The 280,155-nt window shown below is 50.0% G+C and overlaps 10 protein-coding genes across 24 annotated transcripts; 6 read left to right on the forward strand and 4 right to left on the reverse strand.

Moving 5' to 3' along the window:
- Nucleotides 1-9,326: 9,326 nt before the first annotated feature.
- GFPT1 (glutamine--fructose-6-phosphate transaminase 1) lies at nucleotides 9,327-52,948 on the reverse strand. Of its 5 annotated transcripts, none has more exons than XM_075723943.1 (19): nucleotides 50,660-50,695; nucleotides 42,926-43,033; nucleotides 42,417-42,524; nucleotides 40,901-41,026; nucleotides 40,144-40,202; nucleotides 36,109-36,243; nucleotides 35,090-35,151; nucleotides 34,260-34,339; nucleotides 30,658-30,763; nucleotides 29,235-29,398; nucleotides 28,720-28,815; nucleotides 28,318-28,415; nucleotides 27,050-27,170; nucleotides 24,984-25,141; nucleotides 22,974-23,088; nucleotides 22,534-22,661; nucleotides 21,641-21,808; nucleotides 21,149-21,310; nucleotides 9,327-9,368 (listed from the first exon to the last, which is right to left on the reverse strand). In XM_075723943.1, exons 1-19 carry the CDS (start codon nucleotides 50,664-50,666, stop codon nucleotides 9,339-9,341), a joined length of 2,031 nt encoding a protein of 676 aa, XP_075580058.1. In that variant the 5' UTR covers nucleotides 50,667-50,695; the 3' UTR covers nucleotides 9,327-9,338. The 5 variants fall into 5 exon arrangements, with proteins under 5 accessions (XP_075580058.1, XP_075580059.1, XP_075580055.1 ...); XM_075723944.1 differs by lacking the exons at nucleotides 9,327-9,368; nucleotides 50,660-50,695 and adding exons at nucleotides 16,159-17,313; nucleotides 52,859-52,948; XM_075723940.1 differs by lacking the exon at nucleotides 9,327-9,368 and adding an exon at nucleotides 16,159-17,313.
- Nucleotides 52,949-54,123: 1,175 nt separating this feature from the next.
- On the reverse strand, nucleotides 54,124-69,165 carry NFU1 (NFU1 iron-sulfur cluster scaffold). 3 transcript variants are annotated; one of them, XM_075723973.1, is made up of 8 exons: nucleotides 69,124-69,165; nucleotides 66,970-67,076; nucleotides 64,023-64,158; nucleotides 61,313-61,379; nucleotides 60,352-60,466; nucleotides 59,153-59,216; nucleotides 56,673-56,847; nucleotides 54,124-55,898 (listed from the first exon to the last, which is right to left on the reverse strand). In XM_075723973.1, exons 1-8 carry the CDS (start codon nucleotides 69,159-69,161, stop codon nucleotides 55,851-55,853), a joined length of 750 nt encoding a protein of 249 aa, XP_075580088.1. In that variant the 5' UTR covers nucleotides 69,162-69,165; the 3' UTR covers nucleotides 54,124-55,850. The 3 variants fall into 3 exon arrangements, with proteins under 3 accessions (XP_075580088.1, XP_075580089.1, XP_075580090.1); XM_075723974.1 differs by lacking the exon at nucleotides 69,124-69,165 and adding an exon at nucleotides 64,842-65,107 and having other exon boundaries at nucleotides 66,970-67,010; XM_075723975.1 differs by lacking the exons at nucleotides 66,970-67,076; nucleotides 69,124-69,165 and adding an exon at nucleotides 64,503-64,833.
- Nucleotides 69,166-75,711: 6,546 nt separating this feature from the next.
- On the reverse strand, nucleotides 75,712-155,739 carry AAK1 (AP2 associated kinase 1). 4 transcript variants are annotated; one of them, XM_075723926.1, is made up of 21 exons: nucleotides 155,577-155,739; nucleotides 129,634-129,752; nucleotides 127,417-127,525; nucleotides 125,053-125,195; nucleotides 119,606-119,727; nucleotides 118,075-118,156; nucleotides 116,029-116,161; nucleotides 114,898-115,001; nucleotides 113,896-113,975; nucleotides 112,273-112,427; nucleotides 111,853-112,132; nucleotides 110,809-111,061; nucleotides 107,648-107,877; nucleotides 106,848-107,005; nucleotides 106,334-106,450; nucleotides 104,449-104,544; nucleotides 93,175-93,276; nucleotides 91,406-91,507; nucleotides 90,525-90,634; nucleotides 87,020-87,131; nucleotides 85,328-85,422 (listed from the first exon to the last, which is right to left on the reverse strand). In XM_075723926.1, exons 1-21 carry the CDS (start codon nucleotides 155,737-155,739, stop codon nucleotides 85,328-85,330), a joined length of 2,865 nt encoding a protein of 954 aa, XP_075580041.1. The 4 variants fall into 4 exon arrangements, with proteins under 4 accessions (XP_075580040.1, XP_075580038.1, XP_075580041.1 ...); XM_075723927.1 differs by lacking the exon at nucleotides 90,525-90,634 and having other exon boundaries at nucleotides 87,020-87,124; XM_075723925.1 differs by lacking the exons at nucleotides 85,328-85,422; nucleotides 87,020-87,131; nucleotides 90,525-90,634; ... (1 more) ...; nucleotides 93,175-93,276; nucleotides 104,449-104,544 and adding an exon at nucleotides 75,712-76,963 and having other exon boundaries at nucleotides 110,812-111,061.
- A 9,913-nt stretch (nucleotides 155,740-165,652) lies between these two features.
- Nucleotides 165,653-175,274, forward strand: ANXA4 (annexin A4). Its single transcript, XM_075724015.1, has 13 exons — nucleotides 165,653-165,692; nucleotides 169,020-169,076; nucleotides 170,023-170,098; nucleotides 170,558-170,652; nucleotides 170,932-171,045; nucleotides 171,223-171,313; nucleotides 171,850-171,929; nucleotides 172,335-172,391; nucleotides 172,850-172,943; nucleotides 173,473-173,568; nucleotides 174,013-174,071; nucleotides 174,406-174,528; nucleotides 174,795-175,274. The coding sequence occupies exons 2-13, from the start codon at nucleotides 169,074-169,076 to the stop codon at nucleotides 174,852-174,854; spliced, it is 948 nt and encodes a 315-aa protein (XP_075580130.1). The 5' UTR covers nucleotides 165,653-165,692; nucleotides 169,020-169,073; the 3' UTR covers nucleotides 174,855-175,274.
- A 1,880-nt stretch (nucleotides 175,275-177,154) lies between these two features.
- GMCL1 (germ cell-less 1, spermatogenesis associated) lies at nucleotides 177,155-198,338 on the forward strand. Its single transcript, XM_075724007.1, has 14 exons — nucleotides 177,155-177,336; nucleotides 178,606-178,729; nucleotides 181,541-181,637; nucleotides 182,468-182,565; nucleotides 183,051-183,163; nucleotides 183,902-183,967; nucleotides 184,134-184,218; nucleotides 184,447-184,537; nucleotides 185,018-185,158; nucleotides 189,702-189,771; nucleotides 194,456-194,531; nucleotides 195,399-195,544; nucleotides 195,755-195,842; nucleotides 196,962-198,338. The coding sequence occupies exons 1-14, from the start codon at nucleotides 177,155-177,157 to the stop codon at nucleotides 197,088-197,090; spliced, it is 1,506 nt and encodes a 501-aa protein (XP_075580122.1). The 3' UTR covers nucleotides 197,091-198,338.
- A 5,426-nt stretch (nucleotides 198,339-203,764) lies between these two features.
- On the reverse strand, nucleotides 203,765-229,366 carry HK2 (hexokinase 2). Of its 2 annotated transcripts, none has more exons than XM_075724085.1 (18): nucleotides 229,313-229,366; nucleotides 220,600-220,762; nucleotides 213,496-213,644; nucleotides 212,986-213,105; nucleotides 211,418-211,513; nucleotides 211,154-211,253; nucleotides 210,726-210,909; nucleotides 209,976-210,131; nucleotides 209,580-209,813; nucleotides 209,058-209,362; nucleotides 208,386-208,534; nucleotides 207,476-207,595; nucleotides 207,024-207,119; nucleotides 206,424-206,523; nucleotides 206,082-206,265; nucleotides 205,625-205,780; nucleotides 204,876-205,109; nucleotides 203,765-203,909 (listed from the first exon to the last, which is right to left on the reverse strand). In XM_075724085.1, exons 1-18 carry the CDS (start codon nucleotides 229,364-229,366, stop codon nucleotides 203,765-203,767), a joined length of 2,745 nt encoding a protein of 914 aa, XP_075580200.1. The 2 variants fall into 2 exon arrangements, with proteins under 2 accessions (XP_075580200.1, XP_075580199.1); XM_075724084.1 differs by having other exon boundaries at nucleotides 229,304-229,366.
- Nucleotides 229,367-243,451: 14,085 nt separating this feature from the next.
- Nucleotides 243,452-244,969, forward strand: FIGLA (folliculogenesis specific bHLH transcription factor). The gene is made up of 4 exons (XM_075724212.1): nucleotides 243,452-243,676; nucleotides 243,998-244,150; nucleotides 244,411-244,566; nucleotides 244,907-244,969. The coding sequence occupies exons 1-4, from the start codon at nucleotides 243,452-243,454 to the stop codon at nucleotides 244,967-244,969; spliced, it is 597 nt and encodes a 198-aa protein (XP_075580327.1).
- A 1,386-nt stretch (nucleotides 244,970-246,355) lies between these two features.
- Nucleotides 246,356-254,889, forward strand: ADD2 (adducin 2). 3 transcript variants are annotated; one of them, XM_075724088.1, is made up of 14 exons: nucleotides 246,356-246,532; nucleotides 248,402-248,540; nucleotides 248,940-249,091; nucleotides 249,614-249,694; nucleotides 249,787-249,936; nucleotides 250,045-250,188; nucleotides 250,267-250,365; nucleotides 251,241-251,417; nucleotides 251,524-251,781; nucleotides 252,234-252,353; nucleotides 252,472-252,561; nucleotides 252,658-252,823; nucleotides 252,906-253,034; nucleotides 254,036-254,889. In XM_075724088.1, exons 1-14 carry the CDS (start codon nucleotides 246,356-246,358, stop codon nucleotides 254,332-254,334), a joined length of 2,181 nt encoding a protein of 726 aa, XP_075580203.1. In that variant the 3' UTR covers nucleotides 254,335-254,889. The 3 variants fall into 3 exon arrangements, with proteins under 3 accessions (XP_075580203.1, XP_075580202.1, XP_075580201.1); XM_075724087.1 differs by having other exon boundaries at nucleotides 252,658-252,814; XM_075724086.1 differs by having other exon boundaries at nucleotides 252,658-252,814; nucleotides 252,906-253,014; nucleotides 254,007-254,889.
- A 2,877-nt stretch (nucleotides 254,890-257,766) lies between these two features.
- Nucleotides 257,767-260,517, forward strand: SNRNP27 (small nuclear ribonucleoprotein U4/U6.U5 subunit 27). The gene is made up of 6 exons (XM_075724099.1): nucleotides 257,767-257,803; nucleotides 258,462-258,582; nucleotides 258,740-258,852; nucleotides 259,005-259,084; nucleotides 259,205-259,269; nucleotides 259,943-260,517. Exons 1-6 carry the CDS (start codon nucleotides 257,767-257,769, stop codon nucleotides 259,995-259,997), a joined length of 471 nt encoding a protein of 156 aa, XP_075580214.1. The 3' UTR covers nucleotides 259,998-260,517.
- A 782-nt stretch (nucleotides 260,518-261,299) lies between these two features.
- MXD1 (MAX dimerization protein 1) lies at nucleotides 261,300-270,391 on the forward strand. 3 transcript variants are annotated; one of them, XM_075724098.1, is made up of 6 exons: nucleotides 261,300-261,387; nucleotides 261,482-261,581; nucleotides 265,931-265,960; nucleotides 268,498-268,612; nucleotides 269,429-269,588; nucleotides 269,675-270,391. In XM_075724098.1, the coding sequence occupies exons 1-6, from the start codon at nucleotides 261,315-261,317 to the stop codon at nucleotides 269,860-269,862; spliced, it is 666 nt and encodes a 221-aa protein (XP_075580213.1). In that variant the 5' UTR covers nucleotides 261,300-261,314; the 3' UTR covers nucleotides 269,863-270,391. The 3 variants fall into 3 exon arrangements, with proteins under 3 accessions (XP_075580213.1, XP_075580211.1, XP_075580212.1); XM_075724096.1 differs by having other exon boundaries at nucleotides 261,315-261,387; nucleotides 269,678-270,391; XM_075724097.1 differs by lacking the exon at nucleotides 265,931-265,960 and having other exon boundaries at nucleotides 261,315-261,387.
- The last annotated feature ends 9,764 nt before the right edge of the window (nucleotides 270,392-280,155 follow it).

Genomic DNA, 280,155 nt, shown 5'->3' on the forward strand with positions numbered 1-280,155 from the left:
ATGGTATGGCTGAGGAGAGTGCTGGTTTTGTTTCCCAGGTTTTATTTAAGGTAGGGCTCACAAGTGCCCTGATGGGCTGCGATATTATCATTTTCAAATGCAAATCAGAAATCAGTGTCCCTTTTCTTCCGCTCAACCGCTTGCATGCTGGTTTGGACCCAATGTTCCAATGTCTACCTGTGCTTTTGGCAGGGGGTGGGGATCGGCGCCATGGGGCAGAGCTGGGGAGTCACCGGGAGCAGGGTCAGGGATCAAGCTAAGCGTCGGCAAAGGGCTGTTTTTGGGGGACAGTGAAGGGGCAGTGGCTGCTGGTTTCGGAAGAGCCCCTGATGTTAATGGAGCCTGATTCCAGGTTTGCCTCTGCTCCTGGGAAGCCATAGCAAATCCTGCCTGCGCTCAGAGAGGCTGCTGGGAGTGCTTCACAGGGTGTGTTTAATAGATCCTGTTTCTGGATGGTTCCTTCACCATTCACGGCTGAGCAAAGTGCCTCACCCTCCCTCTGCAGAATGGCATAGCAGGCTCTCTGGTAACTACAGCAACGGCAGATGTGGAAAAAATACTCGGAATGGATCGGAGGTATTTTTAGCTCTCTCTAATGCAGTGCAGTAGCAGGGAGCCAAGGGAATCGGCATGGGATATATGGGCAGCATTTCCATTGACTGCCAGAAAAGAGTCCGCAGGGCAGAACTTGGGAATTTCTGTTTTGATGTGATTCAGTGTGAATTTGACGGTAGTTGCTTTTTTGGGGGGTAAGGTCTTCGTGTGTGTGTGTGTTGGCTTAAAGTAATAGCGATTACAGATGCCTATTTCACAGGCTGTCATGGAAACTGGCGAGATTTGCAGTTGCTAAAAGTGTATTGAAATAACTGTAGTAGCATCAGACAGTTTTTTTGTTTGTTTTTTTAACAGTCCAGCTCAGAAGGTCAAATTCTGAAGTCATTCTCACTTGTCTGCCTCTGACTGTTCCTGTCTGGGTAGAGATGTGGATGGCTTGGTCCAGCCTGCTCCCTCAGCCTGCCTCAGATAATCTGGTCAAAATAATTGGCTCAGAGTGGCTTGCAAAATAAAATAAGTATTATTTTTTTTGTTAGAGAAGGATGTGGAGGTAAATAACCCATGAAGGATGAAAGAGGTAGTTGCTGGCAGAGCTATTACTTGCATCCTAGGTGCTTAGACTCCTATGACAATAGCCTGGCCTCAAAACACAACAGCAAACATTGTTTTCTTCTTTTCAGTTGTAGGAGATCTTATAAGCTGCTTTTTTAGGAGACTGAGTCATTTGCATTGACCTCAATAATGCAGTGAGTTAGAAAAGCGGTTTTAATTCTTGACCGTGACACTGGGTGAACTGAGAGTACACATGGCACCGTCAGTCTTCAGAGGCAATAAAACCAGAAAAAGTTCTCAGTAATTTTGTTCCCGGTCCCTTTGGCTTTACAGAGCAATAGGGCTTCCCTGGCTGAGGCTGGTGATGCTATGGAATCAGGTTCCCGTGCGGTTTCCTTCTCTGTGTGCAAACCAGGCTGGAGGTACACCCACAGCAAGAGAAACCATTCCTACCTGATGACTGGTGATGCCACCCATTTCCTGGGCAGCAGCAACCTGTGGGACCCCGAGGGGCAGCCCTGCATGACTAGGAGCATCCCCTGAGTTTGGGAAAAGCCAGATTTGGAGGCTATAAGGAGGAAGTTCACATGTTCAATCCCTGCTTACTGCAGGGGGGTTCGGCTCGATGATCTCTCAAGGTCCCTTCCAACCCAAAGCATTCTATGATTCTATGAAGCTCCTGGAGCAGAGTCGTTGGTGGCACTTGTTGCTTCAGAAATAAAATTGGTGCTCAGGTGACTGGAATAACAGGTTACAATGAAAGCTTTCTTTTTTTAATGGTTAACACCTGGCCATTTGCTACCTCACAAGCTGTTTCCAGCTGGCACACACATTCCTTTGACTTTTATGGGTAATGACTCAAACCAGGTGTTGCACACGTACACTGAAGATGTTGTCCCAAAGATGGGTTCTTTACCTGGCGTGCAAGAACCAATTCACACGCTGAGTCAAGATCTTTGCTTTATTCCATTTCTGCGCAGAGATGGGTGCTGGGTGGTAATTCCACAAAGCTAGCACACCCCGCTGTCCTTGCTTCACATATTTATACAATTAAACAAAGTCACTACGCCTACTGTTAATGCCTACTTGTTAATCATCGGTTATTTCTACTTTTGCTTTGATTTGAAGACAGAGCTCCCTTTAAAGTCCCTCTGCGTGCTCAGTGGGTAGGGATGTCCCTTTGGAGGTGGGTAGCTCTTCCAACAGAGGTGTGGTTTTCGTATCATAATTAGCTGGTTCACTTAGGGGACACTAATTGGTGGATCTTGCTGACTAGTAAAAGAGGAGTAAAGGGGAGTATTGACACTCAAGGATATATGTTTGTTGTTTTAGAGATCTCTTGGCGTTCTGCTCCTCATTATGGATACCGGTGCCTGTTCTCTTTAGTACATTCCTTCACCAATCGGTCGTCAAAGAGGTTTGTGCTTCTGACCCCCGGGCCTGGTGCTGGCTTTGTGCAGGGGCCTGGGCATCCCTCATGGTGCCCGTGGCCTTCAGCCTTTCGGTAGAGGCCAGGATCCTGACTAGTGCCATCCCCTATAGCTCGATCTCGGTTCTGTTGCTTTTCTGTTAGGGCTGGCGCAACTGCATAGTTTTGGGGCTTTTTGAAAAAGAAACCCAGGATTAGTTCCTGTTAACACATTGCTGGTTCTTTAAATACCCAAATATTCTCTAGAGCAGGCAGGGGAAAGTTTAGGTAATGCTGCAAATATGGAGGTAACTCTATCTACTTATCTGAGGCCAAATTGGCAAGGTTTTAAAGAGTGCCCATTATAAATGGAAGACATCAGAGATGGTGACTAAGAAAGCCCTGCTCTGGCTGCTAATCGTGACTGGATGCTATCAGTACCCCATCCCGTCTTGTTTCCATGCAAAGGCCAAGCAGACAAAGGAGCTCCCTGTGCAGGGCTGTTCTGTCTGACACATGGGAACAAATGAAAGGCAAATGTTAAAGGAGAGCGAGGGCTTGGGTTTTCTTCCCAAAGGCGAAAGCTTTTCAGACATTCCTGAGAAGCATCTCGGAAATGGGAGCACCAGCATCAGCAACTGTACCCTATGATCCGAAGGTCCTCTGCAAACCATGAAAACTCCCCAAACTTCTTATTAGTCTGGGACACAGTGTGAAGCGATGGTGCAAAGGTATCTTGATGCATGTGTGTGTAACGGCTCTGAGCCTCGTTTCGCTGCGCACCATTGCAGGCCACGGGCGTGCTGTTTCCTGTTGCAGTGCGGGCAGGAGAGGCCACGGCAGCGCTCGGAGCTTTGCAGGGGTGCTGCTTGTCCTCCAGGTAGCGTTGATGTGTATTTGGGAGGCAGGTATTGTAGGGCTTGGGCCAAGACAAGCGCTCCAGCATTTAGGCCTTGATCTATAGGATGCCTTGGAAGGGAATCTGGCTCCCCTTGCAAAACAACTTTTGATTTTTCTCTTGGCAAGAGCTTCCCTTTGTCTCCAGATATATTGATCTCATGCCTGTTCCAGCTGTGACTCCATAGCCATGCTTAGGAGCCTTCCAAGCCTGGCCTTCAGTAACAAACTTCCTCATAAAACAGAAAGGCCTCATGTGTCATGTATGCCAGACAGCTGAGAGAAGCATGCGCGTGAATGCCAGAGAAATGCCACGTTCGCTTTGTGCTGTCCGTCTTTTACAAAGGAGCTGCTGTGAGCAGGTTGCAAGCAGCAACGGAGCAGTTTTGTGCCTAGTGTTTCTCTCCTGTTCTTGCAGCAATGGGTGGCTGTCCACCTCCGGCGTGAGAGGGTTTTCTCTGTGCTGTTTAGACGCTCAAAAAGCACCAGGGAAACACAGAGGGGCTCCACCCAGCCTGCGCTGCGCCCCGGGCCTGGCTCACCCTGGTGGGAGGTGTATTTGCAGATCCTCCTGTCCGTTGCGGTGCAGCAGAACGCAGCATCACAGAATACATCACACGTATGTGCCTGTAGCCTGTGCTCCCAGGGCTGAGTGCCCCTCAGCGGCTGGGTGGCACAGATCAGAGGGGTCCCGTGTCATCCTCTGTCCCTTCTTCTAGCACAGATTTTCCCGTTTGCTCAATTTGTCCATCCCTGTCTCTACAATGGGCAGAGTTACAGGACTCCTGACTGCGGAGGTGTTTTGTCCCATGCTGACGCAGGTATCTGCATTGCTGTGAGGTGAAGAAGGGACTTGTGTCTGGAGGAGTCTGCCGATGCTGTAAGTGCTGGGGCATCCTGCCCCTCGCTGGTCTGCAGGGATTTTTGCCTGAATAAGGACTGTAGGATTTGGCCTTTGCTTTATACCTCTTCAAAATAATTTCTTACTGAAACAATTTGGCTGAAACAGACACCAGCTGAAGCCAAGTGCTGGACCACCCAGGGCACCGGCCTAATCCACTGTGGCACATTTTTACATTCCCACAACATAAAATTAAATAAACAAGAAACAGACCAGAATGTGAGAAACAAAAAAGCAGGCACAAACTGCTGGAAACCCGCCAGAGAATCCATTGATTCAGTAGGATAAACTCAGCTCTTGATCAGAGCAGTAGGTAGGGAGCCCACTAGTTTGTGGGACCTTGTAATACTTCGGGGTTAGCAGGCGAAGGTCGTGAGAACATCGTAATCTAGATTTAGAGAAAGAACCGTACCGTTGCAAACACCGATACCTCAAAGCACGAGCAGCAGAACACCTCTGAAAGTGGGAGGGAAAACCAGTTTAAACAAATGGCCGCGTAGGCTTGCCAAGGAGGAAGCGAAACTTCCCCTGGCTCCCAAGGTTGGCGGTGAGCTGGGGCCGCGCTCCCGGAGCAGAGCACGCGTGGGAGATGGGGTGGCGATGCCGGGGGGGACGGGCATGGCGCGGAGCTGCAAAGCCCGCTGGCGGCGACCACTGATGGTTTGCAGGGTAGGGCTGTCTGCGCAGAGGCAGGATTTTTTCTTGGAGATCTTCTTTTCTTGCCTGTGTTTACCGCAGTATTTAGCGGGGAGGGGAATGCTGATGAAAGGCCAAAGGGAAATGTTTTCATTTCCCTAAAAGTAATTCGGATTGGGGCTTTAACAAGAGAGCTTTATTTGTTTTATTTGTTTAAAAACAACAACAAATTATTTATCTGAAAAAGAGTATTTACTGGAAACTGTGGTTTGGCCAAAAATGAAAAATAAACCTTTTTTTTTCCTTTCTTTTTTCTTCTTTTTACTAGAGGCCTTTTTAAGATTGAATGTGTGTTTTGAACTGACAGATGTTACTGTAGGCTCTAATGCACAGGTCTAAAACATGTCAGACTTGGCAGAGCCAAGTAATTTTCATACAGCCTTATGGATCCCTTTTCTAGAAGACTCATCTGATGGGTGCTCGTGGCTGGAGGCTGTGGCATAGTTTCTCTGAGTGGTTCCCCCCACCAGTTAGGCCAGGGACAACCGGGGACAGCTGTGTGTCGTGCAACGGTCTGCTCCTCCTGCGATGGAGGTGGAAACTTCGCTGCCACCACGAATGGCCCTGGTCGTCGGTTCATCCCTGCCTGCAAATAAAATCAGTTCAGGAACTAAATAAGTTTAGTTCCATCCTCTTTTAAATAATTCTGAACTAAAAAACCCACAGAAGTGGTTTTAAGTTCATTTGGACTGTTTTCATCGCAGGCAGTGTGTTCGTGTGCAGAAGACCTGGCCTGTAAGGGGAGAGCCATGGTGACTTCCGTGAGGATGTTCCTTTCCCTGCGCTCCCCGCCTTGTTCGGAGGAACGTGCGTATGCCTGCGGAAATGTGATGTGGATTCAAGTAATGCCAGCTCCGTCTGGGCTTGCAGCGCAGCTGAGTTTGCACAGAGCTCCGTGAGAGAGGGATTTCACCGCCATCAGGAGGGGAGTCTGCGGCGGTGAGGACCTGCCCCGGGCTGCTGTAGGAGGACAGAAAGTGTGCACCACAGAGCGGTGAACAGGTCGTGACTTTCACACTTGATATGCCACTCCCGTTTAATCCTCTTCCCTCCTCTTCCCATGTATTTCCTGTCCAAAAATTCCTGGACAGGAATTCTTTTTTCTCCCTTTCTGCGTTGTTGGACTATGATTTAATCGCAGCTAACTCCACTGGGGAGCCAGTTAGGCAGGACTCATTTGCAATGGTGATGTGCGTCTGTTTGCAGCCAGCTCAGTGATAAATCACTTCGCTGGAAGCTCAGGATGTTGGTTTGGGGTGGGGTTTTTTGGGTGGTTTTTTTTTTTTTTTTTTCCCCTCCTCTGCCTCTCTTTCTGTAGAAGACGTGAAAGAGATGAGCTATGCTGAAAGCCATTCCCACACTCACCCCCTTCCACGGAAGGGTTTGCAGCTGGGGGTGGGATACTCTTGTGTGCTGGCAAGTTCAAAACGCTGCAGTTTGCTAATGCATAAATACTGCAGGATTTCACAGTTGCTTCCCATGCTCCAGGGAAGACAGGAACATATTCGGGCTGTTGGGAGAATTTAGAGGATTTTAGGCCATGAAAGAGGGGGGACGTCTCAAGTAGCAATTTCTTGCAGAGCTGCGCAGGCTTGCAGCAGGAGTGGGTCTGCTGGTTATGCTCTTCAGTGGCCGACAAACTGGAGCGGGAGGGAATCAAGCAGCCTTCAGACACACTTCTGCACTGCTGGTGCTTCAGTTTTGTAGGAAGCATCAAGTTTTTCCAGCTTTGCTTTGTCAGTCTAATTTAGGCTGGTACAGTCTGGAAACATTTTTGCTCTATATTTATTTTTTTTAAATGCATTTCAGTCAGAGGAACAGATTTGTACTGGATCCAGCCCATGGTGTCTTGTGCAACGGTGACCGGTGCAAGTACGCAGAGTGCAGTCAGCTGTTTGTTTAGGCCTGTGTGCGAGGCTTTTGAAAAGGGTGCAAGGAGGAGAGGACAAATTTACTTTCACATACACACAACTGTCCTTTATTATCCTAAAACGTGGTTCTGGCAAACAGCAGCCATGCTCTTGTTGAGATGGCAGGAAAAGTGAGGATATTCCAGGGCTGATGCGGAACGGTGCCCAAGCAGGAGCTTGCTCTCCTGATTTTGGACTAAGCGTTTGATTTGAGGGTGGGTTAGGCAGCGTGGTGACACCGGGCTTAGAGGCACGAGATCTCTTCCAGTCCTGCATCCCCCCTGCACAGCCTGATCCAAAGCTTGCTGAAGAAACTGGAAAGATTTCCCCCTTACTGCAGTGTCTTGCATCAGACCCCAAGCATCTGTGCTGCCGCTGGCTGCCTGTACAAATGAGCGTTATGAGTCAGGCAGAAAACTCATCCATTGTCTTCAGCAGATTTACCTCTGCAGTGCTGCTGTAATTAATATTTCCTCCTGTTTGCAATAGGCTGCCCTCTGCTAAAGAATGAGCTTTGTCTGCACGTCTTTTATCACGTCCCCTTGATCTGGAGGCACAGCTGCCTGTGCAGCTTCCTAGCCCAGGCCAGCCAAAACGGTCTGGGTTAGCTTAAACGTTACAAGCAGTATTCTGGGATGTTCATTTGCTGTATTTTAGATTCCACACACACCCCTCCCCCCCCCCCCGCCCACGTTCTAGATAATATTGATTGAATGGGGATGACTGATTTATAACTTAAACAGCCTGTGTGCCAGGGGGTTTCCATACTCTCCAGAACGCTGGTGTTGCGGGACTTTACGCAGCTGAGGGTGCTGGGGGACCGGCAGGCAGGCTGGTGCCCTGAGGAAAATGGGGACCCTGGTAAATCTGCTGTCAGCAGATTGCAGGCTCTCGGGGGGGGGGGGGGGGGGGGGGGGGGCGCAGGTCCTGTCTAGGTCTGTGGACAGCCTTGGGCACAACCGTGCCACCCACCTGTCTCTCACGGTGTTATCACAGGTCTGTTAAAGCTTTGGTGCCTAGAGGTGCGTGACTGAGCATCTTGGGCTGCATTTAAAAACAGAAAAGCTTGATCTTTCACTCCAAAAAGCTGTGGAGGCTCCCAGACTTACTGCCTTCAAAATCTTGGAGTTGTATAACCCAACGCCTCCTTCGCTTCCTCACTGAGATCTGTGTATCAAAGCACAAAGCGCTTTGCAAAAGAGTATCAGTCCTGAACGGCACCCGTGCGAACGCTGCACGTGCACGATGCTGCTAGTTGTCACGGTTAAATAGTCTGGGTGAATCCTGGTTGTTTCTGGGATATTAACTGCCAGATAGTGAGGATCTCTGACCTGTGACTGGAGACCAAGTGGGATCTGGGGTTATACTGGCTGGCTTGGTGCTTGATACCTTCAGGAATTCATAACCGGCCGGGTTTATAGCAGGGGGAGCTTTATGCCTCTGCAGGTCAGACCCCTCCCAGCTGTGTCCTCAGCCTGTCTGTGACGATGGTGGCTGTAAGCAACGTCCCCCACTGCACCGAGGTGTTTCTTGACACCCCAGCCCCGCAGCGTTAACGCCAAGCCACCACTCCTCTGCGTCTCGTACTGGTTTTTGTAGTTTTGTAATCTAATCTTATGGAAGGTGATGTTTTTTCTCCACTCCCAGGAGCTTGCCATACATATTTCAGCAGGTTTGGGGGTTTTTTTTTGGCTAGCTGTTCTTGTCTGTGTGGGACTCGTGTGTTAAACCTACAAAGCAAGATGCAGGGCTGTCTAGCCAGGCTCTGGTGATGAAACCATCACAAGGACTAAAGGTCCAACCTTCCTGTGCTGTCTATAGAAGACGCATCCTCGCCACGCTAGCATGCAGGCTGGAAACTCAAGTCAAAGCAACAGTCTTAAGCCATCAAAACTGTCATCGAGCAGGGAAAGAAGGGGGAACAGGGGGGAGTCATGAACTTGGCTTCTTTTTTGGGGCTGCAGAAGCCAAGAAGGGAAGAAACTATCCAAGAAAAGACAAACTGGCATCTCCAAAACAGAATGCTCTGCTTTTGGTGTTTGCTTTAAAAATCAAGACAACTTTGGAGACTTTTATTATTTAAAACCTAAAAACAAGGCAAGAACTGCAGTGCAAAATGCAACCAGCAAGTAGAGTAATCTGTGGCTGGCTGTCACTTATCTAGGGGTTTTTTCTATGCCTTACTCAGTGCAAAACACTCAAATCTGGGGCTGCCAGCCTGTGCTGCGCAGAGCAGACAGGATCTGACTGATGCTCCTTGCTGCCACGGAGGGCCCTCGGCTGTGGCCAGAGAAGGCGACAGCCCAGGGATGTTGTTTTGGCTGCCTGCAGCTCACCCCTCTCGCTCCTTCTCCTCGAGGCTCTCGGACAGCTGCACGGGAGGCGAGTTGCTCACGCAGTGGCAAAGCGGCGATAGCGTTCAGTCTCTGGAGGCGGCAATGCGGTCCACCTGCAAAAAGGACAGGCAGCCGTGAAAAGAACAGCCCTCTGAGCAGGGGGGTGCGGCCGTGCTTGGACACCAGCTGCGGTAAGGAGTGCCGATCCGGCACCCAGAAACGGGGGCACCGCTGCGGCCAGCCGGTGGTTGAGCCCTGTCAGCTGCAGAAATAGTAGCATGGGGTTTGAAAAACCCTGGAGATAAGGGTATCTGCTTTCTGCGGTGTTAATCCTGGGCTTAAACAAAGGAGGACTTTGTGCGTGCAGGAGAACAATCCAGACTTGATGGGATTACTCACTGTAACTGAGATACTACAGGAAAAACTCGGCATGATGGGGGGGTTAATCCTTGCTCTCAAGGGACATGTGATGTAGTGTAGCTCCGCTTCTCTTTCTTGCCTATCTGTTAGCAACTGCAGAGGCTAACGCTACCTCCTCTGCACCTTTGGGACCGCGGTGGGAGTTTGCAAATAGCTGTGCAGCCCTAGGGGGGAGTCGGGTGTTTGTGAATCAGAGATTGTATTTTTTGGGACACTGAGATACAGCTACTGTCGAAACATGCCGGGCAGGCTGGAAAGTGGGTCATTTGCTGCAATTCCAGCACTGAAACAGGTCTGGTCTTGCTGTTTTTTCTCTGTGAAACAACCTTGCACAGGGCCTCTGGTAAAGCTGCGGCTCTGAAGGGACCACGAGTCTGGGGCATGAACTCCCAAACTCATTTGAAGGCAGGCACACGCAGCGACGGCGTAATTAGCGGTGTCAGCTACAGGCTCTGTGCCAGGTTGGGTGCTGCTTTGAAACTGCCTGTGGGTCGTGCAGGATCCCTCGCTTTGGGCTTTTCTACCTGTTTCCATTCTGGGAAGCAGCATCTATAGGCTACGTGGTCTTAGGAGCAGCTGTAGTTCTTCCTCTATTTTTTTCCAGCCATAGAATAATGGCAGATATTTCCTTTGGAACAGGACTTTATGTAGTGCTTTCTATAGTCACTGAAACAAGCAGAAAATGTCAAAGACGGCAGCAACCCAGGCTGGTGAGCCCTTGTCCCAGCTGAATGTTTCCCTGCTTGTTCCTACTGATGAGAAAAGTGTTTCTTAGCTGGTGTTTCCAGGGTGTTAAAGCCCAGGTCTCGCTGGAGTTCTCTTTTTTCCTATGCTAATACCAACCACCCACATCTACTCAAGAACAGTTTTTCTCGGAGCTGTGACCAGTGTACCTCCAGTTATCCACGACGCCCTGGCTGCTGGCCTGCTACAAACCAGCTGGTCGCATCCAGCTGGTGCATTAAATTGAAGACAGCTACAAATAAATTACTTGCTTTATTGCTTTTCCATGTAGGCATTGGCCACGATACCACTTGGACACGTGGTAACCCAAACGGGAGGGGTGAAGTGATGAGATACAGAACGCTTCTCAGGGATATGTGACAGATTCTAAGCTGCAACGGGTTGAGGAGCAGGTTTGAGCTCTCGCTTTGTCTCGCCTGCTCACCAGGAGCCGTGCCTTCCTTTCAGTGACACCTTATACTGCACCTGGTGACTGAAGAATAACCTTCAAATCTAGATTAGGAAGGGAAAGGACAGATGTCCTTTTCTGGATGCAGCAGTGCCTGGAGGAGAGATGATTGCCCCCAGGCCTCTGCCTCCTCCTTTCAGGAGGTAACTGTCCTGCAGCTTCACCAAGGTGAGACCCAGCCTGCAGCGCTCCCTGAACCCATTCCTGCCCCCTCTCAGCGAGGCGAGCAAAGCCCGGGATAAAGCTTGGGACTGTGACAAGCCCTTGTTCCTGGCTGGCAGCACCTGGAGGGGGATAAGAGGCAGATGGCTTCAGTCCCTGCTGATCCCTGCCCAACTCTTGTATCCATGCAGCCCCCCAGCAAAAATTCCTTCCTAACCCCAGCTGCTTGGCGTGCAGGCAAGTGCCTTTCTGGGTTAGCTCATGTCAGCCTCAGGACCCACTTGCCTCCTGCCTTGCTTGGATGTGGTCCTGCAGGGACAGTCCTCGAGGCAATTAATTCATCCTACATTTTAAGCCCTGTCGTGAGCCCTTCCTGAAGGCCATCTGCCAGTTATGCTAAGGGAGATGGCGTGGCTGTTCTGTAGGCTCAAGCCTGACCTATGGAGAGGAGGGGGATGAGGACTGCCGTTCTCCTTCAGCAGCATGACCAGCGAGGGCTGTAATACGTGTTCACTGGGTCACAGAAACCTGTGACTCCTCATGGTGCGGTTCCGTGGGAGCTTTTCCTGTGTGCATAATTCCCAGCTTTGTGCAGCTCTGAAATCCCCCCTAAATTCCACCTGGCGATGGCTGGTGGCACAGGCTTGATGTTACATTACCAGGGAGGTCACCCTCTGAGCACAAACGTCCTGTCCTGGCGTGGGGCATGCGTGTCCTGAGTTTTCCCCAGTGGACCAGTTGGGGCTGTTTGGACAGAAGAGAATTTTAATTTTCAGCAGTGTTTCTGGCTGGACTTGGAAAAGCCTGTCATCCTGAGAATAGGAGATGCTGCAAAAAATGCGAGAAGGAATGTGAGTCCCTGCCACAGTTTACAGCAGAGCGGTCCAGCCGGTGACCACAGGGGCCATTCTGTCTGTTCTGGTAGTGCTCTCACGCTGGTCTCGTGGTGGGGCTGCAAGTGCTGGAGAGGAGGTTTTGTAGCTCAGGCTGGATTTTCCCAGGGCGGGTGTGCCAGTAGCCATATGCTGGTAGCCCGAAGGGTGGCTTTGGTTGTGAAAGCAACTTCCACATCCTCGGGGTTTGCCAATGCGATGCAAGTCATCCTGTGCAGGCAGGCAGCGTCTTGCCCGGTATTGGGTGCTAAAAGCACCCGCTTGTGAGCTTGAGGAAGCCTTGTTCAGGTGGCAAGTGGCATCTCCTCCCTAGCAACGACTTGGCGGCACACGTGTTGCCACTGAAGCGGAGAGGCTGCTGGAGCGTGCCGTCCTCCAGCGCTCTTGCGTCCCGTGCCCCGCGCTGCTGGGATGCAGAGATCTGTGGAGGCAGAGCTGCCAGCCTGCTCCGGCTGCCGCGCATCCCCTGCCCCTGGACACGCGCTCTCACCTAGTGTAGGTTAGTTCTGGGCAGAGACAGAACTGAGAGGAGCAGGGAGGCTTTAGCTGCATCCCGTGCAGGTTTGCTGATTGTTCCCCTTAGCAGGAGCTGCAGCGTCACTTCGGTACAGCCAAGGTGCGGGGTTTGCCTGTGCAGGGTGATTTTCTGCTTAATAAGGTCTTTGGGCGCCCTCCTACTACCCAGAATAAGCCAGCGGGCCCGCTGTGCTGCCACCCGGCCTGCACATGGTCCGAACACATCTCCCGATGCACGGGAGCCCTTGGGAACCTAATTGGCTCTCGGCTCTGAGCTGCGGTGGTATTGTGAGCGTCTCCAGCGCGGCTGAGCTCACCGCTGCCTTTAGGATCCTGCGTTAAAGTAACGCTGCTGCTCGCTGTCCAGACGCAGGCTAGCAGCTTGTTTGTTTAAACTTGTTTCCATAGGAATTTGTAAGGACCATGGGAACGTATTTCATTTGACCTAAACAATGAAGAATGAGACTGAGGAGGGGGGAAGGAGTCCCATCACGTCTGATTTGTGCATCTGATTTTTCTCTTAAGCTGGGCAACCTCTTCAGCACTGAACGGACCATCTTGGCAAGTCAGCTTGCTTTTTTTCTTCTTTGTTTTTTCAAATGCCTGCAAAGTATTCCAATCAGCTGATAAAGGCAGGGAAATAGGTCAGAAATAGCCTCTTTTTAAGCACACAGGGCAGCTTATGCATCAGGCTTGCGGTAATTCAGAAACCCAGTCATGCTGTCTGATAAATGCATAAGGCTGTGCCGAGCTAGGTGGGCTCCTGGGGTGCTGTTTGTCCTCTGACGGGAAGGTTGGGGTGGCCTCAGGGACAGCGTGGGCAGAGATTGCACAGGGACTTGTAGCAGGGGTGGGAGACGAAGCCCAGCTGTTGCAGCGTTGCTTGTAGGACCTTCCAAGCTGTAGGAGCTGGAAACGTGGCAAGCCACAAATAGATGTAATAGCAGCAAGGAGATGCTGGAAGAGCCGCCCAGCAGAGAGGGTGTGTGGGCAATGGGGAGAGCAGCTACTCAGCAGTGGAACTGGCCAGGATGAATTTCCATCCCCGTACAGCGTTTTTTAATGTTTCCCAGGAAGGCCTGTCAGCCGTCGCTAAAGCTAAGCCCTTAAATCCTCCTCGTTAATGCTCTGATCGCCGAGGCGTGCTGCTGTGGCGCTGCGTGGTGATGCCGTGGGGCTGGCGATGCCACCCACGGGTCAGCGGGTCGGGCTGTCCACCCGTAGCGGTGTGCTGCCCCGAGGACTCTGTGCTCCGCTGCTGGGCTCTGGACAACCTAGCGTAGTTCATTCACTTTGTGTATCTTCACACCATCGCAGTGAGTGCGGCTGGCTGCTTTCTTTGGGGGGAAAAAATAGAAAATAGTTTTTAACTGCTTTCTGAGGTGGCGTAAGGAATGGTCGCTTTTCTCAAACCAAGAAGAGCAGGCTATGAGCACCAGCCTGCCCTGGGCAGCAGATCAGGCGGGTGGGCACGAATGGCTCCACTGCTAGTCCGTGTTTCTGTGAAATAGCACCCTGGTAACTGGGAGCCAATTTTACAGGTAAAACATCCCCTCTTTGTTCTGCCTATGATGTCCAGCAAAAACGTTGCTGCATACCATTTTCTTTCCCAATTTGTTCGTGTCCAGAAGGGGTCTGGGGCAGGAATCCCCATAGCATACCCTAAGGACTGCTGCTTCCCCATTGAGCGTCTTACAGTGACCCGAGAACTGGCTTTTTTTGCAGGGGCAGGTGGCATTTCTCTGATCCCAGGCACTACGTGGGTGGTTTCTGTGCAAGCAGTTATTGTACAGGGCTACAGGTGTGCTCTGCAGCGGTGAAAATACCAGAGAGCAAGAGGAGAATAAAAGGTGTTGAATAAACGCCATTCCCAGGGTCTTGGCTATGCACAGTATTGCTGCAAGCAAGGGTGAGCTGCTTGAGAGCAGAAAAGGTAAATACAGGTGAGTTAAAGAAACATGTATGAATGCGTATAGCCAGCAGCTTGAGGCTCGGCACTGAAGCTGTGCTGGAGGCCCACGCGCCGTGGAAGCGTGTGAAGGGTAAATGTCAGGAAGCAGGCTGCTCTAGAGGGGCCTAGGAGCGCTTTGGAGCAGGTAATCTAGTCTAATTTATTCAAACCAAATGCTTATGCCCTTCTGTAAATCTCACTTAGCTTCTGGGAGCTTATTTATCCTCAAATGTCATAGCGTATGAGAGGAACTCTATGCGGGATTGAAGCGTTCCTGTGCAAAGGGCCTGCAGGTCCTTCGCCCCTTGCCCCGCTGCTTTTAGCCACATCAGGATTTAAGGAAATGGCTTTTTTGCAGCCAGAGCTCAGGATCCTGGGTGTGTCCCTTTGCATTTGTCTGCTCGCTGCCATTTTTATTAGCTTAAATTAAATGCGCTGTATGGTGTGTGTGCTTAGATGGCCCAGAGGGAGGAACGAGAACCCCGGCAGGGTCTCGGTTACCTCTTTGGACACAGCTCCTTGCTCTTCAGTGTGTAGTATTTGGAATGTAAAGAAAGGGGGGGTCCCCTGTCCCCTACCCGCTGGGACTGGAAACGCAGCCAGCCCCGTGCCAGCAGCTGAGGAGAATCGCAACTCTTGCTTGGCCGTGCAGCGCCTGAGACCGGGTGGCTTGTGCTACACGGAGACTGAGGGCGGTGTCGCCCCGGAGTCACTTGGGAACGTTCTGCACACAGCCAACTGCCCCCGCTGAGGCGTTGCGATATTCCCTGCTCCGTTACTGTCCTGAGCAGACGTGACCTACAGCTATGACAGTGAAACCCTAAAGCTTGGAGCCATTTGCCCCGTTTTTATGACTGTAATGCAAGCTAGAACCGCTGTTTATTTTTGCAGATCTGAGCGAGCACAAGTGGCCTGCCTTGCTCCCAACATCTGTGTAGGCACCGACTTTTATTGCGATACTGAGGACATATGTGCGTTGTTTCAAGGCAATAAGCCTTAAAAAGCAGCCTCGTGACCTTTCAATACGTACTTGTACAGGAAAGGTATTTGTGAGAAGAGCAAGTCCAAGCTGCTCACCTGCTCTAGGAAAATAAACGATCGTGTTTGGTATTCTTCCCCAGGAGAGGTGAAGGGCCCTGAGGAAATGAATCCGTGAATGGCTCTGACTGGAGGAGGGGTGGAATTTCAGATGGTCTTTTGTCACTGTGGGTTTCGCTTACCAAGTTATCCAGGCATTTTTTAGACATGAACAATCTCTAAGCCCCCAGCTGTTGTCTTACAAGGATGTGCACTTAATTGTACTAGCGCAGCATCTGCGCCACTGCCCTCCGCTGCTGGGTTTGCAAAGCAGCCTGGCAGTACGCTCCCCAGACAGGTTTCCTTCTTGAAAAAGAAACCGGGAGTAATACTCACTAAGCATGGGTCGTGTATGGGCTGTGCTGACTGCCATTTTGTCTCGCTGGGTGATAGAAAAGTGGTAGTTAAATGAGAATTAAGGTACAGAAGGTAATACCAACTCTGTTCTGCCTTAGAGGTATTTTATGGGCTTTCTTCTTGGTTAGTGGCAAAATCATGGTTAGGAAAGGGCAGCTGGAATATAATGAATCTCAGACATGAAAAAAAGCCTGGCCGCTTAGGAGAGAGGCAAGTTAAGCCCCGTGTTGTTCTGCTTCGTACATACTACCCTTAACTTTCCTAGGGGTTACCTGCTCTTAAATGGATTTAACTAAAGACCAGTAATTCTGTTTGTTTAATGTAGGGCACTTGATTTTATTCAAAGGGTGAGATACAAAAAAGTAAGCAAAAAGACAAAACCCAAATTATAAAACACTACAGACAAAAGTAAGACATCTTCTGCGTACAGCACACAACAGGAAACAAGATTACAGACTGGTCCCCACAAACCAAGCCAGCTGGATATGTACAAGCAGAGGCAAACAGATCTGGAAGGGAAGAAATGGTGGTATTTGCCACTTCAAATGTCTATTTACATAAACTGAATTGAAGGCAGATAGTTTTCTTTCCTTTTATTAAAACCAAATACTTCTTTGTCTCTTCTTCTTCCCGTTTCTGATGTAGATAGAGGAGGGACTCCATGCTTTGAGGCAAGTTTGGTACATTCAGGTAGGATCTAAAATTAGCCACAGCTAAACACTGACGTGCTACTTCAAGCGCCGAATTTCAATCCCTCCCGCCATTTGCCATGCTGCCGCCAGGCACCTACGTGTGGCGTCAAGGACTGCCAGTGACAGCTAGGGCGGAGAAAAGCCTAACTTTGCACTAGTGTGTTGGCCGTCCTTAGGCCTTCAGATGTTTCAGCCTGCAGCTTAACCAAAGCTAGCGTGCCTAGGCTAGCCTTAAGGCTCCTAACTGAGCACGATTCGCGTTGTCATGTGCGTGAGCTCCCTCCTCGACTCGGAAACAGTCTGTCTGAACTTTTCAGCTCTTTCAGTACAGATACGGAGGGGCTGAGACTTCACAAATCCAGGTGCCACGGCAGCTTTCTGGCTAGAAGGGCGTCCCCGCGCTAGTGGTACGTGATTGACGCAAGTCAGTAAGGCCACGCTACAAAGGAGACAGCACTTGCCGTGTCACTGTTGCACTTACAAGGACACGGCTACCCAAATACTGCTTTGGGCTCTTTATGAGAATATGCACGCAGATGGTACTTACTCATCTGACAAAGTCAGGAAAGAACTGCCCATAGCCTTTCTTCAGTACAGCTAGGAGGGAAAACCTTTCTGACAGAAGTATGTTCCGTGTACAACTTAAGTTTCCTATTGCGTGTGGACTGACCTTACTGGTGGTGTGGAATTTGTCTGGGATCTGTTAGGTAGAAACAACCATGTGCCGAGCCTGAAGTTCTCTGGTCTTTGGTAATTAAAAACCCTAAGACCTATGGGTGTGTGCTTCCCTTTAAGCCTCTGTAGACAAAGATGAGGAAAACAGTTACTTAAATCAAAATAAATTCTGACAAAAGTAGGCAGCTGCTGTTCCAAATGGCAAAGGCCTTGATCTGTATTTACCTGTGGCTCAATTTTAGTGACAGGGCTACTGAATTTTTAAACACCTCAATTAGGAAGGAGGGAATTTTACTGGCTCAGTAAGCAAAACATTCATTTTGGAGAGCAGAAGACTGACTGGCTGTTAATAAATATCACAAGACGTTCTAAAAGTTTTCTAAGGAAAAGAGAAACATCATCTGTTCATCAAAATGCAACACATCTAGACAAAATGAGGTAAGGAAAGCTAAGAGGAGTCCTTTATACATTCTCACTTCACACAGGCATGGCAATTAACAACAAGGAGATGCTTAACGGATTCCCTACCATGCTCATCAGAGAAATTCTTCATAGCAAGTGTGCTCCACAGCATTCTTTGCTATTAAGCATTACAACATCCGACAGCCTAGTTGCAAGTAGCGACTAAACCTCTGTTTTGGCAGGCAGCTTTATACACTTCAGGCAGTTTGCTGGCCACTTGCAGAATGCAGGGGGTGAGTGCTACCTTTACTGCTGACAATGAAGCATCTGTCATGAGTTCTAATGCCTTAAATTACAAAGAATAAGGATTTGTCTATCACAGCATAAAACCAAATAGCTCAGCAATATCTGTACGGTTACACCCGACATGAGAGTGTCAGACTTAACATTTCTAACTTAGACTCCTGTTCTTTGGTCCTCTTTGTATACAACTTACTTTCATAAATATTTAACAGCCTGCATTATCGAACTTTTACTGAACAGCAACTTGTATGTTAACAGGGATGGCTACCATCCTGTTTGCTAGGAGACTCGGTAAGCTAGCGGACAATCATCTGTACAAGGCTAGATAAAAGCAATGCTTGCTGCTTTTCTTCGGAGTGGAATAGGAGAAAAAGATCTTAAAATAATTGTCTTGCAGTGTTCTTTCACATTAGATCCCATGCTAACGAGAACACAGGATGTGATACTGCAAGTCCTCGTGCCCTTGTGCTGGGGGGGGATACAGGGGGAAGCCCTGCCTTGGCTCCAGCCCTCCACATGAAAGGTTCGCACAGTTTCTCCTCTCTTAAGCGAGCTGAGTGGGAAAAGGAGGAACAGGAACCGTCTTCAAATTGTTAGCATTGAACATGCGTTGTTTTTTCCTTAAGGACAAGTACTGTCTTCAAATGAAGCAGGGAAGTCTACTTGTTTAGGTCATGTTTAGGCAGAGGCACGTAACTGTTACGAGTCAGTGCCTCACAAGCAAATGCTGCATAAATAAAATGCAGTATTTACTACTTTGTTCTTAAACAGACACTGGCAGCACAATGTGTTCATAAATTAATAGTCTGAATATAATGTATTGATAAACGTACATATATTGGTTTTGAGAAGCTGTTTCCAGGCATGCAGCATTTCATTCTCATAATAAAACTGAGCTGATACTGAATGGAAGTTAAATAGTTACTGTGGTTTTATATAAAGTAGAATTGCTACAGACACAGTCTTTGGAAGCACCTTGGTCTGAGCAGTCATCTTCTGTTGTACGAGTTGGCCTGGATTACTGCTGCCTAGCCATAGTCAGGCGTCCTGTGCAAGGACAACTAGGATTTAAAGGGTAGTGGACAGTCCGCAAAGGACTGCATTTGTTACAGCAATTCTTCGGGGGAAGTGACCTGGGATATTCACCAGCACTTGGCAAGCATTACTTTGTCTTGTAGCGTGTTTTTCTTTCTATGGTGCGTGCATAAAGCTAATTCAAAACCCATCAAGCTGGTAGGAAATTCACCTTTTTGCATTAGAAAATACATGGCTACCTGCTCTTTGATGACTTTGCAAAAGGCAGTGTTAAGTCTTGACGGTGTATTTTCTGTGTTATTTCTGATTCTCTGCGAGCTTGTTATAAAACTATTACCAAGGTATGTGTTTCTGTTGTGTCTATTGCGCCTTTTTTATCCCCTCCAATTTTAAACCAGCTGAATTTGACACAAGTCACATACGAACCGCTCCTAAATAAACCAGGACCCATACTTTCCTTCAGGGACTTTAGCTAACATAGGAAGCCTCAGAAAGGGAGCTTTAGTACCGTCTCTGCCAGAGAGGTACAAGGCAGAGACTTTCTTCTACGCATTCAGAGTGGTAAGCGACCTGCGGCAGTATAAAGCCGGTTCCTTAGGATGTGTTTACAGTGCCACAGAGCTCAGTTCAAGGGGAAAAATCCACAATGCAGGAAGACTTCTACTTGTGTAAAAAAAAAAAAAAAAAAAAAAAAACAAACCAAAAAAACCAAAACCAAACCCCAAAACAAAACCCCCAAAACAGCAGCAACAACAAAACCCCAGCACAAACTGAGCACTGCGCATATTCCTCTCTTTTCCTCCACTTCGGTAAGCATCCGCACCGAGTCAGACACTGCTTGCGTTTGCACTCGAAGGCGCGAGTTCCACTGTCTTCACGGGCACAACTACAGGCATATGCTGGTGTTACACAGCGCGCTGTGGCCCACCGAGGCTACAAGATTGTCACTTGCTAGGTATTTGGCATAGATAAAATCCTTCTGAAGCAACGTTATTTTCTCAGCACATTTAGCACATGCCTAAAATTTAGGAGGTTGTGACAGGTCAGTTGAATTCCCTTTTGTACGTGAGGCAGAAATTGACCCCAAATGCTTGTTTACGGTGTCGTTCACTGTTAAAATACCTGCACAAGCATGACCAGTAACAGCTCTTGTTCCAGTTGTATGTTCTGGGATCCTGCTTCACTGCCTGAGAGCATGACAGGTAATTCATTCAATGGTTTCTCATCAACGATTGGAATGAGCCACACTGGCTAAGAAACAATGACATTATCTTAAAGTAAAGTGGAGGGCCCCTTACCTAGAAGACTCAGTAATCTTTAAAGAAAACCTTTTAACATCTTTCATGGAAGTCTATTGTTCGAAAAAACCCAAAGCTATTGACATAGCATGTGGAATCAATTTGACAATCACTAGTGTAATGGAATTACAGTGATCTTATACACAAAAAATGTTTACCAAAATAAGATTTACCTAGGGGACTTTAAAATCAAGGTATTTTGGTACCAAAAAAAGTCTTTCATTTAATTCCCCTTTGCCCCTATGATTCAGATGATCTTTCACTCTACAGTTACGGACTTGGCCAGATTTCTTGGAAAATCAACCTGCAGAGAGGGAGGAGAAAGAACATGCTTGTGAGTATTTACACACTTTCTTTGTGTATAACTTTGTAATGTGTGGAACGTTTGTTCTGCATTTAAATTGAAAACGATTGAACATATTCTCGTGTTAATTTAGGACAATCGGTGCAGACAAAGTCCATAAACCTGAATTGTGACGACTTCTCTGGCAAGAGCTAAGGAGTTAGCCCCTTTAGTCTCTGTCGTTACAGTGCTCAAATGATAGAAGTAGAGGCCAGTGTCTGTATTAAGACCAAATACCGAACACAGACAGACTCTGCTTGTCAAGCATCCTCCCGTGGATTGTTACCTTCCTTTTAGCTTCCTACCAGCCCTCCAGAAACTGTGCGCTCGTACCAGGAAACGGACACACGTCCCAACTCAAACTGCACAAGACTCGGCCAAGCGTACTAGACGGCCTTCAACTTTTGTTCACGAGAAGCTCCTGCAATTGCCAGGCCTACCATTTAACCTGGTGGTTCCAGTAGCTCAAGCAATTGTACAGACAACCCCCACAGACTTCCAGCATCACCCAACGCATCTTTTTCCAGATCCGCAGATAGTACACACGAGCGCAGAAGGGCAGGAATACTGTACTTACGTCGTATCCTCTGAGAACTGCAAGATGGAAAGCCAGAAGCTGAAGGGGGATAACGCTCAGGATCCCCTGCAGACAGTCCACCGAATGGGGAACTTTGATTGTTCTTTTATTGTTCTTAATTGTCTCGATGTCTTCCTTATCACAAATCACGACAGGTCTCCCCTGCAAGAAAGGGAAATGCTGAAGAAAAACAGGTCTGGAAGGTTTTTTTTTCCACTTCTGTTGAGAGCGCCAGGGGCAAGAACTTTTTACTTTACTTAGAACAAAACAGCTTAGTATCCCATGGACATCCCTGAGTGTATTTTAAGGGGTAAACAAACCACACGGGGCTTCTGCAATCTGCTGCAAAAATTGCACTTGAAATGCCTAGAATACCTACTGAACTCACATTTTAAGCAGTGACACTAAAGCACATAGTTTGGGTGCCCTGTAAGCTGCTTTTATATTAAAAGCAAAGTTTCTGATGTGCTGTGAACTTTTCCAGGTACTTACTTGCCGTGCAATGACCTGCTGGAGAGCGTTCTGGCACTTGGCATAGGTATGGTCTCTCATGATGATCATGATGACGGGCATGAGTTTGTCCACCAGCGCGAGAGGGCCGTGCTTCAGCTCACCTGCCAATATCCCTTCGGAGTGCATGTAGGTAATTTCTTTAATTTTCTAGATGGGGAAAAACGTAATTCATAAAGCTTTGGGCAAACGTCTAAATTTTTTTTTTTTTTTTAAACCATCTCTGTGGCTTCTTCCATTTTCTTTGTAACTTTGTAAAAATGTGTTCTGGCTCTCCTCAGATCCTATATGTAGACAAGCCAGCCTCAAAACTTAGATCAAAACAGTGCATCTGGGCTGAGCTGCTTGCAGGCCATCAACACTTAGAGTTCCACCACCAAACCCCCTGCAGGCCGCACGATGTGCCATCAGCCACCATACCTGTCGTCAGAGCCGTGAGCTGGGCAGGCAAACGCAAAGAGGACGCGTTTGCGTGTCAGTGGGTGACAGCACTTAGAACAACAGGAATCTCCTCAAACCTGCAATATGCAGGTTTTAGAAAGTACATGCTCAGTTTTGGATGCTGAGCATTCCTGGAAACGCCACCCCAACAGTTCAAAGAACTGCTTTTATTAGGGTGCCCAGGCTGAATGCTGAAAATACGCCCTTTCAACCCACTGTAGGCTGTGGCCGTTTATGTGACTTGGGTATCTTTAAGCGGCAGTCTCAGCACCGTTACGGTGAGTTTTAGCTAGCTGACCCAGTATGTCAGCCAACACGCCATAGCTGTTAGCTGCTTTTAAAACAACTTGTAGCTATGTGTCATTTTCTGTGCTGAAATCTGAAGTCCACAGCTACATGTGTTTGAACCAGCTTTAAATGAAGAAATTTCTTACCAAAGCTCCCTCAAGACATGTAGCATAATGGTAGCCACGTCCCATGATGAGAACAGACTTCTGATGGTATAGCTCTGTGGCTAGCTTCTGGATCTCATCATCCATGCTCAGCACTTCTTTAATTAAGTCTAGAAGGAAAGAGAAGAATTTAAGTTGTGTGTGCTTATATGCCTGTGCCTCTCAAACTATACATACTGTTTATACTTCATATACACAGATAGCAGCGACTTGCATAAAAATTGGACTCGGTGTTTTAATAGTCCAATTTAGTGGCCTGAAGACATTAGAGAGAACATGGTTGCAGAAGTTACTGCCAACAGCCATGTTGCACATATCTGATCCCCTCGGTCTTTCGAAAGCAAAAGTTCAGGCGCTGCTGAAGTTCATCTGTGCTACTGAGTTTCACTTGGCAAGACCCAATAAATGCAGCAGTTTCCCACCTGGCAGTCCCTTCAGACCACGCATGATTTCCTTGCGCCTTTCCTGCATAGAAATTCTGTCATCGCACATCATCAGAGCAAACATCACCAAAGAGACAAACTGGCTGGTGTAGGCCTAATGGGAGGGGGGACAGAGAGAGAGAACGCACATCAGTAAGACAGTAACCAAATGGTTGTCACCTACTATGCAAAATCCTTAGACTAGCTGTTGACTTTATTCTTAACGTGGTACCAAATGGCAGCTTTCATTCCAATTAAGTAGCAAAGATGAACATGAAATTCACAGGGCAAATCTCAAATGGAGGCGTGCAATGGCATGATCTCCTTATACCCCAAGAGATTAAGATACAACGAACAAAATGGAGTATTTCTAGGATTCTATTAAATCCTATTTTGTGACCATACCTGTGTCCTTCTTTGCTGCAAGGAAATGGTGAAAACACTGAAGACGGGCAGACCCATTGACTGGAGATGGACAATGGAAGCCCACCGCTACCATCTGGCCATCGCAACAGAGGACAGCCAGCGGAAATTTTTATGGACCGCATTCAGGGAACACAAAGGCAGCTGAAAAGGCAAGTGATTTCCCACCTCGCTTCTTTAAGAACAGATTCTAAACTCTTCACCATGGTAAGGCTCCAGATTTGTCTAAAAGACCATAGCGACTGGTGTCACTGGCTTTGGGGGAAAAAAATCATCTGCACAGGCAAGTGAAATCAGCGCTCAAGGCAATTCTATTTGCAAAAACATTTCAGGGACAGTATCAAACAGCTATTGCGAAGTCTAGCTTCTGAAGTCCTTATAAGACAAATGTTATGAAATGGTCTGTGGTGCCAGCCTGGGATTGAAGTTGCTTAGAAATAAGATTAAGGTTTGTAGTATTTCTGTCCCTTCCTAAACAATGATCAAACAAATGTTCCTGTTGCTATATTGGAGAAGATTTAAATAGCTCTGAAGGAATCTAGAAAAGCTTCAGTTACGCTGACTAGCAGAGTTTGATGTGGAAAGTGATCTCCTCTGTTTTGGTGCAGCTGAAGGTTACAGAAGTAAATAGCACCAAACAGTCATGCTTGGTTGGGTTTATAATATATTCTCAAAATTAAGTTCTGGACAACCTTAGGGCAGAATCTTTTCAAGTTCATATTTCATATACACACAACGTTGGTAACTCCCCACATCACCAGACAGAAAATGCCATTTTCAGTTATCTCCAAACTGTAATGTTGGCTCTGTGAAAACAACCCAGGGACAAACAACTCGTTCAAGAGTTTCTTGTAAGAGACTCATGAATTTTCCATGATCAAATTCCCCAATGAACTATTAAACTCAAATGTGGTTTTTGGCTGAATTTATGTAACAGATTGACATCATCTCGCCTCTAAATATAACTAAATCAAAGCAGATTTTACCATGCAGAAGCAGTTCATCAAAATGAAATGCAGTAAAGTTAGTTATTTTACACGGTATCACGCCTTAGCAGATGCATCAACCACAGAGTAATTCTGTTAGGTGGACATAAATATGGCCTTTCTGTAAAAGACCATTCCCCCATTTGCTAAAAGCATAGTTTTAATATCACACTTTCTTTAGTAAAGCCCCATTAAGGGCAGTTACCCGCTGTCAAACGTTCTATAATATTGGCCTTTAATTTCCTTTTTCATCTTTAGACCTTAGTTTAAACCTGCACCTCAAGACAAATGACAGCAAAGAGGAGAGAATTCTTGCCTCTTAGGGAATTCTCCCCTCTGAGACCCCTTTGTTTTCAATGTTTAATATTGCTTCCTTAGAATATTTCATTTACCAAAAAAAAAAAAAAAAAAAAAAGCCCTCTGCAAGATACAAGAAAAAGAAAATGAAGAGTGTTGCTGGGCACGTGGTCATTAACTACACAATCATCAACAGCAACGAGTAAAAAGGGAACAGAGAGCGTTTAGCTGACCCATCTTTAGCCAACACTGTCAGGGAGAGTTTCAGTAACAATAAGGTGAGGTCTATAAACTTATTCCTTACCTTGGTACTGGCCACCCCGATCTCTGGTCCTGCATTGATATGGACCCCACAATCTGTCTCTCGGGATATAGAGCTGCCAACTGTGTTAGTTATTCCTACAGTCAAGGCTCCTCTCTCCTTGCAGTACCGAAGACCCATCAAGGTATCTGCTGTCTCACCTGCAAAGACAGGTATTGGCAATGCGGCTGTTCAGGATCGCTTGCTGCCGCCACTGCAGATACAAAAGTGCAGCGATTTCCCAAACAGAATCTTAGAGGTTTGTATTTGCCTGCAAGTCAAAGCAGTTAGTACTTATTTCAGCCCCGGCACACTGTGGTTTAACCCTAAAAAGAAGACAGTGAAATCTAGAAAACACAAAACCTAACAAAGTATTTGGTATAAGGAAAAGTCAGTGTTTTGCTATGGTTAAAAAAAAAAAAGGCAGTTTGAGTGTATCTTCTTTAACAAAACCAACTTTCCTTCTTTCTTTCATTTCCTGGTTAATAAAAATTCACCTGGGGCAGGGTGGGGGAAGATGTCTTGGGGATAGCCGAAGTGGCCAGTGGATGCAACGGCATTACGGTACAGCCAGCCTTGAGCCCTGCCACCCCCTCACTGCCCACGGAACCCAGGGAACTGTTTGCTGATGGCGCTCACCAACGCCACGAGTGCTTGCAAGATCTGTTATCAAAGAGGTTATGTCTAAAATCCCCGCTCAAAACCGTCTGCACGATGCAAACACAAGCTGGCTTAGATCGGGGATTTCACTTAACATGTTGATTCCAAAACTCTAGATATAAAGAAGTAGAAAAAGTTGGTTTAAGTGAACATTATGGGGGGGAAGGAAACCTTGCACTGCAGTGCTGCTTGCGAGCTGAGCTCCAGAGATGGGACTAGAAACAGAAGCTGCTGTGTATTCCATCTAGTGTTACCAGTTTGCTTCTGTCCTAAAAGCACACACCTTTTGAGTGCTCCTGCACGTGTACGGTGACAACAAAACACCCCAAGGTTAGTTCGGTGCACTTCTTCAGTACCCCAATGTGTAAAAACTGCTCTGCGTACTGCGCTACTGAAAGCAAATCATGTAGGGTGGGAATCTAAGGCTAGGAAAACAGATTTATAGGTGGGGGGAACTGAGGTTATTTAAGCCCAACAGTTACTTTGGTTTTGTATCGCCTGAAGACCAAGCTCAGGTTCCAGGAAAATCTTTGTTTGCTAGCCACATCCAACACGTCAGGGGAAAGATGCATCCCCTGGCGTGCCCTCAGTCGTATTCCCTGACAGACTGGGACGGTACCGCTTCTAAGGGGAAGAACCAACAGCTGCACCTGTATTCCAAAAAGCCAGGGAAAGCCTGAACGCTTACATGAGCCCCTACAAAGGAGGGTAGTCTGAATTACTTGGCAAGGAAAAGAAAAAATTGCTACCAAAAGAGTATTTTAACCTATGGAGAAAAAGTAACTACTAGTTTTAGTGTCAAAGCTGAGTATCAGTTATGAAAATCTACAAGAATAAATGCACCTAAGAGGAAAAAAAAAAAATTGTAGTTTTGTATTGCAGTTGTCCTTGAAAATATTTTGAATGCGATATACATCACACTTTCTTTTTTCTACGCTTGTGTCTTTTATCTCATATTCCATTCCAAGGATGCTGTATTTTTTGATACTTGCGTAATAGTTTCATTTCTTTTATGAATCTGATCCACCATATAGCTTAGTATTTGGCAGTGCTTTAACTAGAGAACTAAAACTATTCAGAAGAAACTATCGAGTTGCCTTTACCCAGAGCTCAGTAGCATTTTTTTAGTCTGTTGATTGATGGAATATTTCCTCACAGAGAAAGGAAACAAAACTACTGTTGCCATATGTAAGACTCAGCTAAACAAAATCATGCACCAGCACGCAGATGGACAGGAGAACCACTCTGGTTTTTCCCCATCTCTAGTATGCGTGTGCCAGTTTCTTCTCTCACGCGTACCACATGCATCCTACAGGCAGGAGCAAGAATTTGGCCCTGCTGCCTTTTCCCTCTCAAGCTAACATTTACAGGAAAGAGGGGAGCGAGTGGGTGGTAAAGCGAGAGCGTACCTGACTGGCTGATGAAAAAGCAAACATCGTCTCTGAAGACAGGGGTGTTTCTGTCCAAGAAGTCACTGGCTAGTTCAACCATAACAGGTAATTCAGTCAGTTCTTCCAGAACCTGACGGGTCTGGTAAAAGGAGATGTCAGAAAGTTGCATATTATATCATGTTTGAAAAACCAAGTGTTTGGAGTACAAAAAAGCCTGCTAGTTGCCACACACTGGAAAATATTACTATCAAAATACAGCGTGAAAGTTAGGGCTGGATTCTATTTTAATTACTCAGTATAGCCACACTCAAGTCACACAACTACCCCTCTGAAAAGCGACCCTGCTTTTGGCGCCACAAAAAGCCTGCGAGGCCAACTCCTCCCTCGCATGTAAATTGTTCTTTAATGAGTCTCACTTATTATACAATACTACATCTATATTATATAATACAGGGTGTCCTTCTATCAGACTGTAACTTCTGTTACTGAAGAACTCCAAAACCACCACCTGGATCCAGGCCAAGCCAGAAACTTGTTTTGGCTAGTCAATGGATTACTGTTAACATTATCTTACAGAGCTAGCCAAGATGAACAAAAATTTTCTTTCCTGGTCCTTGTAAATTAGCGAACATAGCTGCGTTTTGCAGCGTTTCTGAGAGCAGCTAAAGGATTCCTCTGTGGAGCTGCGCAGCACTTTTAATTGCAGTATTATGGGCTGCCAAGCTACAATCTAAAAATGCCATCGCCTTTTAACCAACGATTAGGTCAGACGCTGACGAAACACTAAAGATCACAGGTTGGCTGTACGCACAGCCAGTAGTTCTGTAAGGTACAAAGCGAAACCTCTTCGCTGTGCCGGGCGAGCACAGAGATGTCTCTGAGCAGGCGCCGGCGCTGTCTGCGTAAACAGCAAAGGAGGAAATCCTATCTGGCTCGTGGCAGCCCCTACCTTGCTGCATTTGCATTCTGCTCTTGCATTCTCTTCCCCTGCCAACTGTCTTTTACAACAGAGCAGGTTTTGGTTTTTAAAGCTTTCCATAGCAGTAAAAGTCACAGGCAACATTTTTGTAAGTATTCAAGTTCTTCAGCTTTTTATTTCCTACAGCTGTTGCGGGTGAATTGAGAGTCTGGTGTATGCAGCTTTCAAAAGGGTCTTCATTCATCAGCGTGCACTTGCTCTGTCTTACCCTTAAATCAATCCTTAACCTGCCTGACACACGCAATACTGCGCCCGCCGTTCAATTCTAGCTAGTTTGCAAACAGATCAAGAGTGACCACTTACTTACCGCAACTCCAGCATGGTAACTTGTCCCACAAGCAATAAGGATTAAACGACGACACCTCTGAATCTCCTTAATGTGATCCTTCAACCCACCAAGATTTACTGTAAGCAAGATTCAGAGAGAAAAATTAGGCTGGCCAGATAGCAGAAATTCTCGAGACTACTGGTGCTAACACACAGCACATTATAATCTCCATCAACCACTTTGCAAAAAAGCCACCACAAAAAGTAATCTTGCCTCCAGCACATGTAATTCTGGAAGCGCTTCCTGCAAGACACGCACATCGTCTTAACACCAGTGTGTTTTAATCTCCTGTGTCATCACCTACTTCCTTCTCCTGTAACTATGGTGAGTAACTACTAGATACTGAGCTGTCAAAAATAAAGGAGGCTTTATCTCAATTACCAGTGTAGTCATCAAAGTTGACCCTTCCTCTCATCGTATTAACAACAGATTCCGGCTGTTCAAAAATTTCCTTCTGCATAAATGAGCTGAAGTTACCTACAAAAGAAAGAAAGAAACAAACCAAATGAGAACGCTTTAAGTTATGTCCTGGTAATTCACGTTCTTCCTGTGTATACAGGGAAAAGCTTGGATCAGAGTCACTAACGGGCCAGTTACCCGTCAGAGATTATTAAGGTGATGCTTCTTTCTTATACCAGAGCATCAGCCTATCCCGAGAGCTAGACTGAAGTTACTAGCATGTGTCAATGAAGGGTCAGATCCAGAATGGCACGCCTGCTAGGGATCAATCTTGGGAATAATGGATGCCTCCAGGCAGGAGGCAAAATCCTCAGCCCCCTCTTGGCCCTGCTTTTAACAGAGGGATTGGACCTCCAGAGGTCTTTTTCAACCTGGCTTCTTCTGTGACTCCAGGGAGGACCTGTGCATCTACACAGGTGGCATACAAAAGATTTTACCCTTCATAATTTGCTGAAGTTCCATCTGCAGGGTTTGGACGGCGCGGCCGGGGTGATCGCCTGCTGTGCGTTTAATCCGGTGGATGGAAAGACGGCCATCGACCACAGCTGCTACATCATCATCTTCAAGGAAAATCACTCTGTTGGTATGCTCAATGACAGCACTATAAAAGTATACACCATTTGCCATAAGACATTATTCTTCACAGAAAGATGAGGGCTACAGCCCTATTTATAATCCAACATACAGCTTTCGGTTCAAGAAAGTTACTCATTTCAATGGAATTTCTTTTAAAATAAGAGGAGTACTATAAAGTAGATTTCCACACTGCCAATATAACTGGATTTTTTCCACCTACCTCATTATTAATTTCAGTGCCTGCTTTAAGAAGAAACTATGAATTCCTCAGACAAAGCAGCGTGTGCAGCAATGTGATCTAACCATTAGGAGCTAGAGTGGAAGTCAGGAAGACAGTAATTTGCTCTAGCACGCAAGGGCTCAGCTATAGGTGCAGATTCCTTCCTTGGTTTTTCCAGCGATCAGCCATCATCCCTCCCTGCTTCTCATTTTCCCATCTGTAAAACTGGGGGCAGGTTGGCCACCTGTTAAAGTACTACGAGATCTGCCTCGAAGCACTCCAAGAATTAGGTACGACTGGATACCTTCCCTGCCTGCAGTTTACTTGAGGAATGTCAATATTGGAATTACCAGTGGGGTTTAAAATCTTTCACCAGGTTTTAGTCTGTACTCTCTCTCAGCTGAACAAGGCAAGCTGTACTGAAATACCTCGGCTCCCTATTTTAGTAGCTTTTGTTCTGACCTCGGGCAAGTCACTGAAAAGCTCTCTAAAATCAGAACGCATCAGGGTGTCCTAAGACTCTCCAAAAGGCTCTGATGAGAAGAGCTGCAGAAGTCAACTACAGCGGTATTTTTACGTTTCTGGAACAAGTATTCGTTTCCCTAATATAGGGAAAACCAGAAGTTCGGGTAAGGCTGCTGTCAAGTTAGTCTTTCCTCCCTCCACAGGGATTAAAATAAGCTACCTTTGATGACAAAGGAATTGCAAGTGTGCAGAGATCCACACAATTCTCCTGATAATTAGCATCTGCCCCGTTGATTTAGGTCAGTACTCTCTCAGGTGTCCTATCGCTCACCTCTGGAATCTTATCAACAGATGTGCTCGAAGAAGGGCAACACCACTATTCCAAAGCCAGTGTTCCTTTAACAGAAACTCTCATCTGACCCACCTCTGCCTCTTCCAGGGTCGCATACGGCAACTAGTTCATGTCTGTAAAGTAATAGCCGCATATACGTAATTTACTGTTATTCATAAAGAAACCACAGCCTCCCCATCTCTTGTTCAAGGCCTCAGCTTTAAATGGCATATTTTTATATACACTAAAAAATACTGAGAAACATTACCTAGCATCAGAAGCGAAGTAGTACTCCACAGCTTTCTCCTCAACAGGGAAAAGGCAGGTGGTACTGTCAACACGAGACAGGTTGCAGCTTCCCTTCTTGTCCTTACCTAGGAGACAGGAGGACTAGGTACCGCACGTACTGACAAGTCCGGAACGCAGCCGCGATGTCAGTCTCAACCAGAGGTCCCAAGGCACGGTACCAACATGAAGCACTATTTTCATCGCTGTGCGCGGTCACAGTAAATTTAACAGCGACAATAGAAGAGGGCAGCGTACGAGCACTCGTATTGTTGTGCCCTTTCTCAGTTTGCTTGCAAGGTTTTTATGTGCTCTTGAATTAAGCCTGCAAGTGTAATGTTAGTGCAGAGTTTTAAGTTTAGAGGAAAATACCAGTAAAAATTCAAATGAAAGTTTATGCATGGCTCCACTAGGAGAAGACAATTCAAGCTGCTTTATGAGCAGTCACAATTACCAGCGTTCTCCCAGTTGAATCTGTCCTGTTTATCATTTTAAGTTTCTTCTGTGCTCCTGTTTCACTAACTTTCCTGAGGCTTTGAGAAATCGAGCAGGATTGCTCTTTCTTTGTCAATTATTCTCAGCACTGGAGAAATTCTTTCAGAGCTGCCACCTGTGCAACCACGCCGTTCCACTGAGCACCGGCAGCTGTAACCCAACCTCTCATTGTCTGGCTGAGCTCATGTGCTCAGACACAGATCAGGAAATACACCGTTAAGTACCTGGCATTGTTCCTGAGCTATCAAATAAATACAACCACCTGATTGAACAAGTTCTTGTTCTGATCCAAAAACTGTACAGCTGGTAAACTGCTGCAAGTCTTACGCTACTGCCAGCGACGTATCCAGGTGTACTGAAGGAGACAGGACTAAGAGTCAAGTTCTGAAAAACTCGTACTAAGCCTTTAAAAAAGTTCAGTATTTCACCAGGGATCCTTTCTGAAGTTCTCTGACAATTCCCGATACTCTGCCACCTCTTTAACTGCAGAAAATATTCCTCAGTGGCGAAGCTCATCAGGAATGCAGATGAGGACCAAAACACCTACTGCTCGAACAAAATTATTTGCCAGTCATTGTGCACGGTATGGTAAGGGGTAGGGGTGGATTAATCAGCTTATCTAGCTGATTAACGTGACTGTTGCTGAGGAATAACAACGTTGAAGTTATAAATATATTTATAAATATTAAAAAGTTATAAATATATTTATAAATATATTTATTTCATAAGCTCTAATGTTGTGTTTCACCTACCGGATACTGATCTGATTCAGCGCTGTTAAGTAGAGCTCATGAGTTTAGATTTATACTTCTGTAAATGAAAATGTACAGGAACAAAAAATACTGCTTTCATGTTGATACTCCGTAAGAAGGTTCCACCCAGCCAACAATTTAGAGCCCTCCACTTCATTTACTAAGTCAGTAAAGGAGGAAAACAACCCCTTTGTTGTCGAGTTGAGACAGGACAGACTGATTTGTTGAGAAAGGACGGAGCAAAGGCATTAGCGGCCGTTCTCCAACGGAAGCACCCATACTTGATCAAAACATGCAAATTTTGTTTCTCAAAATACAACAATTTCCCTGCATTGACTTTATTATGTTGCATTGCTTTCCTGTATTACAGATTCTACACCGAGCTGTAACTGGAACGTGTTCTTACTGTGCACATACACATGCACGTACCAAGGAGCGACTGAAAAGTTACAGTGAGTATTATCAGCCAATTATGGTTATGTTAACGATGGGTTTGTCCATAGATTTATCCATGGATAACCTGGATTGTTGCTCTACAGCACCTACCTCCCATTTACTAGAATTGAGCAGCAACACAGAAGTAATCTTTTAATCTTTTCCCTTCTAAATCAAAGAATGGAGACATCACAGAGAATTAACACAGGCATAATAAAAATTGGGCGGGGGAGCAAGGGGGTGGTACGTTTTGAGTCTATTTTGATACCACCTCGCTCTCCATTACGACAATCCCAAGTACGGGGCAAGTTCTGCAAAGGTACTACAGCACAGATTCCTATAGCCGCTTCTTAATAGATTCTTCCACGCTTGCTTGAGCAGCATTAAAGTTTTGATTTCTGTAAGAGGTGTTTTCAGATGACAGCATTACACAGCTAATGAAACAATGATTACAGTCACAGATACTCAAATCCACATTTCATATGGTCCGTTTTTCAGAAAAGCCTTAGTGCCTCTGACAGCTGAGGGACTTTGGTTCTTAAAGCCCCTGGGAATTAACCTGACTTCAGAATTTTACTCTAAACACTTTGCACTGACTTCAGAGAGATACGTTTGGTGAAAAGAAACAAAACCTCACCTAATATTCGGATCCAGGTAAACCAGCTCCTGACAGAGAACAAACATAGTTCACCTTTCAACAAACTGAGGTTTGTTTCTCCTCTGGCAAAAGCGCAGAGATTTCACCCACTAAGCTGTCAGTGCCTGAGGCTGGAATCCCATTTATTTACAGTAGCTAAGAATCAGATCCTCTCCTCTTACAGAAAAGCGCTCTCCTGCTTCGCATGTGAACTTAAGTTCATCACATCACATACGATGGGTTAGCCCTTAAAAAAATTAAGTACTTAACATAAATTAAAAATGGTTCACCCTGAGAAGTGAGCAAAGGGAAGCAAGTTCCAGCCTCAGGTCAACCTTACTGCTTCTACCAGAAGCTGCAATTCAGATTCATGCTACGACCAGGAGGGAGGACGTCGCTCCCCGACAATCTGAACTCCAGAAGGAGTTTTGGAGAATGCTTGCATTGGGATTGTCAGCAGCCTCCTAACAGGGTTTCACTCTCTCTGTTTTGTGGGTTTGTTTTTTTTTTTCTTTTTTTTTTTAAGGTAATTTACTGTTTCCTTCTGTAATCAGAGCTGCAGGGAACATGCAGCACAACCTGCGCTAAGTCATCAATTTTGCGCATATGCTGAGCATGTCAGGATATCTGAAATGGGATGGGTGGACTGGTGGGTGGATTTTCCTGTGTATGTGTTGCTCATGGTGTTTCTGATCAAGCAGGAATTCTGATTGTCCCATTTGTTTCACTACACGGAAAGCAATAACCACATATTAAAGAGACAATGCATATTTGTCTCATTGATGATTCCTTTCCTAAGGAACTGGAGGATTTGTCTGAAATTCCAAGCATTAGACTTTCTCTGGTCAGCACCTTCCTCCGTATTTATGGATATTCCATCAAAAGAATGATCCATAGATTGTACAGCTGAAAGTGTAATTGAAAAAAAAAATAAACAAAACAAACTTCAGATAATAGTGGGAAAAAAAAGCACGTTACATATATACATCAAGGAATACTGCTAATTACCCAACATCAACCAAGAGTAAATGCAGACAAAGCTTACTGGGACTGGTTCTTCACGTTACACTGCAGCAAGCTATCATTAGCAACTCCGTTAGGAAGCAGTGAGGCATCTGTTTTTTATAATGGTTAAATTTACAGATGAAAATGTAAGTGTAATATGTATTCCAGAGCGTACAATTGTTTGTGAAACTCTATGCTTTGTACATTGGTCTGAGCGCGACTGGAACGCAGGTCCTGTGGGGAGGGGGTGCTCACGCTTACCCGTCCGGTAGAGTATCGGGATGTGGTCGGTGGAGAGCTTGTGCTCGCTGCGCACTCCTATTAGCAGGGGGCTGCCTCGCCTGCAAGACATCGAGTTACAACCCTCGGCACCCCAAGATTCACCAGCCTGACATCCAGGCTGAAGGGACTGAACTGAACAAAAAAGAGCGAGCTCCTCCCAGCTAAGTTGTTAGTGCTGCAAACACGGGAGGCCACAAGGCAGAGTGAAAGAATCCCTGAATAAACACAACGCAAGGACATGAGGAATCTGTCTCAAGTTTAGTGGAAACTCTGCAAGAGTAACTGCGACCCCACAGACACTGGAACTGGGAACACACCGGCCGCAGCTCACTACGTGTCTGCAAACAGCTCTCAGCACCGAAATTCAGACTGTGCTAGGCACGTGTATGGTTAAACCAACCCGACTGATGCTGACATTTAAAAGTGGAGTAGAAAACCTGGACACCAGGCTGGCCCAACTTCAACTCAAACAGAGGACTTGTCCAAAAGCTGCCACAAATGCAAACACAAAGGAAGAGAGAAAACCATCTCCTTCCAAAGCTCTCACAACCAGAGTCTACAAAAACCAGCTGTTCCACACCAGTTGTGATACAGGTGGTCACTAAGAAATTTTCAAAACATTTTTGGGAATTTTCTGTTATGATGCATGGAAAACAAGAGAAAGAAAATGAAAAACAACAGCTGCCCTCACCCCAGCATATACAGCATGATGAAAAAAACCTCTACCCCATCCTCTTCTAACTTGGGGGGGGCAAAAAAAGTGACATACGGGGCGCAACGTGAACACTCCTTCCCGTGGCAATACTCACCGGGTACCAACCGCTTGGCCAGGATAATGAACGCTTTTGAACACGAGGGCGAAAGCACCTTCCTGGAACAAGAGCCACACAAACTGGTTACCCTTCCACTTGAGGCCTGGGCCACCATTTCAGGAATCCCAGCACAGGAGCTGCACCGGTGTTTCTGCGAACAGGAGGCAGCAAACAGGCGGCTACACAGCCGTCTTCAGAAACACCAAAAACTCTGGGCACCTCACTCTGGAAGGGCATCCCTCCCCGAGCCCGGGGAGCTCATCCTCCACTGCGTAACGAGCCCGCTCCACTCCCAGACGCTGCACTCGGGCATCCTGGCTACCCGCACACCTGCTCCCGCGTCAGTTCGGAGTGCAGCGAGGGCCAAGAGGCGCCAAAGCTCCGGGGCGTTTGCTCAGGTGCGGCGCCAGCAACCGTACGGGCGAGCCGCCGCAGTCTGCCAGCAAAACGCGTGCTGGGTCTATCGCTACTACAGCTCCTGCCAGGCAAGTCACTGAAAAGCCGTGTCCCGAACAAGGCGCTCCGGGACGAGAGGCAGATCGGGGATGGATCCCGTTCCTGCGGGCAGCTCGGCAAGAACCGACACGCGGAGCCACACGCTGTGCAGTGAAGTTCCCACAAGGGGTCAGCAGCTCTTCCAGATGGAGCTTTCGCGGAAGATTCCAAGTGCAGACTTATTTTCAGCTCTGTCCCAACCAGCTCCCACGCCCCGCACGCTCGCCACCCCACACCCCCGGACTGGCTGCCTCGGGACACTGCTGCGCCCCAAAATTTGGACATTTTTCACCCGAGTCTTGACTAATGGTGAAAAAAATTAACCTATGTTTGAGACAAACTGTCAGAGGTAGGGAAGACAAAACCATTCCTTAGTGCGTGCCGCAGAACGTCCTGTGGCACAGTCTGGCGCCGCGCCGGCGTGGTTACGCTGGGCAATACTGCGTCTGTCTGTCCGTGTCGGTGTGCGCGTCCCCCCGTCTGTCCCCAGGTCCCCACCCGCACCCTGCTCCCGGCGTTACCAGCTGCTGGATGACCCTCTCCACCAGCGTGGTGAAGCTGATGTCGTCGCTGTCCCGGTTGTCGTACATGTACTTGACCAGCTTGGCGATGCTCTCCGTGTCCGTCTCCGACTCGAAGTCGTAGCCCTTGCTCTCCTGCAGCGACAGTACGCGCTGGGAACGGCCCTTCCCGCCTTGCTTCTCCTTCCTTGTCCTCCCTTTCTTCCCAGCCCTCCTTTCCTCCCTTCCCTTCCTTCTTTTCTCTTTCACTTGTCTTTCCTTTCCCTCCTCCCTTTTTCCTTCCCTTCTTCCTGCATTTCCTTCTCCTTCTTTTTCCTTTTTACTTCTTTCCTGCCTTTCCTTTTATTCTTCCCTTTCCTTTTTTCTGCCTTGAACTTTTTCCTTCCTTTTTTCTCCTTCCTTCCTCCCCACCTTTCCTTTTTCTTTCCGTTTTCTTCTTGCCTTTCCTTTTTCCCTTCCTCTTTTTTCCCGCCTTCCCTCCTGCCTTTCCTCTTCCTTTCTTGCCTTTCCTTTTTCCTCCCTTCACACTTTGCTTTCATCTTTTCCTGCCTTTCCTCTTCCTTGCTTTCCTTTTTTCCTTTTTCTTTCCCACCTTTCCTTGCTTTTATCATTCCATACTGCATTTCCACTTCCTTTTTCCCTCCTTCCCTCCTGCCTTTCCTCTTTCTTACCTTTTTCCATCCATCCATCCATCCATCCTTTCTTCTTCCTTCATACTTGCTTTCATCCTTCTTTCCTTTCCTCTTCTTTTCCCTCCTCTTTCCTGCTTTTTTTCCTTCCTACTTTCCTTTTCCTTTATGTCCTTCCTTCCTTTCCTGTCTTCCGTCTTACCTTTCCTCTTCCTTCCTTTCCTTTTTTTCTTCCATCTTTTCCCCCTTCCTTCTTTCATGCCTTTCCTTCCCTCTTGCATTTCCTCTTTTCTGCCTTTTTTTTCTTCTTTCCTCTTCCTGCCCTTTTCCCTCCCTCATAATTTCCTGTCTTTCATCATCCTTTCCTGCCTTTCCTTTTCCTTCCCTCCTGCATTTCCTTTTTTCCTTTCCTCCTGCCTTTCCTCTCTTCTTTTCCTGCTTCTGTTTTCTTTCTTCTTTCCTGCTTTTGCTTTCCTTTCTTCTTTCCTGCCTTTAACTTCTTTCCTGCCTTTCCTCTTCCTTCCCTCCTGCATTTTCCTTCTTCCTTCCTTTTTTCCTCCCCTCCTGCCTTTTTTCTCTCTTTCCTTTTTTCTTTCTTCTTTCCCGGCTTTCCTTTTCCTTCCCTCCTGCATTTCCTCTTCTGTCCTTTCCTTTTTTCCTCTTCCATCCTTTTCTGCCTTTCTTATTCTTTCCTTCTTCCTCTCTCCTGACTTTCCCATTTTTCCTCTTTTCTCCTGCTTTGTTTCCTTTTTCCTTCCCTTTTTCCTGGCCTTCCTTTTTCCTCACCCATCCTCTCCTTCCTTTCCTCCTTCATTTTCTCCTTTTCCTGCATTTCCTCTCCTTTCCTTTCTTCCTTCCTTCCTTCCTGCCCTTTCCTTTCTCTTCTTTTTCCCTTCCTTCCTTCCCCTTGGACTCCCTTTTCCTTTCTCCCATTTCCTTTTCATTCTTTTCCTTCCTTTCCTTTTCCTGCCTCCCATTTCTTCTTCCCTACCTTTCCTTCTGCATTTTCTTTCTGTTTCCTTTCCTTCATTTCCTTGCCCTCCTTTTCACTTCCTTTCCCCTTCATCCCTCCTTCTTCCCTTTTCCTTCCACCGTTCCTTTCTCCTCCAGCTGCACCTCCTTCCTCTTCCTCCTCCTTCCCTCCTGCCTCCCGCTGCGTTAGTGCGAGCAAGGCCGCGAGCGCCCGTGGAGGGGAGAGCGCGCACAGAAGAGCGCGCGGGCAGACGGGCGGGCGTGAGCGCAGGCGCCACAGCGCGAGAGCGAGCGCGTGCAGCGCACGTGCGCGGGGGGCGTGCGACTGAGTGCGTGTGAGAGCGATGCGCGGGCAAGCGGGGAGCACGAGTGTGAGTGCACGTCAAGTGAGTGGGGGGCGCGCGTAAGATGGGGAGCGCAAGAACGTGCAAGTGGAAAAGCCAGTGTAATTGCAAGAACGTGAGCGCGATGGGGGCGATGGAGCGGGTCCGGGTGCAAACACAGGGCGCGTGCGCTCCTCAGTGCGAGCTGGGCGCGCACGAGTGACCGCGATGGGGGAAGGAGGGCGGGTGGGGGGTGAGCGTGAGCGGAGGAGCAAGGGCAGGAGCGTGCGTGCAAGAATGAGCGCGGAGGCTGAGCGGGGACCACTGGCTACGAGCACGGGGGGGTGGCACAGGGGTGAGACAAGGGGGCGCGGGAGGGAGTGGGAGAGCGAGTGTGAGTGGAGGCGTGAGTGTGAGTGGAGGCGTGAGTGTGAGTGAGGGAGTGTGAGAATACGAGTGGGGGGCGAGTGGCAGAGAGGGGTGGGGAAGGGAGGCAGGGGTGTGGAGGAGTGCAAGTGGGAGCTGTGAGTGTGAGAATGAGCAGGGGAGCGCGGAGGCGTGTGAGCGTGAGTAAGGGAGTGGCAAAGTGTGACATGAGCAGGGGAGTGAGCGGGAGAGCGAGTGTGGGTATGGGGGTGGCGGGGGAGTGGGAGAGAACAGGGCGAGCGTGAGTGGGGGAACGAGTAGGTGGGTGAGTGTGAGGTGAGTGGGGAGTGCGAGTCAGGGGTGTGCGTGTGAGTGGGAGGTGAGCAGGGCAAGGGAGTAGGGAAGTGAGTGGAGGCGTGAGAGTGAGAATGAGTGGGGAATGAGGAGGTTGAGTGTGCATGGTGGAGTGAGTGGAGGAGGAGTGTGAGTGGAAGGGTGGCGAGTGTGAGAACATGGGGTGAGGGTGAGTGGGGAGCATGAGATGAGTGCGGGAGTGAGTGTGAGTGCAGGGAATGGGGGAGTGAGTGGGGGAGTGAGTGCAAGTGAGAGTGAGAATGAGTGGGGAGTGTAAGGAGTGAGAGAGATGAGTGGGGGAGCGTGAAAGTGTGAGAATGAGTGGGGGCGTGAGGAAGGCGAGAGTGGGAGAGTCGAGTGTGAGCCGGGGAGTGAGCGAGTGGGGGAGTATGGGAGAGCGGGGGGGTGGGAGGGTGAGGGTGAGTGTGAGGGGAGGGCAAGTGGGAGGGCAAGGGTTAGTGGGGCATGAGGGGGGTGTGAGTAGAGGAGTGAAGAGTGTGAGAATGCGAGCAAGGAACAGGTAATGAGCGGGAGTGAGGGGAGGGCGAGTGTGACTATGAGTGGGGCTGGGGCAAGTGAGTGGGGGACGGGGAGGTGAGGAGGAGTGCAGTGGGAGGGTGAGTGTGAGCGGGGGAACGAGGCGTGCGGCGAGGGGGCAGCGTGAGTGGGTGTGGGAGTGCGAGGACGAGTGGGGGAGCGAGGCGGGCGTGTGGGAAGGTGAGAAGGAGAGTGGGGAAGTGAGTGGAGGAGCTGAGTGGGAGCGAGTGGGGGAGCGAGGAGCGAGAGCGGGGTGGGTGCGTACGCGTGGGGAACAAGGCAGCGAGTGGGGGCGTGAGCGAAGGCGGGAGTGCAGGGTGCGGGTGAAGCGGGAGAGTGAGTGCGAGTAGGTGAGTGAGGGGTGAGTAAAGGAGTGCGAGAATATGAGGGGGAGTGAGGAGGCGGGAGGGTGTGAGTGGGAGAGAGTGCGTGCAAATACCAGTGGGGGAATGGGGGAGCGTGAACGGGAGGGCGAGCGGATGAGTGTGAGTGGGGCCCGGAAAGGGAGTTGAGTAACGAGGGGTGTGAGTGGGGAGTGTGAACAGAGTGAGCATGTGGGGGAGCATGCATGTGAGTGGGCAACGAGTGGAGGAGATGAGTGGGTGAGTTGGAGGGGGAGGGAGGGATTTTGGGTGTGAGTGAGGGGGGAGTGTGAGGATGGGAGGGAGGGAGGGAGTGTGAGTGGGGGAGCAGAGGGGGGCGAGTGGGAAAGTGAGTGTGAGTGGGGGTGCGAGGGAGCAGGGCGGAGCGTGAGCTGGGGAGTGTGAGAATCCAAGCGGGGGAGTGAGTGGGAGCAAAAGCGAGTGGGAGCGCGAGCAGGGGAGCGCGCGGCTCACGCACCACAAGTGACTCACCAGGAATTTCCGCAGGTCTTTGTAGTTGGTGATGATGCCGTTGTGGATGACGATGAATTCTGGAGACAGAGGAAAGACCCCGCTCAGCCGCGCGACACGGACAGCAGAGACCACAAGACCTTACAGCGGGCCAAGCCGTGCTTGGCAGAATAAGAGCAGCTTCACCTCCCGGCGCCACCCCCTCGCTCTGCCCCGCTTGCCCTGGCTGCCAGTGGCAGCAGAACGGCCCGGGTGGGACGAGGGCTACGGAGGCGCTCGGCGGTCCCCAGCCGGGCAGCAACTGAACACCACGCTCCTCCTGCCAGCTCGTCGGTGCTGCTCCTCGGGCGGCTACGCCAAACGCAAGCTGCACGCTGCAGCAGCACAGAGCAGACCAACCCCATTCCGTACAGCGGTGATTATGAAAAACACAGAAACGGGGAAAAAAATAAAGCATACAAAATTCCATTCCCAAGAATAGCCGCGCAAATTCTTACCGTCTGATTTCATTCTGTGTTTACCTCCTTGCACTGCGCCCGTGCACCCACCAGCCCTCTGGGCCCTAATCCCAACCCTTCCCGAGATCATCCACCGCTGCCGACGCACCCCGCAGCCACAAATCAAGTCCAAACCCCTCCGGCTTCCCAGCAACTGAGCTTGGCATCGTGGCCTGCAATAAACCCACTGCCCTGGGTCCCTCCCTGTGACACACCAGGCACCGCAGACGGCAGCGAGCTTTTCCAGGTGCCCCAGGACCTGCTGAGGCAAACCCGCTCACCGTTGTTTTTATCCGAGCGTTGCGGGTGGCTGTTGATAGGGCTGGGCTCGCCGTGGGTAGCCCAACGGGTATGGGCGATTCCGAGGTGCACATCAAACTCGATGTCGAGGTCCATGTCCTGTTGCTCTGCAGCAGAAGCAGGAGAAGTTTTTAGTACTGAGGGGCTGTCCCTACCCCAAAGTCAACGTGGGAGGGTCGCCGGGCCTCCGGGGTCCACAGGACAGCAGCGCTGACAGGGAAAAACAGCAAATCCAACGAAACACCAAGCGTGGTTTCAGGGGATTCAGAACGTGGATGCACGCAAGCAACCTCCCTGCATTCCTCACCCCACCAAAATAAAAATCATGTTTTAAGAAAGAATCCAACCTTAATTTCTCTCTCTGGGGTGCACCCTGCCCTCCTGTCACCTCCCGTACGCCATCAGGTGTGACTGAACCAGCCCATTTCACGGTTACGTGCCGCTGTGATTAGAATATTCATCACTAACCCTTGTCTCTAGAAAGCGTACCATTAATGTTAGTATTTCTTTGGGAAAAAGATTCCTTTTGTTCTACAGGTGTCTCCACAGTCTCTCTAAAACCATATCCTGCAATTTTCTTGAGCAGGCAAACATTTCTTCAGAAATATTTTGTATGTCTTCTATTTCTGTAATGCACGTACCACCTCACCTGGCCTTTTCAGCTCCTGGTTTTCTCTACGCTAAGGTTATCCACCCACCTCCCTTTCGGATAAACCTCGCACTCTGCGCCGCGAGGTTAACATAGTGCGGGCTAAAGAAAGCGAAGTTACACCACCACAGCAGCTCCTGAACGCAGACTAGAGACCCTGGCTCCTCTGAAAAGCATCCTCCCGTTCTCACACAGCTTACCTGTACTCCACACCCAACAACTTCGTGGTTCTTTGCGTTCTGCACAGACTTAATGCACTTAACGTTTAAATCAAGGGAACATAAAGAGGCAGAAACGGGTGCGGAAGACCTCACTCTGCGTTCTCACCAAGCTCACACACACACGGCAGGGCCTTCCCGAAGCCAGTTGCGTAGCCCGTCACTACTCGGATGGGCAGCTTCAGATGGGACAAGCATTACACAGGAAAATTTAAAATTCAGCTGGTGAAGCTACTAGAGCATTTCTCTTTTTTTGCCCCAGCTCTAGGTCTGATAATTACCTCCCAGCAATACCCTTTTCCCCAGTTTAAGGAATTTTTTGTTTGGGGGTTGGTTTTTTTTTTTTTCCTGATCTGTTTTCAAAACGTATTTCAGGTCTCTCTTATTTTAATAGGATGTGATTCATTTGTCTTGAGAAATCAGGACTTCTCTGTAACTTCGTGACAACATCCATAGGATCACCGGGTTCTTCACAGCACACATGCAAGTATTTACATTTTTGGCACTTTATACACAGTTATTTGGAAGTACAGTGTTTCTGGGTAAACGAGGTGATATTCAAAACACAGATGAGATGAGAGCACATTTCAAGGAAAGAAAACAGGCAAAGAATGAAGGGGAAATACATACTGTGAACCTCTTCGTCCAGAGCCTTCACCTTCCCCTTCTGTTTGATAAGCTGGATTTTGCAAGCATTGGCTTCCCAGTCTTTGTCGTTTCCGCCATCGATGCCCACACCTGAGCACCGCCACGGAATATGAAGAAAGAGTGTGAAGCGCAGAAAGTATATCACAGTATTTTATGTAAACAAATACTGCTGATTTTTCCTGTTTTTTACAGTGCCCTTTCTCCTCCCCCAGCCGACCTTCCAAATAAAGGCAGGAAACCCCTTGGATTGGAAGTGAGTTTTCCTTTGTCATCTTGTAGGTATTTTTAATGCCTTAGATAACAGGCATCAAGAACGTTACAGAAATCTGTCTATTGAAAGTTAATCCAAACCTCTGACCACACGGTCAAGTTTGTGTTTCAGCTTTCTTCAAAAGCAAGAAGGCAGTAGAAACCATTCACAAACGCACCACGAAAATCATCATTTACAAGCCAAAATTCAAAAAAGAACGACCGTTGCTGGGAAGAGCTACCTGCAGAATCATAGCCTCTGTACTCCAGCCGCTGGAGCCCTTTGATAAGGGTCTCCAGGATCTCCCGTCTTGTCCGGGGAACATGGTAGTTCAGGTAAGCAAAGATGCCTGCAAGGGGAAAAAGAGCAAAATCTTGTAACAAATCACAGCCAAGGAAACTCTGTACGTGCCATCTACTTAGTGCGTGCACCAAGTTAAAACTCAAATGGGCCTTCGCACTGAATGCCCCGCAGGAAGGTACCGCCGCGCTGGCAGCTCTTCCTTAGCCCAGCCTGAGGTCCAATGGAGAAGATGTCGCTACCATTTAAGGGATCAAAACTAACCACGAAATGCTAGCATCCTCCTCGTGACACTGAAAGCACCTACATGGGACAAGCCCGGGTGTGATGTGAGAAAGAATTTCCATGAGCTGGACCTGCATGACGGAATGAGCTGTCAGGAGACAATGCAGCGGACAGGAAACTAATCACTCCAGATGAAAAATTCAAGGTTCGCTAACACTGAACTTCGCACGCTGAAGAACTATCTTCAAAGGCAATTCTTCCGTGAATAGCTTTCTCTAAGTTCCTCCCACAGACTCACCAAGAAAAAAAATCATTTAACTCATGCAAACACCCGCAAACTAATGGAGCTATTTTCCTGTAGGTTGCAAAGGAAGATAAATTGTTGCTTCTATTTTTAAGCAGTGATGGGGACACACGAATTCCTAGATCTCTAATGCCAACTATGGCTCTCTTTTCTGAAAGATTTCCTTTGGTGCCATCATGAAGCAGTAGCATCAGAAGACATTTACAGGGTGCGACAAATCTGTGGACACCTTTGTTAAATCTGAATCCAAACCAGACAGTAGCTCGAAATGTTAGTTTCTCTGCACATTTTAACAAGTTTAGTCATACTTGAACTAAAAAAACCAAAACCAACAAACCAAAACTTGATTCCTTGTCACAGATCACAACTGCTAGCAGCGTACCCCAAAATGCCACGTACTGAATGGGCACAGAGGGAAAACCGACTTCCTCCAGGAAGGGACGGCTCATGCGGAATGAGCCTGAGAAACAGCAGTGTTTATTTCTACTTGTACTGTAAACAAACAGGAAACATCTACCTAGAAAGGAGCCAACTTGGCACTTGTCTCAGGCATTAGAAAAAATCTATTAATTACAGGACAATTATATTAAGATTATTCATGAGAACTGCGAAAAAAATCTGAATCTAAGAATGCCACCAAAAAAAAAAAAACAACCCACACCACCCAAAACCAAACCCTGAGGAATGCAGTGCCTCTTAGACACAGAGGCTATGAAAAGCAAGCCAACTAAAAGAAATGCAAATACAGTATTAACACCGCAAAATATGCGGACACGCTCCTCAAAAAAAGACACTGGGAGTGTGTAGACATTGGGAGGTTCAGTTTCGATTCAGTTCAGCTTTTAGATCTTGACGGAAAAACAGCTTGAGCGACAGTGGAGATGCCACTATGAAAATACGAGCTCACCTGTGATCGACACATTTTGCAAATGAGAAGGCAAGGAAGACAAGCAGGTTTAAAACTCAACTGAGAGAAAACAGGGGAAAAAAACGAAATAAAAATAAATAGAATAATATGTAAAAAAGATGCATAATTAAAGTAAAAAAGGGGACAATAAGGCTGCTGAAAATGAACACGAGTCTTCCTAAATGCATGACTGCAAGCTAAAATCAAATATATGAAGGCTTATCGCCCATTTATGACATTTAGTCACGATGAATTATGTGTAAACAACAGTTTCATTTACTGGAAATATTTTCAAATGCATTTCATTTCCCCCTTTTCAAACATCCCAAAATGACGTGATCCTTCATAGCTGGAGAAAGTTTCAATCCACATTTAGAAAACAGCATTTTTACTGGCTCTACCCTAACTATTGGATCATTCAGGAATATATGAGCAACCACATCTTGTAATCGCTTCCATTTTTAAGTACAATTCCACTGCCCTCAACAGAAACACTGACGAGAAAAGAAAGACTCAAAGCATTAAATGCTTGCTATGCTTCACTGATCTAAGTGCATTTTTGAAAAATGTTTCCTTCTCCCAGCAGCCACCAATAGGGGCTCTGCAGCTAAAATTTTGCTCTGGAATTACACCTCAAGCCTCGGTCCCATCTGCGCAAATGTACAGCAGGGAACGCGGCCGTGCTGAGTCAAAGGGCGCCCGGCTGATACTTATGTCCCAGCATGACGCAAAGCCCTGGCCGTTCAAGAAAAGAACCTCTTTTTACTCAAAAGCCGAACAAAGGATTGCTTCATCCAGCTACAAAACGTAGCTTTCTCCGAGGTGGAACGCGGCAGCTGTGGGATGGCACACAGCAACTCTACCTTGCAGTTCAGACCATAAAAGACCTTTCTTCCACACACCAGAGACGTGTTTTTCTCCAAATTGCAACGCCTTGTTAAAGCCTCGCTCTCTTCCTCCCTGTGCTTATATTCAAATCAATCTACAGGATTCAAAAGATGAAAAGATATCAACCACACAGAACTTTACAGCTGCTTGAAGGCTTCCGTAAGGAGCGCTCCGTCACAAAGCGCCAATTTTTCTGTCAAAGTGACAATTCATTTAAATCACAACAGTCAATAGAAACATGTTGGTTTTGACGAAATTCCAACACAAATCTAGCAAATTTCCATCAGGGTCCCATCTGGTGCACCACCAGCTTATCCCCCTCGCCAGCCTAGATGCCAGGTGCTGCGAATGTAGAAATCTTGCAGTCCAGGCAGAACGTTCCCGAAACCAACCCACCATGAATTTCAGGTCCCTAGCAGACCTGAAAAGAGGAGTTTTGGTTTCAGCTCAACTTACGCGTTTAGACTTTGTTCAAGGCAAGTGTTTTCCAGTAATAACGCCACACCTGCCCTTCGTAACTCACGCTCAGGAACAAGCCAGAAAGAGGAAGTGTTACAGAAACCAGGATGTATGAATGACATTTAATTACGCTACCTTGACAAGCCTTGTCAATGCCTTCAGCTGGCATTGTTCAAGGTGAAATACATGCCATGTGAAACAAAAAAACAAACAAACAAACAAACCTAACCCCTGTGAACTTCATTCTAGTTCAGCACTGTTTATAACTTGTGAATTCCCAGCTAAAATAAGACAGCAGCAAGCATACTATAGGAATTTCTATCTGACAGGCTCAGAAAACACAATACGCCTGTCTGGAATACACTAATATACTTCAGGACTTGACACTAATATACTTCAGGATTAGAACAGTAGTCACGCTTTACAACATAACAGAACATTTCGGCTAGAAACTTGACACAGGGCTTTGTACGTACGGACTGAAAAGACTTGTTCAAAGCATGTCAGCTTATCATACAATTCTTGAATCACGCTAAGACCTGCCGTAGTGGGAAGAGAAATATATGCAGGACTTAAGTGAAGTACCTTGGACAACATACTTTAGAACATAAAACATTTCCTTTCTTGCAGGTTTGCCTTAAAAACCCTACCTGGTCAACCAGCAGCAGAACAGGTATTCAGCTGCTTGTGAAACTCAACTCTCTCTCAGAACCGATTTTTAATATTCAAGCACAAAACCTGGGCCTCCTTAACGACATAAAGAATTCCCTATAAACAGTTGGCAGATTTTAACAGAATAGCATTTTTACCAAATGGATGTTCATTTTTTCTGTTGTTGACAGTCACTAAAATACTTTTTCTGAGAACTTCATTTTCCTGTGACCTTTTTGGTGCTCATGTTCCTTTATTTCATGGTAAGTTCACAGGAAAATGAAATGAATTACCACTTCCAGGTAAGACTAAGTGATCTTCTACAGTATCCTGAATACGTGAGGTTACTCAGGAATAGCTTCTCCTAATCCTTTTCCCACAAAAGCCGAAAAGCCTTCAGGCTAAGTTTACTGTCGGATTTACAAATTCCTTTATACCATACTGTTAAAACCATTCCAATAGACGATGTTATCAGTACATCCACTTGGCAGTTCCAAAGAATCCTTCGCTCTGGTGATGATTATTAGGCCTTCAAGTCTTGAATGAATCAGATGCAGGCTACTAAATATCACATACGTAATATATGTTACAGACTGGGAAAAGCGATAAAAATATTTTTCTTCAAACTACACAGCAGGGGAGACGCTGGGCAGTAACAGCAAGTTCTAACGCAGATCCTACTGGCAGCACAGAACGAAGTCCCAGAGCCGATGCTCACAACCTGCTGGAGCGGGCTCTAGTTATTTGCTGCCCAGCAGCAGTTCGGCGAGGTGAGCACTGTGTCATCCCTTGCGTACCAAAACAACGCTAATTCTGCACAGTTTGGACAAGCGCAAGGTCAGAAACGAGTAGACTATCGCTATTATGTCTGCTAGCTGTATACGGGAGAGTTTATATTCAATTCATGGAGCCCGTGCTGGGAAAAAAGCAAAACAGAAAAACATCCGCTGGGTGAAGAACCACGTTTGTCCACTGGATGCTTCTTTTGCCACTCAGGCACGCAGCTGGCTCTCCAGTGAAAAAGGACAAGATTTCTCCTGTCTAAACAACCAGTGCATCCATTCTACGGACTCCTTCTGGGCAGAGGCACTACTCTGTGCTTCACAGAAAGGCACACACCTAGGCGTACAAACGGTATTTCGGCAGGTGGGAGGGCAGTCCCACTGATGCACGTGCAACCCTAAAACCTGAAACTCCAGTCCTTCTTAAGCCCGTTTTTATCTTCAGTAATCACTAGCAATACAAGACCTAAATTCTAAATTCCCTTTTTCTTGTTAAAAACAGCCATGGTGTATCATAGGTTTACTTATTTACAGAACAGTCTATCGAGCCTGGCTACCTTGAAAAACCTGTTTTCCAAACTATTTCATAGATGCCATTCAACTGGTTGGGCGCATTCAGACCAAAGCACACCCAATTTATACCTCAGTCTTCAAACTGCAAGTGTGTAATACATACCAAGAACAAAACTATTTCTCTACTAACACCGTTAAAAACAAAAACTCAGCGCATCTACACGGAAGACCTGCCATTTATGCCAGGCATCAAGGAACTGAACTTGGAGGCTACTTTCCTGTACCTGTCAAGTGGCACGAGCACATCAGATCACAGGACTTTGCGCGGCCACGTGCACGTAAACCTCAGCACTAGATCATCAGTACATTGAAAACGTTGTGTTGGTAATTTCAGTCTGGAAGCTCTCACCAGGAGAGCTCAGATAACAACAGCAGCATTATCACCTTGCCTTTTTTTTAAAAAAAAAAAAAAGCATTTTAATAACTACCTCTCTATCTGAGGCGAGTTGATTAGAAATCTGAACGTGGACCACGCACCCACCAGACAGCGTGGCAAGATAAAGCAATGCACATCCTGACTTGCAATTCTATTACAGAAACGTTGTCCGAGGGTTCGTACGAGCAACCAGGAGCGCACAGCTGTCACTACGCCGCGTAACGCCTGTTCAGACCTCGCGGAGGCCACAGGGCGAGCAATCAGCCCTCTGCTCCGAGAGGTAGACTACTGTCACTTCAGTTAAGAAAGGCAATTAAGTCTCGTTAGTGTAAGTACTCAGAGTACCTACCCGCCAGTTCTGCCTATTTATGACATCTGCAGGACTACCTGAGAGGGCAACACCTCAATTTGTTCACCTGCTTCCTTTGCCAGAGTCTACTGCGGCTGTATGGAAAAAAGCCCAACGCCATTGCAATTAACATTTCCTAATGGAGCCGAGACCACCGCCGATTTTGTCTTGCGCTCACCAGCCGCACCGCGAACAGCAAGGAGACTGTACACCTTCGTTCCTGCCAACTGCGCTTAACCGCAAGTCACAAGAGTTCACGTGGTAGCACCCTCGGACTCCAGACAGTTCTCCTCCTGTTCCCTACAAAAACCTTAACTGCCTTCAGCCACCCGCTTCCTGCATTCAGAAGCTCCTCAATTTCCAAGGCTTATTTTTCTGTACTGACGTGCTCAGCTAATGCTCTCCTCTTCTCATTTTTCACTGTATCTCTGGCTCCCAGAACAAGACTCGACAACAGAGCCAGTAATCCTTGACACTTTTCTTACCGTTTCATAAAATGTTTCAATATCCAAGAAGAACTTTGCTTATACCAAAAAAGGGGAGAAACGCATTAAATCTTGAACACAACTAAGTAATTACCCACAGCATTTTCAGGGCTTATCGCCGTTAAAAAGACAAAGAGCAGAATGTTAATGTTGCACATTTCAAAGGCTGGAGCTCAAATAAGGCGAGCACGAGGCACCAAAACCATCCCTATTCTGGCAGCAAGCTATTTATAATAACAATAATTATCCCTTCTATTCTTAGCTTTGCTCCACTTTGTACTTTCAACACAAATTAACATAGTGTTAAACGTAAGCTGAACTATGCACTGCTGATTGCCTCTTCGTAGCGCTCCGTAGACTTGACAGTTTGAAGGCGACACCAGTTCAATCCCACAAAAACGATGACAGAAACAGCAACTTGCACGCTAAGTATAAAAACCACAATCTTGCTCAGAGCATCATTTTCATTTGGCACGTAAAAATACAGGGGGAAAAAAGAAAAAACAAAGAAGGAAACGTGGAAAGACAAATAAAAAGAGCCAACAGATCACCGCTGCATAAATTTCCATGGAAAAACACGAAGGCGATGCGATAGAAAGAAAGAGGAAGAGAAAGGACAGGTTATGTTCCTGCGTCGGAGAGACGACGTGGAGTCGTTGTGCCAATGGGGCACGGGGGAGCGGAAAGCACCCCAGCAGCTCTGGAGAACAAGCCTCGCTGGCTTGTGCTCCAGGTCTCTTAGGCACGCGTTCAGCACGGGAGCTCCGCCGGGCTACGAACGGAGCGGGATGAGCTGGTGCGCAACCCCGCAACGGGCGCTTCTACGCCTCCTTCCAACCAATCTACCTGTCTGTCTCACGACCTACGCTGAGTAAACCTGCATGGACGCACGAGTATCCACGTTAGAAGCTGTAACGCCTCAAAAAATAACGATGTACAACGCTTTCCACCTAGGAGTGGGAGTGGCTACTCCGATACGACGAGAGCCACGTTTGGAAACGCTACCGGTGAGACCCGCATCCCTTTATTACAACGTGCACGCTGCTGACGCTCGCCGGGGCTCAGGCTCCTTAAGCCACTTCGTCTCTTTTGGGAAAGACAACCTGTGAGCCCACGCGCCACGGAGCAGGAGCGTCGCCATGCCCAGCACCGCCCGCCACCAAGGCAAAGCCCAGCACCAAGGCAAAGCCCACAGCACCGAGGCAAAGCCCAGCACCGAGGCAAAGCCCACAGCACCGAGGCAAAGCCCAGCACCGAGGCAAAGCCCACAGCACCGAGGCAAAGCCCACCCCGCCGAGGCAAAGCCCAGCGCCGCGGCCGAGCGCCCCAAGGCTCCCGCGCCGGCCCCGCGCGGTTCCGTAGCGCCGCGCCCCGCACGGAGTGGGGCCGCGGGCCCTCTGCGCGCTCGGGCGCGTTATCCCGGGAGATCTGCCCTCCCCAGCTACCGCCGCGGAAGCGAACGCGGGCGGCGGCCGAGGCGCTGACACCCTCGGGCAGCGGGGACGGAGCCCCTTGGCGCTACGAGCCCGGCAGCGCAGGAGCGCCCGGCCCCCGCTTTCCGCCCGAACGGCCCGGGGGCCGCTCCGCCGCACCTCGGCACCGGCCGGCCTAGCGCCGCCGGCCCGGCGAAGGGGGGCTGCGGGGCGGGGGCCCGGCGCGGCCCCCCCGGCCCTTACCGCACATGCTGCGCCCCTCTCCGCGGCCGCGCTGGCTCTGCGCGCCGGGGCCGCTCCGCCCGCCGGGGCCGCCCCCCCCCCCCCCGCGGCGGGGGCCCAGGGCGCATGCCCGCCGCCCGCCCCGCCATTGGGCCCCGCCGCCCGCCCCGCCCCCGGGACGTGGCAGCCGCAGCCGCGGCCGCCGGCGGGGCCCCGCAGGCCCGGAGGGGTCCGGCCCCCGCGGCAGGCGGCACGGGGCGGGCAGCGGGGGCTCCCTGCGGCCGCGGGGGCGAGGAGCCCCGGCGCGGAGCCGGCGGAGGCCGCTGCCGCTCCCGCTGCCCCGCGTGTAGCCCCCAGCCCTGCCCCCCGGGGGTAGCCCCCTGCCCCCGCGGGTGGCCCCCCGCCCTGCCCCCCCGGGGTAACCCCCAGCCCTGCCCCCGGGGGTGGCCCCCCGCCCTGCCCCCCGGGGGTAACCCCCAGCCCTGCCCCGGCAGCCGGGGGCACCGAGCCGCGAACCCCCGCCGCCCACGGGCCCTTCGCAGCTCGGGCGGCTCCGCGCCGTAGCACGGTACCCCCCGAACCCCCCGGCCCATCTCATTTTGTGCTCCACAGCAGCACCTGTGCAGAGGCAAGAGAAACCGTCCGACTGCCCGCAGAGCAAAGCGGGACGGGCACAGCGACAGAGCAGCGGTACACCTGCTCGCACCGCCGCACGCCTTCGGCACACCGCGTGTAACCACCACAATCAAACGCTTTGAAAAACTTATGAAAAGCCTAAGGCTACAAAAGGACAGCAATCCCTCCTTAAGAAAAATGCTGTTCACTTAACTTTACCCTGACACTAAAAAGTCAATAAAGATTTCCTTCAAAAGCCCAGAAGACAACCTAAAACATTAGTATACATTAAAAAAAAGCAGGACACGGGTAGATTTTGAACTTGGTGCTGGGAGCACCTGGCTGCACGCAAACAGAAGCGGGAAGGTCACCGACTGAAGAACCACTCCAAGCCTGCAGCCAGCGCTCACGGCCACCTCTCTGCCTCTGTTCGGCAGCGAAGGCATCGCAGGAATGGGTGTGCACACCTCCCGGGTGCCAGGACAGGCTTGTGTAGAGCAGCGATCTGCTCGGTGCTTTATTTCCCCTTTGTCCGCTTTGGAGGAGGGCTGACTTCAAATTCCTGGGTTCCCCCCCCCGACTCCTTCCACATCTTTAATTAGGAAGCTGAACGGCTTGTGGCAGCGGAAGTTGATTTCCCAGCTGAGAAGGAACTACTAACCCATGGTAATAGCGCAAACCAGAAAGGCGAGCACCAGAAATACGCGCAACATGCGTTAGCACAGAAACATTGCTCTCCTCGGCTTTGGCCACTGTTCAAACTCTGTTACTTATCTACCAGGCACAGCGGCTTCCTCTGCCGATTTATTTCTATATTGTGGGTTTCTTCACTGCCCTGCAGTAGCTCCCAGTTCACAACCTCCTACCACTCGCGGGATCCCTAACAAACAAACCTAACATCAGCTATCGTGTTGTCTGAAGACAAATGAAGGCTATGACCTTACTGATAATGAGGGACGCCCCAGACCTGAAGCAGCATGGACAGGCCTTACAAACACTCCCAAAACACATCGTTCATGTCGGCAGCGCAGCAAATACCAAACTTTACGACTTAAAACTATACCGCACTTGATGTTATAAAATTGAATCCCTCAGACTGAGGCTAACTCATCCATCCTTATGTACTCATCTGGTGCAAATTCCTCAGAATTCTACACATACAGAAATTCAGCTCCATGTGTTTAGTCTTGAAGTGGCTATTTCATTTTTTTCCCCATAAAAGCCAGTATTTAAGCCCTATGTAACTCGTTACTTTAGTCTGAGGTTTGCTGTACATACGGTACAGGATTTTACTACCATATATAGTTCATGTGAATGTAGGTGTGCAACCTACTACCAAATGGAGAAAGGTCAAAACAGTTTTCCAAACTATTACGCGTGAGCCTTTTAAAATTAACAGAAAGGGGTCATGGTTGGGAAAACAAAAAATTCCTGCTTCCTTCTCCTCTAAGCTCAACATGCTTCACTTGAGATAGAAGTTCTGGCTCAAGTCCCGAATTTTAGATTGCAAACCTCACCTCCTGGAAAGAGTAGGTATTGAGATCCCTGATACAACACATTTTGAGTATTAACCTCAGGTTCCTCCTGCTACTGTGATGAAAGTACCTGCTCCAAAAACGCTGTCAGCGAAGCCTGTGGCTGTCGATTGCTTCACACTGCACGCTATAGTGTTATCGGGAGGCTGCCTTATAGACAAACAGGCTAATTTCTCCTAGAAGCACAGAATGAGTCACATCCTGACAAAAAGCACATCTCCACCTGTGAACAGTTTCAAGATGACAAGAGTTTAGATAGCTGTAATCAACTTTTCCTGTGAAAGAGAGTGCTAGAACAGGGCTTGGGAAACATGAACGGATTTGGTGTTTTCTCTGAGATGGGTGAAAACAAAAATGGCTGAATGGCAGATTGTAATTTTGTACGTATCTGCGGCACAGCAAAAATACCAAATTACTTTTTTTCTTTACAAAATACCAGAATAATTTCCAAGTCATTACTATTTTAAATGTAATGGCTAGCTGCAATTTATAGGAAAACTTCACAGTCAAAGAACCTTGCTGGCCTGGGCGTTACGGTACAGCACTGCTCCCCAGCGCCCTAACCGAAGGGCCCTCTAAAAAAAGAAGGGCAGGAACGTGACATTACATACCACACTGCCACGGAGGGCGCTGGCCACCTCATTAGCCCCTAAGCTAAACCTTGAACGGCCATTACTATATTCCCCCGTTTGCCTCGGCGTCTGCAAGTGTGAAAGGTTTTTGGGCGAGTGGAGGAGACGGGACACCTCTCGCTAACAGGGATTTTTTCCATGAACTCAGCCGTTCCAGACAGAATGCCTAATGATTTGGGCTGACGATTTTACCACGCTGGGCTGTCATAGCACTGCTTTGTGGTTATTGTTAATGCTCCGAATACAGTTGGGTTTTGTTTTCTTCCCCAAGTGAGAACTGGCACTTAATCCCCTCCCTTCGCTTTCCTTTATCCAGAGTTGGAGAGCCCCCCCATTGCTTTATGCTGTAGAAACGCAACCGCTGCCCTGAAGAGCTTACTTTGTAGTGGGACAGAACAGATAAAAGAGGATGGGATGCGAGCGTTATGCGCTTCTCTCTCCACAACAGAGCTTGAGGAACTTGAGGACACACAGGATACACGCTGGACACGGAATCTCTTCCATCTCAAGATCACAAGATGCTTCATCTTCAGCCTCAGTCCACGCTAGCTTAAGTTGGTCCTATTTGTACAAATTGAAACCCCATTAAAAACAAGACTGGGAATACAAGGACAGCGGCAGAACTGGATCCTCACTGTACCTGGAAGAGATTAGTACCGCTTAATTGAAGAATAAAGACCACATCTTTAAGAGATACCTTTTATTTAACACACAAACCAGCTACTTCGCTGTTTAAGTTTTGGCTTATATAGCGCATTAAATTGACAAATTAGGCCTAAAAAGCTCTATTTTTGAGAAACCAGAAACATTACTTGCCATTCTATGGTTGGCTGACAAAGAAGAACATGGCAGTAACGTTTGCACAAGCTCTCTTTTTGATAGTCTGAGCCTACCTCAAGGGGAATTTTGTCATCAATATACTTGTAAGATCAGGCACTGCGTACTTCGTAATGGGGTAAATAAAACATGGTAATTTCAAATCAATTTCCAAATCCTGAGCGGGTAATTTAAATGAATGTAGCTTATTACTCTCCATGAAAGCTGAAGAAATATCTTCCTAAAATATTTATTTTCAAATTTCTAACAAGTAATGTGAAGTTTATGGCTACCACATGCTGATCTGCATGCTATAGACAATATTCTCCACTGACTTAATTGATCCTGTTTGGGGACTCAGTGGAATTACACTGGCAAGCAGCGAAAGAGGGGAAGCACACCAGAGGCTGTCAAATCCTTGCACGCAGGGAATGCTACTAGAACCATAAGCCGAATAATGACTGCAAACTCAGCTCGACTGTGGCAGCACAAAGAAGAAATAGTATTTCCGTTAGCAAAGCCATCTGCTAAAGCTAGGCACCAGGAAGAAACTAAGTCCTACGTGCACAAGTAAACAGAAGTACTTGCAAAGCCTGATTTACGTACTTCAATTTCAGAACAATAAATATTTCTCTTCCCGTAGTCTCTAAAACTGGAACGTGTTCTGCTCTGCCACGTTTCCCTGGCTCAGCCAGGGCAGCCAAGTTACACACACGCTGTGCTCTTTGGCACTGCAGAAGGAGCAAACAGGATATGGCATAGGTAAACACATTAATTTTCTTTGCTATCCTACAAATGTAATTTGTGCCCTTAAGCACTGCACATTCATCTTGATGTTGGAGTATTATGTTGAGAAATCTTCTTTTGCAAGTTTAAACAGACCACTAACGGTGGGTGAACAATTTTACTTCTAAATAAGCTAATTAGTCTCTCTACTTACTAAAGCTGATAAGGATCACCTTCTTCTAACATTTGCTTAAAAAGATACGATTTTTATAACAAACAACTCACATTTTTTTTGTTTCTGTTGCTACTGTTTGTGCAGTGCTGGTAGCGAGCAAGTAGGTAACTTTCCACAAGTGATGGCAATATTACATCCTCTAAAATGAACAGCTGAAGTTACGGGTTATTTTTCATACAAAAAACCTGATATGAATCGAAAGCTTTCTAACGAGACTTGGTAAAATTAACATTCCTGAATTGCCCAATTACAGAGCAAGGGCAGACAGTCCTGCGGGCCCCATAAGGAGGTCTGGGGGAATGAACATTTAATATTTCTATTGCACAAAAAACAGTCAAGTAACTTAACTTCTGCCTTCTCTGGTTTTCAGTCCTGAACGTTTTGTATGAAAGAACAATGGAGATGCACCACCATTTTTAAAGCCCACCGCTTCTTTCTTAAGACACCGTATAAAGTAGAGCAAAAGGATTCTTTTTTGAATGCAGGGCATTTAATAAACTAGTGAACAAACTGCTTAAACTGATGATACATTTTCACAGATATAAGTGCAACTATTTTTCTGAAAAGAAAGGCAAATTTGGTGGTTCCTCAGCACAAGGATAGGTTACGTACACCAAGACGTAAATACTTATTTGGCTGCAGATGATGCTAGCTCAAGTAGAATTTGCTTCTTTTTCCACGTCATCATCGTCATCAACAACCTGAAATCAAATCCAGAAGTAGCTTAGGTAAAGAGTGTAAACTCTCAGTCCCATGGGACTGCATAGAGAATTTATTACATTAAATCCTTGGTGGACCCAAGGAGAACAGCAGTTATTCCACACCACTGAATGACAACGGTCACATGAAAAAGCTAACAAAAACTTGCAATCAAAAATGCCAGGAGGAAACGTGGCTGAAATAATGGGAGCTGGTCAGGTTATTACAAAGGCCACTAGAACAGTCACTACAGCAGATCGGATTTTTAATGAGAAAGCAAAAGAATCTGCATTTTAGGGGACAAAAGCTTGTGTCTCATTATCACACACAGTCACCAAAGCACAAAGGTAACGGTCCTGGCAAACACAGAGTGTCCAGTTCTGGGCTCCGCAGTAGAAGAGGGACGTGGGCATACTGGAGAGTCCATGGAGGGATCACCTCCCTCAGCCTGCTGGCCACAATACAGCCAGGGATACCGCCAGCCACCTTTGCCGCGAGGGCACGCTGCTGGCTCGTGTTCAGCTTGGCACCCACCAGGACCCCAGGTCCTTTTCTGCAAAGCTCTTTCCAGCCAGGCAGTGCCCCGCGTGTTTTGGTGCATCGGGTTGTACACGACCCTGCAGAGCTCTGGATCTTCTGCGAAGATACAGCTTCTGACTTGGGAAAATTGCATCTATATATCCTCTATTTTGCTTAAACTGCCAACCTGTCCATGCTGGAAAGGGACAAAGACCTCCTTCTCCATTTAAAACTGCTATAATCTCTCACCAACCCACCTGTTCCACGCCTTCTACTTCAGGGATGTAGAATTGGAGCATATTCTGTATCCCGTTCTTCAGGGTGATGATGGAACTGGGACAGCTGGTACACGAACCCTGCAACTTCAGCTGCACAATCCCATCCTCAAAGCCTTTATAAATAACATCACCACCATCTTCTTGCACTGTCGGCCTGATGGAACACGATACTCAATTTAAGCCAAGTATAACTGAAACGTTTCCTTCCAGAAACCTTTAGCAAAGCTCAATTTAATACATGCAAAGAAGTGTCAAGATATAGTAACTGAAGCCCTCTTTCTCTACAGCCACCTGGTTCCAATGACTTGGAACTTCCAACAACTCATACTTTGCTGGACTCTCTCCCATTGACGGCTAATGTTTTGTGTAACATCCTATGGAAAAACAGATTTGCGATGAATGCAGCAGCATACAAAGGAATCACTGAAATTCTAGAGGCCAGGGTAAGCACCTTAGGGTAAAGCTTGATTCAGCCTGCAAAGACACACTGGTTTGCCTCGAGGCCCTCTCCACATGTCGCTGTGGATGACTGCCTCGGTTATGTGCCAAATATAATAGGCGTGCGTCCTACCACACGACGCACATACATCAGTTACCTGACTAGGGACAATGATAAGAAATCCTTAAGCGCTTCCATAAATAAACACACAGTTTACCATAGTTTACACAGGACAGAAAAAAGCTCCAACTATAGAAAAGCTTAAACCTGCTTGCTAATGGCTGAAGAAACCAGCATCTGATAAGATCACATCCCAGTACTATTAGCATTTCTGCAGCCTGGTCTCCTTTTGCAAGGAACGAATGCCCAGCATTGTAAGTGTATCCCCATAGCAACATTTTTCCAGACCAAGCTAAAACCATCAAGTTACTCTAACAGAAGCTCTTTATACTGATTTCCAAAATAACTCTTTTGAGAGCTATGCTCCTAAGAGAATAATCTATGAATCAGACACATTTATCAACTCACCATAGCAAATGATATCCATTCCAGAAAGCCAAAGAACATGACTACAAATTCCATGTTTCTTACTTGAAATTAACTTTTTCAACACACTACAGGACCTTTCAGATCCCTCCATCCTGCACCTTCTAACAACTTCTTTGCACCTATTTTTGATCAACTCAACAATAAATGCTCTGTAGGTACCACTGGTTTATATATAGCTTCTGTAAACTATCCTGCTATAAAATGAAGTACGATACACTACTGTTAATATTCTCATCAACAGCTCCTTGGTCCAACCAAGGGGTACAGGGGGAAGGAAATGAAAGAAAAAGGTGGGGAAAACCAGAAATTTGGGCACAAATTCTGTGACGGTTACGAAAGGCCACTGGGAAATCAAGGACTAACATACCATAGGGAGCTTAAACGACCACATACCCCGCAAGAGCAGGGCCTGCTGAATGTTACTTTCTATCGTGGCTTTATACAACAGTATACTTGGGTTACGTGTTTCAACACGTAGTACATATGCTTGGGAAAAATGTTCCAGCTTATTTCTGCTTTCCTCCCTCTTTCCTTTCAGGAAAATTAACCAGTACCATGTGTCTGCTGTGAGATAACCAAAACAGTATTTTTAAATATCACTTTTAAAACGCAGCACCTAAAAAAATGAAATAAAAAAGCCCACGTTCATCACAACTTCTGGAAAAATTAAACTGAATTCCGTGATATTGACCCACATACAAGTTCCTGGTTCCTATAATTTGTGAGCTGGGGAAGATGTCGCCATCAGATATCACAGCTTCAGAAACACACCAGCATTTTCCCCTGCATCTAAAATGTCAAGTTGCTTATTCCTTTCAGTTCACTTTGGAAGGCAATTAATGAGCATAAAAATATACTTCAGGTAAACAACATGATCCATAGCCGCTCTTGAGACTTCATTAGTTACCACCAGTTTCTAAATTCAAGCTGTGTTAAGATACCAATAAAATTGCAACAGAACGCAAGGACAAAATCCACTGAAGCCCAGACGGCGAGGGAAACCCACTAGAAAATTTTCCTTTGGAGTATGATACAAGAGTATAAACTACTTTGGAATACTTGGAAGGGAAAGACAAGTATAATTAAGACAGAGATTAATACAACAGAGGAAAAAAAAAGTTACTGCGAAAGCAAAGATTGTGTTGTTTTCACTATTTAAAAATAACCAGGGTTAAACCCAGTGGACCTGTTTAAATGCACTCTGGAGGGTGAGACTATATCCACTGTTCTAAAAAACACTCAGCAATAAGGACTCTGTTCAGCACACAGTTTGCTTCAACAGGAAAACCAGACAGAAAGTTTTCAATTAGGGGAAACGGCATTCTCAACTCTGGCCAGTTTTGCACTTTAAACCCCCCACTAACACTGAACCACGAAATCACACGTACCCAAAGAAAAACGCACCTTTCCCTAAATAAATCCAAACCCCAAGACTGACTCACTCCATCTAGCAGTAATGTTCCCAGTTTACCTTATTCTTGTATCCAGCAGTTCTTTAATCATTAGTACAACTTCATCGTCTTCTTCTGACGCAGCTTGGGAAAAGAAAAATGTGCAAATCGGAACTTGGAGAGACTTCCAATATGATTCCTAACACCGTATATCCATAATGGCAGAATGAAATAGCATAAACACATTGCCGAGATGACTGAAACCAAAAGGCAGAAGTCTTAATATCTTTTTCTGCATTATTCTTATTTAGATCCCAGACTTTTGCCGACAAAAAACAGTATTACTTCAGAGTTGTTCTCAACAGGCAAAGGCCTTTAACAGACAACAGCAGTGCCACCTTTTAAAGGAAGCAACAGCTAACATTCAATAAACGACGCACGGGTTAATGCAGGGTCCTCCGAAGGAAAGTTTTAGCAACCTAAAAAATTCAGCAGGAGGAGAATTATGAACGTGTCTGGGTTTGGCAGCTCTGGATGCAATTTTAAGCTCAGTCTTAGTCCTGCAGAAGCATTTTTAAAGACAACTTTTTCAAATAAAATAAAGTCTATGTTAACATTGAAAATAAACCGAGACAGAGCAGAGAGGAATTCAATAGTCATAATTTTCCTCAAAACACTGGAAAAATCGTTTAAGTTGGTAAGTTGCAAATGAGAAAATAAAAGGCAAAATACTGCCCTTGAGTTAAATTGTAATTTAGTCTCAGTTACTTTTTGGAAAAGACTTCTAACTATTCCTTCTTCATTTAAGGCCATAAACCTATCACGGACATTAAGCCTGGGCACTCTTTTTTGGTTTAAGGAGGGAAATAAAACCCTTTGTAGGTGCCCATACAACAAGGATATGCAGCAACATAAAACAGCTTTCTAAACACAGCTCCAGCACTTGCAAAAATATTTCACACCCAGGAAGCATAACAGAAGACGGTCCGTGCTGCCCAAACACACAGCTCAGCACAGCCCCTGTGAAGATACGCTCCCCACACCACAGCAGATGAGAACCAGCCTTCATCCTCATGGGTAAGCAACTCCTTTAGACAGTGCAGCACTGCTGCCACTAGAACATACGCGTGCTGCAAATTCTCTCCTCGGCTGATTTTAGCAGTTTTCACTTTAAGTTCTCTTGCATGTTTTTCTGAGGGGCAAGTGGAGGCTTTTCTGGACGTTACAAAAAGTAAACCGAAAAGCAGACACTTGCCTCTTTTTGAAGAGTTTGATTTACCTGTATCAGTCCTAGGTGCCTCTTCAGTAACTACAGGTAAGCCAGAGGCAAAGAAATCCATTATAGTTGCATAAATATCTGGTTTCAGTAAGTTCCAATCCAGGTCTTCACTCTCCTGTGAGAATCAGAAGAGAAAAAACAAAGGATCTGCCTCCTAATAATAATACTAAGTTACACAGAGATTCTTCTTACATTAAAAATATCATAATGGGCTCTCACGATTGAGGCATGGATTTGATTTCATGGTTTTGTCAAGTTCAGCTTTTCCAAAAAAGTTCAGTAAGACTCAATTTATAATAGACAACAGAAAGGTTTCCTTGTTTGCAAGCCAAGTGCTATTGAAATACTAGCTAAAAAGAGGTGAACAATAAAGTCTCCCAAATACATTATTTGACACATATTTTTACCAAACTGTCAGAGACTCAAGCCTGTCTGGTTCCATTTAATTTTGAGCCTAATTGTCATCCACTGAATCGCCCTGTACTCCTCGCACAGTAAGAGCATAACTGCACGGTGACTACGTAACACCTTATCTTTGCTGACACGAGCTCCACGCCTTGGGTAAACACAATCCCGCCTGCAACGTACTCCATCCCAGTCATACAATCACCTCATCTGGAAGCATTCTCCAGAGGTCATCTAGTCCCGATTCCTGTTTGAAGCAGAGCCAGCTTCCAAGCTGACCACACTGCACAGGGCCTTGTCCAGCCCGGTGTTGACCATTTCCAAGATGAAAGAATCTACAGCTTCTCTGGGCAATCTATTCCAGGGCTTACCCGCACATTGTGATTTTTTTTTCTTTTATATTAAAGGCAATTCCCTTTATGCCGCTTGTGAACATTGCCTCTGGTACTTTCACTATGCATGTCCAAGAGTCTGACTGGATCTTCCTGATGGCCATCTATTAGATAGCTGAATGTCAGCTCATCTTTTGGTATGTTTGAATCTCTGTTCTGCTTACCTTGGTGATTGTGATGAAGTCTGGTCCAAAGAAAACACTTTTAACTCCTTCAATTCTGAATAACTGCCTGTTAAAAAAAACAAAACAAAACACCACAAACCAAAAAACGCACACAGATTTCAGGCACACTCCTAAAGATTTATTTAAGCGGTCACAGACAGAGTTCTAGGATACACTGCTAGACAAAACTAAGCACTAAACCCAGCACCATTGAGAGAACCTCGCAGTTCTTCACCTACAGCTTACTAAGAGCCAGGAGATCCTGCTGTGAAGCAGTGTACGTGGTAAAACTGAACACATCTTACAGCACTCTTCCACAAGATGTGAAAGAGTTACTCTCTCTGCAGTTCTTTGGAGGCAAAATTATATTCTGTATACAAAAACATATTTGATCAGCATCAAAACCAGTAGGTACCTATTGTTTCAGACAGGACTAGTGCAAATACAAGGGGATTCTGTTCCCAAGATTAAAGCAAGTTATTTAAAGTAGTTGAGCTCAATAAAAACTGCCTTCAATTCTGTTGCTAACGATTAGTGCCAAGCAGTCCACAAGGTTTAATGCACCAACTCCCTTTGTGAGCAATCTTCAATATTTTTAATCATTTGTATGGCATGTGAAAAATTCAAAGATTTAGTAAAGGCTTAAGATTCATACTACATTGCTTGAGATGGCCCCATACAGCACCCAACAACCAGGTGGTAAATTACCACACATCCAAAGCAACACAAGAATTTAGATGATAGGAAAGAGCACATTTTCGACAAATATTTTAAGTATAAAATGCAGAATGAGAATGTAAAGACCAATTTCCACAAATGGTTAAACAAAACCCAACAAATTCATCAACAGAATAAATAAACGACGCTGCTCCTGACAGTAAAAAAAAAAACCAAAAAAAACCCAAACAAAACCCAAACACACCCAAACCCAGCCAACCAAAAAAGCACAACCACTGTCCCCCTCAAAAAAATCATTAAAAGTAGGAAGCACCCGGAGTTAAATACAGCATAAGGCTGTAAGAGTGTTTTTGTAATTAGGGGGGAAAAAAATTATTCTCCTGAAAGACTAGAAAACATCAAAAACACAATGAATGAAAGAATTAGAAATCTTATCACAAAGGTATGTGCGACGAAAAATGACAGAAGACATTTCACAATACCCCTTTGAAAGAATTTCCACACATGAAAGTTATATGCATACTGGGCTTTTACATCACTAAACCAACTGGATTTTAAAGTTAAACAATGAAATTACACAAGTGCACCAAACCATCCTAGACAAATTAAATAATTCTCTCCCCCTTCAGGAAGCTTTTATTACTTTTCTTGAAAATGAACATTCCCTTTTAAAATAAATGAGTATTCCATTTACAAAAAACACAGTTGGGGGTTTAACAATATATAGTAGGCACTTTTTTTTCCACTGACCTGCACAATACGCATAATCAAGCTGGTTTGCCACAGCACACATTCTAGCACATACATCTTCGATAAAAACATCTATTTGCAGACACATGACAACAAAAAGCCACTTTCTGACAGCTGATTGCATTCTGCAACCTGATGTACTTTGGCATAATCAGAACCTACAGCTTCAGCATTCTGCCAACACATTTTGACATCCTCAAAATCCTTTCACATTGTATTCATTACTTTAAGTCACAGAGTTTTGCTTGTAAAGATCCTGTTTGCTCTCAAACAGCTCTGCCAGAGACCTACGGAAACGTCAGAGCTGCATGTTTGATAACCCTACAGTTCCTGGAGAGACTGTCACATGAAACAGCTTCTACTTTTGCATATAATTCTTCCAACATACACAAAGATAAACTCATCTGGGATCTCCAGGGGTAACCTACTGCAGCATTTCTGGATCTCACCCTCAAACTGAAGCCCTTCCACCCATGTATCAGATAAAGTTTCTTTTCAGAGGCTAACGTGAAAGCAATGACAAACATACGAAAATGGACGCTTCCAAATATTCCCAGAGAGGCTTGTGATGGTGCTCCAAACCCCTTCTCTACCAAGATGATACGAATCGACTATCTGCTCAGCCATTCTTACTCCAGATTATGCATTTTGGTATTGAAAACTGCAACTCCCAAGACCTGTTCTAGATCCAGCCTGAAACGGTGGGCCAAAACCAGCTTTCCTGTGACCAAAACATTATAAACCTTTTGCGAAGGAAAAACCCATTGGCTTTGAAGTTTGGGTTAACACCAACATCTGCCAAAACAAGCAAGCTACTACATTTAATTTGTAGTGTTTGGGGACTATTTACTGCCTTATGCTATCTATTTCCCAATTCTGGAAAGTTGCACAATTTCCAAGTAACTACTTGAATTAAGAGTGTTCTGATGGGAGCGGTTTTTGCAAAAATCAGGGCCAGAGGTCTCACCGGTGGTGCAGCAACTGTCCAAGAATACTGATTTATAACACCACTCAATCCAGTTGCATAAACTCGACCATGATGCATTCTGCTATGATACAGCCGTGGGGAGTACAGACACACAGAAAGATTACTTCAGTAACGACAATCTCCCCAGCTTTAATTTTATGCACAAGCAAAGCAGCATTAAAAACTTAAATCCAACCAAGCTGCTCCTGAGTACAAGGGGGAGCAGAACTATCAGAAGCTGTACTTAAAAACATCAGTTGTAGATACACAGCCCATACCGGTCCCCCAAACAAATTATGATGTCTTTAATAATACCTTGCTAAAGGTGAGCAAAATGCTGCAGCTGGTGTGGAGAACTCCATAGTCCTGGACTCCAGCACTTCTTTCCCTGGAATAAACTTCAAACTATTTGGATTTGGTGTGTCCTGAGTTTGAATAAACATGCCTCTTACTGGAAATTAAAAAAAAAAAAAAAGAAGAAAAAAAATAATGTCATCAAACTTAAGTAGCTTAAATGAAAGTCAAGGATCCTGATTACTTAGCAAGGCAAGACCAGGGCAATCACCGAGCTACAGCAAACAGCAGCCTGTACAGCAAAGATACAATAATACTTTAACGAGGGTTCCATGACAGCTTCCAGACTGATGTGAAGGCTGATAAACACAGGCACGTTATCTCACAGGGAACAAGATGGTAAATGGAACCTTGTCTTTGGCTCTTTTGCTAACTTTTTATTTACTGAAAAGCATCCTACTGCACCAGCATTGAACTGCACGAGGCCAGGACCATCCTCACTTTCTACTGAGGGCCAAGTGATGCAACTTTCATTTCTCTGTTGCGTTTAGGGGTTTTTTATTTTATGATCCTCAAATGCTGTGAAGTCCCTCTTCCAGCATTATCGCTTCCTGTCCAAAGCGCATGCAGTTTTGCTAACCCTCTCCAAGATACACATGATATATGGGACTTGGGTTTTATTTCATTTTTCAGCACTATAAAAGAAAAACAAAGATAACAACAGTTACAGTGAACCACACCCTGCTTATAATATTTTCCCAAGAATGTAAAATCACTGTAAGCTATCACTTATCCTCCAGAAACCGAACTGACCAAACAATTAGAAATAAAATTATTTACAGTCCACTGGTAAAGATGTTTAAAAGATAAATTTTTACTGAGGTTCCTTTTGTGGTGTTGGTCTTTCTTTCACTAGAAGAGTGAAAAAAACCTGATCTTGACTAAAATCCGATACTCTACATTTAACGGTGCACATTTAATAGTGTATTTTCCTGAAGACATGTCCATGCAGCATATGCCTGACATCCCACTGAAGGTGAACATCAGTTAGGGACAGTTTCCCATGTTCCAATTCTCTTGCTAGTTCTCCTTCTTTCGAACTCTCCCTGCACATCAAATAACGCAATGATATACAAACATTCAGGAAAGAAAAAAATACATTTTAGAAACAAAAAATCTCTAGGAACTAATATTTATAAATAAATTATACTTGAGAAACAGGCTCACACAACTTCAAAAAATAGGCAATAGAGGGATTTAAAGCAGTAAAAAGAGCCGACATTTGCATTTTCATAAACTGCCATTTTACCCATGACTCCTTAGTATGAGATGACAACTCACGCTATTTATAAATTGCCAGATTTTTACTGCATGTGTCTGTCACGGTAACAACCCATTTGCCTTGAACATACACAATGGCAAAGTATGCACATGCTACTTTTTCTTTTTTTTTTTTTTTGAAGGAAAAAAGACTTAGCACAGAAGTACTTAGTTTTAACATCAACAGAATAATCCTGATGGAGCAAGGAACTAGTCAGCTTTATCCATGGGGATAGGACAACTACTCATCTTCCAGATCCAGCTGGCACCCAAAATCACATCCAGCCTAACAGCGTAGTTTACGAATAACCAACAATGGGGATTTGGACAGCATAAACGGAGTACACTCTGCCCGTTTTTTGAAAGCAACGGGTCACCAACAGCTATCGTACAGCGTTCATCTAGCATCTCGACCACCCTGAAACACAAACGGCTGTATCAGCTCTCAGAAAAGGTGTCCACATGGGTAGCCACTGCATTTAACAGCGTCTTCTGCAGCTGAAGATCTGCCTTCCTCAGACCAGGATTTTCAATCATTAATCAACCTGGAGAGTTCTTTGCACAGCTGTGAATAAGCTGTTTGGAATTTATTATTCAGCAGTTGGTAACAGGCTGTATTTACCTCAAACATCTATATAATGACTTTCAACCCCCTGTGGAACGCTGCGTATACCTGCTTATTAGCCTGCTCAAGGTAAGAGGAACATACCAAATAGAGGCCGACTTTAGTAGGATGCTTGCAGAAGCGGCTAAAATACTAAGTCTACTTGTCAGTCTACCTGTTGATTAGAACTGAAATAGAAAAAAAAATCGCACTGGACCAGGTAAGATTGGGCTTTTCTGAAATAATTAAAAAGAAACTCCTGCCTGAGCAGACTCATTTAAATAAGATTTTCATTTGTGACTGATTCCATGCAACAGCACCTGCAAAATTTTTTGTCTTACAGACTCTTTCTGCTACAGCATTGGAGAGCAGTTGCTAAATCCCTCAGGCAGGTACAAAAGCACATTATATATATGTATATATTTTTCTGCAGTGCAAGTCTCACAGATTCTTTTTTTTTTTCCTTTTCTGAGCATTACAGACTACCAAAAAAAGGGGTATGTACAACAAACTCAATCTTAAACACTGCTTTTTCAGGGTAATGCCAAGTTGTAGATAATATTAATGGAGAATGCCATTAATGCACCATACATGGATGCATGTTCAACAGGGGGAAAATTTAAAAAAGAAAATATTGCCGCTCTGAGAATGAAAAGCTTCACTTTCATCCTATCTGGATGACCAGCAATTTTATCTGGCAGAGCTCAGCAGCTGAAGCAGGCCAGAAGGCAACACAAACTCTTTCGCAAGGGATACATTTACAGTAAGATAGAAATTAAGAAATGCAGCAAAGCCCAAATAATATTTTGCACCAACAAAGCCCCTTGTAAGTCTTGGCAGCTGAATAACACAGAAAAACCTGTATAATCAAGCACACTGTGAGCCATCCACATCTCCCCAGGCTCCAAATGCACTAGCACTTCATTACAAGCCACCTAGGAAATGTTATCACACTTAGATTTCAGAAAGAAGAATAGGCTCTCATTATTACAAGACAGAAAAACTCACAATGCCCTCACCAATTCATTTTTAACTAGTATTTACCTGCATTATGCCATACTGCAGATAGAAGAAATGGTTTCTTTTGCACAAGTTGGTGGAAAGAGCGTCGAGTTGTCAAATTACGATCTTTTAACATCATACGACAGAACCTAGAGAAAAATAGTTTTACTAACAATTTCCAAATTACAAGCTTGCACTCCCCCACTACCCCATAGAACGAGTATTTCATATGCTTCCAGCAGCCTCAGAACTCAGCAAGATGCTCACCTGCCTTAAACCTCTTGGGTAACGCAGCAAGCTTGCAGACTAGATCACCAAACTTCTTCCCCCTTTTCAGTGCTCCCTCTCATTTCATAACACAACAGACATAACGCTCAATTTAGCTACCTCCAGGCTCCTTCACAGTAACTAAAGACAGGCAAATCCCCTTACTTACCTGTAACAGAAGAGAATAAATCACCCTAGGGAAGCCTTTTGTCTTCTTCTGGACAACAGCAAGCAGCTGGCAAGCTAGCTTGGACTAAATACCTCATTTTCAGAAGATTACAGACAGCTGAGATGAACCCAACCCCGAGCACCTGAGGCCAAATGAAGGCCAGAATTTACTCCTATACTCTATGGGTTTAACTGGTCAAACATAAGGCTCTCCCATATGACTCTTAGAAGATGCAAGACAGGTGGAAAAGATAATGCAATGGCTACTCTTTCACAAACAATTCTCATAAGAAAAAATACCACGACAACATTTGGATAAAAGATAAAAACTCTATTAGCTACACATACCAAGCTATGCCTCACCCCTGTCCACCTCTATGTATTTCTTCTCTTTGGGCAATAAAGAAATTCAGTACATGCCAGTACAAGTACTGTTCCAGAATTGAACCAGAACAGTTAAAAAGAGGCCCTGCTCCATACTGGCCACATAATTCGCACTACCAGTCAACACAGGGGTGCTGAAGTTAAGAGTGGGGAGAGCAGAGGGGAAAAAAGAAAAAAAACATTAAGAGAAAAAGCAAGGCAGAGTGAGAGTAACAGGCCTAACTTTCAAAATCATAAATACTTGCTTCCACATCTGATTGCTGTAACTGTACGCACAGCCAACAGCATCCAGAGTGAAAATCAGAAAGCGTAAACAAAACCCACCTCGCGCCACAGACAGCACAGATAAATATTACGTACAGAGGATTATTACCCGGTTTCTCTCCTCCTTATCAAGTACAGAGGGGGGAAAGCAGGTAAACCAAATAAATTACATCCTCAGGGGCTGTTAGTAAGAGAGCAGGCTGATTCTCTCAGGCGGTCATAGATCAGAAGAGAAGCGCTACACCTAGGCCCGGATTCCTCAAACACGGGAAGAGGAGAAAAGCGCTCTCCCATGAAACAGGACCTCCCCGCTGCGAGCGAGGGAGACCGAACGCAGAGAAGGTCTGGATCACGTTATCTGCTTGCTTCTGCGGTCTTGATAGCAAGCACAGAGAGCACGGCGGGATGTGTGACGATGATCCCCCGTGAGAAAAGTTCTCCCTTTACCTCTGGGGAATAAAGATTATAGTCCGATAAAGATTACAGTCCACAGCACGGGGCCGGAGGTTTCCCATCACTGTATGAATTTCCCCTTATTCCAGAGTCTTTAGCAACTAGGGTAGGGAGAATTTCCCCTTATTGCTTGGCCCTAAGCATACATGTGTCGGGGATTTAACTGCCCCGCATTAATGATCCTGTGCATATGCGTGCGGAGGGGAATCACTCCTTGTTGCACAGTCCTGAGCGCATGTAAGGGGGAATTACCCCTCACCGCATGATCCTGAGCACATTTTGGGGGAATTTCCCGTCATTACTCACACCTATATTGGGGGGGGGGGAACAGTCCCTCAGGGAAAGCGCTCGCCACCTGCGTCTGGGGGGGGAACTAACGCCTCGCCGTTGTAACGGGCTTGAGGGAAGAAACAGCCTCTGGCCGCCCGTCTGTAGCGAGGAGAAGGCAGAAACAACTTCACCCCCGTCCGCCCTGCTGCGGCGGGGGAAGAGGGAAGAGCGACGAGGGCCCGGCGCGGCCCAGGAGGTCGCGGTGCCGCTGGCTGCCACACGGGCCGCCCCCAGCCGCGCGGGGAAGAAGGGGAGGGGAAAAGGCGGAGAGGGGCTCCCTCCTGCGGGCCGGGGCAGCGAGGAGCCGAGGGAAGCCCCGCGGTCACCTACCGGCCACCCAGCGCGCCGAGGCCCCGCGCAGCCGCCATCTTAGAGGGCCGCCGCGCGCCCTTCCCGCCGCCAGGGGCGGCCGCCCCTGGCGGCGGGAAGGGCGCGCGGCGGCCCCTGGCGGCGGGAAGGGCGCGCGCCGCCTTGCAGCCGGTGCCGCGGTGCAGCTCGGCCGCCGCTGCTCCCCCTGCACCCACCCAGGGGACATTAGGCAAAGGTTTAGCACGGCTGCTAAAAAAAAAAAACCCCATAAATAGACAGGCGCTCTCTCCCCCCTCCCCAAGGCGCTGCTCACGAGGGCAACACCTTTTTTTTTTTTTTTTTTAAAAATAAAAATTTAAAAAAATAAGTGCTTTCTTCTTGCACGTGCCAGGGCAACGAGGCCCCGCGGCCCGGCTGCTGGCATGGCGGCGGCGGCAGCGGCGTGATCACCACACCTCAGGCTTGGAAACAGCCCCCTCCCGCCCAGGTTTCACCTCAGAGGCCGGTAAAACGCAAAAGCCTTATTTCCCCCCCAGCCCGAGCCTCCCAAGCCGTCAAGAAATTGCAGTTTTAGCCCACTCCCAGGTAACCTTCCAGAGATGGGGGCTGCAGAAGGAGTTAGCAACGCGCCTGTTTTGATCACAGTTATTTGAGGCGGAAGCTGTTGGTTTTGCAGGTGGCTGTCGACACGCAGGGCCGGTGCACGAGGAACAAGAGGAGGAAGAGTCTCCCTGGGGACGAAGGCGACATTTGCAATCTCAGCAAGATGAAGAGGTTTCGGTTTGCATCTGGGCCACAGCTGCCTTTTCCCCCCTTAGCATGATTACAGTCCTGTTTGGACCAGCACGTCACTTACATCCCATCATAGCTGCTTATTCTCTTACAATTAACTAATACAACCTAAAAATCCAACCCAGGTCTTTAAACAGGCTTGCAGCCCTTCAGTCATTCCTCGCTGCGTTCACTGTACCTTGGCGCGCAGCTGCGCGTGCTGCAAGCACGCGTTCCCTGGGCTTTGCCAGAAAGCTATTTGTGGACAGCCCTGCCTCCCCCAGCCACGCGGGCACAGCCCGGCACGGCTCGGCACGGCTCGGCACGTTTCGCTCACAGCCGGCGGATCCTCTCCGGGGATGGGCTCGCTCTGCACCTCCTCTCCTGCAGCAGCTCCTGTTCGCAGGGAGGCTCGACAGCTCTGCGCTGCCTTGCGCCGTCACCCGAGACGTGAAGGCTTCTCTCCCGTAAATGGACTAGCCGCTGTTTAAAGCCTCTGCTCATAGCAATAACATCAGTTTGACTTTGCAACCTCCAGATAAAACAGCAGGGACAGACAGCGTTCAGTACCTCAGTAGGAAGAACCCATTAAAAAACGGATTCTTTGTATCCAGCAAAAAATATTTTGCACGGGGCGGGGAGAAGGAACGCACAGCAGAGACGACGTATTGTAATCAGATACGGTTTTAATAAAATGTACGTAAGTTTACGACTGGGAACATTTCTTCATAATGATTACCAGAAACGCAGATGATCACACCCGGAGTGCAAAACTTGATTCCATCAAATCTGCAAGTCAGAGGTACTTCCAAGACCGCTAAGAATTACCTTAACAACAGCACGGTGCAAACAAAACGCGGCTCTGAGGACACGAGTCACAGATTGTTTGTCACAGCGGAGACCACGGACGCTTCCCGCTCCCGCTTCCTGCTCCGTGCCGCAACGGAGAGTTGCTTTCACTGCCGGACTCGGCGCGTAGCGATGCTCTACCAGCCGCATCCTACGTCGGAGCGAGCACCCTGCCCTCCCCACCCCTTTTGGAGGGCAGGGATCGGGGACCGGCGGATCATCAGGATCCCTCTAACTTCACAGGGGAGCATTTCTAGGAGCGTGTGACAGTATTTACCCTACCTACAATGGAAACTACAGGCCGTGGCTTATTTTTAGAAACACTAACACAGCTGATCAGGTTTCAGGAATGTGTTTCGGAACTGGAACAAGATTTCACTGTCAAGATACTACTGTAAAAACGCTTTGGAGTCTTTTGGTGTACTGAAAGGCCTTGATTTAACACCACGAGGAAAAAAAAAAAAAAAAAACCACACCCACAAAAATTCAACTCCCCAACACAAGAGTCTTTGGTGGAAGCTGAGTTAAAGTAACTGATTACCACTTTGGAGTGACTGAGAGCGCAGCAATGAAACGGATCTCGCTCAGGCTTGCTTAAGTCCCCCTGAAGACGTGCTTCAGGCGCGGCGCCACGATTGCTTGCACGGGTTTGCTGTCAGGGGCTTAACGCCGCCTCTGTGCTCCATGCATAGCGCGCGCTACAGACCGAGCGCGCGCTGGCTTCGAGAGACTCAGATTGTAAACTTAACGCCACGTGTGACTAGTACTGAGCGGGCTGGAAGGGAGAGGAGAGATGGGGAACGTCCCGAAAATACTGCAGCAGGCTGCAGAAAGTGCAGGTTAACACCGCGGCGGCTGGTCCCATTACACGTGCGGTAAAAACGTCACGGCAGTGAGGCACAGAGAGCCAAGCCAACTGCTTTTTTTTTTTTTTTTGCATGCAGAAACTCCGATTAATCACTTTGAAGAGAGACTTTAAGTGCATCCAAGCTGAAGTTGGCAATGGGTAAGAATCAGCCCTTTTCTCAGCACAGGCCTGGGATTGTCGCAGGACTGCAGCAATGGCTGCGGCCCTCTGGCCGTGCACGAGGACCCAGGGCACTTAACAGAATTCACTACAGCTTTAAAAAAAAGATTAAACCAGTGGTTCTGCTCAGAAAACTGACTTCAAAACGCTGCATTGAGGCCATACCGGTCTTATTTCATTAAGATCACCGGTTGTGTGGCAAAGAAAACAATTAGCATTATTCTTCCACAGTCATTAAAACCAGTAAGCTTCAGAGACTATGGAAATGAAATTTCCACTTACAATTCATCACGCTGAAGCTGCAGTACTGGCAGTGCAGGATTAGGAGGAACACAGCCTGGAAATGAGAAGGATATCAGACTAACAGGCATTGAAATTCAGTTTTCTGCCCATAACCAAAAGTCCCATTAGTTTATAGATCACATGCAGAGACACAAGCAAGCTGCCTCCACCCCCCAAAAGAGATTTAAAACCATTTAAGCACTGGATGTACGCTGGCAGGATCATTAGCTTCTGGGGCACGGTTAGCTTGCTCTTTGTGTAAAGTGCTTGAAGAACAGAAAAGCTGCCAAAATGCTAGCTGGAAATTCAGCCTGACCCGACCTGAACCGGGGCTGTAAACAAGCCCGCACACCTTGCTGCGCCTCGGTGCATTTTCCCGACCTCCCTTGGCTGGCAGCGCAGGATAGCAAGGTCCGACCTACACGCAGCTCATCTCCACCTCGCGACACCAACGCGCACGCGAGAGGCAAGGGGCTCCGGTCCGAGCGTGGAGGGGAACGGGCTACTGCTTCTCCAGCATCAGCTAAGCGAGACCTGGACGTGGCATTGAAAGAAGTTTCACAGAATTATCCAAAAGCAATTTTTCAAGTAAAAAAAAAAGGAAAGGAAGGAGAACCTGAATCCAGTTAGCAGAGAGAATACCTTGAACCCACATCTTATTTATGCACGGTACCTGCTGGCTCCAGCGAAGCACCTCCCTGTTCCACAGATTCATCGCAGCGCTGCCAAGGCCTGACCCCCCCTTCCAGCAGCTTCCCAAGCAAATTTAACAGCTGGAGGCCAAATTCAGCCTCCTGGCTGCACGCGCGGCCATGGCACAGGTCACGTGCCGAACAAAGCTGGGCCCTGACGCTCGGTCTCCTTGGCATCCCTTGAATTCACAGTTTGCCATCGCAGTCATTCTCGGCATCTCTCACTGATCCAATCCAGCAACAACTGACTTGGGGGGTATATATTTAAAATAAAAACAACAACCGTCTTTCGGGTATATATTTAAACAGAAAACGACCACAGAACACGAGCCTCAGCTTTGCTGAAGAAACATCCCACGGGAAACCCAGGAATTTCTTTACTGTACTTCTGTTTTCAAGAAGTGCTGATGGAGGACAGAAGAAACCCTAAACCACCAGTATGCACCAATATTGCTTAACTCCGAGCACAGCAGAACTGGGCAGAAGGTTCTCAGCTCCCCACAACACGACCTGACCTGGGCTCGGCAAGTCACTGTTTGCCGACAACCGGGCCGTGCAAGCCAACGTAGCCTCCTTGCTTTCAAGGATTCCCCCTCCCCACCGCAGGGCTTTAAGACCCCAGTCCAAGCTTCTCCCTCTCCCTTCCAGGCAATCCCCGTGCCGAGCACTTCCAGCAGAACATTTGGCTCATCTCTTACAACTGGAGATATTTTGGAGGGGAACTGAATTCAGGGAGGGGAAAGGAAACATGGAGCAATCGCTAACTCCTGTTTGCAGACGCTTCGCTAGTCAGTTCCCGGCATTCGGGGTTTTTTCCATCCATCCTCCCCTTACGCTGCTGGGCTTAAAAGTCAGCGGCAAGTCAGCCCCGGACTGTGCAATGTTCTGCTTTGTTCAAGCAGCCTCTGCATGCATCTTTAAGATGCCTGCTGCATTGCTTTAATGCTTATTATTTACATCGGACAAGGCTAAGTACTGGAGGTGGTATCACTTCTTTTTCCCCGCAAAACTAGACTGAAGTCTATTTTCAGCTGCAGAAGCTGTCCTGGGTGTGACTCCAGTGAGTCAGGAGGAGCTCCGGCTCATCCTGCCCTCCCTTAGAGCGACAGGACTCGCAGTACCGTCTCTCCGAGTACAAAGACACCAGAAAGCAGGCAGGGCAGGAGCCTGCTCTGCAGACGACCGGTCCTGATCTCAGCAACCTACCCACTGCTCCACCAATTCCCCTGCAAACACCCAGCGACCTCAAAGCCACTCGTGGGAGACCCCAAACGCAAAATACATCCTCTACCCTCAGCGCAAGGCTCCAGCTCACAGGATAATGAACAAACTCCCATGGGAAATGGCCACCGCAAGGCTTTGTAGAGACTTAGCCAGATGCTACGGGAGTCAATAGGGATGTTTTTCCATAGATGTTAAGTCTTTAAAAACAAAACCACCAGAATTTTTTTCTTGGGCGACATTCTGCAGCACCAACACCCGCTAGGAGGAAGGATTACTGCATCGCAAAGATTCATCAGCGACTGGGAGCCCAAAGAGTCCCTATAACTGGATATTTTGGGAGCCCAAAGAGTCCCTATAACTGGATATTTTGAAAGCCAGTCCATATGTACAAGTAGCCTTTGTGAGCCAGAAATAGCAGACCCAAGACAACTTATGCCACCAGGCATTTTGCAAAATAAAGATGGGAGGTTTCACCCTCATCTCTGTCTTACATTACTGAAAAGAGAGGGGAGCAAAGTCTACTTTGTTTCTGCCCAGCTGCCAGCCCAGGGGACTTCTCCTCCAAACGCTGCATTAGGATTCACTACATCAGTGACTCAACAAGCAGTAAGAAGTTGTCTTTCTCTTTGGGAATACGGTAGAAAGCACAATATTTCGGAAGTAGAGCAAACGTTACCAAAGGAGTGTGAATGGATTTTTTTTTTTTTTTTTAGATTCATCCTTAATCAACAGGAAAACAAGAGGCAGAATTTACAAATATAGAGTCAAGTCCTCTGCTAGTATAAATCACTCTAACCGGATTGCAGCGAATGCTGAATTACGCCAAATGAGGTATGTAGATCAGGACATCTATCGAGCTGTTTGCATAACACGTTTTTCCATAAGGCGTATTTTTAATACTGTAAAAATGCACGGCTCTCTCCTTCACAACACCATAAGCAAATTTCCGGGTCCTACACTTTGGCATAAACCAGACAGGAAATACACGTGTAAAACCGAGAGCTTCGCCTGATCATTCCGTTTTCCAAACAGCAGCAACAGTAACAGCCTGACATCGCTTTGCTGAAGTTCAGGCATCGGAGAGTTTGCAAGACAAGCGACTGTAGGCACTGCGAGTCCTTCCACCGCCGCCGCCAGGCTCCGGCGCAGGACCCGGGCAGAAGCACCTGCACGTCACACACCACAGCGAGCAAAGAAATGCTGCAACGTGCAACACCACGGCTCTGCTCGCATCGGCGCGGCACAAACCTGGTGCCAGGCACAGCCTGCGCGGCTCTCACTCGGTGTGCACACAACCTACGAACGTGCACAACAGAACCGCTCCGGAGCCACGGCTGCCAGGTTTGCCATCGCTGCCAAGCAGCAGGAATATACAGCCTCGCTCTCTTCTGCAAGCCCCCGCTGACAGGAAAGAAGTCGCAGTAACCCTTTAACCGGTGAAATCACTTCCTTGCCAGAGCACTAGCAAGTCCCGCTTGACTTGCTCTGTAATTAATAAACCTTTTCGTTCATCTTATAATGCATTTCCCCAGCCAGGACCAGAAAATACAGAATATTACTGGTTTGGAAAAGCATCTAAAAAATAAATGGGGGGTGGGGTGGGGGTAAGACAGTGAGAGGAGGAAGGTAAGAAGCAACTAAAAAGGATATGAAGATCCTGAGAGCCAGGCATTCAGACTAACTAACATAACTTAAAATGGTTCAACTATATATCACTGCAAATAGAGTTCCGACCAAAAAAAAATAATTATTTTTTATATATATATATATATATTGCTATGTCATTCATTTCAACTAAGAGGTTCAAGGTCCTGTGAGAGGTGGTCCTACGGGAAGCACGCGTCCCAGCTCACAGCGGTTTAAGGCTTTTGCTTTCCCGCTTTGGAAGGAAAGGGTGCTGAAGCAAACGGATCCCCGGCGGGCAGCTCTGTAGTCCTGGAAGACAGAGGGGCAACAGAGACAGATCCTGCTATCGCCTGTCTGTTGGTCTGAGAAACCACTTTGTAAGCAGCTATGGGCTTGACTTCGAGACCCTGCCCATCTTCTGGACTGTAGTGACGGGAATATTTTGACAGGGATTGCGGACGGAAAGGCTTGTTGACCACGGAGCCCAGCACGGCTTCCTGGGGCAGCGCGTGTCCTCCTTGGCTCCTCTCGCTGGGCACGCCACCCTGCTCTTGCAGCACGCCTTTAGAAGGGATGTTTTCCTGGGTCTCCACGGCTCTTACGGAAGAGGGATGAAGACTGGTTGGCTGAGTAAACCCGGCAGAGGGATACTGAGATCTCGCCGAGGCCGCGGACCCACGCGTTGCCGAATCCAGGCTTGGGAACATCGGGTTAGCTCTGTGTTGGACATCGCTTCCTTGACTTAGGAAACCAGGTGCTGTGAACGGTTCCTTAGACATGCTATGGGAAGTCAACTCTTCCATGCTTTTCTTTTTAGTGAAAGGGGCTCTCAGAAATACATCTGCTTCTTCTGGATGTCTAAGAGCCACGTTGCCCTTGCAGACAAAAGGAGCTTTGGTAAAGACATCCACCTCATCAGGCACTTTTCTCGAGCTTCGGAAAGGAGCCGTGGCAAAAACATCCGGTTCATTAAAAACCTCCCCGGTGTGCGACTGGAAGGCAGGGAACAGCAACTCCCCTGCTCTAGTCTGGGAAGACTGGGAGTGGGGATCTTTGGTGGCCTCATGTCTTTCCCTGGGTGCAGACTGCAGGAACCCTGTGCGCAACTTGTAGGTTTCCTCCTCCTCTTCCGAATCCATCAGTAAAGGCCTGGACCCGCTACAATCCAAAATATCTCCTTCATGGTCTGTCCCCTCTCCTTCGCTGCTGTAGAAGGAGCTGTTGCTTGAAGGACCATCTCTTGTTAAGTAGTCCAGCTCTGAGTTGTGCTGTGTTTTCACCTCCAGTATCTCAGACTGGCCCTTGTACAGAGCAAGTCCATCACTGCCAGAAGGTCCTTTACAGCGTTCAAGAGCTCCAACTGGGAATAGGGCCGGATCCCTCTGCAGACCTAAAAACGCAAGAGAAGAGTATTACTCAACAAGCTCCACCTGCTTAGTCATAAATAAGAATGAAAGGTACTTATTACACAAGAAATGTCATGCCATTCAGATTTAAACCACCATCACGCATGGAAAATGGGACGGAGAGGGAGGGCAAATGAAAGAAAATAAAAATGCCAGGGAAGGTATTTATGACACACAGACTGACACACAACTCGACGCTGCCTCACAGCTCGGGGACACCACAGGTACCAGTTTTCAGAAAGAGATGGAAGATGTTTGACACACAAACGGGCACACCCAGCACTCTCAGCACCATTCCACAAGGTTTCCTCCGCCACCCACGACGACCACCACCATCAGAGAGGTTTTCACTTCGTAACACTGCTGCCTGGAGTGAGGCTCCAGCAAACAGACAATTTTTGTCACTTCATTCTGCACCGTTGCTTATTGACTGCCTTACAAGCAGACACATAGCTTGGCATAGCCTCTATTTCTGTGAGCCGTCCCACGGATACGTGGAGTTACACTCGGGCACATAAAATACACAGGGATGCCCTACAGTCTGCTAAAATAACATACACATTTCAAAGAATGAAGGCCAGCCTATAGCTTTTAACGAATCCTGGTAACTATAACAGCATTATTTTAAACCACTGCAAGACAAATGATTTTAAACAATCCATACCATGACTTCAAATCAAGTATCTAACAGAACTATAACGATCTGGCTTGCTTCTGCGTTAGCGTAACAAGACAGCGCAGGGAGAGGCTTGCTGTTCTGCTCTTCTCCGGTTACAAGAGCCCAGGATGGGGTTGGGTTTGCCTTACGACTCACACAGACAGAACAGAAGATATCTTACCTTCAAAGAACTATTGGCAGGTTAGGAGTATGTCATTGGACTCATGTTAGCAAGAGGATAGGAAAAAGGCACATGAAAACTAAGCAGTATGAATTGCAGGAAGAACGAGGAGGGCGAGGAGGTTGTTTGGTATCCACCGACCGATGGACAAGCGAGGCACTAACCAACCCACCCTGCTGTGACAAAATAGCATCACGGCGTCCAAACTCTGCCCAAGGTAATCCGTCACGCTTGCACCCCCAGCGCAGCCCGCAAGGCACCGTTTCCGGATCAAGTCCGTAGACGTATGCACTTAACACATTCCCAGTCACTTCTCACAATTAAAGACACAGTAGTCGTTCATTGGGCATCAAAATTGGTATTTATTGGGAAACTATTCACTTAGATACATTACACTGCTAAATAAAGACAGTGTAGATATGTCAACATTTTATAAGTTACTCTACAAAAATACTATCTGTCTTTCCTGAAGCCTGTGTTGTCAGCAATGGTTTAACCTTAGATGCTAATCTCAGATTACAGGAACGGTACGTCTGCGGTGGTGGTTTCCTCCAGGAGGCTGGCTATCTATTTACCAGGTATTATTGTGAGGTTTTGAGAATACAGGCTGAAGCAGAGCAAGACCAGCTGTCACATCGCACAAACGCCTCTGTATTGCCCAGTCCTCACTGACATACGGCGTACAGGAAAACAAGGAAAGGAAAAAGGCATTTATCATGGTGAACATTATGCCAATGCAAACCAATGACCCACTTCTCACAAGAACAGCGCAAACAAGTCATCTGAGCAGAATTTTCCTTTTAGTTACTTGTGTTAGCAGGTGTCTATGTTCATGCGAGCGATGACATTTAGGACAGAGTAAGAGAAGGGTTGGCAGGATAGAGACTCCTTTGCTTAGGACAGGAGCAGCATGCGTCTCTGAACTTGGAGGCACTGTATGATAGGCAGAATGCTCTATTTGCAGAAAAAACGACTTTTTCCAATGCTGTCTTGCTCTCTCTGCCCATCATAAGTGAGAAGGGCACCGAATGCTTGGAAGCAGTTTTCTCCCTTGCTAAGGCCAGTACGGAAGTTGCGGATTACCCTGGGAGCTAAAAATGAAGCGATGCTTAGGTAAGAACTCATTCTGGCCTTCAGTTAGGCGCTGCTTTCACTCAAAGCTGCTAGGCAATACAGCAAGAAGGGAAGGGCCCTCACAATGTGAAAACAACAAAAATGGGCACAGCCATACTAAAACACAGTGGGTTACCTGAGAAGTTTGGGGATTTATTGACAAGGCAGGAGCACCATCTACACTCCCACGTTCTATTTTCTGCTGTTGAAGGGGGAAGACCTGGCTTCCAGACACCATCCCACAGTGACTGATCTCAGGCACCTTTTCTTTCCCATGTTCTTGGGTTCCCTCAGTTTGTTTCCTTTGGCAGAAAGCAAAGGGACAGTCCCAGAAGGAGCTATGGCAGCATCACTGCAACAAGGAAGACAACATCGTGCCAGCATTTTACTTCAGCTAACAGCTGGCTATATGTCTAACTAGCCAGTGGCTTAGACATCTCCTCTCACAGTTGTTAATCTCATATGTTAAAGGCCTGAGCCACGTTTAGACACTGAAATGTGCAGTAAAACCAAAAAAACCCAAACCCCTTTGTGTCAAGGTCAGGTTAGAGCTAACAAGTCAAGGTCAGCGCATTCGCATAAGCAGCCATAGCTACAGGCTTTGCAAACGAACGTTTCAGAGGCGCATGCTCCATAACTTTTAGGACGACAGAGAATTTAAGTTAGCCAGCGCTGATGGATGCTTCAGCAGGTCTGAGATCAGAGACCTGCGAGACTGAAGTGCTCGAGGGACCGTTTCACACGAAAAGGCGTGGCAGGTTTGTTCCGTGTTACCGTAAAGGAGAGAAAGGGTCGCTCCACGAGCTGGTCACAGCATGAGGGTAAAGGACAAATCGCATGAAACTAAGACAGTGCCTTTTTGTTTGAAGCCCTGCCCCTTCTCTGCAATGACTTGGCTCCCATTCACACTAAGGGCGCGCTGCGCAAGAGGCTTGAAAAGATGCAGGCAGATGGTTTGCTTGAATCAACACACAAAGCACCCGCAAGCCCCCGTGCAAAAAGAGACGCCTCTTTTGCAAAGGCAGCGTTTCCTAACATCTGCCTGTGCCAAGAGGGACCCCGTCAATGGGCAGCTGCCTTTTTGTGCCCTCCTCCTCCGGACTCCCGAGATCTGTGCTGCTTCATGGGGAAGCATCCCTTGCGTTTTCAATTAACGCTCAGGTTTTAACACACACACACACACACACTCCTAACAGCTGCAAGCTTTACAGCATAACATCTTTACAGAAGCTTGAGTTTAGAGATAAGGTTTCTCTCTACCCCTGTACGACATTTGTGTATTTTTTATTCCAGGGTCAGATATACGTACTAAAGAAACAACTCCTAAACTATACTCAGGCTCCCTTTCTGCAGGGAGGAACTTAGCAATAAAAACTTATCACTTGGAACTCCAGGAATACACCCTGCATGTATTCAGATAGCAACCTGAAGGAAAGCCTGTTTACCCCCGAGTTACGGCACTGACACATGGAGATCCCCCATCTTTTAAGGAAAACTGTGCACTGAAGCGGCAAAGTACCAAAATAGTACTGACAGGAAAGCTATAAAAGATTTGTTCTCCCTATTACAGGGGGCTGCAAGGAGGCAGAGCAGTCACCAAAATGATGATCTCACTTCTGGAGCAGAGCCCAAGCCAAGACAGTCAGGGCAGACAGAGGCATTCCTAGAGTCCAAAGCTACCCTTCCACTGCATAACTCTCCTGATTTCATCAAGCCAAAGTCAGGAAGGCCTCAACATATGGTAACAGGTAGCTAAAAATCAGCACAATTACTAGTACACAACCAGTTTGGCATTTAAAAAGGGTCAAAAGACTTCTCATTCCTTTGTTCTTGAAAGGGTGGAGTGTTTCCTTGTATTCCAATTCCTCGAAGCAATACCATTAAACAACAGTACAGAACTACCCCCATACAGTGCCTTCAGTGAGGAGGTGCCGAAGCAGAACACCAAAGGTCAGCATCACTGTCATGATGTCAATGCACAACAGTCTGGACAGCAGAATTAAGCATTTCTGCCCAAAGTCACTGCACAGTGGCAGATCTGGGAGCAGATCTAGGGTTCTTCGGTTCCAGAGGATAAGGAACTTAATGTTCTAGTTCTGGCACACTTGTACAGTCATTTGCACCGTGCGAAGTGAGACAGGGCAGGTGTTAAACACACCAACCCCACACCCACGTTGCAGCAGTTTACGAACAAGACTGACCAACTGGAGACTAACAGCATCCTTTGGTTTTCCCCTCAGTTGCACTGTGCACGAGCCAAGTGGTAACGTATGCAAGTCATTTTTAAGATGCAATCTGTGACCATCTAAGAAAAACATAAGGCGAGTTTCTAGGGGTTACACTACTCCCTTCCGTGCAGGGCAGGAACACAAATCTCTCCCATCAGTAACGTCCTTAAAACCCATCAGTAACATCCTTAAAACCACCCCAGCCAAGCAACCCACCCTTCCTCCCAAGGAATGATGAGATCCGATGCTGCGCGTGGAGTCCGCGCTCCTGTGCGTAGGCACGGCTGTCCCCAGAGCACAGCTTCTTCCAGTTACAGAAATAGACTACACAGAAACAAAAAATAAATACAAAGAAAAGCTTTTTTTTCCCTCCCCAAGTCTACGTTTCCTGCTGGAGTGGTGCTGTTTTAATGTGCAGTGCCCACACACCTCAAAGAGAAGTCACGGGAACTCGTCTCGCCTGACTGCTGGTGACCGAGGTGGCCGATAAGCCTCAGAGCACTCCCCCACGCTACGTTCGTGCTTCCCCCACATCCATGCCAGCTGCTCCCCAACCCTGATGGATTCCTGTGAGAGTTCTTGAACTAGAAAACGTATTGGCTAAAAAGAAAATCATTTACTCCATACAGACACGCACACACTTCAGATGCTACTGCAGCACGCTATGTGCTTGATGACATTTTCTGTAGTCAGAGGCCCACATGCTCCACATTTTATGTTTGCTTGGATACCCCAAAACTTGCCGAACTCTGTCTTTAGTCTGAATCACATCTGAACTTTCATAGTAATAATTTTTTTTTTTAAATCAATTTTTAAACAAGGTGGTTTTGGAAAGTCACTGGAGGCAATACCCTGCGAGCTTTCAGGCTGAGGAATCCCATCATCATTCATTTACAAGAAGCTCCCGCTAAAAATAATTTTGCTTTACGCAGAGATTCACTCAAGCTGACATTCGCTTGTGGTAAACGGGCTGTTAGAGGATGCAGAAGGTCTGCCACAAAGCCACCAGTGCTAAGATTCTTCCACCCATCTCCCAGACTTCTCCAGCAGGTTGCACAGTGCCTGCAGCCCTGGCCAAGTCCTTCGTACTTGGCCAAATCCCCAGGAACCCTGTGAACACTTGGACAGCCAAAATTCAGGAAGCCACAGCACCTTCCGGTTTTGGGACAGATGCTCCCAACACAGTTTATATTGTCAGATACAATACAAATTTGCTGCTCTCCAAATTGCGGGTGCAACACTTGTGCTCATCGGGTTAAAAGATGAGCTGGGGAGATTTCCACAGGCAGGGGCAGTTCAAAACCTAAACCCCCTCGGAGTAAGCAAGAACCAACACCTAATTTCCAGCTGTTCCTTTGAACATCTTGCCACCCCAAAACCAGAGTTTATTCTTGCATCCAAAGCACAACCTTGACTTGAAAGGAAATTGCTCTGTGTACTGTGGTTGCATCTGTAGTATCCTATCAGGAGGGTTCATCAAAATAGTTAATGCTGAAAACACTACTACAAGCTCCAGGCTGTTAGGGCAGAAAGGCTCCTCTGTCACCCCGACGTGAATGAACGGCACATGCCGGGCAGAGAGGAGAATCACTCTACTGCGATTTTGCCGACTGTAGGCTTGTATTCTCTTACTTAACAACACCTGACCCTACGACCCTTAAGAAGGGACAGAAAGATCTCCCATGGCTTCCAACAAGGCTCCAACCACAGCTCTAAGGAAGAATCAGTCTTACGCCATTTTGGGAATGCTGGGTACCAAACTTCTCCCATGCGGACACTGGATGAAAGTTCGGTTTGTTCCTTCACAGCAGCAGCTTCCACACAAACTCCGCAACTTTTGAGCGGCATACCAACACTAACCTAACGCCTGTAGGACAGTCACATTTTTGAGAGCTTAAAATTCATCCCAAATATCCACCCATTTCATCTCTCTCGCATTTTCCATTCATTCCGCAAATAAGTGGCAAGTATTTTCTGATGAAGGAGGTCTAGATAATAGACATCTCTAAAAATGTATGCTTCCATTGTATCGTATTTCCCACCCAGAACCACGAATAGCTACTTGAAAAAGCAATAAAATAAACATTCACATCTGCTTATTTAATAGCATTATTAACAACCCAGTGCATTTATAATTTTTTCCAGAACCCTTGAACAAGCGCCATTAGATTTAAAATCTTAAACATTCTTTAAAAGTACTTTAATTCACTTTGTTTCTAATATACAGTAGATGGTTACTTTTTAAAATCCATTCTCTTTTCATATAATCTCAGTATCTGACTATACAATAACTTTCTATCTATAGCGTCTTCATGTTTTCCAGTCCAGCTTGCCTGTGCTTTAGGAATATAAAACAAAAAAATAATAAAGTTCTATCCACAATTTTACTAAGGTCATTTCCATAGTTCTCATGTAAAGCTTCTCTTGGAAAGTGCAGTATACACATGTAATGATACAACACACTTAAGCAATACTTTTATTATTAAGTGTAGGTTTTAAAAGAAGAGTAATGTAGAGCAGACACAATCGATGGTAGTTCTATTTACAGAATTTGTTAAACTAAGTGTTGGGGTGGGGGAATAGCGGAGAGACCGGAGATAGGAAAGGAGTAGTCACGAACTTTGATTTCTTTCCTTCTTAGCGAGAGGGCAGTACATACATATTTCAGTCGTTCATACTTCCGCACATGGGAAACTGCACTTTTACTAATACAGCTACATACACATACACAAGGTTAGCAGTAAGCTATTAATTATTCCACTACAGAGGAAGAGTCCTTCTGTTCAGAAAGAGCTTTCAAATACAAGATAGAAATTCCGGACTTCATGACCATAAGCCAATGAAAACAAGTTTAGCGTATCCAGCTAGTTGACAAACTAAGCATGTGAAGGGGAAAAGAAAAGGTAAAACCCATCAAGTTGTAGCAGCACTTACTTCAAACCATCCGAACCAAGTGCATGCTTGTTCCACAAAGACTGAAGAGTGGAATAAAGTCCACAGTAATCTTTGTCTACTGAAACAAATGGTTCCATACTTAACTGGTTTGCACTATATGCAGTTACAAGAGAAAACGGGGAACCCAGAACAGATACCAGATGCTTGACTAAAACCAGGATTAAAAATAGACAAACAACCGTAGGACAATTTGTTTCATACACAATTTACAGTAGGTCGGGGGGATTTTCTTTTTTTCCAGTCAAACACAGAAAAGAAGTCACAGAAAAATACATCTGCTGCTGCCACAATGCCCTTTTCATCCAAAAAAGGTCAACAAAATGCTAGTCACAGCCATACTCACATGTATTTGGTTCAAAACCTTGTTATATTTCACTTAGGGTCATTTTTGCAGCTTTAAACAATCTGTTTTGTTTTTTTCTTGTTTCTTTTCTTTTTTTTTTTCTTTTTTTCTTTTTTTTCCCCTCCCCCAAGGAAGCGCCGTTCATTCACAAGCAGGATTGTTAAACAGCAAACCATTAGCTGGGGGCAGTCTGGAAAACTCTCTTCATATGCACCATCACCAGAGGTACTAGGCAAGACTACTTCAGAGGAATTCGGTGCTTTCTCCTCCTCTGAAGCACATACTGGCAATTTAGAAACATCAGCTCTCCTAGCCTGCGTTCTGCAGGAGAGGGACGTCCCTACCGATTTCACCTGTCCCCTTCCTCCTGCCCATTCGTCAGAAAACAGGAACAAAACAAAAACCAAACCCAAAAACACAAACGCAAAGATTCAAACACAGTTGTTCACGCACTACTCTAAGGAGAAAGGAGTCTGTTGTACGCAGGGATCATACGTCAGCTACGATTATCTAATTCATTTACAGTTAGGCTTTCCATGGTGCTATGTGTACATCTCAGCAGGGCGGCTAAGGACGGTGCTCCCTTTAGACATAGGCTAGCAAAGACAGGTGCAGAAGGAACCACAACGGGTTTTTTACCAGCTTTAGAGAGGACAACCTGGAGAACTGAGACAGAATCTTTCCCAGGGCATGGGAAGACAGGGAGAAAGGTGGGTGACTGTCTCCTGTTGGCAGATTTGTTTTTCTTTTAATTAAGGGGGGAGTTGGGGGGGGAAGCCCAAAAAGAACCACAACTGAAGGTAACTCTTCTGGAAATGAAAACAGAGGATTAGGTACGTTACAGAAACTGCGTCTGCTACTGTGTCACTGCTACAGGTCTATGAGCTGATCCACCAGCAGTAAAGACCTGGCTATGTTGGGAAGACTGGACTCAGAGCTTCCACTGTTGTTTCTAGAATGCCCACCTGAAAGTGTGAGAGATAGGAATTCAGTATTGAACAGGACACACACACACGACAGTTTCAGATGTTCAAGAGCAAGCAAGCAAGGAAAAAAGTCAAAGCAAAACAGAAAATTTGCTCAAGCTCTTCTCATTACTTGCATCACGATAGCAACAACATCCCCCTGCTTGCTCTTCCACCCTCTCCCCACCCCCCAAGCCTAGCTCGCTAGACTTGCATGGAAAAACATCACAGCAGCAAACAAATCTCTACAAACCATTTCTTTTTCCCAGGCTTTACATCCAAGCTGCAGAAATCTGTCCTTACTAAAGGATCTATACAGCAATTACAAGAACTCCCACAACCTATAGAAAGGACTGTTCAAAGTTTTAAACCTTGAAAATTAGTTGCTGTTTTAAGAGCACCTTTGAGTTGCCAGCTACTTCAAGGAGAGTTGAGCTATCATCTGGCTTCCTATAACTGGTGCTTTGATACTGGAGGAAAGATGCTCCTCTTTATTCAAGGTAGCCTATCTTGGCCCAACTTCGGTAGAAATCTCTGACTTTCAGCAGGAGCAGAGTTTCTAATGTCTGAGAACTTACTCTAATGAGTGTCGGTCTTTAAAAGCTAGCGTTAGATGCAGAGCAGGTGTACAGCACATTCGTGCTATAAACAAAAATGGGAGTTAGGGAAGTCAAAAAAGTTCTACCATCAAACTAAAAAAAAAAAAAAAACCCACAACAAAACCAAAAAAGGGAGCCCTGGAGAATGTTTTTAAGCTTGTGCTAGCATAACAAAAGCTGTAATCAAAACCTTTCAACAGCCTGACTCCAGAGAGACCTATTTGACTGACCAGACTGCAAAACGCTGCCTTACTTCTGTCCCTACAAGAGCTACAAAATGCAGCACTATTATTTCTTCTAAGGAAACAGTGCTGCTTCTTAGACTTTACCCTACATAAGACTGAAACTGTTTGCAGAAAGATTGACGTTAATGTGATCTAGATGACAGGAATGCTATAAAAGGAGGAACTTTCCAGTCTCTGTCTTAAGGACTCTGACTGCTCAAAGCTCTTCAAAGGAGGTGGGTACCGTCTACCAAACATCTCGCACTCAGTTCCCACAAGCACCTTTGAAAGACATCAGTCAGAAGTGAAAAAACTCAACTTTCAGCTGGAGTTTGAGTTATAAAGGATTATCCTCGTCTCCCTTTCTTGTCCCTCACGCCAAGTTCACTTAGAAGTCAAAGGACCTCCTCCCATTGGCTTGAACAGTAAATAAGAACGTCAGAGAACGCAGCTCTCCATTGCACTTTAGCCACAGAGGTATGTGTGTGCCCTGCCTGGCAGACTGGTAGGAATTACTTCATGGGGCCTAAAGATGCTTGCACATCTATTATCTTTTTGGATATGCAACCTTCTCACAAACAGAGAACCTAGAGAAATTTCAAGGCCAATGTAAAGCAGAGAAAGACTAAGCTCACTAAATATTACAATGATAGTATCTTACAGTTTACTATTTGAATTACTTCACATGTGCTGCAGCACCACTGCCCCAGAACTCATTTATGTTCTTTGTTTTCCTTCCTTCCTTCCCTTTTTCACCCCCACATCCTGGCTTACCTTGTGAATTTTTGGATATCAACACTGGAATTGGGTCAAACTCATCTTCTGTCACTTTTTCAGAGCCCTCAGGAGCATCAAAGCCTGCTATCAGGTTAGTATCTTCTGCAGCATAAAGGAGAAACAGCAAAAAGGAAAAGAGGCAAAGATAGCAGAGAAGGCTGGTTAGAATTGCTAAAAAGTGTTAGAACATCTTTATGTTTTCAGAGACAGGGTTTAGAAGCAGGAGTTTCATTTAAATGGTGAAATAAAGTTGGTAAGTCTTTGGTAAGGAAGGTAAAGAAGTAAGAGAGCCAATTAAATACAAGAGTGGAGGGGGGAAAAAAAACAAACCAAAAAAGCAAGCCAAGTCATGAGAACCAAAATAAAATTTGGCCAATCTGAAGGCTTAACAATTGGCATAGTTTAAAGCTGTGGTAAAAGCCTGGGGCTTAAGCTCCCAAAGATTGAAGGTATTCTTTGTCATCAGCCAGTGGCTGTCAGATATTAGTACAGTTTGAGAGAGCAATCTGGCTCGCCAGGTACCAGCTCTCATGCACAGGGAGGGCTCGCGGGGCGTGGGGAGGGATGGGACTGACCCACACCAAACCAAAAAAAAACCCACAGAAGACAATCCAGTCACCTATGTGAGACAAAGCCCCTGAGCCTCCACCTACAGTGATAAAACAAGAAGTGCCGTATGAAGTCAGATTTCCAAGGAGTTTAAATGCCTGAAGACATAACTAGATACAGAGATATATATTTCTTTAAAGGCCCCTAGAGCAGTTCTGGCACATAATTCCATTGATTTCAAACCATGTCAACTGCAGTTAGACTCTTGGTGGGAGGCACTTTCTACAATATCCACAGTAGATGAGACATTTATCTGCCTTATCAGGCAATTACATACCTTTAGGGACTTACACACTCTCGCTGTGCATCACTACTTGTTACTGTAGATACCTAAAATACCTTCCAAACTCTGGTTCTCAATTACTAGCTGAAATATTTCTGAAAGCCTAGCAAGGACATGTACAAGTCAATGGTTTCCAAGGAACAGGAACATTCCTGTGACTCCTATCAAGAATAAATCTTTACCTAAAGCTGACAAATATGCTAACAGGTTTCGGATGAGATGATGCAAGAAACCACTTGTAGAAATACACTGTCCTCTGGAGGAAAAAACCCATAAATCTTACAGGAGACTAGCCTGTAAAGTGTCAAAAAACACAAAGACGTTTCACCTTAATGGAAAGTCTCATCTTGTCATCACTCTGTCTCTGGAGTTACTTCTTTGTGGCTCTTCCCAACCTTCCTGGGAGTCTTTGCAAGCATCCTATTTCCATTTCACTTCATTTACACATACAGCTGCTCATAGCTCTGGAGATCGCTGGACAAGAAGCTACTGAAGGAGCACTACTCAATTATAGACTAGCTTTGCTAAGGAGAGGGAAAGGCTGGCGAGTGTCCCTGTTTGGGCAAAACTCCTTCAAAAGTGTTTGAGCTTGCCTTAGTGACTGTATATCACCATAAGCAGAAAAACACTCCCCTCTCACATACATGCAGCTTGGTGCTGTATTCAGCAAATGCAAATTAAGGAATCCTGAAGGCAAAGCAAAAAAATTCAGCGGCCAGAAAACAGCCTAGTAAAGCACAAAGGAAAGGATGCTATGGCACGGTTGGAGCATCAGTCCATGCCCAGACCATGGCTGCTTTTCCAGGTCTCCTGGTCCCACTGCTAACTTGCAGCATTGCAGTTCCGCAGGCTGATTATACCACGGACAGCAGCATCTGCCCCACACGTGCTTTACATCACCAAAGCCAGGATTGGATAAACAAAGTAAAAAAAGATTGAGACAGATGTACAGTTAATGACCACACCCAGAGCTATAAAAGCAGAGTCTGAAAAGAAACCACAAGTGAGTTTTGGAAGATTTGCATGTTTTGCCCCTCACTTTCCTCATCAAATGTGAGCCTTTCTCATCCCAGAGGGAACAGCAGGGCAGCCTGGGAGAAGTCATACAGGAATCTGTTAATTCATTTTCTCATTAAGTCACACCAACAATGTTTTGTCTTTGCTACGTTCCAGACATGGAGTAATAACTGCTCGACATACATTTCAAGCCATTTACTCAAAATAAAGTGGCATGGAAGTGTATTATAGCAATGAGCAATTGGAACAACGCTTGTTTAAACCCAAAAGCTCTATGAAAAACACAAACTCATTTTGAAGTGCCATCAAGTGTAAAAATTGATTACAGACTGGTTTTACAGTGATTCCTCTGAGAACAGACCATTTTCTGTTGCTATAGGGATACTTACCAAACGAGCTAAGCAAAACCCATCACCAAGGGGCACCCACTAGTTGTGAGCATTTGTGCTCTAGGTCTCTCTTTTCAAGGCAACAAATAGCACAGGAGTCCTGGTCTTCCCTCCCACCCGGCTGGGTGCGTATTACCCAATATTCACTACAAGCTTGGCTTACGCGAGAGTCATCCGCTAACGTCTGGCGTTGCCCCCAAGGGACACACTCACTCTTCACAGCTGCTTTAGCAGTGCCAGAACAGAGCAGGAAGAGTTCACTGTGCAAGTCGCACTCCCCGCTCTTCAAACTCTCCCAGCGCCGCTGCTCCAGCCACACTGCATGGAGAGGGCCCAGATTTCACCTGGATGCTCCGCAGCTTGTGGGGGGAAGCCATCTGAGTTAGGACCCAGCTTCCCAGAGTCTTCTACTCTTGCTTTTTAGTGGAAAGAGAACAGAACTCTGATCGCTGCGCAGTATTTCCACAATTCCACTCAAGCTCAAATACTGAGGTACTGCAAGGGCTGATCTGCAGCTCTTAGGACTTACCACACGTGGTCTACTTCTCTTCTGCAGCTCTGCTTTTTTGTGTTACTATGAAACTCTTCCATTTTTCGGTTGGATATGGCACTCAGACTTTCATTCATATTTGCTGTGACACTGCAGTTTGACTCAAGAACCTACTTCTGATAACGCTTGAAAAGGAAAACATTCTCCAGATCTGAAAGAGCTCGGTCACATGCTACGGACACTAACTCTGACAAACAAAAAAAAATTCCTTTCATTTCAAAAACCCGTGACACCAGTACAGACAATCGTCAGGCTCCCTTCCAGAATTAATAATGCAGCATAAATCCCATGTGCAAAAAGCAAAAGCAGAGTGCATTCACTTACAAACCTGAAGGGTTGCATACAAAAGCCTACCCTTTAAGCCTACTGTATCCCTGTTTCAGGGAAGATGCCACTTGTCTTGACAAACCTTGTCTTTACAGTCAAGCTGAATACTTTAATCTATATTATTCCCTTAGTACTTCAATGTGCAAACCAGGTTTCACCAGCTTGGGAAGAAAACAAAACAACAGCCTGGGGGCAGGGGGGGAAAAACCACCACCAGAACATGGGGCAGAGCATCTCTTCTGTAAACCAGTATCAGCTGCACTTCACGATAGCTAAAGATTGAGTCCCAGGACTGATTAGGTATTAGAGACAAAGCGACAGTTTACCTTTGTGAGGCTGAGCTGCAAAAGCTACAGGAGCAAACTCGTCCAAGAGGTCAGCAGCAGGGTTAGAAAGCAGAGAACAGTCAAGCAGAGAGTCTTCCCCAGTGAGAGAGTCTGAATCCAGGTTAACATCCAAAGGCCGCAAGGTAGCATTAAACAGGACACAAACACTGTTAAGCTCATATTCTCCCATTCCCGTTCCCGTCCGCTTAGGGTGCAAACAGAGCTTTGATGCGAAGCCAGCACAAAAGCTACCATTTTTTGTGATGCAAAAAATTTCCTACGGCTCTGCAACACGTAACACATTCTCTGGGGCTACCTGCCCTCTAAAGCTGAGTATGCAACAACAAAATCCCACACAAGTGACAGGTTAAAGTAGGGGGAGTGACGGGGAGTGTGCAGAGGGAGAGAGATTTGCTGGGACTCTCTGGCAAAACTAATGCACTGGCTGTTTCACAAGAGACTCTCAAAAGATGTTGAGTCCATCTGCTGCAAAGTGGCCAGACACAGTAAGAAAGGGACATGGATTGCTTAGTACCATGCCCAATAGAACAGACACAAAAAAAAAAAAGGAAGGAAAAAGAAATCAGTGACTGCTCCAGATTTCAAAAGCACTTCATCAGAGCAATACTCTGGCACCTACAGATCCGTAACGGCGGGCTGAAGGAATGCTGTACTGTTCTTCACAAGGAGACAAGGAACATTGACCTTCAAGGAGCCATGCAGCATCCACTTACAAGGCACACAAGCAAGCCCAGTTTACACTGGTGGGGAAAACGTCGAGAGACGAGATGCTTATGTTCAAGCGGACAGCGCTCTCCGATTTACAGAGCCCACACCCGTACGGTGCACCCCTGCCCCCCAACACCCCCCTGCCTCACCAACCTGTTCTGTTGGAGGCAACCGACTCGGTCTGTGACACCAGGCGCTGGGGCAGCGGAGCCTCGAGGCCCGGTATGAGACTCTCAACGGCTACGTCAGGTTTTCCTTTCCAAATGTGCAAAATACCAGAGCAGAGAAGAAGCCAGAGGTTAGTTTGCAAGACACAACATAAGTAGGAACTAAGGAAGCAGTTGTCTGAATCCTGTAGTGACCCTTTCATACGTCAGCTATGCCAGCCGCTACAAGAGGCTGCAGTTAGAGCGAGGTTAATTTAATCACAAAGACCGTAAAACATTAGCGTTTGTTGGATTTGAGCTTTCCTGTGGTTTTATTTATTTATTTATTTTAATTTGTGCAAGCCCAATTTGAAATATCCAGAGGGTAGAATGGGAGGTTATAACGCCTGCCCTGCAGCTAAGCGGAAGGCCTGGGGCTGGGCAAATAACTACAAGTTTTTGCAAAATCCTTTTCCAGAAAAAGGAAAACACTCACCTTTAAGGAGCCCCCTTGCATTAGAAGTAACAGATCATTAAAATACCTACTGTGAAGCCCGTAGCATATTCCCAGTTAAGCTTGTAAAAAGCAAAGACATGGGATTTTTTTTTTTTCCTCCTCCATTTTGAGTGCCCAGTGGAGCAAAGAGGTGATAAAGTTTTGGAATTCAGTGTCTTATTGGAAACACCGGTCCCCAGCATCATCTAATGTTGATGTCCATTATGTGGATACAAAAGTTGTTTATAAAGGCTGGACAGAAAGATTTGTATTTATAGAAACCATAAAGGGGAGGGGGAGAGGCATGGAAGGTAACTGTCACAGTCATACCAGCCAGGTTTAATGCTCATCTGGGTCTCTTCCTGAAGGACCAGCATCAAGGTAATGACCAAAAAGTTAAATTAAAGAACAAAGATGCACTCAAATGCTAGGATCAGAAATGGTCTAGTTGGTCAACCTAAGAGAGACCAAGGAATATTTTTGTCTGCATAGCAGCGTGTGTCTCGGATTTGCAGGATCGTTATCTAAGAGTATTCAGACAACTGCCAGAAATTGCAAAAGGGAGAAAAAGACAAAGCCTTGCTATTAAGGGGACTCATTTCCTACCTTTCTGTTCAAAACTACAAGGTTGCAACCAGCTAGCCAGGGGACCCTGGCTGGGACCCAAAACCACAAAAGCAGCTGATTGCAACTAATGGCAGCCTGCAATTATTAGTATTTAGTATATTTGGCAAGTGGATCAAAATATGATTCTGCAGCACTCCAAAATCTTTATACTGCCTGGAGCCTGTTGCACCTGGGCTCGTCGCAGCCTAGCACGTTTATTCTCAGCATAAGCCCCAGGTCAAAGGCAATGCTGTCGTCCTCACCCTGCTGAGGGTCGATGGAGAGACAGACAGACTCGGCGCCTGGGCTGTGGTTACACACAAAGTCTTTAGCACAAATGGAGGGATTTTTTGCATCTTCTCCTTCAGTCAACAATTAACTTTCTTCTACAAAGACCAGAAGAACACACAAGGCACAACCGTGCCGTGTTATTTTGCCAAATCTGTAAGCCTAGATTTTAAATGCAAATACCAAGTCTTCGCTGTTCAGATGCTAGTCTCACGGGAAAAGGCAGATCTGTCTCAGCATAACCCACAGCTTCCTATCACATTGCATTTCACCAACATCAGTGGCTGTTTTGAGAGCCCAACGGGGGTAAACGCGCAGAGTTATCATGTGGGACAAGACATGCCATGTAAGACAGAGAGGAGGAGGTGCCCTGAGTTTATTTTTACCATTCACAGCATCTGATGTGCTACCGAAGGGGTCAGCGAGAGGCAGGATATCAGGGAGCAGAAGCGCAGTCTCAGGAGATTTGAGTCCCTCAATCAGTTTTTCTGGGTTAAGCGGGAAAAGGAAGAAGGCAGGCAACAGAGAAAAAAAGCAAAAAAAAAAAAAAAACAAACCAAGAAAAGACAACATTAATCAGGTGCTCATAGTCCAGCATGTCAGCCTCAGAAGAGCATCTGCGCAATTTTGTGTGCGAGCATCTGCACAATTTTGTGTGCAAATAACACTATCATGTAGAGATATTAGAGGGCAGCTATTCATCAGCTGGCCACGGTCACCTAAGACGACTGAGGACATCCTCACCCACTGCGCGCTGCTCTCCCTAAGGAGCCACTGTAAAATAGCATGCAGTTCTTTCACTCATACCCAAAGTACAAAAGCTTAACATGACCCACTGAAAATCAAATTAAAAAAAAAAAACAAAAAACCTGCAGTTTTTCCCCTCTCACCTTCCTATGCTGGGGAGGTCTTTGTTAGTCTTTGTAGAATGAGAAGAAACGGAAGAGATGATCAGAAGCCCAAGATGCTAGAGCTAGGTATACAACACCTATTAATTTGCTCAGGAATGGAATACTTACAGCCCTTAACAGCTTAAGCAAAACCAAAAATCATTGGGATGCTACGGAGCCAGACATCAGAACTTGCCCTTGGGTTAAACAGCTGTCTAGTTACCAATTAATTATTTCAACTACCAGTTCTCAAACCAGACATGTCATTCTCAGCAGTACAGCTCCTGGGGTTCCCATTATCCTTGACACAAAGAAATTTAGGTAGCCTAGGCAAAAAGTTAAATCTCAACCATTCATCTGGTGGATGGGTGATTTTGCAATCATACTAACCAGGTTTTCAATAATGAGCTTAATCACTTAACTTTCACCATGGTTTCTTCACAGAACAAGAAGATAAAGAACATTTTCAGGATTTGCTAGAAGTAAGCACCTTTAGTAGAACAGCACTGATAAAATTTGCTCCACACAGACAAATCTGGCCATTTCAACCTGTTGAAATGACAGCATTTATAATCTAACATTAGAATGAGCTGTGGCCCTGCCACAGTTATACCTTTACAAGATTTTTTACATCTATACTTTATGTTTTGAGTTCAAAGGCTGGTGTTATTATTTATTATCCAAAGAAAAGGTGCTCATAACTGCACAAAAGCGCAGGCTCCATAACACTGCTGTATAAAAGACTTACCATGCTGAGAAAGCCCAAGAAAAGCCTAAGTTGCACTGTTACAAACCTGGTAATAATATCAATCTTTTTTATTGCTGTATATAAATAATAAAATAGCCTCGCGGCTTTGGAACTACTTATTCAAAGCCCGACAAATTCACCTCCCCGTGAAAAACTTCACAAGCCAACACATTAAAGCAACCAGGAGGGGAAGGAAACCCCAAAAGATACCCAAGAGGCAGCTGTTATACCTACCATTAAAGACCTGAAGAAGGTCAACTGAAAGGAAAAACCTGATGGGAACAGCAGCTTGAATGTACTTGAAGCCTTCCCACCTCTATGAGGAATACTCAATTTCAAAGGTCGGATTTGCCAAAGAAAATGCACCCCAACTGCAGAAGTATCATCCCTGGCTTCTCAGCAGCACAAAGAGGGGATTTTTTCCTTGGATGAACGGAGAGGCTGGGAGCAGGGGCTTGGCAACAAGAAGAGGTGTTGATGCTATCAAAGGGGGCTAAGAAGGATGGAACTGATTATAGCGCGTTGGGAAAACATGACAACACACCTGGGGACAAGACGACAGGGAACATGCTCAATCCCTTTTCCCAGAAGGGAAGCGGTAAGGTAACAGGTAACCACCCAGGGTACAGCTGACTTAAACAGCGTTTTAAATCAGTTAATCCAGATAGCAAGGCACAAGACGACTGTGGGAGAAATTATGGACTGTCTCAGAGCTGGGCAGTTTCAGATTGGGTTTGGCTCCTACTTTGAGATGATGTTTGTAAGCTGTGCAATGACACGCGTGCACATTGTGAATGTATTCCCATTTTAGAGATTCAGGCCTAAGACACTCCTTTCAAAGCAGTCGTACAGAAGGCCCGTCTGCCAATGCCCAGCTCTCCTCAAGGCACTCGCGTCAACCTGTATCTTCACACCCGTATGTAATCATTACTTTTATGACCCCATTTCCAAGTGTCTTGCTCCTCGGAGTCTCCCTCCTTCAACCTTACCTTTCCAAACAGCTTCCTCCTTTTTCATTACTGCAGATTTTCCGTTTAACACAGCAGAACTGCCTCTTGGTCAGGTACTAGAAAGTTGCCTATTGAGCTCAGCCACATTTTTTAAACACACAGAAACTGTGAGAATAAACATAGTGTTCTTGTCCCTGCATGTTGGTTTTCCCTCCTGTCCCCTGGGCTCAACTTGTTTTACACAAAGCTTTAGGCTGTCGGTGGTTCTGTCTTATTTTGTTACTTGTCTCATGAGACTTCCTTTCTTATTTCCTTCAGTTTTGGTGCTGATCTGCCAACACTATTACAGGTAGCCACTGCATCCTAAGGGGCATGATTAAAAGGAACTTCATCCCTTTTGAGTGAGGCTGAGAAGTTCAACAAAAACAAGAAGGTGTCAGGACAAATGGGAAAGAAGATACCAAAAGTAACAAAAAGTCAGATGCCTCAGTCTATTTTGAGGCCTAGCAGTTCATTTCCCTGGTTTCTGTTTTGTGTTGCATCTTGTACTAACCTGTAAGAATAAGAGAGAAAGGAACAGCACTCGCTTTAAGTGGTGGGAAATCATGTTCAGCTAGGAGCAAAGGAAAAGTTAGTGAAGGCTCAGCGAAATCCACAGTTCTGCATTAGTTAGCAGGAATACCTTCTCAGCTAGAGTTAGGTTTGGTCTCTTTAGCATAACATGCTTATTAAAAAAAAAAAAAACCACCACCACACACGTGTGCTAAAGGAAGTTTTTCTGAATCCACATCAGACATTCAAGTCTAAGAACACTACATGCCTTTGCAGTGGCAAATAAACCCAGCTCTTAAGCCTCTGCCTCACCATAACTCCAGTGATCAAGGCAGCAACTCAAGGAGCAAATCTGCACACTAGACTGTTTCCCTGTGCATGAACATTCGGCAGCTGCAGTTTAACTATCTGCAGGCCTAGAAAGAAAAAACAGTCTCTCTCATGATACTGAACTGCATTTTGGGTCCTTGCTACTAAGCGAATTCTCTAGCAGAAGTTTAATTTTCATTTCCAAAAGAACAGCTGCATCACCTGCAAGTGAAGTCATGGCTGAGATGGCGAGAAGCCAGTAATGCAAAGTAATTTGAATGAGTAAGAAATACAGCAGTGCAAGAAGAGGAAAAACTGGGATAAGTAGTCTCATTTCTCTTAACTGTACAAACACAACAGTTCAAGTCACACGTATATGAAGTGATCATCAGCTGCAGAACAGACTCCACCAATAAAGCAAACGGCACGCAGCACGTATCTGCCATTTGCAGAAAGATGAAGGCTACAGCCTCAGGTATGGACTTCTCTAGAACACCCTCTCCCATCTGCCACCCCCTTAGCAAAGACAATCTACCGGAGAAAAACCAAGAGAGATGTTTTGCCACTACAGTACCAGTTTCTTGTGACTCTCCAGGCATGTGGGCTCACAATTACAAGCTGTGTTTTAGAAGTGGTCGTGATGGCAAAGAAGATCAGTTATGCAGCAAACAGCAACAGAACAAGAAATAAACAAACAAATAGGAACTTCTTCTATGCTGCAGTTTCAGGGCCCACTGCAACTAATTTTGTGCATGTATAGAGCTCAGACTGGAGTGTGACAGAACAAACCACATTCTACATCAATCTCCATGCAGTTAAATTCAGGATTTTATAGCATCAGAGGTCCTTCTGCCTCAAATCTAATAGACTTAGCCAGATTATTCATATGTAGACATATGAACAAGCCCGAGGATAAACAAGGTTAGAAAACGTAACCCAGTACAAAGATATTTTATATCATACAGTTCCTGAAGGGCTCTCAGGAAGGGCTTTTATCAAACTCCAGTTGGGAAAACGTGTGCTTTAATCGGTAACTGTGCTCCCACATGAGGTTGCCTCTTGGAGGCATCCTCTTCCCCAGACAGCCTACCAAAAATCTGCCAGATGCTTTCCAGGCCACAGGGAAAGTAAGCTGGATTCAGGTTCAGGACTGATCTGACTGTTGGTATTTCATTTTCTGTCGGGTTTTCTACTTTGCCCATTTTCAGTCCTGACAGGATGGCAGCGAGTTTGCTGTGGCTTTGCATCAGCTAGTCAGGGCGCTGGCTGAGTAAGCAAGATTCATTAACATGTCTTAAGAAGGTGTCTAAGCTTAAAAGCATACAGGGGGGATTAAAAAGTGCCCTATCAACCCTTTCCAGAGCTAAAGCCCAGCCACATACTGCAGCCTTTAGATTAATTTTTCACTTTCTTCCTAAGTTTCCAGTTCCTCACAGCAAGAAATTACTGATTGTTTCCTATCATAGTCAGAGTAAGCAAAATACGTTGCAGAAAAAGCAAAGCAAGAGCCTACAGCTAACGGCTCTCAGAGGCATCCCCAAATGGCATATATCGGTAGCTTCAGAGACTGGAAAACCAAATCGCTTCCTCCGGGAATGAAAGCAAGAGCCTTTCCTCTGATTTGAGCCAACATAAGGAAGAAGTAATCCATTTAGCATCAGCAGAAATAATTTTGAATTTATATCATGGGACAAGAAAGCCAGATCAATCATGCGTAGGGTGGGGAGCCCAGCTTTGGACAATCCAGTGAGAAAATTTTGACCTTTTTCTTCCGATCCCTTCTTTTCCAACACATGCACAGATCTGATTTTTGAGATTTACAATTAGTCAATTTGCACAGACTTTGCATCTGCAACACCACCACTGCCAAAGACTACAAGTTGACATGCTGCATTTATCCTTGGCAATATACCCATTAAGCAACAAAGTATATGCAGAAAGCATTTTAAGAAGGACTAGAATTATGAAAAAAATATAAATCAAGAGACAAGGGAGGCAAATGGGATTTTAGTTAGAGCAGGCTATTAGAAAGAAGAAAGAGTCCTGAGAAACTTGCAAGTTAAAAAGGGAACAGAGGGCAAAAATCTGTCATATGTTGGTAACACACTGAACAATCAAGATGCAACATCTCAAAGCCAAGGAAGTCCACCAGCCAGGCACCGCACACAGTAAGAACGTTACTCACTCGTGTACTGCGGAGGAATAGCAAAAAGAAAGACAATTCAATAGAGCACACAGCAGAGTTCTTTTCTTCGGATGTCAACTGAGAAAGAAAGACAAGGTTGTAAAAATCCTGCCAAGTCAACTGTGCTGCGAGTGGGAGGGCAAATTACCAAGGTAGGTATAGATTAGTCACTCAGGAAGATTTCTGCCTATTGATTAATCAAGTATTAAAGATTAAAGGAAGCCCTGAAAATTATTCAGCAACAGAGGACTTTGACTAATCGGGGGAAGGCACTGGACTTCAATTTTCCTAATGGAGTTTCTGTCAAATGGAACTGTTTCTTATAAAGCACAAATAGAAAGAGAAGGAAAAAAATATAGCAATTGGCAGGCTTTAAATACACATGCACATGACTTTGTAAACACCATAGAGACTAGGAGGACAACATTTAACAGTGGCTCCTTAGGGGATCAAAAAAAAAATCAAACAATTTTAGTTTAACTTTCAAGATCTCAAATATTTGTCAAATAATACCCCTTCAGATCAAACTCAAAACCCAGACTACAGGAAACAACACTAGATGCTATTTACACTCATTTAGTTGGGATTCCGCTGGTCCTTTGGCTTTGTTGCTCCAAAAGATCAAAACACCATATTATATTCTCAGTTAATAATGTGGCAATTAATTCATCAAGTTACTAGATGAGTAGTTCTCCTTTTGCATTTTCCCAATTCAAGATGTAAACTCAAATCGTTAGTACACATCAATATGTGCTTGTGCATGTCTGCAATTACTTTATCTCAATGTGTCATCTTGGTACAAGTTCTTATAAGTTCTTATTAGACATACAGTTTTTCTTTTACACTTGTTATAAACACTCTGACATAGGTGGGCATACAGTTATCTTCTCCGAATTTATGGACCTGGGGTAGAGTACGCTGATTAAAAACATTTCATCGAGTATTTTGTGCCAGAAAAATACAAGAGCCCTCCTACATTAGTAATAGTGGCCCTGTTAAAGCAGCGGAAGTTGTGTGTTTTGACAGGGATGTCAATGATTTGAGTCCTAGCTCATGTTTCCAGGGGCTAGAAACTGCCAGCTTCAGCAATCTGATCTAAACACTTCACAATTCTTTCCCATTTCCAGTTCTTCAATGATTGCAACTCACCTCCAGCTCGCGAGGCTGCTTTAGCACCCTGCAGAGAAAGCTTGGAAACCAGTTCCTGAAGGCCACACGTGAGAATACAACGAGAAAAATCCAGTTTTGCTTAACACTCCTATTTTTGAAGCCAATTATGTTTTGAGCAGGAATGGTTATCAGGGCCACGCATTTTTGATAGCTAGCTCTAGAAACAGGCCAAGGGTGTGGACATGTTTTGTTTTGAAATTGCACTGTAAGTTATCTACTTCCTTAGCCCTGATAAGCATCCTCTCAGGCTAATGTAAAAACACATAAGTCCGTCGGTATTTGAAGGAAATAAAGAGGCAAAAATCATCCTTAAAGTGCTATTTAAGTGCCTCAGAGAACTCCAACACAATAATGATTCTTTAATAAGCAACGCTGTTTGCCTTTTCATCAAAAATGAGAATCCAGTGTGTGCCCAGATGGCACAGGCGTGCTTTCTTGGCCTGTGTTTCCTTCCCCACCTATGTCTCCATGTTTACTTAGCTGGGCCAGACGTGGAATTTCTCTTACCTCACTTTGTTACGGCCAAGACAATGTCACAGAGGCTGCTTGCTGTTGCTGTTCTTCAAACAAATAACTAACCACACTAAAGACACTTTTGTCTCTCAGCTGCAGCTAAGATGCTGAATTAATGCAGGGAGTAAATGGTTGTGTAAATTCACAAAGAATGATCCATTCTGTTTTGAAAGGGGTAAAAAAAGATTGACTCGCTGTGCAGAGACAGCATTGTACTCAGTACTGCTGCAGAGAGGCTGCCGCTACCTCCACGCCGCACACACACGGACGCAGCCCGCGCACGAGTCAGTGCGGTGCAGTCCGCAGCACGGCGGAGTTTGTCCTCCATCCAGTAACAGGGAGGAGCAGAGCTTCTCCTTCTCAGCTCTTACACCTCAGTGCTGCTGCTCAACAACTTCTCCTTGCTTCCTCTGCTGCCAAGGACCCACACCCACCACCTATCTCTCTCCTCTTCTGCAGAGAAGGAGAGAATAAGCCAGGACTGCTGATAGCACAGAGTACCTGGCACAAGAATATTCATCTGGAACTAGAGCAAGGAGGAGACACCCCGCTCCCACCCCAAACAAACCAACCCTCAAACAACTGGGAAGGAGTATTTTTGGCAGTATCTCAGAGGGCATTTCACTGGGTCCACTCTTCACTTACTCAAAAACTTGCGTATCTGAGCAGATGTTTCTAGAGCCAAGAGGATGTATCAAGCCTTTCCTGACACTAAGATGACTGTTCCTGACTGAAGAGTGCAGGTAGCTACGTCAAGACAGCACTTACGCATTTCAATTTCAGCAGTTAATAAGGGTCAGGGGCTAAAGCAGAAGTATTCGCATGCTCTGGGTCAAACCTCTCATTAAATACTTCTGCAAAGCAGGTTTTTAGACTTGAGTCCAAAGTCCATTCATGCCAATAGAAATTAAGTCAAAAGAAACAAAACCTACTGTACGTAACGGGTATAAAAACCCTAGACACAGAGCAAAGCCTCAATGACAAAGGGAAAGATCTGTCTTGAAGCTTCATAACTCAGTTTAATTTCAGGTCTCCAGAATACCGTGTGCAAAATTTAGCCTCCCATGCTCGTACGAGCTAAATTCATACTGATAGACGTAGCCACACGTAGCAAACAAATTACCATTCTGATCAAATACTCCATTATGATTAATCAGCAGTGAAGCCTGCAATAAGCTTATTAAGAAGAACTTGGCTCACTTTCCTACACATGCACAAGGAAAAATGTTTTCAGCATGAATATTTAATTCTCCCTTATTTTAACAGATGTTTTGCCATATTTTTACATCCCTCTTGCCAGCTCCTCTTACTAGTTACAATTCCATTAAGAATTGCAGCCATTACGCATTGGAGGAGGAGGAATATACGGAAACCATTTTACTTCCACTTGATTATTGTCCAGAGCTGGTGCTTCTGCCTTCTGTAGGGTACCTCTTCTCTAGAAGCACTTACTGAGAAGCTTGTTACCCACAACAAATGAAAAACAACCTCCTCTAGGATATTATGCATCTCCAGCACCACGATCCGCGCAAACAGGACAGTCTGCTAGAACCTGCTGTCCCAGGTTTGCCTTTGCTGTACACATTTAACTGACTACACAGAATGAAGTGTGATCTTGCTAAACCCACAAGCGAGCAGTCATACTTAAAGCCACATCTGCTGGCTGTAGCTCCACAGCAGCACGCTCCTCCATTTCAACGTATGTAGGGTGTCTGGGGATGCACCCTATGGCTATTTGTCACGTGTTATGCATCATTGACTTGTTTCTTGGGAATCTGCGATAGAAAGGCTCATCTGTCCTTCTGAGCATCCAGAGGAAAGGTGGGAAAGACCAAGGAGGTCTCTGACCAACATTCAAGCGATGCCACCTGCACCCTCAGGTGCCAGCACAGGGAGCGAGTTTATGGCTTAAGCAAAAACAGGAGCCAAGCTCTCAGCCAGACCCTCAGCTGTCACTGGTTTAGAGCACATAGCGCCGACAAAACTGGCTCTGTATGACAAACAGGGAAAATACCAAATAAAAGCCTCACTTATGCCTGCCCTGAAAGCCTTCCTGAACAACACTGCTCTTGTAACCAAGGGGTAAAGGCTCACGCTTTGACTTCTGAAAGGGCTATACACGCTCCCAGCCTACAAAAAGACAGACGTAAAATGTTTTCAAAGCAATAAGATTCACTATCAAGGTTTCCTCAGAAATAAAAATATTCCAAACAGAAAGCAAATACTTAGCAAGCATTCAAAGAAATTCAGCTGCTTCTGCACAAAACAAAGGCAGCTTGGAGATGCGCAACTGGAGATGCTGATATACTAAGCGACTAAAGGCAATCCCAGCTCTACTGACCCAAGGGGCACACCTGAAGGAATGCCTTTGGCACGCAGGTCAGCACATCCCTCACGTCCAAGCCCTCCCTGCTTGCTGTGGGGATGTTTCTGCACAGGTAATGCAGACACAGAAGAACAAAGATGGTTCTGTTTGGCATGGCAGACACATAGATTGAAAACCTGAGTTCAAATCCAGGATTTTTATCTTTTCTGTTGAATTTACAAGCCTAGACAACCGTTCTCAGTTTTCAAAGCTAAGGATAAGGCTGTATCTTTGGTCCTTGAAAACATTCATGAGCTCCTGGCCTCAAATGTTATGTTTAAAAAAAAAAAAAAAAGAAGGGGGAAAAAAGAAATCAGAGATGCCTTTGCAGAAACCTGCAGGAAGCCAACAAAGCCAGATCTCCTGCATGCCCTTGCCCCCTGCTTTGCCCCCGTGGAAGGCGATCCACTGAACTCAATAGGACCAGATACATGCAGGCAGCAAGATTAGCAAAAGAAGGTTTAACTCCTGCCTGCAAAGATACACAACTGGTCAGGGACAGATTTGTGGGACGAGCAACCTGGCACCACAAAAACTGCAGACAGCTGCTGCTCTATTTGCACCCAAGGGCAGGGCTGAAAGGCAGTTTCTCCGCAGTGGTTTCTGTACTATAAAGAATTGCAGAGCTTCCACAGCTAAGGCTGTGACTGCTGCTTCGTATGGTTGTGCTATACCAAAATGCAATAGGCAATAAGGAAAACAACCGTCTTGGTGTGTAACTGTGTGCGTTGAGCACGCTGGCAGAGAATTAAATAGTAGTCTGGGCTGACAGACTTCAAGGCAGGAAAATGAACATTTCCAAGAGCATTTGGGGGGCTGGTGGGGAAGAAAAACATGCAGTCATCTGCCTTCTGTAGGTGCTTTTCAAATTATAGCTGGGCAGGTCAGCTCCTGGCAAGTGCTCACATAGGGGAGAAAGCCTGCAAGTTCTGCTTCTTTGCTTGAACTGCAGCATTTATGAGTAAAATCCCTTTTGAACCAAAACACATTTCTCATGCTCTTTAAGCATCAACGAGAAGGGAGCAAGTTCCACGCAGTTATGGAAAAAAATTAGTTTTGGGTTGTTTTGGGTTTTTGTTTTTTGGGTTTTTTTTTTTTTTCCTGAATTGCTTCATTTTCCATGGAGAGATGCCATCTTTACAAGCACATCGTTTTGAAGCTTGGGTCCTCTACTGTCAAACCACCAGTGATCCGCAGCTTGAGCTGAGGACAAGGGCGAGAGCTGTAACAAGCACTTGTCCTCTGGGGCTAGCCGACAAGAAGGGACCTGTCACACATTCACCAGAGGGCTCAGAGAAACTCCAAGATAAAAACATTCCCATATTCCAAATCCCACCAATTTGCAAATAAGCTCCTAAGCACTTACATAATCTTGTGCTAAAAAGTGTTGGCTGCTGCAGTCAGAAATGTGCACACAGGAAAGACTTTTAAGTAGCACTGCAAAGTAAATGGAAATTGCTACCAACTGCGCTAGAAAATTTTGCCAAATCAGAAAAGGTTACGGTAACTTGTGCTTCACATGAAGCATGCCTGTGCAACAGACCATGGAAGCCAAAGAAACACTTACTCTTAGGGGAAAGAAAAATTAACACTAATAAAAACTACAATTTCGAAGTTGGAGACCAATTTGAAAATGGCTTAGGTCAGAACAGGTAATTACCCAGTGATTATTTTTGGCTTTGAATACTGACCCTTTAAAGACACCAACATTGTTGGCATTAGAAACAGTATGAGAACCCTAGGCTCTGCCATGAAAACCAAGGGCTCTTGTGCTCAGCACCGCTCCCACCGCCACACACATTCGATGGCAGAAAGCGCTACACCTCATTACTACCGCTGAGTTCAGCAGAGCTTGTCAGTGCCCAGCACCATTGACTAAGGCCCAGGGTTTCGGGTGTGCCTACAAATAGAACTGGAAGATTAAGAGTACAAAACAAACAACAAATCTCCCTCCCTCCATAAACTCAGTTCCAGTTACCTGGCGTGTCGGATAATGGGAGAGGAATGAAAGGATCAGGCACAGTCAGAAGAGGAGGGCTAGTGTCCAAACTCAGAATGTCTTTCGTTTTTTCAGCTGGTAACCAGGAAGAGAAAAGCAGAGTGAAACAGAGAAGAGAGAAAAGCAGAAAGCATTGAGCAAAATCTCAGCACAGGCACAGCTCAATATTAGAGTCCAAGCTATGGCCTGACAAGAACAATACACACATGCACGCTCAGAACAAGTTTATGTTGCTAATAAAAAAAAAAAAAAGAAAAAACCACACCAGTTATTACCACATAGCTCTCCAACACAATTTAATCCACAGATCTCAAAACATTCCTTGAAAGGGAAGTACTATTATCTCGCTTTACAGCGGCACAAAAGGTGAAATGCCTTAACAAAGGACACACAGCAGGCCAGCCCCCACGTTGGGCCTCTTTGTCTGAAATAAGATACAGCATCTTGCATCAGACAGGCTTAGACAGGCTGATATCTCTGAGGAAAGAAAAAGAAAAGGGCTAAAAGTGCCCAGCCCAGTGTCAGCACCGAGAGAATTTCCAAGACGCCTTCCTATGCCAAGCCGCAGGACAGGAGAGTTAAGGGGCACATTTTAAAGAGAGCTGCTAAAAGAATTGAACATGCTACAGCATCCAGAAAGCCCAGAACATGCAGATGCTTCTCAGGCTTTGCAGAAGGTGCATTACAGCTGAATCTGGAGATGCTATTACTCAACATCACTCCACAAAGGCTGATGGAACACCATAAACTGTTCACAGGGCACTGAACAGCTGGACGAACTCAGGAAGCAACCCCCTAGAGCACTCTTGCGTCACGGGCTTCAACTCCTTAATTCTCAGGTAAGAGCCAACAATACTAAGCTCAGTTATAAGCTCCTCTAAATCTCTTTTTATAAATAGAAATAAGCATAAATGGATTTGTCACTTCTTGCCCCACAAAGGATTCTTCAATCTCTTCCCAGGACTCCACTCATCCCGGGTTAGCGCGCTTCAGCGAGGAAGCATCAAACAGTTGCATTTGTCACCGGTAACAATGGCTGCGTAAGACGGGGCAGAGGATTACTTGCATTTAGGACTCCTGGAAGCAGTCTTCCAATACTGTGCTTGGCAGGTCCTTGCTGCACGCAGTGAGAACTGATGCTGAAGAACTAGAAACCAGCAGCAGCACTCACCAAGTTTTTTCAGCATAGAAGGGGCTGCTCACAGCAAAGCCTTGGTACCAAGTACCGAAGGAGACACCAGACAAGGTCACACGTGCAGAGGCTTCTGCAGAAAAGCTCCTTAGACCAGCCAAGGACTCCTGGCCTCTGGACCCAGACAGCACAGCCAGCACAAAGCTTTATGCTTTCCTCTGAGGATTTTCCCTGCTCGCTCCTGTCTCTGCTATACTCCTCATTCTGCGGCAGAGACATTATTATCCCTGCTCCTCTCCTTCTTCATACAGCCTAACAACTGCAGGCAAGGAATATTCTCCAGCATGTCTGACCGATGGCTCCGAGTCCAATTCCCTTATTGCACGTTACGTATTTTACTGCTAATTATGAGCTGCATGGAACTTCAACATGCTAAGCAGCTTTCTTGTGAACTTACAAGGGTTTATTTAGTTTATTCCCTCACCAGAAGCCTCACCTCTGCCCACAGACGGTGCCTCCTGTCTCTACTACCCAACTGCGACAAGTACATGTGCCGTTCCTACCTTCCCTTCTTTACTGAAGCGCCAGCCCTATCCTACAGTCCTCAGTGCCAAGGCCCAGCTCAATTTATATCAGTTTTACCTTCCTTTTAACAAGGCTATGACAAAGAGTTGCCATTTTTCTGCGGTGCAGTCCAGGGCATTGCCCTGTAGGACGTATTCACGAACTCACCTGATCCAGCAGTGAAGGAAGAGCCACCAAATGCGTCTGCCTGGGCTGCAGATGAAGCTGGCTGGAAACCTGGAATCAGGTTCTCCGTGGAACTGCCCATCTTTTCTGGAGCTTTCCCTGAAATGCCAGATGCAGATTTAGGGGAAAAACTTCTTACTGCTCACTTACCTAGATTTTTAGGACACTATTTCAGTATGTGACTTAAGCCCCTTCCTGCAAATCATAACTTGCAGATGAAGCAGAGTTTAAACTGTAGCTTCTACAGCCAACTGACCAAAGCCACTTTAAAAGCAGTTAGCACCTCTCCTTTTGAGAATCACGCTCATTTAATTGCAATTGCTCAGCAAAGAGGACAGGGACAGAGAAGGGAGATTGGAAGGACTTAGCTCTTACAGGCACAGAGGATCATGATAATCCAGGAGCACCCCAGCAGCATCTGACCGAAAATATCATCATTCCATGCCATCTCCCATTTTGAGAGCAGGCTGGTATTAAACCATCTCCATAAACCTACCGTCACCTAGCTTTGCAAAGTCCTTGTTGAGCAGCTCCTCAGCTGTGAGTTTGGAGAAGTTATCATCATCAAATGGATTCCACGTAGAGACATCGGGCGGGTTATAGACATTCTGCTGTGAGGTCCTTGGGGAACCCGAGGGTGTGGTGGAAGCAGATCTGGATGTGATCATCCCAACCAAACAACAGTCATTAATAACCCATCTGAAATCCTCTGGCCAGCGCTATGAGCTGGTCCAAGCTACTGCATTATAATTACTTCCTACTTAAAACACTCAGCACAAGTTATTGTATTTGCATGCCCAGAAAGCTGGGATCAGTTAGCCTTATCTACTCCTAATCTAACCAGAGCATCCTGGTGTCAGGGATTAGAACAAGCATCCCATTTGAAACAATCTTCTGGAATGCTCCTGTTGAGGCTTCCTGCCTGTAGACACCTCAGCAGTGAGCTAGCAAGTTCTCCTGGGGAAACATAGATGCTAAACAGCAAGCGTGGAGCACGCACCAAGGCAGCTGGTGGAACAGCTGAAATGACACCAGCTTTTGTAACCCAGAGGAAGGCCCTGTTTGCTTAGCTTTTGGGGAGCACAGCAGCACTCAGCAGGACTTCTGCCCTTGGGGAATTTTTTTTCAGCAAATTCCTGCCAAGCCCTAAACTGTGGTCTTGGGAAAGCAAAGACTCATTTAGACCACAGAGTTTGCCGCCTACCTTCATCCCAGAGTTTTGCCTAGGAAATCTCTGAAGAGCCTCACCTACCCCCTCCCTCTACACCCTTTGACACCAAGTGAGCAGCCACCTACTTGGACTTGTTGAGACTGGCTTCAGCAGCAGCTGCCTGCAGGAGCTGGGTAGACTTGCTGGCTGGAACGCCAAAAACCGCACTGTGGGTCACGTCGCTCAGAATCCTCCTGTGTCCTGCACGCTGCGTCTTGGGGGAGGACGGAGGGGTGAGAGAGCCCAGCTTCTGCCCTTGCACTGCTGTGGGGGGTGTGGTCTGAGGTTTTTGCTGTTGCCTCATTTGTGCCTGCATCTAGGAGATAAAGTAAAATGGTCTGTCCTTGTTCATGAACAACAGCCATGATGAAAAAACAGCTATATGCTGGAGGATCTGACCTTTAGGTCATGGATTGGGGAGAGTCTGGAGGGGAAAAAACAAACAGGGGTGAAATTTGCTGATCTACAGTGTTTGAGGATTAGTAAAAATGCACAAGCAGAGATTTTCTCCCCTTTCTATGGTGCAGCTCTGAAGGCAAAGCCTCTATTAGTGCTTGTTATTAAAGGCTAGCTGCTCTCAGAAACTTGCTCACGGGTAAAGAGGATGAGACCCAGGGCACATGTTAAAACAGAAATCAGACCACAGTGTGCGGGAGTCTTGTCATATGGACACACGGAATGGGGCAAGGTGAAGAGCAGCACTTCTTCCAGCAGATAATGTGTGGTTGGGGTCAAATCCCTAAAAGGGTACAGGTCTTCTGCAGAAATCTTGTGCAAGAAGCTTTCTTAGCTTTCTCTTAGGCACAAAAAAAAAAAAAGAAAAAAAGAAAAAAAAAAGCAAGGACCACAGGAGCAACATTTGGCATTAGAATCTGGAGGAGAAAAAACAGGCATGTTTGTTCTAGGTGTAAGCCAAGATAGCCCAGCTACCAACCCTTTGGAAACTTCAAGGGGTTTCCTCAAACTGATCTTTTTTTTCCAATACCTCAGTCTCGTGTTAAACTCACAAACCCATAAATACTCGAAATACTGTTTTGTAGTGTTAAACAGCAGCAACACTTCCAATTATGTGATTTTTTCAAAATCTGTCTGAGAGATATCATGGTTGGAGTTAAAGCAGGAAAACCAGGATGCAGAGAGCAGAAAGCTGTGCATGTCACCTCCACTGCCCGGGCACCAGCTCCCTGCTCCCCACCCCGTATCATCCCAGGCCATTTTCAACCCAGGAAGACAGACGAAAGACTCAGAAAGACCTAAAGGGACAATGAGAAAAGAGTTACATCCCCAGCGTGGTGCTTAACTACAGTGGGGCAGGGCAAGCAAGTGGTTAGCTGCCTTGCTTTTCATCTGGCATTTTCAGGCAGGCTAATTCACTGCAGCTGAGAAGCAAGCTGACCTGACTGCTTCTGATGCACCCACCTTACATCTCGCTATATAGGTCACTGCAGAACAGTACATTTGGTGCTGAGAAATAAAAGGACAGTGCCAAAATCTCCACAGAAATGAATGCAGAGCTTATTAAGCTGAAGTCTTGCAACATGAAAAGGTTTTGATGGGTCCTGGCTTGGTATCTTCTGCTCAGAGATCCTGTTCTTCAGAGACCATGCCTCACTACCGTTTTTTAAGTGAGCCGACCACTGCTTTTCCCCTCCTGACTGCTGCAGGAGTGGAAAAGTGTCCAGGTGTGTCCATTCTGATCAGCCTTCCAGGGGGGGGGGATAAGGCTAATTTTCAATCGAGCTGATTTAATAAAATTAAGACTGGCTTTGTACTAGTGAATCACAGCAAAGCTCTTTAGAGATGTGCTTCAATACTACGTTTCAGGCATTTCCCCTGAACTGGGAGAACAGGGTAATAATGGGCCTCATCCAGAACCTGTCTGCATGTACTGAAAATCTCCCACCAATTTCAATAAACTGCCTTGCCCCAGGTCATTCAGCAAAACAATAACAAGACCAGGAACACAACAGCTCCAGGCTTGTCGTTACCCCAACAACCAGCTTAGTGCTGAAAATTAATATAAAAGCAAAGGGGGTGAATATGACAGAGCCTTGAGACACATCAGAGAGTAAAACAACAATGCTTCCCCAGCATTGCTCAGGTCACTGGCTTATGAAGTTTATTAGTCAAATTAATTCCTGATGTCACTTCAAAGGAAGCACGCTCAAGAGATGAATTAGGTCCTGAATGACCTAATGGCAACTCCTGAACAAGCAAGCACAAACTGACCCTTAGTTTGGACTCCAATACTGTGTACCTGAAGTGGTTTTTATCAGATACCATTTGCTTTGCACGCTTGCAACCTGCTACAGCAAAATAGCGGGCAGCTTCCTCTTGCCTGGTGCCTGCGCATGCTTTCTTTCCAACATGCAACTAGAGTTAGGGACATCCCTTTGAGCTCCCAGAAACAAGCAAGCATGGCTAGGATTGTGCAGGAAGGCAAGCAAAAGGCACAGCTTCCTCCCATATGTACTGCAGAGACACTTTGGCAACAGGGATCCTGCCCTCTGGCACAGCTCCCCTGCCTTTAACACCACGGACAGCTGGCTATTTCCCTGTTGCAGACAGCCATATTTTCCATTAAGTAAAGAGCATTTATTTTGGATGCATGTTCAGATGATTAAAGTGGATTATTTATTTCTTTATTTTTAGATACAGTGCTTTGAAAAGTCTCCTTTCCATAGTATTCATTTAAGAAAAAAGTTATTCCAATGCCAGAAACAACCAGGAAGGCTGCCTTCACCTTCCTCTGCATCAGAGACCTGAATACAAGATGGAAGTTTTCCAAACAAGCAGCAACATAAAGTAGTTCTGTTGCCTGGTGCCCATCCTGACGCGTTAAGTACAAATAATTTTTAAAAGCATTTATCACATGTCTTCTAAGGCAACGTGACAGGGGAAGGATAGAGAGAAGGTGCATTAAGCAGCTACTTATACCTTCTCAGCTCCTTTCTACTCATCTTTCTATGGACCCAGAGCACAACTCCAGAGTCCAGCATCCCACTGGAAAGAGCAGTCCAAACAACTGCATGCGTCTTTGAGGCAGCAGGGTTAGTGCTGACCTCTGCGACTCAGTAATAACGAACGCACTAGGGGCCAGCAGGCCCTAGAGCCCCGATACCTGGGCTCTGCAGGTCTGAAAAGCCAGCCGCCCTGCCGGGGCGTTCCTGGCATACAGGACCTGGCCAGAGAGCACTTGCCAGCACTCCAAATCCCGCTGCCCTGCTCCTTCCCACACGGCTCTTACCACTTGCTCCTGCGGCGGCGCCGGCTGAGCTGCGCTTTGCTGGGCCTGGGGCTGCGGCGGTGCTGGGGCTTGTGGCTTTTGCTGAACTGCTGCTACTGCTGTCTTCTGCTGCATTGCTGCCTGCTGGGCCATCATCTGCTGCTGCTGTTGCTGCTGCTGGTAATAGTTCTGCATCAGCTGCTGCTGTGCTGGCGCTCCTTGCTGCATCACCGGGAACTGGGAAACAACCAGTTGTTGAGCACTTGTTGCGCGGCTGGGAACTGGGGTACCACCACCAGAACTTGGGGCCTGCCACGGGAACGGTTACAGGCGCTGCAAGTGGCCAAGCAGTAACAGGCTGCGATGGCTTGGAGACCATCTGAAAGGAGCGATGGAAAGCAGCCTTCTGGTCTAACGTTAGATCCTTCCTGTGTTACGCCTGCCCGTACGGGGCTCCGGCAGCACAGGCTGTCCCGTGGTCCCAAGCCCCCTTCTCCATTTTTATCAATTCTAAACCTTTCCCCAGCATAAGAAGATTCACTGACCCTTTGCTTCCACTTTTAAATATGCTTTAGCAGAGATTTGTGCTGCTATAAACACCTCAGTTAAGCATGCACATCTGTCATCTAGACACGTCCCATCTAACGCATCATGTGTTCACAGGCCTCCTGATCACTGCAGTCTACCACAGAAACAGACCTGAATCTTACTGTTAAAGAGGCATGCCGGGTTTCTTGTACCATAAAGATAGCAGAAGAGAAATTGTACCCCTCTGCTCATCAGTTGAGCATTGACCGCAAGACCCTGAAGCACTTGGAGCTGTAAAAATCTTAACCAGCACTGTTTATGTTTGTACGTGACAAAACTATCTCAAGGCCTTCAACACTGACAGTTAAAAATGCCAGCCTTGCATAGCAAAAAAATCTTGCTAGAGAACTGGAAACACATTGGAAAATGCCTAAAACCTGCACCTATCCCCCCAAAACACAGGGGACTTGCCATAAATGCAAAGATACAGCCTTGCAGGCCTCTAGCACAGGAAGCGTGCAGCAAACACAGCCATGCACACCTACCTGCTGAGCTTGCATCATCTGCTGCTGCTGGTAATAGGCAGCCTGTTGCTGCTGCTGCTGCTGCAGAAGCTGCTGCTTCAAGAAAAGCTGCTGTTGATGCTGAGGTGTGGCTTGTGGCTGAGTAGAAGGGACCTGGGGCTGTGCCTGCGAGGCCTGCTGCGGAGCCGGTGCCTGCTTGGCTTGTGGCTGTGCCGGAGTCTGCTGAGGTGCTGCTTTTTGCTGGGGGACACTTGCAGGGAGCGAAGGCTGACCACTGCCCAGGGCAGCAGGTCCTGCAACTGGTAGGGAAAAAAAAAAGAAAAAAAGAAAACCCAAAAAAACCCAATCACAGATCCGTTAGACCAACACGCACCACAGCCCTGCGGTACACAGTGCCCGGCAGGAAGGCACCGCACAGAGAACATTGTTTCACCTTGGGGCTGAATGGCTGCTTGAGCCGTGGGTCTCTTCCTAGGTGTCAGGGCTGGCTGAATGGGTAGAATGCCAGGGTTGGGTTGTGTCTGTCCTGCTTTAGGTCTCTGGCGGGGTGCTATGGAAGTTTCTGTTGTAGGGATGGGATCTGTCAGCCTACAAAACAAGGTGAGGAATAAATGGAAGAGCAGTAAGAGCACAGTCTTTGTTAGCCTGATAGTTGGTGTATGCAACACACAGTATGGGCTTAAAAACTCATCCATACTTTAGCAGTATGTGACTGATAAAGGCAAAGTACTTGTGGGCATCCAGACACAACACCAACTCTTTCCAGAAAACTGCAAGCACAGTAGAGCTTAACGGATGCATTCACAACACTACCATTTTGACTTCTTTGCCAATGGTGGCATTTTCTCCTGTTGTGGACAGCTGGAACTTGTCAAAATCACTCAACTCATTCAAATATTTGCTACAACATATTGTTTAAATCCACTTAGAGTTCTGGATGAGCAGATGAGGGACATAAATTAGCTTAAGAGCAGCTGGCACCTTTGGGCAGAGTTGTCTAAATTGCCATCTTTAGAAATACCTTAACTTTAGTACATCTACCCCAGAATCAGGTCATTGGACCTCTTTGATCCCTGCTCAGTATTTACTGAGCTCCAAAAATGCATAGCAACAGAGCCAAGAAGCCAGGCACCACCCTGCCCCTCTGTGGTATCCACATTTGCTTGTTAGATATCAAGTTGTTCCACTAATGTTGAGGGTAACCACACTCAATTATAAATACAAACAAAGCAGACTCCTGGGCCTGACAGGCAGGAGGAGAGATGCCCTATTTCAGAGTCTGAAGACAACTGCTGGTTTTGGAGTGCCTACTGCTGTACTGCTCACTTTGCAGTAAAATAAGGTACAAGTTTTGTCCAACAGAATTTACAAGTCTCCGTTATAGTACCATAAGCAGAGCAAGCAGCAGCAGGAGAGGAGAAAACCACAGCAGTACAGTGGTTTCCCCACTAATTGGGCTCTTCAGACGGAGACTGCCTGGGCATTCATGTGTCCCCCCAGAAGAAATTACAGGGCTCTTGCCGAAATCCTTCAATTTCATACAGTAATTACTGGGTCGGGTTATCATCTGCCGAGGGTGAAACTCAGAGCAATAGTCCCCAGTGCAGTTTCTCAGCAGACTCACATTCTTTGGGCCAATTCCAGGCCCGCTGCAGGCCAGCTGCAGTCTTTCTCCTGACTTTGCTCTCAGGTACTCTGGGTACTGCCTCCGGATGGATGACGCAGTAGATTCATCTAAGCGCGTGAACTTCAAGCGCTGCTGTCAAGCAATGTCTTCAGTAGAAAAAGCCTAGCTGTTGAGTCACACCGAGTATCGCCCAAGCCCCACCCCGCCATGCAGAAAAATTTCCCCTAATATCTGCATTTTCTGCCTTTCAGATCAATGGCTATTTATGTTGTTGAAGCAGAAGCCTCAGGACTGCAGTGTTTGTCTCCACGTGTAAACGTAAGCCCACAAGGAAGCAGCTAAATATACCAAGCATCTTTCCTAATAAACAGCAGAAAGACAACAGAGAATAAAAAGAGAGAGGGCTGAGCATAATGCAGATGTGGTTACCTGGCCTTTGGTTGACTCTTCTTTGCAGCAGCTTCACTTGCTTTAACCGGGTCTGGGAGTTTAGCGGGGATTGGAGAGTTCTGCAGATCCCAAAACCACCGAATTTTGTATTTTGAGGGCAGAAAACAGAGTCAGAAATAATTTGCAAAAACATCCCAATGAAATTGGGGGATATCCAAAGCAATTATTCCTCATGCTGGGCACAGGACAAACTGCTCAATATTAACGTCATGAGGAGACAGTAGCTTGGGAGAGTCTTTACAAGGGAAAAATACAGTTCAGCTTTTTGACCATTTACTACATGCGGAATCTGAACGCAAAGCTTCATAGCACAACCTGAGTATTTTTAAAAGACAACCTGCGGACAATAGCAGCAATACTTATTAATACTGCTATTAAAAAATACAGGCATAATAGTACCAAAACCATGTCTTATTCATAAAGACCATAAATAACCACCTGAACATGGTGGTGGTGGGGAAATAGGTTTCTTCTTACCTGGAAACAACAAAATAAAATGTCACATCACAGATGTCCATAACACCGTAAGAAAATACTCGTCAACTCTATTTTTCAACTGAAGTCTATAAAGATACACAACCATCTGCCCCTTCTTAGTGTAAGGTCTGATGTAGTTCAAATACAAGTTGGCTAGTCCCAGCCAGACGGCAGACACAAAACTGCTATGTTTAAATTACACATGCTACGATGAATGTGCCTGGAAATCAAACTGGTTTCACAAGCATGGCCTAATTTTCCACGTTCACATGCACAAGATCTCTTGGTTGGCCTCACACTGGTAACTGAGCAAGGAAGTAAATCAGGGACAAAAATAAACAACATATGAAACAAAAGCCTGATTCCTGCCCCCAAACAGCACTAATTACAAACAAAACAAAACCCTCCTAATTCCAGAACTAGGGAACAACCAACAGAATACAGCAGAATGCTCAATATTTAGCAACAGCCACCCCCAGTCTCCTCCCACAAAGCCCTGCTCACCTGGACGTTCTGGACTGGGCATTCCTTCTTTGCCAGTTTGAATGCAAAGTAGGAGACCTGATAAATATCAGGTCTCTTATCAGGGTCTGGCTCAAGCATATACCCTTTAAAAGACAGAGATGCCAATATCAGAGCAACAGAACAGACAGATTCACGTGAGCCATTTGTGCCAGAGCTACGTTTGCTATAACCAGATGCTCTAACAGGGTGCCCTGCCTCCTTCAACGCATCCAGTCGGCGGTCCGCGGGGCTGAGCCGGTCAGCAGGGTCAGAGAGAAAGGGGCAAGAGTCAGGATGGGCTAGGAGATATCTTCCAACACAGCTATGAACAGTTTGTAGCTGCTATCGAAGGCTCTAGGGCAAGGAGCGGAAATGCAGCCTGCCAGGTCAGGGAATAGCATTACTTTTGACTTCGGCATCTCCAAGTGAACCCACAGTAAAAGAGTTTGATCCAACCCCGGTGTGTCAGTGAGGCAGGAAGACAGGCCAGCCACATATACCACCGCCTTTGCATAAGCAAAGAAAATACCAGGCTGCTCTGCAAACACATCCAACTCTGTGTTAGTCAAGATTGTGGCTAGGGAAAAAAGAAGAAAAAAAAATTCAAATGCTCTGCTGAAAACAAGAGAGCTGCCCCAGCTTTGCCAAGAGTAGTGCATTGTACCCTTAATTACACATTCACTCTAGTCAGTGGGTTATTTATAAATCATTTCACTTCTGTTGCTCAATTCACAGAAGATGAATTCTTATCACTAGTCTAAGTCACTGTGGTTCTTTTCAGTTCCTTATCCAAATAGATTTATTACTGGAGAAATACGTTTCTGCATAAATAGGCTTATTGTGCAAGTTTCTGTAGGACTCTCAAACCAAATGGTTGTCTGTTTTCCTGCCTTTCCACAGGGTTCACTACAGCCTAGCCAAATAGAAATATCTTTGTCATAATTTCTTTCAAAGAGTGATCTCCTAAGCTACTAAAAGATCACTTTATCCACCCCCGTGTACGAGCGAGTCTCTTAAAAGAAGAGCAACACCAACTGCTTTACTGTGGGAGCAGGGAATATAAGAACAAAACACCTCGGCAATTTTTTTAGTTCTGTGGAAGTAGATCACGCCACTGGCGGAGACACTCACGGATGAGGCAGTGCATGTCTTGCGAGTGCCGAGAATTATCTGGAATGGTGAAATTGCCATCACAGATCGCCACCTGACTCTCCCCAAATGGCAAGGTGAAGTAACACAGCTTGTACAGCAAACAGCCAAGGGCCTAAAAGGAGAGAACAGAGCGAAGCATTTAACGAACGGAAGCAAAGCAGAGAATGGCACAGTTCAAATACCATTGCAGGTAACAGGGAAAGTGCTCTAGCTTGTTCTACTATGGGGTCCCGCATGACGTCAAGCCTACGTTTTAACATCCCTGTGATCGACTTGAAAACAAGCATAGCTGTTTGGGAAGATAAATACATGAAGAGCCCTCCCTCGCTAGGCTGAGGTACTGTAATCGGGGGGATCGTGTGAGTATTGTCACACACACCCCGCAGCTCCACATAGTGTAACCCTTCATGTCATTAAACAGGCAAAGCACGGAAGGAAAAAGCAAAGTAACAGCAAAAACAAATGGTAACTATCATCCTTAATGCATTTATTCCGACAAAGAAAAATCCAAACTGTTTCCAAGCTTAAGTTCAAACCACCTTTCAACCGCTATAAATATGTACCAGGGAGAGAGATACAGGTAAGGCTGCAGGCTGCTAGGTTATATCACCCTTCCATCTATTTCCGTGCTGCTTTTGACAGCAAGAAGCACCACCTATTTCAGAAGAAAATACAAGTTTTGCACAAAGGGCTAATTATGAAACACTCCCACCATCTCAGAGGGGAGAGGGGGAAAGATTTCCTAATCCTAAGCAACTCATCATCAGCTTGTATCTTTTGTCATAGGATTTCACAATTAAATTGCACTCTAGTTTAAAATAACCTCCATGAGATTTACGGAAAGGGAGGTTACAAGCAGGACAAGCACAGCACAGGCCTTGGTGTCGAGGCCCCACTGCACACACCACCACACGCTCGTTTGGCAGCGCTGAGCGGATCACTAGAACAGAATTCCTTCCGTGCCAGTACGACGAGAGCTGTTCGAGCCTTCGGGTCTCCGCCTTTCCACATTATCACAGGAAGGAGTGCAAATCCTAGGCTCTCCTCTGGCTGCCTTTGAGGCCCTGACTATCTTTTCACGCTGTTACAGCTGTGACCTTCCCTCTCCGGGTTTCTAACACCAAGACAAGTGACCCGGCACGGGTACAGGGCAGAGCAAGAGCCCCCCAGGAGCTGCTGCATTCCTGACTCTGAGCTGAACTCAGAGAGGACAGAGAACTCTTCCCAGCAGACGTCACGCCAGCAATTTTCCCTCTTGTATATGCAGATGCAGAGCTATTGAGGATACATTAAAACTCTTATACTGCTTCTGCCTTGCTACTTCCCAGCTCAGGGCTTCAGAAACCATACAAACGTGCTGAATTAGCGTTTTAAAAAGCATCCCATTTGCTGAATTGCCACTACTCTACAAACAGCACAGACTTTTTTCATCTCCATCCCAACTAAAGGGAAGCCTTCCATTCTTTATCAGGCTAGCCAGTAACCACAGTTGCATTTTGTTCTCAACATGAAAAGCATGGCAAGATTGCACTGATCATTAGAAAGAGCAGTGCAAAAGCTTGGTCTTTGGCCAGATTTGACAACTCGGACCTGTGTTACACTGTCCAGGATAAGCATACCTGGGGGAAGGTCTATTTTCTCAGTTTTCTACTAAATTCTGACCAGTAACTTTTATTTCCCATGCTTGCAATCCAACCCAGCCACATGAAGTCATAGTACTCTGAATTTTCTGGTTTAACTCTTAAGATCCGAGATCAGGTTTGCACTGTTCAACTCTGGAATTTCATACATCTCTAAATTAAAACCACATGGGAGGTGGCATGCAAAGGAGCATGCATGTTTTATCCACAAGGCACCCTGCTCAGCAGTAACTCAGAAACATCAAGCAGAGGAACTCTCTATTCAGAAACTGTCCAGTCTCTTATGGAAACTAGGTTAGCCCCAGCCAGAAAGTTAACCTGTCATTATGGTACTGAAAGCGAGCGGCAGACTGGTTGTATGACGTTAAGTGGTTTTTATACATACCCATATGTCTGCTTTTGTAGTAATAAGTTTGCCACTGTACAGGTTGACCATTTCTGGTGCTCTATAGGATAACGTAGTGTACCTGTAGCAGAAAGATCTATCAGTGAGTTCAAAATGGATATCACAAGCATTTTCACAATGCCACATTTCCAAATAATTCAAAATTCACTCTTTCCCTATTCATTTCAGGGAAAGGGATACTAAAGACAACAATGTATTAGAAAAAAAATCTTTTAACAGCAGCATCTGCACATACCACTAACAATAAAATACTAACCACTGCAAACTGCCCTGTGAAACCAAAGCAGTAACCAAGATCCTTTCTAAAGTAATTTACTCACAAAACTGTACAGTCATTTTAAGAACTAGGACAGAAATATTCAAGGATTCAGAGTATTAACAAGGTCAGTAGTCAAACGTCCTCTGCAATGTCCTCACTGCTGGGGCTTTGGCCAACTGCATTACAAGGACTGTAACTGGATACATAGCTCCTAATAAATAGACTTCCATAGCCGGACTCCTGCTCAGAGTCACTGTAAACAAGGGAAAGGTTATTTCATATCTCAAGCTATAGCTGGAATCTGCCTCATTTTAACAAATCACTACAAACAGAAAAGCTAGAAATTGCATCACAGTTTAAGAGATTCTTATAAGATTTCCTATCACTAGGTCTATAACATCTGCTGTGGCACCTTGCATGCTATTTACCCTGATCACAAGAAAGCACTGCTAAAGGCAAAGTTTTTGTAGACTTGTTAATAAGTGTACAAACAGGGCATTCCAAAGGGACTGCAAGACCAGACTAGAAGTGCTCTGAAACTTCAAACAAGTCTAGGAAATCCATGCAGGTGTAATTGAATCTTAACAGACAGGAGGCGTTTGCACACATTTCTAACATGCTGTTTTCTAGCCAGAATATTGTATTAACAGAACTGCGGCAGTGATGTTGTTCAAACTAAAGCAAGACCAAGGACCTGGAGCCTGCTCCCTTCCTGATCTAGGTCCTACTGAACTGCCAGCTACGTTCCCTTTTTAAAAGCATCGAGGTGCACCTAGTCGCTACCACTGTAGCTCGTCGTGCATGGGGCAAGAGAAGGAGCCAGATTAAACACCTCAAGGTCCTTACATTTTTCTATGAAGAGCTGAGGAGTTAGGCCATGCATTCCCTTAGTCACTGCAAGGATTTATGATGAGTGGCTCACGGAGGACAGGGATTTTGTCGTCTGCTGTACCGTAGTTCAAAGAAGCCAAGACAGATGAGGGACAGAGACAGACTGACCCCATACATAACGGAACATGTCGCTAGCTCGTCAAGGTGGGCAACTTCTCTGCATTAGTATGCTCAGTCTTTCAGGTCCAAAGCAATTACATCAAGCTCAATTTATTGTTTCACCTTCCCCCAGGCGCTTATTTACCTGCAGCAGACACTTCTATGCAGCAGCATCCAATCTGCTGCAACAGGCCTGCGTAAAATTTAGAAAAGATTACCCTTCAAATACAAACTATGTCTGAGTTGAAAAGTCACACTTACTTTTTGATCTCCTCCTCCACCGCATTCACTCCTTCTGTTTGAGGGTTCTGGAATTTGTTAGTAGCACTTCCAAAGTCACACAGGACATAGTGGCCACGATCATGCAGCAGGATGTTTTCAACCTACAAGCATCACAGACAAATACAGAATCGCTCAGACAAAAAAGCCTTCGTTTTCTTTAGATGAGACAGGGGTTTTAGTGCCTGAAGACATATCAGACACGTCTGACATAAAAGCATAACATGACAGCAAGGAAAATATGCATCGCATCTCTGTCACATCTCCTAAAATAGAAGTCAAATCATGGAAGCATAGTCGTAACACTGCCTGCCTTCCATCCTGCTACTTCTCCTTCCTCCTTCTGGAAGCACATCACCTTGCCTCTACTAAGACTACTATGTGCTACAAGACAAGAACTGCGTCCTGGTGTCTTCAGTGCTCATCTTCCCCGAGCTACTGTGACCCACAGTCTGGCATCTGACTTTGGGACAGCTAATGCAAGCTGTCCACAGCTTTACAAAGGCCTATACCTCCTCGTTGTCTAGCGGGGCAGAGGAGGCAAATGGATGACAGCACACACACTTCTATGCATTACGAAATTATAATACACCTCCTGTTCTTTGCCTGCATTTCACCTGTCACTTTGGGTCTCATTCAAAACAAACCTCGGCTTATGCTCACACTTTAGTTGCTTGTTATCAGAATGTGTTGGGTACCCCATACTCCCTAAACAGTGGCTGTATCAGCAGGGGTTCCTCCAGGCTGCTAGGATGACGACCCCTTTCTTTCAAATATTATTTGGTAGCTTGAATCAGACAACTGAAACAATGCTGAAACAAACACCTGGGAGAGATGAAAAAAAAAAATAAAATAAAATCAGCAGTCACTGCCTTTCCCCTAAATACTCACACTTAATCACGCATTAACAAAAAAATAGATTGCATCCACCTAAGAAAGCCGTCTAAATGTCACGACACTGACATAAGATGTAGAAGAACCTGGGTTCAGTTCTTTGCTTTGGCAGAGCATCCCTGTATTCCAGCTCCTCATCTGTACAGTGGCATTAACAGCGTGTTCTCTCAAAGGAATGCACACAATTTTTAATGTATTTATCTTCAATGTCAAATGCTCAGATACAACAATGAGATAAAACATACTGCTCATATTAAAAAAAAAAATCACCACGTAAGTGTTCGCTGACAAAACCTTTTGGAAGTAGACCTCCCCATCAAGGATGATCTTTACAAGAAGGAAAGAAAAAGAAGGAGTCAGCATTTTAAGCATCAGAAAATGCAGCCAAATTAGAGCAGCTGAGGAGGGAAACACTGGCTTGAAACCAAGGGTTAAACAACACCCCTTCCCCCCTCTGCTATCCATCTGCTTTGAATAAAGCATTGCACACAGATGTTCTCCCTAGCAGATCAACACTGACAGCCTTATTCCCTATTCCCTGCAAATACTCAAACATTTCCAGAAGAGTCCTTCCACTTCATCTGGCTGAGAAGTCTGAGGTGACTTCTCACTGAAACCTCCTGCAAGTTTTACGAAATGTCAGCACTGGACTATCCAGCAGCCAGGCCTGTTCAGGAACTTCCAGAACAAGGGGAGGCGGGGGAACCCACACCCCCAGAAAAACCAAAGAGCAAAACAAAGTACCTGAATTACCACTACTGACTGCCAGGCCAGAGGACACTGTCTTTTAAAAAGAGTACAGAGGTACCTTCTTCCAGTCAAACACTCAGAAAGCTGCAATCCAGTTTTCAGCACTGCTGAGCACTTACAAACTCCAGCTGCAGCCTTTGACATGCCCAACACTTACAAAGTCAGATTCAGACCCCAAACAAAAATCTTTAAGGGAAACTATGAATTGACTTAAGTTTTGTTAGTTACAGAATGTAGCTAGCTTCTGTCTCTGCTCTCCGAAACAAACATCTTTCTTTGCTAAAACCAGAAGTCAAGTCGTGAAAACACTGCATGGACACAGACTGGCAAGTGATAAGGAATAAGGCTTTCTTTAACTAGCAAAATCAACACACGTTACCTCTCAGGAGAGCAATGGCTTCCAAGGCTGGCATTTCTAAGTTCAGGTAGTGATCTGGGAGGGATGCACGACCAAGGTACACTTTCTGACTGCTTTCCAGTGCCTTCAGGTCTCTTTAGAGATGTTTCAACTTCCCTTCCTCCCTGGCACCATTCACTATTTACTTCTGAAAGCTTGTTTAGTGTTTCAGAGCAAAGAAATGAACGCAATGCAATGTCTAAGAGCACTAGCTGATTTTGGCACAGGCATATCCTTAATGTGGTCGATACAAGGGTTTATCATTAGAGGACTGAACAATTTTACGTATCACACACTGAACACAGATCTGTCCAAACGAATTCCAGGCAAAGGCTTGTTGGTGGCATCAGGGCAAGACTTGGCATTACAAAGAAGGGTGATGGAAGAAGGCACAGAGATAACAGCATCACAGCGTGGCTGTTTTATCACACCACAGGGAAGTGCAACACTGGGAGGACTCCTGCTAAAATGAAAGCAGGAGAAACTAAATCCTTAACATGAGAGCACAACCTTCTGGTTATTTCAGAAAGTAGGGACAGGAAAGCAGAAAGACGTTTTGATCAACAGCATCCTCTGGGTTGACTAACGTAGTATTTTGCTGTATCCTGCTGTGTGTCTACTACAAGAAAATTCAGCCACTCATCTGCCAGCCAGTCATCTACTCCTGGAACCAGATGGGTTCAGACTACCAGAAGCATCACAGGTAGAAGTGGGAGACCTCTCACTGCAGAAAGCTCCGAGCTGTAGAAATCAAAGTTGGCTCTAAGATGGTGCTTTGAACAACACGTGTTATAGGATGTGAGACTGGAAAGACAAGGTTAAACATAAAACAAGTTATGCTAACAACTGCCACTAGGTATAGGGTAGTTGTGTAAATTGTTATCATCAGCCCTCCTTCCACCTCACTAAACCCTACTCCTCCAGGATCTGACAGTTATAGTTTCTCCGCGCAGATTCCAATTTAGAAACGGAGACTTCACAGCCAGCGTAACATAACAGATAGCCATAAGAAGGTTTGGCCATTTGTTCTTGGCTGTTCAACAGCCTAACCTAAAGATATAGGAAATGTTCTTACTCCAGAGAGAGGAGAACAAAAGTAAAATTTTTAGGGAATGCCCTGCAGCAGCAATGGCCTATGAACCCTGAGGGTGAGGAAAATATCTGCAAGAACAAGCACAGGTAACCACACAAGGCAAGCCCCCCATCAGTAGGCTTACACTGCCTCTACAAGGGTCCTAACTAGGGCAGAGGCAGCACCTGAGGGCCTTCCTGATTTTTAGGAAAAAACAACATCAATACATGCCTGGGTTTGTGACAACCAAAGCCAGTGAAACTAAACATCACACCTCGTACAGCACATCGTGCGGCTGTAAGCGCACAGGGACAGACTGACACAGCAGCTGAGAGTCAACCATCGCATCAGGAAGGAAAACCTCAACAAACACACAGGGATGCCATACTATCTTTTTCGTGGCCTTTATTTGCAGTGAGATGACCACTTTTGCCTACAGGCACGCTGCTTAAAGGTGCTGCTGTCCCCAGCTGTTGGTCACTTCCCATGAGCTGGAGATTGTGCCAAGAGGAGGTTGTTCTGCTTCAGGCAAAGCCTGTTGGGTTAACTCAAAGTCACAGCCACAGGCTGCTGAAACTAATCCAGCTGTGCTTGTATGAAAGGGCTTAAAGACTATTCACACGATCCCTTCTGCTGGCAGAGCTCTCTGGGCACGAACCTCCAGTGTTAGAGCAACATCAAAGAGCTGGAAGGCAAAAAAAGCCTCCAATCTCCATGCAGCTGCCTGCAAAGTCAACATCTGCCCACTCTTCAACAGGGTTATGTTAACCCCAACAAAACACCTACCCAGTGGATGCCTTTCCTTACACTCAGAACTTGTACAAAACTTCTGGCCCTTAACCTCTCTTGGAACTGCAGCTTCCCCTTGACATTATTAAATTTGAACTCAAAATCAAAACATACCTAAATCACTCATTCTCTGTTAGTACTTAGATTCCCAACTGTGACTGGAGCTCCAGAGGTCATCGCAACAGAAATAATACAATATTCAACTGGGAAACATGTCTCAAAGCAGAGAAGAGCCAAGTCTCTGACCCTGGGCACAGCTTACCAACCAAGAGCCAGGCCTTGCAAAAACTTTACCGGTCTAAGCACACAGTAGTGGGCTGGACATCAGACCGTAACAGTCCATTTCAACTGCAACTCAGTGTAGAAAGAAACGCTCAAGATCAGCTCACTAATCCATCACAGATGTCCCACAATTTATTCACATGCCACACAATGAGTTTGTTCTTTATTAAAAAACCCCAGGGATTCGCCAAAAAGGTAACAGCAGGGGTTAATATCAACTGTAGAGGTTCCTGTTCCTAAGCCTCATCCTCTCACTCCAGTCTTCCTTGCCTATACAAACGCCTGCAAGATGTGCACAGACATTAACAGCTTGAAATCCAGGCCTCATATTTATAAGACTCCACCCGTTTCACTCCAGAAAAAACAGATGTCAGACTAGTTTCATATATTCAAACTGACAGAGCAGTGGGGTCACAGTCATTTGGAACACACTCAAGCATACCAAACCCTAAGGATTTTTCCCCCTGCGCTACCTGGCTCTTGTTGGCACACGTGGCATCTTTTGCTCCTACGAAAGAGTGGCTAGCAGCACAAAACAAACATCTGTTGAGGGCTCTGGAAACAGAGCCTGACCCACAAAGCACATCTGAATTTCAAATGTACACAGGAGCCTCCTTCTTGGCTGAATAATATATTCAGCCATTTTACAAGCTAGTTGAGAGGAAAGGGAACGTCTTTTTGATTGTTTGTTTGATTATAGGCACGGGATTTTTCAAAAGCTCTCCCCACTGGCCTAGCTCTGTTCCCAGCTAAGCACACAGAGTTTTACAATGCACTTTCATGGTCAACAGAGAGTTAGAGGCCAGTTTCAAAAGCTTCTAATGACTCCTGCCCCAAGGCCAACATCTCTGGAGGGATCCTTTTAATGTGGGTCTAGGAAACAAATTTACAGCATGCTTTTTGTGAACTACCTTATAACATCAATAGTGTTTCAGGTGGTAGAAAGTCACTGTGAATAATTCATCAGATACATTCTGGCACATCTGTGCAAAACAGAATTATTCACAAACATTTGTGCTCTTTAAGTAGATCTATAGAAGGTAAACATATGGTAAGCAGCAATGAGAGGCTCATTTCTTTTTTTATCTTCCAATAGAGAGAGGTATTTATGCCCACTTTTCCTCATTACTAACAACAGAAACACAGTACCGGTATTCAAAGCCCGTCTGCCGTGGCGTAGGCAGCAGACAGACACGCTGAGGAGGATGCACACTCCCTGCTGTATCACTGGAGTCCACAACTCACCTTCAAATCCCTGTGGATTATTGGTGTTTTACACTGATGCAACCTGGCTACAGCTTCGCAGGTGTCGCAGAAGATCTGCAGGACCTCATTCTCCGTGAACCCTGTCTGCAGGCGTTGGTTCATGAGGTTCACCACTTGACCTCCTGAGGAGAAACAAACACCAAGAATGAGAGCAGGTACGCAAAATAAGGTCTGGCCTGATCTAAGCCCCAGTCCTACCCGACATACCTTGCCTTAGTCCGCTCCCCACCAGACTGCGGCCGTACAGTCAGCGCACAAGAAGTTCATGAGTTCAAATTCAAAATTCGCACCAAGCCTTCCCCAGAGGCTTTTTGCAATCTGCTTACTCATCTTGTTTCATTCTCATTTCCTTGCCTAAATCCCAGGGGATTTTGCATATCTGCCGGCAGGCGTTACATCTCATCTTGTCTTTGAACAACGCTTCAAGAGCGGCAAGTTAGCTTAAGGCCCACATTCACCCAGCTGTGTTAACACTCGAATGTAATTCTGACCAAGCCACATCTTCTTTCTTCTTCAAAATAAGACTTTTTTTGTCAGATTAAAGGAATGAAAGGCTGCATTTGGGGCACCCACAGTCCACAAAATAGTTTGCCACATGTAAGCAAGAAGAGGGAGAAAGGGAGACACTCAAAAAACCCATACACTACTAACTGGCTTGGCTAAAGTCAGACTGGCAAAAGAATTAAAAATTCGTCTGTTACAAGGGAAACTCCAGACAAAAAAAAGCAAGTTTTCATGAACGAGTCCTGAATTTGCCTCAACTTTGAGGTTTTGTTGCTGTCAAGGCCTTTTCAAAACAATCCACACAGAGGTTCTTTCCTGCTCAAAACACCCTGTATACACAGGGAAAAGGCCCCTTTCTGAACCTTTGGCAAAGCAAAACTGCATCATCTCACATCACAAGCATCAGAAAACTCTATTTTCATGGTACAAAAGAAAAGCTCAGCTTAATAAATAGTACAGCTGTGAACATTTCACACTCAAAGCGAGTGCGGTTCTGCACACAAAGACACACTGATTTAGTTTGGAAGCTGTGGGACACAAAAGGAAAGTAACAAGGGAAAATCCAACATATAACAGCAATTCCTGTGGGACTGAATGTTGGAGACAGAGACAGGCGTGCGCCAAGCAGCACATCTGGCAAAAGCAAGCCACATGAGAAATGCCACCTTCCAGCTCTCCTCCTTCCAGATAGAAGGAAGCACCTTAGAAAGATGGATTTTACTTCATCAGCCCAAAATTTGGCACAGAGGGGAGGCTAACGCAGCAGGAGGGAGCGCATTCTGAATTGCTGTGGTTTGCACTTCCCTCCACAGCGGGGTCTGCAACATGGAGCTGAGTATGGATTCACTAGCACTGCCAGGCCTATTTCTTACAATGCTCCTTGTCAACACTCCTCGAGATGTTTAGTTTTAAGCTTACGGAGAATTTACGTAATGATTCCTTCAGCAAAACTACACATAAGGTTCTTCCTTTTACCAGCAAGCAAACCCAATGCAAGTTCAGTCAAGATTTCTGCATCAAAACGAAGCAGCAAAGAGGGCACAGCACAACAGAAAGCTGTACCATGTGTGTTTAAAGGCATTTCAGCATCTAGTTGTTCTTGCTACAATGCACGTGGCTTCAGTTAAAAGCCAAACAATCCCAAGAATACCTATTTCTGTCAGCTGCCACCACCCAAAACAGACACAGACTTCTGAAGTCACCTGGCCAAAACATTATTTTTGCTTAACACTATTCCTGCAAGAGGCATTTGAGCACATCACATGCGTCATTTTCCAAACACCACATCCTAGCCACAAGAGATCAAAGCTTTGGGACAGCTGGAAAAGACTGGAAGAGCCTGTCTGGCTAGAGACAGCCAAGCAAAAAGGTCAGAGACAAAAGGAGTACTATTTTGCTTCACATTATCCATTTCAAGATTCTTCCAGAACAATCCTAAGTCATGCTGAAGTGGAAAAAGCTTGCAATATAACATAAAGTGAAGAAGAATTTCATTCCACAGCCTGGCAGCTTTAGAAGAGCCACTTCTTGTATGGACCAGCCTACAGAAAACAGCAATATATATTTAAGGGTCCTCCTTCACAAGAGGAAGGATCTACAACCACCCTGGGCAAAAGCAATACCAGTCCCATTAACAAGGTCAACGTAGCCTCATGAATCATCCACTTCTCCAACTTAGTTTTGGCTTTGCTTTGCTCAGAACAGTTCCCTTGGTAGCCAAGGAAAGGCCAGGCCTAGGAACATGTCTGGTTTCTTTAAAGAAAGATGTTGTGCAAGTTTCCTGTAAGTGCCAAAAAGGGACAGATCTACCAATGAGGAATAGATTGAGCCCACACGCACCTCGACAGAAGTCCATTAGTATCAGCACTTCCCAGACGTCACCGCTGCTTACGGAGTTTATACTGGAATCAATATATCCGACAATGTTCTTGTGGCCAGACAGGTCCCGCTGTAAGATAAATAAATTCAAAGCATAAACCACCCATATAGAGTGAGCAACATTTTAAATCTGGCTCCTCTACACTGAACAGCTTTCCTAGCTCCTCTCCTTTGCTTCTGTCACTTTGGATTAATCGTCACGCAAAAATTGAACAAACTTGGAGGTCTGTCTCTACCCATTCTCCTTCCAGAAGGATTTGAGACAAACAGCAGAGAAACAGCCAACCTGATGAACGAACTTGTCCAGGGATGGGTTCAGATTTTTGCATGTTCCCTTAGATGGCCCAGGCCAAGCTACCTGGAGCTGTTCCTCCTTTACGCAGAAGGGAGATCAAGGCAGGTGTTTTGTGGTGGCCGTGCATGGTACATGTTGCGCTTACTTTTCTCATCTACTTCCACTCTTCTGCTGGCAAGCTATCTCAAATCTTCACATGCTCAAAAAAACCCACTAAGGTAATAAAATAAATTTTAACCTTCCTTTCAGAAGTACCTTATTTTAAGTATTAAATTAAGGATTAATTTTTAAGTATTTAAGTAAAATATTTACATATTAAATAAGGATTAAAGCACAAGTTCTCATATCAATGACTTATCCCTGACACATGCTAAACCTGCAGGGAAAAGTCATTTCTTTGGGACTGCCAGCTTCACACACACTTCCAGGTGTGACAGCCAGTCCAGTTCAATGTTCAGCTTCACCAGTAAAAGAAATCAAGATTCTGCTGGCCACATTCTGCTGTAATGCTGTACAGTTGCAAAAAGTGCAGTTAAGTTTAAAATACTTCTTTATTGCACAAAAGCTAAGGAAGAAGAAAATATTTCCTTTTAGTGATGTACTGGTTCTTCAGGACAAAGATTAGCACGTATGACCAAATTCAGTACAGAGGCAAGTGGACCTGCTGAGTAAGAAGGATACTTCTCACCCTCACTTTCCAGGTTAGCCACACATTTCAAAGAGGCATCAAAAACGTGGATATGATGGAAAGCACCGGCAAGTAAAATCCAAGTAAATGAGCTTTGTGAGCACAGCTAAAACCTTTGATGCAAGATCTAATCTCAACTTTTCCCATGTAGCATTAGCTACGGTGATGACAAAGCATGCCCGAAAGCTTCACTGCATTATTACACAAACTCCAGAAATTAACTTTACAGGTGTTAACCTAATTAAAAGCTACTTCAAAAAATACACCCAGAATTGCTACAGGTAAGAGCTTCTGATATGAAGGTCATTTACCCCAAACCTATACCTCGGCGTTGTAAATTAGCAGAATGAGGATTTTATATTTCCTTCCCCACCTCGCAGCTCCTCTAAATGTTCATCAGTATCTTTGATTACAACTTCCAAAGCGACACTGTCCATGCTTACCAGGCTCCAAACAAGACTAAGCAAATCTACTTGGATCATCTCAATTTTTTCTTTGTTTAGAGATGCCAAGTTTAAAACAGCTATTAAAAATAGCTATCATACAACTCCTTGTATCCAATAATCTAGAGAAACATCCCAGTGCTTATTGTAAACACTTCCCTGTTTCAAAAGCCCAGGCAGTAGCTACACCACAAATGTTTTAATCTATCAACCTCACCACCACAGAGATAGCCTTCATCCCAACACAAGGAATTAGAAGCTGTGGTGACACAAATTCATCTCAGGATGGAGGTCATTCCGTCCAATGCCCTGATCCAAGTTCAGAGACAGTTACATCAGCATCACCAGCCTTTTCTGATGAAGTCTAAAAGGCTTAAGACTTTAGCCCTGAAGATTGCTAGACTTTGAAGTCTAACACCGCCAACTACGCTCACCTCTTCAGGTCTTCCCTTTCCCATTAAGTTGTGGGGTTGACATAGGAGTTTTTTCCTCCCCTCATTTTCCTGCGATTCCCTCTGCTTTTCAAGCGCCCATGTTTTGCTTGTCCACTGAAACTACTCACGGTTTAAATAATTCAAGAATTTCACATAGTCACATAACTCCTTAGTTAGGTCTTTCCGAAAGAAAGACAGTTTCACTAAGAAAACCCACAGTTTCCAACACGATGCTACACAGATCACAGACAGAAGGTGACCAGGCTCTCACACCATTCCGCTCCCAGTCTGGGGCCCCAATACAAAGTGGTGACTTACCATGATTTGGATTTCTCTTTTGCAGACTTGCAAGTCGTACTCGTTATTGACGTACATCCGCTTCAGGGCACATTTCATCCCATTGTTAGTCCTCACAAGAAACACTATCGCAAATCCACCTGCGGAAGACACAAAATCATCCTGTTCGTTAACAAAGAAACGTCTTGGTCCTTGCTTCCAACCCTGTTCCTGCCTCCATCTGCCTTCAGAGTACAGTCAGAAGAGGAAGGGCACTCAGCAGCTACCAACAGAGCCGCGGTAGGAGCACCACTTACACGTGCTTAGCTCCAGAGCTTCCAACTCGGCCTAGGCACTTATTTCTAGGAACTAAAAGGAATCCAAAGGGGCAAATCTTCAGTTAACGGAAGCAAAGGTAACATTTAACACCTCCATAAAAACAAGCAATTACACCAGTTACTTGTGCTGCCAGACAGTCCTTCATTGCTCCACGAATTTCCATTATGAAGAAGAAAGCTGAAGTACAAACAGCAATGTTGCCTTGGACAGAAATCAGAGCTACAGATCATCCACTGAATTACTGAAGGTCTAAACTTAAAAAGCTTCCCAACTTTTGAAGCGTCTAAGTTACATTACAAAGCCGATTTGTGCAAGAAGCAGAAGAAACCCATCTCCCACACATGGTTTGATGTTAGCGCTTTTAAAAAAAGGACAGAAGGACAAGGGGAAAAAAAGAACAAAAAAACCACAGTTCATTTTGTGGTCATTGCTATTAGTAAAGTCAGGACTCCCAGGACATACTTGACTTCTTTAGGATGAAAGCCTTTCATCCCTGTTAGCAACGCATCAAAATATATGGGTTTTACATTTGTAGTCCTGGACAGAAATAGGAAGCTGATTGAGGATGGAGGTATATAGGCATCAAAGTTTCGTACCCAGCTCCCAGAGGTCAGAATGAATCCGAACAAAGTCGCACGGATCCAAGTAGCCAAGAAGTGCTGCACGACGGTAAAAAGGGAAGCACGACGACATTGTCAATGCCACAACCTAACAGCACTTCATTTGCTCTGCATCACCTTACATTACAGCGCATATTTCTTTTACGTTTAAGGATTTCTAAAGAATCAGCTCAATAGTAAGTTATGATTCGGTGCTGTCGTAGCCTTCAGAAATCCCACAATGCCAAGAGCTATAGTTATACACTGTAAAAATCTAGTCACATTCCAAAGAATTCTCATTTTTAAAGTTTGAGCCCTTTGGTGAATCCCATTCTTTATAAGCTGCCAGAAACCACCAGATCAACAATACATATACAGTTACATTTGACATGTTTGTACATAATTATTACTAATGGTTATTTGGCACTTAAATGAGTTCCTCCCCATCAGGTAAAATGTGACAAGCAAGAAAGCCACATTTGGGTAAAATTTAGTGTTAAAATAGGTTGCATTTGACAACTCCAGTCCTTGCAACAACTGGTGCTTACAAGCTGTTCGCAAATCAAACACCACAGCCAAAAGGCCCACTGAAGCTTTTACTAAAACTGGGATTTATTTTTACTAAGAAAAGATTGAAAAATGGCAAATGATCAGACAGTGCTGCTGTGTTCAAAGTATAACCCTCCCCATTTGTTATCAAACAGCTTTTATGGCACCCATTACAGCCCAACTTCCAAAGCAACCACAGAAGAGTTACCCACGCAAACAACACACCTGTCAGCACCAGAGCTGGTAAACAAAAATCCCTCTTAGCATGCAAAACCCTCAGTTTTACACATCATAGTTTGCCATAGGAACTAGACCAGGTTTTCCAAGGAAGCCCCACTGACTTCTAGGAGCAGAACCAACAGGTAGCAGCCTGAAAGAAGTTGAAAAAGATGCAACAGAAAGAAGAAGGGGGGAACAGGAGGAAAAAAAAGAAGAAAAAAGTCTCAAGACTTCATTTAAAGGTCTTAAAAAACTATAACCAGGCTGCAAACTGGATATTCAAATTTGGAAAAAGGGGACACGGCCCTGGGATACAGCAAGCCATACAGATGCTGCTCGCTCCTGCCAGAGAGGGTTTTAATACCCCTGTAGTTCTGGAGGGCCTCATTTCTTCATAGCGCTCAAATTCAGACACAAGAATAACCCCGAGTCTCTCCTTTAAGCTGCTTCAAGTTGAGGATCTCAAATTACAAGTCGTTTTTAAGAACTCCTAAACCCGCAGCGGTAGTCTTATTGTTCTACCCTAGCCACATTTGTCTCATTTCTGGAGAACAAATCGGTACATCCCGCTGTGCTATCTTTAGCCCAAAGGATGGCCACGTTGAAAAAAGCAAGACAGCACTCCGATTCCCCCTGCCCCCCCCTTATAACCCACAATGGAGCCAGTAAGAAATAAGGGACCCATAACCAGCACCGCTTCCCCAATCCCTACTTTCTTAACACATTATGCTTTTTAAAATCATTGGAGAGATCAGGTTCAGACTTTTTTTTTTTTTTAAATTTATGTACAACATTTCCATGGACCACATATAAAATCTAGAGAAAACATTAAACAAAAAAAAAATTTTTTTTTTTTAGTACAGAATCTCAGTCGTCATCAAAACTTTTTGGAAATCACAAGACTTGTTCTTTCCCCCCAAATGAGGAAGTCAGAAGTCGTCCATCAGAAGCCTCCCCTCCTCTCCAGGGGTTCAGTTCCCTTCCCACAGCTCCTCCCGCCAGGCCTGGAGGCCAGCAGGATACTGTGTCTCTGTTTACAGCACTATGCTCAGCAGAAACACGAGCTGAGCAGCAAAAATAGATCAATTAAACTTTATTTAAAAAAAAAAAAAAAAGCAGATCCAGATTCAAGGACCTCCTTCTTCTAAATCTTTGCTTCAGCTGAAGTGGGACTGGTACCTCTTCAGACCTGCTGCTAAAGTCTCATCAGCAAAGTTTTGGGCAAGGTACGTTTCCTCTAGCCTGGATCCTGTGCTGATTAACACAGTCACTCCTAGAGCACTCTTGCTAGAATACGTACATCACGCTATTTTGCTTACAAGTAACCAGGGCCGACTGGCTACGGAAACTAGTCTATGCAACAGAGAACATAGCTAAGCCATCCCGAGAGTTCAAATGAAAAAGAAGTTTAGAAACTCAAAAACAAAATAGAAATTAAGTAAGTTAATGCTTTCCAATACAGGACTGCAACACACATCGGGACCTGACAGAAACATGGCCCGGAGCATCTTCCAAATGGAGCAGCGAGAGACAAATACGTCGGGTGGAGCTGCATCCAAGGAAGAGGAAGCCCGCAACATTTGTGGAGTTGTCACAGTACTTACACAAGTCGTAGGAAAATTACAGTCTCATGTCCTTCTCTCCCTTACCTTTAACTCCTGCAAACATCAGCTGATGACACCACACATGGAAGCTGTGCAAAATCATTTAACTTATTTTGTCTGCAAATACACCTACCAATTTGGTTACTTTATTATTAAACTCCCACTGACTGCAGATTAAAGTATGACAATTTTGCTACTAGTAAAAGCAGCATGCTTCTCTCCAGAGAAAACAACTATTGATTTAATCAGGGTACATACAGCAATTTTTACACAGCAATCTCAAGTCTAAGCGACTTTGCCACCAGAGAAGCAAAATTTGATGATCCACAGCCATTCCAGAGAGGTGCAAAGTTTTACTTCTTAAACAACTGATACGTCATCCAGTCTGATTGCCTCAGTTAAAACAGACCATAATATTCCTTCCAAACTACAGTTTACTGAGCCCAGGTTTTGCCTGTACCCAGGAGTTAGTCCAGAAAGGCACAACATAATCAAGAATGTCTAGCTTCCCTCAGGTAGTCATTCCACATTTAAATCACAAGAGGTGTGAAAAATGCCACCCTCGTTTGAATTTCTCTGCATTTATTACACCTTCCACTGCTAATTGGCTTCAGCGCTCCCAGTTCTGCATGCAGAGAACAGGACTGCGAAACAGTAGAACAGCAGGAGGAAGAGAGAAGTGGAAAGGGACAGAGGCAGAGCACAAACAGCAGCTTTCTGCCGCACTCCTCATACACAAAACAGCTCTAGAAATACAAGATCAAAGTCCATTAGCAGGACTTACGGGCCAATTTTAAGAATACCAAGAACTTATACCTGCAAATTGGCTTCCAAAGGAAGCAGCAGGCGGACAGAGAAATCAGGGCAGGCTTCCACGCATCGCACACGTATTTACGGAAGCGGGGCTTGACCACATCCACGCGCCAGAGCAAGTCAGAGCGACAAGAGGAGCGCTGCTCCTCCCAGGAGTGTTTCGGGCTGCAGGTCTTTCCAGGCCTAGGTCACAGCTATAGGTGTATCTCTATAGGTTTGTCACGCAACAGCCGCTGTCTCTCTGAATGTCTGGAAATGGCAGGGATGCCTTTAGTGGTCTGTACCTAGACCTAGAGAGATCTCTTTTTAAGTCTCTTATGCACAAGAGCTGATTTTGGAGCTTTGGTCTACTCTTCACCTAAGACCCTCACACTTTTATTACCGAGTGTTTGTGAACCGCACATCCTGCTAAAGAAAATGGCACTCACCCGAAACTGTTGCATTGCAAAAAAGGTTAACAGTAACACCACATCATCATTTTAAGGCTAGGGCTTAAGGTACGTAAGTAGGTTACTAGCTAACACACTTGAAGCACTCGAACCCTTTTCATTGGCAACTGTGGCCAATACTTCAGATTCATGCTACAAGAGCGGCTCCCAAAGGACCTGCACTCCTCCAGCTACCTCAAAAGCAGCAACTTTGTTGGTAAGCGGCAGACAGAAAAGCCAGTCCACATTTTTCAGCAAGGTATGCCAGAAGCAGGGAAGGAGGACCCAGAAGATGGCTGAAATCTTCACCTGGCAGCGCTGGACAGCCCAGAACAGCGATGCTGTTCGGCACAGCCCAGGAAGGGACCAAGCTATCGGGCACCTGGACCGCAGCCAGCGCTGCCTAACGAAGATTTGCTAATGGATTTAAGTCTCCTTTCACCTAGCACGCGGCATTACGCAGCAGGAGGGACCTGTCTGCAGAAGCTGATGGGCGTCCTCTCCTGTGGGTTGCAGCGGTAAGGACAGGCGCTGCCCAGCTCTCGCCATCTGCCTGGTCACCGCCGCACTGAACAAGCAGGGTTTGCTTCGACAAGTCACCCGGCACTCCTTTGAACTCTGATGGTTTTTTCAGAGCATCGTGCCGAAATTAATACGCTTACTTTAGCTTTTAACTATCTTGCTAACAGCTGCTCCCCACTAGTTAACCCTTCCTCCTTGCACACTATATACCTACCACATTACCACCTCATCAGCCTCAAGGACTACTTTCAGCTTCCAGAGCCTCAGACCGCAACCAGCTTCTCCCTCCTTATTCCAGTCCAACCCCCAACTTTGCTAAATCTGGGCAAAGTTGAAAGGAAATAGATCAAAGCCAAATTGACAAGCAATTATTACGAAGCACAGCCAGATGCACATTACAGGACCATTTACTTCTATTTTCAGTGAACAGCAAGCAAGACAACCCTTCCAACGGCCAGAAATTGCCAGCTCTAATGCACTATGCCAGCTCCCATACAATAGACAGACATGCCGGGATGTGCGTAACTCCAAGCCAGCCAAGGTCAGCTCAAGCGCCTGCGCTGCCTCAAGTGAAGCGAGATAGCCGTGCCACGCGTGGCCGGGGCGGCTGGCTCACGCACGGCAGCGTTTAGAGGCAAAGGAACCCAGGCACTAGGAACATCCTCACTCCTTTGCCGGTAGAGCCTTTTTTCCAGTACTCAGATGGAAAGCAAAAGGCAAAAGAGACCATTCTGGGCTTCAGATACAATAGAGCAAATAAATCCGGAGACTTTGCAAGCACCAGAAGGGAGAGAAGCAAGAACTAAGCCTGAGAGTCAGCTCAGAGGACAGTTCTCCCATGCATTCGTAAGCAAGTGCCTATGATTTAAAGTTCTGAAGGAAATTTAACTCTTTTCCCATACAAGCCAGCAGAAGCTAAAATACCACTTTCATTCTAAGACATAAAAAGTTATTTATATGCTCATCCTTAAGACACATTAACACTGTCGAACAGGCAGCACGCAGTCAGTATTGCGATCACCATCAGCTTAGAGCCAGCAACAGCCATCGGTCTCTCGGGAAACATCACTGGCTTTTGCACTTAGGCCTGCACCTGCCTCTACGACAGCATGGGAACTCGGTTATCTTGCTACATGCTTCTGGCCTGCCTGTTGCTCTTGCTAACTGGTTTTAGGATAAACTGGGCGGGGGGGGGTGGGGGGTGGGGAAAAAAAGGGAAGTTCCAATTATCTCCAATACAGATGCCAGAGCAATTTTCCATGCAGGTTTGTGCCAGTGTACTGGCCAGTTTCCAAGCACTGGTAGTTATATTTTCAGCCCTTCTGTAATTTCAGCAGGATGCAGAACTCTTCACAGCCAGGCAAGCACTCCTAAACTAGGTAAAACCAGCCACACAACGCTGCACGTGACCCCCTCCCTTAGCTCCTCGCAAGGTAAGAAGATAGCACGGTGCTGCATTTAAGCAATTCACGTGTGTCACTGGTTGCAAGAGGATTCCAGGCTTGCAAGTCACAGGCAGCCAGCAACACTGATCCACAGACAAGCACAAGGTGCTGCTTCCAAGCAAGTTGCCCTAACTAATGCCATGGCGAGGAAGCGCACAGAGAAATGGGTTGCTCCTTCCATCACCCTTTTGCGATAAGCTCTTCCAGAGCTGCCTTTCACTGGTGAACATATAAATTAGCCAAGCTCCATAAGTGCTGCGACAGCAGATGAACCGTACGCTGAACACCGCACGCCGTGCCCTCGATGGACACAACTGCCCGCCGGCACAGCCGAGCCCCACCTCGTCCTCCCGGGACAGCACCCTGGGCGGTGATGGTGGGGAAACCATCAGAAATAGGTTGTCCCGAGAACCCCCTTCCTACCAGCACAACCACTCTATCTTCACACACAATCACTTAGCTGTTTGAGCTGCATTTAAGTTCTGCTCCAGATCTTCAAACACACCCTATCAGATAACAAACAGCAGAGGAGAAAACAAGGTATTACTGCAGGCAGGGTTTGTGCCTGCCAGACAACAGGTCCCCACAACAAGCCCATTTTGTTCATGCTGAGCCAAAATAAAGCAAGTTCAACTGTAGCCAGACAGCGTTTGAAGCACCAACTCAACAGACCACTTCACCCGAGTTAATCATAGTCCAGAAGAGGACTGGCTGGACTCTGCCCTGTACACACAAAGTAAAGCAGGTTAGATTTCACAGGATCTGCAGGACCAAAGCCCTTTCCACAAGCCATTTGCATTCCCAAAACTCACTACATTTGCTGTATTATCCTGCTACCCCGATCCACCACCCTCTGCAAGAGACAGCAGGTATGCTAAGAAAATAGAAATAGCTTCATCCAAATACAATTAGGCAGAACACCTTTTAAAATCCACACTGAAAGTACCTCCCAGAGACGTTAAATGCTGTTTGCACAGGAGCAAACGAGAGACGTGGCATGATGATCTCCCAGCTGCATGTTTGAGCTCTGCAATAACAGCTACAAAAACATCTCCATTGCATGGATGTGTCTTCCCTCTGCAAACATTTTCAAGTTTTGTCTTAGATCACATCCCTCATTTTTTTCCAAGGCTATGCTGGATAACCCAAAAGCAGCTAGGTTTGAGGAGGAGGAATCGCCCCTCTTTTCAGTTAAGTTAGTCTTGGGCTTGAAGGAGCCAACTATCAAATCATCAATTCCCACTTAAAAAAAAAAATTCACTGCTTCATTTTTGGATTTTCTCCATCACCCTTCTACAAACAAATTAACAGTATCTGGAATTACCATAGCTCCTGATAAACGTTCTGGATGCCACTAAAAACTTTATTCTTCAGGGGTGAAATTCTTTTCCGAGCTGGACAAACACCACATGTGGTTTTCCACTGAATTGTTTCCAGCTTTCTGCTTGTTAGCTCTATCTCATCCACCTCCAAGCTCTGCGTGCATGACAGCCCACTGTGCTTTAGTACTCAAGCTGAGGGGACAGCCAAGTGCTTTTCAGATGTCCCCAACAACTGCCCTAGGAGTATTTAGCCTCCAGGGACAGCCAGCAAGGCGTTTTAAACTCCAGTTGCGCTAGCAGGCACTTAAAATTAAGTGCTTTGCTGAACCAGGCACAAAGCCACTCCTCATTTGCACAATCCGAATACTTATCCATTTCTTAACCATCAAGAATTATGTCATATTTTGCCTTATCTCACAAGCCAGAAGAACTTCCTTAGCATTTACTTTCTTAAGTACAAGGAGCAGGCTCACTTTTTTTTTTTTTAATTTCCCCTCCCCTAAGTCAGGATGCTGTAATCCAGTTACAGGAAAACCATACCAACTCCCTTGCACAGGGTGTTTGCAGCTCACCATTCCTGAAGCTTTTTTCCCTGGCACTTATTTTTCCCATGGTCGTAGCTATAACTAGCTGACACACAGACACTGCACATTACCTGCCACTGGACATCATCACTTGGCAACACCAAAACCATTTTCTCTGTGCTGCTGTACTGAGAAAGCCATCCTGCACCTCTGACATCTCTCTCTAGCTGGCATAACATGCAGTCATTTAACAAAAAAAAAAAAGTTTTTCCCTAGTTGTGTATGCACAACAGTCATTCTTGATCATAAAGCACCAAAATATTGGGGCATCTTTTCAAGGGACATAGATGGCTTCAGCAAGCCTCAACTTTGGAATCACTTACCCTTCACCACAAAGAAAAAAGGCCAAGGAAAATACTTTGGGCAAAGTTAAGCAATACAATCATCTGTAATTATTTTAGATGATGTCCAAGTTCAGCTAATGTTAGCACCAAGCTCTGCAAGCACATCAGGGAAAAGCACTCAGATGTGCCAGTTCTCTCCCGCAGTTCTTAGTGCCAGTTTTCAAAGGTGGAAGAATAATCCAGCCTCGGTTCTCCCCACCTATAAACCAAGGATGAAGATGGACAAGTGACTCATCTGTAGAACAGGGAAAAAACACCAAGGTGCCCTGGGATTCTCTCCTCAGACCACACTGTGGCTCCTGAGCTGCAGGGACCTTCAAAAACTTCCCGTTACTGCTAGAAAGCGTTACCGTGGATCACAGCACGAGTCTTGCTGTCAAGAGGAGACTCGCCCAAGCAGCTCCTATAAAAAGCACCACGCTCGGTCCCAAGAACACGGCGATAACGGGAAGGAAAGCAACAGGCAACAGTTCCTTACGGATCGTGCCTATGTGCGATGATCTTGCATCACCCTCCACACAGACAAATATTTGCTGGTTCATTTTTAGATGGACTTTTTATTTTAATTATAGTTCCACTAGTCAACTATGATGGGCGTTAGGATTATAGTGCTATTTTTGTCGGTATTAATCTGCACTAATACATTCTTTCTGCTGTCTTTTATTCCACTCTTCCATTGCCCAGCAGGAGGGCATTACTGCAACATACCTGCTAAAAAACATACGATTTCAAATCCCATTTTTCCCCTTTTGATGCAACTTCTCCATCACTTCTGAACTCTTCGTTTCCAGGGCAGGATATTTCACCCCAAAATAAGTTTTCTGTTCTAATATTACCCCTTTTTATTCCAAATGTGCCCACAAGCTGGGATTTGTATTGTGAAGTGTTCTGCTTTGATACATAACAAGGAATTGGAATGTTCAGGATTACCACACGTTGTTTTTTCTGCTTTATAAGGCATCTACAACACCCTTAAAGTTAGGCAGAGATGTCACCATTAACACCTTTAAAGAAAAATACGACAGCTCCCTCAAGATTTGTTTTTAAAGTGGTTTGAGGTTTAATTAAGAAGCTGCAGTAACAAGGCAGACTTTGCATTAGGGCTGTAACATCCGAGATCACAGCTATATCAAAGAAAATAAAGACGACACTGGTACAATCTATGATTTACCGAGTTCAACCTGGAACGTTATCTCTGCTCCTGCTTCCTCGAGATGGAAACTGTCAGGAACACAAGCAATTTGCACACAAATCCTCTGTTCTTTAAGTCATGGTCTTAAAGAGAATGCTACCAGGGTAGGAAAACCTGCAACTGACAAAAAAGGCCCAAAAGTAAGAACGTGACCGAAGAACGCATGGGTCAGTGTGACAACACACTACTCATAGCAGCAGTAGGAAGCAAAGGCCCTGCTTACGCAGCTCACGTCCCTGAGCTCTGCTTTGCAGACATGAGCTCTGCAGGCTGTCTCCAGAAAGCAAATTTGTGCCGGAAGGGCACCTTCAGGTGTCCAACCAGGGAACGTCCAGAAAAAACCCTCAAACCTCAGCATCTCACAGCAAGAGACCGTACCAAGTCATGCTAACAGGTTGGACTGAAGGTTCGCCCAGAAATCCCTCTCATTACATTTTGGGTATGGCACAACATATTGCCAGCAGGAATCAACATTTTCAGATGTTTCCCAGTACTAACAGGTATCACAAAGGGCCCTGACTGTTGCCAAGAATCCAGTCTTAAAAGCGAACGTTAGATCTGTTACTCGCAAGCTTGCTTCGGTCTGGTGAAAGATTAATCACCGATGTAGTCAAACAGCATTTCCTACACCCTCTGCTTTTTTAGAAGGCAGTAGGAGGTAGTCTGCTACTACAAAGCCCGCAGGCAAAGGGGCAGTTTTCCCCGAGCAAAGACACCAGACTCACTGCAGTTAAACAGATAACTGCGGGATCACTAGCATGGCCTCCAGTATTTTCTTCCTTTTTCATGGCCATCTCCGCCTAAGCAGCATCCAAAAAGGTGAGCGCTTTGGGCCTTCAATCTTCTCTCTCCCTCCAGTGGTTTTATAGCTTTATGACTGACATACAAAATCTGCATTAAAAAAGAGGATTTTACTCTTGCCCCAGTGGGATCAAGTGCAGGTAGGTCGAGGATGACAAGATTAATGGACAGAGGGAGGCTTTCTCCAGCCTCATTTCACCCTCTCTAAATTGCAGCAGGATGCTGGGAAGCCACGCAGGACTGTCTCACTGAAAAAGCGTGGCCCTATGTCACCGTGTCACTGTCTGGCACAGGATTTCACCTGACTCAGCCGCTCGCTTACAGGCAGGACTGGCAATGCCCGCAGTCACTCCTGACACGTCTGTCTGACCCGCTCTTTAACTGCTCTACTTACACATTCTCCACATGCTCTCGAGCGGTTTATTCCCGGGGTGTCGCTACCCTCGCCATCAGGGAGTCTCACCGAACTCTCCATTGACTTGATTGCAACCCCAGATTCTTACCCTACACGCCACAGATATCAACAAGCTTCTGCCAGTCTGTGCCTCCTGCACAGCTGAAGGTACGCTATCCAGCGTATCTTTGCCAGATTACCTAGCACAAAAAGACTAAAAAGACTTGAAGCAGGGGTGGTTGTATTAACATTCTCCTTTGTTTGTATTTTGTTTTTTATTACTACATGTTGGATTGTTGTTCATCATGACACTTGGGGTTTGGGATTTAATTAATGCCTGTGACTCACTCTTCCACCCAATTCCATAATCCCCTGGTTACATTAGGGTATTTACATGTTATTTTATACCATATAAGCAAAGATTATTCACCCTCAAGTTGCACACACAGAAGACACATAGCCTATCCTAGAGGCACAGGCTTGCATCATGTCTCAGGAGTACGCGGACATAATTGGTGTTTGTTTCCCACGATCCAGGCTACAAAATTAGGATTTTCTTTACCTAGCCTAAGCTGTGTCAACAGCTTGCAAGCTCAAACACAAAGCAGTGACAGGGTGTGTTCAGCCACCAGCTGAAACAGAACGGCCTCATACGCAGAAACCCGCAGCTGTAAGTGCTACCCGAATGACTTTCTGAAGGTGGCACTGAGAACAGAGAGGTGGAACGCAGGACACGCTGCACAGGCAACAGAACAAGCAGTAGTCTCTGTGGGACCAGGAAGGCCTGAATGTGGATCTCCTGGTCTTACGACACCCAAGTTCCTCTAACTCCAAGCGGCATGCGCGTTTGTGTGTTATAAACCAACAAGTCCAGTTCTGAACAAGAACAAAACAAAAACCCTTATCCCCTGCCAACAGGCTCTCCAGCTGAGAACAGCAGATAATAATGCTAAACCAAACAGGTCTACTCTCAGCCGAGATTTTCTACCTCAAAGGAAATAACAAGCTTTACTTAGCTGGTTTTTGGTTTGGTTTTTTTAAGTCACTTGACTTATGCTGAAGCATAACAGTGCCAAGTTTAAGGGACTGCTTCAGCCTAAAAGGCCTGCCCCAGCACCTCCCTGCATGGTATTGGGAGCAAGCTATTAAGACAAACTCCACTCATCAGGAATACAAACCACTGGTCTCTGCAGGGTAGAAAGCAGGGTCTCTGCACAGTACTGCAGGGGTTCTCCTTCAGCGCAAGGGCTCTAAAACACAGATACAAGTCCATATAGTCCGCACAGGCCTAATTGCTATGAAGCAAAGGAGACAGCAGAAAACAAAGTACCACGCTTCCTTTCACGCACAGGAGCAGTCCCTGGGAAGTTCCCCATGCTCATTTCCAAGAGGAAAGATACAGCTCTCAGTGTCTTACCTCACCACATTCACCTGTACCGGAAGTTAAACACCATTAAAACAAATCAAAAATCAGTGTAGATTCTGGTTGGTTTACTAAGCTTTCAGTTGTGGGTTAGTCTGTTCCTTTGAGCTGCTTCCACTGCCCCCAAACAGCCCTTTAAAAGGCTTCATACTGGAGCGGAGATAGAACAGCTCTGGGAAACTTATCAAATCAGATCTTGAAACATCAACCGCCAATTAAATAGTCTGAACATTTAAGAGTTATCTTGAGGGCAAAGGAAAAAAAAAGCAAACCACTAACTCCATCTGAAAGAGCTTCATCTGTGTAAGTAGCAGTGGTCACAATCACTCAAATTTCATCCATGTTCTGACCATTTTAAGCAGCTGTAGGAGCGAATCAGAGCTTCAGAACTGTGGGGAAAGTAGATAGCACCTAGATAAAGCATAAAGGACACCTAGTATTTCAAAACAGGAAACCTGAAACAGGCACAAGTATCAGGACAACCAGCTGAAACCTGCATCTCCCCGGATGAGATACTAAGCAGATGGAAAATTAGCTAAGCAGGTATATTTGCAACAAGATCAGGAATTTAATAGTGACCATACTCAAAAGAAGATTGTAACAATGACACAACTGTAAAAAGTCAAGAGAGCTCTGAGTTAAACTGAATTACAGGAAATGCAGCTTCTCATTTTATAAATATTTCTAGTGATGCTTTAACAAAAGAAACTCACGAGGAGTATGGACACAAGTTGTGTGTCAGGCTATTCAAGGAGAGCATCCTCCTGGCATGGGACAAACCCTTGAAGAATATTCAAACTTTGCTGGGCAGTATCCCCATGAAATCACCAACCCACCTTCCCTCCTTGCAGAGCATGCAAGGACTGTACACAGCTCGCTTCCTCCTAGGAAAGGCTGGGGCTTCGCAGGTCCTACTGCCAGAGGAAAGCAGTGTTGGGAAATCAAGGTAGATTCTGAGTTCACCAGGTTCGCATTCATACCAATACCAGTTCTGAGCAGAGCAGGTCATAAACTCGCATTCAATCCTCTGTCTCACACAGACAGCCTGTGGCAGAGAGAATTACACATGCAGCCCTACAGCTCCAGAGGTCTCAAGGTTTAGGCATGAGGCTCTGCACTCTTCCACCCATGATAATCATTTTAAGCTGCAAGGAATTCTCCACGCAGCTCACATTTGAGCTGGAAAGAATTCGGTTTCCACAAAGTAAATCTGGACATATGAGCAACACACTTTGCATGTTCTAGCGGCTTAAAAGAAGAGGAGCCTCCATTGCTGGCCAGCAGCAATCTGCTAGGCAGCTTCATGCTGAGCAAGTTCGCTGGGCATGGAAAGGCCAGCATCTGCATCAGCTTTGTGTCGGATACAAAATGCAACTGCTGCACAACTGATTTAGCGGGAGAGAGGAAAGAAAAAAAAAAAGGAAAAAACCCCAAACAAACCAGCTACAAAGATATCTCCAGTCATGCGCATGATTAGACAACATGCACCATCAAGGCAAAGATCTGCATCCAGTACTGCAAAAAAGCCCGAGGTGTGCAGGCAAAGCCCTGCTTTTTGGAAACTCACTCCGACTACCAGCTCAAGAAAGCAGTAGCTCTCACAGGCCCGGCTGTAGTACTGCTTAAGCTCTAGTCTTTAAATACCACCAGACAAACTTTAATAGAGCATCTAGCATATCTAACAGAGCAAAGGACTTCTCCCCAGGTAAAACAAAAGCTCAAGCTCATATAGAGCTCGTGGGTCAGATTCTCAGCAAGAGTAAAGCAGGACATAGTTAGCTCCACACAGATTTACCATAGCTGAGAATCCTAATGTGATTAACCAATATTACCAACATAATTATAGGGCCCTCGCCTAGTGTCATTGCTGCAATATCTAGGCCATGACAAGACAGATTTGGATTTACAGGTTCCACCCTCTTCTAGGCACTTATTTAAATAGGCAGGATGTCATAGTTAATGTTAGTGTGGCAGTCATGGCCACAAGTGCCTAAATAGTGCAAAATAGTACAACCAGAAACGCCACTCAACACAGCGCAGAAGCACAGTCTTTACCTCTTCTAATTTTAGCAGAGCAAGACTGGTTGGCTAGGGATTGTTGCGGGTTTTTTGGGTGAACATTTAGTTCGTTAGCTAAGACGCTCACAACTGCAAACAGCCACAAAATATTTATACAGTCACAGGCATTTTCACTGCATTGATGACACAGAAAAAGCTTAACTTCCTCTTCCTCACTTCTCTGGGTTTTATTTTGATGGGTCTGATTTAAAGTTGTTTAGCTTCATTTGTTGGCATTTTTCAGGACCCTGTCTCATTACAGATCTTTAAGAGCCACTCCTCTCCCCCAGACGATACCCCTTCAACTCCCAGCCAGTTCCATGGAGAAAGTCAAAAAAGGAAGCTGTGAATCACAATGTAGCAGAGAAAGGAGGGGAGAAAAAAGGCAACGGGGTGAAGGAAAGGAAATTAATCTCTGCCATGCAACAGCATATTAGAAGCCTAAAACAATCAGTGGGCAAGATTCATCCTGTGCATTCCCTTTTCAAAGGCTCTAGTCCAAGGACAGGAATAGCTTGTCACACTACCAATCCTCCAAGAACACAGTCAGAACACGGCCTGCACACCTTAATTTAGGGGTATTAAAGTCTCGCAGTATTTGTGACAGCAGTTTCAAAACAAACAGCAATTCACTAAAGGCTATGGAACTGTACTGGCCTTCACAGCAGGAAGCATGTTTAGATCTTCACGTGGGTAGATTCGCTAGGCATGTGCTCCGCTTTACAGTCTTGTGCATCCACTTGATTCCTCCCTGACAGGCAGACTTGGAAACCCAAAGCTGATGGAGCAGTGTTTTATTGCTATGCAGCAAGATACACTGCCTCCAAGTAGATTGCTTGGCAAAGCAGACTCAGTCCCTCTCTATTGTGACAATTTTAGTCCTTGAACTTCCACTGTAAGACCAAAAAAAAAAGTCTCAAATAACTCACAGCTTAAAAAAAAAAAAATTGTTTAGTTATCAGTCAGCCCTCTAAAAAGCACATTTCAGCTGCTATTATTCCAAGCAGCTGCTAATAGCATCCGAGACCTCATTCATCTCCAAGTGAAATTAGCAATGGCATAAACATGCTGTGGAGCATGACTGCTTTTGAGTGAGCATGACTGGAAATGCAAAGCCAGCAAGAAGCTGCAGCAATTGCATGCAGCTGAAAAGCTTCGCTGGAAAGGCAAGGAAGCAGCGAGTCACGTCGACAGGAGAGGAGAGAAAAAGCAAAACTAGTTGAGCAGAGACCAGGTTGTAGCTGGAGAGGAAGGAGAAAGCAAGACTAAGCTGGCCAGGGCTGGGACTGGTTTTTAACTGGACTGGCCTGCAAGGGCCAGCCAGAGCGGGCTTACTGGAGCCCTTAAGTGCTACGGTAACAGCAAATTCCATTTGGGAAGCAATTATGCAAGGATCCAGAGAGAGCTCGTGGCAACAGGCAAGTTAGACATCTAGGAATTTTGATTACTATGGTAGCACCCAGACACCCCTAGTGAGCAAAGCAGCATGAAAAACACAAGAGAAACCCTAATACATACATTCTAGGAAAAGCTCAAGCTTACAGCTACCACGATACTACAAGAGCTTCGCAACAGTGTATGGAGGTTTGTGTCAAACAAGTTTCTTCTGCTCAAATGCAGGAATCCACATTTCAACCTTTTCAGGTCTCCCATATAACTACGGGTATACTCGTGAGTCACAGAAGTGCCATCTCACCGAGTAACAGCAAAAACACAGCTTAAGGACTACATAATATTCCTCTAGAAGAGGATATGCTAATCAAACCCTGAAGACAGCAATGAACTTTTCAACTCCTCAGTAGATGCCAAGCATGGAGAGAGGTATCTACTGTCCCACCAGGCCGCTCTCAGGGAATTCAAACCACTAGGTAGTCAGGAACACACAGTAGCCATCATTCAGCACAGGAAAAAAAATTAAAAAAAAAAAATCAACAGCCCTACATGAAGCAGGGCTTTGAGTTTTTCCACATATAGGCAGGTGAGGAAGGAGAGAGAGATGAATAGGCATATGCCTGTCTGTTCATTTGTCAGATGTCCAGAAACAGGAAAGGGTTGCAGGGGTCCAGAACCTGCAGTCTTGTGACTGTTACTCACAAGCCCCATAATTATTAGGGATTTAATTCATCAGCTCAAATGAACTTACATAACCACTTGAGAATCCCAACTTACATATCAATACATGCATTTCTAGCCTGCTCCGTAGCAGAAAAAGCTTCAAAGGTACAAGTGCTTCTTATGTTGTTAAGTTTAAAACAAAAGCAAAAAGTAGAAAACCACCATCTGTCCCACTCCAAAAATAGCATCATTTTAATATTAAAAAATCCAATACATGTTTAATCCTGTCACATGTTCTGTTGAATGCTGTGTGAGCAAGGTTGAGTTTGTGCATTTCCTGTAGTCTCTGAATAACATCAGATCATTCGAAGATACTGTGTGCTAATTATCATGTCATGATCAGCTGTAAGATTACAGCAGCTTGCACCTCGTGAAGCATCTTTCCGAGCATGTCTCCTGAGGCAGCAGCACACGAGTGTGCTTTGGTACCGAACGCAAATGTTCGGCCTCAGCAGGCACAGGCAAGGGCAGCCAGGCATCTCCCCGGAGTACGGACAGTCTTTGTTCTGTGTTCGCATTATGTGACACAGGGCCCTAGTCCATGATAAAAGTTCCTCGATACTATGGTGACATGAATATTAATGACACCATGGTTAAAACACCAGACAAGGAGTTACATTTGCATTTAATACAAGGCTTCGCCACTGCTTTCCTACATAGCCCTTATCAAATTGCTACATCTTCATGGGCTTCGGTTTCTCATTTGTAAAATAATTTGACAAGCCTTTCCTCCACCATCTGTTGTCTACTTTGCAGAGAGGGGAAGGGGAACAACAGTGCACAGAACCACAGGTTGTACGACACCTAGTACGCGGGGGTCTTTATGTCTGCTGAAGAGCAGAGACAGCACAACAGTCCAAACTACAACTGGCAATCGCGTACAGAAACAGAAGGGTAAACTCATATTCACATACCTGTAAGTACATCTTCTAGCCCAAAAGCAACAGGTAAGGGCCAAAAGAAAGGCTCTGACTTTGAGCAGAATTTTTCTTGCCAGAAATGCACACTCAAGGCACCCCAGGACCGAGTCTGACCCAAGGCTGTACTGCCCCTGCCTTTTCTCTCTGCCACGCTGTCCCTCCTTCATCCTTTGTCACTCCACAACCCACACATCAGTGCTCTGTGATGCATTTTTTTATTTCCTTACAAACATAATAAAAAAAAAAAAAAGAACAACATAAGAACTAGCAGGATCTCACCAGCTGACAACTGGGGCTGGCTTCTTGTGTCATCTTCCATTCACCGACTTGTAAAAGGGCTGTAATGAATATGCAGCCACCAAAGAGCTTAAGTCAGAACATGCTCAACTTTGCAAGCAGCACTTGCTGAAATTCCCCGGGAATATTCAGCGTGCCTCAGCTAGCATCCACATCACCTGCTCCCCAACACGGTTATGAGCATCCTGCTGACACTACCTGCACTGCAAGGGGCAAACTGAGGCACAGAGACAGCAGATGAGGTTCGCAGGTACTCCTCAAGTGCCTAAGTTGCCTAATGGGACATTTGCAGAACTCTAGTCAAAGCAACAGGGATCCTACGAAGAGAGCGCCTTTCCATCCCAGCCACTGAGCCATCCTTGCTTACCTCCTGCCCTCACCCCAACCCTCTCCCCAAAGGAGACATGGCACTGCCTCTTCCCTCCAGCTGTCTCCTGCCTATTTGTGCCGAACCCCAAAGGGCTGGCTATTCCTTGTTATTCATCTACTCTCTGCACACCACGCGTGTGCCTGCCTAACGAGAGGTGCTACAATAGCCGACTAAAAAAGAACGGCAGGTGTGTCAGCGCACAAGTACATGCATGCACACGTGTGCTTTCACAGATCCTTCTCCTAACTTAGAAGGATATTTTCTTTAAGAATTTCACCATATCTATCATGCCACCCATCATTTGCATATCCTCTGGTATTAGATAGTTCTTGCCAAAGGTCATGAAGAGAGTTACTAGACCAGAGCCCAAGGGTCAACGGCAGCCACAAATATCTTCACGTGAACACAGTACAGTCATAAGGCAGGGATTTCCTATCGATCCAGCTCACTCCTCCAAAGCAGCAGCTAAATGCTGGAGAGAAAGTCTTTATTTCTGAAGCACTTCACAAGTCAGAAGCAATTAATCCTTCAGAGGCTCGTGACAGGTAACTAAAGTATCACTGACTTAGCAGGTAGGTCACACAGAGAAGGTACATAAAGCAGCAGGTCTGCACTTCTGTGCTCCTCTCACATCGGCAATGATTATTTGTGTTCATTTTAAGTATTTTAAAATACTTTGAAAGTCTGAGTTTTATATCACTCCTGCAACATCCGAATAGCTTCCATGCAAAATCCAGGACAGCAGTAAAGTCACAAAAAAAGGTATACCACATCAAACCAAGGGTTCATCTTGCTTGCTATGGTGCTTTGAACAGAAACTGATGTTCAAGGGAAAGCCTGTATGAACCAGGCCACATCGTGCTTCTCCTGGAGCACTCTGCACTTCTTCAAGAGGAGCTCTGAGTTTATTTCACTGCTGCCATTAGAGTTCTGCAGCAAAAGCACACGTCAACCTTGCAAGGAGCATTTAGCTTACAGAAGTAAAGGAGTTATAAGCTAAGATTTCAGCTGAATAACAGCTGTGCATTTAGACAGCTTCAGAAGACCATGTATTTTACTCTCACGCCCTCAAGAACAACACGCCAGACTGCTTTTTTAAATTCACACAGGCACATTTTGGGGTCACCTCCCTATTATAGCCCTGCAAACACCAAATAGGAAGTAAACCCAGCATGTTCCTAACAGTGAATGAATGAAGATCAGATCTACCTGTCCTCATCACAGCACCAGCTACCAACGCAAATGTGGGGTGGACGTACATGCACGCAAAGTCTCTGCTTGGGGAACTCGGCTGCTGATGGCTTTTTTTATTTTTAATCCACGAGATCACCCATCACCGGTACGTAATTTGTTTCTGCAAAATCATGAAGCAAACCAGATGCTATGAGCATCTTGTTCCAAAAAAGTCTTTAATCCAATCCTGCAACACATGGCCCGGGGTCCTGATGTCAGCATGGGTTCTGCCACAGAGCAAGCGTAAATTTATGCCCAAATCACATGTGTGCCAAGAGCACGCCCATTTAAAACACACAGAGGCAGCATTTGAGAGAAAACACAGACTGCAATTAAAGCACTCAATCTGGAAGGCCAGAGATCAATTCCTGACTTGGCCACACATACTCTGCATTGCTTCACCTTCGCATCTCAGTATATTATTTCCCAGCAGCCCTGAAAGGAACGGAAGGACGTTTTCATAGACTGTGCCAGGGCTCAGATACTCTGGCAACAGGGCAGCAAGAGCTCCTTGCGTTAGAGGAGCTGCAGCAGCTCTCCTCTGCTTTCATTCTACTGCATCATACTGGAGGCAGCTAACAACAACCTTCATTTCATTTAGCGGCAATTCCTGGACCTCCCACCAAAGGAGAAAAGGAAAGTTTCCATAATGATAAAAAGCCACAAATGAGAGAGAATTACCTTGCAACTCTGTTTTGCTTAAGCCTTTCCAAATCTTTTCCTTGTGCTTGTAAATCACTGTCAGTATTGTTCCTACATTCTAATCCAGTATCTGATTTAAGGAGATACGTTTCCAAAACAACACCACCACAAGGACATCCTGAACTTCCCCCCATCCAAGAAAGCAGGCATCCTTTCCTGGGAAACTTATTTATTCAGTTACCTCTCATTATCAGAAGAGAACTCCTCCGTCAACGGAGCTTGTTTATGGCATGTTTCTCCTCAGAGACTTCCCGCCTCCTTCCACATGTGAAACACGAGTAAACACTTACTTAGTACAAATGAAGGCAAATTGGTTGCGACTTTCCAGAAGAGCAGCAGCTAGTCCTGTAGCTGGCAAGCTGCTGTCCCAACGGGCACAGCCTCAGTCTGCCCAAATCGCTATTTTCATTGAAAAAAAAAAGTCACCTTCAAAGGAAGCAGCTTCCAGTCTCAGTGTAAGTGTGCAGCACCTAGTCAGTTCTGACCCCTTATTACTGTGATTAATGCAGGTGGGTGAGCTTGGAAGGCAGCAAGTGCTAAACCCAAAGTGGATTCCAGCTTGTCTTCAGCACATTTATAACTTACCACCTGCTCCCTTCAACTGCTGACAAGCTCCTGTACAAAGGGGAGAAGGCCCACGACACAATAAAAACATTATGGCAGTACCCATTCTCCTCAGATCCAAAACGTCAGTGCCGGTGTCACAACCCGAGGTTAGTAGCCTGTTCATATATAACTACTAGAACGCTTCTGCGAGACCCAAGTTGGATAGTTAAACCCTGTATTTTCCCTGGCCAGAATCCCAAAACTAAGCTTTCTTATACTAAGTAATTGACAACTTCATAAGGCTGTTGCAGGACTGCTTGAATTAGAAACTATTTTGTTTCAACATGGAAGGCTCTTTCCTGGCAAGACGAATGCAGAAAACTCATCCTCCCATGACTGCACTGGGCTAATACTGCCATTAAATATGCTTTTAGCTAATACAGCTGTTGGTAAGAAACTAGCCACGCCCGTGTACACTCCCAGACCCATTCTCCGACATGTTGTGTAAAACTTACAAGTGAGGCTAGGTAATGCAAGTCTCTGGGCTATACAACTTCTTGCACAGTTAAATCCACTGACACCTTCCTTTCCCTCCTGATTACATCTAGGGACGTGGTGCACACTCTGTCCCAGCAAAATCTGTGCTGCTAAAAGCACCAAAGCGCTTGGGATACCTTGACATTTACCCAAGAACTCGCTTGGGATTCTTCACCAGTTTGCCTGGCTTGTACACTCAAAAAGCCAGGCTGCTAAAATACAGAGAAGCCAATATCCTACCTAGCAGCACAGCGTACATGCCCTGCCTCACAAGGTACACAGGAAAAGCAATGGTGGGGAGAAGAAGAAAGAAAAAAAAGAAAAAAAAATCATATATCCCATTCCAAGAGAAGAAATAGTTTAATTCCTAATCCAAATGTCACTGGTCAGCTGATTAGCAGCTGGCACTTGGCAGAAGCTAGAAGGCAATAACTGACAAAATACACTTCAGAGTGATATCTTGAACCCAGCCACACTGGAATTGGGTTGAGCATCATGTAAATCTGCAAAATTTACCTTGGATGGGGTTTGTTTTAAAGTGAAGTTATTTCAGAAACAGCTCACGCGTAATGTTAAATTGATGTGACTGCAGGTTACGGTGCTGTATGCTCCAAGGAAAGGGAGCGCTGGGGGTAAGCCAGGCAGGGGTCAGCAGAAGCCCTCTGCAATTAGCCCAGCCACACATTTAGACAGCTCAGGGGGCCACTTTCCCCCATCGGGCACAGGTTGTGCATTCACAGCCTTACGAAGCTCTTGATACGCACCTTGGCACCTCTGCTAAAGAAAATCACGATGAAACCTTCTCACAACATCCGTTTTTTCAAAACAAAGTAAAAAAAATACAGCTGGCAAATTTAAGCTGATTTTGCATTGGTTTATAATGTCTCCCATTAAATGCTTTGAAATATACATTAGCTAGCAGCACACACAGAGCATGTATCTGAAAAAAATTCAGTGAAATATCTGATTAAACCTGAATCCCCCAACTTACACATTTTAAGGGGAAAAGACTACAAGTAGCACCTTCAGAAAAATACGAATGGAAAAAGTGACTTTTCACAGACCTAAAGAAACGCAGCCTGTATCTTTTGCTAGAAGTAGACCAAGACAAACAAAATCCTAGCTCGAACACGCACCTCATCAACGCTTACGCACCTTGGATCAAATCAGCACTCTCTTATAATCTTGCAGGTACAGAGAATTACACAAAACGCAGCCCTCCCCGAAGACCGGACACTGAGGCAATCCCCTCCTTGTTTGGTTTAGCTCAGAGGAGTACATGTGGCTTGTGGTAGCCTGCCACATATGCACATCCCCCAAACTCCTCAGCAAATTTCTGAGTTCTGACAACATCCTTCTACATGTTTCTGCTGCTCTGGTCCTCACCACAGAGACACTGTCCTCCTTATAGCTCCACTGTGGGTTTTTGGGGTGGGTTGTTGGGGGTTCCTCCCCACACACACACAGGCAGAAACAAAAAGCAGCATCCATCACCCTGGTTTGGTTTCTTTTCATAAACAAACCAGTAAGATAGCAGCCTGACTCGCCCACAAACTCAAATGCCTGCTGGGCATTCGCCTCAGCTCCGTGATACACCAGTCACCCTCAAGTCAGAAACAACCCCCTCAGCCCATACCGGAGCACTACGCTGATGCCAGACTTTACCCCTGGCCTTGCAGAACCCCACAGCAGTTAACCCTCATGCAAACTCTGAGGGGAATTTCTCAAGAGATTATTCACGCCTTTATATGGATAAGAGCAAGATGACTACAAAGACTCAACTAAGAATCACCTATTGCAATATCTTGTTTGTAAAAAGAACTGATTCACTGGTATTATAACAGCACAGACAACCAACCATTCAAGTTCCTTCTACATTACTCCCATCTACTTCCTTCCAAAAGGAAGGAATGTTCCTCCCCACCCAGGAAAGCAAGTATCCAGACACAACTGTCTTTAAGGGGGTGGGGGATGTACCTAACTGCAGCGGATATTTTGGGGGATCTACGCAAGAGACTGCGAGCGCATGGAGACATCTGCCATCTGGCACACTTCACGGTGCCTGCATCAAGGACTCCCATCCTGGGCCAGGGAGCCGTCATCTTCAGCAGGGTTGCTCAGCAGAATTGAGGGTGACCAGTCACGGCTTTGACAGATCGAGGTAAATCCCAACACTTTAATTCCAAAAGTTCTGGTTCAACCAGTTCCTCAGGCTTGCAAAAGTCTCCCCCAAACCATCCATCATCATTTCAGAGACACTTTCTTTTAAGCCACTTCTACATCTCATTTATTTTCTAGGCTTCACATGCTGCACCAAAACACAGGCCTCTCCCCTCCCTTCTAAAGCAATGGGGATAAGAGATGTTTCTTTCCCAGACAGGATACTCCTCCTCCTCCTCCTCCACAGTGCTTCCCAGGGGACTTTGCCTTTTAGCAGAAATAGCCAAGACTTCACAAGTTGCCTTTTCAACACTGCTGAACCACCAAAATTCACTGCAGATACAAAAAAGTTTTCCAGCTGAGGATTCAGACGTCAGTAGTGCAGGGACCAGGTTGCGGAGAGCTCCCCAGGTCTCCAGCTGAGTCAGTGAAAAAATGCTGTTTACCAGCACTTGGGGAGGACAGGCAGCTATGCCAAAAGGCCAGAAGTATGCAAAGCTGCAGCACTTCTGACCCACGGTGACTCCCCAGATGACCTACCCTTCCAATAAAGGAAATGGCATTTTCACCCCTCCGTTCCCATCAAAAGGCAGCAACCCGCAATCCTACAAAGCCACCTGGCTCTTGTCCCCTCGGAGACTTCACTGGCCACACAGAGGGATTTCGGACTGCTTGCACCAGGAGTCTAACTGTGAGGAAAATACCTGCATCGCACATTTCACCAGAAAACCCCCAACTTCCTTTGCCTTCTAGCACGGTCAGGAAGAGAACATAGCACTTATTTCACAGTTGTAGCCAAGCCTAGGCCATGCTCCATCCCAGAGGCCAGCCAAGAAACCAGGAGTCACAGGGAAAAGCCCTCACAAGCAGCAGTTCCTCCGGACAGCGAGGCACAGAGGGGAGGCACCTCTGCCACGCAATCTGTGCTGCCACCTCGCACCTTTGGTGGCCGTAGCTTAGGCCTGCTGAGCAGGAGAGAGCCCAGTGACACACAGGCTGGCTTCCTAGTGCTGTCAGCACCGGGGCAGAACCTGCCAACAGATTATTCATCAGCAAAAAAAAGCCTCTGTTTTGCCATGTTACCAGGATGAGGCCAGCTTGCATTAAAAAAAGACTGTGACAGCTTCTCAGGTTTAGCTCACATAGTTCCTAAGCTCCTAGGTCCAAAAGGGCCTTGGAAATATCAGCCAAGGCAAACCTATACGGCAAATTTCAAGTGAGGGAAAAAAAAAAAAAAAGAATCACTATAGTTACTAGTTGAAGGACTGGTTTTGGTGTTCCTCTCAGCTCAGCATGCGGCAGAACATATCAGAAACCATGTCTGAAAGATGGTCACAGATTTATTTTCTTGTACACTGTGGTGACTTTTTACAAACCTGAAAGCACACAGCGTACATGGAGTCCCTTTTCCATTTTAGGGTTCCTTCTGTAAAAGCCACCACAGGTCCTCCCACTCAGCTCTCATACAGCAGCTACCCTCTCCTTCGCAATTACAAGATCAAAACAAAACACTGTTTTGACTGAAATGGCAAAGGATGCTGCACAGGCGACAGACCAGGAGCAGGTCTAAGGAGGCCAACATCTCTCTGAAGGTCAAGGCTAAGGTTACCAGCCAGAGCCATTCATAAGGTTCCTTACAGGCCAAACAAATTAAATGTAAAATGATAGTTAAAGCAGCAGTGCTGGTTACAATTAAAAAAATACCACCAGCAGCTTGCTGCACTGCAAGGACTGTATACGTAAAGAGTTTTGTAATCCCTACTGTTCGTTTTTAGTTCTTTAATTATTTTATTTTGAAAAAAAAAATACAGTTGGGATCACTACTTCCCCTGCAGAAACCCCACACAAACTGAAATCCCTCATCCCAGATCACAGGTAGCTCTACTCAGCCTACCTGTACGCACGACATACCTACAAGGAATTTACTCCTGTGTTTTATTCCTCTCTGCTTAAGGTAGGAAAGGAGCCAGCTGGCTGTAGAAAGTTAGAGCGAAGGCCACCGCTTTCTTTATTTACAGCACCTTGTTCTGCACCAACACATTTGTCGATTTTGGTTTGTTTTTTAAACTCCCAGTTTAGGGGAGGTGGGAAACAATTAACTTCTGAAATCCCCTCAATTTCTAAGGCATTTAGGAATAAAAAAAACCCACCAAACCAAATCCAGCAAACGCACGCTGGGTTTACACACGGGAGGAGCAGAAATGTCAGCTTGCAGATGCCACCGGATTGCCAGTGTCAAGGACAAGGAAATATTAGGGGAGCTGGGGACAGAGGGGCAGGCGGAGCGCCGGGAAAGGCCAAAGCCACCCCTTCCAGCTTTGCGAGGGAAAAGAAGCGAAGGCAGGGCGCTCCGCAAAAGGCTCGGGGTCTCGGGGTCTGGGGGTGTCAGGGGCTCGGGGTGTCAGGGGCTCGGGGTCTGGGGGTGTCGGGGGCTCGGGGTCTGGGGGTGTCGGGGGCTCGGGGGCTCACCTTCCGCCAGCACCTCGTCCACCGTCACCTGGCAGCGGCCGATGCTGAACACCCGGCCGATGTAGCCGCTGCCCGGGCCGCCGCCGCCGCCGCCGCCGCCGCTGGTGCCCGACCCAGGCCCGGAGCCACCCTGCTCCCGACGCGAGTCGAAAAACTTCTTCATTTCTCAGGCGGCAGCAGCTGCCTGGTTACGGGGGCGATGCTGTTTTCAAGGTCCCAAACCCCCTCCTCGCTCCTCCCGCGGCCCGGCCGGGGCCGCCGAGGGGGAGCCGGGGCCGCTCGCCGTGCGGGGCCGAGCCGAGCGGGCGCGCCGTCCTCCGGGGGATTCACACCTGCAAAACCACAGCGGGGGGATGAGGGAGGGCAGAGGCGGCCGCCCCCGCGGCGCGGCCTGGGCCGCCGCAGCCCCCTCAGGGGAGCCCCGACTGCCAGGGCCCCCCGCCCGGTACCTCTCTGCGGACGGGGGGTGCCTCCATGCACCCCGCAGCGGCGCCCAGGGCCGGCCTGCCGCAGCCCCACCGGCTGCCCGCGGCGGGTCACGGCGGGGGCCGCCTGCCCGCAGGGCCCGGGGCCCGCATCGCTGCCCGAGGGAGCTGCCGGCGGCCACCGAGCCCGTCAGGGACCGACCCCGCCGCCGCCGCCCCCCGCCGGCCCCATCCGACCAGGAAATGGGCTGGCACAGGAAGTCCCGGCTGCCGGCGGGAGCGCCGCCCCCGCGCCTCCGCCAGCCCGGGGCGGGGGGCTCGGCCGGGCCCCGCCGCCACACGACGCCCGCCCCGCCGGCGGCCACCACCCCCCGCCCCACAGCGCGGCGGAGGGGCGAGGGCCCTTGGGGGGGGGGGGAGGGGGGGCGAGGGCGGGAGGGGGTGGAATGGCGGCAGCCGGCCCCGCCGCGCGGCACCCTGGGAGCTGTAGTTCCCATTCGCCCAGCGGCGGCCGCCGTCGCCGCGGCGGGGACTACAACTCCCGGCATGCAGCGCGGCGCCGGCGGGACGGGGGGGGGGCGAGGAGGGGGCGCGGGGCGAGGTTGTGGCGGGGCCGTGAGGGGCTGCGGGGGCAGGGCCCGGTGCGGGGGCAGGGCCCGGTGCGGGGGCTTCCCCCCAGCCCGGCCGGCGGGGATGGCGTCCCGGCGGGTCGAGGGGCAGGTGCCCCGCGGCCATGTCTCCTCGCCGGGAAGGATGGGCGCAGAAATCCCGTCAGCGAGGAGCCGCGGCCCACGCTGCTGCCTCGCCGTGCCTGGCGACGGCTCTTCATACATTTATTTCCAAAATACCGCGCTTAAACTCGACCTTTTCCTGCCATAACAACACCAGTCCACCGCTGTGACATCTTGCGCTTGACCCGAGGTACGAGGCTCGTCTTCACACAGGCCCTGCTAGCGCCTGGTTCGAGAGCCTAAATAAGACTAAAACTGGAGATACCCCCAGCCCTCAAAGCACTCATTGAGTGCTTTAAACCTAGCAGTGGGTTTTGTAAAGCCTGCGCCTTAGATTTGCTATTAAATCACATCTTTCTCCTCCTCCCCACTCCGGCGCCTCGCACGCCTGGCAGCAAGATGCTCACAAGCAGCAGCGCAGCTCATCCAAAGAGCCCAAAGCCCTTGGGTCAGGCTTCAGAGAAGCTTAGTTTAGCTCAAATCTTGTGAAATTTCCTTTAAATGCACTTTGGGTTCTTTTCAGCCTTTCTTCTCAGAAACCAGGAGATTTTTCCAGCCTATGGCATCTGCAGCAGCTGGCTCCTCTCCTTTCCACACGCGTTAACAGGGAAGGCCAGAGCTGGGATTTCAAACAGCAGAGGGAAACATTAAAATGGCAAAAATTGGTTTTCCCAGCCTGCCACCCAGAATACAAAACCCCGAGGAGCACGTGGCTGCCAGAGGAATGCCTCCATGACAGCACCGCTCTCCTTCCTCCCCTCCGACCGGGGCAGAAGAGGAAACCAGAGCATGCTCGTGTTTTCCCGATGACTATTATTTCCTGTATTACGGTAATAACTACAGCCGTCCTGCTGACAAGCTCCTGTCCCAAGCGGAGAGGCTAGGCAGGCCCTGGTTACTGTGGGATGGCAAAAATGCTTACCCTTTGCACAGCCCTTTTTCTTTTTCCTGCATCGCTACCTTGCTCGAATGGGCTGGCTTTTGGGCACAGGCTCACAGCAATGCCAACAAGACTGGATCAGCATGTTGTAAACGGACCTAATTGTTTTTCCCCCAATGCTTGAAGATTTTTAAGATGCATACGGCTCTCAGAACAGGCAAGTAGAATCGCTGGTGATAATATTTAGCATGTTGGATGCACAGATCTAAAAGTGCATCACTGGACAGTTGCTTTTCTGCTGAGCTGTAGTGCCTCCTCCTTATGGCTAATGCTACACTTCCATCATCCTTGTTCTGAGCAGTTCTTGCAGCTAAGGGTCTACAAGCCCACCCTGCAGACCTCAAAGTCCTCCTTGACCGCCATCATCCACCCATAGTTTGTAGGGTGCTGCAGAGCAGCTCCTACTTGCACCTCATTTCCAAGTGCCATGTACAAGACGCCCTAAGTCCGCATGGCTGGAACTGCAATCACCGCAGCCAGTCAGCTGACACAAGGGTGAAAGCAGCCCTTCTTCATTTAACAGGCTTTAATCTTCATTAAACAGCTGTGGTTTGGGGCTATATGATGAGTTGCCACTGGTCAATACAGAAGGTTCACTTGCCCTTCAGATTAAATATGAGGTGGGTAAAGTCTCAGTTGCTTCTATCAATGTTTTATTTTATTTTTTTGTTGATTACCCTAACCTGTGAAACATCCCCAGGCATCTATTAAGACTGAGGTAAAACACCCAGTGCAAAAAGAGTCCAATAATCACTGATTTCTGGGGACTCTGCAGAACCAAACAATTTCCAAGGAAATTGGGCATCTCTGCACAGTACAGGGAAATGACTCATTTCCAACTAAAGATAAAGCCTAATGCCATGCAGAGAGCTTGCAGATGCACTGCTGAACATCCTAACTAGGCACTGAGAAGTACTTTTTTTTAAAATGTACCTGGGAGCGCTGATGTATAATGCAGACAAGTGTCAGACCCACGTACAACTATGGCGCCCTGATGTTCTGCCCACAGGCGCACAAACTCTGTCGGCAACCATTTTGGGGAGCAAAAGCACAGCAGAAGCCAATCCTCAGTTGCAGATGCTGATGATATTCCTTATTCCAGAAGGCACGAGGCTCGGCTGCACTGCTGCAATCGCAGTGACCTTCATAGGGATCAAAGCTTTCAGGCTCAGTTCTCTCTAAGTGAAAAAGCTAATCAGTGATTGCCGGCAGAGACATGGTCTAGCACTGCTCCTGTGTTAGCCTGGAGCAACTCCAGGGTGCTCATAGATTTGTCCCACCGCAGCGAGAAACCTCAGTCTGACTAATACCGTCAATCCTAAACACCACGTTTTAGCTGTTAAAATCCCATGACGCTAGGTTTAAAATACCCAAGTCCCGATGATGTGGTCAGCAGGGCTGTTTGCCTGCATATTGGCTCCCTGATCCCTGGTTCCCCTGTGCTGCTAAGAAAATGCATCCAAATCCCCAGGAAGAAGCACATTAAGACAGCTGCATCCCTCTTGATCAAACTTTCCAGACAGCTCAGCATTTTCTAAATCAAAACATACGTTTGGAAAGGTTTCACGCGATTAACCTAAAAGCGAGGGCACACTGACCTCTTCTGGGCATTTCCAGAAGTGGCAACAAGGTAGAAAAGAGCCTGCAGAGCTTTCTGTGCTTGGTTACAAATACCTATCCAGGGGCAACAAAGTAATGGTCATGTTTTCCTGTAGTCAGTGCATAATAAGTAAGTCATCTCATCCGCTTATTTTTATCTTGATAAGTATGTTCCCTTAACCACACACATTTACTGCAAAAATTTCTGTCAAAATTCTCACCAGCTAAAGAGTATTAGAGCCACTATTCTATCCATCTCTTTCCCCATGTTTTCTAGAATCCAGGGATTTATTTTAAGTGTATAGCAGTGGCCCACAAGCACTGCTAGTATGACCAGAAAAGCCATCGCTTTTCTACACTACCCCCAAGAAAAAGTTAACTCTCAAGCATATAGCTACTAATTCAGCTAGGTCCAGAGCTCTGCAGAGGAACAAAAAGACAACTCCAAAACTCATATCTATATTTTACCTGTTTAAAAATTAAAAGTTCCTACCTCTTATATACTCCTGTTTGCCCTTGTAAGACGCACTCACTAGCTCCAGCAACCGCTGCACCTCCCACAGCTAGAAGCCAACATCTTGTATCAGTGGTAACGGCACTCAGGGCCTATGTATAGAATAGATACACATGGAATTAATTGAGCTGATTGAGATCTGTAGGCTCGTGCATGTTCGATGCAATACTGTGCATAGCGTGCATTGACACTGCGTGCCTCAATAGGATTGACCACCAAGTCAAAAAGAGCCAAGTTTCTCAAGGAGCATGATTTTGCACTGCAAATACGTGCTGTTGTTTAAAGCAGGTATCGTTACGCTAAGAGAAATTTGCAGATTGGGTTCTCACTGACAAGGGATTTCTGGGTTGTGTTTTAGGTGGCGGGGTCCTGAGTGTGCCCTCCGGCTTTCATTGCCCCAAGCACTCTCACCTGGCCTCTAGCCAGCACCCTTTGCTCATCCGTGACCCCCATTAAAGCGCAGGCTCGCTCTTTGCTTGAGGCGGTCGTAGGCTAGTCCTGGCTGGGGTTCTTTTGGCTTTGCCGGGTGAGCTCTGGGCTTGTGTTGTAAGTGCTGCTGTTTCCTGGTGTTTCTAACTGGGTTTCCTGGGTAGGCTGTGGACTTGCTTTGCCTCATGATTGCTGGGCAGTTGCTGAAGCTGGTAAGTGCCCCTCTCTCTTTAGGCACGGCAGGACTGGGTGCTGTTGGCAGGCTTACTGGCACCCTTTGCTCCTAGCTTCTCCTCTCTTGTAGAGCAGCCCCGCTCTTGGTGCGTTTTAGCACTAGATACATCATACTATGATGCTTAATGTGTTTTCCCCACTCCAAGGGCTGTATCAGCCAGTGAGTTTCTACCATATTTCCATGAAGGAATAAATACATGTGTGCCTTATAAGTCCCCCTTAGCTGGGCACTCATAGCTCTGTTTCTGTCCCCTAGAGCTGGGTTATAGCCAAATTATGGAGCGGCTAAGTAAGATAAAACTACATAGAGACAGATATTAATTAAGAAGGGGAAAAAAAAAAATGAAAGCTACTCATTTCCTCCTCAGAACTATATGTATGCTAATTGAAGTAAATATTCATTAAGCCCATTAAATGAAATTTAGGTTTGATAATGCATTTAAGGCTGCTGGAAGCAATGGTGTAGCAGTTCATAGCCTGCAGCTTTGGGGAAGGAGGATTTAGGCTGTACCACAAATGATATATAGCTTCCACAGGAGCGTTAGGAGTTTCCCTGACTGCATATCTCTCCACGGAGCTGGCAAATGCCCTAAGGCCTGAGGTTTAAATTATATCAGTTAGTCTTGATAGCGGGGGGTTGTTTGAGGCAGAGTTACTGTATTTGTACAAACTGTAATGTGAATGCAATTATAGTGGTCTAGCCCATCTCTTGTCCTTGATGTAAATAAGCTATACCATGGCAAGCGCTGCAGATCTGATTGCGTTGCATCCACCTTAGCTGATGTCTTCCCGGCAAGTAAAGGGAATGGCTCATCGAGGCCAGGCAACCCTAGATCACGTGCAGATTCCCGTGCGTCTTCTGCCACAGCCCGTGCCTTAAGCTCTGCTGGGGATGTTAAAGCTGGCCTGTTTTCCCCACAGTTTGAGCAGTAGAAGGTGAAATAACACAAGCAACTAGGATCAAGAGCAAGTGACAACTTGTATGACTGCAAGGGGCTCTTTTGAAGGGAAGAGTGGCACCCCACAAGTGCCTAACCATCTTCACAGCCCCCCTAGAGAGCTGCTTGCTGACTCCAGTCCCGCTTTGGATGGCATTCATGAACGCAGGCAGCCGCCGAAGCTCTCAAACAACCAATGGCCCGGGACTGTTTGCCTTCCCTGCTGTTTATAGCTTTAGTTAATAAAAGAAAGCAGTAGGCTGGGCTCATGGCCAAGTGCAGCCTTAAGTTTCTCTGTAAGAGAAAGGCAGAGTGCGTGGGTATTCCTGAGACAGTGTCAACACAGCATATGCCGCGGGACAGCAGCGTGGAAAGCAGTGAGTGCGGTAGCACCCCAGACACTGTTATAGTTGTCACTGTTATAAATTGTAATAGCATCCAGGATTTCCTCTTGTGTGCCTGCCTGCAGAACATGCAAGCATCCCTGTCTTAAAAATCTTGTAGTTGAAGCACACTTGAAATGTGGAGTTTGGCTCCTGGCTTTTTCACTGCTCGCTCCCCTTATAGTTTATTTTCTAAGTCATGTAGGCCACCATGTCTAAGTGGTCTCTTGTTTTAAATGCACTTTAGGTTAGAGGGATATTTTCAAATCAGTTCTGCTCCCCTGTTCCCTCCTGGCCTTACGGGATGTTTGTGTAATCAACACGGGTCTATCCAGAGAGCCCTTGACCCGCGCAGCGGTACTGGTACGCTCTGCTCAGGGCTTTGTGAGGTCCTGTCTGGATTGCTGAGGGGTTGGAGTGCTGCACATTCCCCTGGCGATACTGACTGTGCAAAAGCAGTGTTTCTAATGGTTATGGTAAGTAACAAAGAGCCAAGAACAGTTTGATTTCTTACGTGAATTGGAATATTTCAGTCTTCCCACCTCAAATAAACACTGCTTACCCATTTCTGGGAGTGTGTTTATCACTTTCCTTCCTCTCTGTGTGTTAAAAGGGCTTTGCTCAAATAATGGAACAAAAGCTTCAGGCTGGCTCTTCCTAGGGTCTTCCCCAAAACACCGCTGTTTCTGCACCAAGGCTGCCCCTGATGTGTGGAAAAGGACATTTCATCTTACGCAATGCTGAACTGGAGGTAAGGAGACATGCTTGCTCTAAGTGTCAAACGTACCCCTACATCTCTGTAGTGAGTCCTAATATCTGCAGTTATCTTTGTGATTAATCTGACATTAATACGTAGAACGTGAGAGTTCTTTACCCTCTTACGAGCACATGAAAATCCGTGATTTAGACAAGCAAGCGCTGGCTTGCAGCCTCCACCCTAACCCTGGCTACCCGCTGCTATGGAGACAGCAGCCTAACTGAGCTGCAGCATTGCAACGCAGCTCCGACAGCACTTGCGCAACAGTTCAATAACCCCATTTTCAGGGGTTGTGGATTACAAACTGCTGGTGCTGAGGTATCAAACTGAGCATTCCCTTATGAACTTCCTGCATAATCCCCAAAGGGCCAAATTCTGGCCCCCACTTAAATCTGCGGGCGACTGGCTGAGGACTTAGTGCCAGGACTTGGACCTCAGTGAATGAGGCGAAGCTGTTTCTCCAAAGCTAGGGACAGGTACCTGTTAACCAAATGACACACTGAAAATCTCTCCTTCCAGCACTAGGCTCCTCTACTCTTTGAGGTGCAAATTTAAAAAGCCAGGTCCTTGGGGCAAAAACACAAATGCTGCCATTTTCCAAGCGGTTCAGCTCTGTTCTCATTGTGGGACCTAGAATAAATACCTCCTGCTTAACAGGCTGGCTGCTTGAGCTCAGTTTATTTACTCAATGCACACTGCCCTGTCTTTCTGTGACCTTTAATTTTTATTATGTCTTTTGTAGAGAACAGGGAGAACAGCAGGATGGAGTGGGAATACAGAGCAGGTATGCAACTGAGTAAAGTCCGGGTATTTTGAGAGCTTTATAGCAGGGGGGTTTAAAATAATCGATGGGACAGACAGGAAATATCGGTGAAAAGCAAGGTACTTTGTCACTTACTATACACGGATAGGAACTGCGGGCTTGTCTGTTACTGTCCCTCTTTTGATGGGAGGACAGTAAAGCTATGCTAGACAGTGCTTCGGGCTGGAGATATTTAAGGATAGCCATAGCCTTTCCATCCTTTAAGAGATGAAGACAACATGCTGAAAGCTGAGCAGACCCTAGACGAAGGGCTCCTGGAGAGACAAAGCTTTGTCTCCTGAACCTTAGATAGGAAATTTCTCCTGCAGCAACCACCCCTCACCTTCCTGAAGGGAGCAGCTCCTGTAGCAAGGTACAACAGGGTTCAGACAACCATTGCCCCAAATCCCCTGTCCTGCCATCCACCTTGCAGAGAAGCTCAGCTAACTCTCAGCATGGTCAGAAGCTGTTGTACTCTGTATTTTTTTTCCTTTCTGGTCCAAATAATCATGATTGTCTGAATCGGATGGCTACAGAGCCAGCATCCATAACCAGCCAAGATCATAGGGCACTCGGCTGTGTGTCGGGTCAGGATCTGGCTTCCAAATGGACTACACTTACATGACTAATTCTAGATGGCCAAAACCACGCATGCAAACACCCTGCATCTTCAAGTATTCCTCCCTACTTGGAGCATCTCCCAGGGGGAAAGAAAAGGTTAACTTATGCAAATCATGAATGGCAGGATTTGTGCAATATTTAAAGGATAAATAACTTCCAGAAAAGATTAATAACTTATTGTCTTGAATAATTACTGTTGCATATACCATTGACCTAAGTGTCAGAGCCATCCAGTCCTTGGGGTTGAAAAGGCTGGAAAGCAAACAGAAGAATGAAGCTTTTGAAAATACAGAGGCTAAAAAAAGTCAGAGGCAATATAAGATGGAGAAACACAGCAGTTCTCCTGCTGGTGGATTAAAATGAGTGGGTACGGGCCCAGAGCAGGAGACAGCTGACGTGAGAGGAAGGGATGAGAATGGAAATTTTAACAGACGTAGGAAAGAGAAGAGTGTCTCCTTAGTGACTGTTGATAATACGTACTAGTCCACACTAAATCCTGGTTGGGGTAAAGTGCCAGATTTTGCAAGGAAAGAGACTCTGCAATGGCAAAGGAGAGTGCTTGTGGCTTGAACCCTGTTTTTCTGCTACCCTCTGTTCAATGTTTCCCCACATCAGCAGGGAGCGAGTAGATGCTGGCTGGCTGGCCGCTGTGGGGTTGTTTTTGAGAGATTGAGCTGCAGTAGGAGCTATAATAAGCCAGCTGCACAGACATGCTCACTGGAGCACAGCCTGCATTCATCCCAGCTGCTAAATTTAGGTCTCTTCCAGCAAAAGAGCATGTGCAAAGAGGCACAGGGATGAGATACAACTGTCGTACGAGCTGGAAAAAAGAACCTGAGAAGGTTGATTTACCCGTTGTCATGACTGTACTTTTGGCATCAGAGGAGACCAAAGTCCCTGAGGGTAAACACAGTGAAGACAAGACACGTAACATTGCAAGGCTGATTTCCCTCTGTTAGCCTCATGATCTTGTCCAAGGCTGACCCTGGCAGTGTCACATCGGGGTAAAACTGAAGTCCCTTCGCCTGAAGTGTTTTGACTTGAGGGTGGTGCCATTTATTGGGGCAAAAAAAATCATCTTTATGAAAATAATCATTCTTACAGAAATCATGGCTGTTTGTGACGCAAAGTTCTTAGACAAGGGGAAACGATGCTGAAGACCTGGAGCGGTGCTGTGGGAGCAAAGGAGACGCAATACAGGTAAGAAATCCCCACAAACAACACGGGGGAGGAACAGGGAACAGGAACAGAGGAACAGGACTTCTTGCTCAAGGCCGCTGCAGCCTGCGCGCTCCACGCGTCGTCCCCCTCGCTCCCCCCTTAGGTCTGCCCTTTTACACGACAGCATAAAGCGAGACATCAGATGCTGGCTGCGCGCTCGGGCTGCAGTCAGGGAGACCTTCTGTTCCCAGAGATTTTACAGGCAATGCTGGGGAGCGTGGAAGCCATCTGAGCCTGCCAGGCCAGCTTTACTTGCAAGGGCCTCTGTGTAACCCCAAATGCGCATTTCCTAAATGCACGTGAGGCTCCCTGGGGAATCTCTCCCTGCTCTGGATTACAACCAACTGTTTACGGAAGGGCAGAGGAGGGGAGCAGGGCTGGGTTGCCTTCCAGTCAGGCGTTGGAGAAAAGCTGCTTTGCGCCAGCAAGTCCCACCCCGCTCCAGGGCGGGGACTTTGCCATCCAGGGCGAGCTGAGGAAAGCTCTCCCCATCCCTGCCAAGGCACCCACTTGGGACAGCAGGTGAGTGCCAAACTAACCGGGGGGTCCCCTTTGGCAGGGGAAGGGGTCGCGTGGCTAGAGGTGCCTGGGAAGATGCCAAGCGCCGTCCCTGCTTGCCGGACCGCAGCGGCTGGTAGCGCGGCTGTACGGAAGCGGGACGGCGCTTGGCTGGGCGGATGCCCCTCGGGGCCACGATGCCAAGGCATTAGGGCATTGGGGCAGCCCTGGAGGGTGGAGGTCTGGGGTGAGGAAGGACGGGGAGGCGGGCTGTGGGAGGGAGGAAGATGGCTGACTCTCCCCAGGCACAGGGAGTGCAGGTTTTTCTTCTGATTTCTGCCGTGCCCTGTGGCCAAGCTGGCATGTCCTCCCCGCTGGATGCTGGAGTGTGGAGGGCACAGCAGGGGGCTTGTGAAGTGGCTTTGGGTGGGTGCACAGGCTGAAGTGAGGAGTGCAAGGCTCTGCTAACTCAGTATTATATTTTTATTCCTTTTGAGGGCAGTGGCCAAGCAAAGGTCATCATGTGGGACATGCTGGGATATTTCAGCTGGCTCAAGGCTTGCCAGCAGAAGGGCATTCTTTTCCCAAGCTGCAAATCAGGCTGGGATCAGGGTCAGCCCCCTGCTATGAGCCCCAGACCCACCCCAGGGCACTCCTCCCTGAAGCACAGCCAGCTGCAGAGGGAGCAGGCTGGATCCAGCACGCTGGAAACAGCTGGCGGTGGCAGAGCCATGGAAAAGCTGATCTGGCGCAGGGTGTGGGTTTGCGTTCGAGTAAATGTGTACCAAATGAAAGAACTAGTCAAACAAGTCCAGTGTTTGCCTTGCAATGGACTGGATCACAAAACGGTGGTGTGCCATTCCAGGTCCTAGGTGTAGGACAGGCAACGTGTCTGTGAGCTCAAACTTGGGGAAGAAAAAGCCGGTGTTTATATCCTGTTAAGCTGTTGGCAGCTTTGCTTGCTGGGAGCTGTGTGCTCTGTGCACAGTCAGGAAAACTTGATTCAGAGGAAGCCTAGGTTTGAATTGGCCAGCACACATGATAGTTTCAGCTGTTTTCCGATAATTGAAGTTTATTCTGGATTCAGCTTTTAGAGGACATTGATGCAGACTTAAAACTGCCTGAAGGTCATCCATGGAAAAAATTTGAATAATGGGAGGGATGCCTCGTACACCTGCACTCTGTCATCTGGCCACAGTGTTTTGAGCCTGTTCTAAGCCAGGTTTACTGTATCAGCTAGCTCAGGCCTTTATTCTGGGATGAAGCAAATGGCATCAGGACAGGGATCAGCACCTTAGCACTTGCTAGCTGACTTCTTGCACGCATAGTTTCATTCTTCAAAACACGGACTTAAATGTTGCTCCTATCCTGAAGCTGTTTTTCCCCGTTTGAGCTGCAGGCCAGGAACTGTGTTAAGCTGCAGAGCACTGACAAATCTGATTGAGCAATTCCTTTCTCTCCCTGCTAGCAAAGGGTGTGACTGGGAGAGTTTTATTCATCTAATGCCCCATCCTGAGCAGTTCATGGAGACGCCTTCACCTGTGAAAGGGAGCAAGAGGGTTACAGGGGCAGGGACCATTGCTGGAGAACCTGGTTGAACTGCTGAGCGCTTCCACCTGCAACTTCAGTGGCTCGTTTCTTGTGGCACCACGCACAGAAATATACTGGGAACAAAACAGCATTTGCAGATTGCGCAGTGGGGTTAGCACCGCTGCCTTTTGCAGTGCTCTGCTCTTTATAGCCCCGGGTTTAGCTGGATGAAGAAACTAGAATCTTACAGTCCATATTCAATGTGACATTTCTGTTGTAATTTGATATTGCAGGAGCATTTGCCCTGAATCCAGTACACGCATCCTTTCCTCATGTTTTGGTTTCTTTCTGCCAGCTCTTTTGCGCTCAGAATTTTTCTGCCTCCCACCTTCTTTTCCTTGTTTATTGACATTTCCTTTGCCCTCTCATTGACTTGCTAAACCAGCCCATCTAATATTCCTGCTTCTGTGCACAAACCAACGGAATGGTAAAACTGCATCAGAAAAACATCTGTGAAATTTGAAGCCATTATTTAGTGTCTTGTTAAAGCAAATAAACCTGGCTTTACATTTTTGTAAAACATTAGAGAAGAGCAAAGATGACTTTTCTGAGGTCTAGGTCATAATTTGACTACTCAAATCTATAATCAAATGAAAGGCAGCAAACTCAACACTAATAATTTTCCATATGTTGCCTGATTGCACAGGGTGTAGTAATGTACAGATGACCTGGAGAGCACTCGGGAGGGCCCGTGAGTAACACATCTATGGCAAATGTCACACTGAGACTTAACTTGCCTGAACAGCACCCTCTGACAGCATTCCGGATTTGTAAGAGTCATGTGAAGCATGAGCAAAGACACTCCTGTTCTTGCACAACCGTCTGGGCTCATTGATAGCAGCTACTAAGCACCGTGAGCAGGATTAAGGAGAGATGTTGTCAGCCACTGGCATCACTGCTTCTACTTAAGGGCTTTAATGCAAGAACTTCAGCTCATGCTGTGTTGAACTTGAGTTGCATGGAAGTGCACCTTGTCCTAGTACTTGACATCCTGCCCAATGACCAGGGATATGGGAAAATACTTTGGGTATGTTCCTGTGTAGGCCCTATGCATCAAAACAAAATTATGAGCAGAAAAAAACCCCGGGGGAGATGGCAAGTAAGATTTCTCTTTTTTTTGAGAGCTTTAACAGTCAGTTAAAACTGCAGTCCTACAAGGAATTACACATTGCACCAACTGAGGAGATGTTGAATACAGCAGCTTTTAAGTAAGAGGGAAAATAATTGTCCTGTCCCAGTCCTTGAGTGAGGTTATCCTTTGCATGCTCATCTACACCTCGATATTGTCTCTGCCTCCCAGGGAGTATCTGTGAAGGCTGTTAGGGCTGTGCAGGCACCCTCACCCTAATCCACCCTCAGGCTCTCACCTGGCAAGGTCAAAGCCATGTGTTTGGAAGGGCATGGGAATCAAGTCTCTCTTCTTTGCTCCCAGGGCAACATTGTCTGCTTCTCCTTGTAGTGTGACAGCCAGTCACGCTAGCAATAGAAAAGAAATTTCTTAAATTCCTCGCGCTAATCACCTGCTTGTGCACCACATCCCTCTTTCAGGCAGGGCGCGCACCCTGGCCCCACGCTGTTGCGAGCCAGCCTTTGTGCGTTCAGTACAAAGCAGGACTGGAAATTCAGGGATGCTGCTATCAGTTCAGTAGGGCTGTTCAGGTGTTGCTTTTAGTCCTCAGAGAAATTAACCATTAACTGGCAAGGGTAGGTATATTCTGCTAATTATCTGCTAGAGAACTAACACTGCCTCTTTTGTTACAGTTGTCTAGCTGCCTGGGGACTTGGACAATAACAGATTGACCAAATACGAGAGCGATGGTGAGTGTGCATGTTTTCTGTACCATGCTGTGCCAAGCGTTTGCTCTGATCAGATAAACATGGGAAGCGTAGCTCAGATAAGGACACAGCAGGAAGAACACTGTGAATATCTGTCCCTTTATGGGGGGCGAGTTTATCGCTTCTCTGCTTCCTCATACTAGAGGAGAATGACCCACGTGTACAGGCTTTTCCACTTTGGGAGTTAATGGAAAATCTGATCAGATATTACTTCAAAGAGCATGAATTTATCCAGCTAAACTTCCTGGGCATGTTACTCTTTCCAGGTTCAACCTACCAGGTAGCCATCTATATGGTAGTTATCCCTGTGCCTGTTTCAGAAAGCCTAACCTACATGAATGTTAAGCAGTGTTTTTCTGATGGTTTTCATGGGATCAGGGAGAGCTTTGTACAAGACAGTGTAGTCCCAGAGAAATGGCACTGGACAGGAGGTAGGAGAAACCTGTTTGTGAATTGCTGTTTTGAGCAAAACACTGCGCTTCCTGGTGCGTTATTTTACAGAATGATGGTCCTTGGCTGCTCTTAGAGAAGTCAGGAATAGCACTTTGATGGGAGCAGCTTCTTCTGTGATTTACATGGAAAACTGCTGGGAAGAAGCCCCAGCTGGACTGAACAGAGATGTCAGGCTGCTTGCCATTATTTAATTGGAAACCAGATACTCCATGCGCAGCTATATGAAGATACTTTCTCCTTTTAGTTGTGTCCCTGTGGCTGATTTCTTATGAGGCTGGGAAGTCCCTCTAGAACAAACTGTTTCTCTTTAGGGTAGGATGGAAGCCTGATATAAAATCACTCATGTTTGGTGGGTGGACTTTACTTGCTGTCACTGTGTTTGCATCTTTTGAATTATTTTTTTTTTAATTCAACTCTTTTGTATGTATGTATCACTTTGAGTCTGCCTTTGATAACTCCTCTCCTGTGGGTTTAGGCAACAATCAAGGGGGTCTCCAGTTTCAGTGCTGAGCAAGAAGCACAGGCACTAAGGAAGGCTATGAAGGGATTTGGTAAGTTGGTCTCCCTCCACTGTTAAACCATCTTTTTTTTTTTTTCTTCCCCCCCCAGAGCATTGGGAGTGTTTTTTCTGGTGGTTTGTTAGAGGGGAAGTCTAGCCATTTGCATTGCCCCACGGCCCTGTGAGGGCACCAAAAGGAATCGAGCGGCTTGATCAGGCTGAGACTTGAACACAACTTGAAGTCCAAGTCTTGGCCACAAAAACATCCTTAGTCAGGCTCTTCTCTCCTGCGGTGTGGCACAGCCATGCTGCTGGCTGGGTTGAGGCACTTCTGTACGTTGATCTAGTCCCCAGTGCTGTTGAGAACCGGGTTGTGCAAGAAACAGAAGACACTGAGAACCAGGTTGTGTAAGGAATAGAAGATGGCTAATGGCACGCTCTGGACAAGACCAGAGCATGCTTCTGGTTCTTGTGCAAGCAGCCTGACTGGTTTCCATTTGGTTTCTTCCAGGCACAGATGAAGATGCCATCATCGAGATCTTGACCAAGTTAAACGTTTCCCAACGTCAGCAAGTTCTGATCACCTATAAAAGCAGTATTGGCAGGGTAGGTGATCTTCAGAGATTAGTGACTGTGGCTTTAAGTGGGAGATGCAGACAATTTTGGGGTTATATCACTTGGGTGAAATGTGAACAACATCCTAGTCTCTGCGACAGCAAGGTTAGCACAAGCTTTCCCTGCCCAAGTATATTTTGGTCTTGTTCACTTCATAGCAACTGTTAATCCAAGGAGGGTTGGAATATGAAGAAAAGCAATGAATGAGTTCTTTCTGTTCTCAAAGGCTGTATCTTCTCCCCACTCCTTTCTCCGATCTCTGTCTTCTAGGATTTGATTGATGACTTGAAGTCTGAGCTGAGTGGGAATTTTGAAAGGGTGATCATTGGTATGATGACTCCTACCACCATGTACGACGTGCATGAACTGAGGAGGGCTTTGAAGGTTTGGAAATCTTCCTTTTATGTTACTTAAGTTCTGGTCAATTTCGTATGGTATGGCATAATTATATATTTATTATTAAATTATTATTATTAACTTATATATAATTAAAAAAAATCCTAGTTGCACATTAAAACAGTTGTCATTATAATCTTGGACCTTGACTTTGCAATTCCCTAGGGTGCAGGAACAGATGAAGGTTGCCTGATTGAAATTCTGGCTTCTCGCACAAACGAAGAGATTCGGCGCATTAACGAGAACTACAAACTTCGTATGTAGTGCAAACTGCATGCCATTACCATACTGTCTGAAAAGTCACTTCTGTGTATGCATGGACATGTGAAGAGGAAGGAGAGGGGTTGTTAGCCTTTAAGTGTGACAAATCAGCCAATACAACTATTGCCATTTGTCCAGACAAAACCTCTGAATCAAACAGGTGTCAGGAGCAGGACTGCTAACAGCCTCGATGATTAGAATTTCACCCAGAAATTGAATTGGTGTAAATGAAATGGGATGGGGTGGTTATTCTAGGAAGAAAATTAACTCTATCCCAGCTGAAACCAGGACAGTCTATCAGTTGGATGTCTGTCCATGTGTGGATCTGTTGCCAGTTTTATACTGGCTGTGCTCCTTAATTTTGGCCTGTGGCACTAAATGTGACGGCTGGACTGCTACGATGATGTTTAGAGCACTGAGCACAGTTATATACTTACCTACCTTACGGCTTGCAAATGTTGTGGACAAACGGTGTCCAGGTGGTGGACCTGTTACTAACAGATGTCATATGTGTGTGTACACTCTTGCTAGAATACGGCTGTACCCTTGAGGAGGACATTGTCTCTGACACGTCTTCCATGTTTCGAAGAGTCCTCGTGTCCCTCACAACGGTAAGTCCGGGCTAAGGGAAATGGAGGTGAATCTTCCTGTTGCTGAGGGACATGCCTCTCACTTCAGCGATGAGGTGCTTCAGGCTGGCTTTTATTTCGCTTATCTTGCATTTCACTTCACCTGCATTTCACACCCAGCTTCTGCAGGGAGAGGAGTCTGACTCTGGGTATGCATTAATGCCATGTTCTGTCTTTAAAATGGCCCAGTTAAAGTGGACTGCTGCTCATTTCAAAAGGAAGTACAAATCACATCTGGGCCATATTTTGCTGTGTTTGTAAGCTACTATTCTATTTTAAGGATTCCATTATGCATCTCCAGTAACTTGTTTTGAACGGGGAATTTGCAGGACTTGCTTCCATTAGTTGCTCTGATGAGATGAGTTTTTCATCCTTGTATCTCTGCAGGGAAACAGAGATGAGGGAACGTATGTGGATGATGCCCTTGCTCAGCAGGATGCTCAGGTGTGTAGCAATTAGCTTCCTTGCAAGAATTGTCTGTTCTTGTACATGCGACTCGTGGTGAATCCTTGCTTCTTCTAGACCTAGGCTTTTTTCAAGGTAGAGCAGTAAGCCTGAAGCTACGCTGACAGCAGCACCCTAGATGGAGACCTGGGCTCTAGTCTCAGTTTTGACCCTTAGAGAAGCCTCTTCACTGCTCTGACTCCACCGGTGAAATGGGGATAATGGTTCTAGCCTCCTTTGCAACTCTGCGGTGAGAGGTCTCTAGGCAAGCTGGGTATTTGGGAGGGGAGATGGCATTTCAGTTGGCAGTTGCTGTGCTTGGTTAGTATTTGTTGGAAAATATCTGTGATCTAGACAAGCCACAGGCCAGCACTGCTCAAGCACCAAGGAAGTGAAAATCTCATGTATGCCTGCTCTTCTCAATTAGCCGTACTTTGTCTGTTCATAATGTCTTCAAGTGCCTGTATGAAGCTGGGGAGAAGAAATGGGGAACAGATGAGGTACAATTTATGACCATCCTCTGTACACGGAACAGATGCCACCTACTAAGAGGTAGGGCCCTCTGCGGTGTCCTGGATTTTTTTCCTTGTTTGAGGACGATACTTTTGTAGGAGCTTTGTACTTGTTCATTAACTGATTGTAAACTCTTCCTGAGACAGCAGGTATCCTAGAGCCCAGTTGCGTTCAATTCTTAAAGACCGTTTTATTCCCTCCTGAGACAAAAAGGGACTGGAGAAAAACATCAGTACAACTTGCTCCAGCCTGTAAATTGGAGATGATGAAGTGTGACTCCCATTGGGGCCTCTGCATTTAAGCATTAATGCATCTAAGCATTTAAACTGCCATCGTTAACTAGCAGTTCTTGAAAATGCCAGCAGCAGTGGTAGGCCAATTAGCAAGACAGTTGATAATTAAAACGAATTATTTCTGTGGGACAGCCCTGATTTAGCATACAATGTCACAATAATGGCACAATGTTCATACAGAGTATGAGGAGCTTGATCTTGCAAAGGGATCCTTTACGCACTGTATGCCCTGAAGCATCTCACTCGCTCTTTGTATCACTGACTCTTCCTCCTAGTTTTTGATGCGTACAGAGGGATTGCTAATAAGGACATCACAGACAGCATTAAATCCGAGATGTCAGGAGACCTCGAAGATGCTTTGTTAGCTGTGGGTGAGTGCCCTGCTTTTAAACTTTGTCTACAAAGTAATTAAATAATTAGAGATACTGTATCTTGCCCTGGCTGGCTGTTTACATAGCTTCAGGAGGTAGATAATGTTTGCAAGCCACAGTGGTTTACTCTTTGCAGATACAGTCGGGTGAGAAAGCTCTCTGCTTTATGATATTGTTTGCTTTCCCAAGCGATGCTTTGGTAGCTGACATTTGCTGCCAGGAAGCATGAAAACCTTAAAGAAAATATTGCTGTGCACTGGGCATGGAGACATCAATTTAGAGCAGGTCACTGACTAGATGTCTGCGTTACACTTGCTGGTTTTTGGCCCTGAATTGCATCTTTACAGAATGAACACCTTCACTGAGAAAGGGCTGTAAAGGTTTGGAAGACCTTCTCCTTCAGTTTTATTGACCTTAATTCTCTTGTTCTTGTCTCCCTTACAGTAAAGTGCATGCGAAATAAACCTGCCTATTTTGCTGAAAGATTGTATAAATCCATGAAGGTAAAGACCATTTGGTGTGAGATTGCTATTTTTTTGTTTCCCCTTGCCTTTCCATGCTCGAGTCAGTAGCATGACAGCAATCATTAGCTAAAGAGAAACTCTGCTGTTAACTGCAGGGGGGGGAGTCTGAGCTTTTATATGGACCTCTCTTCCCTCAGGAAGCTCAGAGCAATATTTCTACCCGGCAGCATGCTGCTAGGGGATCACTCCGCTAATCCAAAAATGCCCCGATTAGGAACAAATCCCACAGAAGGCCCAGTGATAAAACCTTTGTGTCTGTCACTGATTTATCCAAAAGGCTTTGTAATTGTATGTGGTTGGTTTATTTCTTTAGGGCTTGGGAACAGATGACAACACGCTGATCCGCGTGATGGTGTCCCGCTCCGAAATAGATATGCTGGATATCAGAAGGGAATTCCTGACCATGTACGGGAAATCCCTCCACTCCTTCATTAAGGTAAGCTTTTCAGTGTTAGAAGCAAAGAGCTGGATTTGCTGAGCAGCTTAAAGGAGGCAGGTCCCCACTTGACACCTATTGGGTATTTTAGAGGAGCTGGAATTAAGGAGACTTTATATTTATGTACTGAAAATGTTCTGAATGTTCTTAGTTCTTAAATTGTCAAAGAGGATACAAACCCTACAACAAACTGTATGTGCTGGGAAGAATCCAGCCTTGTATGGAGCTGTAAAACTAATCGTGTTCCTTTTTCCTTTTCTCTCTAGGGAGACTGCTCAGGAGACTATAGGAAAGTTCTGCTCAGACTCTGCGGCGGGGAGGATTAAAGGATGCCTGGTCTACTGCCCAGGTGACGGGAAGCGGTTGATCATAAGGATTTCTTTCTTTTTTATTTTTCCCAAATATTTTATTAATTGCTATGAGTATTGACTTAGGTTAGTTAATGCTCTGGTTAGATAATGGCCATTCCGGTTGACCCTTTTGATACGCTTTTGTGCTTGGAACACCCATTTGTCTAATGGGCTACTAAGGCCCGTCTTAAACAGAATGCCGTAACCAAATACATACAAGCTAAATTGTTTCCTGACAAGCTGTCCCTTTGCTGTTGCATTCACCAGCAAAACTTAGCAACTGAAGCAAACTTGGATGCAGAATGTGAGAGGCTGCACAGGGAAAAATTAATACATCAATACATGGAGAGTGCAGAATGCAGGCTTGCTTCAGTTTTTGCAAGACAATTAAAACATTTAAAATAATTAAAAATAAATAAATCAGTCATCTAAAATACAAGCATGTTTAGATCTTAACTCGCCCTCTGTTTGCGTGGAGCGTTAACAGCCTTGCTGCACTTTATGCCTATGTTGTCTATAGATCTGTAGGTAGGGAAGATGTCACTGGTGACATCAGAAAAAACGCTTGCTGCCCTGGTTACAGGTCAGCCCTGTATTCTTCGTCTGCCTGCCTTGACTCGTGGGAGTATAAACCATCAGGGTTATATTACAGACCCTTCCTCTGGATAAAGTGATGTCCTTAGAATGGTGCCTTTTAAGGAACGACCTGTCCCCAAAGCCGCACCCCATCAGCGCTACCCGATGCCTTAGGCTGGGACGCCTCGCGCGGGGGTAGCTCACCGACTCTCACCAGCGCTTGCTGGTTGGAGCCCTGTGTAACGCTGCCATCGAGGGTCCCGTTTTTGTGCCTATGCCTGACTTGGACGTCCACACCAACCTCTGGAAGAGACTTTTCCCCCAGCCCCTACACAACTGCCGAGCGTTGTTTTCACTACGAAAATGTGGTTCTTGTTTGGCTTAGCAATTTATTTTTTTTAGCTGTTGGTATATAATCCTGTTTTGAAGGCATCACGCTGAGGTTAGAATTTGAAGGCACAAATACCGATGTGGCCTACACCCAATTCTGTCCCTCGTTATGTTCTAAATTAGGCTACTGTTGGCTTGAATAAGAGATACCTCTGCGGCCTCAAAGAAAATAATTTCTTTCTTGCTCTCTGTGTAATTGGAGATACATTCCTTCATTTTGGTGGGAGAGGCGGCAGAGCTTTTTCCAGTTCCACTGAAGCCTTCTGCTCAGGGAAGGAAAAATTGTCTTACCCAGTACAACAGGCTAACAGAAGCACTCAGGCTTGGTTTTGTGTTTAAATGCCTCCTGTTGTGTTCCTGATGTTTCAAAAAATGAATAAACAGTTTGTTTCTGTACCTTTGGCCATGACTGTATATGCTGGGGGTGGTAACGTGAAATAACTGTGTCCTTGGGGATTTTTCAACAACTTCTGTGCTCCACGGGTACTTTTTCTCCCATGCCTGGACCTCCATGCCCCAGCTAAGTGGGGAGGGGCTGCAAGGAGATGTCTTCTAGCTCCTCAGGCTCCGAGTGGGGTGCCCGGGGCCCCGTCCACTCCAGCGGCTGCTGGGGGACCGGGCTCCTGCTTGTTAGACAGAGGCAAATCCATTGCCGCCATCTCCCCCACCTCTCTGGGCAGCCTGTTCCAATGCTTGGCCACTCTTTCCATGAAGAAATTTCTCCCAATATCCAACCTAAACGTCCCCAACGCAGCTTGAGCCCATCTCCTCTCGTTCTATATCACTTGTTACTTGGCAGAAGAGACCAACACCCTCCCGTCAGGAGCTGCAGAGCGATCAGGTCTCCCCTCAGCCTCCTCTTCTCCAGGCTGAACACCCCCAGCTCCCCCAGCCGCTCCCCACCAGCCCTGTGCTCCAGACCCTTCCCCAGCTCCGCTGCCCTGCTCTGGACATGCCCCAGCACCCCAGTGTCCTTATCGCTTTTGCACCGTTGCTTTTTCCCCACAGCACTGGGGGGGCCCCTCCAGCTGCACCCCAAAGCCCCAGGGACCCCTCCCAGGCCCCCCCCCGGCCGCCCGCCCCCGCGCAGGCGCAGAGCGGAGTCGCCTCGGCGCAGGCGCAGAGCGGAGCCGTCTCCGCGCAGGCGCCCCGGCCGCGCCGCGCAGGCGCAGAGGCGCGGTGGCCATGGCCGCCGCCGGCCGTTGCTGAGGCGCCGCTGTCGGGCGCGGCGCCGTCCCCGCTGCCTCCCCGCTCCGCTCCGGGCGGCCCCATGAGGAGGCGGCGGCGGCGGCGGCAGCGGCAGGGCGGCGATGGGCTCGCTGAGCAGCCGGGTGCTGAGGCGGCGGGTGGGCCTCCCGCGCGGCGAAGGGGCGGCCGGGGACGGCGGCGGCCGGGGCGGCAAGAGGAAGCGCGGCGGGGCCGAGGGGCCCGGTGACAGCGACAGCGACAGCGAGGCCGAGCGGGAGGAGCGGCTCCTCAACACCCCCCGCAGGTGCGGGCTGAGGGGCGGCCGGCTAAGGGGCGGCCGGCGGTTCCGAGGGGCTGCGGGCCTCGGTCGCGGCGGTGGGGCTGTGGCGGGCGGCGGGAAGGGGCTGGCGGCCCGGCCGGCCTTGGCCCGGAGGTGGCGGGGCAAGAAGAGGGGGCTGCGTGGGGCTGAGGGGCCTGGCAGGGGCGGGGGTGGGTGCCGGGCTGTGGGGCAGGGGTTGGGACACTCGGGGACTGAGCCCCGCTTGTCGTGCGGGGAGGAGGCGGGGGGAGATGGGGGAGTCCCCATCCCTGGAGGGGTTCAAAAAACGGGCAGAGGTGGCACTTGGGGACATGGTTTAGTGGGCATGGGGGTGTTGGGTTGATGGTTGGACTGATGATCTTAGAAGGCCTTTCCAACCTTAGTGATTCCTAGTTTTTACTTTCATTAAAAATAACCCCGCTACCAAGCCAGGAAACATGAAATTGCAGTTCTCCCCTTAATTGGTTTAGTGGTGGACTTGGTAACGTTAGGTTAATGGTTGGGCTGATGATCTTAAAGCTCTTTTCCAACCTAAACGATTGAGGAGCTGGAGCGTGTCCAGAGCAGGGCAGCGGAGCTGGGGAAGGGTCTGGAGCACAGGGCTGGTGGGGAGCGGCTGAGGGAGCTGGGGGTGTTCAGCCTGGAGAAGAGGAGGCTGAGGGGAGACCTGATCGCTCTCCACAACTACCTGACAGGAGAGTGTAGTGAGGTGGGGGTTGGTGTCTTCTCCCAAGTAGTTAGCGATAGGACAAGAGGAAATGGGCTTAAGCTGCGCCAGGGGAGGTTTAGGTTGGAAATTAGGAAAAATTTCTTCACGGAAAGGGTGGTCAAGCATTGGAACAGGCTGCCCAGAGAGGTGGGGGAGTCCCCATCCCTGGAGGGGTTCAAAAAACGGGCAGAGGTGGCACTGGGGGACATGGTTCAGTCTAGTCTACCCTTGATTGGTTTAGTGTGGGCTTGGTAGTGTAGGTTAATGGTTGGACTTTTCCAACCTAAATAATTCTATGATGATTCTGTGAGATGGAGGGAAAAGGCTGGCGGTGGGCCTGGGCAGGGTTGGCTTTGTGTTTGCTTTGGGAAGGTCCCCACAGCAGCTGCAGTAAACGAGAGACGGGGAGTGAGCGGGGAAGTCGTGGGGGCGATCAGTCTGTTATGTGAAGGAAAGAAAAAACCCTGTCTGGTGCTTTATACTTAGCGTTGCTTCTGTAACGGAAAAGTTTCAAGGGGTGTGTCTCTGTTTGCCTTTTTGTGTAGGAAAAAACTGAAAAGCACTTCTAAGTATATTTATCAGACTCTGTTTTTGAACGGGGAGAACAGTGATATCAAAATTTGTGCTCTGGGAGAGGAGTGGAACTTGCACAAGATATATTTGTGTCAGGTAAGTGGTTTCTTTCTTACTGGCAGTAGAAACTGATTTTTAACAAAAGCATATCCTGTAAATGTTAAGTATGACTTGAGCTTTTTCCCTTGGTTTTTTTTCCCCCTTATATTTCTGACTTATCACTCTGTGGATGCAAACAGTTAAACAACTTTTGTTGTGCTTTTGATAGCAATGTTAGGGAGCTTAGCTGTAGCTTCGTGTTTGAAAAGTCTCTTCGCTTCCGTCTCTTGCTGTTTAATTTTTTTAATCTACTCGTCTTAACCTTGGCACATCCTTTGTGAAAACGGTCCTGAAAGTTGTCTTTTGATGTCCCGAGAACACATTCTTGTTTGCTAAACAAATGGCTGAGAGTCTCCTGCGATGTTAATGTTACTGCAGAGCAAAGAAAGCGCTTCCAGGATGGGTTTGTAAAGCGCATGCGAACCCAGTTCAATTTTACTGTTCATTGGGACTCAAGTGTGGGAGCCTGAAGTGAAATTGCTGGAGCTGGGTCTCTGTGTTTGTTGCGCAGCCTTCATCCTTGGATAAAGGCTTTCTTGCTGCTGCGTGAGAAAGATACGCACAGAAGCTTTAAAAAGGAATAAATCCTAGTGCGTACCGACAAAAAAGATGCTGTTTCTACAAGCATTTTATTCTGGACTTGTATTAAGGTGAAGTTCTTTGTGTTACTTTTCGTGTTTTGGGAGTGAAGAGTACTGTTATCTTTACTGTCTGTTCTCTTTATTACTTTTCCTGTGACAGAAGTGGGGAGAAACCATGGCTTTGTCTTGAAATATCTAATTCAGTTGTGCCGTTAACTGTAAAGTGGGAGTCTAAACTTGGAAGCAATTTATTTGAAGCGAGAAGAGAAAGTAACATCAGGTACTATACCTGAAAACGTGTGCACTTCTTTGTTAGCTGTAGTCAAACAGAAAGCAGTTTTGTGTGTTACAAGCTGAAGATGTCACTGGGAGGTGCTCAGCAGGTTGAAAGCGGTTTCTCTGGTGTAACAAGTGATGGTAGAAGCGAATTCTTGATTTTTTTTGTTGTTGTGTTAAAGCCGTGATTCCAGGGCAGGTACAGCAATTACTTCTGTTGGCCACAGTGAAGGAAACTTCATTGCTTTCTTGTAGGAAAAAGCCTTTTACATGCATTGGAACCTCTTAAAGAGCATAAAAGGAGGGCAGGGAGGTCATTTGTGTATAGCCCAAGGTTGCCCAGTGGCAGCCATCTCTGGATAGAACAGCAGGTGTGTTTGAGCAGGGAGGAGAGCTGGCAGACACAGCTGTAATTGTCCACTCGCTTTTGACTCTGTATAGCAAAGGGAGGATATGAGTGGGTTGGACAGTCAGACTTAGGTTCTGCAGCATAAACAGGGTGGGCACATTGCTGGTTTGTCCTTCGACTGTTCCTGGCGATGATGTTTTTAATCATCGCTGCGATTCTGTTGTTGCTGCGTCTCAATTTCGTGAAGCTAAGTCCTTAAAACTTAGTGTGGGTTGATGACTAAAATTTAATATTAAATCGCTTCCGTGGATGCTTTTTAACAGACTTTGAAAACTGCAATTTTGTTCTGTAGAGGCCTTGTTGTACAAGTGATGTTCTTGTGAAATGAAATTTTGTGGTTAAGTTAACCGTTCTCCTAAGTCAGGTTTCTGTTTCAATTCATGGTCTGTCCTTGCAATTATGTTACCATAGGTAAAATATTTTCGGATGTTAAAAATAACTTTCTTGATGAAATTATGACTCCTCCTCTTCCTTGCTGAGCAGACTATCTCAGTCTGAATGTTTCTGTTGCCCTAGTCTCTCAAGTTACTGCATTTAGTTTGATAACTGACGGTAAGGTGCTGCTCTACTGGTGAATGGCAGATCTGAGAAATGGAGGATTTCCTTTTTCTGGTACTGTTTACTAAAATGATAAATTCTCATGAAATTGAGGAGTTGATCTACAGGGCAAAGCTAAGGTAGCCTCGTGAGGATTGGTAAGATGAATAAGGTCCTGGTTTTGAGAGTGCTGTGTTGTACATCATCATAGTTAGGGGATATACCGAAGGTATAGAAATATTTACATAATCAAATAAAGTCAAAATTGGATCTTATGTTATTTGCTGCCCTGAGCTGAAATGCTGAGTTAAGAGGTCAGGGAATATGGTGCTGTACAAATAGACTTTATTTTTTTGATCTCTCAGGTAAACTTCAGTGAGTGATAGCATCTCATAATGGGCACATCTGCTGCTGAGAAGGAAAATCATGAATCCTAGTAGAGCAGTATATTTCACTTCATTTGGATGGAAACGTATCAAATTCTAGTTTTATATGCCTTACACTTTATAATAAAAGGTATATTTACATAAATGGTGTATGTGTATGTGTCCTTGGTATGAGACTACAACCTTGTACATTAATTTGTATGTCTTGCATGCATCCCCCTCCCGCCCCCAACACCTCAACTGGCATTCCCTAATGCCTGCAGGATTTGTTGTCTGCTGGTAACAATAAGGACTTAATTCTTGGACTAATTATATCCCATTGGTTTGTAGGAAAAGAGCTTATGTGGCTTTTCTGGCCCTTTAAAGCTCCTTACTTTGATTACAGACATGTAGTCCAAATTTTCTATAAGCGTTTTCACTTCCAGACACAGACCAACTACAATTAGCCCTTTCTCAAGTATGTCAGAATGTTTTAGCTTGTGAAAAGTTCCCTTAATACATTTTGTTCTGCATAAAGGTAAATATTAATGATTTTTCGTTCCACGTGCTGCTTTTGACAGTTTTAGTTTGAATAAAGTCTCTTACTTGAGTTCTTTTTCTCTCATCTTCCCTCATATAGTCGGGCTACTTTTCCAGTATGTTCAGTGGATCTTGGAAAGAATCTAGCATGAACGTCATAGAATTGGAGATTCCTGATCAAAATATTGATATAGAAGGTAAGTGGGAACCTTGTATTTTAATATAAATTCTGAAGGTAGAGGTTAAGTTGAACCTGGGAGGAAAAAAAAAATCCCTGAAAATATATACTTTTTTTTTTTAAGAATAATTTTCAAACTAGTAAATAAGAAACTTAAGAGAATGAGTTCTGTACTCATTCAGCTTTGAGCTTAACTCGGGTCACCAATAGAGTAGAATTCATTTTTGTACGTCTGAGTTGGGAAGCGCAGCTGAAAAGCAACCACTTGTCCTGTTGCTTCAGCATCGGTGCTCTTGAGATCAATGTGTGCAGCTCTTGTGGAGACCCCAGTGTTGAGGGCGAATCGCATCTTCCTCTGTCTGGTCTTGAAAAGCTGCCGAGCGCAGCGCTCGCAGGGGACCGATGTGAGCTGGCAGAATGTTTTGCTATGGTTCCAAGCACCACGGAGCGAAGAAGTAGTGTTTTTCAGAAGAGTTACAGAGAAACTTCTAACATCATAGTAGTATCTCAACATCATGCTAGTGATCAATTGGCGAGAAGGGTCGTGAGGTTTAGCTTCTTTTTATCTGGTTTTACTGCTCTCCACATTGCTCTGTGGCATGACTTGGTGGCTGTTTTAAGATGAATATTCTGTTTAAATAGTGAAGAGGTCTGTATTTTATTGGTTAATACCATGTTTTGTGTTTTCTGTTAATGTGCGTGCTTGGGCTGGTAAATACTAGCTTTTTATCCAGAGCAAATAAGATTGTAGAGAATGTGTGCACTCAAGTGGCTTGGTTATATTTAAGGATTCTTTTAGTTATCCATGCTCAATGTCCTGTCTTTGTTTGACACTTGTACTCTTTCCAGCTCTACAGGTGGCTTTTGGCTCACTGTATAGAGACGATGTGTTAATAAAACCCGGTCGAGTAGTTGCACTTTTAGCAGCAGCCTGCATGCTGCAGCTTGTAAGTAATAAATATGCAATATTTTCATGCTTTCTTTTCTGATAAAGATAACAGTTCATAACATACTCGCACACATGTACTGTTTCAGTCGGAGGAATGAATCATCTTTTCATACTAAGTGGGAAAAAACCCCAAACAAAGCACAGTGGTTTTATTTAAACATACTATGACTAAGATTCAGTTGTAATATTAAGTGCCGCTTTGAGAATCCTATCTAGAAGTATATTAAATTATGTTTTAACAGCTCCTTTGTTCTACCCTGAAGCTATTCATTAAGCTCTTCTTTCATGTGATATATTCTTAAGAAAAATCTATTTTTCTGAGGAACATTGGTTTAAATTTTCTGGATAGCACGGCATAGGTCACTGTAGCACGTGTGACTGGTAATTGTTCAGGCATGAAAATTTGTATGAACTGCACGATCTTTGACACCTCCTGTTGGGAAATTAAAACTTTGAATATTTGTGGGTTTTTTTCCTCCCCAGGATGGCTTAATCCAGCAATGTGGTGAAACAATGAAGGAAACCATTAATGCAAAAACTGTGTGTGGTTATTATAATTCAGCGGGGACATACGGGTTAGACTCTGTGAAGAAAAAGTAAGAATTACTTTCTCCAAACTGCTTTGTACATTGCTAATTAGAAGTGTGAATTTACAAATAGTAAAATAATGCCCAAGTTGTTTGGTTTTGGGTGGTTGTTTTTTTTTTTTTTTAAAGCTATCTGACTTGGACTCTGCTTGTCCTATTTAGTTTCCGAGTTTCTACTATAATCAGTTACCTTAAAATTGGTGTAGATGATGGTAGATGGATTGGCCTGCGCTGTGCACAAATTAGTTACTGAAGTGTGTTAGTAAAGATGATGTGTTTGGTCTTCAGTGTGACAGTGAAATAATACTTGTGATCATTGACTGTTTATTGCAAAGCTGCTTTAATATTCAGAACTTAAGCTTAACTTTATCTTAATTAGGAGGGATAATTACACATTTGGGAGCTGAATGCTGAGGTTAGTTCTAACTGCTCCCTTCTGCTGTGAATTAGTGTGTTCTCGGAGATTTTTGTGGCATTATTAGTACTTTGAATGTGGCTTTCACTGTACCCCGAGAGAAACTAAATGCAACTTTAAGAGTTACAGAAAATTTTGGAAAATTTTATGGTAAACTTCATCTTTTTGAAATAACCCTTTTTCATATTTTTATACATTCACGTGTGGGGTTAAAGCAGTATTTCAAAATTATGTGGTACATAATCAGGCTTTGTGAGCCTGAGCAACTGTTGCAGGAATGTTGACATATATAAGAAAAAAATGAAGGTGCTAATTCTTTGCTTTTAATCTAGGTGCCTTGAATGGCTCTTGAATAACCTGATGACTCACCAGAGTGTTGAGCTCTTCAAAGAACTCAGGTATTCAGGCTTCAGTTAACTTTGAGTGACAAAGTACAATTTCTTCCAAAGTATATAGCTCACTACAAATGACTTTCTAGGCTACTGATGGTTGCTTGTTACCTAGCTTGCTGTCTTGGTTTTGTCTATATTGTCTCATAGAACTCTTACGACTTTTTTTTTTCAGCATAAACCTCATGAAACAGCTGATTAGCTCTTCTAACCTGTTCGTGATGCAAGTGGAAATGGACGTGTATACTGCTCTCAAAAAGGTACCTGGCAAAGGGTCTGGCTGGGGCTTTACGAAGTTGAACTCCTGAGTAGTAGTTGATTTGTAACACAGTGAGAATTTTAACCTTTTTGGTACTTACTGGAAGTATTTAATAGAATATCAGAATCTTTGTAGGAATGAATGCATTATGAAAATGTCCTTTTAATACTGCATGTATTACTTGAAAACTTCTTCAATTAACTCACTAGAGTTTGTTTATTTTACCTAGTGGATGTTCCTTCAGCTAGTGCCTTCTTGGAATGGGTCTTTGAAACAACTCTTAACTGAAGCTGATGCCTGGTTTGCCAAGCGTAGGAAAGGTAGGATTAATTGGCATGGCCTTGGATTGGGGAAGACATGGGTTGGAAGTAAAATATGATAGTCTTTCTCCACTTCCAAACTTTCTCCCGTTTTCTCTCGGAAGGTTTGCCTCTGCCAGCAGTCCCCGGCATCAGATTCTCAACACTGATAGCTTTTTCACTCTTTTGTCCACGTGTTCGAGTGAGCAGACATGGTCACTGGTTTTGCTTTGTTGCTTTTGCTATTGTTCAGTTAGGATAAGCTTTTGTTGCCTTCTTGCTAGAAGGCACTAGTGTGTTTCAAAAGAGGGAAAGTTTGGTCTAACATTTCTGCTGAAAGGATTTGTATGTAAGTAATTTCTTAATTTTAGCTCCAAAAGATGATTTGCCTGTCCATAATAACTTTCTCTGATCAATAAGTTAAAACTCAATCTCAAGTATACATGGGGTCTGGAAAATATTTAGGAAAACAAATTGTAATACAGATGCTCTGTCTTGCAGATTTTGAGGATGACATTGCATTCCTGGAATCGGAACAGGGGAATGCGTTCCTGTCGGTGTTCACACACTTGAGATTACAGTATATCATCAGTGACTTGGCGTCAGCCACAATTATTGAGAGAGATGCCCTGATACCCTCAGGTGAGTGAGCACTCAGCTGATGAATTTTGTGTGCCTTTCCTAGCCTGTCCTGCACTAGAGTAATTGAGAAGATCTAGGTGCATTTACTGCTCTGATCGCTCATGTGTTTATTTCCAACATCTGAACTGTGGCTGAAGATTCAGCAGAAGTTGAATGTTAAATTTACATGCATAAAAGTCTTACAAGATACACACGTAGGTGTGCTAAGCATTTTGTTCATCGGTCAGTTTATCAAAATACTCTATAACCAATGCATAGTACATTATCAGTGTTTAAGTGACCCCAGAGCCCCAGACATGCAAAAAAACTTTCCCTTTTGAGAGAGCAAAACTTGCTGGGACTCAACTGTTGTCTAGCCATTATCTTTCTAAAAAGAGCTAGGTAGATTTTGATAGGATTTGAATAATACCTGGAAATGAAAACCAAAAGGACAAGATGCTGTGAACTCTTCTCCCATCTTCAAAGACAAGTGTTATTTACTGGCAGGTATTTAGGACGTTTTTGGAGGAGATAGGATATTTACGTATTCTGCTCTTGTCCTTTTATTTGCATTTTAACTTGGATAAAATACATCCTCATTCTAGGTCCTGGTGCTTTTTGAAGCCCATAGAGTGAAATGCCATTTAATGTTATTATAGATTGCTGCTATTAACATTACGTTATCACTGAAAAATAAAAAGCCCCATCCTCATCTTGCTGCTGAAGTCTGAGTTCAGAGAAAGGCTTTGTTCTTTGCTTGAAAGCTGTGTAAACCTGGCTGCTGATAGATGAATAAGACTAGAAATGAGTTACCAAGTTGGGCTTTCACTTACAATGCTTTTCCACTGGTTTTTCATGAAAATGGTTTTTCATGTCTTTTATCACGTGAAACACCTGCCCCTCCTTCTTCTTTTTCCTTTTTTTTTTTTTTTTAAAATGTATTTTTATTTTTCCTCTCCCCAGAGTTAGCTGCGCTCCTTGTAACAGCGCTTGAACTTCTCATGCACTGCCTTTGAATTTGGCTCCTGGTATCCTTGTTCCATATTTCACTCTGTTCAGTGTTCCCTTATGAGAGTTGAGTCTTAGCATTGAATTTTGCATCTTAACTCTCTGATGTCTCCCCCCCCCCAGCTCTCATGTACACAGCTTTGATTTTTTTTTTCCCATATCCATCCACAGTATAATTATCCATTCATCTGTGTCTCTGTGATGTCTATTTATAGGTATAATTGCCAAATGTCAGTTAGGACTGCTTTTATTGAGCTGTTTATCACTCTCATTTGTAACTTCTTGACAACTGCGTTCTTGTCATCTGTCCATACTTTTAGCCTTGGGGGTCACTTTGGACTCTTGCCATACGTAAATATTTAAGCTGTCTTTGAGTTACACTGCTATCTTTCTCTAAAATTTTTTTTTTTTTTCACCTCATATTGGCTTTTTCCTTCATGCCACCACAGTTGTCAACACAATGATGATATAATGCCAAAACAGACTTGTCGGGATATTTCTTTTGAAGCCTGCTAGCCTGGTCAAATTGTTAGATGCTTTTAACACTTTCTTTGCCATTAATTTGATGTAGTGAGCATCACTTTACTCAGTTTGTCTGTCTTGTACTGCTGTATCCTGTCTCTGCCAGAAAAAACGGTTTAGTTGCTCTTTGTAGCTGAATGTGTCAATAACCTCGAGCACCTCCTTCTCACACTTTGACATGTTTGAAGAATGCAGCCTTCAGAAGCTGAATTACGACTTACGAAACAGGGGGCACCTGTGGGGAGAGGGTAGGGTCCTTTCCTTACTAGAAATCTGTCAAACCTCTTGAGTGAAAGTGAACAATTACTCCTTAAATGTACTGGCTTTTCCTGCTCCCAGTTCTGGTTTAAATTAATACCTTCGTAGATGGAGAAGAGACTGTCTTCTGCACTACTTCTGACAAAGTAGAATACAAAGGAACTCGGTTATCCTGTGCTCAAAACATCTATTTAAAAGTGTTCTTCGAACAGCAGGTGGAGGCAGCGCATTAGAGAACGCTGCGTCGAGCCGAGGTGCACTTCGGGTGACTGGTTTGGTCAGTTATGTCCAGCAGATGGGGCAGTTTTTGACTGGTTTTTCCCAGTGATAAAATTTTATATTATGCATAAAAATCCTGGCAGAACAGATCTGATCTTTGATATGATATCTCTTATGTGCCTAAGTGATGTGTAAAGCAAATATAACCCACCCTATATAAGACTTTTATTGGTACAGATTATAATCAAAGTGCAAAGGCATCTCCATTCTGTAATAAAAAATATGGTAACTTCGGGTGAAAGACCTTTTAGATCCTTTGTTTAACAAAGGAGAACTGTGGATTATTTCCTTGTCAAGTGGCTTTCTCAGCATGTGGCTAAGATGTTGCAAACCAGAAACTTGCCAGTACTACACTTGATTTCCTTCTCTTAATGCTGCTGCTGTTATCACTTACCAGAACTGTGATGGGCAGCCGTTTCTTAGTGTTCTTCAGTGGATAAATTTTGTATCTGTACTCAAAACCAGAAGCCCTTTATCTATGTACATCAGACGAATAATGTTTCTTAAACTGTTACAAGATTAGTTGCAACTTTGAGGCTGATTTGCTTGTGCTTATTGCAAAAGAATGTGTAATTTTCACATAGTTCACAAGGTATTAGAGAGCAAAATGTTTACTCTTTCGTAGTTAAACAGTTGGTAAGCTGTGATAAGTGCTGAAATAGGCTTGGTTGCTTTGTAGTTGCACAGTGGGAAAGGTAGTGTGATGACATCGAGTGTGTGGTTAGTGCAGGAAGAGTATCTGATGTTTACGCTCTACTGCTGATTATTAATTAAAAAAAAGAAAAGCTTCAATTTCAAGAGAACTGGGGGAGCTGGGAGGGAAGAAGAGCATAATGTGGAGGCCTCTGCATGTGTAATGAAGTGCTGCTAGAGTTTAATACTCGATAGCCCTTGTAATCTGTTGATACTAGTTTGTAGCCAAAAGCCGCGTTAAGATCAGGAACTTTTGCTCATTTAAAAAAGGAGGCTTAGATAAATATCGGTGGTGCGCTTTCAAACAGATTATTGGCTACCAGCACCCAGTATTTGAGCTGATTGTATCGTACCTGAGAGAGTCTACAAACGTGGAAATTGCGGGGTAGTTTGTATTGTAGTGTAAGCCTCTTAGATTATGCTAGATGAAATTGTTCTCAGGGAGGTAAAGAAGGCAATCATGTTGAATAGTTGAAAGAAATGGTGTAATTTTTCTTTTTTTAATACCCTTTATGTGTGTAGGACCTGCAGGAGAAAACTGAAATACTGTATTAGGAGTTCACGACAGAGAGTCTGTTCTTGTTTGCATAGAAAAGATGTCAGAGACAGAAATACATAATGTGTCTGTAAGCAAAGTGTTCATTGTTCTGTTTTACCTGGTAACTTCTGAACACTTCCTACACAGTATTTTCCCTCTTAATGTTTACAAATGAGCAGATGAACTGCAGCTAAAATTACATATGAAATACATATGTACATATACAAAAATAGAGAAGATGCTCTATCTCCTGATTTTTATTTTTATTTTTTTTCTTCTAGCACATCCATTCTCTGTTCCTTATCTGTGTAGTTTTCCTTAAATCATTTTTGTACTTTGTTGTACTTCAGTTAATTCCCATTTTGGTCCTGTCGCAGTCTGAATCTTAACTCTAGAGTTAGTAGGGCAAGGGCTGGTTTTAATTTTTGCATCTGGGACTTCTAAGGCGATCTCAGCACTATGATCTCACTTCTCCCTTCTATCATCTTCATCAACTACCTGTTTTGTTTTCGTGGTAACAGTGGTTCTCACTGTTTCTATCGTCCCAGTCCATTCCTCCATAGCGTTTGTTCTCATACGTGACCTTGCATACTTGCCCCTGCTCATTATCTTGACTAAGAACTTACATACTGTTCTTTTGGGTGCCTGTGATCCCTCTTGTGTAACTGACTTACAAGCTATTAGTTTTTGTTCTGTTTTATCTCTTGGTTGCAACTGTTAAATTAATACAGCCAGCAAAATCTTTATGGTGTTCTCAGAGGAAGACATGATTTATGTTTATTCCTAGTAGGGGACAATTTCTGTTTGTTTTTACCATATCTGTGATAAGTCATTGTTTCTTTTATCCTTTGATTATGTTTTCGTCTTGTTTAACTTGTGTAGAATCCTGTTGGGGATTCAGAAACGGCGTCTTCTCCCAAGAGCTTGTTAACAAGCTCCTTGGCTTAACACAACTTCGCGCGCCCAGAACATGTATTGAGTTGCATCACTTCTGGCAATTGTGAACGCCTGATAAGATGAATATAGTCCTGAGTTACTTAGCGTTAGTTGTTGATTTTTATCTGTACCGCTGCTTCTGTAGTTGAGGCCTGGAGATGAGTAACACAAGTGTGTTATCAGGTGGTGGGTTTGCATAGGCCATCCAGTTAACAAGTGTAACCTTATTATTTCAATGTAATTTTATTTCCATATTTCAAATGTTTATGAACATCCCCATTCCCAGCTCCAAAGACACCACCAAGCTTATTTATTTTTTTTTAATTTTAGAATGGCTGTCCTCTGTTTACAAACAGCAGTGGTTTGCCATGCTCAGAGCAGAACAAGACAATGATATTGGGTAGGTATATTACAGGCTTTCCTTTATTTCTTTCTTAAATTAGAAACCTTCCTCTCATATAAATTCTGACATGATTAACTTTTGGAGTTTTCATTAAGAAGAGCGGGGGGGAAAGCATACTTCAGTGGTTTTAAACTCTGTGTTTTCTGTGGAGCCGTCTGTTCCCTTGGGCTGGCTGATCTCCTGTACTTTAAAACAGTAGAACCCTAGAAAACTTGTGTAATGCGACCAGAGGTAAACGCTGGGGAGGGATGTTCTGTATTTTCTTTTATATTGTTTAATGCTTCTCACTGGTACTTTGCCTTGAAATACATGTTGAGGCTATGAAACAGTAACTTTTTAGCCTTCCATTTTAAGGGCAATTTTAGGAAAAGTACTGCAGATGGAGAAGAAGCTTTTTCTGTCCTGCTTCCTTCCTCCCTGGGCTAGGTGGGCAAGAGTTTGTGGTGCGGTGTAACTAACCGTATTGGTGTGGAAGGCAATTTGCTGTTTTTTTTGTTTATGCAGGGACAACTGCACGCTAACCTTTGTTCCTGCCTCTCCCATCCTAGCCTCCCAGGCAGCGCGCGAGGGCCCAGCACCCAGCAGGGCTTGGCATCCTGTGACCTGTTCACCTCATTCCCTTCTAATTTCACAGCCTTTCCCGGACCCAGTGTTTACATTTGATAGCTCTCTTCACTGCCAACACCTCCAGCTTTTCCCAGGCAGTGCATCCTTCACTGCTAAGACCCTCTTCTCTCTGTAATCCTCCTATTTTATATCCTACCTTTTCTCCTTCCTAGACCATGTGCTGCACTGTGGTGGCATTGCATTGCCATTGAGGACATTCCATGACAATCACCGTGTTTCTGTGCCCTTTCAAAGATTTGCACGTAGCTGTACTTTGGGTAGCACCCTGACCTATGTCTGTGTGTGTAATGCGTAGCTGGGCTTCTGGAGCCTGTGCCTAACAAGGGTTGTCAGTGGTGGTGGCTCGAGCAGCGAGGCATGTTGATTTAATGTACGTTACGTGTATGCATGTGATCACAAACTGTTTCCCTTCCTTCTGCTTGCTTTTTGCCACGTTGCATTGAGCCAGGTCCCTTGATCTCAATACCGAAACTATGGCAAAATGCAACTGGGGGAGTTGTTGCTGCCTTTGTCTTCTCTCCTAGTTCTTGGCATGCTTTGTGGAGAATAAATGTCAGGTCAGGAAGCTGCAAAATGTTTGTTACCTTTCACAAACCAATAAACCAACTTCTTTATTTTCTTCCATCAGTTCTGTTAGCCCAGCATTTGCCGTTCTGAAGATGAGCATGTTCAATTGCAATGGTAGGCTTAACTTATTAATTGCAATCTGAAAAGCGTAAGAACCACTGTCCTGATTTGAACCAAAGGCCATGCAGTCTGTGGCAGTGTTCAGCAGTAGAGAGTTACAAATCTCCTGTCTTCCTTTAAAGTGAAGAGTGAGTGTTCTCTTGATGTACTTCACTGGCAGTGAGTAAAGGATTTTCCACCTGGAGGTTTTGGCTGGATCGTTGTTGAACGACCAACCACCAGTAGACCTGTGCTTAAATACGTACAGTTCTGGATTGAAACAGCTTATGCTTTAGCCCCAACACCCTGTGACAGTGGCTTCTGTGGCTTAATCGTGTATTATATAGGAAATATTTCCTTAATTACTTCATTTTGATGTTATCATGTAATAGGGTAAGAAATCCCCAAAACTCGGACTTTGGTCTTAAGAAGATCTTTAAGAAGTGGTTCTCTTTGTCAATAGCTGTACTTTAGAAAATGGTAGAGGTAAAGTACATAATTGTGCATCTCATCACTTCAGCTCCTAAAGACTAATGTTGCATGGTCACAGATTGTTTCTGATACTACTGTTTTCTTGGGAAGACTTCTTGTAATGCTGTCACTGATGTATCTAACAGTAGACGAACGTACATTGTGCGTTACCTTCTAGCTCATACGAGAACCACAGTTAATATGAAAGTGAGTATTAACATAGTCATCAAAATTCTGACACAAGATAAGACTGTGTATTTGCTTGGTTTTGATGTCTCTTGGTAGCTCACTGTAATGCAGTGAGAGTATTGTAATTGTCAGCCATCAGATACACATGCTTCTGAAAAAGTAAGCTCTCGTACAAAACTGAAGTGAAGATGATGGGGATCATACCAGCTTTTAAAATGAGCAACTTCCATGTTCAACTACAGTGCTGATGATTTCAGTGACTCTGGAATGAGCAGGGTATTTTTCCATGTTTTTCTCGCTTATCTAGGTTTCTTTTTTGCAGTATGGGATTTTTTTCTTTCTTTTTTTAAGACAGCTAAAACTGAAAATCTCAGGCAGACAAAGTTTTACTTTAACAGTAGACATCTGTTTGCCCAATCTCTTATTCTGGCATTCGTTGCCAAGGTCTTCCATTAATGGCGATGGGAAGAAGTGGGTGAGATGCAGTGTTTCTTCTCAATATGTCTTAGCTTCTGACTTTAGTAGTTGGCAAACTTAATGGTTCGAGGTAGCATCCAGGTTACTGTTTGTTTAATAGTCAATAATGGACTAATTGTCTTTGAACAGGGGGTTCTCTGGAGTTGTGTGGGAGGGAGAAGGTGGGGGGGTGCGCGCGCAGGCATGCCTGGAGCACTTCCCTGTAGTTATGTGCGGCTCAGCTGTAATGTTGCTAGTCCGTAGCATATCTGAGAAGATAAATATTATTTGAGATCACTCCTCTGTCTTCTACTGGCAAGCTGTAGTGCCACCCTGCAGTGAGATGCCTGTGGTTCGGAACTCGTGTCTTAGAAGGGAAGGCATGCAGCTGTTCCTTTGTATTAAAGCAAATATTTTGGACATTCGACCACCCTGTAGCTGAAAGAAAATTAAAGTTTTATAAGACCATCCTTTTATCCAGATCTGCTGCCCTTCCTCTCACACTTACTGCCTGGATCAGTATCTTAACACATTTTTTTTTTCCCCGTAGAGTTAAGGATGCAAACTTAGTAAGCTGAATGAAATGTGAAGTCTGACTCCCAGTGAGCTGAAGTAAGGCTCTATTTTCATATCCCACCTGGTGCATAGCATAATTGCACCTGCTTATTCTAGGGCTGCCAAAATGGAAATGATACTGCTTTGAAATGCGTGATGTGGTTTGCTCTTTTGATAACTTTAGAGAGGAGAAGAAAATGTTTCTCTTCTACTTTATGTAGTTTGCATTTAAAAGGACTAAACATTTTACTCTTCAGAATTTGAGAATTTTTTCGTGTAATACTGGAGTTTGTGACTTTGAACTGTAGCTGCGCAAGGTTTACTTGTTGTGCTAAAGTGGATCACTTTTTTTTTTAATTAAACATTTTTTCTGCGGCAGATGCAAGACAGATCTTTCAAGTCCATGACTGGAATCGTTTCTATTCTAATAGTCTCTTTGGCACTGTTTAAGAATGAAATAGAATAACTTGACTGTTCACTAAGTGTATGGTAGGCCAGTGTAAGCGGTTAAAGCTGGAAGTTTTGCATCTTCTGAGGCTGCTCGAGGAATTGCGGGGGGGAATACTAATGTCTGTCTGAACATTATGTGCTGATGTTTGTGAAATTTGTCACTAATTAAACAGAAATAAATCTTTTATCACCATTACTGAATTTAGGTCAGCTACATAACCAGTTCAGCTAGAAGATGTGGAAAAAGCACACGGGAGGTTCTTGGATGAATTTGGTTAGCATGATTAGCTTATTTGCTTAACTTACTCCTAAAATACTTAATCTTCCAGGATTGTTTTTTACAGAAACAGGGGGCGAAAAGACCACAGACTGAGTTTGTTCATAAAAGCTGTAGCCGCAAGTTCTTGTGGTGTGTGTAGCGTAGGAAAGGAACAGATGCTGCATTTCTTCTTGCTTATATAGCTTGAAGTATATTGTTTGATATTGCAGGTTTATAATGTAACTTGCGTGTGGGGGTTGCCTTTCATTGTGATTTATAATACTCACTTTAAGCGTTTGTCCTCAGTGTAACTTGAAGACTTTCTGGCAATGGTTGCTTATTTGGTTAATGATGCAATCGTGTCTAAAGTTAAGTGAGTAACATACCTCTGGTAAACCGGGGCTGATTTTACTTCTGCTGGCTCTGCAAGATTTTTCTATGTGTTGAAGCGCCAGTGGAAACTGTTGGGTTAAACAAGTTCACGTTGGTATAGGATGACAGAATCGAGAGGCTTGTGGCACTTCATGATCACTGTGGGTAAACTTTTTTTATATAGGCAAGTTGCATAACCAGCTGCTTGAGAAATCCCTCGCAGTCTTTCTGTGGGTGCTTCTTCATAGCGCTGCTATTCTGCAGAGTCCTGCAGCTGTTCCTGAGCAGTAGCACTCATTCATGTTTGTGCCTAGTAAGTCGGACTACTGACTTTAGGCTTTTTAGGAGGATTGGGGAATGCATGTCATTGCAACAGCTATTATTTTCTCATCTGGAAAGGTTCTTTTGTAAAAATCCTACCTAACTGAGGTTTATATTGCAGTTTTGTAGAGCAGTTGGCCGTTCGTGGGATAATTCAGGTTGGAAGGGATCCTGGGAGGTCATCTAGTCTAACCTCTGCTCAGAGAAGGGTCAGTTGTGTGCTCAGACCAGTTTACTCAGGTCTGCTCATCTTTCCCACGTTAAAGTACCGTACAAAGCTGTTTAAGTCTCCTTAAAGATGCACTTTTTTTGTAGGCCTCGGGAAATAAATAAAGAGGAACTGGAAGGAAACAGCATGAGGTGTGGTCGAAAACTCGCAAAGGATGGTGATGTAAGTATGGCATGTGGCTAAGTCTGTGCATAGCTGACATGTCTTAGACATGTTAGGTATTTTCAAAACACGCAGGTCTTAATTGTCAAACTGCATCAAAAAGATGTAATGGACATGGTACGTTAAAGAAATTAGTTTGTTCTCCCTAGAAGGATGAAAATGCTTGCTGTCTTTGTGATGAATAAGGAATTAGTGTTTTAATTGTGCTCTTGCGCTGCAAGCAAGCCCATGTTTGGAAAAACTTTTAGTGTGTGAAAGGAGGGAAGGTAGCCGTGACTTATTGTTTGAGACCTGTAAAATACATGCAGTTAAAATATAGCTCTGACCACTGATGTCTTATTCTTTTTAACCAGAAAAGGAAGCTTTAGAGATAAAATGCATAATAGCCACAGACAGAACCCCTGTGTGTTTCATATACGTATATGTGTCTTTAGGTAGCAGGTCTTGTGAAAAAACAGGAAACACGAGTGTTTCCCCACTGAGGTCGCTTAACTTAAGGCTGTTGTACCCAGGGAGTGCTTTAAGCATGAATGGGACATGTAGTTAAGTGCAACTCAGAAATACAGCACCAGTTACCAGATCGCAGAAGTATTTTAGATCACTTGTGTTAAATGTATTTTTGTATGTTTGGAAGGCAGCTGATACTAAGCTTGTCTCGTGTAGCCCTCTGTCTGCAAAGGCTGGCTGATAAAGTGAGTGGTTGCCTACCAAGATGTCTTATGTTTTGAATCGGTGTTGGCACGAATCCGCCATACCCCTCTCTGGCTGAGAATCCCATTCCCAAGCTTGACTTGTTGGAGAAGTGGCACTTAGCGTTGTAGCCAATACTCAGACTGGTTTGTTTGGTTTTTAACTTACGTTCTTCAGTACTGCTGGCGGTGGACTGGGTTCAACTTTGGCTTTGACCTTCTCGTTACTTACACAAATCGTTACATCGTTTTCAAACGGAATACGCTGAATCAGCCATGCAGTGGATCAGTCAGTCTGCAGCCTCGGAGAAACATAGTCTTCAGGTAAATGAGAACCAAGAAGGCAGACCCTGTGGTGTATGCTAAAATGTCTTACCGTAACGTAAGTCTTTCCATCTGTGCTTGCATTAAATTGTGTTGCCACCAAGTTAGTTACTTTTGAAAATGCTATTCTGTCTCCTTGTGAGAAACTCTTTGTGCTGGAAAAGCTAAGTTATGGGACGCTAAGTAATTTAACTGTTGTTATATCCCTAGGTTACGTCTAGCCTCTTTTGATAGCAGTGGGAAAATTATTTGCAGTAGAACAACAGGATATCGGATCCTAACCCTTGAGAAGGACCAGGTATGTTTGTGGATTTTCGAGCTGTTGAACTTGAGTTGTGGAGTCTAAGGCGTGGAAAAAATGCTGAGAACTCAACCATGCTTTTGAAGAGGAGTTGTTATCATTGCTCATGTGGAATTTCAAGTGTTCCCTTTATAGGTAGTGGAGGATTAAGCTAATTTGTGAAGTGTATTTGTGAAGTATCCTACTACAGTGGGATAGCGTGGATTTCATTAGCGTTGATAATAGTGAAATCTGTTCCCATGGTGCTGCTGATGCTAGCTGCTGTTTAGTGTTCTGCTGGACGACTGCTTGCTTTCCCAGACTTCCAACACTGTTGAGATTACCCATCTGAATAATACGTCCGTCAGGCTCCTGCTTATTTAGAGGCAAATTTGGAGTTTGTTTGAAGACTCTCTTGTATTGTAAACTGAAGAGTTAAAAGAATGTCTGCATATTGTTCAAGGGTGGTATTTCTTACTCTATTAAAAAAAAATAAATAAAAGCCTGTGAGAGGAGTGGAGTTTTCTTAAGAGAATGTGCCTGTTTCTGCCCATCTGTGACAGCAGAATTTAGTAAGGAATGTGAAAGACTTGATCATCAAGTTTCTTAAATCCTCAGCAGCAGCGATACGTAGATCGTGAGTACATAGAAAAATTTTCCTTGTAAATGCCATCCTTACTGTAGGATAAAGTTTCACTTTGCTACCCCAAAACCAGTTCCTAGAGTAAAACCAAAAAATTCCTGCCAACAAACTGTAATTTGCTTTAAAGTATAGACTGTTATGGATTGCCTGGTTGGTTAAATCTCCTGAAACTGATAGTGGCAGAAAAGTCTCCCTTTCCCTCCAGCATGCTTGAAGGTAAAGCTGCTCAGCCATTTCTGATGGTTGTTTTTGATGCAGAAGGGTTGGCAGCACTGGGTCAAAGGCTTAGAAGCTCTTTGAGAATATCGTATGTTAATATTATAAAACATCTGCTTAAGGTGAATTACGATCTTGGGGGTTTTTATCTTCTGCTTTTTAATACATAGTAATTAAAACGTATAGAATGACTTAGTATGCATCTTGTGTGCTTTTTGATGTACTTCCCTCTAACGGCGTGATTTACTGTGCAAATATCCACTGTGTTTGCTTTACAGGAGGAGATAGTAATGAATTTGGACAGCAGACTCCTGATCTTCCCGCTCTATATCTGCTGTAACTTCTTGTACACGTCGCCAGAGAAGAAGACTGACACTGAGGCACTGCTAGAAAATTCGGAAACCTGAGACCTCTTCAGTGGAATATAGTAGCACGTCTGTAACTCTGTATGCCTGCTTTAAGTTAAATGCCCTGCTGACGCACAGAGCTTTGACAACAAAAAAGGCCTTACACTGTAGCAAATATATATGGCCTTAGTATACTCCTATGCATATCTGAAGAGAAGATCAGAAATTATATAGGCCAAAACTAGTTATCCTTTTTTTTCTTTTTTTTTAATTTTATTTTATTTCTGTTCTGTGTCTTCAGACAGTAGCCATTCCGTGTTTGAGAAACTCACGCTTTTATTTTCTGGGCAAAAACTGAGCCAAATTGGAAATAGGGAATTTGTCTGAATGACATCTTATGAACTTACCTGTTGGATTCTGAGCACACATTGTAGGACGTGTGTTTTTTGTTAGTGTGTTTGTTTGGTTTTTTTTAATAACTGATCTGTAAATACCAGATCCATATCCAGCTTACTTTTGTGGTCCTTTTCCATTAGGGCCAAATACATCTGTGTAAATGTTGCCTGTCATCTTTTGTTAGTTATTTAACTGTACAGACTTTCAAACCTGCTTGTTTTTAAGCCTTTATTGCATCTCATACCTGTATATTTCTTTCTTGTTCTTGGGCTTTTTTTAATGTTGCAGCAACTATTTATCTTTTTTTTTTTTTTTAGCACGTGAATTTGCTAATAAGGATGCTCGTAAGTGAATTATTTTTTTCCATGTACTGAAAATACTCCAATGTACTAACCATCATTTGAGTCTATTAGCAGCAGCTTGGATTCTGCTGAATCCTTCCTATCTCACATGAACCAAATACCAGTTTTTAAACGTTGTTTTTTGTGACTTAAGTGTTACATTGGGAATATATCCCCTTTTAGCTCAGGAACTTGTGACCTTTGAGTGCCTTTTGAGTTGTATGTGTTAACACGAACTTCACATCAGTTAAGCAAGGTCACAGGATCCAAAGTAAGAGCTGGGAACAAGGGATTCCTTTTCAGTTGGATTGACGAATGAGTCAAGTGTAAGAGGTACACTGTATTTGTTCTTTGTATGTGTTGGGGTTTATGTTTGTCTATTGCAATTTTGAATTCTTACAGCAGGATTTTTGGATTCAAAGCGGGAATTTTGCCTCTTTAGTAGCCTATTTTTTTAATGTTGTCAGAAAAGTATAAAACCATTTGTACTTTATAACAAGGATAAAAATGTGCTAGGCAAGACAGAAAAACATGGCAACTTGTCAATAAATGATTTCAAGTGGAATACTCACCAGTGTCTATCCTTTTCTGCCGTGAACAGCATTTTCTGTTGGATTCAGCCCATGGATGCACCTCTGTATAATGTTGCGTCGTGTTATACTTCTTCAGAAGCAGAAAGCAGAGGCGTTTTAAGGTGTTTATCTGCTACAGCATCGAACTTGGTATTTAGATACTTAAGTAAGCAGTTTTTCTTTTTTTTTTAACTTCAAGTATCAAGACTTTAAAACTGCATTGATTAAGTGGAAAGAAGTATGGGCTGCTTGTTAATGGCAGAAGAGAACAGGAAATACCTGTTTTTGAAGGAATGCCAGACTTGAAATCTAAGCTTTGGTGGTGGGTTGAGTTGCCACAGGGCTCCTGCTCTGTGCCCAGGGCTTCGCACCTCCCGTTCAGGCCCAGATCCTGCTCTGCCCTTACACCCCACGGGCTCCCCGGGCCACCCGCAGCCCCTGCTCGCCCTGGACCCGCCGTTGCTGCGTGCAAACGCGGCCCTGGCCCGCGCACCCCCATGCACGTCTGCCCTTGCTGCTGGGGAGCCGCCACCCTGCAGCGTGATGAGGATGTGGGATATGGAGCAAGAGCTTGCAATGAACTGAACTGTGTGCTGTTAATTGCTGTATAATACTGTATGCCCTCTCTTTGCTGTGTGCCACATCAACGGTATTACAGTAAGAATCACCCAGATTCATGAAGAATGAACTTTGGTGAAACTGAGCAAAGTGCAGCAGTGCTGCAACCAGAACTTGGTGTATATATCATCTTGATTTTTTTTTTTCCCCAGACATTAATGACTCCGTCCCTTGATCTATGGGTGTCCTCACCCTCCTGGTTGTGGAGGGACTGTCAGTGCAAAGAAACAAACCCCTTCCCAGCTTTGGTCCTTCTTCCCAGTGGACAGGATCAGGGATTTGGGATGGGGCCAGTGGTGCAGGTGCCCTTCCTAAGGGATTGCTAAGGAGTGGCCCAGCGCAGGAGTGAGAGGAGCACAGAAACCCAAACACGTCACAACTTACCCCAGAAAATGGGTGGTTGGTTTTGGTTGTTTTTTTTTTTCTCTTTTATTTGTCACTGACTAGGAGCAGCAATCATGGCAAAGGGGAACTGAGGAGCACAACACCACACTCGGGAAAACGGTATGAAAAGTACAAAAATAAGGAAGCCTATATATAATATAATTGCAGTCGATTACTAAAAATAAATACTGTAAACACAAAATAACAACATCAGGTGAATCTACAGACACTCATTTCTGCTAGCAGCCGAACAGTCTTTGGCTTTATTTAACTCCCCCTGCCCCGCACGGAGCCAACACCCACATTAAGATGCATTTTCTTTGCTTCAGGCCAGAAAGACTCCAGACTTGCCAGGGATGTCACAGGGTAAATAATTCGACTCTTTCTTACTCCGAATTACCTTGTGACCAGGAATCGCTTCTTTTGCCTTCAGTGACCACTTTTTTACCAGAGCAAGCAAAACAATTGGTCAAAAGAAGGTATTTTCCTCTCTTTATCTGCTGGAGGGGAGGAGATTGTGGTGAGGTGGGGGACCAAGGCTCCTGCCAGTCCAGTTTATTCTTTTGCTGTCTTGCACCTCGTCACCCGTTGCATGGGGACTTGTGGTTTCTGTCACTGTTTTATGCCTGTCCCCACTCCCATGCGCTGGACCTTTTCACCCTCTTATCTCTGTCAGCCTGGGCACGTTTGGATTGCCTGATAAGAGACAGGGCAGCACAGAGGCACCAAGCTATCTCTGTCAGACTACCTCTGACCTGCTTCCAGGCCCGAGATCTGTGCACCTCAGGTGCTCACAGACACTCCTCATATGTCTTGCGTGACTGAAAATGGTGCTTCTCCCTACACAGCCTTTGACTCCAAGAACAGAAGAGGCAAATTCCTCTTGCAAGGCTCAATAATTTGCTGTTTGTGTATGTGCATATATATAAAAAAAAAAAAAAAAACCAGTAACAATAAAATCCTGTCAAGTACCAACGAGGAGAGAATTGACAGGAAAGGTCAGTGCCTCCAGCGTAGCAGCTGACACAGTGGAAGACTCTGTTCTCCTGCTGCCAGCATGGCCAGAGAATGTGCCGGCACAACACCAGGAGCGCAAAGAAAATGCATCCTAATGGGAACAACCAAGCAAAACAAAAGCCATCCTAAATCCACAAAGCAGCGCTTCTTACCAGAGGAAAGAGACAGACTGAGCAAGTCAAGTTGGTCGGTCTGTCCATCTCGCCCTCCATAGAATAGATCTGATCTTCCCTTCATATCAATAGTTACGATTTAATCTTCCCTTCTTCATTTTAAACACATTCACATAACATCCCATGGCAACATTTTGGTGTGAGGTTACAATCGGACTGTGCAGCAAACATCTCTTCTCAAAGTGTTTAATAAAAACCTTTCTTACAGCCACAGCCAAGGGCGCATCTGCGGTCACAGGTTAACGCGGGTGTCTTGTAACGCCTCAAGTATTGCTTTTTAGCTGGGCACATTTCAGACCCTGCTTTATTCTGAGTCAAAGCAAAGGAGAAGCAAAAACTTTCAAGCTTTACAGGAGCCTCGTAGGTATCCAGGTTGGGCATCCAACTGACCAAGCCCAGCCAAAATTCCTCCCTGACCTGACAGAAAGTTTAGATCTGTATCCTCGAGCTTCAGCACGTAGCTCCCTTGCTTTGGCAGCCCCACAGAGCTGCGGCTGCCAGATACCATGGGGCAGACCAAAAGCAGCTGTAGCTCCGGGTAACGGGTACAGCCTTTACTTCCCCGGTTCCGGGAGAAGAGAAAGTGCTCGACATTTTACCACCACCCTGCAAGCTCAGGGCTCACTTGCACGGCCTTTACTTCCTCTCTTCCTGAGAAGAGAAAGCGCTCAGCAATTTCCCACCTCCCTGCCGCTGTAAAGTGACGGCCCGTCCTTTGCCGCAAAGAAAGGCAAGGGGAGCAAGGCTACCCTACTCCACCCCTGCTTGCTAACCAGGTACTTAACTACCCACGTTCTCGTCTCACCCTTTTAGTCACCCACTCCAACAATTCGCTGAACTGGAGCCTGAATCGGCTACAAAAGCAGGGCGGCCCCATAGTCCCAATCTTTCCCGCTCTCCCCCCAAAACTACAGTTGTATAAAATTTAGCTCACTAACTGATGAAAACACTACGTATCTCAAAAGCGGTAGCTGGGTAAGAGTTTAAAAACACAGCCATAATGCCACCTCCTGCACGGTGCAGCAGGTAAAAACACCGCTGATTCAATTTTTCAGTAAGCAAAATGCTGGTCTTGTCAGGAAAGAATCACACGCAACTGCTTGGTACCATATTAGAGAATTTCTGTATCAGCTTTCAAAGATTTATTTAACATCTTCTAAAACTTCCACTAAACTTGGTTTCTTACATCATTTCTATACACAGTCAGATTTCACTTGTTGTAATTGTCTTGAGGCTTATAAAAAAATAAGCATTTAAAATGCCCAAAGAGTAATTTTGCTTTAAAACTGTGCTACTGAACTTGACCCCCAACACAGAAGAGATAGTTTTGGTAATGAGGTTACCCCAAGCAGTATAAAAATATACATAAAAATAGACAAAAACTCTATCCTCCAAATCGAAGGTCTGTTCGTGGGAATTAATAATTATTATTTTTTTTGTACATCACTGGAATTTCATTATCTTCTGTAAACATTTACAGAAACATACCCACCCCCATCCGTATGCCTCTGCTCACTCAGGCAGAGAACTGCAGTGTTCAGTTCATCTGTAGGCTTTTCTGTTGGCAAAAAAAAAAATTAATCGCCGCTTTTCCCCGTGGCACCCAAAGTGACGCTGCGGGCACGCGCGTCCCTGGGAACGCTCGCAGACGGCCCTGAGGATGCCAAACGGAAATGAGGTGACACCAATCCTTGCTGCTAACTTCATCGAACAAGCCAAGATCGCCTTTGCCGGCGCCGCGCTGCGAGCCCACGCGCGCCGTCAGCGCTCCGGCGCCCGTGCCCGGTGTTTGACGGGATGCGCCGGGGCCATGAGGGACACGGGCTCAGCCTGCCGAGCCCTGGGTTATTTCACCACGCGCTGCAATAGGAAGCGACGTGAGCTTCCAGAGCAAAGCAGGCTGGGGACGAAATAAAACCTCTCCTTAGGTTAAAACCAGCCCAATCCTGAGAGCTTCACTGCGGTGCCCCGCTGCTCCCCGTGCATCGCGTCCCCGGCTCTCTGGTTTCCCTTTTGTTCTGGTGATAAATCCAGAATGCCCAAACCAAATTTGGGTCTTTCTCTCTCCAGTCTACCCCAGGAAAACTTTAAATTAAAAAAATAACACAAGAAAAAAAAAAAAGTACTCTGTACCATTCTTAAATGACATTAAAAGGTGAAATCAAAACTAAGCAACATACCCCCCCCCCCAAGACTACATGCGTGAAAAGATGTAAGATCTCTTGAAACATAAATATACAGTGTATAAATCCAGGTGTCACCTAAAAGGCTGAAGATGCAGAACTATTTCACAGACAAAAAGCAAACCGAACTCACCGCGCCAAGCGTGGACACATGGCCACGGCGCCTGGGGGGGGTGTTTGCGGGGCAGAGGCCGACCCGTGGCTCCTCGTGTCCGCACATGCCAGGGAAGGGTGCTAGTGGTTTCCGGGGGTGTAACGCAACCCTATGCAGGTGCCACATTACTACGCTCTATTTAGGGTGCGGGTGAGAGGTCGGGAAATGGGATTAGACCCTGAGTCCCCAATTATTTCCAGGCACGTGCTCTGCTGGAGCAGTTAAAGGGGCACCTCCAACTTGGATCCAGCAGGTTCTTTAATATTGCTCACCAACAGAGATACTTGGTATCTCTCAGTGCAGACTCGGAACACGCCGGCTGAAATTCTGCACCCTGTGCTTTAAGAGTTACCATGACTTTCATGGAAATAATACAGCCTTGATCAGGGTAAAAGACTAATGGAGGTCTTTAGCCCAATCTTAAAGAGGTTTGCTTTCTACAGCGCGGACACGCTACAGCTACAACATACATAAATAGGTGCCAGTTACTGTAAAGTGACAATGCAGCGTCTTAATTATTCTAGCATTATCCTTTCTGCTGCTAGGGAAGATGCGAGAGTGGTTAGGAGTTGTGGGGAGGAGAGCTGGTGTTTGACGTAGGCTGCAAGAGGAACAGGTCCAGCTCTAACTGGAAATGCAGTAGACAGCCAAAAGACACTTTTAGCTTTACTTGATACGCGGTTTTATGGCATGCAATAAAACTCCTAAGACAACTCTTTATACAAAGCACACAGCATCTCCAGTCCCACTGGTGGTATCTCAAGAGAACAAGTAAAGCTAAGAGTCTGCTCGCAAGGGGAGGCCACGTGTGTGTGTGTGTACCGAGGGAGGGAGGGACCGGGTGGGGAAACATCCTGTTTTGCTGAAACCAAGCTCTTCGGCAAACCTCCTTCCTTCTATCGCTGGCCGGCCTCCCGGATCCGGCAGGCCACCGCCGTGATGAGCGCTGCGCCCTTGCCGCTGCCGTCTTCCGACTGGAGGAAGGTCACTTCGCACTTCGGAGACAGCTGCTTCACGGTTTCGTGCATGACGGCGGAGAAGCTGTAGGGCACGGGGGGGGGAAGGAAGAGATGCTGATTTAACTTGCCTGGGGCTGAAGGTGCCAGCCCCCCAGGGAACAAACCCCTGAACGCCCATCATCGCAGCTGCCTTCAGGAGCGACCCAAACAGTGCTACAGGCACGGAGAAGATGGATGGAGAGAAAGCCGCCAGGCAGGAAGCATCGGAAAGCACAAATCTCCACGCTTCAGCCCAAGTTCACAGTTAGCACCACGCACTCATGGTCTCCCTCCACTCAGGACAGAATCCAGCCCCCTCTCCAGTCCCACCAAGCCCTGAGAGCACTAACAGACTTTAACAGCCCTGACCAGCCTCACCTGGGGGGGGTCTTCAGAGCCCCCCCTCTTCCCACGGGCCCCTGAGCCCTATTTAAGCTCAGCCCTGTGCCTTCAGCCCCTCTCTGAGCTGCCTTGGCTTGAGGAGCACCAGCCTCCAGCTCAGGCACAGTCCTAGTCCTGCTTGGCTGCAGACCTTCTCAATCCAGATCATGGTCTGACTTCCTGGTGTAGACCTGTCTCATCCTTCTCTTGATGATCTGGGCTCCTGGTCGCCATCTCTGGGTCAATGTGGCCTCGGGCACTGCAGGATGGGCCCTGGGCTCCTGGTTGCCATCTCTGGGTCAATGTGGCCTCGGGCACTGCAGGATGGGCCCTGGGCTCCTGGTTGCCATCTCTGGGTCAATGTGGCCTCGGGCACTGCGGGATGGGCCCTGGCTGGTGTGAGGGCCCTGCTGCGTTACTGCTCCTGGCTCCCCATCCTTTCGGGAGCAGCTGGTTCTCGCTCTGCCTTGTAGAGTTTGGGTCAGCAAGGTACTGGCAGCTCTCGAGACCCTGAAATACCTCCTCTCTGGCCACCCTGCTATACTTTCCACCAAGGTGGGCAGATGCACCAGTGTGAGCCTCCTTGGAGGACAGCCGCCCACCCACCGCGTGCTACTGAGCAACTCACTGAGGGTGCAGCTTGTAGAGCGTGCCATCCACGCCGACCGTGACCTTGAGGAAGTCCAGCCCGCGGTTCTCCCGGATCTTGTCCACCACAGCTGCCATGCCAGCCCCGCAGAGCTGAGCTGCCCGCCGGGCCACCACCGTGCACACCTCCTTCACGATGATGCTGTCGTCACACGTGGTCTCCAGGCCGAGATGCTGGAGGATGGAGCGGACTTGGAGCAGGGCCAGGCAGTCGCTGGGGAGAACAAGGGCCAGGCAGCGTTAGGAGATGAGGCAACTTGGATGCGTGGCTTCCCCTTTCTTATCTACATGCTGCAGAGCCCGGGGACTCGTGGCTTGGGTGACAGTGACCGCAGGGACTCTACAGCTCCCCTTTAACCTCAGCTTCCAGACCTGGATGCGATTCCGATGTCGCATCCTAATCGGTGAGGCTATTTCAGGACAAAGCCATTGACTTGGAGCTTGGCAGTTATTTAACCTGTGGCCACTCCCTGTCCAGGGCAGAGGATAAAGAGGCGTCTGTGTTGCCAACCCCAGACAGCTTCCTTGTCTCTCACCACCGGCGCTGCCAGAACCACGTGGATTTTGCTGACTTATCTGCATTGCACCACCCAATGTCATCCTGGCTCCAGACTGGCTGCTTGGGACTTCTCCCACAAGCCCTGGGAACGCTTTCCCCAAACTACATCTCTGCTCTGATCTGCAGCTGTAAGGCCAGAGTTGGTGCTCGCCCCACCTGCTGGGCCTCACCTTTCTATCTGGGACAGGAACTTGGTCTCAAAGATCCCTGTGGTCTTCAGCCTCTCTGAGATCCGTCCCCGGAAGAGCAGCCCTCGCTTGGTGAAATCTATCAGGATGTTTCGGACGATCTCCCCCAGGTACATCCCGCTGATCATCTTCTCAAACCTGGGAAGGAGAGGGCAAGGCTGGACATCAGGACAAGAAGGGACACTGGGTCGGGGTCCCAGCTCTGCCAGGTGCCTTTGATGCAAGCCCCTGGCCCGACACCCTGGAGCAAGTCCAGCAGCACGGTGCCCACCCTGCGGGCAGGGGACAAGGGACACATCAGTGCATTGCAAAGCCAGGCTCTGCCCTGCTCATCATCCCCTGCTGCTCCACCAAAAGCCTGGGGGGCACCTCTGAACTGTTCCTGGACACCCAGCCTCATTGGGGGTCCCTCCCCAGCCCCCCCAACGCCACCACGCACCTTTGGCTCCCAGGGTTGAGCGACAGCTCATCCACCGCCAAGTCAAACTCTGTCCGTATGTCATCCAAGCACCCGTTGTCACCAAACGCCCCCCACTCCATATTGACGCACATCCTGCCCTCCTCCCCTTCCACCAGCTCTACGTTCCTCATCTCCTCCATGTAGCAGGCGTTGCTGCCTGTGCCTGCAGAGAGAGAAGCATCTTTCAGTGGGGCTGTTGGAGAAGTGGGGCTTGTACGCAAGATAAAAGCTCTCGGCCACCTCCTGCAGCCAGGACTGCCCCATGGGGGCAGGTTTGGGACAGCAGGCAGAGGAACTCCGTAAGAAAGTTTCAGTCCTCACCAACTATCAGTCCAACTTCGCAATATGGGTCTTCGTACCCGCAGGTCATCATGGTGCCAACTGTGTCATTTACCAACGCGACCACGTCCAGGTCAAATTCCTGCAGAGGGATGGGATTGCGTGGGTTATTCCTGGAGGACGCAGCTTGCTCTGTCTGCTCCTGCGACTGGGAAGGGACCTGTCTGCTGAGCTTGGGAGTCCTCCAGGCACCCATGGACCTCCTGCAGCCCCAGGTGTCTGCAGATGGATGCTCAAACCTCAAGACACAACTGCAGAAGAGCTGGCGTGCTGCGACAGCCCTGCCAGAAACAGTCCCCAGGGCAGGAGCTTTGGGTGGTCTGCACTGAGGAACCAAACATGGTGGCTCCCTAAATCTCACGGCGAGACAAGTCTGCTCCAGCCCTGGCCAGAAGCCAGCTCTTAGCTCCGGGGTCTGAAAATCCAACCTCTAGTGATGACTAAGGGTGGTTGTTAAAATTCAGACACTCATTAGCCCTGTGCTCAGCCCATTAATTTGCTTTACAGGCCAATTAAAGATGCCAGCAACAGCCAGGGTGTGGGAGCAAGCAGCTGGCTTCTCACAGCTACGTGGACACTCACCTCTCTCCTGTGAATTGCCTCTTTCAGCAGGTTCACCACATCTTCTCCTTCGCAACCGGTCGCCTTGAAACCTTTTGTCCACTTCAGGAGAATCCCCTGTTGTGGAAATACCCTGTGGTAAATCACCAGGCTGCTGGGCAGGAGGGACAGCAACACCACATCCACCAGCTCTCGCTGGGCCCTGCCCGGCACGTGGAGGTCGGATCCTCACGCGTGGAAGATGCCTCAACTGGGTTGTCTCTAGAGCTCAAGGGATCTGCATTTGCTTTGATGCAGCAAGGGGGCTTTCCAGAAGCACGGGCAGCTCCAAGCCCCTGCCTTCGCCCTCTCTTGGGTGTCTATCTGACCTGCCACATGGTCGTCAACGCTGGTACGTAGCATTGCCAGCGTGTGTGGCTTTTCAGCCAGCCCTGGGTACCAGACACGCATGCTACCCAGTGGGTTGGGGTTACCTCATCCAGGTTGGTCTGCTTGCAAGGGAAGGAGAATGTGAATCCAAGCGGGAGCGATACACCCTTCATTCCCATGTATTCCAGGAAGTCGGAGATGCAGTGGACAATGTGGTCAAAGAGCTGGGTGCACAAAGCCAAAAGCAGAAGTTACCATCACAGCAGGAAGCTCAGCTGGACGCCAGCCTGTCTGGCCTACTGGAGATGCTGATTCATTCTCAAGCCAACGGGGCTTTGAACAGACCAGCACGCTGCTCAGCGGCGCCATGTGAGGTGAGCAAGCCCAAACCAGCTCCTTTTTCATCCTTTTCCCCACCAACAATGTGGTCACGTCACTGTGATACCTCCACCTTGCAGGGCCCTTGCACCCAGAAGGGATGGAGTGGCTAGCAGGGAGGCGACCAGCTTCCCAGGGGTGACACGGGAATCCGGTCCCTCCGCAAGGTATCCCCAGAGCCCGTCTGCCCTGGCTCCTGCTAGAAATACTCCCGGTCCCCGAGCACTGCCTGGAGTGGTTTGTAAAACTCTTTCCAGCTGCAGATAAGACTCTGGAGACGTCTCTTACTGCTTGTGTTGTGGTTTCTCTATCTGGGAAACAGGGATGATGCTTATCTGCCCTTGCGGAGTGTGTGGGATTCAGGGAGGTTCAGCGATGCCTGGGAATAACGCTATTTCTAACCTAAAAACCAGCTGCAACCCTCCTAAAGCACACTTCAAACTCCAGAGCCTTGGGCAGAACTCGCTGCTCTAAAGGCAGGACAGCAGCAGCCTTCTCCACCCTCCTGGCTTTGCACCCTGGAAAGCACAGCAAGGCAAAACCAGGTCCTGTGGCCAGCCAGCGCTGCTGCCTGCCACTTCTGCTGCCCCCCCGGGACGATGCCCCAGTTTTGCACCTCCCGCAGCCCGTCCTCACCTCCTCGCCCGTCCCCTGCATGATCTCCACTGGGATGGAGTAGATCTTGTTGTGCATCTCGACGCCGCGCCTCATCCCGTTCCTCACGCGCACCAGCAGCACGCGGAAATTGGTACCTCCGAGATCCAGGGCCAGGAAATCTCCTTTTTCTGAAACCCAAGAGAGAATCATTAGGAGGGAGATCCTGACAAGGGGCATCGTGAACGTGGCACGAAGCTGATCTGAATCTGCCCTCTTCCTGGGAGAGGAACAGAAACCAAGACGCGGCTGGGAATGGAGAACAGCGGGTGCAGGTAGGAAGGCGATGGATGGAGGGGTTTGCTCCAGACTCGGGGAGGTCACAGGGCTTCAAGCCAAGGGGCAGGCGCACGCACAAGCCACCGACAGAACTGGGAGCACAACCCAGGACAATGGTGGCGAGAAACCTGCGGTGGCAAAAACCACAGTGAAAGCCAGGCTTTGTGTTAAGTCAAGTGCAGAACGTCCTGGAGGCTCAGCGCTTTCCCAGCATCACGCTGGAGGTTAAAAAGCTTTGTGCCACTCCCACCACGAGGCGTGAACTGGCCGTGGCAAAGGTCCCAGCCCTCCCCTAAGCGGTACAGACGCTGGGAGCAGCGATGCTGACTCTGCCTTACGCGGGACATACGTGGGCTTATACACATGGCACGTCACCTGTCCCATCTGGAGTCGAGCACACGTAGGTGGGCAGCATTTTCACCGTTGCCTCTGCGTGCGTCTCCTTGCCCAGCCCCTTCTCCATCTCTATCCTCATCCTTTGCTTCACCTCCAGCAGCTGCTCGTGGCTCAGCTTGAGCGCCTCCAAAATCTTCTGCCGTGCCTTGTGCTGGGCAGCCAGCCTGTAGGCCACCGCCGTCACCATGGCTGCCCCTTTGCCGCTTCCATCTTCTGACCTCACGAAACGGATGTCGCAGTCCGGCAGCAGCTTCCGCACTGTCTTATGGAGGCGCCGGGCGAAGCTACGGAGGAGGAAAGAGGACCTGAGTATGCCACCACGGGTGATGTGACCCTCTGGGGTTGTAAATGACCGGGGCCCCTTTGGGATCCAAACGGAGGTGACAGGGGAGTATTTGGAGATGCTCTGCTTGTGCCAAGCTTTATCCACTGCTGGCAGGAACAGATTTGTGCGCTCTCGCCCTCTCTCCCCACCAGCCTTGCCTATCCTCATGGACTCACTGAGGATGCTTCTTGTAGACGGAGCCATCCACGCCGACCGTGGAGCGCAGCCGGTCCACCCCCTTGTTCTCCTTGATGCGTTGCAGCACGGCTGCCAGGGTGGCTCCGCACAGGTTGGCCGAGCGGGTGGAGACGATCTGGCAGATGCGGTAGGTGGCCACACAGTCTTCATGAGATGGCTCCAGGCCCAGCTTGGTGAGGATCTCGTGGGCTTTCTGCAGCCCTTCTTTCTCCCTGCACATCAAAGAACAAAAAAGGTTTCATGCCTGGAAATCCAACTGGATCCAAGTGTCCTGAGTTGCTCAGTGGGTAGCCCTGTGATGGGTCCTGTTTTCCCCCAGCACAGATGTCAGGAGATGGGCTGGGACCCCAGGAAACCATCTGGATCCTACTTACTTCTCAATGGCAGAGACGTATTTGGTCTCAAAGTGGCCGGTAGTGAGCAAATCTGGTGTGAGCTTTCCTCCAAACAAGAACCCTTCCTTGGCCATCTTCACCAGGATGAGTCTGACCAGCTCTCCCATGTACATCCCGCTGATCATCTTCTCAAACCTGCCGATGGGGAATAGTGCGTGTTTGGCTGCGTGAGCCACGAGGTGGCCACAGGTTGACCTTAAAAACACTTGGCAGCCTTCCAGGCCCAAATGCAATCTAGGTAATCTCCTTCCAGAGTAGTTTATCCCATCACTGAGAAAATAAAGCCATGCTGACGTAACCATTGTTCTGCAAGGAGAACTTACGGCTACCTGAGGGGGTCTGTCAGTTTGCCAAGATCCCCCCCAAAATCCCACCCGTGCTGCCAGAAGCCACCTGGGGAATGGGAAATCCGTAGGACTTGGATGTGGACATTAGGTGGTGGCGTTTGCCTTGGCTGGCGGATAACTCAGTGGCAGGGGGAAGAAACAGAAATCAACACATTGAAGTGAAAGGCTCACGAGGGAAGCAGGTGTTGAGTGCTGCAGCTGGGCGTACCAACCCAAATTTGTGATACAGCCCCTGTTCGCATTGGTGGAGCTGGCACGGCGGCGAACACAGTGACCTAGTTAACTAGGATGACCTCTTTGGTCCCGCTAACGCCAGCGCAATGGGAGGACGGACAATGCTGAGCAAACCCCAAGCCTGAGCTGAAGCCAAGAATCTGCTTACAATTGTTTGCCGGGGTTGAGCGAGCCCATGTCTATCTCGCGGTCGAACTCCGTCCGGATGTCATTGAGCACGCCGTCGTCACCGAAGGCCCCCCACTCCATGTTGATGCACATCCGACCTTCGTCCCCTTCCACCAGGTCAATGTGCCTCATCTCCTCCATGTAACAGGCATTGGTACCGGTACCTGAACCAAGCACGGGGATGTGGTGAGAGAGGATGCTGCCTTTCCCTTATTACCCATAATTAGCAACAGCCAAATGCACCATAGAAAGCAAAGATGGAAAAAAAACCATTGGGCAATGCTGGTTTTCTAACATCGCTATTGCCTTTCTTTTTCCCCAACAAGACCCTGAAACCTGCAAGAAACGTGATCTCCTTATGGAGTTCATGGAGAGATGGACCCCAATTCTCCCCTTGCCACAGCTCACCAACGATGAGGCCAACTTCACAGTTATGATCGTCGTAGCCGCAGGTCATCATGGTCCCAACGGTGTCGTTCACCACAGCCACGATGTCAATGTCAAAGTCCTGAGATGGTGGAGAGGAGAGGGATTGAGTCAGCATGGCCAAAACAGACAGAAACATCTCTGCGGTCACGGGGGAGCCAAGATGTCCGTGCGTGTCCTGTCCCAGGGAACCGTGTGCCCCCGTCCCGCCGCCCCAGGAGGTGACAGACCTGCCCAACCTCTTACCCCTCTTTTCTTGATGGACTTGCGCAGCAACGACACCACATCTTTCCCCTCCACGCTGCTGCATTTGAATCCCTTTGTCCACGTAACGAGGATGCTCTACGGAGAAACAGCAAGAAGGAATGCTCGGAGGAGAGACCCACCGAGCCACGTGTCTCGAGGGCTCCGCGGTGCAAGGCAAGGGCTGGACGGACACACAGCACCGCAGGCGAGTCCCTCCCTGTCGGCGGCTCGCAAGCTGCGGTACCACCAACGCTTTCCGCATCTCTGCGCAAATGAAGTTTATGGCCACGAAATAGCACGTGAGTCGCTCATTGTTCCTGCTGGCAGGAGGGAACATGATTCCCGTGACTGGGTTTTATGGAGCCCTGGAGCAAAACCTGTTCCCGGCTGTACGGAGAGCTCCTTGACCCAGACCGTGCGGGACGGGGGTCTCGCCATCCCCCGCAGCCAGAGGCACGGGGTGCGTCCCCACCCAGCAGCGCCATCGCAGTCACCCAGCCGGAGGCTGTGCTGAGCCTTGCGGGAAGGGCGAGGACTCGATCGCGTTTGAAATCTCCAGCCCTGGAGCCCCAGATGCCTTAGCGAGGCAAACGCCCGCCCTGCCTTCCAGAGAGTGAAACTGAGGCACGGAGAGAAGCAAACCGGCAAGGTCACCAGGGACAGATGCTTCCTCTCCCAGCTTGGGTTTTTGTTTTCTGTTTGGGTTTGGGTTTGTTTTTTTTTTTTTTACAGCCCACACTGCTACCAGAGAAAAGCATTAATCTTCTTCCTCATTACTTTTGCGGACTCGCTCAGGCATGAAAGCACGACTTGCCCCATCCCTGGTACAAAATGCTGCCGCGTTCCCACCCGGGGAGGACGTGCTGGATCGCCAGCACGCCATGGAGCCGCCCTCCTTTCCGATCCTGCCCGGGAAGCTGGGTGAGATAAGGGCAAGGAAAGCACCAGCCACCCCCCTCCTCGAGAGCGAGAGCCTGGCAGAGGCCACGGGTGGCAGGAGAGGGGCCACGTGCCTCGGCTGGGCTCCGCTTCCCGAGATGTTTCGTCTCCCAGCAAGGTCACCAGCTCTCGGCAGAGAGCTGGCGCAGCTGAGCGGAGCTGACAGCCATCGATTCCCGGCTGCCCGGAGCATGGCGAGCAGCCGGGGCGGGTGACCCCCCCTCTCCCTGCACCGGCTGCGTGACGGGGGATGTGATGCTGAGCACGTCTGGGCTGCCTTTGGCTGCGGGCGGCTGGAGCCGCTCTCCCCGCTGCAGCCGCTCTCCTTGAGCTCTGTCTGCAAGAGGGGGAAACGCTGCTTCCCGTGGAGGCGTCCGCGCAGAGCGGAAGCACAGAGCAACCAGCATGTTAAACATCTCCTCCTAGACCCCGGCGAGCCCCAGGACCCATCCTTCGCTCCCGTCAGCACCAAGACCTTGCGTGCTACCCAAACCCAACAAGCCTAAAAAATTAAAAGCACAAGCTAAATTGCTGTGAGACAGGTATTGCCCCCAGCGAGAGCTCGCTCTCATCCCGCCGCATCCCAGGCTCAGCCGCAACCCTCACGAGGGAGCAAGACCTTCACTCACCTCATCCAGCTTGGTCTGGTGACACGGGAAGGAGAAGGTGAACCCAAGGGGGAGTTTTTTGTCTTTGATTTTCAGCTTGTCCATGAAGTTGGCCAAGCACTCGGCAATATGGTCAAAGAGCTGGAAAAAAAGGCAAAGAGTGAGCCCTCACCCGGCTGCCCCGACGGAGGCGATGCCCCAGAGCAGCGCCTGCATCCCTGCCCGCTTGAGGGACCGACGGCCTGCCACCCCCACCACGCCTCCGTGGTCCTCGCCCATCGCGGTTACTCGCTGTAGGGAATTAATTAGCACCAGGCAAAGGAGGGCAAGGATCTGCCCGGCTCCTGCTGGGCGAGGCAGCAGCAGGATGCTGCTCCAACCCCGTGACACAGCTCGGGCTCCTGGGGGGCCACCAGCCCTCCCTTCGGGCAGAACTGCCCCGAGGCGGGCGGCTCGGCGCCGCGGGGGAAGCCCTGCAGTTATGGGGCTGCCCAGGAGCGCGGGGACGGGCGAGGGAGGGGCTGAACCCACCTGCACCCCGCTGCCTCGCATCAGCTCCTCGGGGATGGCGTAGATCTGATTCTCCATTTCGACTTTCCGCAGGCCGTTGTCAGACACCTTCACTCTCAGCACGCGGAAATTGGTGCCGCCGAGGTCCAGCGCCAAGAAGTCCCCATCCTCTGCGGGAGCCCAGACAAGAACGACCATTTAACTCAGCGGGTCCCTTTCAGCAGCATCAGTGCCCGCGCCGGACAGCCCTGGGGCAGGCAAGGAAGTAACCAGCCACCTCACAAATATGAGAGTAAGGTATGATTTTTTTTTTATATTTTTTTTAATTTTATTTTATCAGAGCTGTGGCTGTATTTCCTGCCCCTTCCTCTGCGCCCCTGGCACCCCCGTAGCTGATGGGGATCAAAGCAATAGGTTTGAGACATATCCCGATGCCCTCACAGGGGCGGCGGCTGAGCCAGGAGCGCGTCTGCCGGCAGGAGGACGGATCCCACCGGCCCCATCCAGGCAAGCCCGTGCCCAAACCCATGCCGCTCCCACAGAAGAGCAGCTCCAGCCTCAGGCTCCACAAGGAAAAAGGCAGCAGACCCGTTCCTGACCCTATTGACGCAGGATGCTGGCGAAAGCTCCTAAATCTCCAGCCCAAGCAGTCAAAACCCTGCTAGCCAGCTGTCGAAACACTAGTTTGGCTAAACATTTGATATATGGAAAAAACCCCTCATGTTCAGGCTTGGCTGCCGCAGTCCAGGATAACCTGCCCTGCCTCAGGAATCCCGTGCACTCCTGGCATGCGGCTTCTCGCCGAAGGCAAGACTGGAAGGTGTAAGCAGGAAACCAGGGAGGAAAAAAAAAAATCCAGAAAGACCTTTGGGGACTCATTGCTGCCTTCCCCAGGCAGACGTGGGAAGCAGCGTTCCTGCACTTGTGTTGGCCGAGAGGAGCCGGGTCCTGCTGCCCCCGAGACCCCAAGGGCTGAGCCCAGCAGGTTTCACCTCCTGCTTGTTTTCATTGTACCAGGCACCAAGGCAGCTCGCTGAATTTCGGACCAACCGAGACCGGGGATGCGGGAAAAGTGCCAAGCTGGCTGTTTTAAATACCTAGCAGTGCGGGGAGAGGGATGGGGGAAAGCCCTCTATCAGCACTGTTCGATTTCTGAATGCATTAAATGTGCTGTGCTGGCTCCCCCGGGCAGATTACAGCGCCCGGGGGCCGCATTGTGCCCGCCGCCGACGCTTTTACAAAGGGGCTACGGTTGAAACAAAAAGTGTGGTTTATTAGTATTCAAATGACACCAGGCCAGCCAGCATCTCCAGTGACTCCAGCTGAAAAGGCAGCTCGCTGTCCAAGCCCGCGGGGCGTCCATCTGTCCTGGCGTCTTTCCTGGGGCTGACCCTCCAAGGGCTCGGGGCGAGGGAACTACGGACGGTGACGGACTCGGAGCCTGGGCTGAGAGCAGCTTCACAAAGTCCTGCCGCTGCTGAAAAGGTCTATTAAAAGCAGCCCTTGCACCCCGAGGAAATGAGATAAGGAATAAGAGGGGCTCAGGGCTCTTCAGCAGCGTTCAACAGCTTTGCCGCTCGGGATGGAGACTGGGGGGGCACGAGGGAGTCAGCGCATCACCCCGGGGGGTCAGCGCATCGCCCCGGGGGTGACGCAGGGCAGGTGGGGTCCCGGCTCTCGGTGGTACCAGCCCATGCGAAGCCCCCCTGCGCAGGCTGCGATGCTGATGTTAAGGTTGCACCCCGAGGTCAACCGGCAGGCGGGACGAGGCGATGCTGAGGCAGTTACGTCGTTATTTTAACAAAAGCAGAAGTTCCCCCGAGTCCCTTGCACGGGCTCTGGCCAACCCTCGCTTCATCTCTGGAGCAAGGCACGCACCCCCTGCAAGAGCCATTAACCCAGAACCACGGAGCGCTCCAAACCTGGACCCCATCAAAGCTTTGCAACTCATCCCTCCTCGAATAACAGCCTTGGCATAGCTCCGAGTGAGGCAGCGTAGCCAAGAGACGTCCAATTCAGCGCTTGCAGGGCTGGAGAACGGCACGGGAGCCGGCGGAGCACCGGAGTGCCCGAGCTCATGCGCTGGGGCAGTCAAACCCTGAATATTCATTTCTCCTTCTCGCCTCATGCCCGTGTTGACCCTTTGCAAGGATGAGGTTTAAACCAGTTTGGCAGCTTGTTTTGCAGACTGTCTGCCAGCCACAGGGCATGCCTTGGCCACGTCTCTTTCCACGGATGCTGAAAATGCACCAGGAAAACCCTCAGCCAAGCTCCTCGCTGTCCTGACGCCACCGGTAAGCCCACCGTGGGGATTTAGCCTCAGCCACGGATGAGCAGAGCTGGATGCGATGCCTGGCTGGGCACCGCTGGCATCGTGTCTTGCCTCAAACACGGGTCAAGCCGTACTCCTGCTTCCCTCGCTGTTGACACAGATGCTGTTCTGCTTGCTAGCAGAGCATGAAAAACACCGCAGGGGGCTGATAAATGTGCCAGGGCTAGGGATGCTGGAGGCAAGAGGGTCACAGGTTGCTCAGCTCCTTGGAGGTAACACGAGGAACCCAGGAGGATCGCCCAAAAAACCGCCAAGGAGCCGCGGACGGGGCTGTCCTCCCATCCTGCCCAGCCCTCCGCACACCCGGTATTTCGGCCAAACCACCCCTGTGAGGCTCGTGGCCCGCAGAGCCGTACCCAACCAGCCTTCCTCTGACCTGCTGCCCACCGACCCTCGCCACAAAGCAGCAGCAGGACCCAACCTAAGCACCAGAAATGCCCCTTGCGAGCTGCTCAGCAGCCCCAGCAGAGGTGCAGGCGGTTCGAGCGGTGACTGCTGAAGTCAAGGGGTGGATTCCCAGGCGGATTGGCTTTGCAGGAAGAAAAAGGCAGCAAAATCTCCCTTGGAAAATTCCTAGGCTGAAGCAATACAGCTGCACAATGGGCTCCCCCAGCCGATACCACGTCTGGGTTCTCCCTTCGATTAGGGCTCCCTTCTTACGTGATAAGATAACGTGCGGTAACGGCTGCGATAGCGAGCTCACAAACCAAACAGCGCGGGCAAACACGGAGCTCTGATCCAAGGGTCTGTTTGCTCTCAGCAAACCACCTAAGGGTGAGTGGTTAGTGCTTTTAAAAAACGCCGGCACTCCCTGGAAAGCATGGGGCGAAGCAGGCGGGGAGCTCTGCCGCCCTTAGAAATGCAGCCTTGGGCTGGCTGGGGCCAGGGGACCGGAGCGTCGTGTGCAGGATCATGCCCCAGCTTAAAAATCAGCTTAAAAAATAAGAGGAAGAGAAAAGCTGGAGCAGGCCCAGGCTGTGCCCCCAGGGAGACGCAGGATGAGGTGGAGGCGCGGATCCCGGCGATTCCCACTCCATCGGCACCTGTGGGTGCCCTTGCCAGCCCTACCCCGCTTCCCTTCAGCGAGCTGAGAGGCTTTGAGCAGAAGAGGGACTACAAAAGCCCCGGTGCTCGCATCAGCATCCCCACCGAATTAGTGCTGGAGGGCAGCAAAGGGGCTTATGATGTGTTAGGCATGAAATACCGGGTTTGCAGCAAGAAAAGATCCGGGATTAACCTGGTGGCTTGTTTTGGACAGAGTCGGGTCCAGCAAAGAGCAACTCACACCAACCACGGCGCGAGTCGCCCGGCAGCGATTCCCCATTGCGATTCCCCATGGCAATTCCCCATTGCAATCCCTTGCTGGGGAGGGCGGGTAACTCGCCGGGCGAGGGGCTCCGGGCATGGAAACGGCATTTCCTTTAAAGCCTTTCAAGACCGTGGGCCACGTGAGCCGGTTTTCTTGCAGAAGCAGCTGGTTATCGGCAGGAACTGAGCCCACCGGCCAAGGGAAGGGTGCTGCAAAGAACCATCCTTTGAACTTCCAAGGTTTTGACCACCAATGTCCTGCAGCATCCTCGTGAAAACCCCTAGGCTGTGGATATCAGCGGCTGGGGCTTAACAGAGGATGCACCAGATGATCCTTGTGTCAACTTTAGCGTGGAGGAGGAAACACTGTGCCGCTGGCAAAGCCCTGACAAACCGGGAAAGGAGCGGGAGGAGGGTGGTGTTTGCACTAAGGAGAGCCCTTGCTCAGAGTCACCGCGGCTCCAAGGAGAAGCTTCTTTGGGGTCTGTTTTCCCCCCGCCAGCCTGCGGGAGGATGCCCACCGCCTCGCTGCAAGCACGGCACAGCGGGCGTTTCGGCGCTGGAGTCGAGCAAAGCGAGAAAAGTTGCTTTTAGAAGAGATGCTGCTTCAGAAGCAGAACCCCCCTGCCTCTTATCACGCTGCAGCAGGAACAGCGAAGCCACCAAGAGTGCGGAGGAGGTGGAGCGGTCGGAGCCAGGTCTGTGTTTTGACTTCAACCCGCAGATGTGACCTTGTATTTCCGTAAGCGCCTCTCATCCGCCTGGATCTCGGGGAGCCGCCGGCTGCGCATTAGACAGGGCATAATCCGAAAGCACAGGCAACTCGTGCTATAGCACGGAGGGGTGGGAAGGGCAAGGATGCTCTGGAGGAGGAAGGTGGCGGCCCCAAAGCCGGCACGGCACCCCATCTTTCGGGTGGGAGGCAGCCCCAAAGCCGGCACGGCACCCCATCTTTCGGGTGGGAGGCAGCCCCAAAGCCGGCACGGCACCCCATCTTTCGGGTGGGAGGCAGCCGCTGACACCTGAAGCAGGTGGGAGCGGGACTTCGTGCTCAGCCAAAGCCACGCCATCTCTTCGCGACGGGACGTGCCAGGGGAGCTGGCAGCGAGCCTCGCCTCGGGCTGGCCTCACCTCACCCCCGTGGCCCTGACGTGCCACTTTGCGGCGTCCCCCTCCAAAACCCGACAGCAGAGGTGCTGATGCCGCTCACGGCCCGGATCCAGCTGGAGCCATACAGGGAATCCCAGCTCTTGGCTCCCCGGGACTTGCTCGAAAGCCTCTTGCTTTCCAGTGCCTGTGCAGCTGCAGCCCCGTGACTGCCCCAGCATCCCTGTTGCTTAACATTTTCCACTGCTGCTTTTCCCCACGTGCTGAGCTTGCTTTGGGTGGGAAATGCCAGCTGGGGCACTGGAGAAGCTGCAAATCGGGAGGGTACGGTGAAGGAAGGCAGGGCTCGCTCTCGCAGGGGTAAGGAGAGGGATTGCACCTTCTCCCCAGCACGGGTCAGGGTGCCGAGAGCTCTGCTCCTGCCTCTCAGGAGCTCTGACACACGCTCCGCCAGCACCCAGCACCTTTGGCTGCAATAGTTCCCGTGCCCTGGGGCGGCATTCCGGCTATCCCTGTAATTAAAAATATTCTCAAATAGATTGAAATCTCAATCCCAGGGCAGGCAGCCAGGTCCGGCTTTCGGGCGTACGTGCACCGGGGGGGCCGAGCGCTGGGATGCAGCAGGCAGGACGGCTCCGGGTGCAGGGATGCTTCAGTACTTCGCGGGGGCTTATGAGAAAGATGGGGACAGACTTTTTAGCAGGGCCTGTTGCGAGAGGACAAGGGGTAATGGCTTTAAACTAACAGAGCGGGGATTCAGACTGGATCTAAGGAAGAAATGGTTTACACTGGGGGTGGCGAGGCACTGGCACTGCCCAGCGAGGTGGGAGATGCCCCATCCCTGGAAGCGTTCAAGGCCAGGTTGGACGGGGCTCTGAGTGACCTGATCTGGTTAAAGCTGTCCCTGCTCGTGGCAGGGGGGCTGGACCAGACGACCTTTAAAGGTCCCCGCCAACCCAAACTGTCCTGTGATGCCTGTGACTCCCTGGGGACTGGGGAGATGCCACCCCCCTGCCCCAGACCTCACCGAGATGTTGCCAGCAAACGCCCGCCAGAGCCGGCGGGTGATGCAGACCTTCAGCTCATCACCTTTGTCCTTGCCTCAAGAGAGCAGACAGCCAGCAGTGATGGGTTTGGTGGGTGGTTTTTTTTTTTTTTGGCTGTTTGAGCAGGGCTACCTCTCGGGTACGCCCTGTTTAACACCGTCACTCAACCGGTAGGCTTGCACCGGCTCGGCGTGCTTCTCGGGAGAGGAAACTCCAGTCTGCCCAGTCGCTGCTCGCCAGCGCCAGGTCGCTTGAGACTCCAGCCACAGCATCTGCTGGGACCTGCTCACCTCCAGAAGCCAGGTATGAAAATACAGCGGTGGCAAAACAGCTGGGGATGGGGAGGGAAGGGCAGGTGGGTCTTCCCATCAGCTCCCTTCCTCTTTATCCACCTTTCCCGCTGGCTATCAGCAATCTCTGCCGCCGAGGTTTTGCAAGGACCCCCGTGAAGGTGCCAACGCTGGAGCAACCCCAACTCTGCGCGACTTCAGCCAACGGGACCGACCGGCCCAGACTCTTTCCCTGGGGCTGCTGCCAGCCCAGACACGGAGCCGGGGACAGCTCCGGCTGCTCGGGGCTCCCTGTCCCTCCCTGCCCTTCAGCAGCCGGGACCGCTCCGCTGGCTTCGAGCACCAGGAGACTCAGCAGGTCCCGGGTGCAGCTGCATCCCGCTGCGTGCTGGCGGGCAAGGGGCGATGCCGCAGGGGCCGTGACAAAGCTCCTTCCCAAGTCACCAAGCTAGGAGAGGGAGGCACAAGGAAATTTCCCATATGGATGCTCAAGGAAACAGGTTTTTGGGTTGAGAAGAACAAGCTGGAGCCCGGAACGGGGATGCGGCTGGCTGGGAGCGTGCTGCAGGCAGCCCGGCTCCTGCCAGCATGGGAAGCAGACAGAAAGGCCGTATTGTGAGAAGCCAAGCCTGGAGAGCTGCCTTCTCCTGTGGCCCTCGTGGCATTCAGAGAGCGCTGGCACCGCTGCCCGCTTCAGTGCTAATGAAATCTGATGAGCCGGACCCGTGACCGTCTCCGTCCTGCCAGGAAGGGCACGCGAGGGCTGGTTTCCACCCTCCCTCCCACCAGCGGGAACTGGGAGTCCCAGCACAGAGCGGGGAATGAGACCTGTCCCCACGCTAAACCTCGCTCAGCAGCAGCAGGATGAAGCCCCTCAGGACCAGGAGCGAAGGTGGCCATGGGTGCCACCCCCGTTTTGGCAGCACCGTGAGGGTGGGTGGCCCCAGCCCTCCCTCCCGGCGCGTGTTGGCACCTACTGAGACCTCCCCGCCGCGCTCTCCCTCCGCTCTGCCGCGAGGGAGCATCTCCCGTCCCACGGTACCTGTCCCATCCGGGGTGGATCTCACGAAGGTGGGCAGCATCTTCACCGAGGCGGTGGGGTTGGTGTCTGCTCCCAGCCCCTTCTCCATCTCCTTCCTGAAACGCTGGGACACCTCCTGGAGGGTCTCCTCGGAGAGCCGCATGTGGTAGAGGTACTGGTCGATCTGAAAGGTGGAGATAAAGCCAAGAAAGTCACCTGGAGGGTTGGGGACACGGGCGCAACCCCCGTGACACGTTCAGGACAGCGTTCAGCCCCCCTCACGTCTGCTGGGGCTGATGCAAGAAGCAGGAGCGGGTCGTGACCCACTCGGAAGGGCAGGACGCGGCCGTGCCAGCACGTTGCCGACGCGGCACCGCCGGCAGTGCCGCAACAGCTTATCTCCAGGCACACCGATAACGCCCGCCACGGTTCTTGCAGCTCTTCCTGAGCATCCGGGGCCGCTCTCCAAATGCCACCCCGCACCCCCCTCGGCAGCATCCCCTTGCCCAGACGGCTGCCAGCTCGGGAATGCCGAACCCCGAGGAGCTCCCGATGCTCCGCAGCATCTTCTCCACTCGTTCACCTACGGGCACCCAAACAGGTTGCAACAGAAGTAGAACCCAAACTCGGCAACCTTCCCTGCCCAGGCTGTGAGTCAGGAGGTCAGCGCCGGAGGTTTTCCAGCTGCGGAGCCCTTCCTATGCCGCGGCGGCAATGTGCCTCCACCTTGACCCCCCCAGGGCCTCTTCCTACGTGAAGGATGCTTGGCAGGAATCCACTGCCCATTCATTTCTTCGCTGCTGAGATCACCCCTACAAAGGGTTATGGTGCCGAGAGCTGCTCAACTCCCTTGAGCAAACGACGCCGTGTGACACAAGTGGGTGCCGTGGCCGGAAAGGGAAGAAATCCACCCCCCCTGCTCCTGGCAATCATTTATACCCTTATGCTGAGGCTATGAAGGTGCCCGGCTCCTTCTATAAACGGCATCAAAGCGTCTCGTCCTCCCCGGGAAAGGCATGGAAAAACTCCTCCCCGACCCATCCATTAGCACCGTGCACGTCTCTGCAGCCTGGCCGGAGCAGGGAAGGGAAATGGGGAGGCGGACAGACTGCCAGCTCCCAAACTATGCCCTGTTTCAATTAACTTCACTTAAAATTAATTAAAGGGCAGCTGCAAGCCCTGAGAAGTCAGAGGAAATCTCCACCCAGTTAGCTCACCTGTCTGTAGGCACGTAACATAAGGTCATCAGAAATCAAGCATAAATTTTCTTTTATAGGGCTACGCTATAGGAAATGGGCATTTTGTGGGCGAGTAATAGCCATCCGCCCCAGCGTGACCTCGCTCACGGATGCAGCCGCTCGGACCCTGGGCTGAACGAAACAGCTCTGCTGTGGTTTTGGCTGCCTGCGTTTCAGGCTTGGGATGCTCCGGCGTATCCTTCCCCCCCCACCAGCTCTGCTGGAAATTTGGAAGCCGAGGCCCCAGTCGCTCTGCTTGCTGCAGCGAGGTCGGAGGACGGAGGGAAGCCCAGCCGAGCACGCTCCGGCATAGATGCTTGATTCCCTGGGGAGCGGCATCCTCGCCGGTGTGATGGGTAAAACCTTCTCCTGATTTCTCTTGCTGCTTTCAGCTCCTCCCCATTAATCGGGAGCGGAGAGCGAGCGCCCACCAGCTGGGAGACCAGGCAGGTGTGAGGAAAGGATAAGGTTAAGGAAACCTGGAGGTTTCCCAGTGCCGGCTGTTTTCCAGTGCCTCCTTATCCACCCCAGCAGCAGGCAGTCCAACACTCCCGTCCTTCCCCTCCTATTTGCTTTTGCTTGCTGAACATTGCCGCTCGCGTACCCGGGCGCAGGGAAGGCGCCCGCTGCCCCAGCTCCCTTCCAGCCTCCCCCAGCTTCAAGAGGGGCCCCGGCCCCGGAGCCCCTCTCCATCCCAGCCCCAGGGCAGGAAATGTCCCGTTCAGCTGCCCCGATGGCTGTCAGCCGATGCCACGGACCCCGGACAGACGGCCCAACCCTATTTCTCAGCTGTGAGCCAGAAAGATAGCGTTGCGCTGGCTCACAGGGGCCTTTCACAACCTCCTCATGAGCCACCGACTGTTGGCACGGGGAGGACCTCAACCAGACTCCTTCTCCTCCCCAGCAGCCTCTGACCTGGGGTGTCGGTGATAATTAGAGACAAACACGGCCCACGCCGGGTGCTCTGCCTCCCAGCAGCCTCTCGCCGCCGTGAGACCTTCCTTCGCTTGACTTCCTTGGCAGCCTACGGTGGGCGGGGGGTCCTGGTGAGACCATCGTGAGCGGGGCTGGGGTCCCATCCAGGTGTCCCCATCCCAGCGGCGGGGAACCACATCAGCAGGGCTCGGGGCAGCGCTTCACCCTTGCACGAACCACACGCTGCTGGTGTTTCTTTCCTGTCTGCCACCCTGACTTTGCTTGGTTTTTCCTCCTAGACTCGCAAGAGGTTGCTAGGGGAAGATCTCATCCCAGGGAAGCTGGGTGCTTTGGAAGCTCAGATGCACAAGAAGCCATCGCTGTTTGCTCCTTGATTCCCGCCCAAGGCACGGGGCAGTGAAGATGCTGCGTGCACGACCCGCCAGCCCCCAAAATCCCAGCACGGGGAAAGGACGCGGAGGTTTCACCTCCTTTCTCCAGGACAGACACCGCTCAGCATGTTCCCCGCGTCCTCCAGGCCCCACCGTACCAGGAATAACCGGCAGCGTGAGAAACAGGGCGACCTTCTCCTAATCTCCAAAGCCCTTTAAAACCTGGATCATCTTCTATGAACGCAGGCATCATCCCTTGGCAGCTAAGGCAGGTCAGGGCGTCCTGCGGGACGGCTCCAGCTCCTCAGCTCCCTCCCAAGCGAGACCACCCCGGGGCACACCTGATCCCACCAAGGAGGAGCCACGGCCACCTTCATGCCCAAGGCTTCCCAGCGCCATGGCCCGGTTCGTGGGTCCAGTTACCCCCCCTGCACCCAAGAGCACCTCAAATCATAGCAAAGAGCTGGTAAGAGAGGGGAATTCAGTCCGCAGCGCCGAATCACGAGTATCTTTCAAGACAAACAACCTTCTCGGTTGTTTAACTTTTTTTTTTTTTCTTCTTAAAATCATTGCCACTTCCAGGTAAATAAAGTCACTAGGTTAGGATCCTGCATGAGGCAATTTAATTTCTGGAAAGCTTCCATCATAAATAATAGTGTTTCCCTGAGGAAATCTCAGCTGAATGGAGGAGGAACAGATTTAAGCGGGGAAGCGCCGGGCGTGCTCACAGCCCCAGACAGTCGCACGCAGGGCAGGACATTTTGCTAAAGAACCGGATCGTTAGAGCCGCTGCGGGTGTAACGAGTTCGATGCAATTTTTTTTTGAACTAAAACCCAGCAAATCGCCACCTCCTAGCTCAGGGCTGTGTCCAAAGGCTCAACTAATTACGACGCCGAGCATCCGCCACCGGCTGCTGGGGAAGTGCCCAGCTGCAAGGGCACCGTTGGGCAAGGTCCATCCGCCCCAAGGCTGAAGAAACCTCAGGTTGCCCAATTTTTGCCACCAGCCGAGCGAGCTGTGCCACGCTGAGCCGAGCTTCAAGTATCCCAAAAGCCAGGGTTGCCTTTGCAACGATGGTAATAACTCGCGGTCCCAGTACCAGCACCACAGCTGGATGATGTTCTTTTGCCTGAAGCCTTCTCTTAATCCTCCCAGCGGGGTCAGTGCTGCAATACGAGCCTGCGAAGAACTTCATCCGCTCCAATGCCACTATCCGCGGAGAGAAAAATTAATTCCGCGGCTTATATGTCCGCAAGATGGTCCCGTCAACGCAGCTACTCGCAAGAGCGGCAAAACCCTCCCTGCTAGATCTATCCCGCATCGCTTGGCGGGAGGACGCATGGGCGGCTCGAGCGGTCCCAGGACGGGAGGGTGAAGGGTGCCGCTCCCTCGCGGGGGTAGCGCGGACCCTTTCCCCATCCCTGGGGGGGCCGTGGGGCAGGATTGCTGTCGGTGGTAGAAATGACAGCGTGAGAGCGGCTTCCGGCAAACCGTTTCCTGTGAAGAGCGGCGGGGAAGGGGAAGGGCTCGGGGTGCTTTATTCTGCTGTAACGAGGGCTCAGCCACATCTTCCCTGCTAACGATCCCAGGCTCTGGGAAAGGGGAAGCCGCTCCTCTTTACTTTTAGTTTTGCTCCGGGTCTCTTTCCAAAGCCACGTGTCTGGCGAGAACCAGGCTGGGAGCGAATGTTTCCAGCCCCCCGGTATCTGCTCGCTGTAGCTTTCAGCTGGATGTGCGTAATTCCCAGCATTTGGGGAAAAGCGTAACACCGGGAGAGGTTAGCTGGTTTCTGGGCTGGATTCTTTCCCTTTTTGGCAACAGAAAGTCAAACATCTGTTGTGTTGGGAACAACAGCGAGATGTTCAAGTGTGTACAGTCAGTCCTCTCCCCAGGGTAATCTCTGCCTGAAATCATTTCTTCTTTAAATTACTTCCCTCCCTATCCCAGCTTTTAAACTAAAACATGCTGCTTGCTTAAAAATCCCGGAAGATTTTCAGAGTACCGACTCTCTCCCTGCTTCATTCAGAGGGGGATGCTGTGTGAGCACCCAGGGTGAGCACCCAGCAGCGCTGCCCGGCTCTGTGGCAGGACATGACAGATTCGGGGAAACTGAGGCAAGGGGAGCGGCAGCGGTTCGCCGAGGTCGCAGGGTGAATCTGGGAAAGCATCCAGCAGGGAGAGCGTTTTATTTCCTGGCTCGGGACCGTAACCCGGCACACACTTTGCAGCTGTTACTGTCGGACCTGGGATGGGCGCTGCAGCATGGGACAGACCCTGTGCCACGTGCTCAGCCCCTGCCTACCGAAAGCCAGCGCTCCCCGTCCCCGTGTCGCCACGCTGCTAGGGGGCTGACTCAGCGCGGGGAACCGGCTCGCCCCTTCCCTCACCTCCCCGCCTTCGGCGACGCTGGACCGATGCTGGGCTGCACCCACCCTCCTCCAGCCCTGACCCCGGCAGCGCCCACGTCCTTGGCTGCTGTTGAGGGCTCCGCGCCGAATTAAACCCCACGTGCCCTCCGCGCCGCAGCCAAGCCTCTGATGACACACGCCTGGAGTCATCTTGAACCAGTCAGATGGTTTCCTGCTCGGCCGGTTCCTCCCCAGAGACGGCAGCTGAACCCCCGCGCCGGAGGTGGAGCGGGGCACATGGTGAAGAAATCGCGCTGCAGAGCAGCGGCGGCGGCCGGGAGCCCGTCCTCGGGTAACCCCGCTGCTCCGCAGCCCCGCGAAAAGCCCAGTTTAAGCAGGAAAACGTTCTGGTTTCCAGCTCAGGAGTCAGAGATACCAAACTGCTCCCAAATCCCGCCGGCCCTGAGCAGCCCCGGCCGGCCTTTGAGACGCCTGCCTGCCCACGCGTCCCCTTTCTCTCCCGTTTTAAAGCCAGAAGGTCTCTGGGACAGGTACAAGAGGCAGCATCCCACTCGGATGCTGCTGGATCGGAAAACCTCGCTGGCGCCGAGACCCCCCCGCCACCTCGGATGCTGGGAGCATCCCACCACGGTCGGGGAAACTGAGGCTGCGCCCTGCCCGGGCTGCCCACGGTAGCTCTAATGAGAAGTCGAGGAGCGAGGGGCTACGTGATGGCTCCCCCACGGTGCCGCGGACCTTGGCGGGCTTAAGAGAAGCTGTTCAGTTGGTTTCCAGGAATTCGCAATCGGGCACCCCTCCCACAGCCGCAGAGGAGCCTGCGAGAGGCAGCCGGGGAGGAATCAGGTGGATAAAACTAATCCCCCCAGCAAAGGAAAAATAAAAAAAAAAAAAACCACAGAGGAAAACCTGCCCCTGCCTGGGAACAGCCGCAAATACAGGAAAATTATACTCCATCTCCGGTTTTTCCCTCTTTCGAGGGAGTGATGGGGAAGAAGAGCTGCCAGCCCGGTTCTTTAGCTCATTCGCCTCCCGCTCCTCCCGCCGCATGACGAGGCCGAGGTTCGGGCACCAGGAAACCCGGAGTGAGCTGGCACATCTGAAGGGAACGTAGTTCATCCGCGGCAAACTTTCAAGCCGGGATCTCAAAGGACGCTGCCGAGGTTAATTAAAGTTTGCACAATCCCTTGGGGCTCAGATAAGTTCCTGCTGCGACCCACCTCCCAGCTGGGCACAGCGCAGGGCAGGAGTTTGGGGCCATACGTAACATCCCCCGGCGGGCAGCGGAGCGGGTAAAGCTGCTGCGTGTCGAGAATGGGGGAAAAAAGTCTATTTTGGGGGCTGTTTTCAAGGCCCTGGTGTGCACACAAACCACGGCTGTTGCTCTTCCCGCAGCCGAGCCCCTTTTCTGCCCGATCCAGAGCAAAAGAAGACGCACGACCCGAACGCACCCCAGGCGACCGCTCCGAAACCTTTTCCTAAATATAGTCTCAAATTCTGGGTAAAACCTTTGGGTTTGATAGAAAAAATTAATCACAGCTTTCCAAGAATTTCAGCCTCTACATCTCCCCGCGCTGGGGACTCGCCCCTGTCTCCTCGCCTGGGAAGATTTATAAGCCAGCAATAATTTTTGCATCCGTAGCGGAAGCATCCAGCTCGGAATCCCAGCTGCTTCCCCCCTTCTCCCCCCTCCCCTGCAGCGAAGCCGAGCTCCGTGCTCTCGCCGGAGGCCGCGCCGACCCCGGCTTTGCCTCACCGGCAGGATTCACAGGCATTTGTTTAAAAATAACCCAGAGAAATCCAGTTGTGGAGGCGGCTGTTTGGGGCCGGGAGGGCAGAGCCATCTCCCGCGGCAGCACAGGCCCGGCTGACGGCTCCTGGATAATTTCTTTTTCCCCCCTACGTCCCAGCAACCCATTTCATTTGGGCTCGGAGCCGGGAGGAAAACGAAGCCGGTTCCCAAGGCTTCGCGCACCCTTTTCCCAATGGGTAACGAAGCCAAATACCTTAAACCAAAACCTTCCCCCTCCATTATTTCCAGCTGATAAGAAACTCGTACGCTTCCCGGAGGCCGAGAGGCAGAAGCTGGCCCGTGCCGCTGGCCTATTTCTGCCGTCGGGTTACACAACCCCTTCCGTGGATTTGGCTGTTGCACAACACGGGGACACTCAGGAGTGGAGGGAGAAACCGAGCCCGTATTTCCTTACAGATCCCTTCGCGTTGGGCAGTTATTTCTATGCATTTTGTTTGTTTTGGTTTTGGTTTGGGTTTTGGTTTTTTTTTTTAACGTTCGCTCGTTTTACTTCCTATTTAATGCAGGCAAAAGGCCAACGTGGCAAGTTTGGTTTCTCCATCGGCGCGCCTGGCATTAGCCGATGGAGCGAGCTGGGGCTCTCCGCAGCCGTGCATTTCGCTTTTGGCTTTTCTTTTTTTAAGGGGGCATTTGCAAATCCCGACGGCCCCACGCCCGGGCACTGTAAGCCCGGTAACAGGAACCGCTGCACGACCCTAGGACTCGGAGCCGAAACCCCCTCCGGCGTACCCTTAGCTGCCCCACACGCCGGCGGAGGGCTGCGGGAAGAGCCCGAGTGCTCACGCACGCGCTCCCAGCCAGCATTTTGCTTCCCGGAATCATTTCTTTCAGGCGTGCTGCGCGGAGCCCACGCGCTGTCCTGGCCCCACGAAGGCCGGCTGCTTTCCAGCAGCCGCAGGAGAGCAGAAACGCTTCGGCGTTTCTCAAGTGCCTGAACTCCGGAATTAGGGGTGACGGACGCCCCGCGCATCCCAACGGGACGCTTCGCCTGGCGTTTGCGCTCCAGGAACCGGCTCCGGTTGTTCCGGACCCGTAAATCCCGGGAGGGGGAAGGCGAGAAGATGTTTTTTCCAGGGCAGCCGGTGCAGGATGGGGGGGCACAGCCCGAGCTGCTGCGTTCGCCCCCGAGCTGGGAGCAGCCCCGGGCTGGCGGGGGGGAGACCCCGGCTCCGGGGATGCTCCGCGCCCGCGGATGCTGCGCGCCGCCGGCGGGAAGCGGCGACACGTGCGGGGCGGCCGGGCTGCCCCGGGGGGGAGCGGAGGCACACGGCCCCTTCCTCCCCTCCCTCCTCCTCCTCCTCCGGCCCCGGCCCCGGCCCCTGCTCCGCGCCGCCGGCCCGCGGGGGGCGCCCGGCCACGCGTGGTCCCGCAGCCGCCCGCCGCGGCTCGGCACGTACCGCACGGCGGCCCGGCCCGAAGGCGCAGGGCCCCGGGGGCCGCCCCGCCGCCCGCGCAACCCCCCGCTTCCCCCCGCTTCCTCCTTTTCCCCGGGTTTTTGCCTTTTTGCTCCTTTTTCCCTTCTTTTGCTTCGTCCCCTTTTTCCTTCTTTCCTTTTTTTTCTTTACTTCCCCTGCCCTTTTCTTTTTTCTCTTTTCTTTTTTCTTTTTCCTTTTTCCCTTTTTTTACTTTTTCCCACTCTTTTTTCTTTTTCCTTTTTACTTTTTCCCACTCTTTTTTCTTTTTCCTTTTTTCCTTCTTTTCCTTCCCCCCCCCTTTTCCCCCCTCCTTTTTTTTTATTTTTTCTTTTTTACATTTTCCCCTTTTTCCCTTTTCCCCCTTCTCCCTTTTTCCCCCCTCTCCTTTTTTTTCTTTTTTTCTTTTTTTCTTTTTTTTCCTTTTTTCCCTTCCCCCCTTTTCTCCTTTTTCCCCTTTCCCCCTTTTCTCCCTTTTCCCCTTTCCCCTCTCCCCTTCCCTTTTTCCTTTTCTCCCCTCTCTCTTTTTTTCCTCCCTCCTTTTCCTCCCGCCCGACCCCTTTGTGCCGCGCACGCCGGCCCCCGCACCTTCTGCGCGCGGTCCTGGTTGAGCTCGGTGAAGAAGTACGCCAGCAGGTGGGAGGCGATCATCTTGCGGGGCGCGGTGCGGTGCGGTGCGGAGCGGTGCGCGGTGCGGTGCGGAGCGGTGCGGTGCGGTGCGGTGCGGTGCGGTGCGGTGCGGTGCGGTGCGGTGCGGTGCGGTGCGGTGCGGTGCGGAGCGGAGCGGAGGTGGCGGCCCAGCAGCGCGCGCCGCGGTACTCGCCCCGCCAATGTGGCTCATTGAGGAGGTTCCCCGGGCCGGGAGTGACGCGGCGCCGAGGCGGCTTCTCATTGGCTGCCGGGCGAGGGTGTGTGACCCGGCGCGCGGGGGGGGGGGGGGGGGGGGCGGGGGGAGCCGGCGCCTGCCGCTAGGGGGCGTACACTGTGCTGGGGTGCATTGGGGGGGCACTGGGGGGTACTGGGGCACATTGAGGGGGTGCTGGGGGTGACTGGGGGTACTGGGGGGTACTGGGGTACGCTGGGGGTGACTGGGGGTACTGGGGAGGTACTGGGGGGGTACTGGGGTACACTGGGGGTGACTGGGGGTACTGGGGAGGTACTGGGGGGTACTGGGGTACATTGAGGGGGTGCTGGGGTGACTGGGGGTACTGGGGGGTACTGGGGTACGCTGGGGGTGACTGGGGGATACTGGGGAGGTACTGGGGGGTACTGGGGTACATTGAGGGGGTGCTGGGGGTGACTGGGGGTACTGGGGGGTACTGGGGGGGTACTGGGGCACATTGAGGGGGTGCTGGGGGTGACTGGGGGTACTGGGGGGTACTGGGGGGGTACTGGGGCACATTGAGGGGGTGCTGGGGGTGACTGGGGGTACTGGGGGGTACTGGGGGGGTACTGGGGCACATTGAGGGGGTGCTGGGGGTGACTGGGGGTACTGGGGGGTACTGGGGTACGCTGGGGGTGACTGGGGGATACTGGGGAGGTACTGGGGGGTACTGGGGTACATTGAGGGGGTGCTGGGGTGACTGGGGGTACTGGGGGGTACTGGGGTACGCTGGGGGTGACTGGGGGATACTGGGGAGGTACTGGGGGGGTACTGGGGTACGCTGGGGGTGACTGGGGGATACTGGGGAGGTACTGGGGGGTACTGGGGTACATTGAGGGGGTGCTGGGGGTGACTGGGGGTACTGGGGGGTACTGGGGTACGCTGGGGGTGACTGGGGGTACTGGGGAGGTACTGGGGGGTACTGGGGGGGTACTGGGGCACATTGAGGGGGTGCTGGGGGTGACTGGGGGTACTGGGGGGTACTGGGGTACGCTGGGGGTGACTGGGGGATACTGGGGAGGTACTGGGGGGTACTGGGGTACATTGAGGGGGTGCTGGGGTGACTGGGGGTACTGGGGGGTACTGGGGTACGCTGGGGGTGACTGGGGGATACTGGGGAGGTACTGGGGGGGTACTGGGGTACGCTGGGGGTGACTGGGGGATACTGGGGAGGTACTGGGGGGTACTGGGGTACATTGAGGGGGTGCTGGGGGTGACTGGGGGTACTGGGGGGTACTGGGGTACGCTGGGGGTGACTGGGGGTACTGGGGAGGTACTGGGGGGGTATTGGGGTACACTGGGGGTGACTGGGGGTACTGGGGAGGTACTGGGGGGGTACTGGGGTACACTGGGGGTGACTGGGGGTACTGGGGAGGTACTGGGGGGGTACTGGGGTACACTGGGGGTGTCTGGGGGTGACTGGGGAGGTACTGGGGGGTACTGGAGCACATTTGGGGGGTGCTGGGGTACACGAGGGGAGACTGGGTGGTACAGGGGAGGTACTGGGGTACACTGTGGTGACTGGGGGGTACTGGGGGTACTGGGGTACACTGAGGGATTGCTGGGGGATACTGGGGGTACTGGGGAGATACTGGTGGGGTACTGGGGTACATTGGGGGTGCTGGGGGTACTAAGGTACACTGAGGAGGTTCTGGGGGATACTGGGGTACATTGGGGGGTACTGGAGCACACTGAGGGTGACTGGGGGTACTGGGGGATACTGGGGGGTACTGGGGAGGTACTGGGGTGCATTGGGGGGTACTGGGGCACACTGAGGGTGACTGGGGGGTACTGGGGGATACTGGGGGGTACTGGGGAGGTACTGGGGTGCATTGGGGGGTACTGGGGCACACTGAGGGTGACTGGGGGGTACTGGGGAGGTACTGGAATACATTGGGGGGTACTGGGGTACATTGGGGGTACTGGGGTCACCAGGTGTGGGGTGCTGGGGGAGGGTGAGCGGGGTCTCGGGTGGGCACAGAGGGGTGCAGGGGAGATGAGGGTGGGGGGATTGTGGGTGCACTGGGGGGGGTGTGCATGCACTGGGGGTGCACTGGGGGTGCACGTGAACTGGGGGGGTCGTGCGTGCACAGGGGAGTGCCCAGGGGCAGTGGGGTGCCTGGGGGGGCCCTGGGGGGGACACACACGTGTGCGCTGCTGTCTGCGTGTGCACACCGGCACACGTGCACCCCGGGGCGGGGGCGGGCACAGCAGCACGCGTGTGCATACGTGCGTGTGCGGGCGTGCGCACGCGCAGCCCAGCTTACACGCATCGGCGTGTGTCCGCGCACGCAGCCGTCGGGGTCATCAGCGTCCGCGTGTGCCTCGCTGTGTTCCTGCAGATGCACGGGTGTGCACGCGCCGTGCGCCCGCGCGATCACGTGCACATTAACGCGCGCATCCGCGTGCATCCCCCGGTGTGCATCCCTCCATGTGCATCCATCAGCGTGCATCCATGCGCATCCCTCCATGTGCATCCGTCCGCATCCCTCGGTGCGCATCCCTCGGTGCGCATCCATCAGCATGCATCCATGTGCATCCCTCCATGTGCATCCACGTGCATCCCTCGGTGCGCATCCGTGCGCATCCCTCCCTGTGCATCCGTCGGCCCGTGGCGGTTGCTACGCCTGCACGCGTGCGTACCGCCCCCTGTGCAGAGGGAAGGGCTGTAGCGGGGCGCTCGGTGCACCCCGAAGCTTTGGGAAGCCTCTGCCCGCGTTATCCCGGGGAGGGGCCGGGACCTGCCTCCGCCACCCATCCCTCCTTGCTCCTCTCCTCCATCCCGGCCACCGGCTCCGTCTGGGAAGCCGAGGGCCGAAGGCTGGCGCAGCCCCGCAGGCGGGCGTCGCGAGGAGCCCTACGAGGGCCGTGGCACGTCCTCGGCCCGCCTGGCCCTCCGGAGCAGCTGCTGCCCGCTCCGGCTGCCAGCAGAGCCGGTCTCAGCAGCCCTGGGGCAGGAGCTACCCAACCCGTCTGCCCGCTCCCTGCCCCGCTTTCCCAACCAGTTCTGAGCAGCTCCGGCTCTTCACGGCTAAGTGGTCATTTACATCGTTCTTCTTCCGAGGAGTTGAAACTCCATTTCAAAGGAAGGCGAGAGGGGGAGAAGCAACCAAAACAGAGCCAGGAACCGGAGCCGAGGCAACCCCGCTGCCAGACTCCTTTTCCCGGGCGATCCAGTCCTGCCGGACCCTGCCCGCCCAGCCCCAGTTTGTCCAAGGGTTTTGCTCAAAGCCCCGTATCGGCAGCTGACGCTTTTTAATCTTTTTCGGTGCGCCTGCATTTCAATTCACCCTCTCATCCAGCTTTTTTTGCTAAATACCCAAAATCTCAGTGGCTGAGATGAAATTAAAGCAGCGTTTAGCCTAAAAATAGCCGGGCACATCTGTCTGCCTTCCCCATCCGCTGCCCGCTTGGCTGGATGAAGGGAGCGCCTGTATGTGCAAAATGAGGGGTCTGTCTCGCCCGCCCGTCCCGCCGGGGAGCTCGGTTCCCCTCTGCAAAATCAGTTTATTCAGGGAGGCATCTTCCCCGAGACTCGATTTATTTGCCAGGTAACACCCTAGGAGGAGCAGGTCTCCAGGGTCAATGCGTTCCTCTAAATAGCGCTTAGGTTTGAAGTGATTTTTTTTGAATTTAAAATCAGTTTTTCTAACACGTTTCATAACTTCTTTCACATAATAAACCTCGGAATCTAAATCTTTTCAAGCAGCCCCTCCCAGCTGCTTCCTGGCTTCGTATGGGCTTGTAATAATCTATCGGCATTTAATGCCGCGTTCCTTAGCAAAAGGAAATGGGCTGATTGCAGGGATTGAAGTTACAACCGGCTCTAATTTCTCTAATGCGATTCTTTAAAGACAAATGACTGCGGTAATGACAACGTTGGAGCTTGAAAGGGAGGGTCGTGCCCCGCGGCCGGAGCAGGGCCGGAGCATCCCGGAGTCCTGGGACCAGCACTGGATGCAAACGGGGCCAACCACGGCACGGGGAAAAGTCTCCCGGACCGCTGCTGCCCAAGGGGTCTGGGGACCCTCGAGAGAGCATTGCAAACGTGGCAGGGGGTAATACCCCCCTTTTGCACTGGGGAAACCGAGGCACGGATCGGGATTGGGGTAGGGGACTTGGGAACCAGACCCGGCGCAACCGATTTTCGGAGGCCGCTGCGCGGCACGGAGCAGCCAGGATGATCCTGGCGCTGGACCTGCTCCAGGGGAGGCATTAATTCATCTCAGATCACCTGCCCCGTGATTCATCGCTCCATCGGCGCTCTACATAGTTTCCACCGACGTTTCATTTGACACAGACACACACACGCATCCCAAACGAACCCATCGGCAGAAGAATGACACCGGTGACCATTTATTTACTTTGCCTGGTCACCCAACACACCGGAAACCTTGAACTTGGCCCGACCCAGCCCTCGCACGGGGCTGGGAATAGAAAACCGGTCCGAGAACTTTTCTTTCTTCAGCAGCCGTGGGAGGGAGCGCATGACCTTGGGGCTGAGCTGGGCGAAACAGCCTTTGCCCAGCTCTGCGGCAAGGGGTGAGGTTCGCCCGTCCCAAACCGCTCGGCAAAGGTGGAAGGAGAGGGGCGGGTTGTGCCCTGGCCGTGCTGGCGGGGCTGGTGGGAAGCTGTCTGTCCGTCTGTCCTACCGCTGCCCCTCTGCGGATGCTCATAACCCCGGAGCTGATGTCCAACCCACCCATCCTAAAACACCCAGCCACATCCCACGGCCATCCTCCCCCGAGCAGCCAGCCCTCCCCAAAATGGTCGATGGCATTCCACGCGGGTCAGGTGGGGACCAGGAAACCGGGCGCCCGCGGGCCGGGCCACCCCGAGCTTCTGCGGCCCAGCCTTCCCACCCCGCACAACCAGGCTAATCTCCGTTACACAGACGGAAAAGGGGAGATTAGATTAGATTAGATTAGATTAGATTAGGTGTAGCCGCCTAATTTTAGCTTCCTCATGTGTTACAGGCAGCCTGCTCTGGCTCTTCCCTTGCTCTCCTCAAACCCTTCACTCCCCTCAAAGCCCCGGGGCCACCAGCCAGGACAGGAGGAAACCAAAGGGGGTTTGGCCGGGAAAGTGGTACCCAGCCGGCGGGTGCGAGCATGTGACGTGCGGGGGGCACTGGCAGCCACTGGATGTCTGCCGAGAGGGGACCGGTGGTGATGGCCACCCTCCGCTGGTGATGGCCACCCTCCACTGGTGATGGCCATCCTCCGCTCGTGATGGCCACACTCCGCTGGTGATGGTCACCCTCCACTGGTGATGGCCATCCTCCGCTCGTGATGGCCACACTCCGCTGGTGATGGTCACCCTCCACTGGTGATGGCCATCCTCCGCTCGTGATGGCCACACTCCGCTGGTGATGGTCACCCTCCACTGGTGATGGCCATCCTCCGCTGGTGATGGCCACCCTCCACTCGTGATGGCCACCCTCTGTTGGTGATGGCCATCCTCTGCTCATGATGGCCACCCTCCACTCGTGATGGTCACCCTCCGCTCGTGATGGCCATCCTCTGCTCATGATGGCCACCCTCCACTGGTGATGGCCACCCACCACTGGTGATGGCCACCCTCCACTGGTGATGGCCACCCTCCGCTGGTGACGGCCTTCCTCAACCTTGGGAGCATCTCCATCCCCAGGCAGCCTCCCCTGCCCAGGAGGATTTTTCTAGTGTTGGCAAATCCAGTTTGCCCCATCTGCGCCAAGCTTCTGCCGCTGCCCATCCCCCTGCCTCCTGCCGAATCACTGTGACGTGAGGCTGACGTTTGCTTTCCGCTGCCTGCCCTGACCTCCCTCGTGGCGGTGCTGGCCATAAGCTCTCGGCTTATCCAGCTGCCAAGGAGTCTGCCAGCTCCATCAAGCATCTCCTGATCCGAGGGCACATCGGATCCCCCGTGGGACCAGCCTGGAGTGCCCCAGGATCAGCCCCGCGATGCAATGGGGTGAGGAGACATTTCCATGAGCTGCACCGTCCCCAAAGTCCCAGCAAGGTCCCCAAACCCCAGAGGGGATGTCAGAGCTGGCAGGAGCCCTGGCAGGATGGATGGTGTCCCCAGAAGCTGGCACGGCCAAACTCAGGGAGAGCTGGGGGGGTCGCGGAGCTGGCAAGGGCTGTGCCAGGCACCGCACAAGCCTGGCACACTTGAGGCCAAAAGTCCCGGCCAGGACACAGGACGTTGAGTCACGCTGCTCTGGGATGAATAACTGCCACGTGTGGCACTTTCTCAATCGCAGCGGGAAGAGGAGGTTTCTCCAGCGTCCCCCAGGTAATTTCCTGGCCGCCGGCAGCGGCAGAGCCGTGTCACCGTCACGTCCCACGGCGTGGGGCGAGCGCACGTCCCCGGTGCCACCAAAGCAGAGCTGGGGCACGCGCGGGGCGAGCGGCAGCGGGCAGGCTGCTGAGAGGGCAGGCAGCAGCAGGCAGGGGCTGCTCCGCGCCAGGGGCTTTTCCCTCGCCTCCTCCGTGGGACCCCTGTGCCTCCTCCCGGAGCTCTGGATGCGAGCAAGCCCAGGGGATTTGCAGCCCATGCTATGCGTGCGGGTGCTGCTTCTGTTTCTGATCCAAAGCGTTGGGATGCTCAAAAGATCCCCTGGTTTTTCTCCCGCTGCACCAGCCTCCCAGAGCCGGGTCTCCGGGCTCCCATCCTGGAGCGTGCCGGCAGCGGGATAACCCTGCCATCTCCCAGGAGCCCCGAAACACGGCCATGGCCGCATCCAGCCCAGGCTCGGCCCTCAAGCCCCGGCTGGCAGAAGCCGGGAGCACGTGGGAAGTCCCTGCCGGGATGCGGGAGGGAAGGGCTGCGCAGGCGGCAGCTGCGGCAGCCGGAGGTGAAGCAGCAAAGCTGAAGGCTCGGGGGAAGCCCAGGGACTGCACTGGGGTCAAATCCCAAATGCAACCCCCCCACCCCAGGCCCCCCACCTGCGCTGATCCCTGCAAAATCCTCCCCACCCAGCACTGACGATCGGAGGAAATGACCCGGAACTCGGTGTCGAGGAAGACCCGGGTGCACGGCTGCGGCAGGATCCCGTCCTTCATCCCTGCCCGGCTCGCAGGGAAAGCCATCGCGCGGGCAGGGACCAGCATCCACCTCACCGCGGCGAAGCCGCATGCGGATGGAGGCACCTCCCGGCGATTCCTTGGTGATCCCGGGCAAGAGCCATCAGGAGCATGGAGCTGGGCAGCCTCTTCAAACCCAGGTTGGTTTGGGCGCCTGCCTCCCGCCCCTCCGAAGAACCCAGCTGAACGCGGGCGGCGCTACTGGTAGGCAGGGAAGGATCAAAACCCCACTGACCCCCCAGGTCTGGAGCAATCCCCAGCCCCAGCCCGGAGCCGGGCCAGCTCCGCCCGGGATGCGGGAGCAGAGCCGGGCTCTCCCCTGGACCCTTGCTCACCCACAAGCAGCAGCTCGCGTCTCTCCCCGCAGGGAGGACCACGTCTCAAAGCCCCCGCTCACGTATTTTTGCCTTCAATTCACTCCGCCAGACAGAAAAGCACCCCGAATATTACATCCTGCCTTGCTTTGACATCACCCCGCCCGGCTCGGGGCCAGAGGTTTGGGAAACAGCTCTCCTACACCATTCCATGCATTATTGCACCGGCATCCGACCCGTGATCCCCTGCTACCCGCAGGTACTCCGGACAAGCGGCAGCCGGATCGATTGGCCCCGCATCCCTTTGCACCAGGGCCATCGCAGCTCCTTAGCCAGGTACAAGGAGCAAAAAAGCCCCCAAATCCCAAATCCAGGGAGAAAATCCCCTTACCTGGGTAAAGCCCTTGCCATCCATCCTGTCCGCCGCGTGCTCGGACGTCATCCTTGGAGCATCCGAGATGGTTTGCTGGGACTGGGACCTTGTGCCCCGCGGTGAGCCGGGACTGGGAGAGCTTTATCATCCCTGATCGCTGCGGAGGAAGGTCCTGTGCGTCAGCCCCGAGGTCATTGGCTGGGCACTGCGGAGCTAAATACGGGATTTTAGCGACATCGGTGTAATCCCGGAGCCGTGGGATGAGCACGACGGAGCTGCTTGGGATGTGATGCTTTGTGCGGGGTCCTGGTGGGTTTGGGCTCCTCCTGTCCCGCCCCGCGTGCCGTCACCCTCGCCGACAACCCCCGTGGAGCATCCCTCCGTGCCGTACCCCTTTGCATGGCAACAAATAGCGGCCGGATCACGGGCCAGCCCGTGGGCAAGCCCCGCGATGCCCCATCCCCGTGGGGGGTGGCTTGGCTTGCTTGCCCCCAGCCCAAATTTCTGCGCGGTTTTACTGATGAATCCTCTCTCCATTTTCCTGGGGAGGGAAAATAAAATGGGGAAATTAATGCTGGGCCAGGATGGGTGTGCTTACAAGGGGCCGTTTGCAGGGGCTGGAAGCTCCAAGCTGTGCCGGGTCTGTACGGCCCCAATCCTGGTAACACCCGCGGAGACCGGGTATCACGCGTGTGCACGTGTGTGTGACGCATGTGCGTGTGCACGTGGGGCAGGGGCATGTGGCCACCCGCAGGGCTCTTACCCGGCAAAGTGCTTAATCAGGATCTGTGGGCATCTGGCACGGCGGCGGCGGCTCCTCTGCTTATGCAGAGCTTTGGGGGCCTCGGAACACCCCCCAGCAACCTGGACGGGGGGCAAAAAGATGGGGGGAAAGAGCTGCCGCGGTGGTCTGGCAGCCTCCCGACGCCCTGGCTCCATCCCTCCGTGACCATGGGCACGCGAGTCCCCTCTCCCCGCTGCCGGAGGGGAGCTGCCAAGCAAAGAGGCTTAAGGTTGATGCATTTATTAATTCTATCAAACAGAGATTATCTGGCTCGGAGGCCGGGCAGCACCGGCAGTCAGCGCCGGCATGGTTATCCGGGATGGGCAAGGCAGAAATTGCCGTCGAGGAGGAGGGGGACAGAGCTGCAGCCCCAGCTTTCCCTGTCGCAGGCGGCGGGCCCGTGCCAGGGGCTGGAGGGAAGGGGCAAGGCTCGTTCCTGGGGGAAGCAGGGTCCCCGCCGGGGCCCAGGCACCACCTGCACCTGCTGAAGGTTCAACCCAGCCCTAAAGCTTAGCCTGGCCTGAGCTCAGCACCTTCCCTTTGCAAGGTGCTGCGCTGGCTGGGGAGAATGAGGCAGAGCTGACCCCATCCCCGGTCCTGTCCTCATCCCTGTCCCTGTCCCCATCCCTGCTCTTGTCCCCTTCCCCACCCCTGTCCCCATCCTCATCTCCATCGTGGTCCCTGTCCCCATCCCTGTCTTGGTCCCTGTTCCCATCTCATCCCCATCCCGTCCTCGTCCCCAGCCCTGTCCCATCCCCATCCCAGTCCCTGTCCCCGTCCCATCCCCATCCCTGTCCCCATCCTCATCTCCATCGTGGTCCCTGTCCCCATCCCATCCCCATCCCTGTCTTAGTCCCTGTTCCCATCTCATCCCCATCCCATCCTCGTCCCCATCCCTGTCCCATCCACATCCCCATGCCATCCCTGTCCCCATCCTGGTCCCTGTCCCCTCCCCATCCCTGTCCCCATCCTCATCTCCATCGTGGTCCCTGTCCCCGTTCCTGTCTTGGTCCCTGTTCCCATCTCATCCCCATCCCGTCCTCGTCCCCAGCCCTGTCCCATCCCCATCCCAGTCCCTATCCCTATCCCGTCCCCGTCCCCTCCCCATCCCTGTCCCCATCCTCATCTCCATCGTGGTCCCTGTCCCCATCCTGTCCCCATCCCCATCCCTGTCTTTGTCCCTGTCCCCATCTCATCCCTATCCCACCCCTGTCGCCACCCTGGTCCCTGTCCCCATCCCCTGGGCACGTGGCCGATGGTGACAGCCCGGGACTAATCCGGACCCGGGACGGCTGCCGGGGGCCGGCGGCAGCCAGAGCCCAAGCCCAGCACGCTCACAGCCGCCGCAGCCGGGCCCTGAGCCGCTGCCCGCCCGCCTCGTGCCGGGGGGCTGGCAATGCCTTCGGCTGACGGAAACTTCTTTTATCTCAAAAAATTCCTCTGCACTTGGACAGGGAAAACTCCAGCTGCTCCAGGCTGGGATCCTCCCTCCGCCCGCTTTTACAAAAAGGCTCCTTCCAGCCGGGAAGGACAGAGCCACCTTTGTTCTGTCCCCACTCCCATTGCTGCCAGCGTGGAGGAAACGTCACCGAGCCCTTGGCCGCGGCGGCTTTACAATCCACCTCCTGGCACGTCCGCGCCGGGAACCTCCAGGAAAGGGAAAATGAAATGAGCCGCCAGGGTTGGGTGATGGGAGACGTGCCAGGGAGCGAGCGGGGCGGGGGGGCCGGGGCCACGGCTGGGTGTCCCGGCAGGTATTTGCCCCCCGCCGCCACTCCCAGCAGGGCTTTAATTCTTATTTTTATTTAACCAAGCCGGGATCATTTCACCTCCTGCCGTAATGAAGAAGGGTCGGGTCTGCGGGAGCCAAGCGATGCTGAGCCCTGTCGCCCAGCCGTTCCCACCCCGTCCCTGCCGAAATCCTTGCCGCGGCGGGCGCTGGAGCCGGCCGATAAACCCCGTCATTGTCCCTCCCGACTCATGTATAATTCAGCACATGGCGGGGGCCAGACCTGCCCTTCCCAGCGTGGGACCCCCTGGGGTCCTCGGTGGGTGGCCGGGGACCGTCCCCACCTCCCCAGCACCTCCTGCTTTTCATTCAACTTCTTCATCAGGAGCGGTGGAGCAGCGGCCGGCCGGGATGCGGGCAGGACGGCGATGCCCCCCGGGATGCCCCGGCATTGCACCGGGAACCTGCCCCGGCTGCAGCTCTCACAACGTCAACACCACGGCTGGGTGCGAAAGCAGCCTCTGGACCTCCCCTCCCAAATACGGCTTCAAATTTCCAGCTTGAACAGCTGGATGGGCAGGGAAACTTCGGCCGAGACGGAGCTCTGCCCTTTGCCAGAGCATGGTGATGCTTTGCTAAGATAAGGCGTCCAGGAAATGCGGATATTGATACAGCTGGCAGTGTTGATGGCAGCGGGAGAGATGATTTTATGGCTTTAATGGGAAGATCGCTATTTTAAGGAGGCCTCGCCGGCAACCTGCGCTCCCCCATTTCCCGCGCCGGCGGCTGCGAGCCCCATCCCCGGGCACCGGGTGGTCCCAATGCCGAGCTGGGCTTGGACCCCGCGCGGGCTCGGGGACCGGGATCTGCCGATTCAGCGGCGGCACGATGAGGAATCCCGGCTGCAAACGGTGCCACGAATTCCTGGCACCTCCGGACACATTCGACGGCAAGAGGAGGAGGAGGGAGAGGTGGAAACGACGGCTCCCGCATCCTCTGCCGTGGCCGGAGGCGATGCCAACACCCAACAAAGCACCTCGAAGCGTTTTATTAAGGCGCTCCCCACCCACGGCCGGGATCCGGCCAGCAGCCCACCGCAGGCGCTCACGGGCGGCACGGAGCCGGCACGAGGCCGGCGGCTCCGGCAGGGACCGGCCACCTTCAAGGCATTTTGGGCCGTGCCAAGAACGATGGGGCTTAACCACACGTCAACAGCTTCCCCGCGCCAGGATCCGGCCGTGCCGCAGCCCTGGCACCGACCCTCTTCCCCGACCTTCCCGGCACCGACCCCGCTGCGGTAATTAGAATCTGCCGGGTAATTTTTCCAGTCTCATAATAGCGGCAAATGTCAGATCCCAGCGGAGCGTCGGCGTTCGCTGGCCGGGCGGGATGGGGCGAAGCCAGCGGCACGGAGCCACCCGGCTTCGGGGAGCAGCCCGGGGACGGCAGCCGGCGCTTTGGGATCCAAGCCCGGCGCTTGCTCCAAGCCACGCTTGGAGCGGGGAAAACGAAAGGGATAACCGGGCACGCTTGAGCCTGGAGGGTTGGAAAACAGCCTCGGCCCGAAGCGTTCCCGATGGGCAAACCGCTGCCGGGATGCCGTTTTCCAGGAATTCAGCCCTGAACGCTTCCCAGGCTCTAATCCCTGCTGGCAGCTGCACAGAGGATGCTTGGCCTGGAGCAAAGCAGGCTGCGACTCCAGAGGGGGGAAATTGGGGAGAATCCCCCAAAACCCCGTAATCCTGGGGATGCCCTAAGCCCAGGTTGGAGCCGTTTTCCCAACCCGCCGGAGAGGCTTCGCTGCCGGAGGAGCCCTGCCCTTTCCCCCGGCCTTTCGCTTCTGCTCTCATCCGGCTCGCGCCGGCTCCGCCAGGCTGCTGCTGTTTTCCGGGCACCGCGTCCCGGGAGGGCAGAAGCAGAAATAAAAAAAATCGAAAATAAACTCCCGCCTGGCTTTGCAGCGTCCTCACGCGCTGCAGGTGCTCCCCTGCGCTTGCTGCAAGCAGGGGCTGATAACCCTGGTCCCTAATAACTGCGACCCCCAATAACCCTGACCCCCAATAACCCTGACCCCCAATAACCCTGACCCCTAATAACCGTGACCCCCAATAACCCTGACCCCCAATAACCCTGACCCCCATGAACTTTGCCCCCCAGGTCTGCTCCCTTCCCCTCGGGGCGAGACTCCCGCAAACCCCACTTGCACCAGCAACCCCCAAACCCCTCCTCGCCCACCCCCGCGCCGCTCCCCCCACTTCCCGCTTTCCCCTTGGCTCTTAATCCGCCAAACACCCAAACCCGGGCATTTTCCCAGCTATAAAACAAGGGGAAAGGAGCAAACCCCGGCTGCCGGGAGGCGGGGAATTTGGGCAGCTCTCGTTCCCCCTCGGACGTTTCCACCCTCGAACAGAAGTGAGCAGGCGTGCCCAGAGCTTTTTTGGGGGGCGGCTGTAAACCCACCTGCCCTGAGTGATTTGGAAGATCCGCTCCCCCCGGTCGGGGCAGTAATAACGTGATTATCCAGATCCGGCTGCGAGATAGGGAAGCTCTTTACGGAGCATTCAAGAGGGGAAAATTGGGTTTTCTGCGGTTCTAGTAAAAGCTCGTTTGCCTTCCAGGCATCTCCGAGGCCGTTTTGGGGTCTATTTGGGGGTTTCTTTGCAATTTGCTCCTCCAGCCTCGCGCTCCCTCCGGGCAAGGAGCAAAACGGCAGGGCCCTGCCGCAGCCCGGGGGTGGTTTGCAGCCCCCCCCGGTGCTTCCAGGTTTGGGGAAACTGAGGCACGGCGGCCACAGCCCTGCACGGGGGAGCACATGTGTCCCACCCGCGCCCCGTGGGGCACCCGCTCCCCACCAGCAGCCCCCAAAGCGCCCCGGGAAAAGCAGGGTGAGCCGCCCCGGGGGGCTTTTCTCCCCGAAAACGCCGGAGGGGAGCGCGCAGGGAGGATGGGTGGCGTTTCGGGAGGGGGAAAATCATCCCGGGAATGGGGCTGGGATGAGGTTCCCCCCAGGGTGAACAACCCAGGGTGTCGAGGAGGCCGCCAGCCTCAGGTTTTGGGGGGCAAAAGGGGAATTTTCCCCATTTTTTTCCGGCAGCGCTGAGGTTTCCAGCATTGCAGGGACTCACACTGCCATCTACCGAAACAGCCCTCGCCGGGATTAAATCCCTCATGTTTTTATTTTCCCCGCTCAAAAGAGCTTCCCACGTTTCCAGGCACACACGACGCCTCCCGAACCCCTGTTTGCCCCTGCGGGGCGACGCCGGCTGCCCGTCCCCGGGGCGCCAGGCCTTGTCACCCCCGCGGTCCCCGCTGTGCTCCCGGGGATGGCTTTGGGTCCCTTTTTGGGTCAAGGTTTTGTGGCTGCCGGCTTTTGGGGGGCTCGGCCGCTGAGTGGGGAAACTGAGGCAGGGCCCAAGCCCCCTGCCCTGCCTGCACCCGCCCCGCTCGTTAGGCTGGGCTGGGCCCCACCTGCAGCTCGTTGGGCTCCCGGGGTATTTAAGGGCCTTTTTTAAGTTTTTTTTTTGGTTTTTTGGGAGGCAGCGCAGCGGGGTGAGGTTGGGGCGCAGGATCTGTCCCTTCCCTGGCTATGGGGGAGGCCAGCGGAGCCGGGGGGCGGCCGGCGGGGGTCCTGCTGCCCACCCCGGCCCCCGAGGTGCTGGAGAGGGTGCTGAGCCAGCGCTACGGCCCCCTGCCCCGCGCCGCCGCCATCGCCCGCCTGCGCAAGCAGCCGGCCGGGGGCTACCAGCCGGCCGGGGACCTGGCGGAGGTGCTGGAGCGACGGCAAGCGGCCAACGCCAAGGAGCGCGAGAGGGTGAGGGGACCCCCCCCCCAATTCCCCCTCCGCACGCTCCCCCTCCCCAAAACACCAGATCCCGGGGGGCTGCGGGCCGCGTCCCGCCGCGGCGGCACCCAGGGCCACCCCAGGGCTGCTCTACTCGGGGGACGCGCGGCAGCGTCGCCCCGCGGTCGCTTTGCGGGGGGTTACGGGGGCGTTGCCTTTGCCTCTGCCTTTGGGGGGGCCCCTGTTTAATCCCGGAGGGGCCCGCTTTGATCCTGGGGGGGCCCGGTTTAAGCCCGGGGCGCTCCCCCCGCCCCGCCGTGGGGTGTAACTCTATTGATTCCTTCCTGGCAGATTAAAAACCTGAACAGCGGCTTCTCGAAGCTGAAGACCATCGTGCCCCTCATCCCCCGCGACCGCAAGCCCAGCAAAGTCGACACCCTGAAAGCCGCCGCCGAGTACATCCGCCTGCTCCGGCTGGTTCTGGAAGAAACGGGGGGCTTCGAGGTATGGGGGGGGGCTCACCCCAAAACAGAGACCCCGTATCCAAACGTGTGAGGGTCTGGGGCCGGGGGGCTGATAGGGGTTTTTCTTGTTTGCCATTTTTCAGCTTGCAATTAGTTCAAAAACTAAAAATAAATTGGATTATTATTCCAGGGGGGTGTTTCGCAGCTGAAGATCCAGAGCAGAAGGATTTGGGGGGGGGGGAAACCTCAATTTCAGTGGTTTTTTTAGTCCCCCTTTTCCTTTTCTCCCCCTTTTCCCAGCGGCCGGACGCGGATGCTGAGCAGGAGCCGGGTGACGGCAGGGGGGTGCCCCTGGGGGGGGTCCCCGGGACCTGGCCTGGCAGTGCCCCCCCGTACCCGTGGGGTCCCCCCGTCCTGCCCCCCTGCCCGGGGCTGCTGCCGGAGAGCGGGGGGCTGGTGAGTTGGGGGTCAGCTGGGGGGTGGGGGGGGCACCCTGAGGGGGGGGCACCCGTGGGCCTTGCGGGGAGCCCCCACCCGTGGGCTCAGGCGTTTTGGGAGCCTCTGGTTTATATCGACATAAATTGGGGGGTGCCTCAAATCAGCTTTTACCCCCCCCCCCGAAATATTCCAAAGGAGAAAAAAAAATTTTTTTTTTTTTTTTTAAGGTTTTTCCTGCCCATCCCTGAAACCACGGGGTGTCCTGGTTCGATGCTCCAGCGCCGATTTTGGGGGCTGCGGCTCCGCATCCAGCCCCGCACCCCCCTAAACCCAGCGCCTCAAGCGGCCCTGTCCCCAGATTGGGGGGGGGGGCACCCCTAAAAGGCAGCGGGAGGCCAGAGCTGTAATTAATTTGCTGTAGGGAAATGTAATTAGCACTTAGCGCCGCCCGTGTAACGGGGTCCCCGTTAAGGAGCTCCTAATAAACCGGGAATTTTGGGGGTGTCTGTGCTGCGGTCCCCGCTTTCCCCCCCCCGGGCGTTTGCACTCATTGAGGGTTTAGGGATTTTTTTTTTTTGGGGGGGGGGTCCGTGGGCTCCCCCCCGTGGGGCGGGGCCACGCGTGGGTGTCGGCAGAGGGAGCTGGACCTGCGCGGGGGGGGGGAGCCTTTGTCAGGATGCTCTGAGGAGGAGGAGGAGGAGGAAGAGGTGGGTGATGGCAGCATCCTCCCGGCCGCCGCATCCCCTTCCCCCGGGGAGGGTTTTGGGGGGGCTTGGGGAGGGGGGGGGATCAGCTGGGTGACCCCCCCCCATTTTTCCTTCTTTTGTCCCATCCCCCAAGCTGGCTGCATGCAGATATGGGGGGGCTGCAGCGCACCCCCCACCCCCCCCCGGCCTTTATCCTCCGAGGGTGGGGGTACCGGACCCCTGGAGCAATCCCCACCCGTGTGGGGGTGCAATGCTGCATTCTCTCCCCCCTCCCCCCAAAAAAAAAAGAAAAAAAATCCGTATATATTCTTTTTAATCCTCATCCGCCATCCCTGCGGCTGCCGCAGCGGCGTTGGGTGCGGCGAGGGCGGAGGTGGCCGGGATGCTGGGGGGGGGGGTGTGCAGCTTTGGGGGGGTTGGGGGTCCCCCCCAGGCACCCAGTGATGTGGGGGGGCCCTTAGAGACCCCTCTGCTCTCCCTCCTCCTCCTTGGCGGGGGGGAAAATCCCGTGGGATGCTCAGGACCCCGCCGCCGCCTGACGCTCGCCTTCCGGCGCAGGCCGGGGGCTGCCCTGGGACCCCCCCCCGGGAATTTTAGCCTGGAAAAGGCTCCCCGCTTCCCTCTGCCCCAGGTGGGTCCCGGCAGCGACACTGGGGGGCTGCGGCGGGGGCGGGGGGCTCTGCTTTTGCATTGGCGAAAGCACCCCGTGATAAGGGGGGGGGGGCTGTGTTGGGGGGTGCCCCCCGGATTTGGGGGAGCAGCTTGGGTTCGGGCAACCGCCTCCTGCTCGTGTGCACCCCCCCATGTTTTGGGGGGCTGAGCGGTGCCCCATATTTGGGGGGGGGCCCTTTGCAGCAGCACCCCCAAAACACCTCGCTGAAGGCGCTCTTGGGTGGGGGGGCGGAGCCCGCATTTTGGGGTCCACGGCGGGGACACCCCCCGCCAGCGTCCGCTGCCTGCCAACTCGTGACACCGATGGCTCCCGCCGTTGGGCAGGGCGGCGGCCGGCCGGGCCTTATCTGCGGGGCGCAGCTCCGGGGTATTTTGGGTGGCTGCTTCGCCATCTGTGCTTCTGCCCGTCCGTGCGTCCCGCCGGCAGGATGAGCGCGGCCGCCAGCCCCGAGCCCCTGCCCTCGCCCCCCGGGCCCCGCTACTCGCAGCGCTCGGCCGAGGATGACCCCGAGGACCTGCGGGTGCGGAACATGGCGGCCGACCTGCGGCAGGACTTCAACATGATGGAGCAGAAGAAGCGGGTCACCATGATCCTCCAGAGCCCGGTGAGGGGTGGCGGCTCTCGGGGACCCGGCCCTCCTGTCCCCAGCCCCATCATTCCTGACCAAACCCCATCCCACTTGTCCCAACCCCATCCCTCCTGTCCCCAGCCCTGTCCCTCCAAACCCCATCCTGCTTGTCCCATCCCTCCTGTCCCCAACCCTGTCCCTCCAAACCCCATCCCTCCTGTCCCCAGCCCCATCCCACTTGTCCCAACCCCATCGTTCCTGTCCCCAACCCCATCGTTCCTGACCAAACCTTGTCCCTGCTGTCCCCATTCCTCCTGTCCCCAACCCCATCGTTCCTTTCCCCAACTCCATCCCGCTTGTCCCAGCCCTGTCCCTCCAAACCCCATCCTGGTTGTCTCAACCCCATCGTTCCTGTCCCCAACCCCATCATTCCTGACCAAACCCCATCCCGCTTGTCCCAACCCCATTGTTCCTGTCCCCAACCCCATCCTGCTTGTCCCAGCCCTGTCCCTCCTGTCCCCAGCCCCATCCCACTTGTCTCAACCCCATCGTTCCTGTCCCCAACCCCATCATTCCTGACCAAACCCTGTCCCTCCAAACCCCATCCCGCTTGTCCCAGCCCTGTCCCTCCAAACCCCGCCCCATCCCGCTTGTCCCAACCCCATTGTTCCTGTCCCCAACCCCATCATTCCTGACCAAACCCCATCCCTCCTGTCCCCAACCCTGTCCCCCCAAACCCCATCCCACTTGTCCCAACCCCATCGTTCCTGTCCTCAACCCCATCCCACTTGTCCCAACCCCATCCCTCCTGTCCCCCCAAACCCCGTCCCGCTTGTCCCCAACCCCGTCCCGCTTGTCCCCAACCCCATCGTTCCTGTCCCCAACCCCATCGTTCCTGTCCCCAAGCAAATGCCACCACCACGTGTTGGCTCAGGGCACGTCCCCACTTGGCCGGTGGTGCCACCATCCCCACTGTGCCACCAAGCTGGCAATGTCACCGCCACCAACCCTGTGGTGCTGCTACCGCTGAGTTGCCAGTGCCACCAGTGCCACCAAGCCAGCGATATTGCTGCCACAGAGCCGGCGGTGCCACCTTCACTGTGCCACCAAACCGGTGGTGCCACTTCCACCGAGCTGATGGTGCCACCATCACCGTGTCACCAAACCAGTGATGCCACTGTCACTGAGCTGATGGTGCCACCATCACCGTGTCACCAAACCAGTGGTGTCACTGACACCAAGCTGGCGGTGCCACCATCACCATGCCACCAAAATAGTGGTGCCACTTTCACTGAGCTGATGGTGCCACCATCACCGTGTCACCGAACTGGTGGTGTTGCTGACACCAAGCTGGCGGTGCCACCATCACCATGCCACCAAACTGGTGGTGCCACTTTCACTGAGCTGACGGTGCCACCATCACCGTGTCACCGAACTGGTGGTGTTGCTGACACCAAGCTGGCGGTGCCACCATCACCATGCCACCAAACTGGTGGTGCCACTTTCACTGAGCTGACGGTGCCACCATCACCGTGTCACCGAACTGGTGGTGTTGCTGACACCAAGCTGGCGGTGCCACCATCACCATGCCACCAAACTGGTGGTGCCACTTTCACTGAGCTGACGGTGCCACCATCACCGTGTCACCAAACTGGTGGTGTTGCTGACACCAAGCTGGCGGTGCCACCATCACCATGCCACCAAACCGGTGGTGCCACTTTCACTGAGCTGACGGTGCCACCATCACTGTGCCACCAAACTGGTGATGCCAATTCCACCGAGCTGGCGATGCTGCCACCCGCCGATCCGGTGGTCCCCCCACCCCGGTGCCACCGGTCGGTCCCCGTTGGGTCACTGTGTCCCTTCCCCGGGGGAGGTGACGCCGGCGGGGCCGGGGGGCCGCAGTCTTTCAGGGAGGAGCTGGAGAGCCTCATCCAGGAGCAGATGAAGAAGGGGAACAACTCCTCCCACATCTGGGCGCTGCGGCAGATCGCCGACTTCATGGCCACCACGTCCCCCGCCGTCCTCCCCACCTCCCCCATGGGTATGGCCGTGCCCACCGAGGGCGTTTTTTTGGGGGGGAAATGGAAGGGTTTGGTGAAATTCTGGAGGGTTTTTCTTAATTTATGGGGTTGCAGGGAAGAAAACATCCTGCAGGGCTCCGGTTGTCCTTTTATTTTTAGTAGAAAGGGGCAAGAGGGGAGGGAGGGGATTGGGGACCATGGGGACAGAGGGTGGGGGGTCACTCTGCAGACCCCAACCAGCCACCCCCGAGACCTTGGGGGGCACCAAGCCTTGGGGGGCACCAAACCTTGGGTGCCACCAAACCCAGCTCCACCACCCTCCGCTCCCTTGTCCCCGGAGAAGCCCCTGGGGTTGGGGGGGGGGGGGATCAACCCCCCCCCCCATCTCCCGCTGAGGGTGGGGGGTGGCACGTCCCCAGGGCTGGTGGCCGTCACCCCCATCAACGACCTGCACGGCCCCGAGGCGCCGGCGCTGGCCAAGGGGGAGCGGCTGATGCGCTGCAAGGTGGGCAGCATCCACCGCCTGCTCGACCTCTACGGCTGGGCCCAGCTGGGACACGCGGCCGTCACCGTGAGCGCCCCGGCACCCGCCATTGGGGGGGCGGGGGGGCTGTCTTTTGGGGGAGGTTGCAAGGGGAGGTGGGGGTTGTTTGAGGGTTTGGGGGGGCTTGAGTTATTTTTGGGGGAACTGTGGGGTTTTGGGGGTTTTTTTGGGGGGAGGTTGGGGTTTTTGGGGAGGGTTGGGGGGTTTGGGGGGGGTTGGAAGGTGTTTTGGGGGTTAGGATTTTGGGGAGGGTTGTTTTTGGTGGGGTGGTGAGTTTTCTGGGGAGCAGGGGGTTTTGGGGCTGGGGGTTCTTTGGGGGGATGGGGTTTTTTGGAGTGGTTGGGGGGATTTAGGTGGGTCAGGATTTGGGGGGGTTGGGGATTTTTTAGGGGGTTGGGGGTTCTTTGGGGGGAGTTCGGGGGTTTTTGGGGGGGGTGGGATTTTTGAGGGGCTTGGGGGTTTTTTGGGGGGTATGGGTGGGGTTAGGTTTTTGGGGGGGTGGGTTTCTGGGGTTTTTTTAATACCTCCATGGGCTTTGTCCCGGCGCAGCTGCGGGTGAGCAAGGAGCAGGAGCATTTCTTGGTGGCCCCGCAGGGGCTGGCGTGCAGCGAGGTGACGGCGGCCAGCCTGGTGAGCGTGCCCATGTCCCCCCCGCCGCCATCCCCGCTCCCCGGCGGGGGGAACCGTTCGGCTCTGAGCCCCCCAAACCCCCCCCTGCGCAGATCAAGGTGAACGTGCTGGGGGCCGTGGTGGAGCAGGGCAGCACCGGCTTCGCCCCCGACGCCCGCAGCTTCAGCCTCCACGCCGCCATCTACGCCGCCCGCCCCGACACCCGCTGCATCATCCGCCTGCACACGCCGGCCACCGCCGCAGTAAGATACGGGGCGGCGCGGGAGGGAGATGTTTTTTAGGAGGGGATCGGGGGAAGATTTTGGGGGAGGATCGAGGGGGGTGTTGTCGCCCTGCCCGCTCCGCCGCAGGTGTCGGCCATGCGCTGTGGCGTGCTGCCCATCTCCCGCGCCGCCCTGCTGCTGGGGGACGTCGCCTACTTCGACTTCCGCGGGGAGGTGGAGGACGAAGCCGATCGGGTCGAGCTCCAAAAATCCCTCGGCCCCACCTGCAAGGTGAGGGGACGGGGGGGAGGCGAGGTCCCCGTCCCCTCCTCCCCGTCCTGCTGACGTTCTGGGTGCTGGGTGCCGCAGATCCTGGTGCTGCGCAACCACGGGGTGCTGGCGCTGGGCGACACCGCCGAGGAAGCTTTCTACAGCATCTTCCATCTGCAGGCGGCCTGCGAGATCCAGGTGAGCGCCCGGGGCATGCGCTGAGCTCTGTACGGTCTCAGCTGCCAGCGCGGTGCCCCCGGGAATAAGCACCGAGCTGTGTACGGTCTCAGCTGCCAGCACCGTGCCCCGGGAGCTTGCATTGAGTTGTGCCGGGTCTCTGAGGCCAGCATGTTGCTTTGAGATCATGCGCTGAGCTGTGCTGGGTCTTTGCTGCCAGCATGGTGCTCTGGGGCCGTGCACTGAGCTGTGCCAGGTCTCTGCCGCCAGCATGGCATCACAGGACTCTGCACTGAGCTGTGCCAGGTCTCTGCTGCCAGCGTGGTGCTCTGGGGCCGTGCACTGAGCTGTGCCAGGTCTCTGCTGCCAGCGTGGTGCTCTGGGGCCGTGCACTGAGCTGTGCCAGGTCTCTGCTGCCAGCGTGGTGCTCTGGGGCCGTGCACTGAGCTGTGCCAGGTCTCTGCTGCCAGCGTGGTGCTCTGGGGCCGTGCACTGAGCTGTGCCAGGTCTCTGCTGCCAGCGTGGTGCTCTGGGGCCGTGCACTGAGCTGTGCCAGGTCTCTGCTGCCAGCGTGGTGCTCTGGGGCCGTGCACTGAGCTGTGCCAGGTCTCTGCTGCCAGCGTGGTGCTCTGGGGCCGTGCACTGAGCTGTGCCAGGTCTCTGCCGCCAGCATGGTGCTCTGGGGCCGTGCACTGAGCTGTGCCAGGTCTCTGCCACCAGTGCGGTGCCCTGGGACCATGCAGTGAGCTGTGCCAGGTCTCTGCAGCCAGCGCGGTGCCCAGGACAGGACAGGCTGGCGCAGCCCAGCAGCCACGGGGGCCGTGGGCAGGTCCGGAGCCATCCCGCTGCTCCCCGTCCAGCTGCGTCAGCTGCATCTCCCCCGGGCTCGGCCGTAGGTGTCGGCGCTGGCGAGCGCGGGCGGCGTGGAGAACCTGATCGTGCTGGAGCGCGCCAAGCACCGGCCCCACGAGGTGGGCTCAGTGCGCTGGGCCGGCAGCACCTTCGGGCCCATGCAGAAGAGCCGCCTCGGCGAGCACGAATTCGAAGCCCTGATGAGGATGCTGGACAACCTGGTGAGCACCAGCCGATGCCAAAATGCAGCAAGATCCCCCCAAACCGCACAAAAATCTCTTTTTTTATCCTCTATTATTCATGACCGAGCGCTCTCTGCCTTTCCAGGGTTACCGCACGGGCTACACCTACCGCTACCCCTTCGTGCAGGAGAAGAGCAAGCCCAAAAGCGACGTGCTGATCCCCGCCACGGTGACGGCCTTCGTCTTCGAGGAGGAGGCCGCCCCCGTCCCCGCGCTGCGGCAGCACGCCCAGAAGCAACAGAAGGAGAAGACGCGGTGGCTCAACACCCCCAACACCTACATGAGGGTCAACGTGGCCGAGGAGCAGCAGGGCAGCGCCGGCAGCCAGAAAACAAAGACGACGGTGCGGGGCTGCGGCGGCATCCCGGGGGGCGTTGGGTTAATTTGGGAAGGGGTCTGGCTCAGGGAACGGCATCAGCCATGTGCGTGTGGGGGAGATATTTGGGTGCCAAAAAAAAAAGGCAGGTGGGGGGATGGCTGGGATGTTATTGATCCCACCAAAATTTGGTGCACAGAAACACCCAAGGCTCCTCCAGAAGCGAGAAATGCTTTATTCGGTGCCTTTTTTTTAACACAAGCTTTCCTTTCCTCCTCTATTCCCCACACCTCGTAATAATATTTATTTTAAAATCCCACCTCCCCAGCCCGGGGGGCCGAGCACCACGAGCTTTACTGGGGTCTCCCCTCTATGCAACACGCATTTATCGGGGCCTCTCCTCTACGCAACACGCATTTATCGGGGTCTCCTCTCTCCGTGACGCATATTTATTGGGGTTCCATCTCCGCGACACGCAGTGGCTGAAAGCAGACGAGGTGGAAAAAAGCAGCAGCGGGACCCCCATCCGAATCGAGAACCCCAACCAGTTCGTGCCCCTCTACACGGACCCGCAGGAGGTGCTGGAGATGCGGAACAAGGTACGGTCCCACTCTGAAAGCCCCGGAGGCTTTCGGACGCGGGTGCAGGGGTCTCGGCAGACCCCCAGGGTGGTGGGGGAGGTTTTTTCCCCGTCCTCACTCTACGTCTCGCCCGCAGATCCGGGAGCAAAACCGCCAGGACGTGAAGTCAGCCGGGCCCCAGTCACAGCTGCTGGCCAGCGTGATCGCCGACACCAGCCGCAGCCCCGTACGTCCCCCCCGGAGCACCCAGCCCTTCCCTGGCTCCCCGGCATCCCTCCGGCCAGGGGGGTGACACTGCTCCGGGGCTGGGGGTGTGTTTCAGTCCACAGAGAGCCATTTGGGGGATGCGGAGGCCAAAGAGGCATCCCGGGAAGAGGCACCCCCCGAGCCGGAGCCCCCGAACCCCTTCAGCCAGCTCACCGACCAGGAGCTGGAGGAGTACAAGCAGGAGGTGGAGAGGAAAAAGCTGGGGCTGCAGGGTAGGAGGGGTACGGGGGAGCCCTGATCCCAAATCCCCCTTGGGGCCGGCACCCGGCAGACCCTGGGGCCAGCATGTCTCTCCGCTGGCAGGCGAGAAGGATGCCGTGGCAGAGGAGAGCCAGGCTCCCCCCGCCAAATCGCCCCCCACCTCCCCGCCGCAGAGCCCGGCCACAGCGCCGGCAGAGACCCCGGCCCCGACGCCCGTGGAGCCCTCGGAGGGTGAGTGGGCTGGCGAACGCCCGGGCTCGCCAGCCGAGCGGAGACGAGGAGCGGGTGACCAGTGAGGGGATGAGGGTGGCTGTACCCAAAGCCCATGGAAACACAGATAAATGTCACCCCCGGGTCCCTTTGCCGTTCCCCGGGGGCGTCCCCATCGCGTTGGGGCTGATGGGGATTTGCACCGCAAAGGCACCAAAGCCGCCGCTTGCCTTGACTGTCCCGGCAGGAGGACGTGAGCGTCCACCGCTGGCTTTGCGGGGTCCAGGGGACGCCTCTGTCCCCCTCCTAACGCACCGAGGGGTGCGACATTCCCGTTGTTATGTTCCCCTGAGTGGAAATCCGTCATCTACAAACCACGGCGGGTCTCAGGGCGCGGGAGAGGGCAGCGGGAGCGCGCGGCTGCTCGCTTTCTCATCGTGTCTCGTGGTGTGTGTGTGTCTATGTCTCCACAACGTCTTCCTTTCTCTTTCCTCCACGTGTGGCTTTCACCCAAGGAGTTACCTCTGACTCTGAATACTTGTCACCGTAGTAAGTACGGAGAGGCCGTCCTCGAGCCTCGCTGCGGGAGGAGGGACGCGGGTGACCGCGCTCCCCGCTAGCTCGGGGTGCCCTTGCTCTCCGTGGCCCGTTTCAGACGTGCTCCCGCGGGGAGCGGCACCCCGCTCAGGGTTTCGCAGAAGGAAATGCCTTGGGTTGCCTCGTTTTTCTTTTGCTGCCCGCTTTATCTCCAGTGGCGAGGCCGGGACGGAGCCTGCCGCCCTCCCTGCCTGCCTCTTCCCAGCTCTCCATCCCACCGTCGCTTGTCCTGCGGGGAGGGGGAGGGAAGGCTGAGGAAAGCAGCGCCTGCGGCAGGAGGGGATCGGGTCCCAGCGCTCTCCGTCCGCGGGGGCCAAATCCTGCTCCTGCCCAGGTCAAACCGGCGAGTTGTGGGGAGATTTCAACCTCCATGGCGCCGGGCACCGCTGCCCCAAGCCTCACCTCTCCCCTTTCCCTTTGCCCAGGTGACAAGGCGGCGGACGGCGGCCAAGCGCCTGCCGATTCCGCCGCCGAGGAGCCGCCGGCGGTGGTGAACGGGAAGGACGAGGAGCAAAGCACCGAGGAAAGCCTGGGCAAAGAGGGGGGCCGGATGACCTCCCCCGCCAACGCTGACCCAGATGCCCCCAAGGAGAAGGAGACGGTGACCAGCAGCCCCGTCTCCCCCGAAGGTTCACCCTCCAAATCGCCCTCTAAGAAGAAGAAGAAATTCCGGACCCCATCTTTCCTGAAAAAAGGCAAAAAGAAGGAAAAGATCGAATCTTGAGTCTCCTCCGAGGCCTCCCGCCGCAGCCGTGGCCGGGCACCTCTCCGGACGGAGGCGCCGAGGTGGAGGGACGGCTCCCGCGTCGTGCGTCTGGCCGAGGCGCAGCCGAAAACCCCGGAGATGAGTTGTTTTCCGGGTACTCCTGGCACGAGGCACTTCGTCCACCATCACCCGCTTTCGGAGGCGGTCACCGAGCTTATGAAAGATTGTGGCCCCTGTTTGCCGCTTGGGGAAATACCCGCTGCGATCTCCCTCCTCCCACGAGCTCTCCCTTCTCCCTCCCGGGCACCAGCCCCTTCCCACACGTGGGCTGAGGGTTAGGGTGGGTTTTTTTTTCCCCACCCGCCACTTGTAGAGCCCTTGTGAAATGTGGGGCGCAGCCCGGATCCACTTGGTTTGAGGAAGAAAAGGGTGTTTTGTTGTTGTGGTTTTTTTTTTTTTTTACCTTCTGTTTCAAGCTCTGCTGGAATGGCGCTGGCTTCACCCCTGGGCAAAATTGTTCGCCGCTTCGCCAGGGGAATCGGATCAAGCTGAACGCGGGGGGATTGCTCTCCCCGAAGGCCTTTCCTTCCTGGATTGTAATCTTCCTCTCCCTGGGCTGGAGAGCCCTTCTCCTGGTGCCGCAACCTCATGTATTTGCCGTACGAGGTAGAGCAGCAGGATTTCACGCCGCCAGGAAAGCCCCTGCTGCACCGCACGAACCGCACCTGTGAAAGCAGAAGAATAGAGTCTCCGGGAAGTGTCTGTGTTATTTAAAACTGAGCAGAACTTCACTCACTAAGTGCTACTTCGGGATGAACACACGCTGTTGATTCACTTCAGTCAGAGGCACTGCCAACGCCACCACCCCCATCCCCGCCACCGCTTCACGGCGACGCCGGCGCACGCGGCCGAGGCTGCGCCAGGTCTCCGCTCGCACCGAGCCTGGGCTCAGCGAGCGCCCGTCCGCACGGCTGAGGCCAGGTCCTTGCTTTTCCCCCAGCTCTGGATTCCTGAGCACAAGTTAAAATCCTCCTTGGCGTTTCCTTCCCACCCAGCCTCGCCTCCAGCGCTCCGTACGGCGACACGACCATCGTTACAACCTCCCGGCCCTGCCCAAAGGCAAGAAGAAAACCAGTGATGCCGATTTGCCCCGCAGCTGCTCCAGTGCTGATATTTAGGGGACAAAACCAACAGGATCAGCCCCCCGTCCTGCTGCAAGCTGCAGGGGTTTGCTCTCTTCTGGGGGTGCTCGCCCCAGCCTGCCTGCGTGGGCAGCGCTGCCTGTGGGGATGGGGCTTCCCTGCCACAGCCCAAGCATCCACGGGCTCCTGTCTGCCGGGAGCTTGGGCTGTAGCACGGAGCCCCAGAACCCCCCCTCCAAGGGCACTGGGTTTCCTCACCCAAAAATGATTTTCCCACGTGCCACCATCATCTTTTCAAAGTCTTTCCGCTGCTGTGAGGCAGCTGTCAGCTTTTGTTTTCCTCTTCGGAAAATCAGAAAGCCCGGTGGGCCAGGCAGCAATTTTGGGGGCAGCAAGGATGCGGAGTGGGGTGCAGGCAGGGAGCGGGGCTGGTGCAGGTGGCTGTGGGTCAAAGGTTTGCAAACGCAGGTTGGTTTTCTTTGCAGGGCTGCGATATGGCGTGTGCCAGACAAATCCTGAATTGAAAAGCAAAAGTTTTTTTAAAAATTGCAAAAGTACACAGCTGGCACGTAGCTTGACGGAGCCCCAGGGCCAACCTGAGCCCGGTTTCTGGGGAGAGCATTTGCCCTGCCTGACCCCAGTGCTGGGGTTTGAGCTGCAGCTCCCCATCGTGCTCCTGCAAGGACCGGGGCAGAGGGGGGAACCCTGAGCGCCCAAATTCACCGTCTGTGAGGGATGGCGCAAACACCGGCCCCGTGCTTTTGCCCATATTCAACGTCTATTCAGCAGCCAGCCTTTGAGACGCAAACCACAGCTCCATAACCGTTTCCCGTGGGGGGGAGGTGTTTACTGCCACCAATTTTAAGGCTCTTTGAGGCCATTTTTGTCATCTAGCCTGTTCCTCTGCATGACCCAGGCCAGGAAAGCCCTGCAGGGACAGCTGCATCGCCTCCCCAAGCCGGCACGGTCGCTTCCGGGGCGATTACCTGAATTCCAACACTGCCGCACACCCCGCCGCCGGACCGGCCAGCGCTGCTGCAGGGAGGCTGCGGCCCCTCGTTCTCTGAGGGTCTGTCCCCAGGGGCTTAGCAATCCTGTTTCTCTGAGTGCCAAGGGTTTTGCAGAGGAGATGGGGATTTATTTCCACTCCCCGTGGAAGTCCAGGGGACGTTAGGCATCTCGTGAGGCGTAGGGAAGCGAGAGACACCGGTGTCTTCAGCAGGGAGGAAGGTTCAAATGGCCGCCACCGCGACGTGGGTCCTCGCCGCTTAGCTAGAAGAAAACAGATACAGAATCACATCGACACTGCGGCTCCTCTGCCCCTCAGGGCTTCCCCGCTCCCCCCGGGACCACCCCTCCGGATAACTTTCCCCCTCTCCCCTTGCCAGCGTTCTGCCCACCGCTCGCAGGCAGGCCCCTTTCTTCTCACCTCTTTTCGGCAAGGCTGCCCGGCCCCAAGCCCCCCGGGCCGGGCTCAGGGTGTGGGTTTTCTGCGGCGGGGAGGCAGGGGATGTATTCCAGGGGGCTGGCTGCGAGGCAAATCGTCGACCCGGCGCCCCGAGAGGTGCCGATTGCTGCCCACGGCCTCGTGCTCATCGCCCTCCATATTTGCACCCTCAACTGGGAAGAAGAGAGGCCGGATTTCCATCTTCGGCCGCAGATACGCCAACGCGCCGCAGGAAAAGAGGGCGACGCCGGGATTTCAACCGGATTCGGCGCCGGTGTCGCTGCCTGGGGCTGGCAGACACCGGTGGGCCCCGGTTGCCGAACACCCACCGAAATGGGGCCGAGAGGAGGCCGCCCACCCTGGGCCTGCCACCGCGGCCCGAGGGGAGCACGGCCGGGCGGGAGCGGGGCGTCCCCCTGCCAGGGCAACCGCCGGTGCCCGACAATCGTCGCTGGAAAGCGCTGTGTAAGGCCTGTCTGTAAATAAACCCCGTGTTTGGCACCCGCCAGCGCTGTGGAGCTCAGGGGGGCCGAGGGGGTGTCATGGCCGCCCGCTGGGGCTGGGGGGGGGGGGGGGATCGCGGCCTCGCCGCGGGCCGAGGCTGGCGTGGGGGGATCACGGCCTCGCCGAGGCTCTGCGCCCGCACCCCCCGGCTCTGGGCGCGGCGGGGAGGCCGCCGGGGAGGGGGGGGTTCAGCCGCCCCGCCGCCGTGGGGACCCCCCCCGGGGGCCGTGTTCGCTGCGGAACCAAAGCGCGGCGGCACCGGTTCCGGGGGGGAGCGGCGGGGGGGAGGGACGGGGGAGCCGGAAGTGCCGCGCGCCAGGGCCCGGGCGGCCGGAAGTGCGGGTGCTGGGGGCGGCCATGGGCCGCAGCCGCTCCCGGTCGCCGCCGCGGCGCGGTGAGGGGGGGGCCGGGGGCGGGAGCCGGTGGGGGGGCACCGGGAGAGGCCGGGGGGGAGGAGGAGAGAGCTCGGGGGGGCGGCCCCGGGGGGAGCGGGCTGCGCCGAGGGGTGGATCCGGCCCCGGCGGGACGGGGCTGCGCTGAGCGGGGGGATGCGGGCGCTCGGGGGGAAGGCGGAAGAGCCAGGCCCCGGGCGGGGAGCCCCGGCCGCCGGCCCAGGGGGAGGAGAGGGCCCTGGGACGTCCCCCAGCCCTTGGGCGAGGGGGTGAACGGCCTCCGCGGCGGGGGGGTGGGGGGGGTGATGAGGCCTCGGTTCTTCACCGTGGGGAGAGCAGAGGGTCCCTTCCTCCTCCTCCTCCTCACGCACACCGACCCCCGCCCCTCTCCACGCACCTCAGCTTTTCGGGGACCCGTTTGCCAGCAGCTTGGTCACCTCCCACCTGAGCCTCCGCTTTTCCTGCCGCTCTTCCCGCTCCTGCGGCTGCCGGTGGGATCTTTGTGCCCATCCATGGAGGGATGTGGGGGGGAGGTGGGAGGGAGTCGTCGTGGGGTCTCTGCTCGAAGCTGTTGCAGCCTCGACGGGATTTTCTTTGAAACGTGAGCAGCGAAGGGTGAGGGAGCAGAAGCTAAACCGAGCGCTGCCTTTCTCTGAGCAGAGCGCAGGCGTTCGCGGTCCACCTCACGGGAGAGGGAGAGGAGGCGAAGGGAGCGATCCCGGTCCCGGGACAGGGACAGGAGGAGGAGCCGTTCTCGCTCCCCGCACAGAAGACGGTCCAGGTGAGGGGCAGAAACCCCAGTGCCGGGGCGGGGACGGGCTGGGTGAGGCGCAGTTCTGGCAGTGTGGGGACAGTGGGAGCTCGTTAACGCTGCAGAACCGTCTGCGGTAATGGCACAGCCGGGGAAGCTGCAAACCCGCCTGCCTTTGCACCATCAGGTCGCCGAGACGGCACCGATCCAGCTCCTCCTCCCCGCCGCGGCTGAAGGAAAGACGGGATGAAGAGAAGAAGGAGATAAAGGACTCCAAAGGCAAAGAGCGACAGATCACGGGTGAGGGGGTGGATTTTCCTCCTTAAATACGTCCTGCGTTCCCTGCTTGGGTTGGGACCGGCCCAGGGGACACCCGGGTGCTTATTTAAAATGTTTTTGGCGAACCCCGAGGGCTGCGTTTGTCGAACTCTCTTATTTTGTTGCCTTGGCAGAGGAAGATTTGCAGGGCAAGACGGAAGAGGAAATTGAGATGATGAAAATGATGGGCTTCGCCTCTTTCGACACGACGAAGGTGAGTACGGAGGGGCGCGGTGGAGCCCATGGCTGCCTCCGGCGGGCTCGGTGGTGTCGCCATGCCCTTTTTGGGGATAACACGCTGAATTTTGAGACATTTTTTCTTAATGTCTTTCAGGGAAAGAAGGTGGACGGTGCTGCAAACGCATACGCCATCAACGTGTCCCAGAAGAGGAAGTACAGGTTTGTGCCCAGCCTTTTTTTTGGGGGATAGAAAAAGAATTTCTTTGACGAGATCACGCAGTGCGGAGGAAACTCCGTGGCCACACGTTGAAGCCGCCGTTTCTCAGCATGTGCAGGGGGTGATCTGGCTTTTCGGGCCTTCGGAAAAAGGCAAAGTTTGCGGTTTTCACCGTCAAACGGAGGTAGGAGGCCTCTGGTTTCTCCTGGAAACGGTGAAAGCAGAACTGAGGAGTGGAAGAGCACAGTGTGCGTGAGCAGGACGTGCCAGGCACAGCCTGAGCGGGTCGGAGCAGTGAGCCTGCCTAAGCAGCACTGTTGGCCTGTTTCTTACCAAAAAAAAACCCCAAAACCCCACTCAGTTTGTTAATTTGGCTTCCTTTTTGATGGAAACCGGAGCGTATGGCCAGGCTGTGCTGCCAGGCTTCGGCTCTGGTGCCCGGTTTAGCCAGACGGGTGCCAGGGTCCTCAAACAGTCCGGGCTATGCGAGACGCCGCCTCGCTGGGAGGTTTCCTACCCTCGTTTGTGCAAATCCATGGGGAATTCCATTCCCCGCAGCCGCTGAGCGCAGTCACAGGCCGCCCTCGGGTGTTTTTGTGCGGATTTCTTCAGAGCTGGGAGCCCTGGCGGGGTTTGTCCCTGGCGCTGACGCCGGTTCCTTCCCTTCGGCCGCAGGCAGTACATGAACAGAAAAGGAGGATTCAACAGGCCCCTGGATTTCATCGCTTGACGCTGCGCTCGCTCGAGGGAGAACAGCCTGCCGAGAAGGACTTCCCTTCCTGGCGCCCGCGCAGGCGGCTCGGAGACCGGATTGCAGAGGAATTTGGGTTATTCCCAACAAATCCCGCCGCGCTCGCCCTGCCCTGCAGCCAGAGCGGGTACGAGTCACCGTTTCCTGGCGGCTTTATTTTATTTTTTGTTGTTGTTGTTGTTACCATATCCCTCGTGGTTTGTTCCCCGCTGGGATTTCATTGTGTTTTTCCTGTTGTTATTTTTGATGTCACGCTACGTTCCCCATTACAATAAAATCCCGTATATATTTTTCCTTTTATTTTTATAACTTGGGAATAAAGCACGGGCGAGGAGGCTGCCGGAAACCGCCCCGTTGTTTGCCTGAGCCGCTGCGCTTGCGTGGGGCGGGGACCTTACGCCCCAAAATGCTTCAATTCCCACGTCACACAAATCCATATAAATTTCTCGAAATAAATTCAAACGCCCACGGCCGTCGCAATGCTAATTTGGGGCCTTTTATTGCGGAAAACCCCTTTTTTTTGTTGTTTTTTTGGCTTATTTTTTGACAGTCCGGCTGGGTGTTTTCCGACAGCAGGGTGCTCTGCTCGCTTGTTTGATTCCAATTTTTGCTAATTAATGTGTTTTGCTAATTACCGTGGGAAGGGGCGCCCCTGGCGCCTGCTGTCGCGTGGGGGGGGTCTGTGGGATCTGGGGTGCTCCCAGTTTGGGGGGGGGGGTGTCTCTGGGTGCCCTGAGCCCTGCCTGGGGGCCGTCACGGGGGGGTGGTCTCTGGCTTTGGGGGGGGGGTCCCTGTCCCCCGGGGGGAGGGGAGGGTGGGGGGTACCCCCCTCCGCCCGGCCCACATTTCCCCTTAGCGCTATCGCCCCGCCCCCTTTTCCGCTTCCCGCCCCGCCATTGGTTGCCCGCGCAGGAAGTGAGTCAGGGCGAGAGGAGTGGCAGGGCGTGCCGCCCAATGGGGCGAGGCCGTTGGGAAGGGGGGCCAAACCGGTGGGGGGGCGGGGCGTCGCGGGGCGGGGCGCTCTCGGCCAATGACGGCGAGCGCGGGGCGGGGCCTCGGGCACGGCCCCCTACAGCCCTCCCTCCCGTGCGGGTGCTGGGCGGGGCCTTCCTCAGCCTTCCCCCAATGGGTAACGGCGGCGGGGGGGGCGTCGCCCAATCAGCGGTGCCGGGGGCGGGGCGAGGCGCGGGGCCTGGCGGAGCGGCCGGGCGAGGCGGACACAGACGGCGCCGCCCCCCCCCCCCGCCGCCGCCGCCGCCGCCGCCGCTCCCGGCCCGGCCCTGACGGCACGGCGAGATGGCGGCCTGCGGCGGCCTCAACATCCAGCTGCTGCTGGAGGCGGCCGAGTACCTGGAGCGGCGGGAGCGAGGTACCGGTTCCCCCCACCCCCGCCCCGCCCCGGCCCGGTCTCCCCCTCGGCCGGGCCCGGCGGTGACGGGCGGCCCGCGGTTGTGTCTCCGCAGAGGCCGAGCACGGCTACGCCTCGCTGCTGCCCGGCGGTAAGGACGGGGAGGCCTTGCGGCGCCGCGCCAAGGCCAGGAAGAGCGGCGGCGGCGGCAGCAGGTAACGGCCGGTACCGGCCCGGGGGACGGGGGGGGCCCTGCCCGGGGCCCTGCACCGAGAGCCGGGGAGGGATCGCGGCCGGCCGGACGTCCCCGAGGCCTGGCCCTGGTGCTCGGAGCTGTCAGGGTCCCGGCGGGCAGGGCCGGGGGGGTTCTGGCACCGGGCGGCCGGGCCCGGTAAGGTCCCGCTGACACGGGGCACCGGGCAGGGCTGGGGGGACCCCGCTGTCACCGGGTGCCCGGGATCCGGTAGGGTCCTGCCATGACGGGGGGCCGGGCAGGGCTGGGGGGGTTCCCACTGTCACCGGGTGCCCGGGATCCGGTAGGATCCTGCCGTCACGGGGCGCCGGGCAGGGCTGGGGGGGATCCCACTGTCACCGGGTGCCCGGGATCCGGTAGGATCCTGCCATCATGGGGCGCTGGTCAGGGCTGGGGGGGTTCCCGGGGCACTGGGCAGGGCTGGGGGGGATCCCACTGTCACCGGGTGCCCGGGATCCGGTAGGATCCTGCCGTCACAGGGCGCCGGGCAGGGCTGGGGGGGTTCCCGCTGTCACCGGGTGCCCCGGGATCCAGTAGGATCCTGCCGTCACGGGGCACCGGGCAGGGTTGGGGACCCTCCTGTCACCGGGTGCCCGGGCTCTGCCACGACCCTGCCGTCGCAGCGTGCCCGCCAGCCCCGCGTGCTCCGCCGGCACCCTGCCACCCCTTTCCCCTTAACGCCTGCATCGAGAGATTCCTGTCGGCACCCAAATTGGGATCGATGGGCACCCACCGTGCCGGGCCGGTGTCTGTCCGGAGCATCCCGGCGAGACGTGAGGGAAAAACCTTCCCCTCTTGGGCAAACTCGGGTATGAAACGCGCAATCGTCTGACGTGGTGGATGGGTTTGCTGAAGGGAATGTGGAAGTTGGGCTTTTGGTTTCAGGCTTGCTTGCGCTGAAGCTCGGGAAGTGAAACCGCTCTCAGTCCGTGAGGATTCTCCGTAAAGAAAGCGACATTTTTCTAATATGCTTTTGGCCAAGCGCAGGGTCTTGTTTGATGCTTAAATTAAATCACCCAGTGCTGCCTTCCTTTGAAAAAAAAAGAAATTCCTTAATTATCCTCCCCAAAATCCATCCAGAGCCTTGATGCAGGTTACTCCTCGCTGATGTTAAATACGCAGCCCGTTCTCGGGAACACGAAAACGCCTTTTGTCCGCGTTAAAGTCGGATGCAGGCAGCTGCGTTGTTTTGCAGGACCAAGTCCTGCCGGCCTGGGCTTTTTGTTTTTCAGGGAGTATTTAATTATGCCTCCCAGCCCCATGGATTAATCGCTTAACGCTCCCGTGTCTTGCTTTATTTGCTCGTTTTCCTGTTTCGTACAACAGACACTGCCACCTCGTAGCCGGCGCTCATGTCACGGTGCAAACCAGTCACCGTGCGGACTTCTTTCTTTCCGGCACCTGTCACGGTTTATTCGGTCGCTTTAATAACGTTAGAATCACTTGGGGCATCGTCGAGGTGACATTATCGGCTGAGTTTTGGGAAGGCTGGCTCCGGAATGCCGCCTCTGTGCCAGGACACGCACGTCCAGCCCCTCGAAACAGCTACGAGGGAAACTTTGTTGGGCAGAGCGAAGCCTGAGCAGGTTCATCCCGACACGTCACCGGTGGCCGATCACTTCCTTTCTCGCTGGCCTATTTTAGGCTGTTTGCCCAGGGAGGAGCAACGCGGCGATGTCACCAGATATGTCACATTTTCCTGGTTGGGAGCAAACTCGCCTGCGTGACGCGGTGACAGCTGACCTTTGATAGCTGCTGTAACAACACGTACCGCCCGGAACGCCCCGTGAGTTTGGTTTGTACCCTGAACCCTGGTGTCTCCCCGAGCCGGGGCGTTTCCGTCTCCCTCCCGCACGGGGATTTCGGGGCTGTCAGGCTCCCATTGCAGGAGCAGAAGGCAGGTGAGGTCTCTCGGTCTCGTCTCGAGCAGGCTCCGAGTGAATTCGTGGGTGTTTGTCGTGCCTGCGCACGCTCCAAATTTCCTTTTTGGAAGGTTTGGAGCTTGTTCTTCACTCAGGGCGAATCGCAACAGCAGAGCAAAGGTGTGCGTTGTATTAAAAAGAGAACGGGTAGCTGCAGCGCGTGGCATTACCACCTTCTTTTGTTGTGGTGTGCAGGAGAAAGAACCGCGGTTCGAAGGCAACGCTGGCGATCAGCGAAATTTTGGGACTGACAGGCAAGGTTTCAGTTAGCAGGAGGCGCAATCAGTGACTCCGTGGGCACGAAGGCGCTCGGAAAGGGGCCCGGGGGCACACGGCGAAGCCGTCTGCCAGCCCCGGGGTGGAGCCACGGTCCCCTCTGATCCCCTGGCCCCTTTTATTTTATCCAAAAATAAAATCCATCAACTAAGGAACCTTTTTCTAAATATTGGCGATTGTGGATGCAAAGCGAAAAAAAAAAACCCACGCTAAGAAGGATTCTGAAACAAAGCCACGGGAGAGGGAATGAATTTGTGATTAATACAAGCGCAGTGGTGCTGGGAGCCTTCCTCTCCGTCAGTACCGATGCTCAAAAAGCATTTGGCTTATTTGCCACCAAGGGTGGAGTTCAGGCTTGCCACAGTTCATCGCTTTGCAAGCACCGTGGCGAAGAGCTCGGTGTAAAACACGGGACTTTGATCCAGAGAAAAGCTTAATGGAGAGATCCCATGGGAGCCGAAGACCCCCGTCCTTCCTGGCTGCGTGCAGATGCTCCGCTTGGGAGAACTCGCTGTTCCCTTCAGTGTCAGGATGACACCCGTCCGTTTAAGTGAGAAGCGTCTCAACTGGAATCGAACATTTTTGGACTCTGTGCAAGCGGGACGCTGGCCTTTGGGAGCGGATGGCTTCGACCAGCGCCGCCAGAAAGCAAACGAAAGGAGCCGGGCTGAGGTGAACCCCGTTAGAAAGACGGGAGGAGGGCTGCGGTGGCTTCCCGAGCACCGGAATCCATCGCGAAATGCTGCTGGCAAAGCGAAGACGACCACGGCAAGCGGCTTTGACCAGCACGTCGGTGGCATCCCTTGTTTTTCTTTTGGCGTCGGGGTCTGGGGGAAGCCAGCGCTCCCAGAGCCGACGGGGGCGTCCGGGTAGGCGTCCTTATCCGCGCAGCCTGTGGGTTTTTCACATCTTTAAGTTTTCAGGCACATAACTTTCAGCATTTTTCCTAAATTACAGTTGGTGGCCTCTCGAGCTTTTAAGGGGAGTGTGGGCAGGGAAGCAGCTCTTCCTGGCGTCGGCCCTGGTGTCACGGGCAGCGTGGCCTCGTGTAGCTGTCCCGGCTTTCGACGGAGAGAAAATAAGTAGTAGCTTGGGTTTTCTGCCCTTTCTGAGCTTGTCGAAATTAGGAGCTTCAGGGGAATTTGTAAATGGACCTAATGCCCGCCACGGTTGGCGTCTCTCGTTAGGAGCTGCTAACCCGTTGTTGGACACGGGGAATCTTTTCTTTACGCGTCGTCTTCCTGGAAGCTCGCCCCCGTTTTCCAGAGAGACGACTGGCTCAGCAGCTGAGACAGGCGTGAACGTCAGATGCCATCGAGATTTTGGGGGCTGCCGGTCACCGTCTCGTCTGGCCGTCGTGTTCTGGGCTGGTTCGGGGCTCCCGGCGCGAGACGCGACCGCCGGGACGCTGCACAGCCTTCAAACAGCAGCGTGCGTTCCCCAAAAGTGGCACCGAGCAGCGGAGCCGCCACGGAGCCGTCAGCCCCTGGCTCTTCACTTTATGTGCCAAGAATTACAGATACTGCTCTTGCTTTCTCTGCCCTTCTTGTGCAAGAAGTCTTTAAAAAGCTGCTTTTTTTAAAAAAAAAAAAAAAAAAGCGCTCCGGGGCGCCTGCGCTGTCCGAAAACCCGCTTGCTTTCCGATGGAGGCTCGGTTGCAGGTTTGTGTCGAGATGGAGCAACTTCCCTCCCCCTGCCCAGAGGCCAGCCCTCCTGCCCCGAGCGTGCGGCGGGCCTGGGGCTGGCGCTTCCCCTTCTCCACCGCGAGCCCGGAGAGCGTTCGCTTTTGGATGCCATACCCTCTCTTGCGTCACGCCGCCGATACGGCTGCTCGGTCCCGGTCCTAGTTCTAAAAGGGAGCCTCTCCGCATTACAAATCCCCTCTTAGGGTTTTACTCGCCCTTTTATTGCCATTTATCTGGCAATTTTGCCGTTGCGCCGGGCTGTCTGCGTCCCTTCTGCCATTTTGACTGTCCCCAGGGTACCGAGCGGCTCTGAAAGCCCCCGAGGTTTGGAATTTTCTGGGGAGCATTTACTAAAGCCCACGTGTTAATCCTAATTGCGGTGTACCTAGTCGGATGGAGGAGTTAATACCTTGTTCTTTCTTTTTCAGGTCAACACACAACGAGATGGAGAAGAACAGGTGAGTGGTGGAGGCCCGTTAGGAGCCGGGTTTGGGCGAATCGCTGCTTTTCCAGGGGTTGGGAACCGGGGTCGGGGAGCCGAGGCAGCGTTGAGGTGGGGAGCGGGAGAGAAGGGGCGGGACGGCTGGATAAAGCGGCCGCCGAAGAGGAGCCTGACATCGCCCAAGGTGAGTGCTTGGACTTGAAGCATTCCCTGTCCTTGGCTGCCGGAGCAGCTGTGCAATGAGGAGGTGGGAATGATGTTTATCTCCTCGGCCAGCTCCCGGTTCGCTGGTGAAACTCTTCACCCCACCAGCTTGCTAGGGAGGAGGGCTGCCAGCCCTCTCCCAATTCCCGGGGGCAATCCTGTGCCGGTGGGACGGCCGTCATCCTCTGCTCGCCCGCAGTCGGGGTGTCGGTACGCGGCCGGAGCTGTGCACACAAATACCTGTGATTATTTGGTCTTTGTCGTCCAGCTGAAGGATGGCTTTGCGTCTTCGATAGGCAGCTCTTCTCGGCACGGCTTGGACGCGGCTCAAACCTTGCCGTGTCCCGCTGCCGGCGCAGGACTGGCGTGAACTCGGTTTGTATCTTAAGAGGCAGAACTGCCCGTGTCCCAGGTGACAGGGGTTAGAAAAGGCCAGGGACGTTTATTCCGTGTTTGAAAAGACCAAGAAGATTAGCATTTGATTACTTCAGGCTCACCTTGCATCCCTCTCGCCTTGTCGAGGCGACCGGAGCCGTGTCGAAATCCTGTTGGTAACGTTGCACAAGCGAGCGCAGTTAATGCTTCGTCTTCGAACAGGGTGGAGAAATGAGCTTCTCTCTGCACGGGCATTACGCGCCCCTTCTTCCTTCGCTCCTCGTTAGAGATACCTCAATCCCATCCCGTGGCGATCGAGCCGGTGAATCTAGGCCTTGACCGAAGTTTGCTGGCTTCCCCCGCCCGGCACAAGGAGCAGATTGGCTTGATACGGGAGAGCGAAGGGAAGAGGGGAATCTCATGGAGCGCAGGGATGAAAACGAGCCGATGGGCTTGGAAGGTCCTTTGCCCGGGAAATGAGGGATTTTTTTTTTCTTTTATTATTACAAGCCAGTGGGATTTCTGGGGGTTTTTAAGTGTGGCAGCAGTTTCAGCTGGGCGAAGCGTGGCAGAAATGCGCTTTCGTATACGCCGCGCCTCTGACTTCAAAGCGGAAACCCCGGTTTTGACTTTGGTGTTGTGTAATCCAGAAACTTGCTCGGCGCTGGCCAGGCGGGGCGGGTTGCTGCTGCGCTCCCCCCTGCGTAACTTCTGCTAAGCAGGGCGGGCTGGTTTTTTCCATTCGTTGTTTTTTTTCTGGTGCGAATGGCCAGCGTGACAAGGCTTTTTTTTTTAGCAAAGGTAGCTGAGGATTTCGGGTTTGCTGCCGCAGCCCTCGCGGAGCGCAGCTGGGCTGGCTCCCTGTCCGTAGATCTCACAGGTCAATCGCTCATAAGCCGGCACGGCACGGTCGGATGGGTCTGCACCCAGCTGCTCTTCCCCCCGCTGCTCAGGAAAATAATCTTTGCACAGGCTCATCTTTGAGCCTGTCGGTGTTTGGGATTTACCCGAACAGTAAAGCCCACGTGTTTTGTTTGCACTGCAATTCGGAAGGTACTTTGTGTAGGCAAATGCCTGTTTACTCTTAGCGCGCCCAAAACAAGATAAGCAGGTACTTGCAAAATCCCAATTTGCAGCTGCCGGTGTCGATGGGGTATTTCAAAGGCGGGTGTTGCAAGTGATGCCCGAGGACGTGACCTAAATCTTGGGGTTGGAGTGGCGAACGCGAGGAAAGCCGGCCCGTACTGGGAGCGTCTCAGTTACCCACAGGTAAAGGGACTCCCTCGAGGAGCCAGAGTTTCCCGCAGCAGTGGTACGCAAGCAGGAAAGTGTTAGCGTGTTTATTAATGCAGACAAAAATCTGGGTGTTCTACAGGGAGGGCGGGATTCCTGCAGGCTCCTGCGCCGGGGCGGCCGAGCAGCGTGGTGCTGCGTGGGGACAGTGTTCCCTTGGGGACCTGCTTTTGTTTTGACCGGAGCTGAGTGTGCCAAGGCGATGGATCCGAAACCGGCTCGTTCCTACTAAAAATAGGGAAAGGAAGCGCTCCCAAGGGATGCGCTGGGTTTACAGCTGCGTGGCGTCAGCCCGGACGGCTTCAGCTATCGGTGGAGCAAGGCGGTGACCAAACAGCATCCCTGTGGTGAAGCTTTTTGGGAGGAGAAAGACCAAAAGCAGATACCCTTGCCCAAAAAGTCGAGGTCTTTGGCAGCTCCTCGCCAGCAAGCGTCCTGACAGCCCAAAAGGCGCTGGCGGAGTTTTGTCGGTGGGTTTGGCCAAAGCCGGAGTCAGGTTTTTGGAGAGGTCCTTTTGTCTGGCTGCAGTTTTCGCCCGGTGCATGGAAGCCACCGGAGGGTGGGAAGGCGCCTGGCTCGGCTTAGCTTCCAACCACCCCGATTATCCGCGCTCGCAGGGGTGAAATGCGGTTTGGGAAGCGGGTACCTGAACACTCAGTCTGTCGTGTGATCTTCTTGCAGGCGTGCCCATCTGCGGTTGTGTCTGGAGAAGCTGAAGGGGCTGGTACCGCTCGGACCCGAAGCCAGCAGGCACACCACCCTGAGTTTACTAACGAAAGCTAAATTGCACATCAAGGTGAGCGTGGGCTCGTTCGGTACCACTGTGGGAGACGCAATCGATTGGGCTCCATCCCGTCGGGGGGGTGCTGAGCTCGGCTCCGAGAGCAGCACCGCCGTACGGGGCGCAGGGGTTTCGGGACGTCCGGATCCTCGAGCGGGACGGAGGTAACGGCCAGGTCAGGACGTTGTTTTGGAAATACTGCTGGAGGCTGATGCTGTGGCGGGTCGGTGTTGCCCTTCTCGCAGCTGGCACAGCGAGTCCATGCGATTCTCCGTATCGATGGGCTCGTAGAGGGTGGCCACGCGGCTTTACGTGCCGCCTTCACCGCAGCGATGCCCAGAGGCCTTAGGGATGAGGCTGGCTGCAGGGCTGGGGGACAGTTTCTTTTTTCCTTTCTTTTCTGGAGTATTTCGTACTTCACTCTTTGTCCTTCAGACCTTAACTCGACAGGGCTCTGGGTGTATTTAGGGCTCTGTGAGCTGAGAGATAACTGGGGGAGCACCGGCATGGGGCTGCGCTCCACTCTCTAGTTATCAAAGACTCAAAAAATATATAAATAGGATGGAGCCGGCCCCGGCGTAGCTGCACATATAAACTGTTTGGAGGGGGAAGCGTCCTTTACGTGCCTCCGGACCTCTGCGTCCCTGGGCCGGAGGCTGCACCCTGCTTCGACGTCTGTCGGCTTGCGGGAGGGTGAAAGCTGCTCCCGTGCCGAAGGCGGGGAGCCCCGGGGTAGTTGTCGGCGGTCGCATTTAGGCGGCTCAGGTAGCGAAAGCGAGGTTTCACGCGCAGCTGGGGAGCTCAGGGCGCCTTCTCTTTCGTCCTCTGCAGAAGCTTGAAGACTACGACAGGAAAGCCGTACACCAAATAGACCAGCTGCAGCGGGAGCAGCGGCACCTGAAGAGGCAGCTGGAGAAGCTGGGGATAGAGAGGATAAGGATGGACAGTATCGGATCCACTGTTTCTTCGGAGCGCTCAGACTCGGATCGAGGTGAGACCCCGCGCTCAGGGGGGAGCGGGGCCGGCTGGCGAGAGGTCTGGCCAGCTGCGTTGTAACGCTATCCGTTCCTCTTGCAGAAGAGATAGACGTGGACGTGGAGAGCACGGACGACCTTCCCGCGGACCTGGACTGGAGCAGCAGCAGCCCGAGCGACTCGGACGAAAGAGGGAGCCTGCAGAGCGTCTGTAGCGACGAGGGCTATTCCAGCTCCGGCGTGAAGAGGTTCAAGTCGCAGAGCAATCGCAAGCCTTCTCTCGGTCTATAAGAAGCAACTCCCGTAGCCGTTTCACCCGTCGCTCTTTCCCTTTTGGATCTCGTTAGGTAGCACACTGGACCGTCCCCCCGTTCTCTTGCACGTAAAAAATCTTAACGTCCCGCCGACCGAAATGAAGTTGAGCTTTGCCCAAGTCCCGGTGGCCAAGCTGCTCCCCAGAGCGCACCTCCGCTCGCATCCGCCGGCTTCTCTTCCCGTCCGAAACTCCTCTCTGCGAGGCCGTACATTCCAGCCGCGTGTTGAAGCACCCAAGAATATCGCGGCAGTAACAGCAACCTCAAAAGCCCGCCCCTGGGTTTTTTGGCTTGCCATCGCCGCAATCGATACGAATCAGTCGTATTCCGGATCCGCTCCGCATTTGCCCAGCGACATCACATGCCCGATAATCGGCGGCGGGGCCCAAATGTGGAGTTTTAGGGTGAGGATCCGAAGGCAGAGCCGGCTTCTTGCATAGTTTCGATCCGGGAGAGAGCGGAGGCGAGTCGGCGATCGGCGTGCAGAGCGTTTTGGCTATGTCGTGTCTCGGACGGGCACGGGGAATACGCCGCCAGCGCGGTAGTCAGAGGGCTCGCCTCCGCCGACTCTAAATATCCAGGGAAGCAGCGCAGCCATATACCGCCCAGCCCTGCCGCCTTCCCGGAGCCGGAGCCTTACTTGCGTGGGGAACGCGCTCGGGAGGGCTGCGGGGCTCAGCAGTCGTCGTCCCCCTGTCTCGCGGAGCCTCGGGTCGGACGCCTTCGGTCTGGGAAGTTTCCTGTCCTACCTAAAACCAAACGGTCCCTGTCCCCGTCCTGTGCGACGTCCCACCTCCTGCGTCGCGGCTGCACATCGCTGTTCTAGGCGAGGGCTCCTGGAATTTTTTTTCACGCTTCTTGTCTCTGGGACAAATTTTTTCTACCTCGGAGAGATGAACAAAGATTATCTCCATCCCTTTAGCACAAAAAACAAAGATGATGCCTCATTTGTTTTACAGAAGCGACGCCCGGCCCCGTTCAAATCCATCGCGCGACAGTTTAGCAATAACCTGACGGTGAGGGGGAGCGGGGCAGCCTCCGGCCGTCGGCACCCAAGGGGACCCCGGGGATCTTCACCGGCGTGTCCGAAAGCGCTTCTCCAGCCGGCAGGGATCTTCTCGGGCACTCGAACGGGCTCGCGAAGCGTTTCGGTCGCCGCCTTAGGGAGACAAACCCGAACATGCCAAGAAAGGGTTCCCGACCTGAGAGCACACGGAGATGTACAGAAAACACGCGAGCTCTGAATAGTATTTATTCATTTTTCTATGTACTGGAGATAACATTCTTACGACTTTCTGCTTTTATAGATGTTCTGGAAACTTTGATACGTAGAGGTCTGCTAACGGAGATGTTTCTTTTCCCCTTGAGCCGGTCGAAGCTCTTTTCCACCCCCTCGGCAAACCTCTCGCTCGATCCCCGTTGGCGCCCGGCGAGGAGCCGCTCCGCTCTCCGAGGGCTTTTCTCAGCAGTGGGAGACAAAACGGGGCGTCCCCACACGCCCGCGGTCCGGACAAATCCCTTCAAGAAACACGGCTTCCAAAACACCGAAAGCCACCGAGGCGCTCCACAAAGTGCGAGTGAATGAACAATAGAAAACTCTGGTTGGTTGGTTTTGCTTTAGGGGTTTTTTTAACATCCTTAAGCTATTTTTGGACCATTTGAAACCTTTGAGAAGCGAGAGGATGGGAGACAGTGCTAGCGGGTTGCTAAAAATCTTCAAAGGCTCAGCTCTTTTTGTGCCTGCTAGGTTTTAAAAGAGAGAAAATCAAAACCACGAGGGATTTTTTTTTTTTTTAAAAGCAGATGGAATTTTCCAACACCTGGCAGATTTGCCCCGACCCACGGCTCGGACGCCCTTAGCATCGGTACGCCCGAGTTCCGGCAGGCAGCCTTCGCCACGTGAGCTCAAAACCCCTACGCTTTCAAAAAGAGGAAAAAAAAAAACAAAAAAAAAGGCAAAAAGGTGAAAAGCAGGGAGAAAAAGGAAGTGGAATGTCAGCCCTCTGAGGCTGGTGGCTCCGGTAGGCATTTGCCGAGAGCCCTCCCTCGCCCTCTTCCAAAAACCGCCTCGGGAATCCCAACGGAGCCACGGATCTTGCTACCTTTGAGCGGGGAAGGGTGACGTCAGGCATCGGGAAAGCACCGTCGGGGTCCGGCGGGAGGTAGAAAATGGTTGATTTTTGGTTGTCGTTTAGCTAGACCGAGTCTGAAGGCTTCGACTCGATGTAAATTATTATTTTTTTTCAGTGTCGTGCCTTTTTGAGTTACTTCTGTTGGTGAAACGACGCGTGGGGGTTGCTTTTCCCCTTCCACCCCCCTCCTCTTTTTTCTTTCTGTCCCAAACTAATAATTACCGGACCTTTGCACTGTTGGGATGTGCTCCTCTCCAGCCTGAGGGCGAAGAGAAACGGGAACCCTCCAAAACGATGCACTAACCTGGGACGAGGCTGGAAATCCGGCAGTTGATTCCTGGCGAGCGGCCGGGACCGTCTCCGGCGGCTTTCGGTCTCTCCGGGTCCCCCCTTCGTCGGCCGAGGCGCCCGGCGGCTGTGCCAGCCTTTTCCTGGAATTCACTGATCCACCAGCATTCCTAAGAAATAAGCTGCAGGAAGGACATTTTTGTAGATTGTGATTAAAAAAAAAAAAAAAAGGGGGCGGGAGGAGCCGCTCGCGCACCCCGCGTTTACGACGGATCGTTGCACAGACGGGCGTGAGTCGAAAACACGCTTTTTTTGGGTTGGTTGGTTTGTTTTTTTTTTTTTTAAATTTTTTCCTTGCGGAAGGCAGATCCCAAATCGCCCTCCCGGCTGGCGAGAGACGTCCCGGCGGAGAACGGGAAGCTGCCGGGAACGGGGCTCTATCCGAAAGCCTCCGGAGCCGATGGCCGCCGCGGCGCTTTGCCCCCCGCCTTGTCCGCCGGCGGGTTTCGGCGCTGGGCACGGCACCGTGCCAGGATGAAAGCCGCTGTAGCCGAGCTCCGCGCTCGCTCCCCGGGAAGCGTCACATCCTCGTTCCGCCGCGGCGCCGGCCCAAAGCCGCGGGATTTGTTTCATCCTTTTAATTTATCCGGCGTAGCGGCGCGCGAGTCGTCCAAGACACCCGAGCCAGAACCGTCTGGGCGTTGGGGTTTGTTCTTTCACGTTTTATTTGCGCTTTTCCATTGTTTTTTTTTTTTTTCCTCTCGTTTCTTCTTTTTGCTTCCCGAGAAGTGAATCCGCTCCGGCATCGGCTTTATTTTGGGCAGTCGAGAGCCGGGGAGCGGCAGATGGGAGAATACAAATTCTGTTTCCAGCCGTTCGGTTCCTGCTGTAAATACCACGTCGTCATTCTGAATCCTGTGTCGAGACCATCTAATGGTGCTTTTTATTACAGTTAGCACACGCATTTTTAGAAACTACGTGTTTTAGAAGACCTTCGCTGTGTATATGGATACTTCTGTATTGTTTGACTGTTAGAAAATAAATTATTTCATTACGAAAAAGAGAAACGCGTGCCGGCCGCTGCCTCGGGAAGCGAGCGGGAGGTGCCCGGGATGGTGCCCGGAGGGGAGGTGGCGGCGGGAGGGACGCGGACCCCCGGGAAGGCAGAGCCCGGCACTGTGGCCACCTCCATCCCACCCTTCCATTTCCCCCGAGCCCCGTTTTTGGCGCCCGACGGGGCAGAGCTTCGCCACCGGGAAGGGTCCGGGGCCCCGCCGGCCGCCCCGTGGGGGGTTTTGCCCCACGGCAGGGGGGTCCCCGGGCAGGTCGAGCTCCGGGTTTGGGTGCTGGTGGCCCTGGGTGGGTGGGAGAGCCCGGCCCGGCCGCAGCCCCCGATGCTCGCGTTGCAAAGGGCGCAGGACAGGCTGGCCATGCCAGGGCTCGGCCCCGCCGAATCCAACCCCTCGGGGTGTCCCGGATCCGGGCACGGCTCCTCTGCGGAGCGGAGCGGTGCGGTTTGCAGGCAGCCACGGGCAGGTTCCATCCCGCACCCTCCACCGGCACCTCCCGTGCTCGCCCTTCATCCCGCGGGCAGCGTCCTCCGCCGGCACCCGCCGACTCCAGGCAGCATCCCACATCCCGCAGCCTCCCCGCGGCATCCCGGCAGCCAGCACCCGCATCCCGCAGCCCCCGTCCTGCATCCCTTATCCCGCATCCCTCATCCCGCAGCCCCCGTCCTGCATCCCTTATCCCGCATCCCTCATCCCGCAGCCCCCATCCTGCATCCCTTATCCCGCATCCCTCATCCCGCAGCCCCCGTCCTGCATCCCTTATCCCGCATCCCTCATCCCGCAGCCCCCGTCCTGCATCCCTTATCCCGCATCCCTCATCCCGCAGCCCCCGTCCTGCATCCCTTATCCCGCATCCCTCATCCCGCAGCCCCCGTCCTGCATCCCTTATCCCGCATCCCTCATCCCGCAGCCCCCGTCCTGCATCCCTTATCCCGCATCCCTCATCCCGCAGCCCCCGTCCTGCATCCCTTATCCCGCATCCCTCATCCCGCAGCCCCCGTCCTGCATCCCTTATCCCGCATCCCTCATCCCGCAGCCCCTGTCCTGCATCCCTTATCCCGCATCCCTCATCCCGCAGCCCCTGTCCTGCATCTCTTATCCTGCATCCTAGGGGGTTCCCAGGGTGCAGCCCCCCTGCCTGGGGGGTTCCCAGGGTGCAGCCCCCCCACCTAGGGGGGTCCCAGGGTGCAGGCCCCCTGCCTGGGGGGGGTCCCAGGGTGCAGCCCCCCCGCCTGAGGGTGTCCCAGGGTGCAGCCCCCCCACCTAGGGGGGTCCCAGGGTGAAGCCCCCCCCACCTGGGGGGTCCCAGGGTGCAACCCCCTCACCTGGGGGGGTCCCAGGCTGCAGCCCCCCCACCTAGGGGGGTCCCAGGGTGCAGCCCTCTCACCTGGGGGGGTCCCAGGCTGCAGCCCCCCCGCCTGGGGGGTCCCAGGGTGCAGCCCTCTCACCTGGGGGGGTCCCAGGCTGCAGCCCCCCCGCCTGGGGGGTCCCAGGGTGCAGCCCTCTCACCTGGGGGGGGTCCCAGGCTGCAGCCCCCCCGCCTGGGGGGTCCCAGGGTGCAACCCCCTCACCTGGGGGGGTCCCAGGCTGCAGCCCCCCCGCCTGGGGGGTCCCAGGGTGCAGCCCCCCCACCTAGGGGGGTCCCAGGGTGCAGCCCTCTCACCTGGGGGGGTCCCAGGCTGCAGCCCCCCCGCCTGGGGGGTCCCAGGGTGCAGCCCCCCCACCTAGGGGGGTCCCAGGGTGCAGCCCTCTCACCTGGGGGGGTCCCAGGCTGCAGCCCCCCCGCCTGGGGGGTCCCAGGGTGCAGCCCCCCCACCTAGGGGGGTCCCAGGGTGCAGCCCTCTCACCTGGGGGGGTCCCAGGCTGCAGCCCCCCCGCCTGGGGGGTCCCAGGGTGCAGCCCCCCCACCTAGGGGGGTCCCAGGGTGCAGCCCTCTCACCTGGGGGGGTCCCAGGCTGCAGCCCCCCCACCTGGGGGGTCCCAGGGTGCAGCCCCCCCCACCTAGGGAGGTCCCAGGGTGCAGCCCTCTCACCTGGGGGGGTCCCAGGCTGCAGCCCCCCCGCCTGGGGGGTCCCAGGGTGCAGCCCCCTCACCTAGGGGGGTCCCAGGCTGCAGCCCCCCCGCCTGGGGGGTCCCAGGGTGCAGCCCCCCCACCTAGGGGGGTCCCAGGGTGAAGCCCCCCCCACCTGGGGGGTCCCAGGGTGCAGCCCCCTCACCTGGGGGGTCCCAGGGTGCAGCCCCCCCGCCTGGGGGGTCCCAGGGTGCAGCCCTCTCACCTGGGGGGGTCCCAGGCTGCAGCCCCCCCACCTGGGGGGTCCCAGGGTGAAGCCCCCCCCACCTGGGGGGTCCCAGGGTGCAGCCCCCCCGCCTGGGGGGTCCCAGGGTGCAGCCCCCCCACCTGGGGGGGTCCCAGGGTGAAGCCCCCCCCACCTGGGGGGTCCCAGGGTGCAGCCCCCTCACCTGGGGGGTCCCAGGGTGAAGCCCCCCAGGGGCTCTGTATTTTTATTTCATTTCCAGGTGCTCCGGCCGCCGAAGCGGAGCCGTGCGCCTGCGGGGCGCTGGCTGCGCAGGTGGGCGCTGAGCTCCCATTTCGGGACGGTCGCGAGCTCCGGGGGCCGGGGGGGTGGGGGGCGGCTGCTCCCCACCTCCACCTCGGGGCACCCAAAATGCTCGAGGCCGCTTCGAGGAGCGCCGCGCCGCTTGTTCCAGAACGTTCTTCGGCTCCTGCGCAGGCGCCGTGGCTGGCGGGGGTGGGTGCGAGGGGGTCTTTCGGGCGGCGGCGAGCCCCCTGCCCGGCTCCGTGCCCACCGCTGTCCCGCGGCTGGGATTTGAGGCAAGGTCCCTCCAAAATCTCTCCCCATCCGGGCTTGGATTTGATACGAAAGCACTAACCAAATCCAAATGTAAGATTGCTATTAAACTTGATTAAATTGTAAATATTTTAGATTGTAAATATGGTAGATTGTAAATATCTTAGATTGTAAATACTGTAGATTGTAAATATTTTAGATTGTAAATATTTCGGATTGTAAATATTTCGGATTGTAAATATTCTAGATTGTAAATATTCTAGATTGTAAATATTTTAGATTGTAAATATTTCGGATTGTAAATATTTTGGATTGTAAATATTCTAGATTGTAAATATTTTAGATTGTAAATATTTTGGATTGTAAATATTTTGGATTGTAAATATTCTAGATTGTAAATATTTTAGATTGTAAATATTTTGGATTGTAAATATTTTGGATTGTAAATATTCTAGATTGTAAATATTCTAGATTGTAAATATTTTGGATTGTAAATATTCTAGATTGTAAATATTCTAGATTGTAAATATTTTAGATTGTAAATATCTTAGATTGTAAATATCTTAGATTGTAAATACTGTAGATTGTAAATACTGTAGATTGTAAATATTTAAATTGTAAATATAAATCCTCTGCTGCCCCAGGGAGGGTGGCACAAATCCGCTGATGGGTTTGACCCCGAACGTGCACGAACCCTTCCATCAATTCCCCGGCCAAATCGGCAGATTTTTTTATTTTTCTTTTCCCCCACGTTCCCACTCTTCCAGTAACGAGCACGGCGAAGCAAGCGTCACCACCCACAACGTTACCGCGCTTTCTACGAACGCAAAATAAACGTGCCAAATCCCCCCCGCCCCATCACAAAAGTGGGGGGGGGGGGGGGAGGTTCCTGCCGGCGCTGGTGTCGGGACCTTGAAGGGCCCTTCTAAAGTCGCCGGTAGTCGCTGCCCAATTTCTTCAGCCTCCCGTAAAGCCGAGCTGGCCACGAAGGGGCCCTTTTCTTGCCAAACTGCCTCGAAAAACCAACAGCGCCCAGGCTCCCGCGTGGGCGGGGGTCCCATCCCAAGAAGCCCTCTTGCGTGTTGGGTCGTACAGGGGCTGCGCTACGATGGAGAACTCCGGAATGTGTTTTCATACAATCACGGAATCGTTGAGGTTGGAAAAGACCTTTAAGACCATCCAGCCCAACCACTGACCCAACACTGCCAAGTCCATCACTAAACCCATTAAGGGGAGAGCCAGCATTTCATGTGTAGAGTCAAAATTTCACGTGTAGAGCCATAATTTCACGTGTAGAGCCATTATTTCATGTGTAGAGTCAAAATTTCATGTGTAGAGCCATTATTTCATGTGTAGAGCCATTATTTCACGTGTAGAGCCATAATTTCATGTGTAGAGTCAAAATTTCATGTGTAGAGCCATTATTTCATGTGTAGAGCCATTATTTCACGTGTAGAGCCATAATTTCATGTGTAGAGTCAAAATTTCATGTGTAGAGCCATAATTTCACGTGTAGAGCCATAATTTCATGTGTAGAGTCAAAATTTAATGTGTAGAGCCATAATTTCACGTGTAGAGCCATAATTTCATGTGTAGAGTCAAAATTTCATGTGTAGAGCCGTAATTTCACGTGTAGAGCCATTATTTCATGTGTAGAGCCATTATTTCATGTGTAGAGCCGTAATTTCATGTGTAGAGCCATTATTTCATGTGTAGAGTCAAAATTTCATGTGTAGAGCCGTAATTTCACGTGTAGAGCCATAATTTCATGTGTAGAGTCAAAATTTCATGTGTAGAGCCGTAATTTCATGTGTAGAGCCATTATTTCATGTGTAGAGCCGTAATTTCACGTGTAGAGCCATAATTTCACGTGTAGAGTCAAAATTTCATGTGTAGAGCCATAATTTCACGTGTAGAGCCATAATTTCATGTGTAGAGTCAAAATTTCATGTGTAGAGCCATAATTTCACACGTAGAGCCATAATTTCATGTGTAGAGTCAAAATTTAATGTGTAGAGCCATAATTTCACACGTAGAGCCATAATTTCATGTGTAGAGTCAAAATTTAATGTGTAGAGCCATAATTTCACGTGTAGAGCCATAATTTCAAGTGTAGAGTCAAAATTTCATGTGTAGAGCCATAATTTCACATGTAGAGCCATAATTTCACGTGTAGAGCCATAATTTCCTGTCTCCCGGCTTGGCGGCTGGGTTATTGATAATGAAAGTTTTCTCCAGATACCAGCAGCCCCGGCGGAGCTCCCTCCTGCTCCCAGGCATCTCCACTCGTTCCAGGGTTTTGGGGGGAGCACACGTTGTCCCACCCCTCCAGCAGACACCCAGGAACCTCACCGCCGGCCTCACCTCCGAGCGCGGAAGCCGCATCCTCTCCGTGGGAATCCGGAGCGCTGAACTCTGCAGATGAGCCATCATTTTCGTGTGGGTCTGCCCCGCTACGCCGGCATCGGAGCCGCCGATCCATACATCATCCATACCTTGGCATTCCCTAACGCCCTTCTCGGGGCGCTCGCGCGTGGCTTGGGAAGAGCCGCTCCCCCCCAGGCGTTTTTTGGGGTCCTTCTCGCCCGGAGACCCCAGCCCCCCAGCCCGGAGCCGTACAAAGTCCATCCTCAGCCAGGATTTTTTTACCCACCTAAGCCAAACGCCCGCCCCTGCCCGGAGGACGGGCCCGACGCCCCGCTGCCCGCACCGAGCCGGGGCGCCTGCCACTAATTAGGACTCTGCCCTTAATTGGCTTTGCGCTGGGCTGGGCAGCGGTGGGCTAACGGCTGGGCTGGGTGGGCTTAAAGGGCTTTGCCAACCTCCGCGATTCCAGGATTCCGTGATTCTCCCACCTGAACACCACTAACGACCGCCGTGCCCCCCAAACGCCGTGCCCCCGGTGCCCCCTGTACCCTGTGACCCCTGTGCCCCCCAAACGCCGTGCCCCCTGTGCCCCCCATACCGTGTGCCCCTGTGCCCCCTAAACCCCATGCCCCCCGTGCCCCCCATACCCTGTGCCCCCTGTGCCCCCCATACCCCGTGCCCCTGTGCCCCCTAAACCCCATGCCCCCTGTGCCCCCCATACCCCGTGCCCCCATACCCCGTGCCCCTGTGCCCCCTAAACCCCATGCCCCCCGTGCCCCCCATAGCCCGTGCCCCTTGTGCCCCCCATACCCCGTGCCCCTTGTGCCCCCCATACCCTGTGCCCCCAGTGCCCCCCAAACCCGGTGCCCCCCATAGCCCGTGCCCCCGGTGCCCCCCAAACCCCGTGCCCCCCATAGCCCGTGCCCCCGGTGCCCCCCAAACCCCGTGCCCCCCAAACCCCGTGCCCCCCCCCCCCAGTGTCCGCAGAGCCCCCCATGCCCTCACCCCCCCCACAGCCCAGAACCCCAGCCCTGGAGCCCCCGTCCCCCCGTCCCCCCCGTGCCCCCGGTGCCCCCGGTGCCCCCCGTGCCCCCCCCGCGCCCCCGCAGCGCGTGCAGCCGCGGCGCCCCCGTCTGGGCACGGGGGGCGGCGCCCCCTGGCGGTGGGAGGCCGCGGGGGAGGCCGGGGGCGCGGGGGGGGCACGGGGGAACTGGGGGGGGACTGGGGGTAATTGGGGGTACTGGGAGGACTGGGGGTACTGGGGTACATGGGGGACACTGGGGGGTATTGGGGGCACTGGGGGTATTGGGGTATTGTACTGGGGGTGCTGGGGGTAATGGGGGATACTGGGGGCCCCGGGGGCCGCAGGGGCTGTTGTGGGGCGGGCCGGGGGTGCGGGGGTGCAGGGGGGTGCAGGGGTGCCGGGGTGCAGGGGAGGGGTGCAGCGGGTGCCGGGGGTGGGTGCAGGGGTGCGGGGGTGCAGGGGTGCAGGGGTGCCGGGGTGCCGGGGTGCAGTGGGTGCCGGGGGTGGGTGCAGGGGTGCAGCGGGTGCAGGGGTGCGGGGGTGCCGGGGGGGTGGGTGCAGGGGTGCAGGGGGTGCAGG

Source organism: Pelecanus crispus, chromosome 21 (genome assembly GCF_030463565.1).
Source record: "Pelecanus crispus isolate bPelCri1 chromosome 21, bPelCri1.pri, whole genome shotgun sequence".
Classification (NCBI taxonomy): Eukaryota; Metazoa; Chordata; class Aves; order Pelecaniformes; family Pelecanidae; genus Pelecanus; species Pelecanus crispus.

Excerpts from the sequence above, each read along its gene's own strand:
- AAK1 (XM_075723923.1), bottom strand. The coding sequence starts at position 155,739 with ATGAAGAAGTTTTTCGACTCGCGTCGGGAGCAGGGTGGCTCCGGGCCT. Across the intron at positions 107,006-107,647 it reads GCCAGTCTCAACAAGTCCAA|ATCTGCTTCCACCACACCCT; the intron begins GTAGGTGGCTGC and ends GATCACATCCAG. Across the intron at positions 76,964-106,333 it reads TTCCTTCACTGCTGGATCAG|GTCTGCAGAGGGATCCGGCC; the intron begins GTGAGTTCGTGA and ends TTGCGTTTTTAG.
- MXD1 (XM_075724098.1), top strand. The coding sequence starts at position 261,315 with ATGGCGGCCTGCGGCGGCCTCAACATCCAGCTGCTGCTGGAGGCGGCC. Across the intron at positions 261,388-261,481 it reads CCTGGAGCGGCGGGAGCGAG|AGGCCGAGCACGGCTACGCC; the intron begins GTACCGGTTCCC and ends GTGTCTCCGCAG. Across the intron at positions 261,582-265,930 it reads AGCGGCGGCGGCGGCAGCAG|GTCAACACACAACGAGATGG; the intron begins GTAACGGCCGGT and ends TTTCTTTTTCAG.
- HK2 (XM_075724084.1), bottom strand. The coding sequence starts at position 229,366 with ATGATCGCCTCCCACCTGCTGGCGTACTTCTTCACCGAGCTCAACCAG. Across the intron at positions 210,910-211,153 it reads TGAAGTTGGCCTCATCGTTG|GTACCGGTACCAATGCCTGT; the intron begins GTGAGCTGTGGC and ends TGCTTGGTTCAG. Across the intron at positions 207,596-208,385 it reads TGCAGGGGACGGGCGAGGAG|CTCTTTGACCACATTGTCCA; the intron begins GTGAGGACGGGC and ends TTGTGCACCCAG.
- ANXA4 (XM_075724015.1), top strand. Across the intron at positions 172,944-173,472 it reads CAGATGCCACCTACTAAGAG|TTTTTGATGCGTACAGAGGG; the intron begins GTAGGGCCCTCT and ends TCTTCCTCCTAG. Across the intron at positions 173,569-174,012 it reads AGATGCTTTGTTAGCTGTGG|TAAAGTGCATGCGAAATAAA; the intron begins GTGAGTGCCCTG and ends TCTCCCTTACAG.
- FIGLA (XM_075724212.1), top strand. The coding sequence starts at position 243,452 with ATGGGGGAGGCCAGCGGAGCCGGGGGGCGGCCGGCGGGGGTCCTGCTG. Across the intron at positions 243,677-243,997 it reads ACGCCAAGGAGCGCGAGAGG|ATTAAAAACCTGAACAGCGG; the intron begins GTGAGGGGACCC and ends CCTTCCTGGCAG. Across the intron at positions 244,151-244,410 it reads AAGAAACGGGGGGCTTCGAG|CGGCCGGACGCGGATGCTGA; the intron begins GTATGGGGGGGG and ends CCCTTTTCCCAG.
- ADD2 (XM_075724088.1), top strand. The coding sequence starts at position 246,356 with ATGAGCGCGGCCGCCAGCCCCGAGCCCCTGCCCTCGCCCCCCGGGCCC. Across the intron at positions 249,092-249,613 it reads TGGGACACGCGGCCGTCACC|CTGCGGGTGAGCAAGGAGCA; the intron begins GTGAGCGCCCCG and ends GTCCCGGCGCAG. Across the intron at positions 249,695-249,786 it reads AGGTGACGGCGGCCAGCCTG|ATCAAGGTGAACGTGCTGGG; the intron begins GTGAGCGTGCCC and ends CCCCCTGCGCAG.
- NFU1 (XM_075723973.1), bottom strand. The coding sequence starts at position 69,161 with ATGGCGGCTGCGCGGGGCCTCGGCGCGCTGGGTGGCCG. Across the intron at positions 60,467-61,312 it reads ACTTCATCACAATCACCAAG|GAGAGTGAAGACCTGGATTG; the intron begins GTAAGCAGAACA and ends TGATTCTCACAG. Across the intron at positions 56,848-59,152 it reads CTGCTGGATACAAGAATAAG|GCCGACAGTGCAAGAAGATG; the intron begins GTAAACTGGGAA and ends GTGTTCCATCAG.
- GFPT1 (XM_075723940.1), bottom strand. Across the intron at positions 42,525-42,925 it reads CAGAGGCTATGATTCTGCAG|GTGTGGGCATCGATGGCGGA; the intron begins GTAGCTCTTCCC and ends GGCGGTGCTCAG. Across the intron at positions 35,152-36,108 it reads AGAGGGTCATCCAGCAGCTG|GAAGGTGCTTTCGCCCTCGT; the intron begins GTAACGCCGGGA and ends CTCTTGTTCCAG.
- SNRNP27 (XM_075724099.1), top strand. The coding sequence starts at position 257,767 with ATGGGCCGCAGCCGCTCCCGGTCGCCGCCGCGGCGCG. Across the intron at positions 257,804-258,461 it reads CCGGTCGCCGCCGCGGCGCG|AGCGCAGGCGTTCGCGGTCC; the intron begins GTGAGGGGGGGG and ends TTCTCTGAGCAG. Across the intron at positions 259,085-259,204 it reads CCTCTTTCGACACGACGAAG|GGAAAGAAGGTGGACGGTGC; the intron begins GTGAGTACGGAG and ends AATGTCTTTCAG.
- GMCL1 (XM_075724007.1), top strand. The coding sequence starts at position 177,155 with ATGGGCTCGCTGAGCAGCCGGGTGCTGAGGCGGCGGGTGGGCCTCCCG. Across the intron at positions 177,337-178,605 it reads CTCCTCAACACCCCCCGCAG|GAAAAAACTGAAAAGCACTT; the intron begins GTGCGGGCTGAG and ends CTTTTTGTGTAG. Across the intron at positions 178,730-181,540 it reads ACAAGATATATTTGTGTCAG|TCGGGCTACTTTTCCAGTAT; the intron begins GTAAGTGGTTTC and ends TCCCTCATATAG.